The sequence below is a fragment of the Periplaneta americana genome, chromosome 9 (genome assembly GCF_040183065.1).
Source record: "Periplaneta americana isolate PAMFEO1 chromosome 9, P.americana_PAMFEO1_priV1, whole genome shotgun sequence".
NCBI lineage: Eukaryota > Metazoa > Arthropoda > Insecta > Blattodea > Blattidae > Periplaneta > Periplaneta americana.
Window position 1 is genome coordinate 129,977,269 of NC_091125.1, and position 245,692 is coordinate 130,222,960.

Consider the following 245,692-nt stretch of genomic DNA (forward strand, 5'->3'; position numbering starts at 1 on the left):
CCTTTATTATTTTGAGTCACAAATAATGCTGATATTATGGTTTAAATTTTTATGGCAAGTTTACCGCATTTTACATTACAGTTCCAGTTTTCGCACATACAGTAAGCTTAATTTTAACTTATCCTACCTATATAATACGTAATTTACATGCACTTACTGTTAATATGACGTAGGTGAGAACAAATAAATGAACACACAATTTTGTTGAAAAAATTGTAACTTCAATTAATGTAGGCCTAATTTTATTTTCAGAGCAGAAGTGGTGTAAGTCAAAAATGGGTAATGAGGGTTAAAGTAAACATTCTTTAAAATACAGCGCAAAGTAGCAGTTAATATTGAATTTATTTAAATTATTAGTAGTCAGTGAATAGCACGAAGGATATATTAATTGCTACTTTGCGCTGTATTTTACAGAATTTTTACTTTAAACCTCATTACCTAATTTTGACTTACACCACTTCTGCTCTGAGCGGCTCAAATAATCACCGGGAATGTAAAATCAACACCAATAACAGTCATGCAAATGATTACAGAAATGATTGATTTTTATATTAAATTTAAAAAGGCTCTTGAGAACTTAATACGTCTGCCACATGAATCTACACCAACACATCAGAAATTTATCGACACAGTCTGGATTTATTCAAGAAGTGAATATTTTGCAAAAGGATTACAATACTCCATGAATTCTTGAAAAATTAACACCATGATCCCTAGTTGAATGCAATATAACATTCAACTTTTGAAAAATGTAAAGAAACAAAAACACGAATACAAAAATTATGGAATTACTTGCATTTAAAACTGTAGATACATTATCCAAAATCGGAATGGTTACACATTTACACATATGATCTCTGCAAAAAAAATAATATACTGTAACAGGTATTTACTTTGTTTTTATTTAAACTCTCCTTCCTGACATACAAGTAGGTAACTGATAACTAATAAATGTTTTATAGAACACAATACGTAGGCTCCTACAAAGTGGATTATTGGTTATGACTGAGTTATGATTTTCTCTTGGTCTTTAGGGAATCTGAAGAACGACAAATTCGGAGATTTAAACTTGTTGTTACTGCAATTTTCGTCATTGCACACATTGCCTTTATTCCGACGCATGATTAAAACGTTATTATAACATCTCGCATCCCTTTAAAGCACATGCTGACTGTATCAACCCTATGACCAGTGCCTTGCCTGCCACTTGGGCGCTAGTGTCGCGAATGTTGGCAGAAAAAGCGTTGAAGTTGCGTGACTGTATGTATTAGACTGTGGTTTCAAACTTGCTCGATTTTTCAAACGTAACTGAAACGGTACATAAAACCCTTTCAGTCACGAATTATGTTTTTCGTTTAGAAAAGTCTAAGTGTTTGTGCTTGACTTTTTTTAAGTTTGTGAACTGCCCACAGTTTCATTTTTGCAGCATGATGCCTGGATTTCCAGATATGAACTGCCCACTTGAGAGGACAAGGTGACTAAAAGGACCCATCATGTCAGCGCTGGGACGAAAAGAAATAGGAATTTTCAAATAAATTTGTGTATAACAAGAAAAAAACAACTGTTTTCAGTCATTTCACACAAAATAAAAAAATTTGCTCTTTCATTTCAAATAAAATTTATAATTTCAGTGAAATGATTCAAAATGACATCTTTCAAAATGGATTCTGTTAAAAATACATAATTCCAGTGAAAAACATTCCAAATTGTTGCTCTTTATAACATTTTTCTGTTGTAGTCTCTTCAGTAATAAATGTAGCTAAATAAATTAATGAGGCCTTTTTAGTCGCCTTGTCCTCTCAAGTGAACAGTTCATATCTGGAAATCCAGACATCATGCTATAAAAACGAGACTATGGGCAATTCACAGAAACTTAAAGGAAGTCAAGAACAAGCAGTTAACTTTTCTAAACAAAAAACATAATTTATGGCTGAAAGGGTTAATTTGCCTACGCAGAAGTTCGCCGCTGCCCCTAGCGAGAAGTAAGAATGTTAATGTTAAAAAAGCCAAACTTCGGAATGAAATCTGCCTTACGTGCAGTCGCATTCCATCTGCGCGACTTCTTAACTTCGCAGCTTCCAGACTGCCACGTGACGTTCTTCGCAGCCCACGTGACGTAATTCTGACCAGGCTTGAACTTAGCTGCACTTTCTAACCATTTAGACAACTCTAACGGGTGGCCGTCCTCCTCTTTCTTCTGCCGCTTGCATTTCCGCGCCATGCCCCCACAACCGTTCTTCACAGGCTCATTGTCTACATTGCTATCAGTCTTTTCTTCAAATTCATCACTGTCGCCATCAACGTCTCTGTGGCGCTTCATCGACTTTGTCTCCCTCTGCCTCAGAACTGGTTCCGCAGATAGTTCGTTGCAAGTTCTCAGGTCCGTCAGATATTTCTCCATGATGAGATTCTTGTATTTATTGTTGCATCCTACAGGTGTCTGCTCCTGAAGAACTGGTTGTCTTTCTTTGACAAGGATTTGGCGCTGAACGTCATCAGGCATTGCATTGGCAGAGAACTGCTCACTGTGGTGATTTTGTACTATTTCTTCTGTGTTCTGGTGATGAAACAAAGCAGAGTAGCTGTGGTCCATTGCTGCCGCGTTGATTACGTATGACAACGGAGCAGTGCTGGATGTAACGCCGTCAGTTTCATCGGGTTCTACAGAAAAAAAGAGAAACAGTGCAAGCTTGTTGTTCATACACAGAGACAAGTGTTTTTATAGCGAATGATAAAGTTGTGCAGATTAATAAAACATACTTAAATATATTTTACATAGTTTTGGATTGATTTTCCTGCGAATTTTATTTTCGAGAAAACTGTAATTTATGCGATAAATGAGAAATATATCTATGCGTGTTTATTTAACTAGGAAAATATCTCATTTTTGGCTTTCAGTATGTATGAAAACTTTGTAATGATGTCACTAGTCCTCTTAACTTGAGTGTGATAACAACCGAACGATTTTTCTATAAATATAATTCAGAACTGGCAGTTAAACTCGAGACTGATTTCTACATTCAGAGCTAATTGGAACAGCCACGTAGGAAGAATGCCAGAGAGTAAATGGCGTAAGAGCCTTAGGTTATCCCCTTTCGGAAGATGATCTATTGGAAGACCCTTAAAAAGATGGCATGAAACCATAGAGACCGCAAAGCTTGAATGGTTGATCATGATGATGATGATGATGATGATGATGATGATAAGATTATGATGATAATGATAATTCAGTCATAACATATTTATTATTTAGGCTATCAAGAATTTTATCACTTCCCTGTTCAACATCTACGTGGAGGATTTACTCAAGAACTGTTTTCAGGAGGGGTGATAGTAGGAGGAAGCAGAATAAAGTGCAGAAGAGGAAATGACACAAAGAGATATGCTACTGAAGCACAATGACAGCTGTGTTCAGTATGTGATGAAGATAAATGCAAATTAAATGCAAACAAGACGAAGACCATGATTATCGAAAGGAAAATAAAGAAGGTAAACGTACGAATTCAAAATGAGGCAATAGCACAGGTGGACGGCTTTAAGTTCTTGGTGTGTAAGTATTAACCTGAGCTGTTAACAATAGCAAAGGAAGCTTTTAATAGAAAAGGAGCATTTTCTGAGGACCTTTGAAAAAAGAACTAAGGAAGAGACTTGTGAAGTGCTTTGTCTGAAGTGTGACAATGTGTGAGAGAGAAAAATGAACATTACGACGAAGTGAAGAGAAACGACTAAAAGCATTTGAAATGTGGATATGGAGAAGAACGGAGCGTGTGAAATGGACAGATAGAATGAGAAATGAAGCTGTTCTGGAAAGAGTGAGTGAAGGAAGAATAATGCTGAAACTGATTAGGAAGAGAAAAAGAAATTGGCCCGCACCTGTGTCCGAAAGTTCTCGCTCCTCCCAGATGCTACGAATCTATGCCCGAAAGTTCTCGCTCCTTACAGATCTATGTACCTGTGCCCGAAAGTTCTCGCTCCTCCCAGATGCTACGAACCTATGCCCGAAAGTTCTCGCTCCTACAGATCTACGTATCTGTGCCCGAAAGTTCTCGCTCCTCCCAGATGCTACGAACCTATGCCCAAAAGTTCTCGCTCCTTACATATCTATTTGCCTGTGCTCGAAAGTTATCGCTCCTCCCAGATACTACATACCTATGCCCGAAAGTTATCGCTCCTCCCAGATACTACATACCTGTGCCCGAAAGTTCTCGCTCCTCCCAGATGCTACGAACCTATGCCCGAAAGTTATCGCTCCTTCCAGATCTATGTGCCTGTGCTCGAAAGTTGTCGCTCCTCCTAGATACTACATACCTGTGCTCGAAAGTTATCGCTCCTTCCAGATCTATGTGCCTGTGCTCGAAAGTTGTCGCTCCTCCTAGATACTACATACCTGTGCTCGAAAGTTCTCGCTCCTCCCAGATGCTGTCGTCGGAACACAGGCTGAACTGTTCCACATTGCCTTGCGCCTGGGTGTTGTAGCTCTTGATGAGGGTACCCCACGTGCGGTGCTGTGCCTCGCTGCCTGCGTTCTTCAGTTTGCGGCGCCAGTTCGCGAACCAGTTGCAGATCTGAGGACAACGAAACCTCCACTTGTTATTGTCCAACACTAGTCCATAACTCTCAACAGTTGCAGTGCCAACATTTTTGTTTCCCGAGGACATTTAAGTGTGCAGAACTTAATAAAGATGAGTAAGCTTTTTTCATTTTGCCCCACACTATTGAAATTGTTTGGGAGTAGATTATTATTACTAATCGAGATAAACGTTTCTTATAGGCTATCAAATATTAGCACAGATGAGGCCACTGTTTTGGTCAAGAGGTAACGAGTTTCGCCAGTGCGTGAGTTTGAATCCCGAACAACCGAAAGCTATTTGCTCATTACCTAGATGATTAACAGAAATACAAATTTTCAGCTAAATTTGAAGATGAATTGAAAGATGAATTTTATAGTTTATGAAGAATTGTAAGGCAAAGTAATGGTGTGCGCCTGAAAACAGGTTTCTCTTAGTACAGGGCCTTTCGAAAAGTATCATGGGAAATAACAGCCCGTCTAGCGGTGATTCAGCTCGTCAGATTTCCGTATTAAAATCTCCCGACTTACATAATATTACATGTAATATTTATTGGCTTACCTTATTACTGCTGAAACTGTCAATCATCCTCTCTGATGTACATACATTTGACATCTTTTGAAAAGATTTCTAGTCACAAGTTGAATTTCGTGTTTATTGATAAAACTGAACCCTAGGCACATGGTTTGTGTCATTTAATAAAATTTAATGGATGACTGTTGTCTTATAAGACTTTAGTTTTGTCACTTTCCAAGCTGATGTCTTGAATACATCTGCTTGTTGAGTTAGCTCCCTTTAACGATATCGTGGGAGCTGTTCCGGCCCTGATCACACATAACAGATTGATCAGCCTACATAATGGACTTTCAAGGCAACTACTTTTATCAATTTTACTATGCTGCCATCTAGCGACTGCAAAAGAAGTCACGTTACAACCCTTATGGAATTGCATGGAGCAACTGTACTTCCATCTAGCGGTCGTTAACAAAAAAATCTCGTTTCGACGGTGGAGGCTAAGGTGGTTGTTCTCATTTTATGTTGCCATTTCTTAACAGGGAACGGCCAGTCTGCTATATATGTGATCAGGAGTTTTAGCCTAAGGCCTATGTTACCTAGTTTTTCTTCAGTTAGAACGCAATTTATGCGTCTTCCTTTTTACTTAAAAATAAACCGGTTTCTCTTACTTTTTCACTGAATTCTGGATTGTTGAATCAGATGGCTATTGAATACCAGAATATATTTTCAAGATTTTGCAAGATTTCTTTGTAATATATGTATATGTATCATTAATGAAGATTCGCTGTTATAATGTGTACTGAATTGCCACGAACTAAATTGAAATACACTGAATCTAAGTCAGCTGTATACAAATGCTCTAACTTTCACTCCCCTTTAGCCTGTGCTTTCTGTCTACATTGTGCAACACAATGTCAAGCTTTATCCAGGGGAAATGTACACGCTCGGTACGAGGTTGCTTCAGAAAGTAAGGTAACAAGAGCTCTAATGTACAAACTTCATTTTACAGGTAGATATACTGATACACAGTAGTAGGACACTGGTATCGGTGTTGAATCGCTTACAACCCAGGTGCTTCTTCAATGGTCCAAAGAGATGAAAATCAACTGGGTTCCAGGTCGGGACTGTAGGGAGGATAGTCCAGTACCTCCCACAGGCAGCAACGTTTCGCACCGTACACCTCAACAAGTTGACGATGAATTTCTGCTGGTGAGGTGCCCTTCAGACGCAAAACCCGTATCACACTATGCACTTCCACGTTTGACTATGTTTCCGTGCGGACAGCCATCTTGCAACTGATATTGCGAGGGTCTGACCTAACATAAGCGTTACCTAATGGCTGAGTGATAAATCTGTGGTATATTGCTGCGGTCCTGTCGGAAAATTAGAACAAGAGAGCTATTGCTACCTTACTTTTTGAAACACCCTCGTATTTCCTCGGCCGTCGCTTTCGATATAATTATAGCGATAAAAGAGTAAAACGATAATTACCTGAGTGAAACTTATTCCTGGCTGACGCTGTGTAAGGTAATTCGAAGAATAGCTTGTAAGATAATATACCATAACATTAAATAAAATAATCAGTCATTTAAGTTGCAAATCTTCTGAAACAACATTTGTGCTACTCTCTCAAGTACTGAAAGTGAGTGGAAGAAGGCGTTGAAGGGTGGACACTGATCAACCGAAGCTCTTTCTAGCATCGTCGCTGACAATGATATATTCCCGAAAGAATATGATGATAATATTATTGCTGTTATTTCTTAGCTTTTGTAATGCATCGAGACTTTCTATTCTGGAACACGCTTCTTCTCTACTTACATTTTTGTTTGGAGCAATGAGGAAATGAAAAGCCCGTTGGTACCTGGATGTAGGTGAGCCCCGTCTGCACAGCAAGGCCCTTCTTCTCGTCTCGACTGGGGTACGGGTTGTCACGGCGGCGCACCAACCAGCTCTTCAGGAAGCGCTTGATCTCGGGGGTGAACAGGCGCTTCGTGTGGCGGTGGTCTTCAAACGGCCGTCTGCACACAGTCACATCGGACTCAGATGAAGAGAGAACTTGTATCTTACCAATGCAACCTGATCCAGTGATGTGTAATGTAATCTAAACTAATGCAATGAAATCTCTTATAATTATTAAACATTGTCAAATATAATCTATACCAACCTAAACTACTAATTTAACCCTATTTATCTAACCTGTGTTATAATCTCAACGAATCCAATCTGAGTAAACTAACCAACCCTGTTTCATGTAATCTGAAGTAATCCAGTCTACTCTGCTAAAATTTTAAGATTTACTTTATTCCTGTGTAACCTAAATCTATCAGTAATCAGGTCTTGTACAATTTAATCTAGAGTAATAAAATCTGATACATCTAAACCACTTTCATGTATATAATATAAACCAATCTGATCTAATGTAATACAGTCTTATATTAGGCCTAATCTAACCTAAATAAATCCAACATGACAATGTAATGTGATCTTGTATAATAAAACCTAAACTTAACTAATTTTTTCTAATTCTTGTGTAATGTAATATACACCATCCAATCCTGTGTAATATAAACCTATCTGATATAATCTAATCCAGTCTTGTGTAATATAATATAAACAATCTTATCTAATCTCATCCAGTCTTGTGTAATACAACATAAACAAATCTCATCTAATCTAATTCAATCCAGTCTTATATAATATAATATAAACCAATCCGATCTAATCTAATCCAGTCTTGTGCAATATAATATAAACCAATCCGATCTATTCCTATCTACTATTGTGTAATATAATGTAAACCAATCTTATCTAATCTAATCCATTCTTGTGTAATATAATATAAAATAAATTAATCTCATCTAATCTAATCCAGTCTTGTGTAATATAATATAAATTAATCCGATTTAATCTAATTCAGTCTTGTGGAATATATTATAAACCAATCTTATCTAAATCCAGTCTAATCTTGTGTAATATAATATAAATCATTATTATCTAATCTTATCTAGTCTTGTGTAATATAATGTAAATAATCCTATCTGATCTAATTCAGTCTTGTGCAATATAATATAAACCAATCTTATCTAATCTTATCCAATCTTGTGTAATACAATATAAACCAATTTCATTAATCGAATCCAGTATTGTGTAATGTAACATAATATAAAGCAATCCGATCTAATCTAATCCGTACTGTGTAATGTAACATAATATAAACCAATCCGATCTAACCTAATCCGTATTGTGTAATGCAATATAATATAAACCAGTTGGATCTAATATAATCTAAATTGACATGATATAAAAATCTGATTCAATCTAATATAAATCTTGGGTGATATAATGTAAACTAATCTGATATAATGTAATCCAGTATTGTGTAGTATAGTATGATATAAACCAATTTGATCTAATCTATTCCAATCTTATGTAATATAATATAAACCAAACTGATCTAATCTAATCTAAACTTGTGTAATGTAACATAAATGAATCTGATCTAATCTAATAAAATCTTTTGTAATATAATATAAACTAACCTGATGTAATTTAATCTTATCTTGCCTAAGTAATATACGGTATACACCAATCTGATTGAATCTAATTGAGTCTTGTGTAAATGATATAAACCAGTCTGATCTAGTCTAATCTATCTTTTCGAATATAAAATAAACCAACCTGATTTATCCCAATATTCATTAAAATATAATGGGCCTATCATTTTATCCAATGCCTTGTAATCTAACACAATCCAATATAATCTGAATTTTAAAACGTAATTAAACAATTTGTATAACTTTCCCCAGGGGCCGGCAATCCTAACTGAGGTTTTGCATGGTTTCCTCAGTTATTTCCAGGTAAATGCCGGGATTGTACCTCTTGAAAGTATGGCCATGGACCGCGATCCTTCCCTTAATCCTTTCATATGTGAGTGAATGCTGTGTAATGTCTTAAATGTTTGTGTTGTATCGGAGGTGGCCCTGGCATTGAGCTGATCCCTCATCCGGGGAGGCCCTCCATGTCCTTGTGTGGTCAAAAAAGTATGTATGTGATCCAATAGCTTAATTTCTCTCCCGACAGGTCGCAGCCCTGCAAGGCCCGTGTAGTGTGGATCGTGTAAATGCACCTAAAAGGGAGAGATTAAACTAAGGGAAAGAAAGAGAAAGAAAGAAAGAAAGAAAGAAAGAAAGAAAGAAAGAAAGAAAGAAAGAGAGAAAGAAAGAAAGTATAACTTCCCGTTGGAATTTGTTAAAGTGATGTGATATTTTGGGGAGATTATCCCAGGATTCGCCTTGTTTTTACCTAACATTCATCTTATAGTTGGAGGAGTAGATGGGCAGGAACCCAACTTTGGAACAAGTTTCGCTCACTAATTTCTACACCACGCTGATTTAACGCAATGCAATCAATCAGAAACCAATCTAATGCAGCGTGGTGTGTCTTTTGTACCTGTACCGCCGGTTGCGTAGCACTCTGCCCGGGTGGTGCGGCCTCCGCTCCAGCTTGCCCTCGTCGCCCGGCTCGGCCTTGCTCGCCGCGTCCTGCTCGCCCGGGCTCGTCTTCAGCCTCCTGGACGCGCTCTTCTCCATGTTGCTCTTGCGGCGGGCGTGGCGGCGGTGATGCTTGTGATGGTGGCGGTGGTGACGGTGGTGATGCCGGTGATTTTGACACGGATTTGAACTTTCAGTGAGCATATTAGCGATCACAGTCACAATTGTCTTATCAGCTAGCATCCACTTCGAACCGACATGTCGCTCAAGAAGTCTTTTTTAGAGTTTGGTTTACAAGTCTTGAGTAGCTGTCTAATCGTATTTTTTTCATGCGATAGCGTTATCGCAGTTTCGGCCGTCTTCTCTTCGCCATGTTCAGGTTTCAGCGCTGGAAAAAATAACCAACGGTGTTAGGAAGAACGATACATACAAAGCCCTCCATACAGGATGGAAGTGAAATAACCTGGCAGATTGAAAGGGACCACAGGGTACACTTAAATGAACAGAAAACCTATATTACGTTTTGTGATTAAATGCACGGTTAATTAGAAAATTAAGTTAGCAATATCGTTGCTAAAATATTGCTCTTTCTTCTCGCAATACATAGGTAAAAGGTCAACGAACATAGATCCGACTTCCTAGGTGAACCTCTCACTCTCCGACTACAACGTTGCAATCTGTTCGCATCGTTCAGTGGCTTGACATTAGTGGTTTTCAAATTAAATTTACACGAAAACCGTCCACGTTATTGAAATACTCCAGATAGATAAATTAATCTTTATTATATTTTCCATCATCATCATCATCATCATCATCATGTCTTTCACGTGTTAGACCCTAGTGAATCCGTTACGGTCTCATGCCAGCGTTTTCGTGGTCTTCCCAAATTTCTCCTTCCTCTTGATACATAGGCAGGGGCAGGTATTTATGGAGATTAATTTTATCATTTGTGTTTTTTAATATTGGTGTCGGCGGAGATTGTTGGAGATTGATTTGTACTCTTGGCGGAGATAAATGGAAATTTTGGAATTGAAGTATTAACTCAGTATGAATATTACTGTCCAAATAATTAACATTAAAGCTTCGTTGGATTCTGGTAAAGATGCGGTATGCCAATAGATAATAGTTGTTGAATTGAGACTGTATTCAACACATATTCATTAAAAACGAAAAAAACTTGCAGCTTTCAAATTAACACTTTCAAATTATAATTCAATTCAATAATTATTAGTGAAGTATTGAATTCTCCGCCTTTTGAGTTCACTAATGTAATCAGAACACCTGGAATACCATGTAATGTAGCTTACTTTGAATATAACGAATTCAAGTGAAAAAAAAAAATCGAAAAAAAAAAAACTCAGAATATGAAATTCGCTATAAAACGACTCAATAGTAATAATTCGCGAATGTGTTCATATTTCGCTATTAGAAATCTATTTCGCTATTTGTCGCGATTGTTTAATCCGCATTTTATTAATCAGAATCACTTAATTAGTAAAAATTAGTAAAAATCTATTGTAACTTATATCTATTATGTCGTGATTTTCGCGATCTCCATTAAATATCCGGCCCTGTACATATACAAGAATAATTTGTCTAGGACATCTAGTGCGATCCATCCTTTCGACATGTTTCTATCGATATGGAAAAATTCACGATACTACTCGCAATAGCTACCGAATAAGAGGGTGTTACACTTGGAAATAAACTTTTTTTTCTGAGAAAACTATTAACTTTCCAGCAATATGGTATTACACATTTTTGTTACATACAACATGAGCTATTCCCTGAAGATCCCCTCACACCGCAAACTTGTACGAGTAAATTTCCAGCTTTAGCATAACACACACTTCTTTGGCTTTTATTTTATCTTTGTGAGAATCAGGAAGTTAATAATAATAATAATAATAATAATAATAATAATAATAATAATAATAATAATAATAATAATAATTTCAGTAACATGAACTATAAACGACACACCCTCAAAGAATTTTTAATATTGGCTTGTGCAACAAATATAAGGCCCTAATGATTCAAATGTAAACATAAGTCACAAAATTGTCTGATGTCGTAAGTTCTCACAATCTCACTCACTTTGAAAGCACAACCAATTATGTAACATAATTTATTTAAAATAATGGTGACTAACAAGGTAATAGCAAATGCAAAACCATACCACAAATATAACTTATTATATCAGCAGTTCTAGAAAATTGGTACTGCAGATTATATTGGGGTGAAGACATAATTACAAATCAAATAAGAAGGAACAGAAAATCATTTTCAGAGATATCGCCATGAAAATGGAATTACAACTCGAGAGAACGGAGACAGGTACAAACTTCTGGCCAAAAAATAAAATGAACTGTTGTTCCGAGGGTAAATAGATATTGTACTTTTCATTATGACAGCAACAAGTTCACCATAGTCTAAGAAAAAGGCTGGAAAATGCTCTTCCTCGAAAGCTGCTCTCCTCTCCTGTACATCGTCGGCTTTGTTCTCGAGTTCGTAGTCATTGAAGTTGCACTTGGTGACCACAAGCCTGGATTTATTGCATAGATATCCGCAAAAAGTGGGGAACTAATAGCTAAGTAATAATAACAATAATAAACTATTCTATGATTGCTACCTTCTCAAATAACAGCATCACTTACTACACGTCACATGCTCGTCACGGTTGAAGCAACTGCTGCACTACTGTGCAGTTTTGAAGAACATGTTCCTGCGAGGAGAGTATTTAAAACACCGACTGACCTACTTGTGAATCATCTCCAAATAGAGAAGTAAAGCTTTGCCTGACTCTTCCTGTGTCTCTAAAATCGCAGCGGGAGCCTCGCGACAGTCATATGTCTTCAGTTTACGTTTGTGCTTTAATCCTCTAGGAATGAACTGCGAAATTGAAACATTCCAACTATTGCATAAGCAGGGACTTCCCATAAATGTACCGATATTCCAAAAGGCAACGAACCCCATACAGTCCGATGATAATGTCCATGTTTTTCCAGATAGATTACGCTTTTAAAAGATCACTTATGTAATATTACACCCAATAATACATCAAGGTGAGATATCATAAAGGAATGCATTTCCAAAATGGCGGAATGCGTCATAGGTTCTTCTAGAAATCGTGTTATTGCGTTGTAAATGTCGATGAAACGCACTAAATCATATTCCTTTCAGTAAAACTAGTATAAATTGAATCTAGATTAAAACTAAAACACTTTTTAAGTAATCACACACAATTAAACACTACATTCAACGCTATTTCTCTTACAATTGCCTTGGTGTCATATGATTCAAAGATGGCGTCCTCTGATTTTTTATTTTGCAAGAAATCGTGTAAAACTAAGCATCATTTTGTACGAGGGATATGAAAAGCGTTAAATTACAGTTTCTGAATTATTATTTTACGATATATTTTTGTATATTTCACTTTTTTCATTAATATATTTCCTTATTGAAGATAATTACAAAAACATTATTTTTAGTGATACATAGTCGGGCTGTTCCATTTAGAAGGTGGAATATGGAAAGTAGCCAAAACGTTTTTGTCTTCATGTTTTGATGTTTTGTGAATTTATTACTTATGTTAATGGGATACTATAATATTTCTGAATAGTTACTGTTATTCTTGATATATTTATAAGCTATAAAAAACAAAATAATAACTTGTCTATAGATTTTCAAGGACATAACTTGTAACTAGGGATAAAATCAATTACGTAGTTCTAACATGATTTTATCTTGTATTCAAATAAATAGATATATGAAATGGTAGTCTTTAAGTATAAAACTTTTAACATTTTAAGTGTCATAATTTATTCGTATTCCATTTTCATGCACTATCAAATATCATGTAATACTAACCTTGAAAAAAATTGTAGTACTTACGTCATAACGTGATTGATTGTTGTTGGGGTCGCGAGGAATATGAACGCTGGATAGGGCGAAGCACTGGTCCTTCACATGCAGTCCTGCGGGGGTGTGGTCGGCTCCTGCTCCGAACTCTGTCCCCGAAGAGCGCAGGCAGGACTGGACGTGGCCCGCTCTGAGCGGCAATGTTATTTTGGGACTCGGGGCCTCCATTGGCGAAGTCTCCCGCATTGCATCCAAAATGGCTGCTACGCCTTCCCTCCATGACCAGTGTTAATGTCTCTCATTGATGGCAAGGCACGTAGTCTCGTGTTTGATACTCGCTCGCATAACTTCTTCTTGCGGTAATGAGCAATTTTACGCCAAAACTCTTGGCTCACTCTTAAACGGACCTTTGCAAGCTGCAGATTCGGATTCAAATTTGGAGCGAGTCTATGGTAATAAACATTGAGTTTTACGAAGATTACGCGTTTTATGCGTTCTTTTATCATGTTGTGAATTATGGTAGTGCTTATTATTAATTTTCTTTAACTATAAAATTAGAAGTCCCACGCCGTACAGTGTAGTATCGTGATCTCGAAGACTCTAAGGCGGTGTTTCTGAAACTTTACCATCGTGGAACCCCTTTTAAACTAAGTGTAACCGTGGAACCCTTGCAATTCATTTCCATTGCTTTGCTATTATTATTATTATTATTATTACTATTATTATTATTATTATTATTATTATTATTATTATTATTATTAAACACTTTTACATAGGCCCTTATATCATAGAAATATAAATAGCCCATCTGAAACAAAATTTATGGCTGAAATTAAATAATGGCAAGTAAACCATGGACTTATTTCATTTATCCGCTGAAAATGTTGCAGTATTTCACATAGCAATAATGTCAGTGTACATTAAAATAATCATTTGCTTATGACTTTCACTTGTTACGCAATTTTAACAATTGTCTTTCGTATTAATTATTATAGATAATTACAATAATGTCATGAAAAAGACATAATAAGATTATATTAGATTCTGTTAACTTGCAAGTTACTTTTGTATGATGTTTTATTAATAACCATATTATAATCTGCACATATAAGAACAACAGTTTACCACTTCAGGAGTTACTTAAAATGAAACAGTTGTAACATAGCCATGTCGACCTGGTTGGCGAGTTGGTATAGCGCTGGCTTTCTATGCCCAAGGTTGCGGGTTCGATCCCGGGCCAGGTCGATGGCATTTAAGTGTGCTTAAATGCTACAGGCTCATGTCAGTAGATTTACTGGCAAGTAAAAGAACTCCTTACTTACTTACTTACTTACTTACTGGCTTTTAAGGAACCCGAAGGTTCATTGCCGCCCTCACATAAGCCCGCCATTGGTCCCTATCCTGAGCAAAATTAATCCATTCTCTATCATCATATCCCACCTCCCTCAAATCCATTTTAATATTATCTTCCCATCTACGTCTCGGCCTCCCTAAAGGTCTTTTTCCCTCCGGCCTCCCAACTAACACTCTATATGCATTTCTGGATTCGCCCATACGTGCTACATGCCCTGCCCATCTCAAACGTCTGGATTTAATGTTCCTAATTATGTCAGGTGAAGAATACAATGCTTGCAGTTCTGTGTTGTGTAACTTTCTCCATTCTCATGTAACTTCATTCCTCTTAGCCCCAAATATTTTCCTAAGAATCTTATTCTCAAACACCCGTAGTCTCTGTTCCTCTCTCAAAGTGATAGTCCAAGTTTCAAAACCATACAGAACAACCGGTAATATAACTGTTTTATAAATTCTAACTTTCAGATTTTTCGATAGCAGACTGGATGATAAAAGTTTCTCAACCGAATAATAACAGGCATTTCCCATATTTATTCTGTGTTTAATTTCCTCCCGAGTATCATTTATATTTGTTACTGTTTCTCCCAGGTATTTGAACTTCTCCACCTCTTCAAAAGATAAATTTCCAATTTTTATATTTCCATTTCGTACAATATTGTCTTTTCGGGATTTACTTCCAAACCTATCTCTTTACTTGCTTCCAGTAAAATTCCCGTGTTTTCCCTAATCGAAAGAACTCCTGCGGGACAAAATTCCGGCACATCTGGCGACGCTGATATAACCTCTGCAGTTGCGAGCGTCGTTAAATAAAACATAACATTTAAACATAGCCATAACACATATCTATGTATTGGACATTTTGACTTGTTGACATTTCCATATATTGAACATTTTGTTTTGAGGATATTTCTGCATATTAGGCATTTCACTAGTGACCTTATTTGATTGGAAGTTTTAGTTGTGGACATTTTTGTAGTGGACTTCCTGTATATCGGACTTCGAGCTGTGGACGAATTAACCTGGAATGCTTTTTGTCTCTCAGACCACCATATAAACAAAAAAATGTAACTTCAAAATAATTACATTCTCCAACCTATTCAACTAGTGCGTGAAACTCTAGTGTTATATCTGTTATTGCCAGTCGCAATTGATCAGAAAGATGGCTGTCTATTGCTCGAGACCTGCATTTAGATTTTATTGTTTCATAACCCTAAACAGTTGCACTCACTCACTCATACTCACCTCACCTCACCTCACCTCACCTCACCTCACCTCACCTCACCTCACCTCACCTCACCTCACCCCACCCTACTCCACCCCACTCACTCACTCACTCACTCACTCACTCACTCACTCACTCACTCACTCACTCACTCACTCCAGTGCTGCTCATCGGAGTGACTACTATCGCGGAGGAATCGGAGATTACCGGTGATCTCCGGTACTACCGTAGGTGGAACAGGGGACTACGGAGGGACGCGGTGGTTCGGAGCGAAGCGACAGTTAGCTCAAGGACGACCGGCGCGTACGGACTGACGGTAGTTGTGAGTGGAATAAAATGGCACCAAATCGGATATCCGTCGCATGGAAATTCTTTAATTTAGTTGAAGGTAATAATAAAGTCGTACTCCGTAAACTTTGTTGGCGAATTTACTCTAAGGGTGGTGGAACTTCGAATTTGTTAGACCATTTGAAGCGATCGCACAATCGCGAACTTGATGAAAACAATTACGCAAAACATTTGATACGATTTCTTTTTAAATTTTTTTAGTGCTATTGTTCCCAAAGGCCCACAGTATAAGAAAAAGTCTTGAAATTTCTCTAAAACGTAAGTTTCGAGGCAATAAAAACATATGAAATATTTAAAAGACGACTTGAGTTATATTTTGCTGTTTAGATAACTTGAGTCATATTTTACTGTTTGGATTAAAATATTGAGTTTCTGAATGAAACTAAAGAAACAAGTGGTAATAATATAATTACAATTTATTCTTAAGTTGATATCCGCTTATATTTTTATTACAGAGAAAGAGTGGCGCGTTTTAGAAGAGGCAGTTCAAATACTGACGCCCTTTAACACAATAATCACAATCCTGTCCGGTGAAGAATCTGAATATATTATGTTGGACAGTAAACTTTAACCCATTGATAGCCCACGTTTCTTTTGTTCCATTCTGAAGCTCCCTTAATATATTTTACATTAAACTAAACCGATTAGAATAATAATTGACAAACACTGTTTGCGATTAAACGAGAGATTCTAGGAGAACTACAGTATAAATGTTTACATTAGCTACTGAATAGCTTCACTTCTGCGTTAATTTTGCAGTTAGATTGAATGTTATTAATTTGATCAATTACATAAAACTAATACGCCTTTCCACATATACTATGAATTTCAAAACTAGAAAAAAATCTGTCAGCTAACGTAGAACTTCAAGCAAAACAAGAGAAAAAAAAGCCGAAGAGAGAGAGAGATTAACATAAAAGAAAGAATAAACAAGAAATTACAACTTATTTTAAAAGATACGCGGACGTCAGCGGGCTCGAATCACTACCTGATCCGATTAAAGGAATGCTCAGCGGAAAGTGTATGTCTGCGCCACAGCACATATACAACCTGCGCGGAGGTAACCGGAGGTCTCCGATTGAAAGCACGCAAACAACCGCTCCGGAGAAAACCTAATCACTCACTCACTCACTCACTCACTCACTCACTCACTCACTCACTCACTCACTCACTCACTCACTCACAAGTCGTAGCGAACATAGCTTCAGTGACATATCCAAAGGAACGAAAATACGGGTATTTATTTTTACAAAATTGTTTGAAAACATAGTACGTTGTCATCATATTCAAGACTTCCATTGTGCATGAAATTTCCTCTTTCTTGAGGTACAGTAGTGGCAAAAAAACCGGACCGACCCTTGTAGCTGATTTCAGAGCCTTGTTCACTCCAGAGCACGGTAGACTGGTAACTAAGACTTTCGTGGTTCGAATCCTGCCTGGGAAGGAAACTTTTTTTGTTCCTTATTCAAATTTATTCCCAATACTTTTCGATTGCTGGTAAAATTCATGTTCTGGGAATAAGTTAATTAAGTAGTAAAATATCGCTGCAATCGAAAAGTATTGGGAATAAGTTTGAATAAAGAACAAAAAAAAAAAGCTTCCTTCCCAGGCAGGATTCGAACTACGAAAGTCTTAGTTACCAGTCTATCGTGCTCTGGAGTGAACAAGGCTATGAAATCAGCTACAAGGTTCGGTCCGGTTTTTTTTTGCCACTACTGTACATGGTTTGGTAATCCGCCACGTACAGTACACCAACAGAGAACAAGCAACCTACTGACTGTTCAGACTTCAACACAGAGCGAAGGCGTGGTGGTGCGGGGTGGAAGCATATAAGCATATTAGGTGCAGTTTGCATGTAAACAGATTCACAAATGATCGCGATTCATGATTTGAAGATCTGTGTCTTAACCCTTTGATGCACGCATTTGGGAAGGAAATAAAAAATTGTGTTTGCAACGAAATTAAACTTTTATTTGTCTAAGAGAAGCGCCTCAAATTTTAAAAATCGTAAAAACTTCCATTTTTTACACAGAAAATGGGTGCTTTCATGGTAAAACCACTATGCAATACTACAGAACACAATGTCTTCAGACTTATTGCGAATGATACAAAATGAAACAGTTTCTGGTTTCATTAAGGCAAAGTGCCACTTCACATGTGTTGCGTGGTAATTAGAAAGGAAAAGAATGGATCTTCTATTCTTCCACTTGAGCCAGGACACTCCAGCATATGACGTACGGCTGTCAGTTTCACCACGTTTCATGTCGCGGTCTCTTCTTTCGTCGTGTGGTAAACCAATACGCCCATGTCTAACTGTACCACATGCATAGATATTTTGCTCCCTTAGAGATCATCAGATTCAAACTTGTGAAAAAGTTGTCAAAAATACTTTGTGATTGTCACCAACCATCTCTTCCTTGTAGCCATGATGAATAAACTGACACAAAAATGGAACATTTTGTTGGATATGGTAAGCATAACTACCCTGTTTGCGTAGTGGTTACGTTTTGAAACCACCACATTATTTCTATATTGACGCCACATGTGTCGAAGAAATTACAATCTTGTTACTGAAATATGTTCTAAAAGACCGAAAGACAAATAATACTAAATAGAAACTTAACGTAACTGTGATATTTTAGCATACAACTGAAATAAAAACAATTAGCGAGTCTTCCACACCCCAACTATACACAACAACATCGGCCATCTTAGTGGAGCAACACAAATATAGGGAAAATAAAATTCTTCTACAGTTACTAGGGATCAGTGAAAGCAGCGCAGTAGTTTTGAAATAAAAATCGCACTGTAAATAGGAAGGAAATTCAAATTTAAAAGGTGGTTATGTACTGTAACCACTGCGCTTCAAAGGGTTAAGTAATACACGCACCCCCATATATCAATCAATTCTACTTTCTCCCCACGTAACATTCTTTATAACAGACGCTGGCTGTAAGGAGATGTAGATTGTTTACAGAACTTCTTAAATTGTTAATCTGACGGTCATAGATGGCGAACTCAAGTTCAGTGACAATGATAATGCTCTTACTAGTTGAGTGAAGTGTCCTCTGCTCCCGTGGTCTCGAGGATATGCTGCGTTCTCGACCCCAATAAACGATCATTCTTAAGTTTGTCTGGATTACGTAACAAATACGCAAGATTACACATGCCGGCAGATGTATGAAATAGCCTACATACTTCAAACGATGTTGTTTACCTTTTCATTAAGTGCTAAGTTACTCACAATTGCCAATGAAATATACAGAGGTCATGGTCCCTTCTATTATATCCCCTAAAATTTCTGGAGCTTTCATTTACCGAAAATATTTTAGTCTCGAAACAAATGTTTTATTTTTCATTTCTGATTTTTTTATTTCGAACATTTTATGTTATTCTTTCTTATATATCCTAGCTTGTATTCTTGTAGGCTGTATCAGGCGCTGATTCAGAAGAAGCACTTGAACACGTATCCACCCGAAGCTTTTTTTTTAGATGAATAGGCACTTAAATATAATTTTATACAGTACAAGGCTACAATAGTAATATACGTTACAAGAGCGGTATGTTGACGTTTTCATGTTCGAGGAAAAGATTGAAAAAGCGAAACGTAGTTGAGCTTTATTAATTTTCGAGAACATGAAAACAAACATACCGCTCGTGTATCGTACATTATTTTGTGCGAAGATCGTTTATTACATACCTGAAAGACGAATTTCTAATTATTTGCAATGAAATCTCCATGTTGGTTTCTGTTCAATGACGGCAACTTCGGAAAACCAAAATATCTTTCTTCAACATTGTTGCTATAAAATGTTTCCTGTGTTTACTATATTCCAGCAGGCCGTGATATACGTCTGTCTTTTTTTTTCCCCCAGTCTATAAATGCGAACTTAAAACAAACGGTAAGGTTATGTAATGATTTATTTTTCATTTTAATATTTTAACAATATTATTTATATAACATATTGCAGTAATAACATCGGCATCTGGAATCTTGTTGATTTTTTTCACGGCTTCCTTAATGTTACTTGCACCAGGAATGCAATAAGTTTCGTGGAGTAGTAGACTTTACTTAATTTTTGCAAATATTTAAAAACAATAATTAACATTGCAATTTAGGTGAAATTGCAGTGGTAAGTTTCCAATTTATAATTATTACTATGTTAAACGTCTCTAAAAATAATATGTTAAAAGCCTAAAGCAGTAAAATGAATGTGGCGCTTAAGCGGTAAGAAGAGGGAAATTGTTATGTGTGTTACGTTGGGAATACTGAATGTGGTATTTCACACTTACCGCGTATTGGTTCTGTGCAGAAAACAAGCAAATATGCACGATCTCCCACAAACTAATGTTTAATACTTGTAACGAAGAAAGAAATGAACAAGAAAACATAGGACACATTATCACAACCTAAAATTAATTGTCTTCAGAATGTCTCTGCGACAGAGTTTCAAAATCAGGAATTATGTCCTTACTGTCAATAGTAGTTGTTCACGAAGGTATTTGCCTGTCAATCGTGATTTAAATTTGGTTTTTACTATTTTACGTGACTGCATGGGTCCATCTTGTCTGATGTAGTCTCGCCACATGTCCCTCTCAGGTCCAGAATATATTACTGATTAATTCCTGTTTTGTTTGGTTTTTAGTCGGAAAGAGAGGATAGGGAAGACCACGGCTCAGATGGTCTGACATGTTTACCAGAGAGTCGGGGAAACAATGGTCGAGGACAGCAAAGAACAGAATTTTGTGGAAAGAACTAGGGAAGGTCATTGTAAATAGATAGATATTGTAAATAGTAAAGTCAGTATTAGTGAAAGTGTAAGATAAGTTTTGTAAATAGTAAAGACAGTGTTGAGAAAGTGTCAGGTAAATAGTGTAAATAGCAATCAGTGTTTGTCAAAATGCCGGTGTCAGTATAATGTGTGTAGTGCAAGAAAAAAAAATGAACAAAGAACAGAGTGCTGAGACTAGTTAAAGTCTAACAGGGTTATTAACCGTGTCACAAAAGTAGTGTACACGACAAGCTCGCCTGGATTGGCTCACCAAGCGAGTACACATGAGCCATCCCTATCGAGGGGGTTCTAACCCCATCACAGGAGGCCTGTGCCCAACATGGGACATCATGAATAACATTCATTCATTCATATTCTTCTACATTATTTTTGACTCTCTGCCAACGCTGGGGTAGTTTTTCGATTCCGCGTCTGAATAAATCTGCTGGTTTGGAGTTAAAGAAATTCTCAAATCAAGTTTGTAAAGCATCTTCGTTATCAAAGGAGTTCCCTTGAAGTTTGTTGCATAGAGAACGAAAAAGGTAGAAATCTGAGGGCGCAAAATCGGGAGAATATGGAGAATGTAGCTACATCTTCCACCCAAGGTTCTGGATAGCTGCTTTCGTCATGTTAGCGGAGTGCGGAAGTGCATTATTGTGTTGCAGCAGCATTTGATGCAGTCTTCTGGGTCGTTTCTTCTTCAGTTGTGGCAGCAAGGCGTCTGAGTTGTTGACAATAAATGTCAGCAGTCATGATTACCTACATTCCTGGAAGGTAATTCGTAGTACACAACACTTTCTTTATCCCACCAAACGCAAAACATCATCTTCTGTGGATGGACAGTAACTTAAGTACGGGATATTGTGTGTTGAAACGAGAGAACCATTTTGTTGCAGTGCTTTCTCCGATGGTATTCTCGCTGTATGCGGTGGCATGTTTCGAGCTGCTTCCTCTACCTCTGTTAAACTCAAAACAGAAAAAATATGTCGGAAGTGTTCTTTTTTTCACTACACACTCTGCCTTCTTTAGCCCACAAACAACACAAACTTTCTTCAAAACCGCAATATTCAAGGCGTATTTACAAGCACAACATTCCAAAATAACAAATGACAAACGATAAACAATCTCCTAACAACGCAGTGTTGTGATGACAAACAAAAACGCTACGAACTTAGGCATCAACCTAATATATGAGGCTATCAAAAGCAAAACTCGCCTTATCCAAGTAATGTGATTTGCCAGAAAACAGGAAAAACCGTTATGGATCTGCACAGTTTTGCATCTGATAGTAGTTTTCTGAGCTCTATGCAAGAGGAATTAGACAAGATTTGCACAAACCGACTATATCAGTAGATAGAGAGCTGCAAGAAGTACAACATCCCATATGTAACTCATTTTTTTTAGATAAGGCAAGTTCTGCACTTGATAGCCTCATATAGTGCACATTATAAAAGCTTACTTTTGTACTATGAAGTTGACACAAAAACATTTTTTTCATAGTGTTGCGTTATACTTGAAAATAACGTTCATTATTATTATTATTATTATTATTATTATTATTATTATTATTATTATTATTATTATTGTTATTATTGTTAAAGACTCAGCGCCATAGACGTGCGCACACTATTTTATTTGAAAAAGCCACAAAACAGTTAATACAATGTAGGCCTACTATTAATATTGAGTTCCAAACTAACATGTTATGTATGAACTTATATAATTATGTCATAATACTTGTCCAACTGATAAAAATATTTCTCAAGAAAGCTATTTTTTCTTTAATTACTACATGTAGCCTACTTACCTAAAACAGCAATAGAAAAAAAAAGTAAAAATAACTAAGTACTAAATACAGGGTGATTCACGAAGTTCTCCCCGGTTTATGGAGGTGATTCCTGAGGTAATTTGGAACACAAAATGTAAATAAATTAATGGGATCATATTCATAATTACTGAGTTACAGTAATTTGGAAACGGCGGGAAAAAATTTTTATTTCAGGATTTCACTAACGAAAATGCAAAAAATAATTAAAATACAAACAATTGATTGTTTATATATCAGTATCTTTCATTTAGCATCGATTAAAATCACATTTTCAAAAATACCTCCCTGAATCTCGAGACAACGGTCCGCACTGGTGTGAACTGCACGTGTAGCATTTCGCAGCTTCACACTTTCGTTTCTTATTGTTGCCGCGGCACCCAGGATGCGTTGAAGCAACCCTTCGAGTGTTTGTACATTTACCTGGTACACAATGTCTTTCATCCACCCCAGTGGCGGCTCGTGCCTTTCTTGGATGGGTGTTCACAAAAAAAAAAAGAGTAATGAACACACTGATATATTCTCGTATAGCTGAGTCACACGTCAGAGATAACCTAGTTCTAATATGCATGTCCCAAATCTACGCATATAAACCAAAATTAAAACCATTAAACAAGAGTAGAGTAAAATTAATTCATAGGACTCACCTTCACTGCTGTTGTAGATTGTGTTGAATATCTAAATTTATTTGTAGAGAAACTCCATGCGCCTAGTTTTGAGAGATGCAAATTTATCAATAACTTTATTATTGAAGTCTCTAATGTCGTTAACAAGTTTTTTCCACTGCCAACATATCCAATGTACTTAATCGGTCTTCTGTCATGGTGCGGAGGAATGTTTTAATCTTCTTTTAATTTAACACATAATTTCACACACGTCCATCTCCAAACTTCAAGTGTTACTGTTTCAACTTTCAATACGCACCTTTGCAGCTTGTATTTTCCTTACTTTGCTGAAGAAAAGACAACAGAATCAGCTCCCGCGCGTAACGTGTATTTTGAAAAGAAAGAGTAAAGAGAGAAAACGAGAAAAGAGGGAGAAAGGAACAGGATGCCAGACCCAAGGGAGATGGAACATCTCTGTTTCTCTGTCACTAGCACGTTAAGACCTGTGCGAGCAGAGCTATTGTAACCACTGTAACAAACCAGAAAATATTCTCGCCTCAGGTTATTTCACCCTGCTAGAGAAAAATTGTGCGAGCTGCTGTCAACCTGTCCAGTGGAGATTTAAAGACACTCGACACTCGAACGGGACATTCTCTCGAGACGAAAAATGTAGGAACGTCATTGCACATTGGAAAGTAATAGATGTAATAATATTAATACTGTAATATGTATAATTATTGTTGGTTTTTAAGGTGTTCACGTGCTCCTGTGCTCATATAGAGGAACCGCCGCTGATCCATCTCCAGATGCAATAGTCTAAGGGTACACGTAGTTACAGCAACAAACATGCTTAGCGTTCCATTCACTATGACGTGTTTCGAAAATGTGTTGTAACTCCGTAATTATGAATGTGATCCCATTTATTTATTTATTTGTTTATTTATTTAAATTTTTGTTCCAAATAATCTCAGGAATCACCTCCATAAACCGGGGAAGAACTTTGTGAATCACCCTGTATATCAATATTTTTTGGCGTAGAGCAGGAATAAGTCTTTCCCCGCACCTGAGTATTGGTACCCGTTCCGGACTCGTTTCACTGTGAGGCGTGTTAACCGTTACTCCACAACAATGGACATGAAAAACGTTAGTGGAATTAGTTTGTAATGTTCTTGGAAAGGCGAAACTCCGAGATAAACGTCCCTCGTCCACCGGAGTATTAGCACAGTCTACTATATACAGTCGCGAAGCTCAATATGTAGTAAAAATGCAAACATGGGTAGTTGCCCACCACTAGGATCGCTACTATCGCCTCATCATCGCAGATCTCTCTCCTAGCAGACGACAAAGTATGTTACACTTTCGTTGTCGTGTTCTTTTGGAAAAATTAACACCTTCCTTCCATTATTGAAATATTAAATGCATAAAGTTAATGTATTATATTAATGAAGTATATTAAATTCCACCATAAACTCGAAGATACCTGCAAGAAATAGGTTAATATTATTTTTGTTTGTGCAAAACGAACTGAAATTTACTATAATCGCTTCACTCATTCAAGATTATAGCGATAATTAACTATGAAACCAATAAATATTAATTTGCATTTCCCTTTACAGCAATAATAATGGAAATATGAATTAATGGAGTAACTTACATGTACCGGTACTTGTAGTATAGGCTTACGTAGTTAACAAAGTGGGATGAGGTTAAGCAATAATAATCACACCAGAATTGGAAATAAAACGTGATCAATAAATTTTATTATAACAGACTTTTTCTACGTCTCTAGTAAAGTAACAAATAAAAATAACAAAATTAACAGTTATAATTAAAAACATATCCTTTGAAAAAAAAAAAAAGTAGGCCTAAGCAATAATAATCCCACCAGAATTGAAAATAAAACGTGATCAATGAATTTCATTAAAACAAACTTAATTTTTCTACGTCTCTAGTAAAATATTATTATTCCAATTATTGTAGTTTAGCCATTAACATTTTCATTACAACCAATAACGAGCATTTCACAAGCATCAATGTGAAATACGCAACGAGCTAGCACTCGATGGAAATACGACACAGTCCAAAGTCGACCGTGGACAGTCTATTGTTTCTAGTTGCCAACCGCTTGGAGCGCTTTATCACGAGATTTGCAAAAAATCACCTCAAGCTTCGCGACTGTATATAGTAGACTGTTGTATTAGTGCATTTCATGTCGGGGATCGAAGACGCGCTACCAGAGGGGCGACGGCGATGCGTATCTAGTCTTCCGTACCTATCCAGGTATCGAAGTCAGTTCCCCTGGTTTTTTTTCAACCATGTGAGCTACCAAAGTTCCACATCAGAGGCCACAGACGGATCGTAAGATGACGTCAGTTTATTTGCACAAAATAAGTGTGATTCTTCGAATGCCTATTAAAATGTTTTCATACCAGACAATTGCATCAGAACAAATGGCCAGTTCCTTCCATGGAAATATTTAATCGTGTTACGCATGCGCAGAACTGAACCGATTCAATTGGAAACTTATAATTAAGTGTGGACTCGTGTTGCCTCATGTTGTTTACGAGTTTTTAGTCGTGCTTTAAGCTTGTTATCGCGCACTGCTTTTCGTAATTCGTGTGTAGTGTAGCAGACTGGAGGTATTACATCAAGTTTGACAGTGCATTGTTCTTTGGCATACATCACATATTTAAGAGACTGTCGTGACTTTATTGCGCGCATTTTAATAAACATATCAGTGCTTAAAGTGAAAGTGAATGTAATTCCATTAGAAAAAAGAAAAAAAAAGGTATTGTGATACTGCAAATATACATATTTACCACCTTACGAAAGTAGTGTTATTCTGAACAGTTTTGCGTACGAAAAGTAGGCCTTTTCTGCACACCGTGAAATGAAGTTACTTTATCGCACACTTCAAGTATTAGTAGTAATAGCATATACATTATATAGTGACTGTCTCCATGACAACCAACACATTAGCAACAATAAAATCGGATACATTTAAACTCATTTATAATTTCTTCTCAAACAACACATTAAAAGAAAAAATCTACAATTTAAAACTAAATTTAGATACCATTATAGTACATTATGCAACGAGCCTATAATGATAGTAATTAAGACGCAAGTATGGATGTTTATGAAACGAGCGCAAGCGAGTTTCATAATATTCATACGAGCGTATTAATTATCATTATAGACTAGGCAAGTTTAATACGACTTTTTATGCTCGACCATATTTCTAACTTGAAATTATTCACATGTATACATTTTTTTGTATCTGACAAGATCGGAAGTGACCTTGTTCTAGGTCGTGAATTGTGAGATGTGCGCAGACTTGAAAGTATTGATTTTTTCCGAGGAACAATAACGTTAAACTTGTTATAACCTTGATTATTGAATTCGACATTGAAAAACAAGATGACAAATTGAATTTATTTGAATATTATTTACAATTAACGCTAATTATTATAGTAACAGAACATAACCTTCTGCGCCAGCATTGGATTTCCAGCCTCTGTGACTTTTCGCTAATTCTCTTTCGATTGCATATCTGAGAATAATCGATACTTGCGTTTTTATAACGGTACAAAGCTGACTTGTCATTGGCTGAATACCTGTAAGCTGAGTTGTCATTGGCTGAAGACCTGTACTTTAATGAGTAGGCGTACTTTAATGACATGCATTGAAGGACTGCTACCAGGTGTATAATTACTACATTTCGGCATGGTCGAGCGTAAATGAAATTTAGATACCAGTAATGGATAAAGTATTGTATAGCGCACGAGAGTAATAGTATATGCGTTACAAGAGCGGTACGTTGAAGTTTTCATGTTCGAGGAAAAGTTTGAAAAAGCGAAACGTAGTTGAGCTTTTTTAATTTCCGAGAATTGAAAGAAAACATACCGCTCGTGTATCGTACATTATTTTGTGCGAAGATCTTTTATTACGTACCTGAAAGAGGAATTTCTAATTAGTTGCAATGAAATCTCCATCTTGGTTTCTGTTCAATGACGGCAATTTGCAAAACAAAAATATCTATCTTCAACATTGTTGCTTTAAAATGTTTCCTGTGTTTACTATACTCCAGCAGGCCGTGATTTACGTCTGTCTTTTTTTTCCCCAGTCTATAAATGCGAACTTAAAACAAATGGTAAGGTTATGTAGTGATTTATTTTTCATTTTAATATTTTAACAATATTATTTATATAACATATTGCAGTAATAACATCGGCATCTGGAATCTTGTTGATTTTTTCACGGCTTCCTTAATCGAATGTAGTAACTTTAGTGGAGTTGTAGAGTTTACTTAATTTTTGCAAATATTTAAAAACAATAATTAACAGTGCAATTTAGGTGAAATTGCAGTGGTAAGTTTCCAATTTATAATTATTACTATATTGAACGTCTCTAAAAAGAATATGTTAAAAGCCTAAAACAGTAAAATCAATATGTCACTTAAGCGGTAAGAAGAGGGAAATTGTTATGTGTGTTAGGTTGGGAATACTGAATGTGGAATTTTAGACTTATCGCGGATTGGTTTTGTGCGGAAACCAAGCAAATACGCACGATCTCGCACAAAAGTATGGTATAGCACACGAGAGTAAACATATTTTATGTGATCGTGGAAATTATCACCCTCGGCTTCGCCTCGGGCGCTGAACTTTCTATTCGCAAATAACATCCAATTTAACTCTCTTACATTATAAATTACTATTTTCTACGACAGTTCGTAAAGTTACATTTCACCTACTGTTATTACTAGATAGTTGTCTAAAAAGCCGGATGCGACGTCACAAGTCATGATCCAAAGCTACATAGTGCATAACAATCATGTCCGTAGTAGCTAGTAAACGAAAATGCTTGCTTGATTGATTTTTTTTTCATTTCCTTTATTGTATTTCATAGATCTTACATTAGTAATAAAGCTTTAATATGTGGAACAAGTCAAAATTTTTAAAAGATGTCAACTACAATTTTTACAATTTTTTTACAATTTCAATTTCAATTTTTTACAATTTTTTGGCGAGATGTAGTGAGATGAGGTGAGGCCGAGGATTCGCCAACAGATTACCTGGCATTTGCCTTATGGTTGGGGAAAACCTTGGAAAAAACCCAACCAGGTAATCAGACCAAACGGGGGTGAAATGAGGCCGAGGACTCTCCATAGACCACCGGGCATCAGTCCCACGGCTGGGGAAAACCTCGGAAGAAACCAATCAATCTGACCAAACGGGGGATCCAATCCAAGCCCGAGCGCTGCACCGGATCAGCAGCCCAGCGAGTCTGCCGACTGAGCTACATCGATGGCTCTACTAAAAATATACAGTACATAGCCAATCAGATTATTAAATTTACAAACCCAACGATTATTCATCAGTTGAGCTATAAAATATAATACATAACAAGTAAGTTAATTCAATTTAAAGACATAAACAATTCAATCAGTTGAGATATACAGAAATTGATAATACATATCATGCAAATTACTTCAAGTAATTGCTTGGGAAAAGTGGCATAAGTCAACTTCCACAAAAAATTTTTATCAATTTATTGACAACTTACGGAACATTTGCTCGCTTGGGAAAAGAGACAAGTATTTCTCCCATTACAATAATTCATAAAGAAAAAAAATCAAATCGACATAAACCAGTGTGAAGACAGTTTTTTCCTTCTCCTATAGAATTAAAATTTTTTACTTGTGTCACTTTTCCCGAGCACTACAGAATTACAAGCATAAACAATTCATCAGTAGAGCTATAGAGATTACTATTCAATTTAAAGCATATACAGTACATTTCATCAGCCAAACTATACAAACATATACAATACAAAGTAAACAGATTAATTCAATTTACAAACATACTTTCATTAAGCTTGTTCACTGGCTAATCAAACATGGATATCTCATCAGCAATTGGGATTATGAAATCCGAAGATGCTTTGGAAGTGAAATAATGTAAATATAATGTAGAATAACACGTTCACTTTGAACATTGACATTGTTAGTAGTACCTGTTTACAATGTTTTAAACATTATTATAATATACTAGCCGTACCCGTGCGCTCCGCTGCACCCGTTAGAAATAAATATAAAGTAATTACATAATTAAAATAGGACATTTTATCCAGGGAACATTCGTGTTTGATAGAAGGATAAATCGATTATTATGTTACTTAATTTAAATTGTATTTAAAAAATTGCAATGCGATCATTTTGGTCCAGAGACCACTCATATGGTCATAAAAATTATTTTAGGAAATACAGGAAACGAATGTACAGAATAGCCTATCAAGTTTTCTGTGCATAAGAAGCTATTTTAATCTTACCTGTCCTCAATTCACTCAGATGTTACTGTAATAACATAGCATTATGTCCATCTAGAGAAACTACACTTTCCAATGGTGAATTAATAATTAATTATACAAATCAGTTAATTTAGCTTCCGATATTACTTCATACAAACACAGAAACATTCTCTGTAGGCTATCTTTCATAGCTTTCGATTGTTGATGTCCAAGGCCCCTTATAGACGAAGTCATTTGTTTTTTATTTCATTACACCGCCTTAGATGGCGTTGTTATTGTAATTTTCAAACTCATTTATCTCATTAAATATCAGTCCTATCAAAATTTTGCATAGAATAAAACTTATCGGAAATCATTTTTAAAGAAACTTTTGTTATGTAACATATTTCATAAAAATCAATAATAAGCGAGATATTTCGATTTATTTAATTCAGGCCCCCTTATAACCCCCATTTTATATAAAGTATTTTGAATGTCATATAGCCTATAATCTAAGTTACAACGAATTTAATTTATATTCAAATTTTCATCGAAATCCGTTCAGCCATTATTGCGTGAAAAGGTAACAAACATCCAGACAGACAGACAAACAAACAAAAATTTCAAAAAAAGCGATTTTCGGTTTCAGGGTGGTTAATTGTATATGTTAGAACCAATTATTTTTGGAAAATCGAAAATTACCAGAAAAATTTTGGCTACAGATTTATTATTAGTATAGATTAGGCCCTTATCTTTTCCACGTAACTCGTGATGAAATTGCATTACGCCACTGCCTTCTTAATTCAGTGCTGCACCGTGATGTCATGGTTTTTTGGAAAACGGTCTGTGAAGAAGGCTGTGTTTCAAGTATATAAGTTAAAATGTCCAAAGCTCCCTAGTATGGAGTTTACAAGTCGCTTAATTGCTAGTCACTAGTGTGTAGTATGGACTTGAGTTTTGAGACACAGCCATATTGTTGTTTACATAGTGATGTGATCAATAAAAAAACTCCTCGGCAAAAATTATAGGCCAAAATAGATATCTAGACGAATTACTTCACTGTGCTCCCAAGAGACGAACCGTATGGGGAGCAGATCGCTGCTGTAGATTCGTTGCCATCCGTTTTTGGTTAAATTACAGATATACAAACTTCCATCATAATGCGCGAATCACCCGCAACTAGCTCATGAATTCTGCTCTTCCTCTTTGACAAATTAATTTCCGGGATTTAGAGGTGACCCAAAACTTTCGTCTTTATGTTGTGTTTTCGTCTCATTGCTATTATTATTATTATTATTATTATTATTATTATTATTATTATTATTATTATTATTATTATTATTATTAGAAATGTCCATTTCTAAATTCCCATTCCCGCATTTCATCTCTCGTGAGTTGGCAGGCCGTACGTTGCATGCCCTCTGTGATTGTCATGTATGACATAAGAAGTTTAGTTCGGTATTTCGCGGATACGACTGAACGCTTGTTTTAAAAATTAACTGAAACTCAGCCGTTATGAAAACACATCTAACATGATAATCTTATTTCTCTGTAAACATTAATTAATATCGACATAAAAGTAAATTAAATAAATCCGCGCCGCAACAGTCCATTAAGGGCAAGGGCCGATTAGTCTGCTACTGGCCTTCAGTTCATATGCTTCAATAGAAGTGAACGATCATCCAACCACAACAAAGGTATCGTGATGATCCCCCCCAGCCGTTATAGCTGGTTGTCGTTACCATTTCTCTGCCTATCGTTGCTCCGCAAATTCATTCAGATGCTGGAAGGGCACCGGTCCCATACGCTGACCAAAATTTCATGAAAAAATTCCTACACTTTGAGGACCCGAACCAGCGCGCATTTCGTAACTCGAGTCCTAGAATCGCCATAATCGTATATAAAATTGGAAACTTGTTTAGACACACATTTTAGGATTTTAATTATTTTATTAGTTATTTTACGACATTTTTTCAACTGCTATGGTTATATAGCGTCCGAATGAAATGAAGGTGATAATGCCAGCAAAATGAGTCCAGTGTTCAAAGTCGAAAGTTACCCAGCATTTGTTCTTAATGGGTTGAGGGAAAACCTGGGAAAATACCTCAACCAGGTAACATGGCCCAACTAGGATTCGAACACGGGCCTCCTCGTTTCACGGTTAGAAATCCTAATCGTTACTCCACAGCGATGGACTTCAAATTTTTATATGAATCACTTTAATTAACGAAAACAATAATATGAAAAGAAAAGCAGGTATTGTTTTTCTTTAAAATTTTTATTTTTGTGTACAAGTCGCAAAATGTATATTTATAAGTCCTTGTTCACTGCAATGAATTTAAAACCAGTCATGACAATATGGGATTTTAAGGTCGGTCTGTAATAATGGTTAACCTTCTTTTCACAGTCAACTGCAAGGATCAATTTTGAACTCGCTAACGAATGTATATAACATATCATGTTTTAAATTTTGAAAGTATTGTTTTCTTTTCTTGCTTGACAAGTTATAATTATTATTATTAGAAAATATTAGTAACTTAAATTTTTTTTCTATTAATTTAAAATGTTAGTTTTGCTAAATGGCAAATTAATATAAATGAATATATTTCATATATTATATAGTATAGTATATACATCGTATAAGAGGTTTTGCAAGCTACGAATAAATAAATTTTGCATACATGTACATAGAGCGTAATTTATGTTTGAATTAAATACATTACTTTTTTTGTAATATAAGGAAATTTATTCTGTGTGCAGTGCAGAAAATGAAAGCTTATGAAACTGACTTGGATAAACAGGAGTCCATACCTGTGGAGTAACGGTCAGCGCGTCTGGCCGCGAAACCAGGTGGCCCGGGTTCGAATCCCGGTCGGGGTAAGTTACCTGGTTGAGGTTTTTTCCGGGGTTTTCCCTCAACCCAATACGAGCAAATGCTGGGTAACTTTCGGTGCTGGACCCCGGACTCATTTCACCGGCATTATCACCTTCATTTCATTCAGACGCTAAATAACCTAGATGTTGATACAGCGCCGTAAAATAACCCAATAAAATAAAAAAAAGAATAAACAGGAATTATTTTATTCCAGTGTCAGTTATGCTCATAAGAAATGTTTGGTAATACAGCAGAAAAATGGGCTGTTGTGAAACTTGTAACACTTAAAACATGAGGTGTCACTTTCGTGACACTTTCTGCTTGCTCATTACACGAACTGAGGTGAAAGTACTGCGAATTTACAACATTGAGATTTCCATGGAAATTTGTTTCCGCCATCTCTGATACAAAAAAAAAATTGTAGGTAACAAATTGAACCACATGGGTGGCAGAAGTGGGGAGGCGTTTGCTCCGAACTTTATTTGCAGACTATAGCATCCGTCGGTCCGTCAGTCTATTCAACCAACCGATATCAACTAACCAATCAACATCAATCATTCAAACCAAATCAATCAAACCGATGACCTAAAACCAATCATAATCAACCAAAATCAACTAACCGATCAAAGTCAAGACTAAAACCAAACACAGCTAAAACTAAAACCAATAACAATTGCTAACTAAACTAAACTAAATTGAACAAAACAAAATCAACAAAGATTAAAAGCAACCAGAAAGAATCAACCGACAAGCCGAAGGCCAAAATTAAAATCAACCGAAACTGCAACCAAACAAATTCAACTAACCAATCAAAGCGACTAAACAAACCAACCAACTATTTAAACTAAACGAAACCAAATCAACCAGAGAAAACCAACAAACGTAAAAGCAACCAAAACCAACCAACCGATCAGTCAAGCAAAAATTAAACAACCGAAGCCAAACTAAAACCAACCCGAAGCCAAACTAAAGCCAACCCGAAGCCGAAACTAAAATCAACCCGAAACCGAAATGAAAACCAACCGAAATCGAAACGAAAACCAACCGAAGCCAAACTAAAACCAACCGAAGCCAAACTAAAACCAACACAAAGCCAAACTAAAACCAACTGAAGGCATAACTAAAATAAACCGAACAAACAAATCCAACTAACCAACCAACCAACCAACCAACCAACCAACCAACCAACCAACCAACCAACCAACCAAAGCCAAAACTAAAACCAATTAAACTAAACTAAACTAAACTAAGCTAAACTAAAGAAACCAGATCAAAATAAACGAAGCAAAACCAACAAAAGTAAAAAAGAAACAAAACTAACCAACCGACCAACTAAAGCCAAAAGTAAAACCAAACCAAGCCAAAACTAAAACCAACCAAAATGACCAAAATACTAAGTAAAGTAAACCAAGTAAAACCACATACCGCCTAACAAAAGTCAAAACTGAAACCAACCGAAATCAAAACTAAACCAAACAACCAACCGAACAACCAGCTAGCTGTCCGACTGACCGATCAAACAAAACCATTCAAACCAACCTACCAACTAAACAAAAACCAAATCAACGGACCAAAAGCAACAAAAATTAAAAGTAACCGAAACCAAACTACCAACTAAATAAACATGAAATCAACGAACCAAAATCAACAAAAATCAAAAGTAACATAAAGCAACTAACCAACGAAACCAACCAAAACTAAACCATCGATCCAAATCGACCAAAACAAAAACTAGCCAAATCCAAAATCGATCGACGGACTGACCGGCCACCACCAACCAACCAACCAACCAACCAACCAACCAACCAACCTCTCACCCACCAAAATAAGTCTTCTCAAGTCGTTTCATTTTCAAGTATTTTCTCACTGACTATTATTGGTGTAAAGTGATATTATATTTTAGTGATTAACCATAGGCCCTACAAAATTAGAATCTATGAATCCCAAATTTGCTTATAAAATATGAATAATGTAGTGGGAAAACTGTGAATAATTATGCTAATTTGGGGTAAATATTGGTAATTATAAGGAGAGTATTTTGACTTCAGGGTTGGCAGCGCACCATACCTTCAGAAGATGTCGGACACGGAAGGGAAAGTCACACTGCAGCGCAAGATCACCCTTCAGAACGGGGTGGCCATCATCGTGGGCTCTATAATAGGCTCCGGCATCTTCGTGTCGCCGACAGGGGTGTACATCCAGACCAAGTCGGTGGGCGTGTCGCTGGCGGTGTGGCTGGCGTCGGGGTTGTTCTCGACGGTGGGGGCGCTGTGCTACTCGGAGCTGGGCACCTGCATCCTCCGCTCCGGCAGCGACTACGCCTACATCAGGGAAGCGTTCGGCTCGCTGCCCGCCTTCCTGCAGATCTGGGTGAGCCTGCTGGTCATCACGCCCACCACACAGGCCATCGTGAGCCTCACCTTCGCCCAGTACGCCGTCAAGCCCTTCTTCCAGGACTGCGCGCCCCCTGACAGCGCCGTGCGTCTCCTTGCTGCGACATGTCTCTGTAAGTGCGACTTTTCTGTTTTCTATTTCACTCAGAGGCGTCAGTTAGGAAAGGGAGGCGACAATTGCCTCACCCTGAGTTTAAAACTAAAAAAATAAAAATAATTAGTAGAACTACTAAAAATGTGAGAACTATAATTTTTATATGAAAATATTCCAATCTCATAAAGGCTTAAAAATAAAGAACGAGCTAGTTAAGGGGCGAGGACGGTATTTTTTGATGAAAAATGAGTAAATTTTCAATTTTTTTTAAATACTCTGTGATATGTGTTGAATGCATTGCATAACATTTTGTGAGTATTTGTGCCCTTATCGGATGTTGAGACGCCATTTTTAAACTTCATGCGCTATGGATTTTTAAATCACACGCCAAAATGAGTAAATTTTCAAAAATATTTTTTTTTCTTTAAAATACTCTGTGATATGTGTGGAATGCATAACATTTTATGGGTATTTGTGCCCTTATCGGATGTTGAGACGTCATTTTTAAACTTCCTGCGCTATGGATTTTTAAATCACACGCCAAAATGAGTAAATTTTCAAAAATATTTTTTTTTTCTTTAAAATGCTCTGTGATATGTGTGGAATGCATTACATAACATTTTATGGGTATTTGTGCCCTTATCGGATGTTGAGACGTCATTTTTAAACTTCCTGCGCTCTGGATTTTTAAATCACACGTCCCCTTTTATTGTTGTTTCCGGTAACTTCATTTCTTTGCTACATAGCCAGACAAAAATGAATATAATTTCTGAACTATTACAGATACAATCATGAAATTTAGAACACACATTCTCTAGACTATTAGGAAACTTTCCTATGTAACAGAATTGTGTTAATTGATTTTAAAAATATGTCTGTCTGTTTTCAAAAAAGGAAATCAAAAAGTATTATTAAATTTTAATTGTTTATTTAAAAAATGTAAGGACTAATATCAAAATTTTATTACAGGCAGTTTGTAGAGAATGCGTTTGCAAGTATATTGCAAAAAGCCGTTTGAATCTATCTTTAAAAATGGCTTAGATATATCGGTTTTAGTAAAATCCTACATTGGGTACATTTTTTCAAATCTGGGCCCCCAAATATATATATATTTTTCAAAATATTTATATTTGGTTGAGGTGCTACAGTCACGAACTCTCTACATACAAGAAATAAATATTTTACACGAAATAGGAAAAAAGTTAAAAAAAATACCGTCCTCTCCCCTTAATGACTTTAGACTATAAATAATGTCTTTGCTACCTTAGTGATTTCAAAATAAAAGTACCGTACATTTTTTGTTAATTTAAATTAACACTTCATATCAGTAAAATTTTGTGTGCTCATTTGTTCGTACCTACGTCATATGAAGAAGCAAGTGAATGCAAATTACGTATCGTATAATAATTTAAAATATTAGAGAGTTTTTGCCGTAACATGTTTCTTGTTACCGTAAACTGTAATGTCACGTGACCGAATACGGTATGTACAATAGTGGACTTTGCCATAAAAATAGTTTTTGCCCGATTATCTGTCACCGAATGTGATAAAGGCAAGAAAAATGAAAGAAACATACATTTCGCATTTTGTATTCAGTTTCGCATTTTATCTCGGATTAAAAACTATACTATCCTTAAGATGCTTTTAAACATCAAATTACTTACTTTTACAGCATTTGGCACAGATCGTGATTACGAAAACCTACCATCTCTAATAATTAATGCATGTTTAATCATATGTCACATATTAAACCAAATATACTTAATGTGATAAGCTAAGACCATTGTTAAATTGTTGTGAAACTATTCTGTTTCTTGCTTTGTAGGCCTACACTAATTTTCTCTTTAATGAAGTAAATAATTTAATTTTATATTTTACATCTGCGGTATAAGTTACTTACTTTCGTAAATTTGCACTGTCAGATTTTCGCCATACTTTGATAAAATGATATATATGCTCTTCTATGGCTCGCAGGGAGAGAGTTTTTTCATTTGCAGACATTGTTTCCTCATGAATATCCTTCCACAGATTTAATTTTTCATAGGAATCGTTGCAATTACTTCACGCATTAACACTAAGTCATAATTAACGTTGAAACGTAGCCTTTATTACATCATTCTGCTCACGATTAACGAATGGGATTGTCGTGTCACCGTACCACGATATCTGCTAACGATAATGTGACGCATGCGTAGAACATCTATCATGTGACTTTACAATTTACCGTAAACGAAAACCAGTAGCTTCACTGTGTGAAAATACTGTAGATAAAAAGAAAAAATACCTTGATATCCACATGCTATAGATCGATTGGGTCGATTGCAATATCTGTTATCTGTATTGTAGAGGTCGTTTGGAGCGATTATCGATTGGTCGTTTGGGTCTTCCATATTGTGACCAGTCAGCTTGTTAGTGCTTCCTTATTATGTTAGTGTAGCTGCTGCTTACATATAGAAAACAGTCTTCTTGGTGAAGGATCACAAAATAGATCACGTTATTTACACCGACTACTGACTTGACAATTGTTGATTATATTTATAACAATTACATTAACGAACATGCACCATTTCCTCCAAATATGTGGACTGCCGAACCGAGGAAGATCCTCGGACAACAAATGGGCCAGAAGCATTCCTCAGTTACTTCAATGCGCAGTTGTACTCTCCACATTCCAACATACAAAAAGTTATTGATCCAGACAGAAACAAAATTAAAATTAAATTGCATTTTTCAAAACATATTCAATGTTAAAAGCCACGCGGAAAGAAGAAAGCAGAATTCGCTAATCGACAGCAGGAATGACTAACAAAAATGACAAAATAATGTTACGAGAACACGTCACGCAAGAAACCCACAACTTATCAGTTACAATAAATACTATTTTTGGAAAAAATATTCAAAGTTATATCCAATAATCTATATATTTCATTCATATTAAAATTCAATTTTGAATTAAATGTTTACAAATTTAGTACTGATAATATAAGCGTTACATAAAGAACAACATTTTTAATCATACCAAGCTCACAACTTGCATCTCGGCAACCCAAAGTCTGCATAAAACGAGAGGGAAAATTTTGTTTACAATGCCCCGAACATCCACTACTACATTTGCATACTTAGTCCCAGCCGTTCTGTCTAGATCGGCCCAAAAGGTACGTGTTTTAGAGAATTCGCCCCAAACGCCCTAAGAACTATGCACGTTCGGCCGTTTCGGAGTGCTTTATTCCATCGTCAGCGTCTGGCTGTTGCAGTGCGTCTTCTGGAATACTGTCTTTTGTGGGTTGGGGGTATAAGGGTATTGTGGTGAGAAGGTGATGATACCTATGTATTGTTTATTAAGATATCGAGAAGAGTGTGCGAATTGTAATCCAGCTGTGTATGAGATATATTTATCTCTGTTAATCTTATATGTTTGTACATTCCATATTGCTTTGGCGCAGTGGTCGTCAGCATTCGCTGAATTGGGTAACGGATAAGCAGTATAACTGAATATGCACCATCATGCAGATGGCATAGGGAGAAAGCATACCGGCTAGCAGCCACGAATGCGCGATATTGCAGTCTCTTATCCGCGGGTAAGAAACGCTAGCGAGTCTAACTCCGAACCCAGTAGTCCCGGGTTCGATTCCCGGTCAGGACGATTTGCCTGGGTGAGGTTTTTCCGGGTTTTCCCTCACTCCTATGAATGAGGATGAATATCAGGTAACTTAATCAGGCGATTGGAACCCCACTTATCTTCGCCACTTTCTTTCCTCCCCCATCATCTTTTCCTCATCACCCCGTTTCTGGTTTATCAGTCACTCTACAGGCGGCCTCCCGAAGCTGCTGACTCTTTCGACCGGCCTCCGTGGCATGTAGTTAAGCGACGTTGAATAGCACCCGGGGGAGGAGTTTCGCCTCGGACCGACAGGGGCCTTGGGGGAAGTTGCCGAAGCAGGAATGGTATATGGATTTCTGTCGGCTATAGGGACCGGTTGTTAGGGAGTCATGTGGTTAGGGCGGTGTGCGTAGGGGATCTGTGGCACGCAACTCATTTTATATCGAGGGTTAGCGCAATAGATCTCAACAGGTCGCAGTGCTGGGCCATCAGTGCCGTCCTCGGTTAAATTCCATTCCATTCGAAGAGACGTTAGCCCGAGGGTGCACTGTGCTGATGACCGCTGGATTGGTGTATTTAATTCTTAGTTTATAGGGGAATAATGTAGTATTTCCATTTCATTATAACTGTCGTTGGTATTGACTCTATGCTCTCCATAATTCGATGTATTGTATGGTTGCTGTATTGCTTTCATGCGTTCGTTATATCTTCTACATCGGACAAACGGGTAGATCATTCGAAACAAGGCACAATAACTGTGGACACTTTTTATCTTAAATTGTTTATTTTGGTCTATTCTGCCATCTCTCAAAGTTTCTAAAGTCGTTATTTCCGCACCCTGTATTGCTGCATATGTTATAACGAAAGATAGGAATTTACCCACAGAGACTACAAGGTTAGGTGTGCATAGAGTGTTCGTAGTACGCACGAGAAACATATCCCATTCAATTGCTGCGATAAAAAAACACATTTCAGCTGTAACCTGGCCATAACTCAGGCTTCACGTCACTCATGACGAAACGACAGTCTAAGTATAGCTATCTAATATCCTCATGTTGTGGTATAAATTTCTACCTTTAGTTATATTACATATAGTTATTTAGTGGTTTATTTTATTATATAACATTATATGCACCTAAGCTTAAAACGAAATTTCGAAATTTGTTTTGCATACCAAGGACAAATACTGAATCCCACAAAAATTCCCCAGTTTTCCAAATGTTACAGTTGTACAATAAATTACATCCTCATCCTAATGTTGATATTTTCAATATGAATTTCTCTAGATAAAGAATTATTTGTTATCATATTTTACAGAATATTATTGTTAGTTAATTTGAAGCTACTTTCACACCTTATTTCAATTTCTCTTTTTTTTTCTTTCTCTTATTTCTATTTTGTTTCCGTTTTTAATAAGTGTATGTTTCCTTTTCCTTGTTTATGTTTTATAAATTAATTTGTTAGTCGTGAAAATTGTAATTGGGCTTTGCCTGTTATGTTCAACAACAAATGAATAAATAAATAAATAAAAATAAATAAATAAATAGCTGAGACATTTCATTCGTTACCTCTAAATTTGATCGTACGTAGTGTCACTACCAAGATGCTGTATTTAAAATACAAAACCTGATCTGATTGTGAAAGTCACGCAGTTTTCTTACTCCTAATGGTTAGATTGAGCTCGGAGTCTTGTATACCGCCTCATTGCGTAGGCAACACATTTAACTTCACTGCTGAGCAGGCGAGCGTACTTGTGCCATGTATTCAACGTGTTGTACGTACAGTACGTTTATTTATATACAGAGTGGACCTAAGTAATATCATTGATTTCAGGGGGGGGGGTTATTCTTTGAGATATTTCAAAGCAAAAAGTTTAATTCAATTTTGTTCGGTTTTGCTTTCTTTTCGAGATAAAAACTGTTTTATATGAAACATTTCACAGCGTGTTTTGGAAAAGCCATTTGTTGAATTTCCCAATATGCTTAGTCAATTTAAGAGAGTAGTGCATTATGATGATAAATGATTGAAATAATTTTAGTTTTGTCCTTTAAATATGCAGAAATTTGATCCGAACAAACGTAACTTTTCGTTCTGCGAAGAAATTTTAAAATGTTATATGAAATATTTAATATAAAACAATTTTTGTCTCGAAAAGGAAGTAAAAAACGAAGAATTTTTTTTTTAACTTTTTTTTTTAATATCTCAAAGAATAACCTCCTGAAATTAATGTCATTACATACAGTTCACTCTGTATGTGTAATGATTGCCGAAGTCCGACAAGTGACAACGCATGAGTGCCATTGGCCAATCCGAAACTGTCAGGTAGGCCTTCTTTTCTCAGCCCCTGATATGCCCAGGCTCCCTCCACAGACAAATATGACCCAGGAGGCGTGGGGCCCTAATTCCTTCCTATATCAGCATCGGAAATCCGTGCGACTCCTCCCCCCGAAGACTTCAATTCAGCCTTTTTGTATTATATTTCAGATAGATGCCATGTATTGTGGGTCCCTATCACCACGGCATGGCGCGTCCTCAGGTTGCGGATCGAGGAGACGGCCTCCAGATATGGAGGGTAGCTGCGAATATATTGAATAAGCTGTCGCGGACAGCCGATGAGGGGTGGTCCTCCAGCTTGGGGGTTGGGCGAAGGGCTAACAACCCATCACCGTAAAAAAACAGCTTGTTACGAATCCTTCAAATAAGCCTCGGAATGGGTGGATTTGAGGGAGGTGGGATATGATGATAGAGAATGGATTAATCTTGCTCAGGATATGGACCAATGGCGGGCTTATGTGAGGGCGGCAATGAACCTCTCGGTTCCTTAAAAGCCAGTAAGTAAGTAAGTAAGTAAGTAAGTAAGTAAGTAAGTAAGTAAGTAAGTAAGTAAGTATTTCAGATAGATGAGATGAGGGGAAACGGGAGTACTCCGAGAAAAAAAACCTCTGCAACATCTGATTTGTCCACCACAAAATATATCATCGGAATGTGGCCGGGGATCGAACTTGGTCCGCCTGGATGAAAGACCAGCGCAATAACACTTGAGCCACAGACACAGCCGTCCGGTAGGAATTATACTGTAATACTGCGCACACTGGCGATGCCCGTCGGTTGTTACAGCGGTGCTTGTACGGGATAGAATGCAACCGTCAACAGTTTGAATGTGTGTCAACGATTTCCGGCATTCCTGCCTTCAGATACGCGTCGGCATCTTGGAACAAACATACAGTATTATGCAACTCGACGCACGGTGTGCAGGCTGTGGCTCGCGAGGACAGTAACATGTGTGCTCTGTTTAAAATTCTGCGTGGACATGTTTTGCTTTCTTATTACTAGACTGCGGAAGTTCATGCAATTGCATGCTTTTATTTAATGGACATACATCAGAAAACTTCATACATATTTACCGATCATACTTCTATAGATTGAAATAAAGTCGTGTAGTATTGTACATTTTGCGTATATTGACGTTGTTTGCCATAAATGCATATTTTGATTAATTTTGCTTATTTAAGAGCGTACATTGGACATTTTCGTCATTCGATTTACTGTATTTTTTTCCCTGTTCTTAACCTATGTGGGGAAGATTTACCATTACTTCTATCCAATCAGAATGAAGTATTTCTTGATTCAAGATCTTGGGGATTTGAAGGGAAAGGATTAATTGGAGGCAGCTCCAGAAAGGCAAGGCGAGGCAGTTGCTTCGGAATTTCGTAGGGAACGTAACGTCCGAGTCATCGTGGGAAAATAAATTTTCTCATGAAATTTCGGCCATTGTATGGGACTGGTGCCCACCCAGCATCGTGATGCACTTGGGAAGCTACAATAGGTAGCGAAATCCAGGTACTAAAACAAGCTATAATGGATAGGGGAAATTATGGTTGAATGATCGTTCACCTCTGCTTCGGCATGTGGACGTGTCGGTCTGGGCGCTTAAAAGCCTATAGAGTCACGGATTATCATTATCACTCTAATTACTGGCGGTATTATTATTATTATTATTATTATTATTATTATTATTATTATTATTATTATTATTATTATTATTATATTGGTATGAGACCATTGAGATCGCAACAGACTACTAAATCTAATAATTGAATTGGATGATGATAATAATAATTATTATCATTATTATTTATAACCATGCAATTAGAATGTTAGGAATAATTCGGTCAATTACTTATTCTTTTTCAACACCTGACTCTCTTTTAATACTATACTGTACATTAGTGAGATCGAAACTCGAGTATACATCTGCAGTTTGTAACTCTATTAATAGTACTGAAAAATATTCAAAGGAAATTTATTTCATTATGTTCATACAGATTTCTGCCTAATAACTCCGGACATAACTATGATAAAAAATGCGAACAATTTAAATTTAATGTCAAAGCTTGTATGCTAGACGTTATGATCTCGATTACTTATTCTTATGTAAGGTCCTTAAAGGTGACATTAATTGTCAATCTTTCTTAAACAGTGTCAGCCTTCGTATTCCTATGAAGGACATGAGACATCACACACTCTTCTATATTAGAAATTCTAAATCTTGCTCGTCGGTCTCCAGATGTATTAAAAATGCTAACTTACATCTAGGCGATTTCGATCTATTCAATGTATAGAAGTATTAGAACATGACATTGTCTTTGCTATTATTATTATTTGCATAATCTTTCTACACAAATTAGTAATACTTTTGTAAGAATCAACTCCTTTCCATAAAATATTATAGTATTAATAATTGTTGTAAATTAATCATTGTAATCTATGTTCTTCATTTTGTTTTAATCTCAAATATTTAATTTATACCATAGTTCTTAATTTTATCGTATTAATTGTACCACCGTGCTGGACTTTTATTGGCCAATGGCTGTTGTCCAGCACATAAATTTCAATAAATAAATAAATATTTAAATAGGTAATAAACAGACATCGGATTCTAGGGCACATGCCTATTTTGTTTCTTTAGGAGAAAAGTAAAAATAATTATTAATATTTGTGTTTCATGGAAATTGAAAGGTATTCAAAGAGTTTTATAGTGCCCTAAAATGCCCTAAAACGGTTAATAGAGCCTAATTTGTTAATATTCGCCTAAAAATGCCTAACTCACTGTAAAGTTTCGCATTTTACTCTTACTTTTTATAAGGCATTTAAAAAGTGGAAAGTTTGCTTCACACCGGCCATGAAACCATTGATAAAGGAAACAAAAGGTTTTGAATCTCAAGACACTCGCAATAGATTTCACCGAATTTAACATGTTTGGAGGCATAAATGCCGACAAAGAACCAACCTTAGTTTTGAAGCAGGCAACAATCACAACATGTGCTGCTCCGATTCAGAGATATACTATACTATAAAAATGACTGTTTTCGGTCTGAAACCGATTAGCTGTACTGCCCTTCAGAGTGTCATAAAATCACAATTTTTGGAGAAAGAGTGTTTTTGAAATATTTATGAAAAGTCGTAAAACTGCGAATTAGTAGGGTAAACCGTTACAAAATATTTAAAAGAATGGCCCTCCTAGTGTTAACACTACCAGGAAATGCAACAATAAGTGGAACTTTGTATTTTTGTCCAATTGAATCTCAATAACAACGGTTCATTTGAATGCTCGTTAACAGTTGCTCTTTCCCTCACCTTATTTGTGTTGAGAAGTTTTGAGCGGTAGAACGTTTTCCTGTGAAGTTTAACGCGATAATGCCGAAAAATATAAGTGCAAAATCTACATTGATCCGGCAATGGCTAACAGAATATTCAGAATTCACTTATGATGGAAAAATAATATTCTGCAAGATTTGTAGCAAACAGGTATGTAACAATAGTTGAAATATATAAATTCTATTAATTTTAATGAGTAGGCCTATAATATTTATACATTGACTGAGCTATCCTGAGGTATAATTCTTTTTAAGACCACTACACTTTAACCTTTTAAATTCCGATAGTTAAAGTATTTGCAGGACATTAAAATTTTGATTGTTCGAACCCACTAACTTTGTGATAGAAATAGGGCAATACAACAATTAGGATTTTATTTTAATTCAGTTTACTTTTACATTTTTAGATTTCGCAAGAAAAGAAGTGCCACCTAAAGCAGCATGTGCAAGGAGCGGCTCATAAGGCTAAAGCTCAGCAGAAAAATCAACTGCAACAAACTTTACTAACACAGCCTACTTCATCCAATCTCAGCAGCAATTTCTATGCTGATTTAACCAGAGCGTTTGTTGCTGCTAACATTCCCTGGAATGCAATTGAAAATCCGGTTTTAAGACAGTTTTTACAAAAATACTGCAAACAAAATATCCCATCTGAGTCGACCCTAAGAAAAAATTACTTAGACAGAATATACAATGAAACTTTAGCTTCCATTCGGAAGGATATAGGTGATTCTTACATATGGGTCTCTGTGGATGAAATCTCAGATCCTATGAATAGGTATATAGCAAATATGGTCGTAGGAAAACTTAGTCCTGATGTACCTTCGATTCCACACCTCGTATGTGTTAAGGAACTTTCGAAAGTGAATAGCCAAGCCATTGCTTATTTTGTAAATAAAGGCCTACAGTCTTTATACTCAGGTAATATAGACGATTCTAAAGTTCTGTTGTTTTGTACTGATGCTGCCTCATACATGGTTGCTGCAGCTCCACTTCTTAAAACATTTTATCCAACCTCACGCATGTAACCTGTGTAGCACATGGCCTTCACAGGGTTTCTGAAACAATCCGGAATGAATTTCCTCTTGTCAATTCGTTTATTTCAAACACAAAAAAATGTTTTTGTAAAGCCCCATCCAGGATTTCAATATTCAGAGAGAACTTTCCAGATATCCCACTCCCACCTCAGCCGGTTGTTACACGATGGGGAACCTGGATTCAGTCAGTGGTGTATTATTCTAAGTATTTTAAAGAAGTGGTCACAGTTATTGATAAATTACCTGAAACTGATAGTGCAGCGTGTGTGAAAGCAGTGAAAGATTGTCTGAATGACTCACGAGTGAAAAACGATATTGCCTACATAACATCAAACTTTTCTTTCATACCTGCAAGCATTGAACAATTAGAACGTGAAAAACAATCTCTTTGTAGCCAAATAGCAATAGTAAAGGAAGCTCAAGTGAACATACATTCTGCTCTGGGCGAAACTGGGAAAAAAGTTAAAAATAAGTGGGACAACGTATTAAATAAGAATGTAGGATTTTCATTGTTGGAAAAAGTATCAAGAGTGATATCGGGGGAAAGTGTAAATGTTCCAGTAAGTATTGATGTTTCTATTGTACCTAATTTAAAATTTGCGCCTCTCACATCAGTTTCGGTTGAAAGAGGTTTTTCTGCTTTCAAAATGATTCTCAGTGACAAAAGGCAAAGATTAACTGTGGAGAATTTAGAAAAAATTCTGGTGGTGTACTGTGCAGATAATTATAATAAAGTCTGAGCATGGAACTGAATTTCAATAACTTAAAATGAGTAATCTTGATATCAATAATCATTATTTCATTAGTTTCAATATATTAAATTTTTGCAGCTCTGTTCATAAATATAATATAGTATTCTTTTTTAATATTTAAACATACTTTTTTGTGCGTATTTTAGTGTATAACTAAAAATTTCAGTGAAAGAACTAAGTATGATACCTTGATGTGCCTAAAATGCCTATTTTCATTAAAATAGAGCCTAATTTTACAAATTTTGAGCTTATTTTAGGCGCCTAAAACTGCAATTTTCAGTGCCTAAAAATCCGATGTCTAGTAATAAATAAGTAAGTAAGTAAATAAATATTTACAAAACAGTTATGTTACCGGTTTTTCTGTATGGTTGTGAAACTTGGACTCTCATCTTGAGAGAATAGGAAGATGCTTATGAAAATATTTGTGACTGAAAGGGATGAAGTTACAGGAGAATGGAGAAAGTTACACAACTCAGAACTGCACGCATTTTATTCTCCATCTAACATAATTAGGAACATTAAATCCAGACGTTTGAGATGGGCAGGGCATGTAGCACGTATGGATGAATCCAGAAATGCATATAGAGTGTTAATTGGAAGACCTGAGGGGAAAACGACCTTTGTGGAGGTCGAGATGTAGATCATTTGTGTGACGATATGTCCCAGGTGTGACTTTTCGGGGACGAAAAGTTCCGATTCGCACGCAATCGACCCTCACTAATACAGCAGCGCAGCTTCCCTTTCCTCGTTCCTCACGCATTTGATCCTGCCGGTCTACTTATTGTTGAGAAGCAATTGTTTATCCCCTATTCAACTGTAAATAACTTTTATAGTTTCCATGCAGTAAGCGTTTCAAATTTTGCACTTTTAGGGACAGCCGAAATTCCATACGTATCCCTTCACCTACACTCGGAGAAGGACGTATGTCTATGTCAAAATAAACTAGTAATCAAGCATATTGTAACTGATGTTGTTACAGGTAGCAGTGCTGGGCCATAGTGCCCCCTCCCGTAAATTAAATTCCATTCCATTGTTACTACAGTTTTCAGCAATCGATTACACCTGATTGGTTCACGAGATCATGTGACGTTGTGTGTCCAAAAGAGGTGCAAACTGAGCTGCCTCTATAACTCAGGATTGCTATACCAATGTTGACGCTATAGGCGCAATAGAAAAATGAATGTAATTTTAATATTTTTAAGAAATTAGGAATTGAATGGTCCCCGATTGAAGATAATAAGCTATGTGATCATTGCATTCACATTTTTTTTGTATTTGTACTTTTATTTCTTTATGTTATTTATATCTTTCTGCATTTGTTTTTTGTATTTGTATTTCTGGTAGTGTGATAGAAAAGTCTTCATAGCCATAACTCCACCAGAGTGAATGAGTCAAAGTGAATGAATGAGTGAATAAATGAATAAAAAAAAAACAAAATAACGAAGAACAAATCAACAATGGAGCAATCGAACAAAACGAATAAACAAACGAAAGAAAGAAAGAAAGGAATAAATAAAGAAATAAAGAAATGAATAAAGGAATAAATAAATGAATAAAGGAATAAATAAATGAATAAAGGAGTAAAGAAATAAAGGAGTAAAGAAATAAAGAAATAAAGAAAGAAAGGAATAAATAAATAAATAAATAAAGGAATAAAGAAATGAATAAAGAAATAAAGGAATGAAGAAATAAATAAAGAAAGAAAGAAAATAACAAACAAACAAACGGACGGACGAACGAAAGAAATCAACCAAATAAAGAAGTGAGTAAGCAAATAAATGTAAAAATCTGTAAATAAGTTTTTGTATGCAATGAACAAACGCACATTATGAAAAAAATTGGCGATAATTTCTTACTCTGAATTGTTAGATTTTTGTATTCGCACAACAAGAGAATGGCATGAATACATTATACAAGACGACTGATATAAACAGTTAATGGGCCGGAAAAATTTGTCGTGTTTTTGCGACGACACTGAATTCGCAGTTGCAAATGTAATGCATGTAAATTGCATTTGCGTCTTTAGCTGAAGAGAGGTAAGGAAAAGGAGTTGTTTACAGCTGTGACGTTCTATTCAAGAAGATCACGAGAAAATTCGCTTGAAATCTGAACGTGCCAGGAGCTTCATTTACTAGCCGCTACACAAAACGTCTCTGATGGCTTTTGCTGCTAGAATGAGGGCTTATTAACTTATTCCGCAAAATCGGGCTCCAACCTCTGCATTGCTTGGAGTGGTACTTTCTGTGGGCTAGGTCAGAAAATGAGATATCTATCATTCCTTTGAACACAGCAATTCTCATTCCACCAGTACGTCCCGATTTACCCCACATTTACATCATTTTGTATGATTTTATGCAATTAAAATGAATGTTACTAAAGTGAATCACACGTTTTTAATGTATTTTTTTTTACACATTTCGCAATATTTCAGTTCCTTTGTCACGTTGTGAAAGATGTTATTATACATCGCACTTCCAGTAAAATAGTGTCGTAACTCTAAAATTGTGGTTTGTAAAGATACGCTGTTTCCTAGTAAAATACTGCTGCAAAAATATTTTAATAAACAGATATTAAAACCTTTGCTAATTTACTATTTAAATCTGTGGTGTTCGGGTAAAGGGGTAAAAGTCATTTTTTTTTTTTTTGTCCAGGTGGAATTTTGTTCCCCAGATGAACACACAAGTTAAATTATACAAGTGGGTGTGCAAAAATCAAAGAATACTAGCAGTTGATGTGTTTTATTTGTGTAGAAAATTATTTGTAATAAGGGTTCCAAGTTTAATTTTCATTTATCTCCGAACTCATTTTTATGACTTATCTCCCTTTACCCAAACACCACGAATTATCAGAATTTCGTACCTCCAACTAATAAAACAGCGTTGGAAATAATTTACGAAAGTGATATGTGATTTTCGACTTACGACAGTATTGGGTGGTGATTTGTAACACGCACTATAGGGATTTCAATGCTAAAATTTATATGTTGTTATATTAGCTCCCCTATTATTATAGAAGAAAATGTTATTAAAGTTATTTTTATAATAATATGGGCGCTAATATAATAAAATATAAAATTTAGCATTGAAATCCCTATGGTGCGTGTTCTAAGTCACCAATCTGTATAATAATAATAATAATAATAATAATAATAATAATAATAATAATAATAATAATAATAGTAATAATAATAATAATAATAATAATAATGGTAATATATTTTAACTGTTATTTAAAAGAGAAAGAAATAATTCGAAAGTACGATATTTGGTAGAAATACATAGACCTATAGAATATGTAATTAATTTTCCATAAATCTAAATGAAAGAGATATACGTTAATTACAGTTAACTCCAATATCGTTTCCTATTTACAGAAATCAGCATTTAAAATTGATATGAATGCTAACATAGACTATATTCAAAGTTTATAATGAGTTTCATCACAGAGAATACTATTTTCTTAATACTTTCGTTTATTTAAAATTTCTTTAGATGTACCTGCAACTGGAGGACAAAATATAATAATTATTTAAATTATTCCTTCTAGAGTCTGGAGAACAAATATTTTACCAAAATTCACCGGTTTTAAGATTTTCAAAGATGTTCGATCTAATTTTAAGGAAGGCTCCTTTGTAAGTTCGCAGATAATGTACAGTATAAGAATGAATAAATATTAATATTTTTGTGGCACATCAAATATTATTCCTATTGTTTACTTTGTTATTTAACAACGCTGTATCAACTAGGTAGGTTATATTTTAGCGTTGACGGATTTAGTGACAGAGAGATGATATTTGGCGAGATTAGGACGAGGATTCGCCATAGATTACCTGACATTCGCCGTACGGTTGGGGAAAACCTAGGGAAAACCTCAATCAGGTAATCAGCCCAAGCGGGAATCGAAACCACACTCGAACGCAAGTCCGGATCATCAGACAAATGCACTTGAGTCGTACAGGTAATTCGTAATTGAATCACAACAAAACATAAAGAAAATTTAAACAATAATTTCATAGAAGAGAGAATAAAGTACCAGATGATTGAAACTAGTTAATGTTCTCTAAATTCAATTTATGTAGGTTTACAACTACTTCTATTAAAAATAAATAGCAAAAAAAGCTTGTTTATCACGATAGAATTATTTTTTGGCCGATCGTGTTTTTAACAACCTTACCGATGTTTTTGGTAGGCCTTGTAAGTTAAATTTACAACACGTGCGGTAAGTAAAATATCAAACCAACTTTTATTTATTTAGTTAAAAGCACAATTCTCATATATTTTAGAAAAAGAATTCAAATACGGAGTAAAATAAGGGTCACAGAAGTGAGTATAAATACATAATAATTATATACACTTAAAAAAGGCAATGCAATATAGAAGATAAAATAAAAAGCAAGCAATTGTTTGCTTTGTAAGCAAACAATGTGTCGCTTCTCGAATTTCCATTGCGTAAGCATTGAGTCAGGTAACGTCTTGTGCTTGAAGCAATCTCGGCATAACAACACCGAACGCCGCTGCTAACCTTGAACGTAACACCTGCACCGGGAGACTGGGAAAATATTGTTAACCTGCGCACACATGTCCTTAATGGGATACGAATACGCAATACGAATGGTCCTTGCCCCTAACATAACCTACCTATTATATTCCAGAGCGGTGCTGCCATCCATGTACCTCTCGTAAGTATTAAGGGTATATGTCTGTGAACGACCACAAATATTATCAGAAAATGAAGGCTCTAAATGTCTAAAATTTTATAAGAAAATGAACTCACAATTGGACAAAAATTACAAAGTACCACAGCAAGACTTATTATAACTTAAATATCTGATAAAAGTATAAAAAAAGTTTACTAATAATATTTTTCAAACCAGTTTTATCAAAGTATGAAAAAAACAAAAAAATTCTTCAGTTACATAATTTGGTAACGAGAACATTGGTATGGTCTCTCTGACATCTTTAATATTTTCCCTGCATGTAAAAACACTTATTTCTGAAAAGTAGACTACTCTCAGACATGTAGAATTGTTTATTTTAATACAATTAATTTTTTTAATTGTCTTATATAAAATATATTACAATTCACATAATGTTTTGTGACCTAATTTTTCTATTTTCAAAGAAATGGGCGTTATTGTAGTTACATTTTGCATAAATGTATGTTAAATCAGTGTACAGAATTTCAGAATTCTATGTCTAATGGTTGTGAAGTTATAAAATAATATGTGTGAAAATTTTGAAATTTTCGAAAATTTAATTTAAAGTAAAAAGTGAATTCTAAAAAATATTATTAGTAACCTTTTTTAAAATACTTTTATCAAATATTTAGGTTTTGAAAAGTCTTGTTGTGGTACCTTGCAATTTCTGTCCAGTTGTCAGTTCATTTCCTTACAAAATTTTAGAAATTTACAGCCTGCATTTTCTTATAGTACTTGTGGTCGTTCACGTACATATACCCTTAAGCCTAAAAAAAAGCTTACTTATTTACTTATGGCTCTTAAGGAACCCGGAGGTTCATTGCCGCCCTCACATAAGCCCGCCATTGGTCCCTATCCTGAGCCAGATTAATCCAATCTTTATCATATCCCACCTCCCTCAAGTCCATTTTAATATTATCCTCCCATTTACGTCTCGGCCTCCCCAAAGGTCTCCGACCTCCCAACTAATACTCTATATGCATTTCTGGATTCTCCCATACGTGCTACATGCCCTGCCCATCTCAAACGTCTGAATTTAATGTTCCTAATCTTGTCAGGTGAAGAATACAATGATACAAGTTCTGCATTGTGTAACTTTCTCCATTCTCCTGTAACTACATCCTACTTAGCCCCAAATATTTTCCTAAGCATCTTATTCTCAAATACCCTTAACATCTGTTCGTCTATCAAAGTGAGAGTCCAAGTTTCACAACCGTACAGAACAACCGGTAATATAGGCCTAACTGTTTTATAAACTCTAACTTCCAGATTTTTTTTAGAGCAGACTGGATGATAAAAGCTTCTCAATCGAATAATAACAGCCATTTCCCATTTTTATTCTGAGTTTAATTTCCTCTCGAGCGTCATTTATATTTGTTACTGTTGCTCCAAGATACTTGAATTTTTCCACCCCTTCAAAGGATAAATTTCCAAATTTTACATTTCCATTTCGTACAATATTCTGGTCACGAGACATAATCATGTACTTTATCTTTCCGGGATTTACTTGCTTCAAGTAAAATTCCCGTGTTTTTCCTAATCGTTTCTTCGTTTGTTGATTTTCTCCTACCATATTCACGTCATCCGCATAGACAAGCAGCTGATGTAACCCATTGAATTCCAAACCCTCTCTTATTATCCTGGACTTTCCTAATGGCATACTCTGGAGCGAAGTTAAAATGTGTATCAGCTATAAGACAGAAAAGAAAAACACAAATAAATAGGTTATTTTTAAAACCCCATAAGTCACTCTTTTTGTCATTTGCGTTTTATGTGAACAAATTAAAGTCACATCCTAGACTCGTGATTTTATGTTGAAACACCGCAAGTCTGGTGTGTAGAATGACTGTGAGGACAACTATAGTTGCTTTGGTTTTGAAACTCCTTAAGTCACGAACTTACCGAGTTTCTTAATGTAACCGTGATTCCCTGATGTAGAATGCTTTCTCTGCAGTTACCTGTTGGCAAACTGGACTCCTCAACCTGTACGAGTATGTTTCACTGCTAAAGAGTGCATTTGTTATGTCAGCTCTTGATTAACATGACAACCACTCATACAGTAAAGCAAGGTGTGTTTATTTTGTTGTAATATTCGTTCTGATTTTTTTACTATGCCAACAATGTCTTCAGTGGATGACAGTGCTGTTAAAAGGAAAGAGTATAAAAATAATCATTTGTATAAGGCTAACATTACAAGGTTAAGACAGTCATTGGATGTCAGAAAAAGAGAGCATACTTGCACAGTCTTCCGATAAATGTAAAGAAAATCGAGTATTTGAGAAAATTTCAGGGATATTTACCTAATGAAGAGGAAATTCAAAGTTTCTCGAAGAGTGTGTATGATTGGGACATAACTGAAGGAAGATGAACTGAGGATCTCCATTTCTGAAAAATTTTCTGTGTAGTTGTTTTCTGAATTTTTTTTCTTGTGTGCCTCAGCCCAACTTGTTAATAATTTAAATATTTATAACATTTTCTATACTTCAATAGTATAAGTAAACAAGTTATTGCAACTCGCATATGTTACTTTATAAATGGATTCTGAATTTACCGGTTTTCTTAATATAGTAACAAAATATTATTCATTACTTTTTGAAATCCCGTAAGTCATGAACATTTTAACTTGTATAGCAACAAATTTAATATTACATTATAGAAGTCAGTGACTTGCTTCCGTGACTTCTTCACTGAAGATTTAACTTTCAGAAGAATTTTTTTTTTTTTTTACAAATACAGGGTTGTTTCCGATCTCTGATAACGAATTTAAATGACGTCATGTGCGTCAGAAATCACACCGACAGCTGAATTGCGGCGAGAGGTGACAGACCAGTAGTGAGCGATTTCATAATCAGAGTGCACGGTGTATCACAGTAGCAATGCTCAAGAAAATCGAGTCTTTTTGGGAGGGGTACATAACAACTCTTTCCGATGCCAAAAAAAACGTGGTTTGGTTATTTTCAAGAAAGGCAACTTGTGTGTACCTAATAAGACTGGCAAAGCTCGGATGGGATTAATTCCAAAGTGGAAAAAGCAAGCAAATCCACCCCCCCCCCCGTCACAAGTCGCCGCACCCCACGAGATGATACAAATTAATTCCATTCGAGCTTTACCAATCTTATTAAGTAAACAGAAGATACCTTTCTTGGAAATAACGAAACCTCGTTTATTGCAGGCTTCTTTTATTTTTACTTAACTGTACTTGGCATCGGAAAGGGTCGATTTTCTTGGGAATTTCTGCCGTGCACTCTGACTATATCACTCAATACTGGTCTGTCACCTCGCGTCACAGTTCAGCTATCGTGTGACTCCTGACGCACATGATGTTATTCAAATTCGTCATCAGAGATCGGAAACAACCCTATACATTCTAATTTATTAATTATTCTGTTTTCGTTTTCCCACAACTTTACAACTATTGACTTATGAATAGAGCCCTGATGTTTAGGCATTTATAACAGGTAAAATAGGTAGGCAATAAAAAGGCAAAAAAAACATAAAAAATGCACATAATCTTTGAAAAAGACATAATATATTTTAGCAATAAATTTAAATTATATCAACATAACTCACATATTTACTACACGTTGGTGACACACGTTGACTTACAAAATACTTTTTTTGTTCTCTTTTCACAAACCTTACATAACAAAACTGTTCTTTCGGTTGGAAACACATGGGCACCAAATTCACTAACGTAGGCATGAAGTTTACTTTTCAGTGGTTTACTGAATTTAGGCATTCTAGCTAATCGATCTTATACCTTCTGTCACCCGACCATAACTGACTATTCCTCACTCAAATTTCCTTCTCCTACAATAATAAACACGTGTAGCACAAAATTGTAGCAGTAAAATTTGAAAATATGAAAGCAAATAATTAGAAACGCTACGTCACAACTTCTATGAGAACGAGCTTAATATTTAAAATTATAAAGCTGATTTTTGCTATCGTGAAGACTTGACAATGTTATATTTGTAACTGTGGATTATCGATCATTAATTTAGAACTCGGATTTTTAGGCTCGTTTAGTGTAGGCCGAAACATACATTCTTTAATGCATCTAGTTCTAGGCAATATCATCGCTGGAGTGTTTCTCGTGTTGCAGACATTTAGGGATTTTTACATAAAATTTTGCAGCCTATCCTATTCGAGCCTAAAAATCCGAAGTCTATAATCATTATTCATACTATATCAACAGTGTTAAAGCTCGATTATTAGCATAAAAAGTACCGAAATAAATTACTTTTATTTATTATTGTTAGTAAAGTTAGTCTACGGCGAATCCTCGGCCTCATCTCGCCAAATGCCATCTGTCACCAATTCTATCGACGCTAAAAACTCAGTAGTTGGTACAGTGTCATTAAATAACCAAGGAAAAGAAAAGCAAATCCTTCAATTAAAGTTGCTTCTACTACGAACAAAGTACGATGAAGATGTCATTTCAATTAAACTGTAGCTTTTATTGTTATCAATTAATGGTTTCCGAAGTGATAACACAAAAATAACAGGTAGGCTACTATATTTATCGAGAAAATTATTGTAAAGCATTTACAAGCCACGCACGTTTCTTGCTGCTGACTCTACTATATTATACCACTTGCGTTTGTTTAAACAATAACATCCCTAACAAGATTAAACATAAATATTATGATATCGCACTATATTGAAATAAGACTTTTGAAAAGACAACTTCTGAAACAATGGAAAGATAGCTAGGCTTCACATCCAAACAGTAAACTTCATTACGCAAAATTAAATTCGACGAATCGCTTCACAACTACAGTTCTAAGTCGACATGTTCTTATCTCAGGATCAGAATTGACTACTCAAAACTAACTCATCAATATCTTCTGCTCAAATTTCTTCTCCCAAAATGTACTACATGCAATACCTAGGGTTGCCAACCCTCCCATATTTCCAGGGATCTCCCGTATTTGGCAGTAATTTTCTATAGTCTTCCGGCTCCCGTATTTTTCTCCTCTTCGAGCATTTTCCTATCTTATTTTTTTCATAATGTAGAAGTTTTATTTCAAACATTTAATTTTGGCATGAATGAAGATGACTCACATGATGAATTATGTTGTTCCAGAGATGCATTAAAATGTGCAGTCTTTATACAAGGTAAATGGTAGGCAGAAGAATGGGTTTCAATGCTGACCAGGTTAAAATAAAAAAATGTTAATATTGGAAATTTGTAAAAACTGGAGGGAGGGAGGGAGAGAGAGAGGGGGGAGGTGTTCTTTATTGGGAGGGACGCTCCCCAGTCTAACAGTAAATTTATAATATGTATTATGTATCCCTTCACGATTTTAATGAAATGTATTACTGTAGTTTAATTCTAAATACAGCATACTACTGTACAGTAAATTCTTGCAACTTTGAACTACAATAGATACGACCGAAAGAGGGAAATACAGTACTGTGCCATGCAATTTTATTCTACGTCTACAGTTATGCAGTACTGTAATTTACAGTTTTCAACTTAACCTTTACGTTCAGGTGTCATGTCTCTCCAAAGAGAACAACTGATTGGAGTGAAGAGAATAATCCAACGAGTTAGACTTTCTAACTCGTTGGAATAATCCTACTAACCCAATCATGTGTCGAATACAATTTCATGATCTCGGAAACCTTGGACCCATCAGACAGGTCAAATTTTATGACTCTGTTTATCCAGCTAACAAGGGGTAGCCGGCTGGGCTAGTGGTAGCCTACGAGACCCTTATTGTCTTCTTTCACGTTAAGGAATTTCTGTACAGTTCTCAAAACTAAATTTTCCATTTTTGTAACACATTAGATCTTGAAAACCAAGTTCTGTCCGCAGTCGGGAGGTAAAGCAAACTTTAGGACTGTGAAACAGCTGTCCGTGTCCATGTCTGAAAGTGTCCGTAAAGGAGAGTTCAATTTATCATTATTTCTATATTATTTCAGTTGGGACATACAAATCTGTCCGTATTTGAGGAGTGTCCGTATCTTGGGGGTATCCGTAAGGAGAGATTTCACTGTAATTTATTTATGTATTTTGCATAAAACATCAATCATAGTCTTTTGTTATTTCATACAAAATGGCAGTGCATTGTTGGGGATACGAAGATAAAAATTAATTATTTGGGGGTACACTAGCAAAAAAGATTGACTACCACTGCTCTAGAGTACATAGTGTAAAGGGGCTGTCAGACATTGACTGTTTTTAAAAGCCGATTGTCAAAAAAACTGATTTTCGTCTCTGGAATATGACCTTTCTTCAAATATTACTTTTGTAGGGTGATTTTTATTTTTAATATATCAATTTTCCTTCATTATGTTAATCATTCCTTCGGTCCAAATTATCTTATTTAACACTAAATTGTAATTAACCTTTAGACTTACATATATCTAAACGTAAATAAATCAAATAAATGAGTAAAGAATTTAAATTGTAAATGTCATCATAGTGTCATTCTTTTCCACTGGAATGCATTGTGAATAGTGTGCGAAGTCTAGGTTTGGACAAGAGTAGAACGCCAACTGCGCTCAAACAAGATGCAAATAATACGATCCCTAGTGATGATTATATTGGCAAAAAAAAAGTGTTGCGATCCTTAATGTGTGAACTACCTGCAACGCCAAGAAAGAATTCACAAGCGTAGACAATTATTTCTAGCCTGGATCTGTACATGACTCCTGTAGATCTATATGGATAATTCATGTGTGTGTAGAGCAGGCGTGTCAAAACCCTGCACATTGTGCAATCGCGTACATTGTGCAGTAGTCTCTGTGCGATGTGCACTTTCTATTCCCCTATCTGGAGGGAGTGAATCGCCTTGGAGGGGAACGTGACAGGGCTATACAGACCTGCAACAGCATATCAGCTTTTGTTTCAGTAACTCAGTTTCAGTACGGGTACTGATTTGCCTGTCTGTGAATGAGTTATGATCAGGGAAAGGATTTATATGTAAATACATATTTACTTATAAAGCTAATATAATTTATATTTTGCATTATCTTTATGTTTCACAATGTGTAGGGTTGAAAAATCCTACTTTTATTTTCCATATTTTTCCATATTTTAGAGTTTAGTACATATTTTCGTTAATTTCCATATATTTTCCATATTTCATATAAAACAGTCCATATTATATTAGGTTTAACAATAAAACAAAACAAAATTCCATTAACTTTTAAAAATACATTTCAACAATAGAGATTTAAACACATGTTCAGTAATCCCTTTAACATCAGAGTTATTTGAAAATTAGCAGTCCTATCAACAATGGGAAAGTAAGTTACAAAACTGTATTAATTTAATTTAAAATTTTTAACAGACTTCAGTTGTGCAGCTCAACAGTTAAATGCCAGTCAGAGTACACATAGGTTCAGTTTTGTAAATCATACTATAAAGACGGTAAATATGCCAAAAGTACGTCATTCAGTCAATTTAAAATCAAAACTAACAAGTTACATTTCAGAATTTAAAGAAGATGGTTTATCAACTGACAATAAAATATTATTTTGTAATTTGTGTCAGTGTGCAGTATCATCTACACAAAAGTTCCTGGTGCAACAACACATTACAACTAGTAAACATCAGGCCAACAAACAACTAAATTCCAAGCAGAGACAATTGTTTTTAACACAACCAACAACATCGAATGTAAGATCTGAGTTTAACATCGACCTGTGCCGTTCTCTCATCTCTGCTGATATTCCTCTCTACAAACTAAAGAATAAGGTCTTCAGGGAATTCCTTGAAAAATATACTCAACATACAATCCCGGATGAGTCAACACTTAGGAAGACGTATGCTCCATCCATCTACGATGAGACAATACAGAAGATAAGAGATGAAATTAAAGATAGTTCAATTTGGGTTTCCATTGATGAGACTCCCGACAAAGAAGGTAGACTTGTTGGTAATGTAGTTATCGGTTTGTTAAGTGAACAATATTCTGAACGAATTCTTTTACATTGTGATGTTCTAGAAAAGTGCAATAACAAAACTATAGTTAAACTGTTCAACGAAGCTATGGGTATCCTGTGGCCAAAGGGTATTATGTACGATAATGTGTTATTCTTTATTAGCGATGCTGCCCCTTATATGGTCAAAGCTGGACAAGCATTATCTGTTGTATATCCTAAATTGACTCATTTTACTTGTGTGGCGCATGCATTTCATCGTGTGGCAGAAGTGGTCAGAGACAATTTCCCTAAAGTAGATTTGTTGATTTCATCAGTGAAAAAAGTATTTCTCAAAGCTCCCAGTAGAGTTAACGTGTTGAAAGAAATGTACCCTGAAATTCCATTGCCACCAAAGCCAATTTTAACTAGATGGGGTACATGGCTAGAAGCAGTTGAATATTATGCCGAACATATAGACTCTATTAACAATGTTCTCCTTGCATTGGACTCTGAAGATGCAGTCTCAATTGATACTGCGAAAACAGTTACCTGTGACATAAGTGTGAAGAATGACTTAGCTCACATTCAGCATACATTTTCATGCATCATAAAAACGCTCAAAAGTCTCCAAAATAGGCACCTTTCACTATCTGAAAGTTTTGAAATTATAAATAGTACTGTGGAACAACTGAATCGTGGTAGAGGTAAAGTTGCAGATGCAGTAAGAGCTAAGGTGGACACTGTACTTTCAAAAAACCCTGGATATGAAGAACTACAAAAGGTTGTTGCTGTGATGAGTGGTGAATCAACAGTGAAGATTAACTTGGACTTATCCCCAGCAGACATTGTGAAATTGAATTATGTACCAGTTACTTCTTGTGACGTCGAACGCTCTTTTAGTCAGTATAAATCTATCCTCAGAGACAATAGAAGAAGATTCACTTTTCAGCACTTGAAAGAAATGTTTGTAACCTATTGTTATGGTAACAGACAATAAAAATTGTGTTTTGTTGAAACTACATTGGAAGATAAGGTACGTCCATTATATTTTTTGTTTAGTTTGATTAAAATGTACCAATATTTAACGTACATAGTCATTTTTTTATAATTTTAAGTCCATATTTAATTCCATATTTTGGTAAAAATCCATATTTAATTCCATATTTTGGTAAAAATAACTACATATATATTTACATATTTCATATATTTTTAGTCCATATAAATCCGTTCCCTGGTTATGATAAATAAAGTGAGGAGTTCACAGATAACGAAGAAGGGAAATTATGAATCATATAACATAATTGTTATAATGTTTTCCTCAGCCAACAATAATTATTTTAAAATGAAAGATTTTGATCGGCCCATGTCGAGGTAATAGTCTTGTGACAGTTTAGATCAGATTAGTAAAGTTAATCAGTACTCTCACGGCAAAACGAACTGGCGTTGTTTTAGAGTCTGTACTAACACAGCCATCAAAGATTAGACGACTTACGACTTTCATTTCATAAGCTGGAAATTGATGAGAATATTGTGAGGAATACATTAAGGCTCTTGAGGTTGTAAGGAGCGAAAAAATTTTCTGGAAAAATATATAATGGCAAATGTTCCGTCTCACTTCACTATATTATGCTAATATACTTACATTAATAAATATTTAAACCTGACATAAATAGAATATCGTCGCTTCACAGCTTGTGAACTACACTTTTAATTTCTTTCAGTAACGCTTCCAACTTGTCGATACTTGGTCTCAACGTTTTCTAGATAAACTGTATGTCAATTTAAATTCTAAGCTTAATTTATATCATTTATTAATATTAATGTTAATTTATATTGACATACAGCAAGGAAATTATTTCAGTGTAAAAACTTCACAATGTCCTACTGCATGTAATTAATTGGGAGTATATTTTCTTTAACATTTGTGTACCAATGGTCCCAATAAATAACAATGCTTGACGAACAATGAAAGAATAGGGACTATTATTTAAAATAATTAGTACCTACTACGTAAAATGAAATACTGTGTTCGTTTTTTGTTGTTTCGATATTACTGCAATAATCTTTTTCTTCAAATACTATATAAAAATCATTTTAATAAATTATACTTTACAAACCACTACTTTGTGAAGTATAACTGAGTAAGCCTAAAGTTTTTTGTTTTGCAATTGTCAAATATAGACACTGATAATAACCGTGTTTTTTTCCTTCTGCTAAGTGTGTTTATAATGTCCAAATGCCTATTTAATCCAACCCTAGAAGCGCAGAATAGATTATTGTACACCCCTCCAGCTAAGAACTGGTAAGAGCAACCCTTGAATGATGCAATCCGCAAAGACCGGCGATCCGCGCACATAACTGCACATTCAGAGTCTGATTTCTGACATGCCTGGTGTAGAGTTATGACTGGCAATAATGCCAGTGCACTTCTTCTAGGTGATATGGGCTATGGAATTCTGTGATTCGAAGGAAAAATGTGATATGTAAACTTTTGGTGAAAATTCTGCTGGTATCTTTATTGCGGTAAAAGATGACGTGCATGTATCTATTATTTTTTCTCTAATCCATTGTTATGAAACATGATACCTACGATTTTATATGGTTGTTCAGACCTACACATGCTCGCTCCTGAAAAGTGCAAGAAACGACATCACATTTTGCCTTGGAGCCACAGAATTGCTCCCTGGCTTATGACTTCTTGATGAAGAATGGGTGAGCGGAGAAAAATTCTCTCCGGCACCGGGACTCGAACCCGGGTTTTCAGCTCTACATGCTGACGCTTTATTCACTAAGTCACACCGGATTTCAGATCCAATGCAGGATTGAATCCTCTCAGTTTAAGTTCCACCTCTTAGTTTCCCTTTAGTGGCTAACCCTCATGCACTGTGTCACAGATGTGTGACAGTGGCACAATGTCCAACACACTATGTGCAGAGGTGCACTCATTACGAGTGACTAAGTGGCCGGGATCCGACGGAATGAGAGCCGTCTTAAATCACAGATGTACTTCGATACATCATAATATTATGACTTCTTATCAGTATCCCATCACTCCAGAAGCGTCTAGCCGCGAAACCAGGTGGCCCGGGTTCGATTCCCAGTCGGGGCAAGTTACCTGGTTGAGGTTTTTTCTGGGGTTTTCCCTCAACCCAATGTGAGTAAATGCTGGGTAACTTTCGGTGTTGGACCCCAGACTCATTTCACCGGTATTATCACCTTCATCTCATTCAGACGCTAAATAACCTGAGATGTTGATAAAGCGTCGTAAAATAACCTACTAAAATAAATAAAAAATCACTCCAGAACATACATACATACATACATACATACATACATACATACATACATACATACATACATACATACATACATACATACATACATACATACATACATACATACATACATACATACTGTCCGTTACTCAGGAGACGACGAGGGGCAAGAATGTGACCTTCTTGACTATCGCTGTTGATTATTATAAACATCGCTCAGATAAGCATCCCAGTAGCCAGGTTATTACTCGTGCAGGAAACATGAGTAACAATGCGTATGGAAATTAAAGTTAAGTTGAACAGAAGGAGACCTAATGTTTCCGCTTACTACATTACAAATATTGACGTGTTGTCGTACGGTATCTGTTCACATCCCTTCCTCCTCAGTCCGCTCTCGTCTTCTCCTGAGTCACCGACAGTACATACAATATTATTCTGTTTTGTAAGTATGTATTATGTAGATAAATTAGCTACCGGTATTAAGCAACGTATTTATTATCGATACTAGATTACTTTATCGTGGTTGTTGATAAACAAACGATTATTGATACTAGCAAAAAGAAAGCGATAACAATAAATAGAGAAAACGGTATCTGTGTAAGAAAGTGTTAGAGTTATAGGTCGCGCCAGGGATTTTGGCAGATGGATTTTCTTAGTGTGAACTGGAGAGCGAGTCCTCACCGCTGCAAGATCGGCTGTTATCTCTGTCGCAGTGGAATGGGTAGGACATAAGAGTAAACATGCACGCCCGAGTATTTGTGCACTCTGGACAGACACCTCCAAAAACTAAACAAATATTACAGTAGTCTATATGTGTCTTTGGTATTGCCAAGAAACTTGTTCGATTAATTAAAATGTGTCTCAATGAAACTTACAGCAGAGTCCATATGGGCCAGTTTCTATCTGATGCTTTTCCAATTCATTGTGGGCTAAAGCAAGGAGATGCACTATCGCCTTTAGTTTTTAACTTCGCTCTAGAATATGCCATTAGGAAAGTTCAGGATAACAGAGAGAGTTTGGAATTGAACGGGCTACATCAGCTTTTTGTCTATGCGGATGACGTGAATATGTTAGGAGAAACTCCACAAACGATTAGGGAAAACACGGGAATTTTACTTGAAGCAAATAAGGCGATAGGTTTGGTAGTAAATCCCGAAAATACAAAGTATATGATTATGTCTCGTGACCAGAATATTGTACGAAATGGAAATATAATCTGTTATATATATATATATATATATATATATATATATATATATATATATATATATATATATATTACTTACTTACAACTTACAAATGGCTTTTAAGGAACCCGAAGGTTCATTGCCGCCCTCGCATAAGCCCGCCAGCGGTCCCTATCCTGTGCAAGATTAATCCAGTCTCCATCATCATACCCCACCTCCCTCAAATCCATTTTAATATTATCCTCCCATCTACGTCTCGGCCTCCCTAAAGGTCTTTTTCCCTCCGGTCTCCCAACTAACACTCTATATGCATTTCTGGATTCGCCCATACGTGCTACATGCCCTGCCCATCTCAAACGTCTGGATTTAATGTTCCTAATTATGTCAGGTGAAGAATACAATGCGTGCAGTTCTGTGTTGTGTAACTTTCTCCATTCTCCTGTAACTTCATCCCGCTTAGCCCCAAATATTTTCCTTAGAACCTTATTCTCAAACACCCTGAACCTATGTTCCTCTCTCAGAGTGAGAGTCCAAGTTTCACAACCATACAGAAGAACCGGTAATATAACTATTTTATAAATTCTAACTTTCAGATTTTTCGACAGCAGACTGGATGATAAGAGCTTCTCAACCGAATAATAACACGCATTTCCCATATTTATTCTGCGTTTAATTTCCTCCCGAGTGTCATTTATATTTGTTACTGTTGCTCCAAGATATTTGAATTTTTCCACCTCTTCGAAGGATAAATCTCCAATTTTTATATTTCCATTTCGTACAATATTCTGGTCACGAGACATAATCATATATTTTGTCTTTTCGGGATTTACTTCCAGACCGATCGCTTTACTTGCTTCAAGTAAAATTTCCGTGTTTTCCCTAATCGTTTGTGTATTTTCTCCTAACATATTCACGTCATCCGCATAGACAAGAAGCTGATGTAACCCGTTCAATTCCAAACCCTGCCTGTTATCCTGAACTTTCCTAATGGCATATTCTAGAGCGAAGTTAAAAAGTGAAGGTGATAGTGCATCTCCCTGCTTTAGCTCGCAGTGAATTGGAAAAGCATCAGATAGAAACTGGCCTATACGGACTCTGCTGTATGTTTCACTGAGACACATTTTAATTAATCGAACTAGTTTCTTGGGAATACCAAATTCAATAAGAATATCATATAATACTTCCCTCTTAACCGAGTCATAAGCCTTTTTGAAATCTATGAATAACTGATGTACTGTACCCTTATACTCCCATTTTTTCTCCATTATCTGTCGAATACAAAAAATCTGATCAATAGTCGATCTATTACGCCGAAAACCGCACTGATGATCCCCAATAATTTCATCTACGTACGGAGTTAATCTTCTCAAAAGAATATTGGACAAAATTTTGTACGACGTCAACAAAAGTGATATTCCTCGAAAGTTACCACAGTTGGTTTTGTCCCCCTTTTTAAAATTAGGTACAATTATGGACTCCTTCCATTGTTCTGGTACAATTTCTTTTTCCCAAATAGCAAGTACAAGTTTATAAATTTCGCTGTATAATGCACTCCCACCCTCTTGTATTAATTCTGCTGGAATTTGATCGATACCTGGAGACTTGTACTTTTTCAGATTTTCTATCGCAATTTCGACTTCTGAAAGCGTGGGTTCGGGTATAAATGGCTCAGCAGTTTGTATTTCAATTTCGTCCCGATCATTTCTATTTGGCCTATGTACATTTAGTAGTTGCGCAAAATAGTTTTTCCATCTGTTTAGGATTGATGGAGAGTCTGCAAGCAAGTCACCATTCTCATCCTTGATCACGTTTACCCTTGGCTGATATCCGTTCTTAAATTCCTTTATACCCTTATATAAATCTCGAATGTTTTTATTCTTACTATTTGTTTCTACCTCATTCAGTTTTTCCTTCAAGTAACCTCTCTTTTATTCCTAAGTGTACGACTTGCTTCCCGTCTTTCATTGAAATAATTATCTCTCTTCTCCTCAACTGGATCCTGTAAGAATTTCAATTTTGCCTGTTTCCTTCTTTCTACTACCATGCAACAATCTTCATCAAACCACGGTTTCTTTTTCTTAGTTTCATAATAACCTATGCTCTGCTCAGCTGCAATTTTGATACTATCTCTGATATTTTCCCACACGCTATTAACATCTAATTCTTTCTCAACTTCGTCGGAACTTTCTAAAGTGGCAAACCTATTCGAAATTTCGACCTGATAATTCTGCTTAGCTTCCTCGTCCTTTAATTTCAAAATATATATGGAAATATGTTAATCCTTAGTCAATAGATAAGACTGAGTTTTACGAAATACGAACATTAAGGGATGGAAAATGGGAGGCAGTAATGATCAAAATAATTATACCGATTTATTTTTTTTAACCAGCAGACGTGCAGCCTTTAAATTTAAAACAAAGTTTCACTCATAAAATTGGGTTAGACTATTCATCTCATCTCTCAGAATTGTTTCTAAAATGTATAAGGAAAGTAAAAAAATTGAAATAACTTCAGTTTTTTTTTCTTTCTTTTTTTTCGAGTAGAGAGGAGAGAGAAAGAAGTCGACGATTTTAAAAATTCACTAAACTATATTTAACTAGAGACATAAAATTTAAAATGAAGGTTACTCTCTACAATATTGGTTAAACATTCTTAGATTTTTTAAATACCATATCCTAAGGTACTGATGAAAAGGCAGAAGGGAGTGAGAAATCTCATGTCATCCGATCTCGATGAAAGTCGATATCTGGGGATCTTTGCGATCACAGAATACGAATAAGGTATTATTTAGTCCGACTTTGTCCCGAAAGTGGTGGAGTGGGACAAAAATGGGTGAATAATTAAATTAGATATCTTAGGGGTTTTCGAGACGAAAATTACGAATAATACAATTTGCGCGAATTCAATATGGCTATTTCAGTACTATGAATTACATATATTTTAAAAAATTAAACATCGGATATCGCACAGGTAACACATGTACAGTATTTAAGGGGGTATGTAACACCTTTTGATAGTAGGCCTATACATTTAGTAAAATCCAAAGTGTAATTTCTACATATTCTGAATGAATGTTGTGCTGGAATTTAATATAGTCATCAGCCAATACCTCTAGATTAATAAACAACTTTTTAGAATCCATAAAATACAGTATTTATTGTGAATGGTAATTATATTTTTCAATTGGTGCTATTTGTGCAGGGAATATTTTAAAATGCTTTCTTCTCTGTTCTATTCACAATGTGCGTGTGAAGAAATTATTGCCCTTGTAATATCCATTCCAATCCTATTTATTATACTCTTATATAAATCTAACTTCCGCAGCATGCAATTTTATCCAATTAACCAAATTATATTTTGATTCTTAAGAAGAATCGTAATTTTATTAACTTGAATTGTCGCACCACCAGTAGACGATCCCTAGATTATTACTGGACAGATCTTGTATATTGATCTGGTAAGGGTAGGATTATATATATATATATATATATATATATATATATATATATATATATATGTGCGCAATGCAATGGTTTTTCCTTTTAATTAGGAATTAATTTAATTTAGAAAATGTAGGAGACGTATTTGTAAAATCATTGCAAACAGAAGTCATTTACATTTATAAAAGGTATTCTTTGAGTAGGACTGTACCGTGGTGTGTTTCATAATAAGGATAATTGATATGAGTTGCTGTTATGAAAATATGAACGACTCTGAATGTTATCGCATCTCATTCTCGCAGCTTACACAAACAATATTGGCTCTCCTAATGGAAATGTCATCGAGGTCATCTGCCAAAATCGGTGCCTCCGACTATACCAGAAGTGATGACGAGTGAAACTGAATCAGCAAAGAATTTCAAATTAGCAATTTGGGGCTAGTGTCAGAACAAGAGGGCTTAGAAATTTAATTTAAATATTCTAAGCCCTCTTGTGTCAGAATATGAAACATTTATGTCACTATCATTTGTTTTATCATTGTTACTGATAGGCCCACATTCAGTTATTGACATTAGTCTATGTATGTTCTCCTTACTGACACGAGAGATTTATCGAAGTTCACAAACGACGTTGCAGTAAACAAATGACTACTGATATATACCAACAACTTCAAGACGATAGCGATATTTAAACGAGAGAATGTTAACGCAGTTTCTAGAAATAGGGTCAATTGATATATTATTAAGGAGGGCAGTAAAATTATAAACTATAGGATTGCTGCTTAATATGAAATTACTCAAGCACCTTCGATAGCATTTACAAATCAATCATTATCAGTTTTTTTTTAGTATACCAAAGCAAATCAGTCACACTGTTACTTAATCTCTGTACTTATCGATTACTTAACGATACTAGCTGAGATTTATCGAAATTTCAAATAAACAAATGACGACGCAAGAAACAAATGACTATTGATACGAGAACTTCAAGACGATAAAAAGACTTACAAAATTTGATAATAAATTAATAGTGGATATAAATTTATTTCTTCTTTCTTACTCTGCATAACTCTCCATTTTAGTCCGACTTACTTCAGCGGGTAGATGAGGGCGAGTCATCTGTTCGCACACCACACAACTGTCAAATGCGGGCCTCCATGGTCATGGGAACTGCATGACAAAGGGCCATTGCAAAGACATCACAGGACAATCACAAGGCAATGGACAAACACTCAATTCAGTGGATGGAAGATAATCTTTTATTGCTCACGGGAATCAACCTCGGACAACTTGGTTGGAAAGTGCATATGCTGTCCACATAGCCACTGCTGTGGACTCTGCATATGAATTATCGAGATATATTTCTGTCCCTACACAGCAATAAATTAGGATGTGTCCTGTCATGATACTAAGCAAATCAGTTACTGAGAACAACCTATGAACTTATTATCGATTATTCGTTGAAGTTGTTGACAAATGACGGCGCAAAAAACACACTATTGATACCTGTAACTTGAAATATAAATAAAAGGGTGTAAACGTATTCCTGCAAATAAAGTATATACTAGTAATGAATGAACAGAGCATAATGTAGTACAAATTATCAAATTAGTGCTTAAGAGGGGTGAAATTTCTATTTTCTACATTTTTCAAGCTACGTCCTTGATTTTTTGTAAACATAATCACGGTGTGGTAGATAATGATGTGGTGAAGTTTTATTCCTGTGAATGGATTGGTTTCTGAGTTAGGCCTATTAAAAAAAAATATTTTGAAAATGAAATGTGTCGCTCATTATTCACTAAATTTTTTTCAAGACCAGTGGCATATTTAGAAAAACATTACACATTAGTTTTTCTATATTCTTACCACAAAAGAGGGAAAAAATTTTATAACCACTGCATACCTAAAAATAGAAATTTTTCATTACCACTATAAATATTTCATTTTTTATATTAAAAAAAAGTAATTATTTAATCATAAAACCCGTGTGCTATTTTTTTTACCACAATATATAGAACATGCAGTAAACATTTCATATTCCTAGCATCAAAATTGTAAGAGCCTTTACACTTCGAACCTGAAGAAATGTGTTGAAAAAAAAATGTGAGAAAACAGCTTGTAAAATTTGCATGAAATTGGAGTTCAAGGGTGCAGCCACTTATATATTGCGTAATTTTTATGCTTTCGAACGCCGCAGAGCATTGAAACTTGCTGAACATAGCCTATAAGTAAGACATTGCTAATATTTTTTTACAAGAAAACGAAAATGCGATTTTTGACTGAAAATGACCAAAATTTCACCCGTCATCCTCGTTAAAATAAAATTGAGATCCTAATATAATATATAGGCTATTGTTTATAGTACATCAGTTATTATCAGTGTTTTGTCAGTGTTACTAAGAACCTAAGTTACTAGTATTAGCTATCACAGTCTAGTATATGCAGTCACGAAGCTCGAGTTGTTGAGGGTACTAGGAACAATAGACTGTGCCGGTACTATTTCACATTGTCTGTAATGAGGTGATAGTAGCGATCCTAGTGGTTAGCAACTATCTATGGATACATATTCCCTACGTATTGAGCTTCGTGACTGTATATACTAGAGTGTGGTATTATGCAAGTATTTATCGAAACTAACGAGATTTATCAAAGATGTTAAAAAAACTAATGATGAGGCAATAAACAAAAGACTGTTGATACCAGCATTGAAGATAATAACAGTACAGTACAGGAGTTTAATAATAAATAAGCAGGACATGTGTAATTAGTAATTATTTTAGCAAATGCTAAAAGTAGACCTTGAAAGAAACTAATTATATGATCTTAGTAAACATAGACCAGTCTGGGAGAGCTTATTAAGAGAAACTACTTTTAATACTAGGGTTTTGTTTTGTTCGTAGGTTTGCTATACTCGACTTAGCGATTTATTTCGGAAACATCTTTACTAACAAAATAAAAAGACACTCGTAACACTTGTATAATAAATAACTATTATATTACTACAGTTCAGTTATCGTAGAATAGATTAAACTTGACCACTGAATTAAACTTGAACCGAAAGTCGCAGAAAAATTTAGATCTCTGTATTTTCAACGTATTTTGCTATTTAGCTCTGAAGTGTTCTTGGTTAGTTTCAACTTAAAAAAGAGTAAGTACAAGTAGGCCTAGATACTTGAAATATATAATGCAATTGTTTTTAGTTGAACATATAGGAAAGGTGGTATAAAATTCTCCGGTCATGAAGGATATACAGAATGAACCGTAAGAATCCCGTTAATTTCAGGGTGTTATTCTTTAAGATATTTCAAACGAACAAGCTTAAAACAATTTTGCCCGATTTTGCTTTCTTTTCTAGATAAGAATTTGAAACATTTCATAGCGTGTTTTGGGAAAAATGTTGATTGAATTCCCAGTATTCTCAGTCAGTTTAAGAGAACAGTGAATTATGATAATAAATAATTGAAAGAGTTTTAGTCTTGTTGTTTAAATGTGCAGAAATTTAATCCAAACATACAGTATATAATATTGTAAAATTCCTTTTCAGAACGAAGAGTTACGTTTGTTCGAATCAAATTTCTGCACATTTAAAGGACAAAACTAAAAGTCTTTCAATCATATTTTATTACCATAATACACTGCTCTCTTAAACTTACTGAGCATGTTGTGAATTAAATCAAAGACTTCCCCAAAACACGCTATGAAATGTTCCTTAAGAAACAATTTTTATCTAGAAAAGGAAGCAAAAATGAGTAAAACTGTATTAAGTTTTTTGTATGAAATATCTCAAAGAATAACCCCCTAAAATTATTGACATTACTTATGGTTCACTTTGTATAATATTTTTGCTTCTATCCAAATCATGAAATTTATGTTACAGTATGTTATTTTAATTAATATATTACATTACATTCCCGAGGTTCACTCAGCCTCCTATAAAATTGAGTGCCGGGTCTTTCCCGGGGGTAAAAGGCGGTCAGAGCGTGGTGCCGACCACACCACCTCATTCTAGTGCAGAGGTCATGGAAAGCATGGGGCTCTACCTCCATGCCCCCCAAGTGCCTTCATGGCATGTTACGGGATACCTTTACCTTTTTTTACATTACATTATTTATCCATTTACAGTAATAAATTCGAAAGTTGCACAAGTTTCCGTGTAAACTTGACAATTATCTCCAACTCCAAAATTTCCCCCTCTATTTTTACGTTGTTATTGTGTGAATTCCGTTTGTGTGAAACTAACTCATAAAGAAAGAAAGTCATCTTCGTAACATTCGTTTTCATATCACTAAACGTGCAATTTGTATTTATAAATGTGATTTTTAAAAGCGATCTTACTTACTCCGTTTTACGTCAGTGTAAGTTTAGTTTTGCTAAGCAAATTAAATGAATAGGCCCTTAATTTATTAACATATTATCAGTTTGTGAAAATTACTAATAATGACGAAACAGGAAACAGACGACTATAGATACCAGTAAATTGTATAATATGATAACAAGAGACAATGACGTTATCTGTGCAAAAGGATGTTAAACAAGCTCTCTGAATAAAATGTAGGCTGATATGAATGAGAGCGGTGAAGGTAACCGTTGCTGATGCAAGTTTAGGGGTAACTTACAACTCAGGTAGTAAAGAGGAGGTGGCTGACGTTTGTAGCGGGCTGTACTATCCAGTACGCATGCGTAGTGGGTCGATCGTGAGCCTGCATTGCCTTGTGAGGCGCTGGTCACAGTGGCTAGACGTAGCCACATGAAAACAGTTGAAGGGGAAAGAATCGTTCGAAATTAGCTTTCTGTTCGATAGCTGAGTGAAGTGTTGCGTCAGTGTAGTGTTTTAAGAGATTTTAATAAACCATAAGTGCTTCACAAAGAGGGGTTTAGTGTAATAGAGAGTATAATACAAGATGGGAGTGAAAAGCGAGGATGAAATGCTGGAAGGCGGAACCACGTGTAGTGGCGATGGGGAGAGAGTGGCGTTGAAAAGGAAGATAACGCTTCAGAACGGTGTAGCTATTATAGTAGGAACTATCATAGGATCAGGGATATTCGTGTCTCCTACTGGAGTGTTCAAAGAAACGAAATCCGTGGGAGTTTCTCTCATAGTGTGGCTGCTGTCTGGAGTGTTTTCGATGCTCGGGGCTCTGTGTTATGCTGAACTGGGAACTTGTATAACGCGGTCGGGTGGTGATTATGCGTACATTATGGAAGCTTTCGGCCCCCTTTCGGCCTTCTTGCAACTGTGGGTGAGCTTGGTTGTACTCAGGCCGACCACACAGGCTATTGTGGCCCTTACTTTCGCCCAGTATGCTGCCAAACCTTTCTTCCTGGACTGCCACACACCTGAAAATGCTGTCAGACTTCTAGCTGCAGTCTGTCTCTGTGAGTATTGCATTCATTTCTAGGTTAGTTGAGACAGCCCCTTCAGTTTATATACGATACAAATTTAGTTGAAATAAAACATTCTCTTTTATTTATTTTATCATATAATATGGACGGATTTTACGAAAATAACTGTGTGAAAAGTTAAATATTCGTGTGTCTCTGACAGAAAAACGTAATGGTGTTTCGTTACCGAGTTTTCATATATTATGTGATTACTCTGATTTCTTGAAATGTTACTTGTTTCTCAACTGGATTTTTAATGACCGCATCGTTTAAATGTTTTGCCCTATATTCCTACTGCTGAGATTTTTTTTTTTTTTTTTTTTTTTTTTTTTTTTTTTTTTTGCGCGAGGAGTGAAAGTTCTAATTTATTTCCTTTCTTAGTGATTTTCAATTGCCTTATTACTGACATTAAAGATAGCTGTTTCTTAAATTCATGGGCTGGTGTGTAGAGGTTAATTAAGGATTTTTTTCGACAGATAATGGAAATTATTTCTGCTTCATGTCGATATTTATATGGAAACATGATACTGAAATATGTTGGCACTACTATATCAATAGCGGAACGTAGTTCGTTTACACGGCTTTAAACTTCCCGCTGTCGCCTTTCCAAGTCTGTTCTTGAACTGTAGTATGGTGGGGAACATGTACCCCCTTCCTCTCCTCTAGTTACGCCCATTGATAACATAGTAGTGTCACTTAACGACTAAATTGGATTTTGTTTGTCGAAGTGGCGTTTCTTTTTACGGCGCCCAGTAGAATGCTACATTCTTTCACCTCTTAAAAATAAAGTTCTGTATGTTATTTAACAAAGAGAAAATTTTCCTAATATATCATCGTCATCTATAGGTCACTGTCGACCAGTGTCGGTCTTAGAATTAAATTTCAATTAACTGAATCTTAAAAAATTAAATACTTAACCTTTGATATAACTATGCGCTCCATGAATATTTTTATAATGCTACTGCAGATTTATTGTATCAAGTTTGTAACACTTTTTGGCACAGCAAACGGCTAAAGTTCACCCCTTTCTCACAAAAAAAAAAAAAATTCTATAGCAGCGACACTGAAGGTTTGACGAAGAAAATGGAAAAATTGTCTAATTTTCAGAGGGAAGGTAGTTTGGAATGTGAAAAATTAATATAGACCGTCAATTCACTTGAAAACGTTTTAGAAAATGGGTAAAAATTGGAAAGAATTAATCAGTGTAGGTAACCAACCAAAAGTGATTATTAAATAAAGAGGTAGAACACTTCAAAATGAACGCGAAACGCACATTTCACTTCAATTTATTATATGCAAGGCATATAAAAAGCCTAAACTAACCTAACCTAACCTGTCAGATTCGTATTTGCAATGTATACAAAAAGCCTAAACTAACCTAACCTAACACAGATTCGTATAGGTCTATGCAAGGCATACGAAAAGCTTAAACTAACATTATCTAACCTAACCTGTCATGATTTCCGCATCGAGGAACTTAGAAAAATGAAACTTGGAAGTTTGTGTCGCGTACTATAGAAAAGCCAAATAAAGCATAGTATTCACTAATTAACTGTATTTTATTGTTATTGTAGTTTTAATAAGTAGAACCACATTCCAGTGTATAAATCGTATTTTTATCTGCCTGAAATTGTATTTTTAGGTATCTAAAACGGTGTTCCTAAAAGCTGGGTTTTAAGGACTTGGTCCACTGCTGTGGAGTAACGGTTAGCATGTTTGACCGTGAAACGAGCGAGTCCGAGTTCAAATCCTGCTTGGGACAAGTTACCTGGTTGAGGTTTTTTCTGGGGTTTTCCCTCAACCCATTAAGAGTAAATGCTGGGTAACTTTCGGCGCTGGACCCTGGACTCATTTCGCCGGCATTATCACTTTCATCTCACTCGGACGCAAGATAACCATAACAGTTGATAAAGCGTCGTAAAATAACCAATTTAAAAAAATTAAGGACCTAAGATTCAGAGATCTAATTACATCACTTCTTGCTGAACGTTTTCTAACATACAGGGTGTAAGGGGTATAAATACCGTCCTTTTCACAGTCGTCGGGGACGGTCTACAGGATCAAAAAATGTACATACAACATAGGGTCAAAACTTGATAGTTTTCCCAGAAAAAATATTTCTTTTCTTATTTTATTTGCGTTATACTGCTTATATCGTTAGTAAAATTACGAAAACAATTACATCAGTAGGTATATCTAGAAAAGACTTAATATTAGTTTAAATAAATATTTGTGTTTTCTATTACGTTTTCTTGAAATTAAATAAAAGTGTATGCTTAAATTTCCTAATACTCTGGCGTGAGAGACGTGGCAACGTGTTCAGCAGGCAGTACTCTGCACAGACGTAAGTACGAGTCAGCTGAGTTCAAGCTCCCTGTCCATAGGTATACTGCCGAGCTGATGACAGTTCAGTACAGGGTATTCAATAAACAACTTACAACGTCATTCACAGTTTAGGAATGTCATATGTCATTAATTATTGAGAAAGTCGTCGTAATTCAAGTGAGGCAAGAAGGATGTACCGTTAACGTTTTCCTCAAAGAAGGTTACATAATCGGCGAACTTTTGTAGCAGTTTCTCAACGATTATTAGAAATTAGGAGTCTGTTACCCCGTTTCGAAAATCACACAACCAGAAATTTGTTTAAAAATGATACTGCTTTACGGAAGCGGGAGAGATTATAATTTTGCATTAGAAAAAGGTCCGTGTGATTTTGTGCAGAAAACCATTATTGTTTACTTTTTAGACATACTATAAAATGGTGGAATATTGTTACATAAAATGTAAATTTACCTTAATATTCTATTAATGAGATTGAAAGTTTGTATTTGCTGCTCGTTTTTTGTAAACAATAGTATTATCATGGTCCGCTCCTGCACTAGAACAGAGCAACTGTACCGGTATGTCTGTACCCGCTTGAGCTGTACTGTGTACTTATAAACCCCTCCTCCCTATCCAGCAACGTTGCAAAACGTCTAATATTGTAAACTTTAATAATTAGTTAAATATTGCAATTGGAAAAAAAAATTAGGACTTTTTTCTTCCTTATGACATGAATAATCATCAGTTAAAATAACGGCACTTATACCCCTTTCATCCTGTATGTATTTGTGTTCATGTATTTCATACATACGACGGAAATTATGTACCCCACCCCATTACATAATCTTCTTTGTTGCCATGATGTAGTGGTTTGATGAACAACACAAAATACGAAGATGATGGAATCTTTCACGTTATTACCCGTCAGAATGAGCTAGAATGGGCAGTGAAACCACAGTCTAGTATACACAGTCACGAAGCTTGAGTTGTGAGGGTGCTAGGAACAAAAAACTGTGCCGGTACTATTTCGCATTGTCTGTAATGAGGCGATATTAGCGACCCTAGTGGTTAGCAACTATCTATGGATGCATATTTACTACGTTTGAGCTTCGTGACTGTATATACTAGACTGGTGAAACTGTCCGGCTGTCTCGAATGCCTTCACTTCTCCGACTCCAGGCTATGTCCCACTTAGACGCTAGTATAGCCAACTCTTTAAGCTGTGGCATTGTTTCCAGAGTAATGTTCTGAAACGTATAATTTGTGTGACGCAGCAGAAAACTGCACGTTCAGTGTGATCGACGTGCGCCTTTTTCTAGCGTAATGAAAGTCGCAGTTAACAGACGTAAATAACCAGTTACGACTGCATCAACTGTAATGTGTGGCTTGTCATAGAAGCGGCTCTGCTCCACTTTTTTTTTGTCCCTTTGAGTTTATTTTGATATTAAGTAAATATTTTATGTATTCAAATTTCTGGGAGAGAATGATCACATAGCACTGGAAAAGGAAAAAGATTTTCACAATAAAGAAAATATCGTCGGTTTACAAAGCAAAACACACATTAAGTAAAAAAAAATCAAAATAATATATATATATATATATATATATACTTAGAATTAGAAAATGAAATACACATAAAGAGAAACAGTTTACTAAAAATAAAGTTTTGAGGATTCAGTTTTGTCAAGAACTTTTAAACGCCTTTTTCTGAGAAGTAATTTTTTTTTTACTTAGTGTGTTTTGCTTGTAAACCGACGATATATGCCAACTTCCCAGAGATTTATTAGGAGCAATTCCACGTGTAACTGACTGAAATTTACAGTACACTTTGACAGCAAAATGTCTGCCTAAATTGTATAATGGGTTGAAATTAGACTGTGTCACCGCAGGCTTTTATAGAGGGAAGTGTACACTTAAGATACATATAAAAATAAACTTCTTTAATAGGAAAAATATACTATTTATTTACGTCCAAAGTGTGACATAAATGTCAACTCTCTCTTCGGGTGAACATGGTTCTCCACAGATTTCTCTGAATTGTCATTGCTGATACAATTTTGCAAAATATAGTTCGGAAAGGAAATTGTAATCTTCAGTTTAAGTTGCAAACGACCTCCAAACCACGATTAGTAATGGAGTTATGGCCGAAAAAGTGATGTGTAACAGACTGACCTCATTTCTGTAACTGACTGACATCTCTGAATTTTGAAATGAAGTTGCACTTACAGAACCGTAAATAGTACAAAATAATATGAAACTTGATAAGTAGTAAATTAACATAACGATTAATTTAAATGAATAATATGTTTTCCAGAATACAAAAATTAGTTTGCTTAACCATGCATCTTAAATGACACAAGTATTACATAGGCCTACTTAATAACATATATAGTTCTTTCTCTGTGATTAAATACTGTACATACAAGCCATATGCATTGGTGTTTAATTTTAGGACTATAAGAGTGTCATGGCATCAATTCCCCAGCGTAAAACAGTATGTTACGTTATTCAAGCGCGTTCCTAATCATCTGGCACTGACCTCCTTATCGATTACGATAAGGTGACGCAGATCACAGTTTATATTTCCCATGCCTATGGCTGTTATATATTATGTTCATAATAATAGATTAGAATGTTGAGTTCTACTTTTAGATTGAATTTGAACCACTGGAATTAAACACGTAGAAGCACTCCACGGCACTCGTTGACTCATTCAGTCTAACAAGTATGTACTGCAGGAACACTGTCAATATGTCACTTGTTATCTGAATAAACTTTAGTTTCTTTTCGCACACGGAACCTGTGGACCTTTCGCACTGATTGTTCACAAGACAGTTGTACATATTCTACAACATAGGGATCTAACACTTTCACGTAATGAACTCCATGAGATGCCGGAATAGGTGCAAGATGTTCAAATCGTTTTTCGAGATACTTTTTTCCTTCGTCTATCTCAATGTCTGCTACCTCCTTAACAATAATTTGGATGTTTTTATTGCTCACAATGTTACAAAATTCTGTAGCGCTTTGCATCTTCTTCCCCGATTTCGCAGGCATCCATGCCATCCTTTTTACTTGGCCTCCAAGCACATCCACGGCTCCTTTGCCATGATGTGACTGAAAGAATTTCCATTCTATGTTAAATCCAAATATGCGAGCAAGCAATGTCACATTGCTCAATGTTTACTTCTGTTTAAAATGACTCGCTGCTTTATCTGAAAATATTTTTACCACCTCAATGTTCGGAAGAATCGCCAAAATTTCCGAAAACACTTTTCGTAGACAAACATTCACTGCATAGCCTATTTGTCACGTGCTACATAATCTGACACTAATGCAGAGGATTTCTTCTGAACTTCCCTGTCACCTTCCTGTTTAAACCAGGTAACAGCAGTAAATATTGAGACCTGCGTATTGCTCCAATGAGCTGCCTGAATCTCATTTTGCTTTTTTCAGGTATAATTACTGCACACTTATCACCAGTTCACGTATAACTTCACCAAGGCCTTCCAAGTAACTAAGCACACTGTGAGAATGAACAGCTGAGAGCGCGACATGTCAGTCACTCACAATGCCGCTGCGGAAAACGAAATCACTTTAGAAGAAAATGTTCTAATACTTTTTTATTGGTTATATAGTAATAACGCAGAATACCAAAGGAAATTTTAATCTGTCAATTATTGTGCTGTGTGGAAGAGTTTTTGTATGTTTCTTGTGACGGACTGACCGTAACTTACAGTACAAATAATTATAATGATTTTAAGTTATTTATAATCTTAGGATACTTCAACTAATTACATATTTACTTCAAGGAAAGACCAAAATATAGTATACAATAAAGACGGCTCGAAATAAAACAAATTTACGTGTCCAACTTGTGACACGAAACATAAGTAGCCTATCTTTACGTGTCTTTTTTAAGCGTTTGGAATATGACAAGATCTGCAGCAAATTATAGACTAAAAGAAACAGTATTTTAAACATTATCTTACGAAATAAAGCGATTTAAAGTATAAAGAAACATATTTATTCAACAAAAATACTCCTACATCAATTTCAAGAAATTCACTTCAGTATGACATTTTCGTGGAATTGCTCTTAGATTACCGGTAGCATGGGCAGTAACCTTTCCATAATTTTTCTCATAGTACCATTTCGGACTTAATCTGTTCTGAATTCCCTTGCCAACTTTGTCCAAGAATTTATTATTTCTGTTGTATATGATATATTATATTTTTTCGGCTTGCCTTGTGCTGATGATGCATGTTTCGTCTGCATGTAATGAAATACTTTCGAAGAAATGTAACTTAATTTATTACATGGTATTTGAGAAGCAATAATAAAATATTAGTTCGGTCTTAGAATTAAATTTTAATTAACTGAACCTTAAAAAATTAAATACTTGACCTTTGATATAACATGCGCACGATGAATATTTTCATAATGTTACTGCAGATTTAGTTTTTTTTTTTTGGCACAGCAAACAGCTATGCTGTGGATTGAATTCGGCGTAGCTCTGTGGTCAGAGCGCTTGATATGTAGAACCAAGGACCCGAGTTCGATCACCGGCGCCGGAGCGAATTTTTCTCCTCAAATATTAATAAAATAATAGGCCTACACGCAATATTTGAATTATTTTAAAACCAAAGAATAGAATCCAAAAACTATTAAATTAATTGAAAACTATTAAATTAAACGAATCAGAACGTATTAAATATTAAAACATAAAATTAAGTTACAATTATTTACACACCTTTGAGCAATTCTCATGTTTGGGGATTCAATGTTTCATTATAGATTGACAGAAGGGAGATGAAGAAAAAAGTTTAAGTAATAAGAAGAAAATAGTATAATTAGGAATTACAAACAGTACCAATATTATAAATAAAATTAATTACAATTGAAAGGGTTTGTAACTAATATTCATGAGTAAATAAAATTTAAAAAATTCTAATCGTCTACCTCTATGTTAATTATTTTTAATAATTTATTTAATTTTAACTTTAAATTTCACTGTAGATCTATTTACATTTTCTAAATCAAGGTACTGAATTCTAACCACGTTTCATACCAGTAACCGTTAAACATTTCGACTCTGTGATATCCCTTCCCGTTATACTTATGCTAATGCATGTTGAAATTTTTGTTGTCCTTATGAAAAAAAAGTTAATGTATATTTGTACGAGTATATCTGCTTCAACTTGGGGTTCATTGTCGCCCTCACATAAGCTCGCCATCGGTACCTATCCTGAGCAAGATTAATCCAGTCTCTATCATAATATCCCATCTCCCTCAAATCTATTTTTATATTATCTTCCCATCTACGTCTCGGTTTCCCCAAAGGTCTTTTTCCCTACGGCCTTCAAACTAACACTCTATATCAGTGGTCGTCAGCACTCACTGAAATGTGCAAAGGGTACGCGGTGCTGTCCGGTGTGCACCGTCGTGCAACAGGGAGAGATACAGAGCATACCCGCTAGCAGCTACGGAGTGCACTGAGTTTTCCGCGGGTAAGAGACTCTAGCCCCAGCGTTCTCTGTGCTGACGACCCCTGCTCTATATGCTTTATGGATTCGTCCATACATGCTACATGCCATCAAACGTTTGGATTTAATATTCCTATTTATGTCAGTACCAAATCTCATAGCCATAACCTTATTCCTCTGCTGTGATGGTGGCAGAGAATCAATCACATTCCGAGGCTTATGTTGTGGATTCGTAACAAGCTGTTTTTTTTACGGTGATGGGTTGTTAGCCATTCGCCCAGCCATCAAACTGGAGGACCACCCCTTATCGGCTGTCCGCGACTGCTTATTCAATATATTCGCAGCTACTCTACATATCTGGAGGCTATCTCCTTTATCCGCAACCTGAGGACGCACCATGCTGTGGTCACCCACCATACATGGAGTTATTAATAATAATAATAATAATGATAATAATAATGATAAAAAGAAGAAGAATGATACATAAATAGATGCTATGGAGAGATTGTTGCACGTGTGCGGTGACAGGTGTAACTCTGAATTATTCTCATGTCTGGCATAGAGGTTATTTTTAATTGGAGCTGCACAGTCGTGAACCTGGGGAATGTTTCTCGGTCGCCACAGGATAGACACAGGACTCTGTAACTGCTAGGACAGGGTAGGATTAAATGATTATACTAATACTAATTTTCAGACGTGGTGCGGTGTACTGCGATCAACCGAGAGGTCTAACATTAAGTCAGCCAGTGTTGGAAACTTTGCAACCAGATAATCTCAGGGCAATTTTGTCGATTATCAAAGCATGTTCGATAAAGATACAGCATGTTTCTTTATCGTCTGTGTGTAAATAAAATATACGATAAACGCACAGGCACAAGCCTCAAAACCAATAATTACAATACTTCGCATACCTAGGATATCACCACAGTCTACTATATACAGTCACGAAGCTTGAGTTTTGAGGGTACTAGAAACAATAGACTGTGCCAGTACTATTTTGCATTGCCTGTAATGAGGCGATACTAGCGATCCTAGTGGTGAGCAACTATCTAATGTATGCATATTTACTACGTATTGAGCTTCGTGACTATATACTAGACTGTGATATCACGGTGTTCTTCATTGGCGGACGTATCATAAATATTGAACGAGAGTGTTCGTACCGTACCAATAGGTCTACCTAGAATCACAGATGTTTTTCATAGCCTAAATAGAAAGGGACGAAGACGATAAAAAAGGGAGGAAAAGAAAGAATGTAAAGTACGACTAGAATAAAAAAGTAAAAGAAAAAGAATAAATAAGGAAAAGAAGAGGGAGGGAGGAAAAAAACAAATAGAATAAAAAGAAAATGAAGGAATAAAACGTGTGAAAAGGATGATCCTAAGAAGAGGATAAACACTGGGATAGACAATAGGACTAGAGCAGCGATGTCATCCCGTCCTATTATGTGCTGTGCTCCGATTTCGTTCTAGCAACAGCACGCGTTCAAACCTTACCTCCCCTGCTGCCCCTCTCTTACGTGCAGTCTTAAGGCTCATTCACAATGAAAATTAAACATAACGTAAGCGTTAACTTAAGAATATAAACGTTACGATAAAATCAAGAAATACCATCATTCACGATGGGAACATAAACATAACAGCAAACATGCTTGGTAACCATGGAAACATAACGACGCCATTTCCTTATATTCTGTCGTATAGGCTTACTTCAGCGCTCAGTTTGGAGTTTGCAAACTTTCATGTTAACGTCTTACGGTAATGTTTGTCAATGCTTATGTGAATCATTGTGAATGATCCCATTTGGTAGCCTGGGCGCATACTTCTGTGTTTATGTTACGGTTATGTTTAATTTTCATGTGAATGGGCCTTTACGCTAGATGTGATAGGAGGTACAAATTTAATAAGCCTACAGTAGGCTACATCACTCGACCTCATGCTAAAGAGTAAATAGCATTGAAGTCATCACAATATCCTTAGTTACTCCAATTTCTACTTTTTATTAAAAAGTAAATAAAAATTTGTTTAAGAAAAAATTATCTTCGGCAGCACATATAGTTGTAAACAGTTTTTTTTTTCTTTCATGAAACTTAACAAATCTAGGCTAAAGAGTCTACTGATACACAATCATTTATGTTCAGGTTTAAGGATTGCAACTGCTAACCTAATATTAACTTACCTCATATAAAGAATATTATACAGGGTGAAAGTGAAATACCCTTGCAGATTTCCAGAGCGAATAGCTCATGATGTATGTAATAAAAAACTATAATATAGTATTGGTGGAAAGTTCATAGTTTTTTTTTTTCAGAAAAAAAAAGTTCCTCCCCCCCCCCCAAATGTTTAACAATCCCTTATTCGGTAACTATTGCGACTAGGATCGTGATTTTTATCCATATCGGTAGGAAATACAATAAAGAATAATTATTTATCTCTCTGCATATTTCAATAGCGTGCACGATTTTCGTGTAAATTTAATTTTAAAAGACCCCTAAATTCAAACCATTGCACGAAGCGAACGCGTGGCAACATCTTGGCAGCTTACGTACGGAGACTCACCGAATTCGTTGACCTCTTATATCTGTATATATGAGTAGTGGGTTTAGCGGCGATGTTGCCGGACTGCTAAAACTTCGAACTTAATTTTCTAATTAATCGTACATTTAACTACAAAACGTAATAAGGTTTTCTACTCATTTACGTGTACCCTATCGTCTCTTTCAATCTGCAAGGTTATTTCACTTCCACCTTGTAGGGCCTATGTCTTGTTACTGGCGACATTTACCTCAATTTGTGTTAGAGTATAACTTCTTTTTCGGAACGATTGAATTGGAAGTTCTGCGTTCTCCTATCGTATCAGATGTTTTTACATAGTACTCATTACGCTTATCGCCTCTCCCATGTGTAGCTAGATAAGAAATGCGATGAAACAGATTACACACGAGTTGAAATGTGATTGTGCCGTATGTTGGTGTAAGTTAACACCAGGAGGAAGGAAGAGAGCAAAATAAAACTCTGCATGCCTTATAACTAGGGAGCGGATTTTTATGTGCTATAAAATTGAAATATATTTATTTTTTATGTGCTAAAAATAAAAAAAATATTTTTTTATATGACAAAAATACCTTACTTAGCGTGGAAAAAAAATGTTACTACGTACTCAACAACTACACTTGAGTGCTAGTAGTTGGCCGAGAATTGCAGTGAACAACAAAGGTCAACTCCAAATTCTCCATCACAAATGCATGCCGATTATCTCCGAACAAGGACTTATATTGTGAAAACGATCTTTCTACATTACAGGACGTCAGACGTGCATATTTAGAGAGAGGAATGTCACAAACACAAACACAGTCAATTTCACCTACAGGCACACCCTCCAATACTTCAGCAACTTTACACATTTTTTATATCTCCTGTTTTTCCCAAACTCATTCTGGAATTTGTCCCTTAGTAATTGTACTTCTGAACCTGGTAGCGAGTCTAGTTTAATTTCCACGGCACGCACCTCCCTGTTTCAGAAAACAGGTTTTTGGATGTTTCGAGTTTTTTTATGGTGTCACACAAAAAGCTTAGATTTGCTAATAGGAAAGCCAAATCGTTTTTTAAACAACCATCTTTCAGTATATCTTGAAGGATATCGATTGACGAAGCCCGATAACAGGGAATCACAACAAGATATATTGCCTTACTTGATAGACATGAGCGAGAGGCGAGAGATTTGTTTAAATTAAATAATGTTCATACCCGAGCTCTTATCTGTTGTGTTTCACAAACAAAGCGTGGAATGAAATCATCTTCAGCAACAATAAACATTCCTAATTATGTGTTGCAAGATCTCTCCTCCTTGTCTATGTTAATTTATTCTCTAATAATAACACTGATATGCTGCCTAGCAGTTCTCTGAACTTGAGGCGATACTATTACAAAAATGGATCATGGATACACCACACAGCGCTTAGAAACACGAAGCAACCAAGAATTCTTAAAAAGATAACGTACTTCTGAGTGACATAATTGATTTAGTTTTAAAATATTTAAAATTTCTTGCAAAAAAATTATTTAAGTAAAAAAACTCAAAGATTTATGTGTTTATAATAGATTTCCTGAAAATATGTATTTACATAATTTTTTTTTGTGAAAATATGTGTTTTTATGTGAAATAAAATTCGGATTTTAAACTTGAGACTTCATGTTCGGAAATTTTAACTTTGTTAATTGTGTTTTATCACACACAAAAAGAATATTTAATTACATAGGAATCCGCTCCTTACATATAACTCATTGGTAAAAAACAAAGCGGATTTGACTTTTGATGTTGGTGAGAGGATGGATGTCTGTCATTTGACAGCACTTGAAGTACATCTGTTATTTTGAGGTTTGTTTAATATTTGGAAAGGTGTAGTCTGCACTTCAGAAGAGTGGAAATGATAAAGTAACTATTTCTGGAAGATGATAAATAATAATCAGTAGAAACAAATCTGCGAGTAAATGGTAAAAACAGTACACAATAAATGTAATTGAATAATTGGTAACAAAGTGAGCAAACTGACTAGTAAATAGTGATTGAAACATTTGAATGAATGTGTAATGGCCGATTTCTCGAACAATATTTAAATAATCATTAAAGCTAATGAGTCTGTGAGTATTATAAATGCGTTTATCCACTTCGATTAGGTAATGTGGACTTTACATCACTAATAAAAATGTTGTAAACACATTCATTACGCAACTAGTTAGGTAATACTTCTATTACGCAACTAGTTACATAATGATACTGCTACTTTCTGGCTGCGTAATGTGAACCACACATGAAATTAAATAAAATTAAATTGATTTTATTTATTATAAACATTAACAAGAGTTTGTTCACAATTTTTATAAACATTAAATTGCAGAATTTTCAGCGTTTTCAATATCTGAATCTTCGTTTGAACTCATTTTAACAATGTTTGTTTATTTCTCCTAGTAGTTTACTGCTGTTCTTCTGTTATAAACAAAAACCTAACGTGTTCAAATGTAATAAAACAAACAAACGAATCACCTCTCGCAGGAAGAAACTAATAATAATAAAATGTTCTCTGCACAAAAGACATGCTCAAAACTAATAAAAATAATAAAATCACATTTATTAAAAAATCATTTTTTATGTAAAAGTGGATAGACTTGTACGATATACTTATCGTAATTTCATATTATAATACTTGACTGGTTATCAAACTCGTATTGTAATATAAAACGTTACGATACTCTTATCGTAAATAACTGTTCTCGAACATTCGGTAAGCATAATGATTTCTTAAATCACTAACTTAACCTCTCAATGTTGGGAGTGGATATGGCATCTGTAACTCTTCTTACATGAGCAGAACTATCGAAAGAATACGTTGATCTTCAGCTTTCATCTCTTTTAATGGAAATAGCAAAGTCTACTAAATATAGTGGAAATATTTACACTACTATAGGGGAACAACTTACAAAACTCCGTTGGTCTGCGCATGCGTCAATCTCAAAGAGTGGCACAATATACTATTCACCTCCTCCTTCCTAATTGTCAACCAATAACGGGAGAAGGCGTTACTCATGTAGACTTTCAATGAAGTAGAATATTTTCGCATTTGTTATACTTAATAATAACTCAAAATGCAGTAGTCAGATTCTAATAAGGAAAAAAGAATGTTGAAGAGTAATGTTTGCAGATTTCCAAGATGTTTGAGTCGCCACAATATAACAAATGTAAGACTTCTTAATTGAGGTTTGTTTTACACTATTGCAGTGTGGGGAAAATATGTTTTTGAAGTAGAAAATCAATCAACGATAACTTTTTTTTTTAAAGATAAGTGGATAGTTGCAGTGTATGAAATCGTCTAAATACAGATATTATTACTTGTTAAAGGTTTATGTCTGACTGTTCGCGGTCCGTCACGTAGCGCGCGTACATAAACATTATTTATTTTCAAAACCCAACAGTGCTTTAAAAATAAGCATTTACTTTTTTTTGATTGGTTTCATTTACTTAAAGGCCAGACTAAAATGTTTAATCAGTTGTCTCCAGTCTTTTCAATTGGATTTTTGTATCAAAAAACCCACTTAACGTAAAGGAACTATTCTGTCGCAGCCTTTTCGCAGAATATGGAAAAGACAAGTGAAAGAAATGTGTTGATCACGTTAAAAATAACTAAGAACAATATTTTTGTAGTGCTAGTGTATTAGACAGTGAAATTGACAGAATAATTTCGTTAGAAGTTTAAGTGAAAGCAGTGATGCATCAGATGACTTGTCAATCAGTGCGACAGTGGTTCAGATTAATGGAGGAAGACTCCGCCTCCAGCGCAGCGGTAAGGTTTAGTAACCTCCTACAGCGGAGTTTTGGCAGTTGTTAACCTATAGATACGGCGACTATGGTGATTATTGAAGTCTTCAATAGTTATTTAGACAACAAGGATACAAAGTGACTAACTTTTGCAAGCGTGAGAGATTTTTTAAACGATCCGTTAAGCGAGTTTAAAAATCTCATAAGTGAAAAAAAAAAAAAAGCCACAATTTCAAAATTATAAAATAATTTGGAAATTAACTTTTAATGGTTGTGAATATTACTGAAACGGCAATAGATGTGCGTTGTTAAGGCCAGCTGCTGTGATTTGTTTGGTCGGCATTGATTTGTTTAGTCGCCATTAATATTCTTACGGCGATAGAAGTTTACAGATTTGTAATTTAATTCATATGAGCGAGGAAAGCTATAAGAATGGTGTATTAAATATTTCACGTGATGTAAAGTAATCGGCAAATAATTTTATGGAAGAGCTCATTCCTGAAAGTCTAGACTTCAATAGAGAAAGAGTATGAAGAATTTGTGAGTTGGCGGCAGCAAAGGAAATCCAGAAGATGTCGCATGAAGTTTTTCTTGCTTATCTATGTGGAAAATCTGAAGTTTATAAGTATTAAATCTTGTGTTCGAAGTTTTCTGTGTTAAAATAAACTTTAGCTGTGAAGGAAAATATAGATGGAAGTTATTACCAACAGTGAAAGCAATTCTTAAAAGACAAAGTGAAGGTTATAACTTATAAATATAAGTAACGTTTCAACAGCACAATAACTATAAATTTGTTAAAAATGAATAATGCATTTTATATTGAATAAATTGTTTGAAGTTTAATTAATTTTCTGCTTTGAAATTGAATTGTTTCACGTGTGCAAACTTCGTATTTTTTTTAAAGCGTGCAATTTTGTTTGCGCGACATGCAAAAATGACGAACTTTGGACACTTGAAACAATTACAAACTGGCATACTTTGAACTAGGTATAGTGGAGAAAATAAGATTATCGTCTCTTCAGATGAAGTATTTGATATTGCATACAACATTGACAGACCAAAAGTGTATAGAAATTGTGTTGATTTTTTAATTCTTTATAAAATATAGCGAAAAAGAGTTCATGAACGTTTTCGCCTGAATAAAGTGCAGTCACGAATTTGGTAACAGGTACAAGAGTGCTTGTTACGTATTACACAACTGACCAAATACTGATAATTTTTAGATTTTATGCAAGTTTTATTTTATGAATAAGATTGTGTTACATTTTTAAATTAATTTATACGACACTAGTTTCACCTACATGAATTTAGGACTATGTCCACATTCATTAAATCTGAATAAATAAATTACTGACTAAAGGAACGACTGACTAAAGAAATGACTGACTGAGTGAAGAAATGGCTGACTGATTGAAGAAATGGCTGACTGATTGAAAAAAAAGTGACTGAATGAAGAAATGACTGACTGGCTGGCTGAAGAAATGACTGATTGATTGAAAAAAAGTGACTGAGTGAAGAAATGACTGACTGACTGGCTGGCTGAAGAAATGACTGACTGACTGACTGGCTGAAGAATGAGTGATTGACTGACTGGCTGAAGAATGAGTGATTGACTGACTGGCTAAAGAATGAGTGATTGACTGACTGGCTGAAGAATGAGTGATTGACTGGCTGAAGAATGAGTGATTGACTGACTGGCTGAAGAATGAGTGATTGACTGACTGGCTGAAGAATGAGTGACCGAGTGGCTGAAGAATGAGTGACCGAGTGGCTGAAGAATGAGTGACCGAGTGGCTGAAGAATGAGTGACCGAGTGGCTGAAGAATGAGTGACCGACTGGCTGAAGAATGAGTGACCGACTGGCTGAAGAATGAGTGACCGACGGGCTGAAGAATGAGTGACCGACCGGCTGAAGAATGAATGAGTGACTGACTGATTGAAGAAATGAGTGATCGACTTCTCGAAAAAAAAATTAGAATGGCTGAAAAAGATTATTGAAGAAATGGGTGATTTACTGAAGAAATAAGTGATTGAAGAAGTGACAGGAAATGGGTAAGTGACTGGAAAAATGTGTAACTGAGGAAATGTGTGGTAGGAGAAATGAGTGAGGAAATGACTGAGTGACTGAAGAAATGTGTGGCTGAAGAAAAGAATAGCTCAAGAAATGTGTGATTAATTAGTTAAACAGATGAAATGTACGGTAGTAAAATCGTGTGGTGAAATTTTAGGTTATATAAAGGAACATTGACACAGAGCAAGAAGTTGAATAATTTGAGAACATTTCTATCTTCCACCGGTATAAAGTAACGGTTAGCATGCCTGACCATGAAACGTGGGGTCCAAGTTCAAATCCTGATTGGGACAAGTTACCTGTTTGAGGTTTCTTCCGAGGTTTTCCCATCGAAAGCAAAATTTTTTTTTAATTATTCTTTTATTTTATTGGATTATTTTACGACGCTGTATCAACATCTAGGTTATTTAGCGTCTGAATGATAAGAAGTTGATAATGCCGGAAAAATAAGTCCGGGGTCCAGCACCGAAAGTTACCCAGCATTTGCTCTTATTGGGTTGAGGGGAAACCCCGGAAAAAACCTCAACCAGGTAACTTGCCCCAACCGGGATTCGAACCCGGGCCACCTGGTTTCGCAGCCAGACGCGCTGACCGTTACTCCACAGGTGTGGACTTCGAAAGCAAAAACTGGGTGCGTAACTTTCGGCACTGGACCCTGGACATATTTCGCCGACATTAAAACCTTCATATCATTCAGACGCTTGATAACCACAGTAGTTGATAATACGTCGTAAAATAAACTAGTAAAAAATTCTTTCGTCACTTGCATTGGTATGTAGGAGCGTACTATCTTTCACACACCTCCATCTAATCAGCAACATTCGACAGGCTCTCGTCCAAAGCGGCAATTACACATTTGATGCCCGTAAAACTTTGGTGATGATTCATGCAATGGATTCCTTTGTTACGTAAAGAAATTGCACACGAGTGAAAGGAACGTCTGGGGTCAGACCGTGCAGTTACATGTAATGAGTTTTGTACACGATACAAATTTCATACGTGATATCTCCGAGAGTCCACTTCGCTCCATTCATTCGGGAGTTGCCATAGCAACCTAGTTATAGGTAACATAACAAGATTATGAATTTAATCTCGTTAAGTTACGCATAATACTGTTGCGTAAGTATCAGATTACGTTCACATAAAATCACGCGACACGATCACAAATATTAGTCGCATTAAACTGTATGCATAGGAGGCGTAGACCTGTTGATATCCCACTGCTAGAATGAGGGCGTATTATTCAGCGAACTAGGCTCGTCCCTGATTGGAGTGGTTCTTGTGACGGACAAGATCGGAGTATGAGGACTTTCCTCGGGATTCTTCCGCATAAATACCTCGGCATTACTTTGTAGCATTTCATTTTATGTAACTTTTCATTCTGAAAAATAATTTTAAAATGTTACATTTGTTCGGATCAAATTTCTGCATATTTAAAGGATGAAATTGGAATTTTTTTCTAGCGGGTTATTATCATAATACACTGCTCTCTTAAATTGACTGAGAATATTGGGAATTAAATCAGTGGCTTTCCCAAAACACGCAATGAAATGTTTCATATGAAACAATTTTTATTTCGAAAAGGAAACAAAATCGAGCAAATTTGTATTAAGCTTTTTTATTTTAAATATTTCAAAGAATAACCACCCTGAAATGAATCACACTACTTACGGTTCACTCAATTAAATAAAAATAAATATTGATATGATACATAAGATGCGAGACTTCTATCCATTGTTAGTCTTCAAGTTTTTTCTTTTTTTCTTTCTTCCTTTTTGTCTTTTTTCCTTTTTTTATTTTACATTTTTTATTACTATAAGTCTGTGCCTATTTGTTTTAAGTCGCAGTTTTTCACCCAGAGTCCAGATATTTAGGCACTCCTAAGGGTGCTATTCATAGACATTTCGCTAGCCCGCGCTACGAGCGTGCTAAACTAACCCCAGCTATCGACGGGTTACTTGTACAGGATTCGTATAGTATCGCTAATACTGGTTTATGAATACGAAAAACGTTAGTTCGCTGATCATCCACCGGAAGCCCGGGCTAAGAATGTCTATGAATACGGCCCTTACTTACTTACTTGCTTACAAATGGCTTTTAAAGAACCCGAAGGTTTTTGCCGCCCTCACATAAGCCCGCCATCGGTTGCTATCATGTGCAAGATTAATCCAGTCTCTAACATCATATCCTACCTCCCTAAATCGATTTTAATATTATCCTCCCACCTGCGTCTCGGCCTCCCTAAAGGTCTTTTTCCCCTCCGGTCTCCCAACTAACACTCTATATGCATTTCTGGATTCGCCTATATTTGCTACATGACCTGCCCATCTCAAACATTTAGGCATTTATAGTACTTAAAATAGGAAGGCAAAAAAGGCAAGTAAAAGCATGTAAAAAGCATTGTGTTTTAAAAAAGCATAATAGGTAGGCAAAAAAAAAAAGGCAATTAAAATTTGTGAATTGATTTGTAAATTAAAAAAAAAAAGCAAAATATTTTTATTTACCTCTGATTAAGGTTCTGGCTGATATGTAGCCTACATGTATTATCAGGCAGTACATCTCACTTGATGATATGTGTCAGAGAAAGAACAAATTTGAAGTCTGATTAGTGTAATATGTAGCTAGTCGGCGATGTGTGCAATGAAGGGGGGAAGGAACCGGCTATCCTATTCCATTATCTCCTGACCTAGTTGCCTCATAAATTGTACCTTGATGTCATTGTGAGGTTCAGATTTGTCTTCGACAGTTGACTAAACAACAGTATTTTTATGAGTCGATTTATATTATATTCATCCAACACACTTTGTTATTAGTGGACATTACACCGAGGTATGTGTTTATAATAGATTTTGTGACTCTGTCGTCTATGGATTAGAACAGTTTTATCAACAGTAATCTCACTAGAGGTTTTGATTCTATTGATAAATCTGCGAGTGGAACACGAGAAAATTTATCTAGAGAAAATCAAAACTCGAGTGGGGTTTAATTGACTATTACACGATTAGAAGAAAGTATATAAAGATTAGAAGTAACGAAGTACTCCAATACAATAAAATATTGACTTACGAAAATACAGCTGTCTTCAAATGTATTATTGTACCATCTCAACATTACAAATATTACGCTAGATGCATGCTAGATGGCAGTAGTGAGTTATGATTACTAGCAATGCCTTCTCGTCGAGAAGTTATCGATCTATATCACGATGGAAGTGTTACTAGTCAAGAAGGGTTTGTTGATTCAGTTTCGTTTTTATTAAAACAGTTGCATTCCACTTCAATTATCCGAATCCCAGTAATCAACGTCACTTGACAGATGATTTTCAATAAATCTTAATATTAAACAATCTCTGATACGTGACTATCCATAATATCATATAGCAGAAGCTATAACATAACCTAAATAATATACACTAGTGTTAGAAAAGTTTTAATTAACGACGATGACATAAAAATAAACATGAACAATTTTAAAATGAATAATTATTGAATGTACAATTTTCAAATTTGAATGTGGTTGGTGGTTCAATTGATGTTATATTGGACGTGTGCGTAATAGAAGTGGAACTCGTTGATTCAGGCCTACATGGTGTATTCAACTTATTCAGGATTTTCGAATGATGCCTTTCATTTATTTGTAAATAGGATTTCAGAAGATGCATAGGTATGATCAGTGATTTTTATTAATTCTTGTTCTTGAATGCCAATGCGAGTCATATTTGAAACTGCTGTGCATCGACTGGAGTGGTTTGTAATTTTATATATATTTTTACGTCCAGACCAGCGCAGTTTCAAATGTTGGCAAACAAAGAAACAAATGCTAGGGACGCGATAAAATTAAACAAATGCTAAGGACGCGATAGAATTAAACAAATGCTAGGGACGCGATAAAATTGTGCGATAAGCAGCCATGATTGGTTGAAAGACGTCCTTTCGTACAGTTTTATTGGTCGAAAGTAGTGTGACGTAGTAAAAGTGTAATAGTCACAGAAAAATTCGTTCTAAACCAACGCGGTCTAAGGCGCGTTCCCCTTAGGTGGCGCGATCGTAAGGTTTGTGGGTTCGAATCCCGTCTCGGGCATGGATGTGACTTGTTAATGTTCTGCCCTGTGTGTGTCTCAGTGGAGGCCCCTATGCTCTGCTGATCCCAGGTTAGGGAAGGCCCACAAATGTGTCGATGTCTAGTGTGTCCACTATAGGCATTTGTATGTAAAGGTTCGGCCACACAGAAAGCGGACATAGCGGCGGTCTGCGATTTGTTGACGCCAGACAGAGCGCGTCTACAAGTCACTCCAATAGTTTTTATTTATTTTCGATTCTGTTATTTTCCTTCAAATCATGATGTCCAGTTCAGATGAACTTCTTCTTCTTCTTCCTCGTCGTCTTCTTCTTCTTTTGTTAGCATTGAGTTGTAAAAGAAAAGTGACAGTGTGAAAGGTGCATGACATCAATGGAAAGAGGAAAGATTCTTGTAGTCCGGGTGACCTGTAGCCTATCGTACAAGAATACGTACCCCCGTACTTTCGCAATGAACTTCTCAGTGAAGTCCTTGCCATTCCATACTGCTCGCGTAGCAAATCTGTCTCCAAACACAAACTGTCCGTTGCCCGCCACGAGACTAGTTTGTCTCGTCAACCCGTCTTTTGTTTGAAAGGGTGATACAATCCTGCATAATACAATTCAAACGCCTCCCCGCCGCGGCAGCCCGCTGTCTGTGTGGCCGACCCTTAAGACCTACAACAGGGGAGGTTAAATGACCAATGAAAAAAATAAACAATGTCATTGTTATTGTATGCGTTACCCCTCGTGTCGTGCATTCCTATTCTAGTTTGAGTTTCGGTGATGTATTTTAATTTCCTATAAAGGCTAGTTCACAATAAACCGGGAACGGAAACAACGAGAACGGAAATAATATCGAAATAAATGCATTTAAATGTGAGCGTTCACTATAATTAATTGTGAATGTTCACATTTAAATACATTTATTTTATTGTCGGACCATCGGATCTGTGCTCCTTGAGCGCTGTCGTTCTTGGAAAAGTTAACGCCTGTACTCACTCCATTCCACCCGCTTTCCTCCCACCACGTTAAACAGCAGGCCACGAACCTTGTCGAAAAGGGATGTTGCCAAACTTCCGTCAAACGGTGTCATAAGTAACTGGTCCTCCATGCTACAATATTATTTCTTTCAATCAAAATACATCTTGTATTTCTACATTTTTTTGAACCTAAATCCCATGCGTCGAATCACTTTCCGTAGTTTTTCTCTCCAACCTTGGAAATTATTACTTCTCTCGCAAGCTTCAGTAATGTCTTCAATGTTGAAACTTCTTTCTGAACGGTATAAAATTCTTATATCTTTCTTCTTCAAATACATCGGTTCATATCATCTACAAGAATCAAAATTTCCCTTGGTCTGTTCTTCTCTCGTGATTCTAGCTTTTCGTCTCCTGCACAGACTCCCTCTCTCCTGATTTTCTTTATTAGGAGTTCTGACCTGTCTATATAAATTACATAAAATGTTGTATTATTAGTATTAGTTAAGTAAGTAATTTTAATACATAATCAATTGAAATAAAATTAGCCTCACCTGTGATATCAGTTGCTCTTTTAGTTTCCAGATTTATAGGAAACAGATATGACCTGTTTGTTTCTCTTCATCGCAAAATGCTATTACGTACTTGCTTAATAATATTTCTTTCACCACTCCGTGCTACAGTATTCATGTTGAGTTGACAACACTGGACTGCAAGTGCAAATATTGTAAACTGTCCCGCAAGAAGGCCAAAATTGTGAGTAGTGGGGGACAGAAAGGGAGAGAGATAGAAAAGAGAGAGATAGAAATGCAGGGAGAGAAATGAATTACCGAGGCTGAGAAGGAATTAGAGTTCAGTCCGCATATCTTACTGGGACACAGATCCGATGGTCCAACTATAACAATATTTCCGTTCTCGTTCTCTTTGTCGTTTCCGTTCCCGGTTTATCGTGAACCAGTCTTTAGGTTTGTTGGTATTATTTGTACATCTTACATTAGATTGGGCTGATTTCTGTAAATTTATACGAATTGAACAGTCTTTATAGTTGGCTGTATGCTGACCGTTGCAATTAACGCGTACTGGGGAGGGGGGGAATTCATATCTTTATTACATTTACCTGTTGAATGTGACATTAAACTTGACGCAGCGGGAAGCTTTGTGGCAGTAATTTTTGCTGTAGCAATTTGGCATTTGATACATGGTATGACAGTACGTTTTAGTGATTAAATATTTATAACAGCGCCGTAAAGACGATTTACTTGATAAATCTGTTCATTGCTATAGTCGTGACGCTGTTATTCCCGGCGTGACTCCTCCTCATCTTTGCTTACGTCTTAGGAAGTGAAGACTATAAAGTCTAGGTGGGTAGTGTCGTTCGCCATTTTTGTTCTTTCGTTGCTGAGCTACCAGACGAGGAATCTATTTGCCACATAGTTAAACATTATCATGTCATGTCATGTCCTACGATAATAAGTCAAACGCACTGTAATTCAGCAAATAATTGAGCGGCAAATAACGTTCTCGAGTGCTTTCTGCGAATGCCAACGAAAGAGCCAAAATGGCGGGCGATTATATTAAGTATTTATCGAGCCTTAGGAAATGCATAACGTCTTCATCAGCGAATCACAAGACGCACGCGTTTAAATGTAGCCGACCTGCAACGTGATTGGCTGCTGGAAATTAGAGTGACGGGACTATAGGATATGGTTTCAAGTCTAGGAGAAATAGCGGTAGTGAAGTTTTTTTTTGTTACAGAATGAAAAACGGGTATCCTTTGCATTGATTGATATCGCAAGTTCGTCCATTATTATTTTAATATCACACGAATAGTGTAAATCATACAGTACGACTCTGAAAGAACAGGGTTTTAATCTGGAATGTATCAAACTCAGTCTTGTTTTCCTCAAGATATTTAAATCTACTCTACAGCCATCAGTTGTTTCGAAATTGAATTTTACTTTGTTGTTGCTGATTGTGTTGTGTTTGTACAGGCAGGATTACAATTTTAATCGCTACTATAAGTTCAACCATATTTGAAACGTTGCTAATGAATATCGGTGTATTAGTAAGGATTTAACCTTTCTCATATTTTTCAGCTTCAATTGTACTATCTATGTATATGCTTTCATTGTTTTGAAATGCTGAGAAAGGAATGGATGATGCAAATTGGGATGAATTTATCAATCGTCTCTGTGATGTATGATTTTCAGAATTATTTTCATCCGATAAACCCGGAATCTTATTACAAAATTAAATTAAAATATTTGCACTAAATTACTATTGGTGATTTTTAGTCCGCAACGAAGTAAATGAAGTAAAACGTTAAATAAAATAAACTTTGTAACAAAAATAAATAATTCCTTAAGGTACATGTTTTTTTTATTATTTACATGTTCTACTTACTGCTTAAATACTAATCGCTCACCGGTATGTAATTTCTATTTCATATACATTTTGTTATTTTCTATCCCATGTTTCTGTGTCATATTAATTGTTATTCGTCTGTATTTACGTAAACAATGATACATAAGGGGGCCAAAACAAATAATTTATCTTCGTACACAATTCATGCTATGTTCATTGATTTGGAATGATTTATTAAGGAATGTATTCAAGACATAATTTAGATATATGTTAAATTAATTAACCTTGCACCAAAAACGAATGTCAGAAAAGGCAAATGTCAGAAAATCTGTGGCGAATCCTCGGCCTCATCTCATCAAATACCATCTCGCTATTACCAATTTCATCGACGCTAAATAACCCAGTACTTGATACGGCGTCGTTAAATATCCAAGTTAAAAAACTATTATAAGCTAAGCTCTTATTGGCTGCAATAAACATTTTAAGCTTTAGAATATATTACAATAATTATTGTTTGAAAATATATAATATACGTAAAATATTATACATATTGATTAACCAGTTAACGGGAACTCATCTGAGACAGGTTACATAGATTTGTTTTCAAACAAGAAATAAATGAAGTCCAAACATGACGAAGAAATCTATGGTATTATCGGGACAAAAAAAAATTCAAGTCAGCCATTCAAAAAAATTCTATGGACGAAAGAGAACTAACAAAATCTTTGTGACCACATAAGAAACTCACTAATTTGCTAAATTATCGTGAAAAAATGAATTTGAAATTAATGCTCATTCCATTTTTGTGGAAAGTTTCTTTTTATCTCCTGTAAAATTTTCATTTTTGGATTTGACCGGTTTTTGCACCGAGGTCTTCAATTGTCTATATATAGTCAGGGTCGAATTCGGCTCTCAAATTTTGAGGGAAGATTCTTGAAACTATCTACTATTAAATAAGACGATAATTTTTTTTCTGATTTTTTACCATTTTGATTTACATATCCCCCTTAACAAGTCACAAGTCATGCTAAGGATGTTGCTTTGCTAATTATCCAATATGGAATATTGTGTAGTATACAGCACTGTTACCTAAAATAACAGTAAAATTAAGTAAATCTTAAAGCATTCGAGTGAGAAAATCTTATCTTCAACAATGAGATCACGGCCTTCTCGATTAAGATCGTATTTGCAACACAAAATAATATACTATCAGAAATATTCTTACACCACATAGAACAGACTTACATACTAAACAAAGACAATAAACACGCAGACATCATATATTGGCACAGATACGTAGATGACATACTAATAACGGACTATCGGATCTATGCCCCTTCAGCACTGTCGTCATTCCATCCGTTTCTTTCCCACTACGTCAAACAGCAGGCCACGAACCTTGCCGAATAGGGATGTTGCCAAACTTCCGTTAAACAGTGTCATGTCTCTTGAATATTGCTTATAATACTGTAAGGTTAATTATTACTTATTCATAATTTAATTTAAGTAGGTCTAATGACGCTGATTGACTTATGCAAAATGCTATTACTTGCTTAGTAATATTTCTTTCACCACTCCGTGCTACAGCATTCATGTTGAGTTGACAACACTGGACTGCAAGTGCAAATAAACTGTCCCGCAAAAAGGCTCAAAATTGTGAGTAGTGGGGGAGAGAAAGAGAGAGGGATAGAAAAGAGAGAAATAGGAATAGAGGGAGAGAAATGAATTGCCGAGGCTGAAAAGGAATTAAGGTTCAGTTCGCATATCTTACGGGGGCACAGATCCGATGGTCGGACTATACTATAAAAAGGAAACAAAAGACAGATCCAAAACCTGCATCAACACATAAACAAAATACACCCAAAGCTACACTACACATTAGACATTGAAAACAACAAATCCATACATTTTCTAGACATCATAATAACAAAAGTAGACCACAAACACACATTCAAAATATACAGAAAACCAACAACAACAACAATAACAATACACATACACAACACATCCAACCACCCAACACAACACAAACAAGCTGCATTCCGAACAATGGTACACAGACTACTCAACATACCAATGAACCAGTAAGATTACAACGAAGAGCTAAACACAACAAATACATAGCACAAGAAGACGGATACAACCCTAACATAATAGACAACATAATACGTAAGACAAAACATAATCACAAAAACATAAGAATACAACACTAGCACAAGAACACAAAAAAATACATCACACTAACATACGAAAACAAAAACACACAAGACTGTAACCTTATTCAAGAAATTAAATTACAACATCGCATACAGAACAAATAACACTCTACAAAAACATCTCAACACACAAACAAATACAACCACACAGGCGTATACAAACATAAATGTAACACCTGCAACAACTTCTACATAGGACAGACAGGCAGATCATTTCAAACACGTTACAAAGAACACATCACAGCCATAACAAAATTACAAAACACCTGCACATATGCAGAACACATCCAAATACTAACCACACCTACAGAGATATCAACACAGACATGGAAATACTACACATCCAACCAAAAAGCCAGAAACTAAACACACTAGAACAATATGAAATATAGACACACAAAAACACACCCCAATGAAATTCTCAACACACAACTCAATTTCAGAACACACTCTTTGACTCCACATTACACCACATGAACACACATTCACAGGAAACAGAACAAGAGACGCCAAGACCAACAACGAGCAGTTCTGAAGATGACCCATAATAGGTCGAAACATGTAAACCAGGTACGATAGAATTTAACACAAAGTCATATAATACATATTCCGAAGTGATATAAAAGGTTAATTATTTATTCCTTAATGTTTTAAGACTGCTTTGTGTTGTTACTACGGTTTTGTGCATGTTGCTACTTCATTGCATAAATAAATAACATTGCGTCATCATTCCATTTTGGGAAAAATATACGAGTATAGTATTTTGGATATTTATTTGTACAACTCTTTTTTAAGAAATACTATTATTACATCAATTGAATCATGGCAGCTGAGTTAATCAATGATCGATCTACAGTCCTCTTTGCGACAGAAATGAGTGACTGAGCTATGGCTGACCCCGTGTCTTGTTACACTCTGATTGGTATCTGAGGGCAGAGTGAGAGTGGAAGATCGTGAAGTTGCAGAATGACCTGACCTAGATTCTTCGAGAAGGGCCGGTGAAAGGACGATCATTCTGCACGTCTACCCCCACACACATCGACTCTATATACTCCAAGATTCGTGACGTCAGTAGCACCATTACCCTCGATCTAGTATTCTCCTCATCTACAGCCCCATTGTAACATACTGATGAGTTGCTGTTTACATAAAATTACTGCATGTGGAAATACTCTTAAATCAGATTTGTTCTTAATGTGTGTCATGAAGTTCTTCCATTGCCTGCTGTCCTCAGAATTATTTTGGGGTGTATTGTGAATTTTATTTTAATAATTTATGCTACTAAAACTAGGTTAGTTGGGTTAGGTTTGTGTAGGCCTATATTATTGCAGTGTATTTTACGATACTAAAACAAGATTAATAATGTTACGTTTTATGCAAAACAATAGGCAGCTATTAAAAGTCAAAAGGTTAAAGGTTAAAAAAACTTAGATAATGACTCTCCAAATTGTCTCCCTACTTCTGAAAAATGAAAGGTGGAAACCGTGTGTCCGAGCTCCCAGACGCCCCGATCGAATAATCATTCGAATAGATTAGCTAAACGTTTGTGTGAAACAAATATTGCCTATCCTAAATTAGATAGGCCTACTATAAGACAGCCGTGGCGAAAATGCGATCGTGCGCCGAGCCACTGTGTAACCTGCAACGTGCATAGGATCTATGGAAGGAGGCGAACACTCGAAGGGGAAGTGAAGAAACTGTCTGACTTATTAACGGATTTTCATTTTCCTTACGTCAAGCACTTGAATAAAATTTTATACAGTACAAGGCTACAAACTAATGTTTAGTACATGTAACGAAGAAAGAAATGAACAAGAAAACATAGGACACATTATCACAACCTAAAATTAATTGTCTTCAGAATGCTCTGCGACAGAGTTTCAAAATCAGGAATTATGTCACTTACTGCCAGTCGTAGTTGATCACGAAAGTGTTTGTCTGTCAGTCGTGATCTAAATTTGGTTTTTACTATTTTCATTGTTGAAAATAATTTTTCACAAACGTAAGTTGTAGCGAACATGGCTTCAAAAGAGCAAGCGAAAGAACGAAACTTCGGATATTTATTTTTTTGGCAAAGATTTTAAAGGTTGAACATTTGTCAAGTCCTTGCATCTAGCTTTCATTTAACATCACATTGTAAATCTGTGAGTTTAAATTGAAGATCTAACCGCATTATTCGTACATCTGCTGAAAAAGGATCGACGTACAGATAATAATAATAATAATAATAATAATAATAATAATAATACTTAACCTGGTAATGTTTCATCAGTAACATGTGATAACTTATTTAATACCATTTTATGTTATACAACCGTTTTCCTCGTAATACTTGTGAACAAATCACACATTTAATATTCTCATCATATTGTCAGCAAAAAAAAAAAAAAAAAAAAAAAAAAAAAAAAAAAAAAAAAAAAAAAAAATGCGTCCTCCCGTCCTACTTGAAACTTTGGTTTTTGTAGAGGTAAATGGGTTTGAGAGAGACATTGCGACGATACGCCACTCGCAGGTCAGAGACAAATACAAATGGAACGGAGTTTGACTCCAGTGAGTGAGAGGGTGGGGGTAGTGGGAGGTAGGAAGCAAGGGAAATGCACAGCTATCATTGCGGGCCACAATGTGCTCGTGAGTCACATTTTCGCCACGGCTGCTGTAAGAAAATAAACCACTTGTAAGTTAATTCTCAGTTTTCATTCAATCTACAGAGGGTGAATCACGAGGATTATGAGCAAAATATGTCATATGAACATTTGTCCTAATCTCAATATTTTCAGAGTTACACTAATTTGAAGTTGTTTCTAAAATACCATTATTCTTTTATTTTAAGGGTAAAAGAATATTACAGATAAAGAATACGACGTGCCACCACTTTTCAAGTCAATAGCTCATTGCACAAACTCCGTACTCAACTCGATTCTAAGATTCCGGCCTCTAGTAATAATTCATCCATCCATAACTCAAGAGACACGATAAACTGGAGACAAGCGACATAGTCAGTTCTAGGGCGAGAGGAAGAGAGAAATATTCGCTTCCTTGCCAAGACTCCTCTGGATTTGTAACGTGAAACGCTACCGTTGAAGTCACAGCGGAGAAGCAACCAGTATTCATGCTACTTAAGAGCTCTTCAGAGAGATAAGTGACGAATATTGTGAAAACACTTGAAGTAAGTGTGTGTGCTGTTTGTGTCTTTTTCCTCATGGTCGCTTCGAAAGGTGATATGCGGGATCATTCGTCTTGTTCATCAGACAGGAATGTATTTTTATGTCAGAAAGTATTTTTAGATCCCAAGCCATTGCAGAAACCCAAGCATTTGAACTTGAACAGTGGTTAGTGAAGTTATTTTTGTTATGTTTTTAACAAAACATATAAAAGAGCTTCCGAAGTCTGACAGCACGCGTTTCAATCTGTGCGGCGCCTAGTGGAATTCAGCACGTTTCTTCTTCTTCTTCTTCTTCTTCTTCTTCTTCTTCTTCTTCTTCTTCTATAGTATAGTCGCGATGCTGTTATACCCGGCGTGACTCCTCCTCTTTGCTTACCGGTACGTCTTACGAAGTGAAGGCTCTATAAAGTCTAGGCAGGTAGTATCGTTCGCCATTTTAGTTCTTTCGTTGCCGAGCTACCATACGAGGAATCTATTTGTCACACCGTTAAACATTATCATGTCGTAGCTCCTATGATAATAAATCACTGTAATTCAGCAAATAATTGAGCGGCAAATAACGTCTTCGTGTGCTTACTGTGAACGCCAACGAAAGAGCCAAAATGGCGGGCGATTATATTAAGTATTTATCGAGCCTTAAGAAATGAATAACGTCTTCCTCAGCGAATCACAAGACGCACACGTTTAAATGTAGCCGACCTGCAACGCGATTGGCTGCCGGAAATTAGAGCGACGGGACTACAATACTGTAGTAGACTATTCAGCAATATTGCCAACTCGAAATTTGAAAAGTCGCTGTGATCTTGTTCAAAAGAAGCTAGACTGACCCGGAGATTTTAAATTCACATTTAGTTTGCAATCAATAAACACATATTCTTAATATTCATTCTTTCAGTGATAGTTCACTCACTCACTCACTCACTCGTTCACTCACTCACTCGTTCACTCACTCGTTCACTCACTCACTCGTTCACTCACTCACTCACTCACTCGTTCACTCACTCAGCCAATAATTCAGGTTCATGACTTACAATATGTCGACATCTGATCACCTAATTGGAATAATAAGTTATTATTAAAGTAAGACCTAAATAATTACAATTAAATTGTGAAAAGGAGCAGATAAAATAAGGTTTAATGTCTTAATGGTTATCACGATTGGTTTAAACATGCACTAAAACCAGACGTAAGTGCAAGTTTGAACCAATAAATTATTGAGATCTGCAATAAAATAATGAGTCTAGGAAGTTGTATATTTAGTATGTAGAACTACATTTGTATATAGATCTTTTGTTATATTATTAAGTTTTGTACTTGTGAACTATATCAATAAATCAATATGTCACTCAGCCAATATTTCTTTTTCTCTTCCTAATCAGTTTCAGCATCATCCTTTCTTTAACCACTCTTTCTAACACAACTTCATTTCTTATTCTGTCTGTCCATATCACAGGGCGCAGATTCGATTCCCGCTTGGGGTGATTGCCTGGTTGGGTTTTTCCCCGAGATTTTTCCCAACCGTAAGGCAAATGTCAGGTAATCTATGGCGAATCCTCGGCCTCATCTTTCCAAATATCATCTCGCTATCACCAATTCCATCGACGCTAAAAGGTCCACACCTGTGGAGTAATGGTCAGCGCGTCTGGCCGCGAAACCAGGTGGCCCGGGTTCGAATCCCGGTCGGGGCAAGTTACCTGGTTGAGATTTTTTCCGGGGTTTTCCCTCAACCCAATACGAGCAAATCCTGGGTAACTTTCGGTGCTGGACCTCGGACTCATTTCACCGGCATTATCACCTTCATTTCATTCAGACGCTAAGTAACCTAGATGTTGATACAGCGTCGTAAAATAACCCAATAAAAATCGACGCTAAATAACCTCGTAGTTGATACAGCGTCTTTAAATAACCAAGTAAAACAAAAAAAAAAATTCCACATTTAAAATCCTTTTAGCCATTTCTCTTCACTTCGTTTCCGCTTCATACAATGTCATACACAACATAGAACACTTCATTTAACACTTCCTTAGTTATTTTTTCTGGGGTCCGCGGAAGATGCTCCTTTTTCTATTAAGGGGCTAGGTACAGCTTACAGCAGGAAAATGTTTGGAAACATTCAACATTTTTTTCTTCCATTACTGTATCTTGTACAATAATGAAAATTGGTATGTGTAAAACACTGTACTTCTGCTATATGAAAAAAAATATATTTTTACTATTTAAAAAAATTATTTATACATTTTTTCAAATTTAAAAATGGTGGCAGTTCACTGCGCAGTGACGAAGCGTTTCCCTCCTAACTCATAAACTTGTTAACTTTTTCATGTTCTCTCTCCTTTATTTTATTGCTGACTCATGTTTACAGTATCATGCTCTTTCAACTACATTCCTTAATAAATAATATATATTTTTTATTTTGTGTTCGAAGAAAATACTGATATTTGGCTATTTTTTAAATGAATTTATTTTTATCAGACAATCTATCAAAGGTAGAGAAGTGATCTTGCATAATATTGTAGATATGACACGTATAAATACACACAAAAAAAATTCATCACAGAATGTTGGATAATTTTTGAGTTATGTGGGAAATGCTTCATCACTGCACAGTGAACTGAATTTTGAAAAAAAAAAAAATGTAAATATTTTTTTTAAATCGTAAAAATATTTTTTTTTTTCATATAGCAGGACAGTGTTTTAAACATACCAATTTTCATTATTGTACAAGATACAGTAATGGAGGAAAAAAAAGTTGAATATTTCCAAAATTTTATTGCTGTAAGCTGTACCTAAACCCTTAAAAACTTCCTTTGCCATTGCTGTCCTCCTTCCTGGCAGCAGCTCTGGTTACTGCTTGTAGTACACTCCAAGTACTTGAAGTTATCAATCATTGGTCCACTGCCTCATTTTCGAATTCGCTTGTTCACCTTCTTTTGTTTTCTTCCGATAAACGTGGTCTTCATCTTGTTTGCATTATCTTCATCCCATATAATAATCACAGCTGTCATTTAGCTCCAGTAGCATATCCCTTACAATCGCGCTCAAACCTCCTGACGTTTCGCGAACGCCAGTAATATGCGAGCGCGATGTTGTCACAAATACTCTCTCTGTCTCTCTCAGCTGCAGTAGTTCAAAATTGTGGACCGCGACCCTTAACCTGAGATTGGTTTCATAGGGAGATGCAGAAGGCTTAATAATAATAATAATAATAATAATAATAATAATAATAATAATAATAATAATAATAATAAATATCATCATGAGATTGCATCGGATGAAATTGTCACAAAATATAGAAACATTAGTTGAGTCAGACGTAAATAATCATACTCGCTGAGTTTATATCAGTTTTTGTAATAGTTTTACTTTTATTAGGGTTAATAAACTTGTTTAATAACACAAATGCTCAGTGTTATAAAATAAACTGAATTATAGGCTTAATTTGAAATAGTAATTTTCTGTACAAATAAATTAACATGGCCTTAAATAGCATTATGTCCATACTGTCAAAGCAGATTCTTGCAAAAATATCAGGGATGCCTGCACTTTTCATATATAACACCTTTATGAAATACCCCGTTTGTTTTTTTTTTATTGGGTTATTTTACGACGCTGTATCAACATCTAGGTTATTTAGCGCCTGAATGATATGAAGGTGATAATGCCGGTGAAATGAGTCCGGGGTCCAACACCGAAAGTTACCCAGCATTTGCTCGTATTGGGTTGAGGGAAAACCCCGGAAAAAACTTCAACCAGATAACTTGCCCCGACCGGGATTCGAACCCGGGCCACCTGGTTTCGCAGCCAGACGCGCTGACCGTTACTCCACAGGTGTGGATCCCCCGTTTGTTGCGCTCAAGTCCCGCATAATAGGTTATTTTCGTGAAATATTTTCGATGTATTTTTCGGCAATGTACTGTAACAGCAGTGAAACATTTTGGCCATTGAATGGAAATTTTTGCTGCTCAGTTTGTTGTCTTTTAGCGTATTGAAGTGTTTGTGAGTGTGATTACAATGAGTGTTATATGAAAAGCGCTGTGTCGGAAAAATTGGAAATCTTACGAAAGTACGGTGAAAACAGAGGCCTACTCTTAATCAGAAACAACTCTCTGATTCATTAGGAATCTCACCATCGACATTAAGGACGATAATAAAAAATCGCGATTCAATCACTGCAGCTGCTTACGCAGGAAAGTGAAGTGTGGTAAACCTGAGGACTTGGAGAACACGCACATGGAAAACAGCTAGGCTATAAATGACTTTTTTCGAGAGAATTAAGTACAGTAGGCCTACATATTGTAAATGTCTTTGACGTACAGTAGAGTAATTACATAATGGAGTAATACTGTAGATTGTATTCATATGATGATGGATAGCTTCTGCAACGGAACCCGGGGCAGACCTTCTCGGGGGAGGACTTCCGCCTCGGACCGTTAAGGGAGCCTTGGGGGGGTTGCCGAAGCAGGAGTGGCACATGGACTCTGTTGGCTGTAGGAACCGGTCGTTAAGGGCGTCAAGTGGTTAGGTCAGTGCCTGTGGGCACGCAACTCATCCCATATAGGGGTTGTACAATAGACCTCAGGTCGTAGTGCGTGGGATGTTCCCTCCCTCCTAACAAGAAAAAAATACTGTATTACCTTTCCTGGATCATGTATTTCAATAAAGAAAAATATCATTGGGGGTAGAAATGTGGTTTTTGTTTCTGTGTTCAGAAAAATTCATCATATATGCAAGCAAGGTCCCTACAACATACCAGTTTTCCGAGCGCTCTTGTTATTTTATCTTGAGACAGGTAATCTATGGCGAATCCTCGGCCTCATCTCGCAAAGTACCATCTCTCGATCACCAATCTCATCGACTCTAAGTAACCCCGTAATTGATACAGACTCGTTAAATAACCGAGTAAAAAGAACACGGTAAAAATTTCAGCTTCTTAGCATAAAATGTATGGAATCCTTAGCTATGTGAATGCAGAGAAGTGGGCAAAAAAAGTACGACAAAATAGAATTTAAAAGTTTGCATGCATTTTAAATCTAATGGGCGCAGCCCTTTTAAAGATGGCGTAATTAATGACACAACCGTCGTAGAGTTCTAAAACTTCCTCAAAGTGTAAAGTAGGCATCATAGCCTCATTTTCTACAAAAATATATTTTTTCAACCAAAAATTATTTCATTTTCACCCATATTCGCCTTTAACTTTTGTGAAATCTCTTTTAATTTCACAATTTCTCTCCTTTTGGTATTTTGACATTAATACTTCACTTTTCCATTTGGGTATGCCATCCGCACATTTGGGACGTTGAAGAAGTTGCCTAAGCAGTCGGGGATGTAGCATTCTTAGGATGCAGGTTAATACACTGCTCATTGCTAATACAGCAAGTCACACATAAATTATTCTAATTCTGAGGCATGTGCAAAAGTGTTCCTGTATTTGTGCGAAGCTTGCATCTTAATGTTGCAAGCCTGGAACATGGAGAAAAAGCCGGTTTTCCTTTCTAGAATAACTTTCTATGCATACTCTCTCAACCTGTTGTTAGTGAGCATCTTGCTGCCCATGATACTGTTATAGCCTAAATAATGGTCGCGGAGAAAGAGAAAATCTGAAAAGTCCTTACACGGAACGATTAAGAAAAATCAATACATTTCCATGAATAGCTTCAGAAGGCTGATGCTGAGTTGTAAGAACATATTTGTAGGTCTTTAACCCCTATTATTAGTCCTGTAAGTATGAATGTAGAGTTGTAAGGACGTCCGTTTACATTAGTGATTCGTTGAAGACTTATCTGACGTATATGTCTAATTTTAGTTCTCTAAGAAATTGCCGCTTCGTTTGTTCGTAAGGTGTAAACAAGCTAAGAGATATTCATCTGAAACGTAAACATGTATATTCCGCTGTAAAAATGATAATAAGTTATATTCATATAAAAGTTCATTGTTATATTTTTTATGAGCGTAGGCTTTCCACTATATACCATTAGGAAAGTTCAGGATAACACAGAGGGTTTGGAATTGAACGGGTTACATCAGCTTCTTGTCTATGCAGATGACGTGAATATGTTAGGAGAAAATACACAAACGATTAGGGAAAACACGGAAATTCTACTTGAAGCAAGTAAAGCGATAGGGTTGGAAGTAAATCCCGAAAAGACTAAGTATATGATTATGTCTCGTGACCAGTATATTGTACGAAATGGAACTATAAAAATTGGAGATTTATCCTTCGAAGAGGTGGAAAAATTCAAATATCTTGGAGCAACAGTAACAAATATAAATACACTCGGGAGGAAATTAAACACAGAATAAAAATGGGAAATGCCTGTTATTATTCGGTTGAGAAGCTTTTGTCATCTAATCTGGTGTCAAAAAATCTGAAAGTTAGAATTTATAAAACAGTTATATTACCGGTTGTTCTGTATGGTTGTGAAACTTGGACTCTCACTTTGAGAGAGGAACAGAGATTAAGGGTGTTTGAGAATAAGGTTCTTAGGAAAATTTTGGGGCCAAGAGGGATGAAGTTACAGGAGAATGGGGATAGTTACACAACGCAGAGCTGCACGCATTGTATACTTCACCTGACATAATTAGGAACATAAAATCCAGACGTTTGAGATGGGCAGGGCATGTAGCACGTATGGGCGAATCCAGAAATGCATATAGAGTGTTAGTTGGGAGGCCGGAGGGAAAACGTCCTTTGGGGAGGCCGAGACGTAGATGGGAAGATAATATTAAAATTGATTTGAGGGAGGTGGGATATGATGGTAGAGACTGGATTCATCTTGCACAGGATAGGGACCAATGGCGGGCTTATGTGAGGGCGGCAATGAACCTCCGGGTTCCTAAAAAGCCAGTAAGTAGTAGTATCAGTAGTAGGCTTTCCACTTTGGTAACTCAGGTGTGTGGTAAACAAAAATTTTAATTGTATGTATGTATGTGTATGTATTTATTCACACTGCAAATAAGCATATAAACGGTGGCAGGGGTAACTAATTACACTCAATAATGACAATAATAAACACAATTAATAAAAAATGCAATTAATAATAGCATCCTAAATTAAATGAAGCACGATCACTTAAAATAACATTTAAAGTAAATTTAATTTGTATCTTAACCATAAGTTCGAACTAAAACCCACGAGTAGCCTATGATATGTTCATACATGCACAAGTACCTTTCAGCACTACACTTATTTCGCTCACAACTCACTCACTGCACTGGAAATACGACACATTTCACTGATTCTACCCTGATTTCACTAACACTTCAAACTTTGCATTGTCATTATGAACTATAAAACTTCACTGACAGAAACACACTTCACTTACACAACACTTCACTGACAACACACTTCACTGATACAACATTTCAAATAACAAAATATAGTGCGTATAAATAGAAAATTAATATGTAATGTATTTATTATTATTATTATTATTATTATTATTATTATTATTATTATTATTATTATTATTATTATTATTGTCAATTATCAATATCATCATTGCTATCTCTGTTTTCTTTCTTTTTGTTGTATTAGCTCGATGAGAGCTCTATAATGTACTTTTGACTCTGTTGACCCTCTATAGGGCTTTAACTTAATTTGTATAATTTTCATCAGTGTTTGTATTTCTTTTTTGTATTTATATGTGCTATCTGGTAGGATGGAAGAGAAGGCCTTATGGCCTTAATCCTGTCAGATTAAATACATTATTACATATAATATACAAGGACATCATTTTATTTTTACTAACATTTTTAATATTAACTTGCCTATACCTCTGGATCAACGCCGTTTGTTACCCCCTTCCACGACTGGAGTTCGATGATACTGGCGTAATATACAAACTGATCACTCTACTAGGTATAGGAGGGAACAAAAGTAGATCATCCATTTACGTTAACTAGGAAATATTGCGCTTTTGAGTTTGATCATTTTCATTAGGTTTTTGTTTAATCAAAATACAGTACTGTTTTAACAATGAGTATTTTTACTCACGAAGTGAGCTGTCCATGTGGACGTATTCATTATGAAGTGTATATTATACTGTCTTACAGCACATTAGCGTACAATATAGAGAATGAAATTAAATTTTAAAATGATCATAATATGGATATTTAAACACATTTTTTAAAATAGTGGACGTTTATTTCGATACAGTCTTCAGTTCTTTTGTGCATATTATCGCACTATAGACTATTGTACCTAATTTCAAGTACCAGTTTCGTCCTTCGTTCTAGTAACTCATGTTGAAATAATTCTGTACCTACTTTATAAAAGAGTAGGCCTATCTTACGTACTGTAAATTCAATCTTCACTTCTGCCCGATCCGAAAAGATAAAATTACTCAGACGTACTATCTACTGTCCGTCCAAGGGGTTTTGTCGTAGGGTCGTAGAAAGGGGGGAAATCACGTGATAGTTAATTACATAACGAGGCCCTTTCATTTAAATTATTTAAAATAGACGTCCAATTCCTAACAGAAATTAATGTTTTCAGAAAAGAGCTAAGACAGCCCAACCACTAGCTGACGAATAAAAGCTGGTGGGGGAAACCGGGATGCGACGTAGGCAAATGGACCTGTACATGTCCGAAAATGATTCAATATTGAAAGCTCTTTCGTCACTGGAAAACGCGAACATATTTTTGGAACGTACTGTTTACTGTGACCGTAAGGCTACTATGACTGTATATGCGGTCTTGGATCTGTGTGGAGGGCGGTTGAACTTCATTAGTAGAGGGGATGGGAGCGAAGTACATTAAAAAACTCAGGTACAATAAAAATTGGAGTAAAAATAAAATGATATCCCTGTACTACCGTCTATTAGTAAAGTCCTTAAGCCTATTTTTAAATACATTTTTGTTATTGGTAAAGCCTTTAGTGAGTCTGCAGTTAAAGCATTCCAGTCCCTGATAGTGCAATTGAGAAAAGAAAACTTTCCAGTGTCCGTTCTCTGTCTTCTTTACCTCACTTTATGTGAGTGGTCGTTCCTTGAAGAGTAATTTGGCGGCTGCAACCTATTGGTAGTAGGTTTGCGAAGAATACTCCAGTATTCCTTGCTGGTATTTCCACCATCGCTTCCATCATCATCATCATCATCATCATCATGAATGCTATGTAATTTGCCCCCCGTGTTGTGTTGCAGTAGACTAACAAGTTATAACTTAAACGACCTCTCTCTCATTATCGCATCTCTGCGAGACGCTTCCTAGTTTATCCCTGTATGGTGATGTCCCATCCATTGACGACGTCGTAAACAGCATCGCATCGTTATGACATTGCGGTGATAAATCTCTACTGACAGTGAGATCCAATAGTCCGTTACATTTTAAACGAAAAGAAAAACAAAACCCCGGGCAATTACCCGTGACATTGCTGAACAGTAATTGAAACTTCACGACCGTATCGTGCAAGACAGTCTCAAGTAACACTCTTCTAGATTCCACACGTCAATAACAGTCATAAAGTGTAGTATCTAGGTTTGTGAAAAGTTCTGTAGCTTACGTCTTTTTTCTTTGGATGTCCTCAACCTGATGCTAGACACTATTGTAGACTGATCGACTATATGACGCCATAACGTGGTGTTACCATGGCATCAGATCTCCGACAGAGAAAATGCGTAGGCCTACATGACAGACAAGCATTCATGCAATTGAATATGCGATTCTGTATGATTGAGCCGTGAATAATTATCGACTTTCCTTTTCTTCTTCTCCTACTTGTTTTTTTTTTTTCGATCTCTTCTTAGTCGTAGTCTACTTTTTCGTTCTTTCCTTTCACTTCCCCTCTTGTCCTTTTTAAAATCTTTTCTCTTCTCTCCCCTAGACCAGTCACCTAGTTCTCATTTTCTATTATTTTTTATTTTCGTCCTCTTTTTTTCTTTTCTTCTCCCTTTCCTTTACGTTTTTTATTTTATTTTCGTCCTCTTTTCTTTTCGTTCTCCCTTTTCTTTTCGTCCTCTGTTTATTTTTCGCCTTTTTCTTTTCGTCCTCTTTTTTTCTTTCCGTCCTTTTTTCTTTTCATTCTCTTTTCTCTTTTCATCCTCTGTTTACTTTTCGTATTTTTTTCTTTTCGTTCTCCCTTTTCTTTCAGTCTTCTTTTTTTCTTTGCGTCTTCTTTTTTTCTTTGCGTCTTCTTTTTTTCTTTCCGTCTTCTTTTTTTCTTTCCGTCTTCTTTTTTCTTTCCGTCTTATTTTTTTCTTTCCGTCTTCTTTTTTTCTTTCCGTCTTCTTTTTTTCTTTCCGTCTTCTTTTTTTCTTTCCGTCTTCTTTTTTTCTTTCCGTCTTCTTTTTTTCTTTCCGTCTTCTTTTTTTCTTTCCGTCTTCTTTTTTTCTTTCCGTCTTCTTTTTTTCTTTCCGTCTTCTTTTTTTCTTTCCGTCTTCTTTTTTTCTTTCCGTCTTCTTTTTTTCTTTCCGTCTTCTTTTTTTCTTTCCGTCTTCTTTTTTTCTTTCCGTCTTCTTTTTTTCTTTCCGTCTTCTTTTTTTCTTTCCGTCTTCTTTTTTTCTTTCCGTCTTCTTTTTTTCTTTCCGTCTTCTTTTTTTCTTTCCGTCTTCTTTTTTTTCTTTCCGTCTTATTTTTTTTCTTTCCGTCTTATTTTATTTCTTTCCGTCTCCTTTTTTCCTTTCCGTCTTCTTTTTTTCTTTCCGTCTTCTTTTTTTCTTTCCGTCTTCTTTTTTTCTTTCCGTCTTCTTTTTTTCTTTCAGTCTTCTTTTTTTCTTTCCGTCTTCTTTTTTTCTTTCCGTCTTCTTTTTTTCTTTCCGTCTTCTTTTTTTCTTTCCGTCTTCTTTTTTTCTTTCCGTCTTCTTTTTTTTTCTTTCCGTCTTCTTTTTTTTTCTTTCCGTCTTCTTTTTTTTTCTTTCCGTCTTCTTTTTTTCTTTCCGTCTTCTTTTTTTCTTTCCGTCTTCTTTTTTTCTTTCCGTCTTCTTTTTTTCTTTCCGTCTTCTTTTTTTCTATCCGTCTTCTTTTTTTCTATCCGTCTTCTTTTTTTCTTTCCGTCTTCTTTTCTTTCCGTCTTCTTTTTTTCTTTCTGTCTTCTTTTTTTCTTTTCGTTCTCCCGCTTCTTTTCGTTCTCTTTTTTCTTTTCGTCCTCTGTTTACTTTCCGTCTTTTTTTCTTTTCGTTCTCCCTTTTCTTTTCGTCCTCTTTTTTTCTTTTCGTCCTCTTTTTTTCTTTTCGTCCTCTTTTTTTCTTTCCGTCCTCTTTTTTCTTTCCGTCCTCTTTTTCTTTTCGTCATCTGTTTACTTTCCGATTTTTTTCATTCTCCCTTTTCTTTTCCTCCTCTTTTTCTTTTGCTCCTCTTTTTTCTTTTGCTCCTCTTTTTTTCTTTTGCTCCTCTTTTTTATTTTTCTCCTGTTTCTTCTTTTCGTTCTTTCTTCTTTTCGTCCTCTGGTTACTTCCGTCTTTTTTCTTTTCATCCTCCTTTTTCTTTTCGTCCTCTTCTTGTCTTCTTTTTCTGCTCTTCCTCTTGATTCATCTATTTTTCTTCCCTTTTTGTTCAATCTTGAATTCTGCGCAGCCATCCTTCACTTTGTTCTTTTCTCTAGTCTTTTTCGTTTTCATCCTCTTTCACCCCATGGTCTTTTTCTCTTTTCCTTTCCTCTCCTATTCTCGTCTTTTTTCGTTCTTTTTCATTCCGTTCTCTTTCTGATCTTTCCTCTTTTATTTATTTTTTTTCCGCAGTGTGCATTGTCTGCCGTTAAATAAAGCAGTTACTGGACGTTTCTGTGCCATTGGTACAAAGATTTGACGAGTTCCATCAAAGCAATCGCAGAACTGGACCTCAGTTTTATCTCAAAGAAGTTAGCGCTTCAGTGGGCAAAGGGAGTCTGCACTTGGCAAGGTAATCAGATCCTGACAATTCAGAAATGCAGCTCCCTGGCCGTACGGATTCGGTATCACACCAGTATGCAGGAGTTCTTTTCCGCAAGCCGCACCTCTTGGATTTTCAGAACGTAGCCTCGCAATGTTTAAAAACTCAGTTTTAAGTTTACTTTGTCATAAGAATTATTACGAAGCTGCAAACAAAAAAAAAAAACGATTTTTCGCCTAAATACATATTTTTAGCATCTCCGATAACGAAAAAAAGAGTTTTACACTTGACTTCCGCCTGTCTCCATATTGTTACCTCTATGTGCAACGATTTCTCCCAAACTGTTGGACAGTATCTATGAGTAAATTGAGCCGTGAATGATGTATGTGGCACATAACAATTATACCACAAAATTAATGGGATCTGTGTTTAAAATAATCCAACTGCTGAACGATTTTTACTTCTTTTTAGAATTCGTATAACGATAAGTGTATTGTGATGTGCAAAAAATCGATGTCTCCTAAACTATAGGCCAAATTGTGTTCACATTCAGCATCTACGAGTCAATTTTTTTTTTCGAGAATTATGTACATAAAATGTAATAACTCATGGTAAGAAATTAATGGACTTTCATATGAAATAAAAAGCGCACAAGTGGCTCCTAATTTCAATATATATGCCTACCGCAGGAGTTAATACAAACATAGTGATTCCTTAATGCTTTTATGAAGCATGTACTATGGATGTTAGGCCTATCAGTTCGAAAGCTGGCGGAGGGGCGTGGTTTCAAGTAGCTTTGGAGTGTACAGTTGATGAATTCTTTACAGGGCCGGTGAGGTGAGTCCCGTATATTTCTTTTTCAGTGCTCCAAAAGCACAAACTTATAGAATGACTGTAAGTTGGCCATACGTCTTGGACTTGTCAAAATAACATAAAAGTTACGTTCAATCAAGTTGTCCACACCTGTGGAGTAATGGCTAGCGCGTCTGGCCGCGAAACCAGGTGGCCCGGGTTCGAATCTCGGTCGGAGCAAGTTAGGCCTACCTGGTTGAGGTTTTTTCCTGGGTTTTCCCTCAACCCAATATGGGCAAATGCTGGGTAACTATCTGTGCTGGACCCCGGACTCATTTCACCGACATTATCACCTTCACTTCATTCAGACGCTAAATAACCTGAAATGTTGATACAGCGTCGTAAAATAACCCACTAAAATAAAAAAGTACAATCAAACGTGTCAAGTAAATTTCTTCAAGAAACAGAACTGTAGCACAGTCTAGTATATACAGTTACGAAGCTCAATACATAGTAAATATGCATCCATAGATAGTTTCTAACCACTAGGATCGCTAATATCGCCTCATTACAGACAATGTGAAATAGCACCGGCACAGTCTATTGTTCCTAGCACCCTCACAACTCAAGCTTCGTGACTGTAGGCCTATGTACTAGACTTTGACTGTAGTCAGACTACTAATATTGATTCCTAATTTGTTTGTAATTTGTTCCTTGTCACAGTCATTTGTCTTTGTTTAGGAAAAATAAACATCTGATAAATTGATACTTGCCACTAGTCAAAATACGGGCCGTTCGTTCTCTCGTGGAACGTATTGCATAAGTGCTCCGTAGCTCATAGTAAGGACCTTATAAAGACTGTTACCTTGCTAGCCAGCTGTAAGTGGAAGCGTAGCGAGGGAGAGAATCTTTCCAGTCCACTTTCTTCTTCCCCTCATGCGCAAGTAGGTTCACGAGATAACGAATGGCATGTAGTGGTTTTAAGAAACACGCCTCTGCTGTTACCAATTCCATCGAAGCAGATAACTACATCGTTGTTAAATAGACTAATCGACACAAATTATGTTCACATTGATAATGAAGTGGAATAGTAAAAAGGTGTTCAATTTTTATAGTAGTTGTTATTCTGTGTTGTTGCAGGTTTGTTGACAGCCGTGAACTGCATCAGCGTGCGCTGGGCCATGCGCATCCAAGGCGTCTTCACGGCTGCCAAGCTGCTGGCCCTTGTTGCAATAGTGATCGCAGGGATTGTCCACATTTCAGGGGGTAAGAATCATAGACTTACTAAATAACCGCTAGACCGCTCACTGGCGCTAGTGTTATGTTCCCAAATTGAACAGTCGACGAGCGGCCATTTGTTTTGTAGAGCTGAATAAGTATGGTTCTTTCGTGCGCTGCTTTTTATTGCAGCAATGCACACGGATGTAACGATAAAGAAGGAATGAATGTTATATTTCACTGGTTAGTTAATCTTTAATTTCTACCACGATATGTTGTCCATATTATGTTACAGAAGACTAACTATTGTATTTGCCATGTGACTCTTTATGCTTAAAGTTTCCTCTGAGTAAAGATTCCCTTAACCGAAAATGATAGGCGCAAACCGCAGAGAGAATTTCTACCCTACAATGAATCATTCAGTGTGTTCAACTCATTTCAAAGATAGTAATTACCTTTCAAACTACGTTATTATACACTGTTATTGTCCTCCACTCACTCTATATCATTTATTTTCTTCAAACAGCTGTTGTTTCAGTGCATACATGAATAATAAAATTATTCACAGAAACTGCATAGATTATAAAAAATATATTTTTTTTAATATAACTGATTGAAAGTAATTCCTGTCTTAGTTACTTAGTTACGGATTAATGAAACATTTTCTTATGCTATTGCTGCTGCTACTGGTATTATTACTACTACTATTCCTGCTACTGCTGCTACTACTACTTTTATGACTTCATACAGCAGTTTAACCTACAGATTGAATTAAAAAGTTGACATATTAATTCTTTTATTAACCGTGGTTATGAATGTTCACATTCAGAGTTCCTATGAAAATGATGCAAGTCTGAACACAATACCCATGTCTGACACCCAGGGTTGTCGGGTATCCCAATTTAGGCGGGATTCTCCCAATTTCCTGTTTGAGTCCCGATTAAAGGGAGTTGGGATTGACAAAAATCCAGATTTTACAGATATTAGCCTTGAACATATTTAAAAAAATTAGTCTGTATTTCCCATTATCCGATATTTGTATTTATATATTGACTCAAATGGTAACATTGTAAACACAGAGATAACCTGCGGATATTTAGTAAGTCTGTGAGGTAGCCCAGCTGATTGCCAAGGCAACTAAACTCGCAAAATAATACTTCTAGTTCTACAGCATTGTTGATTATTCTTGTCGCTGTGCTCGCAATTAGTAAACATTGTGTATTTCAAGTGCCTTGACTGGCAAGAAAGATAGCGTTTTGATATCGTACTTTACACTAATAACAGAGACATACAATTTCTGCGTTTTATAGTTTAGTGAACTATGTTTAAACATGGATTCATCGTTCGATAGTGAAACTGTTGCAGTACCGGTTCCAAAATTAATTTATTATCAAATTGTTAAAACATAGGCTATTTGCGGTTAGTAAGAGGAAAAAATAATTGTAGTGTTCACTGTACTGTGTCCGTCGTATTTTAGTGTTTCTCACGAAGGCGAGTACTTTAAAAAGCACGTGAACACTGTGCAGAAAACTGCTATAAATTTTATGATAGGCTAAATTGTTGACAACTCTTAGGTTAGTTTCTGATATCCCGAAGGAAACCTAGCAACTCTACTGACAGTAAAGACCAACGAGTTAGATACTATAGAGAGGCTGAAGACCCCAGATAAGCGCTCCCTGCGGAGGCCAACAGTACTATGGATCGTTCCCTAAAAAACATGGCGGTCTATAGTACCGCCAGCCTCCGCAAGGAGTGCTTATCAAAGGTACACTGCAAGGAGTTGGTACATGTATTATATTTTTCAGATGCATCAATATTTAATTTAAACATTTCGCTATAGGTTTTGTAAAAAGCTGATTTATAAATGAAAAAGTAATAATTAAGACTTTAAAATTTCCAAAAATGTCTCATTTCCTCGGACTTAAATGAAATGTACCGTAAATCATAATATTCGTTGCTGGATAATTAAATCCTCTCAATACAGGTACCATTGCCGCAGAGAATTATAAGATAAGACGGACTGAGCATAAGCGAAATATCTGTATTAATAAGTTTGTACCATCAAGAGTTTAGTATTTATTGTGTTTATAGGGCCTACTCCAATTTTCTTTTTATTAATGCGTATTGTTAACAAAGAGGAAAGTTAGCACTTGCATCACACACAATTTGTCATTATTGTTCAAAATAATGTAAGAACAATCTATTCTGCAAAAGCCTCTGCCTAGTTGCGAGACACGTGTGAGATCTATGTTTGTTTCAAATTATATTAGACTACACGATGTCTCCATCACGCGACAATATTTGTTTCAAATTATATTAGACTACATGATGTCTCCATCACGCGAAAGAAGTGTACCTAGCTGTGGCTCCTGTTGTTTCTGATAACAATGTTAATCGTAAGTATCTTATCGTTTCAATAAATGTGGTGAGCTATGATCATGAGTAACTTTCTATTAGTGTCATTCTTTAATTATTATGTTGCATGCTAAGAGGTTATTTGTAGCTTTAATAATTGCAGTTTTCAGAAGTTCTCTGTGTTAATTCCAATTTCAAATTAATTTTTCTCAATAACTTAATTACTGGATATCTTTTTTATATTTTACTCCTATTAGTTACATACGTCGTCTCTCTTGAAATCACCTGGTGAGCACTGAATTACATAATTTCATATTAGGTTAGATTAGGTGTAAGGTAATTAAATTTGTGACGAAGTCAAAAAATTATTTATTTTTCTTCTGCCGATTAAATTCATCCGTCTTTAGGTGCTTTGCTTTGGTTGCATCGAGTATAGCTTGTCATTTAATATCTGGGCTATATTTAGTGAAACTAATAAAACATAGGCCTACAGCTGTTATAAAACGTAAAGCTTTGTGTGTAGTTTACTTTTTACTTATTAACATAGTCTTAATATGTAACTCAATTCACAATAATACTAACTTCATCACAGTCATTTCCTACAACATCCGAGCCACTCCCCTTTGTTTTGACTAACCGAAACATGGCGGACCAATGTTCAATTGTCTTCAACTTTCTGAGGTCTTTGTCCTCTCTATAGTATCTAACTCGTTGGTAAAGACACGGTATTAAAGGTATCGCAAAGGAAGTATTGTTCCTTTAAACAAAAACATTTAGCTTTCGGATACGCAATACAACACGTATTCAAATGGCGGTTTCGAAATCCCGCGCGTTTTCTACCTAACAAATAGCGGCTTTCTGCTGCTTCAATTTGGGAACATATTTCTCACTTCTCCGCTACGGCGTGGTAGGGGCTCGGTAAGAATACGATATACTGTACTCTGTTCACAAAATATAAACCCAACTGAGCAATAGGCCTATCCGGCGAGCACAGTTCACTCTGACATTACTTACGGTCGAGTTAAACATGGGTATGCTGATATCTGACGTTTTAGAAATTACACCAGAATTGGAGGTAATAATTTTGTGCTGATAAACAAATTTATTCATATCCTTTTGTGCTTTAAATCCAATTGACGTAAGTTGAAGTGTGATATATAAGTATCGCATCGTGTGTGTGTATATGCATATATATATATATGTATATATATATATATATATATAATATATTGCGTTTTGCGAATATCACAAGGAAATGTCGTTAGTAGATTTGAGAGTTTTTTTTTTCATTTAATTTTTTGTATTCCGTGGATCTTACATCAGCAATGAAGCTTTAAGATGTGGAACAAGTTAAGAGTTACGTAATTTCTTGGCTAGATGAAGTGAGACTCAAATTTCGTCATAACTACTCTTATGATAGTGTGAGATAACTAGTACGAAAGCATATAGCCGAAGTTCTATAACCATTCGAAATCGGATTAATGTTCATTGTAAATGTTTTTACAGGAAACTGTTTTAAAAAATTATATACTTAAGTTAAGATATTTCTTCATGCGTCATCCTGTATTTTTATACCTTAGGGGAGAGTTTCTTAATATAATATAAGCATAACCGTTTCCTATTTTAAACAGAACCTGTAACAATATGATGCCATTAGTCTCAATTTCGAATCTTATATATAAATTATTTCCTTGATTCTTGTAGAGTGGTACGTTATAGAATGTCCCAAACTTTTTCTTTAAACGCCATATCACTGTCTAAGTTGCAGCTCCAGTTTATTTGACAATCTGTTATTTGGAACTGTTACTTAGAACCTGGTATCTCAGGTAACCGGAACAAATGAAATCGTTCCAGAAAAGGACAATTTTTTCCCCATCTACATTTGCAAGTATGGAGAAAAATTGCCTATCAAAACAGAGTGCTAGTATAGGGCTATATTGTAGTAACTTACTCTTTCTGGGGGTGCTAGAGAGTTTTTATATAAAAAAATCAATATGTATCTTTGTTCTGGCAATAAAGTATTATTATTATTATTATTATTATTATTATTATTATTATTATTGTTATTGTTATTATTATTGTTATTATTATTATTATTATTATTATTATTATTATTATTATTATTATTATTATATTTATGTATCACCGGGGAAATCCTCTGGCTATTTACAAGTGGAAGTCGTCGGCTAAAATGCAACCGAGAATAAAAATGCGATCCTCTTGAATATGAACAGTAGTCACGAACGCTACCACCGACCCACGAAGTAGACTTCTTATTGGTGTGGCATCCACAAACAGAAGGGGACAGAAATAGGACCCAGCCAAATGAAACGTGGGACGACAATGTTGGTTTGTTCACTCCGCACTCTTCTGACCGACGACGCTGCCAAGTGTGTGACTTGGTCACTCGTGCAGTCACAGCTGATACAACTGTCTACTGATAGTCTGAATCTGAAATACTCGTTTTATAAGACGATCCTCCACGTCGAGGGCAAGGCCAGCGATCGTGCCAACTCCTGTTTAAATGTTGTAGAGGCGTGCAAGTCCAAGTATCAGTACACTCGGGTCCCACTAAGTAAAGGCTTAGTCGGCAATTTGCATTCTTCCAAATTTAAATCTCTTTGCGTCAGGATTCTGTAGTCGGAAACAAATTTGCCTTCGTTGTTGAGTCGGAAACAGAATTTTTTTCCCTGGAGTCGGAAACAGATTTTTCCCCTGGAGTCGGAAACAGATTTTTCCCCTGGAGTCGGAAACAGATTTTTCCCTTCGAGTCGGAAACAGATTTTTTCCCTTCGAGTCGGAAACAGATTTTTTTTCCCCTGGAGTCAGAAACAGATTTTTTCCCTGGAGTCGGAAACAGATTTTCCCCTGGAGTCGTAAACCGATTTTTCCCTTCGAGTCTGAAACAGATTTTCCCCTGGAGTCATAAACCGATTTTTCTCTTCGAGTCGGAAACAGATTTTTCCCATGGAGTTTGAAACCGATTTTTCTCCTCGAGTCGGAAACAGATTTTGCCCCTCGAGTCGGAAACAGATTTTTTTCCTCGAGTCGGAAACAGATTTTTCCCCTCGAGTCAGAAACAGATTTTTTCCTCGAGTCGGAAACAGATTCTTCCCCTCGAGTCGGAAACAGATTTTCCCCTGGAGTCGGAAACAGATTTTTCCCCTCGAGTCGGAAACAGATTTTTCCCCTGGAGTCGGAAACAGATTCTTCCCCTCGAGTCGGAAACAGATTTTTCCCCTGGAGTCGGAAACAGATTCTTCCCCTCGAGTCGGAAACAGATTTTTCCCCTGGAGTCGGAAAGAGATTTTTCCCCTGGAGTCGGAAAGAGATTTTCCCCTGGAGTCGGAAAGAGATTTTTCCCCTGGAGTCGGAAAGAGATTTTTCCCCTGGAGTCGGAAAGAGATTTTTCCCCTGGAGTCGGGAAGAGATTTTTCCCCTGGAGTCGGAAAGAGATTTTTCCCCTGGAGTCGGAAAGAGATTTTTCCCCTGGAGTCGGAAAGAGATTTTTCCCCTGGAGTCGGAAAGAGATTTTTCCCCTGGAGTCGGAAAGAGATTTTTCCCCTGGAGTCGGAAAGAGATTTTTCCCCTGGAGTCGGAAAGAGATTTTTCCCCTGGAGTCGGAAAGAGATTTTTCCCCTGGAGTCGTAAACCGATTTTTCCCTTCGAGTCTGAAACAGATTTTCCCCTGGAGTCATAAACCGATTTTTCTCTTCGAGTCGGAAACAGATTTTTTCCATGGAGTCTGAAACAGATTTTTCCCCTCGAGTCGGAAACAGATTTTTCCCCTCGAGTCGGAAACAGATTTTTTCCTCGAGTCGGAAACAGATTTTTTCCCCTCGAGTCAGAAACAGATTTTTTTCCTCGAGTCGGAAACAGATTCTTCCCCTCGAGTCGGAAACAGATTTTTCCCCTAGAGTCGGAAACAGATTCTTCCCCTCGAGTCGGAAACAGATTTTTCCCCTGGAGTCGGAAAGAGATTTTTCCCCTGGAGTCGGAAAGAGATTTTCCCCTGGAGTCGGAAAGAGATTTTTCCCCTGGAGTCGGAAAGAGATTTTTCCCCTGGAGTCGGAAAGAGATTTTTCCCCTGGAGTCGGAAAGAGATTTTTCCCCTGGAGTCGGGAAGAGATTTTTCCCCTGGAGTCGGAAAGAGATTTTTCCCCTGGAGTCGGAAAGAGATTTTTCCCCTGGAGTCGGAAAGAGATTTTTCCCCTGGAGTCGGAAAGAGATTTTTCCCCTGGAGTCGGAAAGAGATTTTTCCCCTGGAGTCGGAAAGAGATTTTTCCCCTGGAGTCGGAAAGAGATTTTTCCCCTGGAGTCGGAAAGAGATTTTTCCCCTGGAGTCGGAAAGAGATTTTTCCCCTGGAGTCGGAAAGAGATTTTTCCCCTGGAGTCGTAAACCGATTTTTCCCTTCGAGTCTGAAACAGATTTTCCCCTGGAGTCATAAACCGATTTTTCTCTTCGAGTCGGAAACAGATTTTTTCCATGGAGTCTGAAACAGATTTTTCCCCTCGAGTCGGAAACAGATTTTTCCCCTCGAGTCGGAAACAGATTTTTTCCTCGAGTCGGAAACAGATTTTTTCCCCTCGAGTCAGAAACAGATTTTTTTCCTCGAGTCGGAAACAGATTCTTCCCCTCGAGTCGGAAACAGATTTTTCCCCTAGAGTCGGAAACAGATTTTTCCCCTGGAGTCGGAAACAGATTCTTCCCCTGGAGTCGGAAACAGATTTTTCCCCTGGAGTCGGAAAGAGATTTTTCCCCTGGAGTCGGAAAGAGATTTTTCCCCTGGAGTCGGAAAGAGATTTTTCCCCTGGAGTCGGAAAGAGATTTTTCCCCTGGAGTCGGAAAGAGATTTTTCCCCTGGAGTCGTAAACCGATTTTTCCCTTCGAGTCTGAAACAGATTTTCCCCTGGAGTCATAAACCGATTTTTCTCTTCGAGTCGGAAACAGATTTTTTCCATGGAGTCTGAAACAGATTTTTCCCCTCGAGTCGGAAACAGATTTTTCCCCTCGAGTCGGAAACAGATTTTTTCCTCGAGTCGGAAACAGATTTTTTCCCCTCGAGTCAGAAACAGATTTTTTTCCTCGAGTCGGAAACAGATTCTTCCCCTCGAGTCGGAAACAGATTTTTCCCCTAGAGTCGGAAACAGATTCTTCCCCTCGAGTCGGAAACAGATTTTTCCCCTGGAGTCGGAAAGAGATTTTTCCCCTGGAGTCGGAAAGAGATTTTCCCCTGGAGTCGGAAAGAGATTTTTCCCCTGGAGTCGGAAAGAGATTTTTCCCCTGGAGTCGGAAAGAGATTTTTCCCCTGGAGTCGGAAAGAGATTTTTCCCCTGGAGTCGGAAAGAGATTTTTCCCCTGGAGTCGGAAAGAGATTTTTCCCCTGGAGTCGGGAAGAGATTTTTCCCCTGGAGTCGGAAAGAGATTTTTCCCCTGGAGTCGGAAAGAGATTTTTCCCCTGGAGTCGGAAAGAGATTTTTCCCCTGGAGTCGGAAAGAGATTTTTCCCCTGGAGTCGGAAAGAGATTTTTCCCCTGGAGTCGGAAAGAGATTTTTCCCCTGGAGTCGGAAAGAGATTTTTCCCCTGGAGTCGGAAAGAGATTTTTCCCCTGGAGTCGGAAAGAGATTTTTCCCCTGGAGTCGGAAAGAGATTTTTCCCCTGGAGTCGGAAAGAGATTTTTCCCCTGGAGTCGGAAAGAGATTTTTCCCCTGGAGTCGGAAAGAGATTTTTCCCCTGGAGTCGGAAAGAGATTTTTCCCCTGGAGTCGGAAAGAGATTTTTCCCCTGGAGTCGTAAACCGATTTTTCCCTTCGAGTCTGAAACAGATTTTCCCCTGGAGTCATAAACCGATTTTTCTCTTCGAGTCGGAAACAGATTTTTTCCATGGAGTCTGAAACAGATTTTTCCCCTCGAGTCGGAAACAGATTTTTCCCCTCGAGTCGGAAACAGATTTTTTCCTCGAGTCGGAAACAGATTTTTTCCCCTCGAGTCAGAAACAGATTTTTTTCCTCGAGTCGGAAACAGATTCTTCCCCTCGAGTCGGAAACAGATTTTTCCCCTAGAGTCGGAAACAGATTTTTCCCCTGGAGTCGGAAACAGATTCTTCCCCTGGAGTCGGAAACAGATTTTTCCCCTGGAGTCGGAAAGAGATTTTTCCCCTGGAGTCGGAAAGAGATTTTTCCCCTGGAGTCGGAAAGAGATTTTTCCCTTCCTCCTCGAGTCGGAAACAGATTCTTACCCTCGACTCGGAAACAGATTCCCCCCCCCCTCGAGTCGGAAACAGATTTTGAATGGGCCAGCCCTAACTTTTAACTTACTCTGTTGCTACACCGGAACCCAAGCCTGTCGGCAGTCAGTTACCGGCATAAGTCTTGTCTGCTTTGCCGGTGTCTGCTGTCCGTCGGTGGTTCCGCGCTCGACCGGCCGAATTCATAATAGCGGCATCTCCAAACTATACTCTGACCCATAATGTCTGACTGGAGAAGTAAACATTGCCGGTAGAGGAGGAGAGAAGTGTAATTGCTATTCAATATTCAACCAATGGCAGAGGTCTCATTCCACTCTTGTCTTGAAGTTGGATGGTCAGAAGCGCTCTACCCCCGCCCAACTTCAAGACAAGCGTGGAATGAGACCTCTGTCATTGGTTGAATAGCAACTATATTTCTCTCCTCCTCTGCCGGCAATGTTTACTCCTCCTGTCAGACATTATGGGACGAAGTGGCCTTTAGAGGTGTGATGGGACATAAGCCTGAACCGCTGTGGTGACTATGTGAAAAAATAGTCTAAGGTACTTAGAACACTGCCTGTACTTTGATTTCCTTGTATGCTTATTATTGTTGCTGAAAGAAATAGGGGCAGGGATTTTTCGATTCGCAGCACTTTTTTTTCCATTTTGTCTAAGTTTAAGAAGGTTCAAAACTGCTGGCATGGACGATACTTTCGACTTAAATTTATAGAGGAACGAGCTCATATTGGTAGGAAGAAAAGAAGACTCCCTCGAAAATATTAGAAGGAATGAGGGACTAAATTTGACAGCAGGGTATGGTTTCTGTGCTAATACAAATAGAAGAAGTAATAGATGTTAGCTGTTCATGATCTTCACATGTTTTACTATCACATGTTCAATAAACGTCAAAGATCAATTGTGGTTCACCCAACTTCAATACTTTTAATTGTACTGTCTTTATTAAGTTTATTTATATTTCTATATTTATGTATTGTGTGGTGCATGCGAAGTACTGAACACGTGGTCTGACGTCAGACCAAGCATGGATAATTATCGGGTTAAAGGCTCTAACGCTTGAACAATAGAACGGCTCAAGTGAAATATCACATTGCAAGGTGAAGTTCGGATGCTTTGTGAGCCCGGATAGCTCAGTCGGTAGAGCATTAGGCTTTTAACCTAAGGGTCCAGGGTTCAAGTCCCTGTCCGGGCGTTGTCTTTTTATGTTTTATTAAATTAGGAACAGTTAACTATGGAAATAAGTTAATATTGCAAACAGACGTAAACTGATGTCGATCTTCGAATGTTAATTTATGATATAAATTTGCATTACTTAAAAAAAGTTGAATGATTTCACTCTCAATGACATGATAATCTAAAGTGTTACGAGTTAAGAAACTTACAACCAGATAAGGATAGGTAGCAATTTTAAATATATTTAGTGTAAATACTAAGGACCGATTTCACCAAACTTTGTCACGTAAAGTGTCCTTAATTGACAGTTAAAGGAACAATGCATTTCACCAACACGAATTGAGCTTTAAGCTCTCATTAAACTGCATTTAAGTTAATTGATCGATATTTGATCTTCGAAATAATTCATCATGCATTAATGATAATTTTCATCATGGCGACGATAATGATTGATTTTATATTTAATGTTTTATGTTAATAAAACGCGGTTTCTTGAATCACCGATACTGCTTTGTTTCCGTAACCAGCGAGTGAGAACGCATTCGACGGTAGCGAAAGTTGTCTCCGGATAGGAGATAATTTGTTCAACTGGTATTTCATGTGAATCATTCCTGAATAGATTTACATGTAGGTACTGAATATGAATAAAATCCTTTCAGTAGCTTTGAAAAGTCGCTGTACACAGACAGACAAGCAGACTGAGGAAAATTCCAATACGGATTATTTGGACACAGTTACGCAGTTTTATTGTAGGTAATTGTATTCTTCATATTGTAGTTGTAATCCCCTAGTAGAGGGATAGAGAAGGCCTGATGGCCTTATCTCTACCAGGTTAAATAAATATATATTATACTACTACAATAACAGACCAACCGACAATCTGAAAAAAAAATGAGATATTTGCACAGATCTGTTGTAGACTGAATTATTTAACTCGGAAAATAATCAAGAACGCAATATTTGGATTTTGCTGCTGTTTATAAGCAAAATTTGTTTATTGTATAAAATTTATTTATTTATTTATCTATTTATTTATTTATTTATTTATTTATTTATTTATTTGTTTATTTATTTGTCTATTTATTTATTTGTTTTTTATTTTGCTTTGTAGTATTAATTCAACTGCTGATTTGTTACTAATATCGGTTAGCCTTTCTTTTTAGTATTATTTTTACCATTTTTTTTGTAATAGTATGAATGTTACAGTACTTCTTGCATAAAGTGTTTAATAAAAACCAGATTTATTTCGATGGTCAGTATCTCGAAAACAGGTTTTTGGCGGTTGGTCTATTATTGCGTAACTTCGTCCATTTTATATAAGAAATATGGAACACATACTTCCGCGAAGACCTCAAAATCGGTTTCTCGCAGCATTACAGTACATTCTCTTTGTACTTCATATAATTGGAAATTTAAAATATCTCCAGTTTTGCTTGTTTTCTTAATTAATGTAACCGAAATTTACAATAAAATTATGAATTATTGCATCAGTTTGCGAGAGAATTCGGAATTTCAGCAGATGCACAAGAAAAGCCTACAATAACCTTAGTTTGTTTTCTTGATTATTATATCATAAAATCTTCATATTATTTTGTATTCATATTTGCAAGGCTATTACATTTATATGGGTACTTCTTTCCGTAACCAATTATTTTTAATATGACATAATATCGTAATATAAAAAAGTAACGCCCGAACAGGGACTCGAACCCTGGACCCTTAGGTTAAAAGCCTAATGCTCTACCGACTGAGCTATCCGGGCTCACGAATTTTAGTTAGTGCACCTTGTATTGGGGTAATGAGCTGTTCTATTGTTCAAGCGTCAGACCCTTTGAACCTCAACACACAACCCGATAATCATTCATAATTTGTTTGTCTAACGTCCGATCAAACGTTGAGTATTATTCGTGCACCGCATATTAAGTCTTGAAAGTATAATTAAAAAGTAAAGTAGCAAAACAGTATAATATCCGCTACTACAGTGGGGCCAACCTGAACTGATCTCTGACGCTTGTTGCGCATGTCTTTGTAAAGGAAGTTCAGGTCTAAACAGACGACCTTCATTCTTTCCTCGGTTTGCATTTCCATAGCAACTAAACGAATCCAAAGGAACATCGCTGATATATGACATGCGGCATGTGGACGTAAAGGAAACAAAATGATTACGATATAATCTGCAAATGAATTGATTAATGTGAGGGAAAGTCTATGGATTGTAAGTCAGTGTTCAAAGATGATTACTTTCGTCTCCAAGAAAACAACTATGAAATCTGCATCGACATGGGGAACTATTAATAATGGAATTCCTCAAGGATCAATATTAGGTCCCCTACTTTTTCTAGTGTTTATAAATGATCTTGCCCCCCTAATAACTGTCCAAATTCAACGTCGCAAATTTCTAGCACAATAATTAATAATAGATCCCTATTAGAAACAACAACAACCAAATTTCTTGGCTTAAAAATCGATAATGTGTTAAATTGGAAAAATCATATTAAAGAAATTACCCCCAAACTAAATTCAGCTTGTTTTGCTATTAGATCTATGCAAAAGATAGTAAATATCAATACCTTAAAAACAATATACTTTGCATACTTCCTCTCGGTAATGAGTTTTGGAATAATATTCTGGGGAAATTCCACAGATAGTAACAATATATTTCTATTACAAAAAAGAGTAATTAGAATAATAGTAGGTGCCAAATCTAGGGAATCGTGTAGGGCTATTTTCAAAAAGCTACAAATAATGCCCATGGCTTGTCAGTATATCTTTTCATTAATAATCTGAAAATGTAAGTTTTACCGTATTTGCTGGCGTAATTTGCGCCTCCGCGTATTTTGCGCACCCTAATTTTTAAGGGATTATTTTGAACTTTATTTTTGCTTCGTGTATTTTGCGCACACATTTTACGTACATACTTTTTTAAGTGTAGTAGGGATTTTCCTTCCCTACAGTCCATCGTAGGTCATTCACCAGCAACTGAAGTACCTGCTTCAGAAAGAAACCCCAAAGTCCCGCTACTTTAACAATGCTTGTCCTTGGTAGAGACAAGTTACCGGTATAGAAAATTAGCCCTACCGTAAATACTTACCTATACATATACTAATTGAGATAAACTCAGAAAAGGACCTCTTATTTGAAAAATCCGCATATTTTACGCACCCCTATTTTTCAGTGGCCAAAGTTAAATAAAAAGTGCGCAAATTACGCGAGCAAATACAATAATAATAATAATAATAATAATAATAATAATAATAATAATAATAATAATAATAGTAATAATAATAGAAATAGTAATAATAATAATAATAATAATAATAATAATAAAAACAAAAACAATAACAATGAGCATCCTAAATTAAATGAAGCACGATCACTTAAAATAACATTTAAAGTAAATCTAATTTGTATCTTAACCCTAAGTTCGAACTAAAACCCACGCGTATATGTTCATACCTGCACAAGTACCTTTCAGCACTACACTTATTTCGCTGTCAACTCACTGCACTGGAACTACGATACATTTCACTGATTCTATCCTGATTTCACTAACACTTCAAAAACATTTCACTGTTCAAATACTTTGCACTGCCACTATAAACTATAAAACTTCACTGACACAAACACACTTCACTTACACAACACACTTCACTGACACAACACACTTTACACTTCACTGACACAACACTTCAAATACAAAATATCAATTACACCCTTTAAATAGTATGTACGATATATGTACTACCATCTATTAGTAAAGCCCTTAAGCCTATTTTTAAATACTTTTTGGTTATTGGTAAAGCCTTTAGTAAGTCTGCAGGTAAAGCATTGTAGTCCCTGATAATACGATTGAGAAAAGAAAACTTTCCAGTGTCATTCCTCTGTCTTCTTTCCCTCAATTTATATGAGTGGTTATTCCTTGAAGAGTAGGCCTAATTTAGCGGCTGCAACCTAATTTTTATTTCTCTTCAAGCAGGCTCACCTCTGTATGTTTTGAACATTGCGCATAATCGAATTCGCGTCTCCTGTCCGTGAGTGTGTCCCATTTTAATGGTGGATTATTACGACAATGCTGAAGAGCCCGTTTTTTAATCTTTTCCAGTGTCTTAATATGTTCTAATCTCTAAGGATCCCAACATGCAGCACCATATTCCATTACTGGACGAATTAGTGACTTATATGTAATCTCCTTGGACGATATTAGACATTATTAGTATTTGTTTGTCCAGATAATATTATTAAATATGTCAGTGCTGTAAATAACACAAAATTAAAGTAAGACGTACAAAGTCATCGTCATGAACGAATAAAATGGTATCTAAATTAGATTCCGAATTTATTTGAGAATCGTTGTGTCTATCCATTCCAGCATCGTTAATAATTCCAACTTCCAAATAGGCCTAGTATGTTCAATGTTGAAAAATGCCGTTTTCGGAATAATGTCTCATTGTCAAAAGGTGTGGAGTATTGTAAATGAACTTTTGGTCCGACTTGACGAGCCATTCCTTTAGGAATTACTTTACTATGCTACTGCAAGAGAGCTAGATTCTAGGCCCTCGCGTGTTAGCGCTGGACTTTGCCACAGAGCTCATAGAGGCCGACTCTATATACTTCATGATTATGAAGTGACTGGTAGAACAGCACGTGAGCCCGGATAGCTCAGTCGGTAGAGCATTAGGCTTTTAACCTAAGGGTCCAGGGTTCAAGTCCCTGTTCGGGCGAAAATTTTATATTTAATTAATTTATGATGTTAAGTTATGCAGAATTACAGAACAAGCATACGATAATTGTTAACTGCTTCGATTAATTAAAGTTAAAGCACATGATTCAGCATATGAGAATGGGAACTATTATGAAGCAGAAACTTCGGACTGTTTGGTTGGAGAAGTGCGCGTGCTTATTCACATAGCCACAACAGCGGATTTTAAACCTTATATTGACAAAGTATCCTATAGGATACAACAGGTTAATAGGCTATTTGCTATAATTTTAATAGAATAGAAAAAATGGTAGGAAAATTAAAATTTCACAATACTATAATATTGTACAACATATAAAATATGGACATTGCGATAGTTGTTTTCTTTACGGTCCGACAAGGTTTAATAAACTAGTGTGAGAAATGAAGCTTTGCCAAGTTAAGGATTAAGAAAATAACATAAATACCAAATCTATACTAATAATAAATCTGTAGCCGAAATTGTTCTGGTAATTTTCGATTTTCCAAAAATAATTGATCCTAACATATATAATTAACCACTCTGAAACCGAAAATCGCTTTTTTGACATTTTTGTATGTATGTATGTATGTATGTATGTATGTCTGTCTGTCTGTCTGTCTGTCTGTTTGTTTGTTTGTTTGTCTGTCTGTATGTTACCTTTTCACGCGATAATGGCTGAACGGATTTCGATGAAAATTGGAATATAAATTAAGTTCGTTGTAACTTAGATTTTAGGCTATATGGCATTCAAAATACATTATTTAAAAAGGGGTTATAAGGGGACCTGAATTAAATAAATCGAAATATCTCGCGTATTGTTTATTTTTGTGAAAAATGTTACATAACCAAAGTTTCTTTAAAACCATTTGCGATAAGTTTTATTCTTTGAAACATTTTGATAGGACTGATATTTAATGAGATAAATGAGTTTTAAAATTAAAATAACTGCCATCTAAGGCCGTATAATGAAATAAAAAACAAATGACTTCGTCTATAAGGGGCCTTGGATGGCAACAATCGAAAGCTATGAAAGATAGCCTACAGAGAATGTTTCTGTGTTTGTATGAAGTAATATCGGAAGCTAAATTAACCGATTTGTATAATTAATTATTAATTCACCATTGGAAAGTGTAGTTTCTCTAGATGGACATAATACTATAATATTATTACAGTAACTTCTGATATAATAATATATAATATAATATAATATAATATAATATAATATATAATATAATATAATATAATTTAAGTTATTTAAAGGGTTCAGAACCATAGTGGGCCAAGCGCCATTTACTGAATACGTAGAAAACAACAAGAGTTAAAATTAAGTTATTACCATAATTCAATGGAAACATATAGCAAGTAAAATAAAGTATACACATTAAATCTAAATGATGTCAATGTTCATTAAACTATGGTTGCATGTAATAACAATTAAGAAACATGTTAAAGGAATTGCCATTGCACCAAATGAATGCTTTCTGGACCAAAATGATCGCATTTTAATTATTTAAATACAATTTAAATTAAGTAACATATTAAACGATTTATCCTTCTATCAAACATGAATGTTCCCTGGATCAAACGTCCTATTTTAATTATGTAATTACTTTATATTTATTTCTAACGGGTGCAGCGGAGCGCACGGGTACGGCTAGTACCTACTATGATAATACCGGACAGCTGTATACTAGCAGAATTGACGTGAGTGCGAAATCAGAGCGTTTACCCGCTCTGGCGAAATATCACGGACTTGACATCTAGCGGAGCGGCGTGGAATTATGTCCACAAATACAAATATTAATTGAATAGTACCGTATTTAATGTAACATTATTTTATATCAAAGCTACATATTATGAAAAAAATTGCGTATTTCTTTGCTTTAGTGAGACAAAAAGAGTATGTTCAATGTTGAAAAATGCCGTTTTCAGAATAACGTCTCATTGTCAAGAGGTGGGGAGTATTATAAATGAACCTTTGGTCCAACTCGACGAGCCATGCTTTTAGGAATTACTTTACTATGCTACTGTGAGAGAGCTAGATTCTAGGTCCTTCGTGTTCGCACTGGACTTTGCCACGGAGTTTATAGAGGCCGACTCTATTATACTTCATGATTATGAAGTGACTGGTGGAACAGCACGTGAGCCCGGATAGCTCAGTCGGTAGAGCATTAGGCTTTTAACCTAAGGGTCCAGGGTTCAAGTCCCTGTTCGGGCGAAAATTTTATATTTAATTAATTTATGATAAGTTATGCATAATTACAGAACGTAATACAATTGTTAACTGCTTCGGTTAATTAAAGTTAAAAGCACATGATTCACCAAATGTAAATGAGAACTATTATGAAGCAGAAACTTCGGACCGTTTGGTTGGAGAAGTGCTATAGATTGTAACTATGTTATATATTTGTCAAGGAACGGACAGTTTTGTGAGAGCAAATTGTTAATAGGAAATTTTTTACGAACATTTTCCTGCAAATTAACAACTGACTGAGAAACAAATAATCCTTTATTATAAAGAGTTAAATTATTATTTGTGGTGAGGAAGAAGTTCTTTGTGCACATACTGTGTATTCTACAGAAAAAAATGATAAAGAAGTTCTTTTCGCTTTTACGTAAGACCTATCTAGTAATTTCACAAAGGAATTCGTGTTGATATATTAAAGCATTAAAACTTCTATATGCAGTTTCCAATTCAAACAATAATTCTGTAAGCTATTTAATATATTTTATAAAGTAAGAAGTATAATTTTGCTTATTCTCCATAAAGGCTAGGGTTACTTCTATTTTGGGAAGAGTTTCACTTACGTGTCTTTAAGCCCTGAACATTTTCTAACGGTGATTTCGATTGGAGATATAATAATAATAATAATAATAATAATAATAATAATAATAATAATAATAATAATAATAATAATAATCATCCTTGCATGTATTGGGCCTAGTGGCCCGTTACGGTCTCTTGCCAACGCTTGAACAGTCTGCCCAAGGATCTCTTGCCCACAGGATGGTAATTTAAAATTTGGCGTGGAATTCTAGAACGAGGCATTCTGATGACATGTGATCTCCAATTTTGTCTGTATTTCTGTAGGTATTCCGTAATCGGTTCAATCTGCAGTTCTTTCATAATGTCAACATTTTTAATGTGATCCATTCTCGTGTATCCCGCTGTTCGACGCATAAATCTCATTTCTGCCGCCGTTAATCTTTGTGAATCAATATTACGAATCGTCCAAAACAGAGTATAGGTCTGGCCAATGTTTTATAAATGATGATAATAATAATGATAATAATAATAATAATAATAATAATAATAATATCTTCGTGTACAACACTGACTGTAGTCTACTGTCACATACTGCACAATTACGCGCTCTACCTCCAAGAATTAACACTGACATGGTCCATAAAAGATCAACTTTATCCGGACCATTTTAACCGAACGGCATTTACTAATCTTCATTATTATAAACTTGCTTCTGAATATGAATCTCTGCACACGAAGAATGTTCCTGTAGGAAAGAGAAATTACGTGAAAGAGACAGGGAGAGAGAATATTGTGCGTCTGCACACAAGAACTTCGTAGTACATTCAACATCTGTGAAGAAAACAACAGGTTTGTCTGTAAACAGACGGTGACCACGCGCGCCTTACAACCTTCTTATCCAGCTTTAAAGTACCGTATTTTGTGATAAACAGCGATGAATGATTCCAGTCTTTGAAATACGTGATTCATAATACCATGATTAAACTGAAGCTCTTACACGCTTGATGTTTGCACTTTGAGTAATAGTGCTGATTGTGCGGTGGCTACCTCCCCTCTGACGTCACGGAATTTACAGACAGTGCGACAGATGTATACGTACTCCGCCAGGTGCTCGCCTGTACTATGCCACAAGATTCATAGAAGCCGACTTTGTAATGTAGGGACCGATCGCCAAAGGTTAACTCGTGAGCCCGGATAGCTCAGTCGGTAGAGCATTAGGCTTTTAACCTAAGGGTCCAGGGTTCGAGTCCCTGTTCGGGCGTAATTTTTATGTTATGTAATATAGTGTTAAATGTGCGTGAAATTAAGAATATTTGCAATAAAGTATTTAAATTTCTACAGTGAGTTAGATAATTAATGAAAATTGATTGAAGGAAAAAATCAGAAGCAAACGAGAAACGTGGAAGAGATTGTATTTATAAGTTCATGGATTTGTATATTGCAGTATAGGCTTACTTCATAGTTGCTTAGCAATCTCTGTATTGATATTGACATTAACATAGTTTTATTTTTCTTCCAAATAACGTATCGTAATCGAAAGTCTCGTTCCAGTTTTAGAATTGTTCTCGCCATCTAGTAGATTTCGGTCTGCTCACATTAACTCTGCCAGAATAAATAAAGCATTATTATTATTATTATTATTATTATTATTATTATTGTTATTATTATTATTATTATTGTTATTATTATTATTATTATCATTATTATTATTATTGTTGTATCTAATTTCTCACGCCTTCTATTCTGTAGGTGAAATTATGACGTTCAACAACGCTGCATGAATATGTCTTGTCTTATATTAAGTATCGATACTAATCCTTTGTGTTGTATTAGTAGACTATATTGTAAAACTCTTCTGTATACAGCCTATCTCAACTAGACCGTGATTATAATTGAGACTTCATAGTATTGTGAATGTGTTAATTTTGTATGTATATATTTTCAGGTTCTATATATATATATATATATATATATATATATATATATATATATATATATATATACATATATATATATAATTAATCTAACATGCAACAGAGCAAAACAGGCTGCAATAAAAGGAAATACTACTACTATTAATAATAATAGTAATAATCACAATAATAATAATAGCTATAATATCACTGTTTCATATCATATATGTTTTTATGTAATTTTCCCTTTTATTTGTCTTTTCTGTGTATTGTATATAATATGTCTATGTCTCACTTGGACTCTCACTTTGAGAGAGGAACATAGGTTAAGGGTATGTATGTATTTATTTACACTGCAAGTGGGCAAGCACCCGGTGGCAATGGTATATACAATATAAACAATACACAAAAAAAAGATAAGCAATACACATGTTTGAGAATATGGTGCTTAGGAAAATATTTGGGGCTAAGAGGGATGAAGTTACAGGAGAATGGAGAAAGTTACACAACACAGAACCGCACGCATTGTATTCTTCACCTGACATAATTAGGAACATTAAATCCAGACGTTTGAGATGGGCAGGGCATGTAGCACGTATGGGCGAATCCAGAAATGCATATAGAGTGTTAGTTGGGAGGCCGGAGGGAAAAAGACCTTTAGGGAAGCCGAGACGTAGATGGGAAGATATTAAAATGGATTTGAGGGAGGTGGGATATGATGATAGAGAATGGATTCATTTTGCTCAGGATAGGGACCAATGGCGGGCTTATGTGAGGGCGGCAATGAACCTCCGGGTTCCTTAAAAGCCATTAAGTATGTGTTGAACATGCACTTGTATGTCATGTCTATTTCATGTCATTTTTATGTCATATACGTCCTTAAAAGTAATATGTATATTTCTACGAAATGCTTATTATTATTATTATTATTATTATTATTATTATTATTATTATTATTATTATTATTATTATTATTAGTAACAAGTCTGTGTGTGATATGTCCTGGAAAGTACTGTAAGTAATATGTTTGCATTTCATATATTGTGTATCTATTTCTATATATTATATCTATTTTATCTTATATCTTTGTATTCTTTGTATTTGTATAATATAAATATGATTTTCATTGTCATACACATTTAATGTAATATGTGTATTTTATGTCATAATTATGTATATATTTTATGTAACTATTTGTACAGAGCTATAATATGTATGATTTAATTACAGCCTTAATATACCTTCGGGTAAAATTGGGTTCTATAAACTTGGAAATTCAATAATAATAAATAAGATTTTTTCGGCATGTTGTTTTACCAATAACCAAAAATGTATTTAAAAATAGGCTAAGGACTTTATTAATAGACGGTAGTATATTAAACACTATTTAAAGGTGTAATTGATGTTTTGTTATTTGAAGTGTTGTATGAGTGAAGAAGTGTGTTATGTCAGTGAAGTGTGAAGTGTCAGTGAAGTGTGTTGTGTAAGTGAAGTGTGTTCGTGTCAGTGAAGTTTTATAGTTTATAGTGGAAATGCGAAGTATTTGATCAGTGAAATGTTTTTGAAGTGTTAGTGAAATCAGGATAGTATCCGTGAAATGTGTCGTAGTTCCAGTACAGTGAGTGAGTTGACAGCGAAATGAGTGTAGTGCTGAAAGGTACTTATGCAGATATGAACATATCATACTCGTGGGTTTTAGTTCGTACTTAGGGTTAAGATACAAATTAGATTTACTTTAAATGTTATTTTAAGTGATCGTGCTTCATTTAATTTAGGATGATTATTATTATTATTATTATTATTATTATTATTATTATTATTATTAATTTATTATTGTCTTTTTTATTAATTGTGTTTATTATTGTCATTATTGAGCGTAATTAGTTACTACTGCCACCGGCTATTTACCCATTTACAGTGTGAATACATACATACATACATACATACATACATACATACATACATACATACATGTTCCATATTCTAGCTGTGAAGTGATGTACGAATACCATGGGATATAAATAGATGCAATACAGGACAACATTGTACCCGATACAGATAAAATTTACTGAACATTTTCCTCCCGCGTTCAATTTCGACGCTGAAAGGTTTAGACTTTAGACTAGAGAGTGCAGTGGAGAGATATTTCCGTCATCCTCCTTCCCCAAATATTGTACCACCGCAGCAGCAGCAGATGATGATGATAATGGTATCCTAAGGTCAAATAAGCAATAAATAAATAGAAGTTAATGTAAAGAAACTTCGTAGTTTTGTTTACATACTTAAAGTCTAGCAATGTCATGCAGATATCGTCCTATGTTTGCATTTCAGCTCCAGGCCCTCGGGAAATGCACGGCTCGCAAATCAGAATATTCAAGTTTTTCTTTTATCCAGGCTACAGCCCTTACGATTGTATGGTTTTAATTAAGGATCATCATCTGGCCTATTCCTACTAACTTCACACAAGACTCTGGCGAGGTTCCGCACTTCACTTCTTCCTTCGGAAACACATACAATGGTCAAAATCGAAGTTACTTGTGACTTAGGATCGTCTCCATATCTTCGCATACGGTTTCTCATCTTTGTTTCCATTTTTTTTTACTCATTCCTTTTCTTCTACTCAGTTCATTCTTATGTGTTTATTCTTTTCCTTTTCATCTCTTCCATTCTAATTTGTCATTTTTTTTTGTCATTCTAGTTTTCTTCTATGTCCTTTTCCGCCACATCACCCTTCATCGTGGCTCCCCTTTCGTCGCGTCACCCATTCTGTTGGGTCATCCCTTCAGTCGCGTTACCCCTTCCGTGATGTCTTTTCTTCCATCGCTTCACAATTTCCGCCGCGTCTCTACTTCCGTAGCCTCTTCTCCACTTCCATCGCGTCTCTTCTTCCGATGTTCCTCCATTTCCGTCGCATCTACGCTTCCGTTGCGTCTCTCCTTCAGTTGTGCCTACACTTCCGTCCCGTCTCCACTACCGTTCCATCTCTACATTCGTCCCGTCTCCACTTCCGTCGCCTCTTTACTTCTGTCGCGTCTCCTCTTCCATCGCATCTACGCTTCCGTTGCGTCTCTCCTTCAGTTGCGTCTCCACTACCGTTCCATCTCTACTTTCGTCCCGTCTCCACTTCCGTTGCTGGATAACTTTCGGTGCTCGACCCCGGACTCATTTCACCGGCATTATCACCTTCATATCATTCAGACGATAAATAACCTAGATGTTGGTACAGCGTCGTAAAATAACTCAATAAAAAAATCCATTTCCGTCACCTCTCTACTTCCGTAGCGTCTTCTCCACTTCCATCGCGTCTACGTTTCCGTTCGTCTCTCCTTCAGTTGCGTCTCTCCTTCAGATGCGTCTCTCCTTCAGTTGCGTCTCCACTTCCGTCCTGTCTCCACTACCGTTCCATCTCCACTTCCGTCCTGTCTCCACTTCCGTCCTGTCTCCACTTCCGTCCTGTCTCCACTTCCGTCCTGTCTCCACTACCGTTCCATCTCCACTTTCGTCCCGTCTCCACTACCGTTCCATCTCCACTTTCGTCCCGTCTCCACTTCCGTCCTGTCTCCACTACCGTTCCATCTCCACTTTCGTCCCGTCTCCACTTCCGTCCTGTCTCCACTACCGTTCCATCTCCACTTTCGTCCCGTCTCCACTTCCGTCCTGTCTCCACTACCGTTCCATCTCCACTTTCGTCCCGTCTCCACTTCCGTCGCCTCTCTACTTCCTTCGCGTCTTCTCTTCAGTCGCGTTTACCCTACTGTCACGTCCCCACTTCCGTCGCGTTTACCCTAACGTCCCGTCCCCACTTCCGTCGCGTCTCCACTTGCGCAGTGCCTTCATTTCTGTCGTGTCTTCCCTTCTGTCATGTCTCCACTTCCATAGCGTGAACTCTTCCGTCTGGTTTCCCTTTCTCTCCCTTCACCCTCTCTCTGATTATATTTGTCTCTTTCTCGATTTGATTTTATTCCTGTTTTGTTTTCACAATCTTTTTCTTCTCTTTTCTATACCCGCGTCTTCTCTCTTCCCCTCTTTGTCTCCACTCTTCTCTTTCTCTCCTTTTCTACTATTTATTTCCCTGTATTTACTTCATTCTGCTCTTTTATCTGACACGTCATTAGTTACAGCCTACATCATATATATAACAGATAACTCATCGCTATGTTAAAATCGGCAGCACTTTGAAGAGAACAACCGCCAGGATCGCCACCCGTCCGCCGTAAACGAAAACGAGATGGCAGTACAGTCGCTAATGCAATTCAAATGGGAATTATGACTTGACTCCTTATGTAACAACTAGATGGCAGCGTAGTAAACCTGACAAAAATTGTTAACGTCAAAGCCCATAAGGCCGACCTATCTGTTACATATATGATCTAGGGTTACAGGAAACGTACTTCCCTCATCTTCTAGTTGGAGAGTCTGTTTTTCTAGTGTAAACACAACCTTGAACTGTGTTTAAATTCGCATCATGGACATGTGCTTTTTTATAATGCTTGCAGGGAACACCTCCTACTTCAACGAGCCGTTCGAGGGGGACTACTCCGCCGGAAGCATCGCCGTGGCGTTTTACTCAGGGCTCTTCGCGTTCGGGGGCTGGAACTTCCTCAACTTCGTCACTGAGGAACTTCAAGATCCCTACCGGTAAGAGACAGCTACAGTAATTACGAAACTGCTCGCGAATATAAACTGACGTAAATTTATGTAAAATATGAAAGTCCTTAGTGGCAGTAACTGTTCATCGCTATGCCTCAGCGGATAGCGCTTGCGCTTCCTTACCAAACGGTCCGTGGTTCGACTCATTGAGAGGAAAAGGTTTATCTCACTTCCACGGGACTGGATGTTTGCCTTTTATTGTGTAACGGATCTTTGCGGTATTCCTGCATCATGCTTACCACACAGTCACGGAGGCCCGCATGTGAGGAAGTCTAGTAATGGTTTGAAGGAAGTCCGAAACTACTAGAAAACAGAACTTCTCTAACTGTTCTCTTGTTAAGTCCACGTGGAGCGTACAAGATATCACTTAAGGATTTTTTTTTTTTTTTTTTTTTTTTTTTTTTTTTTTTTTTTTTTTTTTTTTTTTTTTTTGCTGGATCGCATACTCCGTATAGCGTCCGTGACTAAATGTAAAGATTAGTTTACTACAATTTTGTTTTCTCGGAGAAGTCGAACCAGTGTACTTATGCATTGCAGTCTTAAGGTCTGTTGTGTAGTATAATACTTCGTTTTTCTTATGAACATAATTAAATGATATATAATGTATTATACAGGGACATCATGTTATTTTTACTTCAATTTTTATTGTACCTGAGTTTTTTAATGTACTTCACTCCTACCCCTTCTACTAACCAAGTTCCAGAAATATGTTTGCGTTTCCAGTGACGAAAACTTCCAATATTGAATCATATTTTCGCACAGGTACTGACGTCCGTTTGCCTACGTCGCATCCCGATTTCCCCCACCTGCTTCTGCTCGCTCCACTGTAAAGACTAGTGGCTGGGCTGTCTTAGCTCTTTTCTGAAAACATTAATTTCTGTTAGGAATTAATTGGACGTCTACGTGACAGTGACACGTGATCGTTTCTACGATCCTGCGACATAACCACTTGGACGGACAGTAGATAGCATGTCTGAGTAATTTTATCTGTGCGGGTCGGGCAGAAGTGAAGACTGAATTTACAGTACGTAAGGTACTCTTTTATAGAGTAGGTACAGAATTATTTCAGCATGAGTTACTAAGTATGAAGGACGAAACTAGTAATTGGAATTAGATGCAATAGTCTATAGTGCTATAATATGCACAAAAGAACTGAAGCCTGTATCGAAATGAACGGCCACCATTTTCAAAAATGTGTTTAAATATCCATATTATGATTATTTTTCATTTTAACTTCATTCTCTATATTGTACGCTAATATGCTGTAGACAGTATAATATACACTGCATAATGAATACGTTCGCATGAATAACTCAGTTCGTGAGTAAAAACACTTACTGTTAATACTGTACTGTATTTTGATTAAACAAAACTTAATGAAAATTATCAAACTCAAAATTGCGATATTTCCTAGTTTACGTAAATGGATGAACTACTTTTCTTCCCTCCTATACCTAGTACAGTGATTTGTTTGTATTTTACTCTAGTATCATCGAACTCCAGTCGTGGAAGGGGGTAACAAACGGTGTTTCCGGTTCTCAACCTTTAATCCAAAGGTATAGCCAGTAAAAATGTTAGTAAAAATAAAATGATGTCCCTGTATAATTATGTATGAAATTTGTTTAATAGTGATATTTATGGTTTTACTTCTCATATGTGACTTTTTTTCCGTTTTCCAGTCATTCACTGCTATCAAATCAATACATATTTTAATTCGTGATGCGTTGAGATAAAAATTTCATGTTCTTTTACTCAAAATGAATATCATTTGGTTAGAGAAAAAAGGAGGATTTATTACAAGTACTTCATGCACTCGGTTATAAGTAGGCCCTATTATTTCACATTTTGTGATTGGATTTACTTAATAATAATAAATTAATGGAGCTCATGATAACTGGTTCCAGTCAATCAGAAAGAGAACATTCAGTGTCAGTGTCACATTCAGTGACTCCAGTTGCGATTGCTGTCATGTGGTGTCTGTGTGGGGAAACAATTAACAAGCTGCGTGAACAGTTGAAAATCAGTGTTAAAAATGCTTTTTGCACTAGGGTTAAAGTACCATATTTCACTAGTGTTAAAGTACCGTACTTTTCGCACAGTAACTTACCATAATAATACGGTAGTAATCTATTATTAACATGTTTGCGTAGCGTTAAAAGATCTATTTTTAGAAATATTTTCTAAAAAATTATGTTTCGTTTACGCCATTTCAGGCAGAATTCACTCAAAGCATGAATTTAAAAAATCCAAGAGGACATGCTATGCACAAACAGGCGACATGCTGAAAGCGAGATTTTCGATACCATCAGGAAAGCCAAAAATACATATTTCATGAAAATCTAAATCGATTTTCAGGAGCATTAAAATACAGTACTTCAGGAAGCTTTTAATAGAAAAAGGAGCTTATTCTGCGGGCCTCTGGAAAAAGAACTAACGAAGGAACTAGTAAAGTGCTTTGTGTGGCATTGTATAGGGCAAAAATATGGAAATTACGACGAGGTGGAGAGAAACGACTAGAAGCATTTGAAATGTGGATATGGAGAAGGATGGAGCGTGTGAAATGGACAGACAAAACAAGAAATGAAGCTGTGTTGGAAAGAGTGAATGAAGAAAGAATGAGGAAGAGAGAACGGGGTTGCTTGGGTCAATGGCTGAGGAGAAACTTCCTACTGAAAGATGCATTGGAAGGAATAGTGAACGGGAGAAGAGTTCAGGGCAGAAGAAATCAGATGATAGACGACATTAAGATATATGGATAATATACGAAGACTAAGAGGAAGGCAAAAATAGGAAAGATTGGAGAGTGCTGGGTTTGCAGTGAAAGACCTGTCATTTGGCAGAACACTATATATGCATGATTGTATGTATGTATGTAAAATACTTCCTCTTTTTACTTCATGTAAACATGTTGTTAAATTGATTCGAATCACATATTAAATCGAACGAGTTAAGTTAATAAAGTTACGTATACAGCTTTTTAGCCTTTTTTAAATTTATTCTGGAAGCCTTACTCGGAGCCTCACAGAGTGAGGGTGATCATGGAGTATTAGTGGAATGATGATATTGGTGAGGGGAAACGGGAGAACTCCGAGAAAAAACCCTCGCGTCCGCTTTATCCAACACAAAACCCTCGTGACCCAGACGGGATTTGAACCCTGATCGCCATGGTGCAAGACAAAGAGGCTAACCATTCAGCCACGGGCGAGGCCTTTTTATGTGTTGCATCCACCTTGGTAGCTCAGTTGGCAGAGCGCTGGCTTACGACGACCGCAGACCCTAGTTGAAATTTCGAATGTTGTATTTGTGGTGGATAAAGTCAGTATTGTAAGGGTTTTTCTGATGATTCTCCTGTTTTCCCCTTGTAATTTCATCCCCACACTCTTCGCAATTCTCATTTCAATATTATCCCTGTCTCTAAAAATAGGACATCTCCTGTGTTTGTATGACGCCGAATCGATCGTCGATTCATGTAAATGTCTTAAGTACAGCACCACCAGAGGTATAGTATAAGGATCTGATGGCTGGAGAGAAATGTATGTTGTGGCGAATGTTGAAGGAAGCTCTATATCCCAGCCTTTGCCTTTAAACATCTAGATACCCCCTATGTGTTCATTGCATTGATGTTGTTGTGTTAGCCCATTATTAGCCTCCCTCAGATCGTTCACGCTGCATGATCCGCAGTTCCGGTCTTGGTTGAGGTGTTTGCATCCCCGTAGATCGCATCACGGATGCGCGGTCACTCGGCCACTTTAAAAATGTTAAATATCACATCCTGAGTGATCTGTAACAATTTCAGAATCTCGTACTCACGAGCGTAGATTTTGTGCAAACGTAACCTCATTGTAAATGTTTCAATTGCAACTGTTTTCAACGAAACTGTTAGCATGATTCAGTGATGTGATATAAAATTACTGAATATGATAAAAATCCTTAGCATAGCTTCGTCATTGCAACATCAGGCAAGGCATTATTCCAGCTGAACTCTTTGTCATAGCATCAGGGAAGACACCTAACTGCACACGTCTTTGTAACTGTAATATTAGGCAAGATATTAGCCCAGCTGAGCTCTTTCCATGACATCAGCTTGGTTAACGTCTTGACTGATGATTGCCGTGACGAAAGACGAGTTGTTGAACATATTGCAATTTTGTATTATGGCATCAGACAATACTTTAGCCCAGCTGAATTCTTTCATGGCATCAGGCAAGGCATTATCCCAGCTGAACTCTTTGTCATGACATCAGGAAAGACTTAAACAGCTCAATACGTCTTTGTAACATCAGTATCAGACACATTAGCCCAGATGAATTCTTTCATGACATCGGCATCAGGCAAGACATTAGCCCAGCTGAACTCTTTTCCATGACATCAGGCAAGACTTTAGATTAGCTGAACTCTTTTTCGTGGCTTCAGGCAAGACTCAAAACTTTAACCCAGCAGAAAATGTCTTTGTCACTGCAATATCAGTCAAAACTTTAGTCCAGCTGAACAAGTCTTTGCTCAGCTTAACTCTTTGTCATGGTATCAGGCAAGACTTCAGTCCAGCTGAACACGTCTTTGTCACGGCAACATCAAGCAAAACATTACACGTCTTTGTAACGGCAACATCAGGCAAGACATTAGCCCAGCTGAACACGTCTTTGTAACGGCAATATCAGACAAGACATTAGCCCAGCTGAACAAGTCTTTGTAACGGCAACATCAGGCAAGACATTAGCCCAGCTGAACACGTCTTTTTAACGGCAACATCAGGCAAGACATTGGCCCACTGAACACGTCTTTGTAACGGCAACATCAAGGAAGACATTAGCCCAGCTGAACAAGTCTTTTGTAACGGCAACATCAAGCAAGACATTAGCCCAGCTGAACAAGTCTTTGTAACGGCAACATCAGGCAAGACATTATCCCAGCTGAACAAGTCTTTGTAACGGCAACATCAAGCAAGACATTAGCCCAACTGAACACGTCTTTGTAACGGCAACATCAGGCAAGACATTATCCCAGCTGAACAAGTCTTTGTAACGGCAACATCAAGCAAGACATTAGCCCAGCTGAACACGTCTTTGTAACGGCAACATCAAGCAAGACATTAGCCCAGCTGAACACGTCTTTGTAACGGCAACATCAAGCAAGACATTAGCCCAGCTGAACACGTCTTTGTAACGGCAACATCAAGGAAGACATTAGCCCAGCTGAACACGTCTTTGTAACGGCAACATCAAGCAAGACATTATCCCAGCTGAACAAGTCTTTGTAACGGCAACATCAAGGAAGACATTAGCCCAGCTGAACACGTCTTTGTAACGGCAACATCAGGCAAGACATTAGCCCAGCTGAACACGTCTTTGTAACAGCAATGTCAGGTAAGACGTTAGTTCAGCTGAACATATGTAATTGCAACATAAGATATGACATTAGCTGAGCTGTGGAGAAGATGGAAATCTTAGACCCATAGTGATAAAAATAGCTTTGTTATTTTTAATGTTCCATTATCGAGCTGCCTAGATTATAGATCTGCAACTAAAAAAAAAAAAAAGGGGAAGAAGGGTTCTCAAAAGACACACATACGTAACACAAATACGCACCTTCCCCACCATTGAATCATGCTATTGCTTGTGATCAACCTCTGTAGTTGAAAAGGACACAAAATTGCCAATTATAAGCTACAGCAGTAGTCCAGTTGTACTGGCGGGTGTTCACTCGCAGTCTTTCGTGACGTTTGCCACTACTGGCTTAAGGAAGCGTGTCAGTTGTCGATAGGAAGCCGGGGACTTACCTGGGATTGGAGCTATTGATGACGCTAATCGTATTAGCTGCTGTTGAAAGTCGTGTCGTCTTCGTCGTCGTGAGCAAATTCAATCTCAGCTGCGTTTTCACCTCCACCCAATTGCGATCTTCTTTTCCCCCTACTTGATTACGTGTCGTAATTTAATTTACAACACATATAGCATTATTGAAAGGGGTGTATAACTCTAAATATAGTTTATAATGGTGTAATTAATTAGCTCTTACAGTTTGGGCTCATTTGCTTAAATATCACTAACTGGAGTTCATTTTTCGTTAAAGATTACAAAATGAAGTGAGTTCTATTTCTATTTAGGTATGTTGTGTAACATTGTTGTTATGTAAATTTGGTTTAGTGCTGACTATTAGGCTTACACTTTTACTGCGTCATACTACTTTTGACCAATAAAAAGGTACGAAAGGATGTCTTTCAACCAATCATGGCCGTTTATCGTATAATTTTATCGTTTCTCTAGCATTTGTTTAATTTTATCGCTTCCCTAGCATTTGTTTGTTTTTATCACTACCATAGCATTTGTTTCTTTGTTTGCCAACATTTCAAACTGCAAATTCTTTACGGTATTATAAAACATGCTTTGCGATCGTAATTTGTTTCCGGCATGGATAGTCGACTGAAAATGGCGGCTCCGTTCAAACATTTTGGTGAAGGTAATATTAGAAAAAAATAATTTTAGTAAGTCAATTAATATCTATTTTATTGTATTAGAGTAGCCTACTTTATTTCTTCTAATCTCTGTATACTTTCTTCTGTTTTTATCACCTCCCTACCATTTGTTTCTTTGTTTGCCAACATTTCAAACTGCAAATTCTTTACGGTTCTATAAAACATGCATTGTGATCGTCATTTGTTTGCAGCATAGAAAGTCAACTGAAAATGGCGGCTCCATTCAAATGTTTCGGTGAAGCGAACATTAGTGAAATATAATTTCAGTAAGTCAATTAATATTTTATTGTATTAGAGTACTTTATTTCTTCTAATCTTTATATACTTTCTTCTAATCCTGTAATAGTCAATTAAATTCCTCTCGCGTTTTGATTTTCTATAGATAAATCAAAACCTCCAGTAAGATTACTGTTGATAATATAACTGAAATTATACGTGAAGACGTGAGATACGAGGGGAAAATCATCTTTTTAGAGAGTTGTTTTGCAATACATTATTCGATCTTACATTATTTTGTCTTCTTGGTAATACACATAGCCAAGTGATGATCATGATGATGATGATGATGATGATGATGATAAGGGAATTACATAACAAGAAGAAAAGAATGCGTGCAGCATATTTTAAAAATGGAGGGAGAGAAGGAGAGAGAGAAAATATTGATTCAAATTGTTTTCGAACATAAATTATAGAGAATAATAAAAAATAGCTACCGGCGTAACTCAGTCGGCTAAGGAGCTTGCCTCTCGGTACGGAGTTGCTCTCGGGCTTTGGCTTATCACCTGGTTGGATTTTTTCCCCGAGGTTTTACCCAAACGTAAGGCAAATGTCAAGTAATCTATGGCGAATTCTCGGCCTCATCTCGCTGTCACTAATTCCATCAACGCTAAATAACATCGTAGTTGATACAGCGTCGTTAAATAACCAATTTAAAAAATAATAAAAAAAATAGATTACGTTACAACCAAACAAGAGGAGGTGGCTTGGAAACAAATAATTGCAGATTATAATTACAAGAATGTCATTCCAAGAGATTTGAAACGTAAACTCTTACGTTCCCGTTTTGTTTTTCGCCAGTGCTGTACTTCAGACCAAGGCTGTCTTGTTTGATTTTGTTGCTGTCTTTGTAAAATGCCTGCATATTCAGTTTCTTACATTGGTACGTGTATTCTTATGCTTGCAAGGAAATTCTGGCAAGCTTGCTGAAGAATGTCAACAAATACAATGCTGAACTGAATACTATATGTATTCATGTGCTGCCATGATTGCACAGATCATTTACCGCATATAGTACGAAGTGAAAAAAGACGGACGCCTTGTGAAGCATGTAGTAGTGTAAGGATGGGCAGACAAAACTTTAGCTTTGTTTTGGTTAGACCTAGACTACTTTTAGTTTTTGTTTCTGCAACAATTCCCGTAGAAGAAAGAAAAAAAAAAAAAGGAGTATTTCGCGGGTTAGAACTCGATCATTTTCAGCGCGGACAATCTTTTTGTCCAGCATGGTATAGTAGTGGCAAAAAAACCGGAGTGATTCTTGTAGCTGATTTCAGACCCTTGTTCACTCCAGAGCACGATAGACTGGTAACTAAGGGTGCTATGCATAGACATTTCGCTAGCCCGCGCAATGAACGTGCTAAACTAGCCCCGACTATCGAGTGATTACTTGTACAGGATTCATATCATATCATATCGCTAACACTGGATTATGAATACGAAAAACGTTAGTTCGCTGACTTTCGTGGTTCGAATCCTGCCTGGGAAGGAAACTTTTTTTTGTTCCTTATTCAAATTTATTCCCAATACTTTTTGATTGCAGCAATATTTTACTACAATTAACTTATTATTCCCAGAACATGAATTTTACCAGGAATCGAAAAGTATTGGGAATAAATTTGAATAAGTAACAAAAAAAAGCTTCCTTCCCAGGAAGGATTCGAACCACGAAAGTCTTAGTTACCGGTCTGTCAAGCTCTGGAGTGAACAAGGCTCTGAAATCAGCTACAAGGGTCGGTCCGGTTTTTTTTTTTTTCCACTACTGTACATGAAAGATTACATAACCAGATAAGCATAAGCGATTGAAATTCATTAGATTCTAAAGTAATACAAACATAGTACTTGGTGCTAATACATTTTTAATCGAAGCGAGGGCAATTTGGTAGTTATTTTCAAAAATTCAAGATCGAAATAAAACATTGTTCTGTTTTTGTATATGAGAAGTAAAGAATTGCAGACATTGGTTATTTGAATGTCTGATATTTGTAAAAAAATCTTCTAAATGAATTAGGCTAGATATGTGTAACATTACATTTTATTTTTGCACGTATTTTGGAAAAAAAATATTGTTACCAAGATTCTATGAATAATAATAATAATAATAATAATAATAATAATAATAATAATAATAATAATAATAATAAATTTATTTATTCTGGTGGTGCTACAACGATGAGGCCGCCTCTTCTCTTTGTATACATACAAAGTTTTACGACAGCAGCGAAGAAACTAATTAATAACATTCAATTACACAAAACAAGAACGTTTACAATTACAGTAAACAAAATATAATGCAAAAACATTTAAAATTTTTAAATTTTTATACTATTAAACAAAGCTTAATATTATATTAATACCTTATTATTAATACAAATAATTAAACGAGAAAGAACAACTAATAATGAAAACAAGATATACAGTTAACATGATCAGACAAAGGCTGTAATCGACACATCTGGTAACTTCTTAATAATAAATTTCATTAGACAAAAAATACATTTCTAGCTTAATTTTGAATTTCGATAGCGTCCTGTAATCCCTGATGTCACTAGGTAGAGAATTTCAAAGACGAGGTAATGCTACTGTATATGAGGATGAATATAATGCCGTTCTGTGGTGATAGAGGGATAGAAATTAATTCTTGATTCTGATTCCATCCTACTGTTTTGAGAAACCGAAAACGTGCTACTAGGTAAGCAGAAGTAAATAGGGTGACCAGACGTCCTCTTTTGTTCGGACATGTCCTCCTTTTTAGGCTTTGTCCGGTGTCCGGGCGGATTTAAAAAAAATCAAGAAATGTCCTCCTTTTCGTAACTTGTATGCATACAAATTTTAATTACCTGATTTGACGCCTTTTTCAAGTAATTTGCCTGTAGGTGACAGCAGCATCGACGAAATATACTCTTTGCCAACGATCATGACTCTCTTTGCTTAGAAAGTAATATTAAATTCACATTTTGTGCGGTCTGTTTATGTATTTCGAAAGTAATTTATAGTTCTCTTGGCTTTCATATGTAGTTTACTTTGAAATAATTTTATATTATTAAGTTTTATCATAAGTATGCTGTAATAAAATATATATTGACATAAATTTAAGTATAATGTAGGCCTAAGCCTAAATCTAAATATATATTCTGTCTTTAATAATTATAGTTCCCTTGACTTTCATATGCAGCTAACTGTGAAATCATTATTAAGTTTTATCATAATTATTTTGTAATATTAACATGCTTTTAAGTATGATATAAGCCTAAATCTGTACTGTAAAAAATTAAAATTATGGTTTATTTAACGACGCTCGCAACTGCAGAGGTTATATCACCGTCGCCGATGTGCCGAAATTTTGTCCCTCAGGAGTTATTTTACATGCCAGTAAATTTCCTGACATGAACCTGTCGCATTTAAACACATCTAGCCCGACTGTACTGTAAATATTTTGTAAGAAAAATGGATATTGACATAATTTATAGTATAATACAGGCCTAAGTCTAAATCTAAGTGCATATTTTCTATCCTCTTTTTTCGAACAATGTCCTTTTTGAAGCTTTGTGTCCTCTTTTCTATCGATCTGTATCTGGTCACCCTAGGAGTACAGGTATGCAAGAGTTTCAATTATGTAAATTATCACACACATTCGTAATTTTCTAACATAAGATTTCATTCGTATTAAATTTGTTCCATCGGAGTTGTACATAATTATAATTTATAACCAGATCATGCCACATCCGAGCTAAAATATGATTACAAGTTTGCTCACGGTATCAATAAACAAATGATTAAAAGGAATTGGACTGCATGCTACTTCTACAGTGGCGCAAATGCCTGATTTCGTTCATGAGACGCCGCTATGTAAGTGTCCAGTATTCTAGAGAGCGACGAAGAAAGAATTCTTTTAAGAACTTCCGTGGTGGAAGAAAATGAACATCTTTCTTCTCGATTTCGTTAGGATGTAAGATATCCGATGCGTACGTGACTCGAGTACCCTCGTTTATCGTATCTTTTAAAAGAGAGAGATTGAACTGCTCTGAAGACCTGCAAAATCTTTTCTCTAACGTCTCTGATACTTATGACTTAACAAGCAGGAGATTTCTTCAGAAAGTCAACTTCAAGTAAAGATGACTTCCATCATAGTGTAATTGTACGGGGAAATTAAATAAAATAGATGTCTGATAAAATTTAATTAAGTTGGCGGGACCAATGGGTAAGAGGAGTAAGGAATGGATAAGAAAGAGAGGATAGGTAATTCGGTGAAAGGGTGAAAATAGATGAAAAGGTAAATATAATCCGAGAGTGGCTGAGAAAGTCTTAAGGGGTTAGATACAGCTTATACAGCAGTAAAATTTTGGAAATATTCAACATTTTTTTCCTCCATTACTGTATCTTGTACAATAATGAAAATTAGTATATGTAAAACACTGTTCTTCTGTTATACGAACAAAATAGTTTTACGATTCAGTTAACTGTGCAGCGATGAAGCGTTTCCCTCATAACTAAAAAACTATCCAACATTCTGTGATGAAATTTTTTTTGCATATTTATGCATGTCATATCTACAATATGATGCAAGATCACTTCTCTACTTTTGATAGATTGTCTGATAAAAATAAATTCATTTTAAAAAATGGTCGAATATCAGTATTTTCTTCTAACACAAAATAAAAAAGAATATTATTTATTAAGGAATGTAGTTGAAAAAGCATGATATTGTAAACATAAGTTTTAGCAATAAAATAAAAGAGAGAGAACATGAAAAAGTTAACAAGTTTATGAGTTATGAGGGAAACGCTTCATCACTGCATAGTAAACTGCCACCATTTTGAATTTTGAAAAAATATATAAATAATTTTTTTTTAAGTCGTAAAAATATTTTTTTCATATAGCAGAAGGACGGTGTTTTACACATATCAATTTTCATTATTGTACAAGGGACAGTAATGGAGGAAAAAAAAATGTTGAATATTTCCAAAAATTTTACTGCCATAAGCTGTACCTAACCCCTTAATAGAGTTGGAATCATCCGGAAAAACACTGCGTCCGTTTTTCGAAAGGAACGTTATTCAAACCTATAATCACGAAGAAAATTGTCTGGCGATTTTTAACGTTGATCGCTATTGCATTTGTGACTTCGAATAAAGACTCATTATTTTTTTACTACCTATTATTCTACAGTATTTTATGTGAGTAATTCCCAGATATTTTACAAGTATACTGAATATTAACAAAACATGTCGAATAACTGTAAATCACTATACACCGACAGAGGGAAAGCATGCCCAAAATCACCTTGTCGAAGTCACGGATGCTGAAAACTGTAATTTCACAAAATTCTCGAAATCGATTTTCATATGTAGGTACTGTATCGATTCTTTCTCTTTATATCTTTCACGAAAAATAAATAGGAGCGAAAAATAGAAGAGTGAAGAATAGGAAGAAGAAGAAAATCGGCGCAGTTACTTAAGTTTTGGTCTTTGAAGACTGCAGGCTGTGAAAGCTTATTCAAAGAAAAGTTCTCGGTATTTGGTTCTTAATTGAAATTTCCCATACAATCTGTCCAAATTTGTCTTTCCATTGTTGTCCGTGACTGCGAAGGTTGTTGACGGCTTGTTCTCTTGGTTGCCATGGCAACTGGTTAAGTTTCTTTTCCGTCAGCAGAGATCGTTACAGGGAAATCCTTTCAACTGACAAGACGCTTCGGCACGAAGTACAAACAGTGCCATTGCTTTTTTCTCCATTTCTCTCGGTTTGCGTTACTCCGCTGAATTATCATTGGCGGCGACCTCAGGGGAAGAGCTATCACTTAGAAGCCTTCCCGACCGACGGGCTTTATTAATAAAACATTGTTTCTCATTCCGCGGCAGATAAAAGAAGGCCAATCGGACGAAGTGCAAAGATTCGACGGTCTACCACTCTACCTCGTATTTTTCACATCAAGAATCTCAGTTAACTAACACAGATCAGCAATTCAAAAGGAAGTGGCTTCACTTGCAAAGCTTTCGTCTGTGTAAGTAATACAGAGCTACTCAAACAGGAAAATGTGGGCCTACTGTTGTCATATATCTTCTACTATTTTTCTTTTTTTTTATTTCCTATCTTAATTTCTTCCTTCCTGTTCTCCTTCCTCCATCCGTTCCTTACTTTCTTATACATTTTATTTCTTTCTTCTCTGTTTTTTCTTTCTTCCTTTATTTCAAACATTCATTTATCTTTTATTTTTTTCCTTTCCTCTCTTGTTTTTTCCTTCCCTCTTCCCTAATTATTTTTATTCCTTCTTATTTATTTATTCTTTCTTTCCTGCTTTCTTCTTCTCATTTTTTCCTTCCCCTTGTTTCAGTCTTTCTCTTATTTTTCTTTCCTTTTCATTTCCTTCTTTCCTTACTTTCGTATTTTGTTCTTCTCGAATAAAACGTTCTGTTCAATAAATGTATTAAACCGTGAAAAACTCTTTAACCGTGAAAATAAATCATATCTACTTTAAAAATAAAAAAAGCTCATCACAGTTCCTTCTGGTGATATTTTCTGCCACATTTATTATGATGTCACATAGTTGATACTTGCTGAGGGTTCACGAATGACATTCGTAAATAACCCATATACATACCCGGTGGTTTTTTTAGTTCGCAAATCATACACTTTTGCGTTTCATTAGAGTTCCAGGCTATCTCTATGCATGTTTTTTTGGAGTATAGTGTTCTATTATTACGTCCGTTGCAGTCCATAAGCATAGTCTACTATATACCGTCACGAAGCTTGAGTTTTGAGGGATCTAGAAACAATAGACTGTGATTGTTCTATTTTGCATTGCCTGTAATGAGGCGATATTAGCGATCCTAGTGGTGAGCAACTATCTAATGTTTGCATATTTACTACGTATTGAGCTTCGCGACCGTATACACTAGACTGTGCCACAAGTCTGTTCCTTAATTCTGTCATGTTGTGCTTTATGCTGCAGGAACCTGCCGCGGGCCATCTGGATCGCCATGCCCATCGTGACGCTCATCTACTTCACCGCCAACCTGGCCTACTTCGCTGTGGTGTCCGGGGACGAGATGCTGGCCTCGCCTGCTGTGGCTGTGGTACGTATCTTCTTGTGCTAAAACTCGGAATTATTTCTTGAATCCGAAAAAAAAAAAAAAAAACTGACCATTTTTGTATGCCTTCATTTTCGACTGTCCTAACAGATTGATCCAACTCACCAGATTGACTATAATATTTTCGCTGTAAGAAAAATCCTAATGTAAACAACAGCACGTGACTGAAGTGAGGCGTCATCGGCCACTGTTTGGCGCCAGAGATTCTCAGTACGTGTTCCCGCCTACTGTTGTACATTCTGTTTCATGTTAAACATTTCCCGTTACTCGTCAAGTAGGCCTAATCTCACTACTATGCATTCATTTGCTTAGGAAACATTTACTTTATAATTACAGTAATTAAATTATTTTTTAAGTCTTATGTCTTCACAATGACGCTGATATAACCTCTGTAGTTGCGAGCGTCGTTAAATAAAACATAATACAATGTCTTCACAATGGACAGTTGAGGGTACAGAAGCCATACTTCAGTACCACGTGCTTACGTGAACTACGGTACGAGCTCAAGTGACGCCAGCTTGTTACAAGAACAGACTACCTCGGTATTACTGTTGGTATTCATCCGCGTTCATAGTACATAACAACATATAAAAGTAGCTTTTCTTTTACATAGCGTTTTACATATGAGTGAAGTTAAATATTTCATCGTATTTAACAACTAGAATTCAATTTTTTATTTTCAAATAATACAGGATTGTGGTTTCCAAATACGAACTATATTTTCCTGCGTCATGCGAGTGTTTCGACTGGGAGCCAATCACGGGTATGACAGCCACGTGCTCATGTTTACATTCGGATTTTTCTTACAGCGAAAACAGTACTTTATGTTCAGATTGACTGACGGACCTGACTAACTACCGTATCTGACTATTGACCAGTCTGACTGACGGATCTGACTTAGTGACGTACCAGACTTATTGACCAGTCTGACTGACATACCCGACTTACTGACACTTACTGACGGACATGACTTACTGACTAGATCAGACCTGCAGAACTGTAGCTCCTCAGAGCGACTGCCTTCGTACTCCTTCTACCCCACTCACCTTTTCTACCAGTGTGGTCATGGCGTTCTAGTTGCGCTCGCCTATATCAACATTCATTCTAGCGGCGGCAGTTACACAATACGTGTACTGCACAGTGGCGTATACTGGTTTAAGGGCCTGGGCTACCACTGACCCTATTATTACACAAAATATATTTTAAAGTCCCTATAATAAAATTCCTTACCTATTTATATATGAATTTCAGACGTCTTGATTGGGACGAAAATACTTTGATGACTTCGTCATTGAAATTACAGTTGGGCTGCTTGCGAAGTTTCTGTAGAAATGACTTTTCAATGGACATCAGTGCCAAGCCGGATAAACGTTCTTGTGTATGAGTTGATCTACAGTAGGAGTTTATTCTCTTCAACGCAGAAAATGTTCTTTCTACTGATGCTGACGTAGCTGATATTGTCACAATTAATGTTGCCAATTTAAGGACTTCAGGAATAACTTGGTTCAGCTGGTTTTCATATATGGCAGATAATATTTCATGGATAGGTTTGTTCGAAAAATCAAAGACCTCTGCTGAATATATTACACTTAATTCATTTTTCAAACGTACTTGATCAAAGTGACTGTTATAGGACTGAAATAATTTGTTTAGTGCCTCATTCGGGAAGTTTTCTCTATAAGCAGAAAATTTTTGAGAATCTGGAAGATATGTGAACTGAAGCTTTCCATAATCAGAAAATCTGTCAGTAATTTCCATGTGCATACGATCTAGTATGCTGTAGTACAGCTGCCTGTATTTCAATTCATCATCTCCTTTTCTTCGCTTTAATGGTGGTTCTTATTGTATTGGCTGAAGAATCTTCATTTTCCATATTACTCCATATGGACGGAAACCCACTACGTCTGAACTCGAATATAGTATTTTTTAACTTTGATACCTCTTGCAAGCAGTATGCTATGTCTAGACGTTTTGTCTGAAGAATATTGTAGAGCACATCTGTATGTGCGAACACTCTAGCATAGACTTCAAGAAGAAATATATTCTGAAACTGTGTGAAAAAATACAAATATCCTTGAGCCTGCACAATTACATCGTCAACCCAGTTTTCTTCAGAGTCATTACAAAAATAATATTTTCAAAGAAAGCAGTCAGTTGTTCTCTGTATTACTTTACTGTATTTACAAGCCGAGATGTAAAATTGCATCTAGTTGGTGCTACTTTTGGGAGTTTTTTTTTCATAAATTCTTGAGTTTTTCTGATCTTTTAGGAGATGATGAGAAAATGCAGCTAAACCGACAGTGTTGTGAAAAAAAATGCGGCATTCTGGAATGGATGAAGTAGTTTGTTGCAAAACTAAATTGAGAACATGGCTGTAACAATGGACAAATAGTGCTTGAGGATACTTTCCTTGAACTTTTGTTTTTAAGCCATTAATATTTCCCGCCATAACTGAAGCACCATCGTATGTCTGTGCAATTAACTTATTGCCGACATTATATTCTGCTATAACACCTTCCACATGCTGAAACAAAGCAGCAGCAGTTTTGCCCGAACTGACATTTGTGAATCCTATAAACCGTTCTTGAACATTGGCAGTACTATCGACGTATCTTAAAACAGTGGACAATTGATTCTGATTAGAGCAGTCACTTGTTTCATCAACAACAATGGCCGCAAAAGGTGCTTCTTCTATAGATTTTATGTTCTTTATCATAACCCCACTTATAGCAAATATTAAGTCATTATGAATTGCGGGAGAAGTACCACGAAATACTGTTGAACTCTCAAGATGATTGGCCAGCAAATGGTCAAATTCACTTAAGGAACTTAAATATTCAATATAATTTCCTCTATTGTCTGATTCCACACTCTCATTATGATCCCGAAAAGCCAATTCTTGTTTTCCTAGAAAGCAGACTGCGTTAATAAGACGCAGTAAAATCTCCCGATTTTTTTTTTCCACAGGAGCATTGTGTTGGTTGATATGTAGAGCTTTTTGCTTATCTAGCTGTAAATCAATTCTTGTCTTCCCAAAGTTTGCAAAGTTCATGCTACTACAAATATGAGCTTTTGATTTGTCGTGTTTTAGGACTGCCGTTCGGAGGGAGTTGATATTAGAAAACCCTCTTTTGACCACACATTAGTTTCGCGGCTAAATAACAAACATGGCCAGCAAAATAGTTTAGACAGTTTAGAACTACCACACAACCAATTCCACTTACCATATGATGTTGAAGTGAAATGACGTGTGTACTGACGCTGTTTTTCTTTTACGTCCGTGGACAAATTTAACTCAGGAGTTGGTCTTTCCATTTTCACAATTTCAACTTCCTCGTTGTATGTACGACGGTTAAAAGGCACTTTTAATAAACCTTCTATTGCACAGTCATTTTCAACACAAACCTCTCCAGAAACTTGTTCTGCCATATTTTTCACAATATCACTTAATTGGGAAATTAAAAACTTATTAATTCACAATTAATATAACTCTTAGACACTCGAACAAATCACAAATTTAAAGTAATGCACTGCAAGAACACAATTACATTCATGAGCTAGCGTGCTAAGCGTACTGTTGCTTCGCGCCTGCGAAGAAACCGATCACGAGAGCGGCAACTCACCCGGCCTTACACTGCACGTTGGAAACAGAAGAGAGCGGGGGGATGGGCAGTTGTGCGACCGGACAGCGTGCGCGGTACGGTCACAGGCTACCTCACGTAGCAAGCGGTTTCTCCAGTGATGTCGCCTTGACAACTTGTTTCTTTTCGAGAGCAGAGAGCGCATATAAATGTAACAATTACTTTAATTTTAATTACTGTGGTAAAACTAATAATACAAAATTATTACATTATGTTATATTATAAACTTTTTCTTTTGTAATTTCCTTGAGCTACCGCCGGTAGCCCCGGTAGTCCGCAGAATACGCCCCTGGTACTGCAGTTTGAAGAGAACTGAAAAATGGCAAAATCTAAACCCATGAAAAAATACTACTTACAAAGGAAATGGGAATATGATTATTTTGTTGTTGAAGACGAAAGAATTGTTTGTTTACTGTGTCCCATCCAATTTATTTCTACTCGTCATTTCAATATTAAACGACATTTCAACAAAGCCCATATTAAGAATTATGGAATAGACAAACTTTAGGGTAAGTTTATTATTACGAACTGTATATTGATTACTTACTTAGGTCTATTTACTTATGGCTTTTAAGGAACTCTGAGATTCATTGCCGCTCTCACATAAGCCCGCCATTGGTCCCTATCCTGAGCAAGACTAGTCCAGTCTCTACCATCATATCCCACCTCCCTCAAATACATTATTATAATATCCTCCCATCTACGTCTCGGCCTCCCCAAAGGTCTTTTTCTCTCCGGCTCCCAACTAACAATCTATATGCATTTCTGGATTCGCCCATACGTGCTACATGCCCTGGCCATCTCAAACATCTGGATTTAATGTTCCTAATTATGTCAGGTGAAGAATACAATGCGTGCAGTTCTGCTTTGTGTAACTTTCTCCATTCTCCTGTAACTTCATCCCTCTTAGCCCCAAATATTTTCCTAAGTACTTTATTCTCGAACACACAACCTCTGTTCCTCTTTCAAAGATAGTTCAAGTTTCACAATCATACAGATCCGGTAATATAACTGTTTTATAAATTCTAACTTTCAGCTTTTTTTGAGAGCAGACTGGATGGCGGAAGCTTCTCAACCGAATAATAACACGCATTTTCTATATTTATTCTGCGTTTAATTTCCTCCCGAGTATCATTTATATTTGTTACTGTTGCTGTGAGATATTTGAATTTTTCCACCTCTTCAAAGGATAATTTCCAATTTTTATATTTCCGTTTCGTACAATATTCTGGTCACGAGACATCATATACTTTGTCTTTTCGGGATTTACTTCCAAACCTATCTCTTGTATATTGATTATTTATTCATTTATATACTGTTAAATTAAGGACATCACTCGTTGTGCTCATTTTGTATTGAAATGAATAGTGACATTTATATTAACTTTCAAGGTTAATTACTTAAATGCTACAAATTTATGTTTGCATAGGTGATGATAGGAGGAAAGTTTTTTAAAATCTAAAGCAGGTTAGGTGCAAAGAAATCTCAAAGAAATTGCCAACAGAAAATCTGGCATAATCGTAAACCTTGAAACGACATGATGCATTATAAATACAATGACTTTATACATACATACATACATACATACAGGATTGTAATATCTACAGCGCCGCCACTGATTGACCTTCCACATGCAAAGAATATCAACAACTCTACGTAAAAGTCGACCATCCCCAATAGAGGTGTAGTGCGGCTGACGTCATATTTTCCCTACTTACGGGTTCTGCAGGTCTGGACTAGACTAACTGGCGGAACTGACTTACTGACTTAGGTACCTGACTTCTTGACCAGTCTGACTGACGAATCTAGCTTACTGACGTACCCGACTTTCTGACCATACTGAGTGATGGACCTGACTTAAGTGGAGATTCATTAATGTTACGTATGTACCATTTTCCTCACTCCTGTACCAGCAGGCCAACTCCACATTTCTCGCTACAAGGTCTTGTTATTATGCATTACGAATTAAGAATGACTATCACAAATTCCATCGTCGCCAAATCTTGTAGTTGAATACAGCATCGTTTAATAGGGGACTAAAGGAAAGACTATATTTGGAAATTTGTGCAAAGTTAATTACATTGTGGCATCTACTTAAATCGTAGGTCTATAAATTTGTAATTTACATCTAATATCTAAAGTTTTGAGATTACGATAAATGTAATATAGATAATCAAAGTTTTATTCTGTATTGTCTTGTAAATTATCGTTAAAGAAAATAAACCGAACACTGAAATTTCCTTGATGAAACTCGTTGGACAACAGAATTGTTACAAAAGTAGAAAGTGAAGAAAGAATATCAACAACTCAGTATAATAATCACTATGACATCATTCATTCGAACTCGAAAGTCCTTTAGCGGCTGGAGATCCATGCTGACAGGGAGAGGTTTCAAGGGCACAGGAAACCCATCGCGCCTCAGGTCCGTTCAGTAAATTTACTCTCCCGTGACACTTTTATGTGACTTGGACATTCCCAATTAAGTGTATCAGCTTCTTAACGAAGCATAACAACCTAGCGGGCCCTCGCGCTCCATGTGGGATACACTCATGTCCAGCTCTCCAGGGACTGCTTAGAGGCAGCGACTTGTCGACATGTCGTTTACAGGAACTACAGTGCCAGAGAAAAGCAAGTTATTCAATGAAAACCTGTACTACAATTATTTTGTCCTCGGGTCCCGTGACATGGGGCTGAACCGTGTATTTTTTAGATAAAAATTCATTGATTAAGCTACTGCTGGAATTTGTCTTCCTCCAAATACAGTGGAACCTTTATTAAACGACCTCCCAAAATACTCAATAAAAACCTAGTGAGGCAGATGATCTCTTAATATTTATTTACGATACAAATGTTAAAAATGACATTTTATTTTGCGAAAGGAAACCACAGATCGAGTGTAGCAAACATACGAACAAAATACACATACATACATACATACATACATACATACATATTCTGCCAAATGGCAGGTCTTTCACTGCAAACCCAGTATTCTCCAATCTTCCTATTTTCTGCTTTCCTCTTAGTCTCCATATATGATACATGTTTATCATCTGATATCTTCTTCTGCCCCGAACTATTCTCCCGGTCACCATTTCTTCCAGAGTGCGTTTGACTTGTTAGCATAGGAGCAACAACATGATAATGTTTAACGGTGAAGCAAATAGATTCCTCATCTGGTAGCTCGGCAACGAAAGAACAAAAATGGCGAAAGATACTACCTACCTAGACTTTATAGAGCCTTCACTTCCTAAGACGTAAGCAAAGGGGAGAAGTCACACCGGAAATAACAGCGACACGACTATAATTCTTGGTCGTTTCATAAAGTCGGTTGTTGAAATGTATTTAATTTGTGTATATTTCTTAACGAAAAACAGTAATTTTTAATGGTAGGCCTGGCATTGTTTCCTCCTGTCCTTGCATTTTTAACTTAATTTCAAAATATCAGACGACAATAAAGGTCGGGCAATGCTTCACTTGACAATGGTTCTGTATGACGAAGATTTTTGCTTCTGCTTTCTAGACGTTCGGCAACAAGATGTTTGGAACACTGCGCTGGGCTGTTCCTGTATTCGTAGCTCTGTCAACTTTCGGTGGAGTGAATGGAATCCTGTTCACGTCAGCTCGTCTCTTTCTTGCTGGTGCACAGGAGGGCCACCTGCCCCCGTTCTTCTCGTTCATTCACATTCGCAAGTTCACTCCTGTTCCTTCTCTCTTGTTCACGGTAAGTGTTGTTCACTGTCATTTCAATAATCAGAGGTGTTAATAAAAGAGATATGTGGTCCATAAATGTTACATAGCTGAACCTAACCTCAGTTTTTGTTTGTTCAAGTATCTAAAATTACTGATAACTAATAATAAACATATTACCTATTCTTGTCCATGTGTTTAGAATCCTTGACTACTGATAATCATGTGATTTCTGTTTGATGGCTTAGGTATTTGAAGTCCCTGATTGTTCTTAATTTTGTTTGATGCCCGAGTATCTGTTCGAGTTTAGTTCTGTTTGATATGCCGGCGAGTGATTTGAGCCGAGCATTGTAATGTAACACGAGCATTCTCTAGTCCGGGGACGGGACCTCAGAGAGCTTAAGGTACGGTCACACGTCTCTGCTTTTGCAGCGCTGCAGTACAAAAAACTGCGCAACTCTCGTACTGCGACGTGTGGACAACGGTGCAACTCGAAAAGTAGCGACGTGTGACAGAGTTGCAGTAGCGACAGGGTTGCAGCCGCAATATTTTTTATATCGGTTTTGTTGAAACTTATGCTGCGGTTGCAACCAGTGTTGCCACCCAAATGTGCCCATGATACTTTTATTGTTTGGATATATTTTAATGTTAGATGTGATGAAAATAAATGATTTGTAACAGTTATTAAATACACAACACAGTCTAAGCATATTTGCTGACGATATAATTAATTTCTTTTAATTTTCCGTATCGTGGTTTCAAACAGGAGGGTTGCCAACATTGATTACGTGAATATACTGTTGGTTATGATTTAAGTATATAGGCGTTTTTAAAGAAACTATCCCTTTATAGGGGTGCATTTAGTAATATTAACAACTTTTCTCCTATGTAACAGATGTGTACTAAACTTTGTACAGGGGTTACAGGTAGCATATATTTTTTGTGTACACACTCTGATTACGTTTGTATAAGAGAAACTACCCCTTTATAGGGTGCATTTAGTCAAAATAACTTCTCTACTAACAGATTTTTATAAAACTTTCCATAGGAATTATAGATAGAATATATTTTTCTGTGCAAACTCTCATTACGTTTATGTAATAGGACAAACTGGGGAATGCTGGGTTTGCAGTGAATGACCTACCCTTGGGCAGAACACTATGAATGAATGAAAAGAAATACATATGTTTTATCAAAGTGAAAATGAGTTTAGAAGTAAATAATATGGCAAGTTATTGAAATGATTGAAATTTGAGTATTCACAATTGAAAATGAGTTGATATGGAAATAAATTAAATCTATTTCGGGCGTGATATTTAAATTTTTGTTCAATTAGAAATATTTGTAGTTTTTTTTGTCTCCATATATTTACCGTCTCTAATACCAGATTGTAAAAATTAATTATGAATACTTGTTTTACAAGTGAACATAACTGGACATAGTATGTTATGTAACCTACATATCTATAAATAAATACATGGTGAAAATTAAAGAATGCAATAAATCACAGTAAAAACAAAATTATTCATACTAACTACTTGCTTTACGAGTCTCCATACATTACAATAAATGACTGTCCACATTTTAAGCATTTCAAATGAAAAATTTCTCTTTCTTTCTGATAAAATGCGGTTTATTCTTTTCTAACAAGGTGTTCGCTACCACATCTTCTATTAGAGCACTGATATGCATGCGCCTAGCTTTGTTTTGGCATATTCACTGAACAGCAGACCTGAAGTGCGTAAGGGTTGGAATGCCTCTGAGCTATTCTCCATACATACCTACGCTGTTGCGGATTGCTTAGAGACTTTAGATAACAAAACGCAGGACTCTACTCATTACTAACGATCATGTGACCTGAATCGTTTAGTTTCATTCTATATATATCTGAAGTCTCTGATTGATTTTAATTTGTGTTTGATGTCCAAACTGAAATTCCTAATTGGTGTTGAATTTAACTTCTGTATTTCTTAATTCCATGATGGTTACCTATCACGTAATAATAATTTTCATAATTTACATTTGAAATGGTACATTTGAATAGATATCCGAAATGAGCCTATGCTCGTGCTTGGGTATAGTCCAGTAGAGTCTAAATTTTACAGACATCAATAATAATGATGATAGAAATAATAATAATAATAATAATAATAATAATAATAATAATAATAATAATAATAATAGTAATAATAATAGAATAACAGTGACAGAGATAATACAAAGATAGTAATACAAATTAATTAATTAATAATAATAATAATAATAAAACAAAAAAATTAACAATAATCAAATAATAACTAAGACTGATAAAATAAAATATAAAACTTAGCGAGAGTTAACACAACTTATATAAGCATATAACAACCAGAAAAAAAATAACAAACTCGAAAATCAACTAAAAAGTTCGTTGTATCGCAGACGACAGCAGCCGCCGTATTGAAATTGTGTTATGCATTATTGGTAAGAGGGGGGAGCCGAAGGTCTACATCCTGACGTTCTCTTCGAATCTTCTCATATAATCATAGGAAGTTACTGCTGAAAAACAAAGTGTATACGAGTCAAACTGTTCATTATTACCAGGATAAATACAAATAATACTGAAATATATTAATCAAGTTTCAGTTATAGCCTAGATCATATATGTAACAGATAACTCATTGCTATGTTAAAATCGGCAGAACTTTGAAGAGAACAACCGCCAGGATCGCCACCCGTCCGCCATAAACGAACACGAGATAGCAGTACAGTCGCTAATGAAATTCAAATGGGAATTATGACGTGACTCCTTATGTAACAACTAGATGGCAGCATAGTAAACCTGTTGAAAGTTGTTAACGTCAAATCCTATAAGGCCGACCTATCTGTTACATATATGATCCAGTGGCATATACTGGTTAAAGGGTTTGGGCTACCGCTGACCCTATTATTACACAAAATATATCTAACAATTACTTTAATTTTAATTACTATGGTAAAACTAATAATACAAAATTATTACATTATGTTATATTAAAAACTTTTTCTTTTGTAATTTCCTTGGGCTACCACCGGTAGCCCCGGTAGCCCGCAAAATACGCCCCTGATATGATCTAGGATTATAGTTACGTGATCTTAAATTCTGTAAGATGTGCGTGTATTTTGAATTGCAGTGTCTGATGTCCCTGGTGATGCTGTGTAGCAGTGATGTGTTCCAACTGATCAACTACTTCAGTCTCGTCTTGTGGCTCTCAGTGGCTGCCAGCATTGTTGGCCTGCTCTATTTACGTTACAGCAGGCCTGACATGCCTCGACCAATCAGGGTGCATCTGGCGTTGCCCATCTCTTTCCTGCTATGCTGCCTCTTCCTAGTGTCTATTCCAGCGATAGCTGAACCAATTAATACAGGTGAGTATGTGAGAGTAATGTGGTTAAGGAAACTGGAGTTAAAAATCGATTTTTGGACATTTATTTTATTTTAGAATTTCGTCATTAATATTTCTTGTTGATCTACGAAAGGTTTCAACCGATTTCAAGCCGTAAATATTGTGACAGCCACCTCGAGACTCGAACACGCTTCCCGCAAGAGAGCAGGTCGCGCGTGAGTCGACACGGGCTCCACAGAGCACTGGGGGACAGCGCGCGGCTTGGAGAGGCGAGGGGAGGTTGCGCGCGCAACTGCTATGTGCGGAGTGAAGGGGGGGGGGACGGACCCTCCCGTATCGTCCAGAAGTCCGTCGAAGTGGAAATCCAGGTTATTCGAGAGTGGAATCTTTCGCGAACTCTCGAGAAACTATAGTTTGGCTATAAAAGAGAAGACGCAAGTGAACGTCAGTGAGTCAGTCAGTAAGCCACTCTTGTGTAGCAGTGAAGCCAGCTTCGAGACCAGAGCGCGACTTGAGTTGTCCGTAACTGTGGAGCCTGAAGCCTGGAGTTCGAGTGCAGTGGACCGCAGTTGGGGGACCTGAGTTCGAAGTTCAGCGGATCGTCGCTGAAGGTCTGTGGTTCGAGATTCTGTGAACTCGAGTGACTGAGCTAGAAGAACTAGCCAAGACAAACGAGCTGTGAACTGAGAACTGACCGTTCTGTGTTGTAAATAGTGCTTTGTAAATATTAGTTAAGATTAACAGTTCATTGTTGTTCGTAATAGTCCAAGTAAATTGTCATTGTCGTCAGTGGAGTGCACTAACGAATGCTGTGTGGAGAGCAAATCCTATTGTTGAGATAATAAAGTTACATTGTTGTTGATTTGAAATAAACTTACAATATTTAACAATAATGTTTTTTTTAAATACCTGCTGCTTACAAGCGCAGATGTAGCAGAGACTTCAAATTCAATTTTCGACAACTTTTTTTTATAAACAAGTTTGACCCCTGATTCTTACAGTAAATACCACCTGAAGTTCCTCAGAACTTTACAGTATACTTGTCTTATATATGCCAATGACTCCTATTGTCAGTTATTTTTTCTAAATAAATAATACCGGATTTCGTCGGTTTCTTGGTAAAAGTGACCAAGTCACATTCCAAGGCTTCCAAGCATTATGAAAATTAAAGACATAATTTTATATTAAAAACTAATAATACCTATAGCACATACCTATAGCACATTTACCTTCAAAATAACTTATTACTAACATCTAAAGAAGTACAGTTAGCTTTGGATTGATCATTAAACCTTTAAATGCCTTTTCCCAACAAATTTGCATTTTGGACTTGGTCACTTTTACCAAGAAACCGACGATTTATGAATTATCAAATTGTATTAATTTTAATAAATGAGGAAATATCTGGGAAGAGAAAATTTATTTTTGAAAAGTATCAAGAATTAATTTTTAAGAAATTATTGCAATTTATGATATAAAAATACATTCTCTTCTCCAGATAATTACACGTGTATTTATTCGTAGGGACCTATACTCATGTAGCATGTATGGATGAATCCAGGAATGCATGTAGAGTGTTAGTTGGAAGACCTGAGGGGAAAAAGATCTTTTAGGGAAGCCAAGACGTAGATGGGAGGATAATATTAAAATGGATTTGAGGAAGGTGGGATATGATGCTAAGGACTGGATTAATCTTCCCAGAATAAGGACCAATGGCGGACTTATGAGAGGGTGGCAATGAACTTCCGGTTTCTTTAAAAGTCATTTGTAAGTAAGTAAGATAAAAATGTGGATGACATTCACTGTGTGTAAATATTGCTATTCATCTGATTCAGAAAACTTATTGAACATTTTTCATGCAATGAAAAATATTGCTTTTCCCTATAATGAAAACATTGTTAACCTCTTAGTTTGTCATGAAACTAGCTATACTCATGCACTTTGCTGCACCTGCTACAAACAAATATTTTTTTTTTTCTAAGCATGGCTCAGTAACTTATGGTACAAAAGGGATTAGGCATTTTTGAATAACAACTTGTAATGAACTTCCATTAGAATACAAAACTTCACCAAATTCCAGATGTTTTAAGAAATGTTTAAGAAAAACGTTTTTGACAAAATTATTTATTTTCATTCTCAGTTGGTTTATTTATTTGGTGGTTTCAAACTTTTTCATCTTTCTCCCTAAAATTTCTGCGATACCTTACTGTTCTTATTCATTTTCTTTCTATAATTCTCGTCATGTTTTATGTTTTTCACAGACTTAGCGTTATGATTTGTTATATTATATTGTACAACATGTGTGTCTGTTCTTGTATAGCCCCTGAATAATAGTTTTATACGTTGGGGCATAATCAATAAATTAAGAAAAAAGTGTGTTAAATGAATATTTTCCGCTTGTTGTATAAGGCCACCTTAAATAATCGCAGAGTAATTTATTTTCATTTTATTATACAGTATCAGCCTGATTGAGGCAACATGGATATAAAGCGCATTGTTATTTAAAAACTCGTATATCTCGTTAAATATCAGTCCTATAAAAATTCTGCATAGAATGAAACTTGTCAAAACATTTTTAATTTTTGTTATGTAATATTATCCTAAAAAGTCGATAATAAACGAGATATTTCGATTTATTTACTTATAACCTCACTTTTCAGGACAGTATTTTGAATGCCATATAGCCTAAACCTAAAATCTAAGTGGAACCTAATTTATTTTACATACCAATTTTCCTAGAAATTGGTTCAGCCATTATCGCATGAAAATGCAACAGACATACAAACATAAATTTAAAAAATGCAATTTTCGATCTGAGGACAGTTCATTATACATATTAACACGAATTATTATTATTGTAAAAGCGAAAATTGCCAGAAAAATTTAGGTACCTGTTTTATTATTAATATAGATAAGATAAGAAGTGTTATACATTTGTATGATTTTACTAGGAGTTCTTCTATCGCCAAGTTAATTAATAATGTTTGTTTGTTTGTTTGTTTCAGTTATTGGTTTAGGAATAACTTTGACTGGAGTGCCAGTGTACTACATATTCATAAAAAGCAAGAATAAATCAGAAACATACGGTAGAGTGCTAAGTAAGTATTTGTATTACTTGTTTGTATTTTACACTTTTAACTATTTGGGTTGGAAGGTCAGTCAGGGTAATTATGAGACAAACATAAGAATGATTAAATTTGAGACATTTAAATTTTTCTGTTCTGGTAAATGTTTCTAGTACTTTAAATTAATGATGTTGTTCATCAGTCTGATTTCTAGTGGGAAAATATTTTAAGTCACGTAAACTATATCCTAAACCAGTGGTCAGCAAACTTTTTTTTTTCCAATGGCCAAATAGTAACTACAATATATTAGTTTCTGTGGGCCAAGAGGCAAACTCGAAGATATTAAGTCTGTGTACAGCTGGAGAGGTAAGACCTGGAGTATGACATCAGGACAGGTAATTTTCAATTGTATTGTTTTTTCTTCTCCTCTAGCTGATCTTGGACATGTGCGACAGGTTTAATCTCTCCAACTGCACTTAAATTACCGCAAAAGTAATTTTCACAAATTTATTGAACGAAAATAATAATAATAATAATAATAATAATAATAATAATAATAATAATAATAATAATAATAATAATAATAGTAATAGTAATAGTAATAATAATAATAATAGTAATAATAATAATAGTAATAATAATAAGTAAACAATTGTTGAAATATGAGAAGAATGAAATTGCTTTTTTTAGGGAATATTTCACAATAATAATAATAATAATAATAATAATAATAATAATAATAATAATAATAATAATAATAATAAGTAAGCAATTGTTAAATATGAGAAGAATGAAATTGCTTTTTTTTAGGTAATATTTCATAATAATAATAATAATAATAATAATAATAATAATAATAATAATAATAATAATAAGTAAACAATTGTTGAAGTACAGGCCTACTAATGAGGAGAATGAAATTGCTTTTTTTTAAATAATAATTCACCAAACTGAGGTTCAAAATTAATATACACCATATCATCAAAAATTATTGCACAGCAAAGTGCGAATACGAAGCTGTTGGAGTGCCGCATACTGTTTTTCTCGCAACTCAACTCGACACTTGGATGGTATAGTGGAGATTTTGAAATTTTTAAGAATATGAAAATATAAAATTAATTCTTAGATTGTGGGCCATAGAAAAAGAGATGGCAGGCCAGCTTTGGCCCACGGGCCGTAGTTTGTCGACCCCTGTTCTAAACAATGGATACATTTTCCTTCAATGGTCTAAGTTCCTTTTATGATCCTAAAGTGAACGAATATCTAGCTGTTTTTGTCGCATATCTGTTGTGATGATGATGATGATGATGATGATGATGATGATGATGATGATGATGATGATGATGATGATATGATTATGATGATGACCCTCAAATGAAAGTATAAAGTATTGCCATAGAAAAATATAATATGGCTTTTAATTCTATCCATTCTCCTTGATTTTTCATTTCCCCTGCAAGGAAAATATGAGTGTTGAAATCATTACTGAGCTTAGTTCATATAAATATATTTTATGCACATAGTTAAGTAATATAAACACTGGCATTAGGAAAACCCATAGTCCTCGCAAAACATCAGAAGGTCGCCAGTAGTTCTAATTTAATTTTATTTTCATATGTGGGAAATTCAATAAAATCGACCTAAAACCGTCACAAAATTTTGTGTTTCATTTACTTTGTTTTAAATTGTTATTGTTATAGGTATAGCTCTTAGAATTACATTAAACTATTAAAGCAAAATATATTGAATTATACAGACAATCTAAATAAAAAAGAAATCTCAACCACAATATGTCTTTGTCAGTATGGCTGTGTTTAAATGTAATGGAGTACTGGTATTGCTCATTCTGAATATGTGTTAAAAACAACTTGATTTTATGTACCGTGATATTTGTGTCAAGTACCAGTACCCAATATGTAAAAACACGAACTTTTTCCTGGCAATTGAGTAAACACAAGTATACTATACTATTAATCAAGACACTCTGTCATTGTGAGGAACACATCACCGAAATGTACGATTAGTACACTGAATAAATTTTACATGCAAGGATCAATAATACTGCACGTAATAATGATAAAGCACTGGATCTTAATTCCTAACAAAAAATAAAAACACTGTGCATCAGTAATCTTATGCTGTACTTTAATACACTCCCTATAATTTGCGGTATTTAATGCATGAACTTTCGCGAAATATCGAAAATAGCCAATTATTCGCAAATTTTTTATTATTATTTAAAGTTCAGTGAAAGTCGCTCTAACAATTTAATTACCAGTACTAAAATATAGTTCAAAATCAAGTGCAAAATATGAAAGTGCAAAACATTTTTAAATAAAATATTATACAGTATTGCAGTGGGATATAATCTTAAAACAAGAAACACAAGTTTTACAAAATATCAGAAGGCACTTTAGTTTAACAAAAAATAATGTCGTCTTTCTTTGTTTCTTAGGGGACTGTTAATTTTTTTCTTATTTTAAACAGAAAATTTCTTGAGAGAGGAAGAGAGCGTAAATTGAGTAAAAACGGAATGACATTACTCCACTCCCTGTGGTCTCCCTAAAAGAGATAGAAAATGATCAGAATTAGACTGTATGCATGTACAGTATACATACAGTGGGCCAAAAAAAGGTACAAAATTAGAAATACTCAATTTCCGAAAATACATAACATTAATTTATAATGAATACACTGTTGGAAAGAGTAGACTTTAAAGATGAGCAGGACTTTTTATTATGTTTTTTTGAGACTCGATTAAAGTCTTATGGAGATCAATACACAATGATGCGAAAAATGTGGTTTTTGAAGACGATTTATTACTTCAAAATGCAGAAACTGAATGTTAGTAAAATTAATAATAATAATTAATGATTTTTCAAATAATCAAAATTAAAAATGATGCTCTATGTGATGGCTATTTGCCCACACAACCATTTGTAGGAGTCTTCTCCATTGTCCAATAGCACTGGATATCTGTCTTTGATCAAGCCGGTTCCAACATTCAAGAAGGCGTTGTCTTAAATGTTCATATTACGAATTCTTGTTTTGTAGTAAACCGCCTTTTGTAGTTCACTCCATACAAAATAGTCCATAGGATTAAGATCTCGTTTGAAACTCCAGTGGAAACTATCAGAGAATCTGAGAAATGCGATCTTTCACGCAATAATCTCTCAGGAGGGATATCATGTCCGTATCTTGCTAATCAATCATTGTATACTTGAACCAGACCATTCTCGCTGAGCACAGTTCCTTAGAATTTGACGGGCAGGTAAATTATCATATTGGTGCAAATGTGTAATGAAAATCTTGTCTTCGTTCGTTATGCAACCCATTATTCATAAAATGAAAACTCAAACAGAAGAAAACAAATGATGATAGCACAACAAACGTCTTGGCATGCTGAACTCATAAGACCATAATGTTTAGTTCGGCATAAACGATCGATTTTGCACTGCTTTACAAAAAATAAAAAATAATGTTTAATAAATGTTAACAAATTAAATATCACAGTACTTTTGCGGTCTACAAGGATTGTGAAATAAACTTTCAAGTGAAATCATTAGCTACTGGAATATAACTATTTAAATTTTGTGCCGTTTTTTTGGCCCACTGTTTATATGTAAGAAAACAGTTACGCTCTTAAGTCTATAGACGAGAAATAGTGGTGACACAAACATTTTGAATTTTGGAAATGGAGGATGTATTCCTGTGGACACAATTTACCATTGAAACTGTTTTGCAAGCAGATTATTAGTGGTTAAGGCAAATATTTCGTTTTGAATTTGCGTACTACTTAAAGAAGATATAAATTCAAACATTAAACATAGCGATGGGCTAAACTGTAAAGACAAAGTACAATAGAGGAGGTAAGACCTGTTCTGTGACTCTAACATGAGCCGTGCCTATATCACCAATGGGTATGAAGGAGGAAGATAAGGTTTTAGTCTGAACTGAACTTCAGGGTCGGTAGATTCGTGTAATATCAAGAACTACCTTCTCCCACACGTCAAACTATTCTTCTGATCGCCTAACCTTTCCCCTCTCGCACAGTTCACATGCCAGATTTTGTTTTCTGAGTTATAAATGTAGTAAGGTGCAGGGGCGGTTTTTCGGGTGAAGCTCGTGAAGCGGCGCTTCACCTGTTTACTAAGCGCAACTTCACTTATTTACAAGTATTTTAATATTTTATTTTATTTCACTTAATTTTTGTCATTTACGTTCTGCGTTGTGATATGTTCTGCACTTAGGTATTCTGCATTATGGAACACTACTCCCATTGTCACTACTGGTTGGTGCAGAGTGGGGAAGGGTGACAATTGCAGCTATATCCCTCTTTCAGAGGTAGAGCTTCTCAATTTGCGGATTTGTTTACGGGTAACCATGGTAACGAACCCTTGTAAGATTTCTATAGAGCCTGTTTGCGAGGGTACCTGAATCGCTGACAAAACATTTCTCTTGTAGCTGCAAACGTTCTTATAGCCTCCTGGCTTGACTCTTTTGAAAGGAAAATAACTGCACGCGAATACAATGAGATAAAATTCCTTGTCTTTCACAGTGTTCACACTTCTTTGTACCTGTTAATTTCAGTTTGTGAGACGTGTGAATAGAGTGACTGTGTTGTCTTGTTGCTAAAACGATATATTAGAAGATTAAGTTAACTAAGCAGTTATTTATTTTAGTGATAGTTTTATAATTATTTTTAAAAGTGAAGACTCAAATATTTTTATTAACAACTAGGGATGTATTCTATAAACGATATAGTGTGTAGCGTGTTACAGACACCATTTTCGCGATGGACTGAAGGTGATGAAAGGGATTTATTGTTACCGGGAAACTACCGGCGTGGCTCAGTTGGTTGAGGCGCTTGCCTACCGGTCTGAAGTTGCGCTTGGGTGTGGGTTCTATCCCCGCTTGGGCTGATTACCTGGTTTGGTGTTTTTCGAGATTTTCCCCAACTGTAAGGTGAATGTCAGGTAATCTGTGACGAATCCTCGGCCTCATCTCGCTATCACCAATCTCATCGACGCTAAATAACCTCGTAGTTGATACAGCGTCGTTAAATAACCGACTAAAATAAAAAGAATTGTTAGCGGGGAAACCAACACTTGTTATTAATATATCGGCAAAAAAGCTGAAAAGGATAGGTGCGAGATCTTACGCCAAACATTTTGAAAGTGCGTAGTACAGTGAATATCAGTGGCTGTACGGTAATTATTTGGAAAAATTGTTTTGTTGGCTCTGTTTGTTAGTTGGAATAAAAAAATCTGCATGGAACTCGGATGAATTTTGTGAAAACAGATGAAGTTTCTGTGAGTTTTTTTTTTTTTTTTTTTTTTAAGCTTAAAGAAAGCGGTGAATTTTCAGGGCGGAATTATGTTAAGCTGTCAGAAGGTGAACTTTTCCAGAAGTACACAATTATTTTTGAAATACGTGACATCATTTTTATGCACGTTAACACTAGATATCAAGGCACTGAAGAGCTTCAGTTTTGCTCTTTTGCCAATGCTTCAAAATTTCTTCAGTATTCGAATATTTTTCCTTCTAATGCTCTTGCCACTCTACAAAAGACTTTCCCAAATTTGTTGAAAGTAAGTCATTTGAAAACACTACTAGAACTTCTTTATGTATATCATGAGTACCAGATCATTTCCCCTGATACAAGCACTAAAACGTGTAAGAGAAAACCAAGACTTATTGAAGAAACCTATGGGTTCTTTTCCCTTATTGTGACATTACTGTCAACAAAGCGTTTCAGTGAAGCGAAGTTTTACTGCACTCAATCGCATAAAGACAAATCTTCGCAATTCAATGGCACAAGCGAGATTAACATCATTGGCGTGCATCTCCATTCACAAGGACTTACTACATGATCTGACTGAGAAGCAGCCATTTCATGACGACATCATTGACAAATTCTCCATTCGTAGAGACAGACGAATCAATTTAATCTACAAAGTAGGTAAGTCGTATATCATGTCCCTCAATAAAAGAGCTTCAACTTTTCAGGTTGCGAGATGCCACTAGTAAGGTGTATAACATTAAGTAAAATAATGAGCAAATTGGGCTGGAAGTGTTGTGGAAAAAAGTTATATCTCCATTTTCAATATTTATGTGCAAAAGGGGGCAAATAAGTGGAATGCTTTAATTCTGAGTGAAGGTTCTCTCTTGGTGCCGCCCCTGATGAGAAGGAATATGTTTTTGTACAAAACCGTAGATCATATATACCCAGATTGTTTGGTCTTATAGGCTTCGATGGTAACAACTTTTGTCAGGTTTACTATGCTGCCATCTGGTTGTTATATAAGGAGTCACGCCATAACTCCCATTTGAATTCCATTAGCGACTGTTCTGCCATCTCGTGTTCGTTTATGGCAGATGGGTGGCGATCCTGGTGGTTATTCTCTTCAGAGTGCTACCGATTTTAACATAGGGCTGAGCTATCTGTTTTATATATATATGATTTAGGATAAAACCTAATGGTTCATCTGAAGTACAAAGTATAAAAATGACAAAACTTAATAGGTGTGATTACATTTGTTTCAGATAATATCACGTCTGCTTTGCAAACTTTACTGGAAGTGGTTTCACCAGAGGAAGAGGAGAGGTTACTTGGGCCTACGAAGACTTAGGATGCAAATTCTTCACTTGAACAAAATATGACCACGAATATTCTCATCGTAACATTCCATGTCACCTGCTGCAGCATTGCTAAGAGATGCCAAAGATTACAACTAACGCCCTAACTTTGTTCACTGCCCGTTGCAGTGGTGTGTACTGAATCTCAAGTCCGTGTGTTGAATATGGTCAGAGTAAATATGAGGTAGGTTCAATAGAAATCCCTTTGTGGCTTATTGGCCACGTAGTATTGCAAGTTGTAAACTTTAACTCTATTTTCCTACGGGAAGAGAGTACATTTGTGTGGGTTTACATGCAATGTGCTTTAGTGACCATGTTACACAATTTAAAAAAAATTAGGGATGATAAGAAGCAATCTAAGGAACTATAATTTCTGGAAATGCCACTGTTACGAGTTATAACCATAAAAATTGTCACTATATATAGGGAAGCCAGATGGATTCTCTTGCATGTATATTGGAATGCCTATCTCGGAAGGAAAATTTATGAACAGATCAGTAATAATTCTTCCCAGCTTTATTTCGCTCACAGAGGAACAGGTACTTCCGATATACATTTTTTTTTTTTTCGAAAAAAATCCTTCTCCTTCAGCTGGATTTTAATTCCTAATATTTGTGTTCAAAATTACGGACACTAACCTATAGACCACCAAAGGTGGCAGCCATTTCAAGGTATATATCAATGAAAAACGTTGAGGAATCGTCACAAAGTTAAAGAAGACGTCTGAAGGAAATTCCATGTAAAAGCAATTTTAATTGTAACATTTTTTTTTGTGTTGATAAAGGATTATGAACAAGATAGCTCTATTATCAATACCAAAACCTTCTACTGTTACTTACAGTAAGTGACCAAAGACATTAGTCTCATATGGAAGACATGTTTAGTCAAGTTTTTCAAATAGGCATAACAAAGGAACTAAACTGTAAACAGCACATTTCTAGATCGGTGCATTTAAGAACCACTGAAGAGTCAACTGAAGTCAAATGGTTTGCTCTCTGTATAACATGACTGGCTAATCTACGGATTTGGCGATCTAACTGGGATTTTATTGAACTGTCCTTACACTAAAGTTTGTCCAACGAAAGAATAAAGTGATGTCAACACATGCACGTGGTCCTGAGATCTCTGAATTTATAGTGACTTGTTTATTGTCATGTGAACAGATCTATCGGTGTTCTATGGTTTAAATCACTTTATTCTTTTGTTGGACAGAGTATAGCTTGTATCATACAAATATGCTAGTGAATTTGATGTTATTTAATTTTATCATATAATTTGATGTGCATAGAACTGTACAATGAATTGTATGACAATCTTTTCAAAGGGCACAACTGTTATATGCAACCCAAAGACATAAAAAGAAACCAGTAGTTAAAAAGTAAACCAATATATATTTTTGATGAGGGATGCTATGTACAATTTGTGTGACAAGTTCTTATACTCAGCAGTGATAATAAATTTTGATCGTGTAAATGGTCTGCAAAAATTATATACTCCAGTTATTATCAACAAAAATAGGTGTACTTTTTTTTTATCCATAATGTGTTGATTATGTGGTAACTTTCGAGGAATATCACTTTTGTTGACGTCGTACAAAATTTTGTCCAATATTCTTTTGAGAAGATTAGCTCCGTATGTAGATGAAATTATTGGGGATCATCAGTGCGATTTTAGGCGTAATAGATCGACTATTGATCAGATTTTTTGTATTCGACAGATATTGGAGAAAAAATGGGAGTATAAGGGTACAGTACATCAGTTATTCATAGATTTCAAAAAGGCATATGACTCGGTTAAGAGGGAAGTATTATATGATATTCTTATTGAATCTGGTATTTCCAAGAAACTAGTTCGATTAATTAAAATGTGTCTCAGTGAAACATACAGCAGAGTCCGTATAGGTCAGTTTCTATCTGATGCTTTTCTAATTCACTGCGGGCTAAAGCAGGGAGATGCACTATCACCTTTACTTTTTAACTTCGCTTTAGAATATGTCATTAGGAAAGTTCAGGATAACAGGCAGGGTTTGGAATTGAACGGGTTACATCAGCTTCTTGTCTATGCGGATGACGTGAATATGTTAGGAGAAAATCCACAAACGATTAGGGAAAAAACGGGAATCTTACTGGAAGCAAGTAAAGCGATCGGTTTGGAAGTAAATCTCGAAAAGACTAAGTATATGATTATGTCTCGTGACCAGAATATTGTACGAAATGGAAATATAAAAATTGAAGATTTATCCTTCGAAGGGGTGGAGAAATTCAAATATCTTGGAGCAACAGTAACAAATCTAAATGACACTCGGGAGGAAATTAAACGCAGAATAAATATGGGAAATGCGTGTTATTATTCGGTTGAGAAGCTTTTATCATCTAGTCTGCTGTCAAAAAATCTGAAAGTTAGAATTTATAAAACGGTTATATTACCGGTTGTTCTGTATGGTTGTGAAACTTGGACCCTCACTCTGAGAGAGGAACATAGGTTAAGGGTGTTTGAGAATAAGGTGCTTAGGAAAATATTTGGGGCTAAGCGGGATGAAGTTACAGGAGTATGAAGAAAGTTACACAACGCAGAACTGCACGCATTGTATTCTTCACCTGACATAATTAGGAACATTAAATCCAGAAGTTTGAGATGGGCAGGGCATGTAGCACGTATGGGCGAATCCAGAAATGCATATAGAGTGTTAGTTGGGAGGCCGGAGGGAAAAAGACCTTTGGGGAGGCCGAGACGTAGATGGGAGGATAATATTAAAATGGATTTGAGGGAGGTGGGATATGATGATAGAGACTGGATTAATCTTGCACAGGATAGGGACCGATGGCGGGCTTATGTGAGGGCGGCAATGAACCTTCGGGTTCCTTAAAAGCCATTTGTAAGTAAGTAAGTAAGTAATGTGTTGATTGCAGACATTTGAAGGGTACACGGGAAAAATGAACAATGTCACAATTCCTTTAAGGGTGATGTCGTTATCTAATTCACTGTATTATTACAAACTTTAGTGATATTTTTACCAAAAGTGGTAAAGGTGAATTAAAACCACGTATACACTCATTATTTCCTTCATTTTAAGTAGAAACACCAAAAAATTTTGCAGTAATATGCTGAAATAGATCATTATCTCACCCTTAATGGAAATGTGACATTGTTCATTCTTCCCGTGTACCCTTTATTTCTTAATACAACATTCAAGTAAGCTTTCATATTCTTACACTTGGTATGGACAGCTAATTTTTTTATTTCGTCTACCTAGTATATGCGTAATTTGAAAAGAGGTTTCGACATTAGCTCATTAACAGTTTCCTTGTAAGTTACCCTAATGTAACGATATTGTGCAAAAATTTTGTATAATTAAGGCAGGACCTGGATATAAATAAGGTCCAATATGTAATCCATTTAATTATGGTATCTCAAGTTCCCAATGTTAATAATACAAGGTGATTTAAAAAGGATGGTAGAAAAATAAACCTGATTTATTCATGACTGAACGAATTTGACACAACAGAACTGTATTGACGTGAAAAGATGCATTAACTCCCAAATTTTACATATCCACTACAGAAGCTCGATTTGACACAACAAATGTCGAGACAGTACTCCATTTCTGTCCAGACTCATGCCAACATGCCCTCGGGTATTGACTCGACTGTTTTGTGATGCTCGTCTCAGATCGTTCAGGTTCTGTACCATGGGGGTGACAGACACGAAGTCGCGGGTTAAGTCTGGCGATCGCGGGGGTCAGAGTGACATTGATAGTCGTTGTATCCTGCATGGCCGATCCAACTTTGTTGAAACTGAGAAAGGAGTTTCTGGTAGCAAGACTGTGCAGGCCATTGTTTTGTTGCCCGATCACCAGAAGCGCTAAACGTTTCAATGGAATTTTCTGATAGGATATTAGTGAGAAACACCGTTGTATACGAAATGTATCTCGTAGGCAACAGAAAGCCACACAGAACAACAAAATAGCCGCCATATTTCTTTTAAGACGAGAGCCTGATGACTATTTTATGAGTCGTTCGTATGTTTATGTTATTTAATTAAGAGAATAAGTGAAAATTTCATCAGAACAACTATTATTTTATTTATACTTGTTCTGTTGAAATTTTTAGTTATTGTCTTAATTAAATAACATAAACACACGAAAATAGTAACATTCATCTTTAACAATCTTTATAATTTGATCAACAAAACCATCAATATCGCGCTCAAATTTTCAAATTTTAGGATGCTATTCATAGACATTTTGCAGCACGCGCTACAAGCGTACTAAGCTAGCCCCGGCTATCCACTGGTTACTAGTACAGAATTCAAATCATATCCTATTGCTAACACTGGTTTATGAATACGAAAAATGCTGATAATCCACCGAAAGCCCACGCTAAAAATGTTTATGAATATGGCCCTTAAGCTTCAGAGCCAGACCACCAAGAGCGCACTATTTATTCTCTGCTTCCCTATCGTAACATGCACTGTGCACTTCTATTATTTTGTTTTTCTGTAAGGTTGGCCCCTATAATGCATCTGTTCCACTTTTGTTTAACCTACAAGAAGTAGTAGTCATTACAATTAATATTAATATTAATTAATATTAAAATGGATTTGAGGGAGGTGGGATATGATGGTAGAGACTGGATTAATCTTGCTCAGGATAGAGATCAATGGCGGGCTTATGTGAGGGTGGCAATGAACCTTCGGGTTCCTTAAAAGCCAGTAAGTAAGTAGTCATTACAAATGTGCGTAATGTAATGATTATTAGGACTTGACTGCTTTCATTTAAAAATTCTGAAAGTATCACAAATTATCTATTTCAGGATTCAAGAAATTTTCATTTACTTTGAAGATAAATAGAACATTATATTTGAGGAATCGTGGAGTGCTTTTAATTGACCTGAAGGATAATGATGTCCAACTTCAAAATCTCTCTGTTTCAATGAACTGCTACAGATGTGGTTCCACTACAGCTCCAGAGAACTGATGCATGTTGATGTACCACAGAAAGGTTAGTTACCAACTGGTGGAACTAACTGGTGGTGATGGTGGTGTATCTGTAGGTGTAGCTATTTGCTGAACACAGTTCTTGAAGAGTTACCGAACTTCCTACATTTCAGGGATTTAAGACACCCACAACATACGTTATTTATTTCTTATTGACAGTACTTAAAATTAATTAAGGTTATATGAAGCGTCGTGACTCGATGTTTATAGGGGATTTCATTTATACAGAGTACTCTGTATACGACCATTGGGATGTGCAAAAACTACAGTGCATCTGTCATATCAAATGAAGTTCAAGGGCATTTGTCAGGATCATTACCTGGTTGCAGTTCAACTCAGTCTGTTTTGAGATACTGAAGGGATTCCATATATCTATTAGGGGAGGGCATGGACTAGGATTCTCCTCGCATGCAGGCCGCTTGGGTGGGCTTATTGCAGTGGCGGCTCGTACCTGAAAATAATAGCGTGCTAAAAATATTTTTAGACTCTCCTAATTTTTTAAGGTGAAATCCATCTGTCGACATTTTGAATCGACTTAGAATTGCTTTTAAACACTTTGTTATTTTCAATGTATTCTCTCACTACACTGTCCATGCTGCTTATCAGATTAGTAAGACCTATGAACACACCGAGATTATCTGACGTTTCTGTCTCATTGTGGCCACGTAGCGCTAGTTCAAATTTTCCACAAAATTTAATACAATCATTTTCAATAAAATATATAGATTTTTTCGACTTTCTCATTATGTTTCTGTGCTGATTGTTCATAAGCTCAATATTTGCGGTGCCAATCGTACAAAGATCAAACGAGTTTATGTTTCTTGCTGTGTGAATGTTTCTTTATATATTCATTCAGAGACCAAGATCTTTGATACCTGTCGTAGACATGAATCACCGCTACTAAATAGGAGGCAAGGGAAGCAGAACAGAGCATTTCGTATTTCGCATCCACATATCCAGTCACTGTTGTCATAAACTGTTCTGTTACATTTCCTAGTGTACACACATAGTTTTTACAATATTGGTGTTCGCCGCCTAGATTTTCTATTCTAATTTAATCTTCTATGGCTGCTTGGAGAAAGCAGTATTGAGTAATGAACCGATTGAGTTCGTGATATAACTACAGTATATTTTTGAAGCTGTTTATAATCCCAATACTAAAACCTGTCTCTGAATTAACATACACATTAAACTTACATTATATATTTGAATTGCACTAGGCACAAAATATAGACAGACACACAGCAGAATATATGTACATTTAAAATGACCACAGTGCAAAAGATAATGAATCCCATAAACCTGCACACATTGTTTTGAAAGTGGAAAATAATCCCTATTTTAACGGGCTCCCGCGAAAAGGCATGCCAACATAGAACCGTAATACGTAGATAATAAACTCAAAACTATCTGCTGAGATTATATAAAAGTAATCCTGTTTACACAAACGTTCAAAAATGTATTTTAATATGATTATATTTATGAAAAACACAAAAAGCAAAAATAAGCTACATATATAAAACGTATTTTCTTTATTTCAAAGTTATATCTTTAGCGCTGTCTAGGCAGCACTGTTCCGTCGACTGCTACGAACCAAAGAATATAGAAGGGAAGAGAGAAAGTTTCACCACAACAAAGTGAAGAAGAGCGTACCGTGCTGCACAATAGTGAGCACGGTGTTGTGTGAAAAAGCAGAACAAAATATCAAGGAGGGGCGAGGTGAAGTGCTGTTCTGCGCATGAGCAGACACTGCTAGCCGGGCTAAATTGCGAATTAGGACGAGAGTAAGGATGGGTTCCATTGAGTCTATAGCACCAAATTATCGAAAATACTAAACTATTGTAAGTAGAATTTGTATCATGTGCGTTTGTTTAACAATATTATTTTGACGATAATTTTATGGCGTGCTACAGCACGTTAGCACGTAGGGAGCAGCTGCCACTGGCTTATTGTACTAGCCAGAATGGAACCATGCCCTAAGGCCCCCGGTGCTACAGATCTCTCTGCATGCCGCCTCTGAACTCCCTTACAGCCTACATAATTCCTTTACCTTTTCACATAGACTTCACAGGGTCTCTCAACTCTGGTTCCACGAGCTACCATGAGCCCACAGTGCATAGTGCTACCACCAACAACGAATGACCACATATTCATGGGGTCTCAGTTCGGTGGCAGCCCACAGCCAACTACATTGGAGCAAGTTCGAAACCTAGGAAAGAAACGGAGATGATGATGAAAGAGGGGAAGTGTAATTACGATGGCAAAATGAGTCTGAGGTCCAACGCCGAAAGTTATCCACCATTTTTGTTTCAATTGATTGGGGAAAAACCTTGGAATAAACCTTAACCAGGTAACTTGTCTCAATTTGAATCTGGGCCCTGTTTCACGGTCAGATATGCTAACCGCTACTTCACATTGGTGTACACTAAAGTGATTACTACTCATTTGTGTATAATGTAGCACAAATTGATTTTTTTTTTTTGTACAACAATGAAGGAATTACTCATTTGTATGTAGTGTAGTGTCAGCTATTGTTTTTTTCTAATTGTTTGAGAACACTGAAGGGAGTACTCATTCGTGTATAGTGTTGTGCAAGCTATTATGTTTTTTTCTAACTGTTTGAGAATGGTGTATAGCACATTGCAGCGAGGTTTTGTAGTTTTAAGTTATGCAAAAATGGGAAGAAAATATCCGGCAAGTCATTTCGAACATATTGCAAGAAGAAATTATTCAATTTCGAATAATCTTCGCAGATGTCAGAAATGTATTGAAGAGGACGACATTTTGAACATCTCTTGTTACACAGGTAAGATGCACTTGTATTCACTTTTAAGTTACTTATAAACAGGTTCTAGAAACTAAAGTTACTACTACTGTAGAAATTGTGGCCAATCTCATAACTGTACAAGGCGTATAATAGAAAATGTCACTCAGCTTGCCATATGAGGGAAGCATCATAAAAAGAGGTCCTTGTATTTAAGGAACATTATTCTTTTGTGTCTCTGCAACTGTGTACTTTTGTTTTAATTGGTTAGTTAATGCTGCTATTACTATAAAATTTTCTCCCATACTGGCAAATACTTTTTCTTACTTGAAGTTTTTATTTTCTCATTACAAAAAGTATAAAAAATATTACGACGGTGTGAAAAATTTGTTTTCATAGAAATATGGTTTCCAACTTTACTAATGACATTACATCTGTCTATAAACAACAGATATTTCTATTGTACGAATTCTGGTCATATTCGGTATCTACGAGTTAATTCAAGCAGAAATGATGTACATGAAATAAAAAGTCACTATTACTAAAAGACATGAGTTTTTAGTTTGAAAAATCACAATAATAGTAAGTTATTCAAAACTGGTTCTGATTTTTTCACGATTTCAATTTTTACATAAAATAATGAGCTAATGAAAAGAATAGATAATACAGACAATACAATGACAGTTAACGTTACGGAGTAAATCCTTAAGATCAAAGGAATGGAATCTTTCTTTATCAATTTGCTTTTTCTTTTCATTTTGTAGGAAATTCACTTTGTTTCTAGAAATAACTGCAACATCGCAGTAAATTCAATGGCACTTGTCAACACATGGAACTGCCCCTTCTCTGCAGCAGTGAGGGGAAAAGATGTAAACAAACACTGCCTGCTGCACACTCCACTCTGCAAAATGCTCTATGTCCCATACTACTCAGATTTTAGGGTGAAGTATGTATCTATACATTCCAATAACAGATTTGCCAAACATCTATTATGTATTTATTAATAATCAAAATATTAAAATACTCTTAAACCATAAACATATTCATATTCATATTCCAGGAAACAATTAGCATTCATACAGTCCTCTCTGTAGATTGAAAACTCAAAAAAGTTTCATATCTATTGTTCAAGAATTAAAACAGAAAATCAATATCCCGAATTTAAAAGAAAACCTACAAATTAAACCAAACCCTTTAACTCTATTAAATATAGAATATAATCTAAATTTAACAGAAGAAATACTAAAATCAGAAGTAAACACTGAAATACTAAAACAATTGTCTTTAGAGACAATTAATATTAGGTACCTTCCACGAAACTGGCTTCACTTATACACTGACGGATCGTTGATCTCCAGAGAACAAGGTGCCGGTGCAGGTGTTACGTGCTGTCTCTTCTCCCTTTATAGATCTCTTGGATATGGAACAACAAGTTTTGATGGAGAAATCATTGCAATAAGTGAAAGTCTCAGGAATCTTCTATGCCACATCAATAAATTTAAAAATGCAGTTATATTGTCAGACTCCAAAGCAGCTATTCTATCAATAGTCTCTAAACACACACCTTCATCTCAAACATCAGAAATAGCTAAAATGCTCTCTCAATTAATATCACTCAATACCATCCTATTGTGGAATCCTGGGAAACGAGGATGCGGATGCTTTAGCAAAGAAGGGCAGCACTGTCACTTACAGACCTGTTACTAAATCTACGTATTACTCTGTGAAAAGATTTATTAAATCTACATACTTAGACTTCAACAAACAAAATTTGATAACACAATCTCAAGGGAGAAAATGGAACTCTCTGCATCAAAATCCACAGTTAATTCCCGATTTACCACGAAAATCGTCTGTAGCTGCATTTAGATTGGCAACAGGCCATGATTGTTTGGCCAAACACCTGCATAGAATTGGAATATATCAGTCCCCTAACTGTCCATTGTCCAACTCAAACCAAGAAATGGATTCGGAACACCTCAAAATCTGTCCTTCAGTGGCTGGCTATGATAATATCTTTGAAAAATATTGGAGTGCAAGATGTCAAATGACTTTATTGTCAAACGCCTGGCATTAGAAAACAACAACAACATATTCATATTTATTGTCATCAAACGTCATTTAGGTAATGGCTTCCCTCACATTTCTGCATACCTTGCTTACATTCCATCTTATATCTTTTATATTTCTCTTATCATCTATGACTCCCCCAGTCTGCCAAATATCTAAAGTTTAACCCTGCTTCTGCCTATCTACAAACTCTTGATCTTCTATCTCTTCCCTCAATCTAATTTCCAAATACTATGCACTACTGTCCACCTTACTCTTATATAGTAACATTCGCGTCTACATCTATTCCTCCACTCTACTACTATAATTTTCATCTTTCATTACTGTTATCCCTACTTTTATGTTGAACGTTCAAACCTTTTTATCTGACTAGTATTTACTAATATTTCTACTATCTCATCTACTTTATCTTATTATATTACTGTATTTGTCTCAATTATTCTTGCAATGATCTAATGTTTGTGCTACCTCCTTGCAATTTCTTGTTCGATTCACTTGTCACTTTATCACTTTATTGGATAACTTTTACGGTACACTCTCACTACTTGCACATACTCTCTCCTACTCTTATTAGTCTCGCTACCATATTGCTTTTCATCTCTCTAATTTACTCTATTCATCTTCTATTAACACTTCATTTCTTGATCTTCTATATTATTTGCAGTTCCACTTCAGTTAACTTATTGATCTAATACTCACATTTTTGACCGCATCTAATGCCTCAGACTAAGTCAGATCTTTCCTCTAGTTCACTTTTACACTTCACAGTCTTAGTTTGCACTTCCTTGTCTCTTTAACTATCACATAACTCGCTGAGTTTTTATACACGTATCATATATTTTTTCGCACATCTTTTTTAGTTCCCTCTCAAAAACCTCCACGATTGCTGGACTTTGACCCTCTGCGCTCTCGTTGTCAGTTGTATTCTCGACTTCTTTCTTCTCTTCCCCGCAGTCCCTTTCGTAACTTGCACTCGGACCTGCACTCACAAAGACTCCTTTCCTTATACTCTCCATATTCCCCTTCGATGATTCTCCTATTATTCCGAACCCTGGACTCCTCTCCTTCTCTTTCCTTCTTCTTACCTCTATTATCCGCTCACATGATTCATAGCCATCAGTAGCTCTCCCTTCCTCACTAGATAAACCTTTCTTTATCTTATCATTCACATATTTCTTTACCGCTGTATCCTTTATGCCACTCTTCTTAGAAGTGTACTTCTCCCTGTCTGCTAGCTTGGTAGAATTATGCTTGGTGATCCGTTTTTTGCTCCCTGGTTCAATGTCTTCTTTCTGCGTGTGTCACCTTCTTGCTCCGACTCCTGATTCATCATTTTCCGCCGCATGCTTCTCGTATTCTACATTAGCTCCAATGTTCTCTTTCGAAGTCGGTTGCTCTGTTTGCATGATTTCCTTCTCTACTCCTGCTTTCGATTCCCGCTGCGCGTGTTTGTCAGTCTGCCTCTGATGTTTCTCCGCCACATTATTTAATCCAAATTCCGGATGATTTATGTTCTTCTCACAAAACCCAGGTCATAGTATTTCCCGTTGACTTTCAGTTTGTCTTCATATATCTTAGCAAAATGTCCCTTATTTCTAGCAGCTTTCATGAACAGTATCAGTGATTTGCATCTTCATCTTGTTTCATAGTTTACGTCTTTTTCAACCCTTATTTTCGTCATTCTTAATTTTCTTAAGTTCCTTAAGATAATTTCTCTTGTTCTCATGCTTACGAATGATATTAAAATAGGTCTAAATCTTCCTTTCCCAATTCTATAAGTCTGTTCAATATGGCCCACTCTCACATCGATACCAAAAAATCTTATCGCACACGTTACATACAGTCTCATATGTATCCATTTCATATTCATGACCCTCTTCTTCCATCCTGAAGAATATTAAATTCTTCTTTCTTTGCTTATCTTCATAATATTTTATTTTCTCTTTTATTTCCTCATTATCCCTTACCAGATAATTAATCTTCACACTGCTGTTATCTATTCGGAACTTCAAGCTTTCTGCTGCTATGTCCACTTGTTTCTTCGAGTTTCCTGTACTGTTCTGCATTTGTAGTCCTCCATTCCTAGCTCCATTTCTCCCCTTCTTTATCACTTCTCATTGTGCGCTTTATCCATTTTCTATTGTACCTTCTGCTCTATCACTCGCTCATAGGTCAATGCCTCTCTACGCCGTTCAGTCTCTGCTCCTTCAGCACACATCCTTACTCTGCTACAACTCACTTATGACTGAAACCATAAACATAACAGAAATATTATGCAAAATATTTGTTAGAATTGAACTCTAATGTAAAGATGTTTATAAAATGTGTATTTCCAGATGTGTTTTAAAATGGAAGAAGATTTTTCCAATCCTTTTTTTTTTTAGTAGGTTATTTTACGACGCTTTATCAACAGCTCAGGTTATTTTGCGTCTGAATAAGGTGAAGGTGATAATGTCAGTGAAATGAGTCTGGGGTCCAGCACCGAAAGTTACCCAGCATTTGCTCATATTGGGTTGAGGGAAAACCCCGGAAAAAACCTCAACCAGGTAACTTGCCCTAACTGGGAATCGAACCCAGGCCACCTGGTTTCGCGGCCAGACGTGCTACCTTCACTCCACAGGTGTGGACTTTTTTTTTTCCATTCAGACTATGGTAAGAATGCGTCCCTTAAAAGAATTATCATTGAACACCTTTCACCCTGTATGTTCGTGAGAAATTAATTATTAATTAGGCCTTAACTAATAACTTCAGATAAAAACGTCAGGCCTTATAGATATCTATACCACATTTCAATTATGAAAACAGAGCAAATAAAAAAAGCTGCAATTTTCTGTGAACACTACTTTTCTGTAGACGAAGATGAACAATTTACTCTTACATATATGTTCTTGCTATAAGTAATTTATAAGTCGGGGACTCTTTCTTACCTAAAGACTTAGTCGTTACTGTTCTAAAGGTTATTTTTTGTTATGTATGGGTGAATGTCCACAAAACTATATAAATCTTTAATATAATAAAAATCATCTCATTTTGACGCATATTAAATTATTTCATTTCCGCATCTTAAATAATGATTACAATATTCTAATATTTATGGTTTCACAACTTTCCTTTAAACAGTCTGGTTTCATAGTGCTACTTGTTACTCAACAAATTTATTAAGTAATTTTAATTATTTTTCACCTTTTAATTATTTTTCTACCACCTTTAATGCCGACTTTAAAAAATAAGCCATAGAGATTATGAAAAGAAGTCAAATTATCTTCATTTTTCGGATTATTATTTCTCTTAGAAAAATGTTACTCACATGAAACCAACTTGTCCGTCTCATTTGTCAGTTTATATATAGTCTCTTCAATTATTCTTAAATTTGTACACCATTGAGCTTTTCATTTTAAATTAAAACCCATTAATTTTTGTTTTACTAGAAGTTACATTTCATATGCATCATTCCTTGATAAATTTATTCTTGAATGAAAGGGGAGGGATTAGGAGGAGAAAGGTTAAAAGATACGCGAAAACGCGTCCTTACAAAGGAGTTCGGGGCTGAGAAAACTGAATATGTGAGCTCCAAGCCTGCTGGCCACTTGTCTCACTCTTGAGTTCCGCTGCTCCACTAAAGGAGCTCTAGAAAATGGACACAACCTAATAGCTACCACATAAAGGGAAAGGGTGCGGTGGGGGAGCTTACTTAGGGTTGGAAGAAGAAATGCTGGAAATTGTAACTCTACACATTGAAAGGTACTGTGTGCAAGGGGAGTCGAGTAAATTCGCTCATGTAACAAGGGTGACGTTTGAAAGTTAAGCCAGCAGTGGCGTAGCGTCAATGTAAGCTAAAAAGCTCAGCTTCCCCAGTTAATAATAATGTCATAATAAACCTGCAGTTCATGAACAAAATTATTTATTAATTTTAATACAATTTATATTTGCACGTTAAATACTGTGATGCGGCAGCTCAGGATGATTTGTGATGCAGCAGTAAACATGAAGCCAGTACACACCAGCTTCCAGTCCCCTCCACTGAATTACAAGCAGGCTGCTTTCTTTCACGCATTCTTCTGTGTAACCTACCCCGCAGATTTTCCATCCCTTTCTACTAACTACCCTAGTCGCAAGGCCCGCAAGAAGCTAGCTTTGACATTGAAAAAAAAAATAGTTTCTGAATTATCCCTTTCGTGAGTTGTGTTCAGTTGAAGTGTTAGTGTGCATTGTGTCTAATATAATAAATAATGAGTGAAGTAACAGTTCCTGACACTAATTTACTTGAATTTTTTAGGACAATTCCATTATCAAGACTGACTTACGAAAAAAAAAGTGTGATTTAAGAAACAAATGACCGACTTCCTTGCTGTCAATGAAGGACATAACCAAAAGACAGATGCACACTTGCATAATTATATAAATACTGTATCTATTGATCGTTAGTATTGTAATTTCTCAAAATATGACAGGGAGTGAGCTAATGTTATACGTATACGTGTCTATTTGTTAGAGATATTATGTGTAAACCGTGAAATCATATTTTACTATGTACCATTTGAGGTCATGCCTTATTGGTGTTACGAGTTTTCAACAAATCTTCGGACTGCTGACTTGACACTGACTACTATTTATTTTAAGACTATATTTTTGTAACACGTTTTCTCATATGTACATGCAGGGTGCGAATTAAGATTTCTGATGAGGGGAAGATAGAGAATATCATACATAAAATTATTATTATCCTCATTCGATATGGCTCAACGCTTGGTAGCACTGAGTTGCTTGTCTTGCATCTTGATCATAATAATACTTATATCCATGAACAGGCTTAAGATAAGGTGTGTAAATCCTAAGCTTTTGATTGTTGTCAGATTGCCGGTGATGATAATACATCAATATTATTTTCTTTGCTTTGTTTATACTTTATAAAGTACATAATACTCGTATTAAAACAATTATATTTTGTGAGGGGGGGGGGATAGAAGTTATCCCAGGCAGGGATGTTAATATGAATTTATGAGAGGGGATAACTTTCCAACGGGGGGGGGGGAATCCCCCCATCTCCCCGTTAATTCGCACCCTGTATACATGAAAGACAACTTGAGTTAGCTTCCCCTGCTCAAAATTTCATGCTACGCCACTGTAAGCCAGTAAATTGATTCTTAGATAGGTACTGAATATGAACAAAATCCCCGACCAATAGTTCATGAAAAATTACTGCAGACAGACAGCAGCATGCCCAAAGCATATTTTCGGTATCAGAGATGTTGGAAATAATGTTTTGCATAACAGTACTTTCTCTTGTCTACTTTGTACTCTATAATAAGAAAGTAAAAAAAAAAAAAACAAAACCAATTGCACATGTTCAAGATGTAGAAGAGGTTCCAATTCTTCTTTCACTGCCCTCACTGAAACTGAAGATCTGGCTTGTCCAATCAGCTTAAGTACCGGTATTTAAATTTGTTGGATGATGATTAGATATCGGATTTATAGGCACTAAAAGCTAAGAATGTCACAGAGTATATTAGGGTGGCTATGATGTCAGTTGGGAAAAGCTCTAGGTCTGATTCACAAGTCTTTACTTACAACATATCCATTAAGTAATTGGGCACATACACAGATGGCTCTCTCATGGATCCTGAGGAAGGAGCAGGTGGTACTTGTGAATTATTTTCCTTCTATAAGAATGTGGGGGAAAAAATACCACAAATTTTGACGGAGAAGTTGAAGCTAATTTACACATCCCTTCAAAATTTATTTCTTTGCATTCATCACTGCAAGAATATAGCTAAATTAACTGACTCTAGAGCTAATAACTGGTAATACCAAAACGGCACTTTTGGCTCAGTCAAAAAAAAAAAAAAAAAAAAAAAAAAAAAAAACGCTACAGTGCCACAGTCTGGGCCGTCAGTTTTGCCACATTAGGAACTTCACACGAATTTTCATTTTCAGTGAATATTCGTACCTGAAATTAGTGTATTATTTGTATTGTGTGATGTTTTAATAAAGAAAATCCGCACATCCAAATCTAGCTTTCAGGTAAAGCTCCCTGTGAAGGAGACTTGAATTTATTCAAAATCCACATGTTCAGACCGTCCGTATTGCCACATTGGAAGTTCACACGAACTTTCGGTTTTCAGGGAATATTCGAACCTAAAATTGGTGTATTATTTGTGTTGTGTGATGTGTTTTAATAGAGAAAATGCACACAGTTTTTATGTTTATTTAATTATGTTCGGCCATCAGTGTTGCCATATTAGGAAGTTCGCACGAACTTTAATTTTCAGTGAATATTCGAACCTAGAATTAGTGTACGGTTCAACCAGAGGTCCCAGGATCGATACCTGGCCCCGGAACAATTTTTCCCTTCAAATTATTCAAATATGCTTTACAGGGAGCCTTACCTGAAAGACTAGATTTGCATAATATATTCGTCACTGTGTATGTTAACAGAAAACCACAATCCAAGTCACACAGAGATTGTGTGCACTCGATGTGGGTCTCTGGCATTTCGTCAGCCCACGCGAGTTGTGTGGATACAAAGGGAAAAGTTGAGACTGTGTTGGGTGGAGTTCCCGGGTAGCTCAGTTGGAAAGAGCGCTGGTACGTTCAACCAGAGGTCCCGGGATCGATACCTGGCCCCGGAACAATTTTTCCCTTGAAATTATTCAAATCTGCTTTACAGGGAGCTTTACCTGAAAGACTAGATTTGCATGGTATTATTTATGTTGTGTAATGTGTTTTAATAAGGAAAATGCAAACAGTTTTTATGTTTATTCAGTTATGAGCAAGTGATAGAGAAATAAGCTTCACATGGCTGCAATTTCAATTTAGAATCATGAAATACAAACTTTTTTTTATGTATATACCGGTATTCATTCAATTATCTGGCAAAATCTCATATCCGGAACTAGCCTGGTCCCTTTGGTGCCGGTTAAGAGAGATTTTACTGTATCAACAAATAAACCAAAAATGGAAAAAATAAAAGAAATCTATTCAATGATTAAACAAATCCGAAGTTTAAATAAATCATAATTCTTGAGTGGATTCCTGCACATTGTAGTATAAGCGATAATGAGAGAGTCGACATTCTAGCAAGGAGATACACTGCAATTGAACTAAAACAAAATTATATTTTTTCATATTATTCAATAAAACAAGTTATTAAAAATAATTATAATGACCAAATATTAAATACTGCATAAAATTCCCATTACACTAGAAATTTAATTCCTGACCTACTATGTAAATCTACTGTGGCCATGTTTTAGATTCCTCACAAGTCATGATTGTCTGGGTAAACATTTACATAGGATTGACATTCTGTCTACTTCAAATGAAGGGTTCAGAAGCATAGTGGGCCAAGCGCCATTTATTAAAAATGGAGAAAGCAAGGGTTAAAGTTAAGTAAATACAGAGCGTTCGCCTACGGGTGAGGCCAGGAAAGCGGCATGTACTGATACGCCACTTTGTGCGCGCAGTTGTTGAGACACACTCGACAATCAAGGACATCAAGGTCGACAAGTTATCAGTTGTGAGCCAGATGTTGCAGTATTTAACACGTACAGTGCAGTTCCTTGACAAAGTTGCTTAAATATTCAGCGTGTGTGTAAAATTTGTTAACAATGCAAAACGCAAAATTCACACTTGAACAGAGTTTTTATGTATGATACATATGTGAAAACAGTCATGTAGAGAAGTGTGTAGGCAATTTGAAGTGGAATATCCGGGTGCTTCAATTCAGGGTAGAGAAACTATTAGATGTCTTGTTAACAAATGAAGGACAACAGGGTCGATAAATGCTACAATTCCTAAGCGAAAACAAAGAGTATTGACGGGAGAAAAAATTGATGAAATCAGTGCATAATTTACATGCTCCCCTAATAAATCTCTAAGACGTGTTTCACAGGAAGTTAGTGTTTCAAAAACATCAGTCTTTACTACTGCTAAACTTTTAAAATTAAAACCCTACAGAGTATAGTATAGAAAGCGGAAGCTTACGGATAGACGATTCCCGCAAGAAACACCGCAGGCAGGCCGCTTTCCTGGCCCCACCCGTAGGCGAACACTCTGTACCATAGTTTGATGAAGATTGACATATCATTTAGTTTGAATGTGTATACTTTATATTACTTGCTATATGTTTCCATTGAATTACAGTGATAACTTCATTTTAACCCTTGTTTTCTACGGTTTTAGTAAATGGTGCTTGGCCCACTATGGTTCTGAACCCTTCAAATTGTGTATTGTATTCTCAAGAAGAAAAAACGGATATGAATCATTTAACACACTGTGAAGCACTTCAAAAAAAATTGTCTTACATCTAAATACTGGGAAGCAAGAGAGAGAATAGCCTAAGTCGAGTGTTAAATCAAGAGCATCAGACACCTACTGGTACCTACAACAGGTTCATGAGTCACATGAACTGCAGCAAGCATCTTATAAACCACATGCTGACATGTATGCGACAGCTAAGACTATTAACAAAATATTGCATTTTCTTTTGATATTGTCAACTGTCTTAATCATAATTCACATGTCAACATGAGTCGACCTGGTTGGCGAGTTGGTATAGCGCTGGCCTTCTATGCCCAAGGTTGCGGGTTCGATCCTGGGCCAGGTCGATGGCATTTAAGTGTGCTTAAATGCGACAGACTCATGTCAGTAGATTTACTGGCATGTAAAAGAACTCCTGCGGGACAAAATTCCGGCACATCCGGCGACGCTGATATAACCTCTGCAGTTGCGAGCGTCGTTAAATAATACATAACATAACATTAACATAATTCACATGTCAACATGCAGTTTACAAAATTCATGTTGCAGTTCATGTGACTCTTAACCTGTTGTTAGAATTCAGAGACTCGTGAATCAAATCTAGAACCTCCTCCAAATGACACCACATCCACTATATTATACTTGGTGGCTTTCTTAGCTTTTAGTTCCTACAAATCCAATGTATAACAATGATGAGTTACTGTATGTTTATCAATCATGCTATAAGCGAGAAATGGTGGAAGAGGACTTCAGGACATTTGCTAAGGTAAAAGTCTCCTCAAGATATGTTCTATTAGGTTTAGCTATAACAAAATGGATTATATTTCTCATACAAAAGATTATATCTTTTCTGGCAATGACAATGACTCTAATATTGATTCAAAGGATTGGAAAGTATGAAGTTCGGGGGTATCACATCCCTGACGATTTTGCGTCCTGTTTGAAGACCGTTCTGAAGGATCATCATGAATGTTATCAGCATCATCTGAAATTGTCTCGTGACACAAAAGCACTTCGTCTTTGTTACTGTTGTCCAACACTACACCCAATGTTTCTTCATTTCCTACAAGCTGTGGAACGTCTTTGCTGAGAATGTCCAGTGTGTTAGTGGAGTCATCATTCAGAGATAATTGGTGCGCGACCTCGTCTAAGTCCGTCCCTGGCCCATCTGCAAACAGTTCTTGTATCACATTGTTATTCAACACGTCTAACGATGAATCTTCCTTATGACTAGTCAAAGCTTGTAGCTGTTCATTTATCAAGTTTCCTACAGTTGTGCTTAAGACACTGGAGTCATCTGATCCCGAAAGTGTAGGCTGGGGAACTTCGCCACTGTTGAAATCCTCCACAATAGCCGATAGCTGTTGCATTTGTGACTCATTAACACTGTTCAAAGTAACAGTGAAACTGTCACCTGATAATAACTTTTGTATTTGGTTACTGTCATTGGTTTTATTGTTATTTAAAGAACTTTCTGTATTTGAAGTTCCTAATCCAGGGTTTTGCAAGTTATCAATGGGATTTAGGCTGTTGTTTACTGTAACAGTCACATTTTTTATCACAGTTTGTTCATTATCGTTATTCTCGTTCAAGTTCACTGTTTTCAGGGGACCATTTGCAACATGAATAGGCCTGACACCACTTATTTCACTTGGTTTAACAGCAACAATGTCACTCACTGTATTTACACCAGCTGGAACAAAAAGAGTGTTCAAGTCGTCTAATAGAATTATAGTTCCTTCTTCACTTGAAAGCATGGGTTCTAATTGAAAATGGTTCAGTGACGTCTTCTCCACTTCTCTAGTTGTTATAATCGGCTGAAGTTGTGTAGTTAATCCTGTTATTATAAATGTTGTAGCATTCCCATTAGCGATATCTTGTGGCAATTGAACACTGTTTACGATAATAGAATTGTCTTGATTGGGTTTACAGTCTTTCCTATTACTTAACTGTACCTGTTCCGTCTCTGTGGGAAATGGTTTCGAGGTTTCAACCTCACTGGAAGGCATACTTAGAGGTACTGTTTGATTGACTTTTTCTGGTATATTTATATCGGAATGATTTACTGTTTTCAGCGTGTTTCGGGAGTCTCTTTGTAGCATTGGTTTTTTTCTCCTACGAAGATTTAAAAGCTGCTCGTCTTCTTCAGGATGATGTTTCTTATAATGTATTTTGAGTTTGTCAAGGCGCATTGTTTGATACAGACACAAAGGACAGCGTTCTAGAAACTCTTCTGCCACTGCGTCGTGTTTAATGGCATGCCGACGCAGATTCTTAGATTGAGAGTACGACTGTCCGCATACCTCGCACTGGTAAGGCTTGTCCTTGTTATGCGTCATGAGATGAGATACATAGTTCTGCTTCCTTACGGACTTGAAATTACAACCCGCGTGTGGACACAGAAACATGTTGCTGGTATGAACCAGGGTGTGTGCTCTGAATGTGCTTTGATATGCTGTACTAAATCCGCACTCGGAGCACAAATGTTTCTTCTCTGGCGTATGTACAGTCATGTGGTTCTGCAAGCCCTGTTTCCATTTGAAAGCCCTGTTACATACAGAACATGAAAATGGCATCTCGGTGGAGTGCTTCGTAGTATGAGTATTCAAAGCTGCACGAGTCTGAAACCTCACATTGCAGATAGTGCAAAAGAACGGTTTAGGATGATTATGCTGTTGAAGGTGATCTTTTAGTTTCTCCGGAGTTTCCGCTTCAAACAAACACAATGAACACACGAGTTCCTGATGATCGGCTTCTAAAAGATGTTTTATTAACTCGAAAGCTTTGTATGTTGAAAATCTGCACGCGTAGCACGTATTTAGTCTGCCGCGGTGAGTTTCACGATGTTGTCGTAATAACACTAAGCTTGAAAACTTGAGTTCACATATAGAACAACTATAAGGATCTGTACTTTTTGAACTATCCACATTGTCATTAGGAGGTGAGCACTCGACCTTCTTCTCACTAGGCCTATTAGATATTATTCCAATCGTACCACTGTCACCCGAATCCAAACCAACGGTCTGATCTTGTACAGGTACCGGTAATGTAGTAGTATCTCCATTCGTTTCCTCGTTATTTTTCACAGCCTCATTTGTTTCAGTGTTGTCTTTCTTATCTGTTATTTCTTCAACAGTCATTTTGTCGTCGCTAATTACATTACTCTCAACAGGTTCAACTTCTGCTAGGTTTATATTTACTCTCGGTTTTTTAACTGATGATCTGTTTGGTAACTTTGACTTCCTCTTTCTTCGAGATTCACACTTCTCATTGTATTTGTCACAAATTAGCAGAAGTTCTGCGACTTCAAGAATAGAACTCAATGATTTAACATGATCAATATGTTCATTTTGAATTTGAATTTTACCTAAATACATGAAATCCAGAACTTTAGCGGTGCAATCAGAGCAGTCTATATTTCGCCTTTCATAACCTCCATCTGCGATGGGAAAAGTCAAATTCAAAGGATTCCGTAATGACCAATGTTCCAAACTGTCTTTCTGTGAGGGATCATTAACATGACGGCCTCTATTTCGTTTATTATCTGCATTAGCATGCACTGCATTAGATGTTGACAGGAATATGTCGTTGAAATAAGGGCTGAATGATGCAAGTACACAAGAGTGTACAGAGAATTTAACATCACCAACATTTAAAATTACGTCACAGTATCTTCCAGTCCGCCTTTGAGAATATAAACACGATAAGAGTTTATTAGGCAAGTTTTGATTCACCGAAACACTACTTTCGGCTTTCTTGTTCGCCATATTTATTACCTTCCAAACTTTTGCGCCATGGTTATTGAAAGTGGTTAATTAAACATTCGCCAATCGCCATGTTTCCATGTCCACGCTATTCTCAAGAAGCTTCAGAATTGGCCCACGAATGGCGCACTCGATGCATATTAGAACAGAAGTTTCCGCATTATGATCTATTATTTATTAGTAGTAACATGTAATTCATACTGTAATTGAAGGTACTTCGGTGCCATTAGTACTTAAATACTTTGTGATAATATACTTTTATATTACTGGTACAGTACTTGGTGCTTTTTTTTCTGGGGGAATGCTGCACCTTTTTGTTATATTTTTCATCATGGAACCGAGAAATGTCTTAATTATGTTTTAACATAAATTTTCTTTGAACTCCGCCAAGCCTTGAATTTTCTTAAGTTTGATGAAAAGAAGGTTAAAAAACGACAAAATTCCCGTGCACAGTAATCATCTTCCCTTGTAGGCCTACTATAATGTATTCTACACAGAGTTCCACCAACTTTTTCTCCAGAAGAAAAGCATTGCCGGTACTTACTTCTTTACACATTAAAATGTATTGAAATAAAAACACAATCGTAATAACAGCATCTGCTTAGGGATTTAATAATATGATTACACTTCAGAATCTTCACAATAACAAAAAGCGAATTAACATAATTATGACCATTGGAAGTGTACATGCTGCTATAATTATATTGAGAGAAAAATTTGCTTTATTATTTTGGTCCATTGTAAATACTAATTTTGGTTACACTTCGGTGATCTTCATCACAGCTAAGGAAGGGAATTAACACAGTAGGTACCATTTTTTTTCATGCTGTTAATTACATCGAGCAAAAAGAAACCACTTTTATTATTTTGGTCAACGGTAAAATATTAATTGTTACTCCATTTAATATTGTATTTTTGGTGTGGGAAAAATATTCGCTTTCTATTCACAATTTTATAATAGCCTACCATTTTCTGGTCCAGGGTAAATACTCGTCTTTAACGCAAAAAAATTCTGTGCTGTATCAGTGATATACCGTACCGACACTTAGGCCTACTGTAGAATACGGTACGTCAGACAGTTTCGGGAATGAAACTACAGTTATTTTGTTTTGAACGTTTTAGTTTTATTTCTGTTTATATATGGAGAATATGCAATATACTTTCTCTTCACATGAAGTGAAATTAGATCGATCTCAAAACAAATTTTTCACTATGGTTCATTCAAAGTGCATGTGCCTATTATCACTTTAATATTGCATAACTCGTGTTTACAAATCAAACTAGTGATCACACAGGTCTGTATCTGCTCTCAATGCCGAGATATTACTGAGAGAGGCTGTGCAGTACGGCTAATTTTATACGCAACACAGGTGCTTTCATGCCCATAACAAGGGGAGGTGGCGTCACTGGTGATCACAATAACATTATCATTCAGCTGTAGCCCATAATGTTGTTACAGTAAGCATTTGAAATTCTGCCATTTTTTTGTTTCACCATTGAGTCCGAAATTGGTCCCCATGCTGTCAGAGAGAAATCAAAGTGTTTAGACCGATCTATATAACTGAAAAGCTGAGGTTTTGACGTTGAACTGCCAATATATGCAGTACATTGCAGTCAAATAGGTTAGTTTCACCTGAAATCCTTGTAATAGGGTACCGGTACCAGTAGTTCAAACTTTTCCCTAAATGCACTACTGGTTCCACAGATTTCCTTTTCAATGTTACAAAGGATGCAATTGGGTGAAGGGAAGATGTTCAGGTGTTAAGGTGTTAACACAATATTAATAGAGGAACCATTTATTTTCTTGGTGTGCTTACTTAGTGTTTCTAGATTTCCGTGATGCTACTTGTACCTCTTTTTCTTGGACACCTTTTGCTGTTATCTTGCTTCATGCTTTAATATGCTGTTTCTGACATCCTTTCTAATTTGTAAGGTAGTTACCAGCTTTATTCCCGACTTTGTTAAAAAGAGATGGATCCATTGCTTCTTTTTTCACCAACATTCTGGAGCATAAAGATATCGGTAATCTTGTTATAATTTCATAACCGGTATTTCGATAGTGTAGCTGCCACGACAGTCTAATAGTTAGAGTGGTGGACTTAGAATCCTGAGGACCTGATTTCGATCTAAGGCGTACCCCCAATTTATAATTTGTGTTAGGCAAGCCTGTGTTCTAGGTACCACAGGGGTTTTCTCCAGGAGCTCCAGTTCCCCTGTGGCATTCCAACAAATCTCATCATCTTATCTCATCGAGGGAGTAGTGTAATACTAGAGGCACCTTGGGGAATGACTATGTCGATAAATTGGTCTGCACAACTGGCTTTATATGGGTCAATGATGAACAGTCAAGTACCCACCATTAATAAAAAAAAAATCGGTAGTGTTAAGAAGGTATAGCATTGAGAGCAACCTGAGAAGTGGCAAGCAACTATTGTCTGTTCAAATCTCTGAGTCAGGACCCAACCCCAACTCATCCTATGTCAGATGCTGTGGAATTATGAGTTTTTTTTTAACTATTTAGAATGTCAGTTGGGAGACCTGAGGGGAAAAATACCTCTGGGGAGGCCGAGACATAGATGGAAGGATAATATTAAAATGGATTTGAGGAAGGTGGGATATGATGCTAGGGACTGGATTAATCTTGCTCAGGATAGGGACCGATCCGACAGTGGGTTTATGTGAGGGTGGCAATGAACTTCCAGGTTCTCTAAAAGCCATTTGTAAGTAAGTATGCTGTGTTTATTAACTGAGATTTCTTACTGTCTCATTTAGAATTGTTACTCATTGTTGTGTTTAAAGTTCGGGAACTTAATAAGTTTTTCTTTCATATTGTGAAAGAATTAATCTTGCAATTTCAATGATGGTGTGTAATTTTTAGTCATAATACGCAGAGCTTTGGGTGAAGATGAACAGTACTCGATATTTAGTTTTATATTATATCAATTTTTCATTTTAGTCTATTATTTAAGAATGGTGTATCAGCTACGAAGTTACCCAGTGTTGGTGACAGTGCTTTTTTTCTGGTGGAATGCTGTTCCAGCACCTTCTTGTTGTATTTTTCATCACAGAACCAAGAAATGTGTTAATAATTACGTTTTTAACATTATCATTGTTACCATAACAGATATATTCTGTAGGACCAAAAATTAATCTTTACGTATATTCTTCGCCCAACAGTGCATATCACTGTGGAATCCCAGCCACAAAGTCATTCAGTTGAGTGCACTCCTTGTATAATGGCAGTTGACTTAATATGTCAACATATATGTCGAACTTGGAGTCAGGCCACAAAGGGAAAAACACTAGATAGGGATTCGATCCAATTCTGTGGATTGAACTTCGGCGTAACTCAGTGGTTAGAGCACTTGGTATGTAGAACCAAGGACCTGGGCTCGATCCCCAGCAGCAGAACAAATTTTTCTCCTCTAATAATCATTGTTACCATAACAGATATATTCTGTAGGACCAAAGATTAATCTTTATGTAGATTATGAACTCCGCTTAGGCCTTGAAAGTCTTGCAGTTGGACGAAAAAGAAGTTAAAAATGATAGAAGTCCCGTGTACTGGACAGTAAGCCTAATTATCTCCCTGTTCGCTATAATATTCGTGTATTCTACACAGAGTTCCACCACCTTTTTGTCCAGACGAAAAGCATTGGTAGATGGAATTAGTGACAGATGATATTTCGGCAAGATGAGACCAAGGATTCACCAAGGACTACCTGATATTTGTCTTACAATTGGGGAAAACGAGAAAAACTCAACCAGGTTATAAACCCAAGTCCTTGTGCAGCCTCGGATTAGGAAACCAGCTTCATAATCCTAAGCTATGCCATTGGCTACTTTTGCTGAACTCACAGATGATAAGATCATACTTCAATGAAATATGTTTTATATGCATATTGTATAACATTAAGAATTCATGTTGAACAATTGCATTTTGTTTTTGACAACTTTACATAAATTCTAAACCTATTTTTGTTGCTGTCCGCTAATCAGTTAACTCTTTCTTGACAGCTTATTGTTGAAAGTGGTCAACTCTCAGGTTTTCTTAGTGAAGAATTGAAATCTATACTACCCTATTTCTTTAATCCTTAGGAGCCATGCGTCCATTACAGTGACTAGCTAATATTATGGTCATTACATGATATAACTTGTTATAAATTGTAGCTTACGTTACATATAAAATACGTTGATATTCTTTAACTTTATATAACATGAAGGACATTGCACTTGTATTATTACGATGTACCGAAGTACATATGATATTTTCGTGCAGAAATTCTGCGTCATCTTATGATATGCGGAAAATAAGTCACTTAGTGATTTAAGACGGCGCTTACTCTGTTGGATCCCGGCCAGTTAGTCACTCATAATGAGTGCATCTCTGCACATGTGTGGACATTGTGCCATTGTCATACATATATATGACGCAGTGCATGAGGGTAGGCCACTAGAGGGAACCCAAGAGGTGGAACTTAAACTGAGAGGATTCAATCCGACATCGGGATGGGAATCCGGTGTGGCTTAGTGGATAGAGCGTCAGCATGTAGAGCTGAAAACCCGGGTTCAAATCCTGGTGCTGGAGAGGATTTTTCTCCGTTCCAGTCATCTTTCATCATTGCACTTGATTCAATAAATTTTTTTTTGTATTTTTTTTCTTAAAAAAGGAGCAAAATCATTTCAACTGCAGTCAACTGAAACCCTGTCAGCTTCCATGCGTACCATTACACTGATTGTTTTACATGGACCTCCTCCCCATTCTTTACCACAGGCTCAATCAACTGCAGTGGCCGGGACGCGAACCTGCGATCTTAGGCAAGATATGCTGGCAGGACATATCTTGTGCGCCTTAAACCACTCAGCTAATGAACCCAATACGAATTTATCCGATTATGCAGGAATACGAACCCCTGGTTAAGAGTTAGACATTTGCATGCAATAGTGGTATAAGTCTTCCAGTTTCTAAGGGTTAAACAAAACATATCAAATTTGGTTCATCCACATAGCACTATATTACGGATAGTCAGAGGAATTTTAAGAAGTAGAAGTAATGAAATCTGGAGATATGAACAATAAAACAAGTACAATGAAATCTCGTTAATCTGGACCCTGATAAGCTGGAATTCACTTATTCCAAACAGGCAAAAAAAAAGAATTTGTTTTAAAACTTACTTTTATACATTAGAACTATGGAATTACTGTCCCAAAAGAATACATACATGTACAGTACTTCAAACCAAATTCCACCAACAAGAGTTTCAAGTTATGCAGAGCCAGGTCTGTCAGGCACATCATAATTATGGGTACCATGTATGTACTGTGCTGTATGTATTGCTTTACATTTTACTGTACTGTATAATGTATTTAGGCCATTTCCTTTAAATACACAATAATAAACTTGTTTTGTTGCTATAAACGGAGTTTAAATGTGCTTTCTACACCACCTCATTCTAGTGCCGAGGTCATGGAAAGCATGGGGCTCTACCTCCATGCCCCCCCCAAGTGCCTTCATGGCATGTTGCGGGGATACCTTTACCTTTTTTTTTACTGTTTTTTAGGTTATTTCAGTTAATCTGGACTTTAGTTAAATCGGTCAGCTTATCTCCCCAATTAGTCCGGATAAACGAGGCTTTACTGTATAATTGCATTTTAAATAAAAATGGTAAATAAACAAACTTGCATTTTGTTACGTATTTATTTGCTAATGTATGTAAAACTCCACATTGAACAGTCTTTACGTTATTCTTCAAAACAGATTCTATAAATTAAAATACATACAAGACATATAAGTAAAACATACTAAAATCATAGATCGACACAACCTGTGAATCAACATTTCCATCTTCTTAATCAAAATAAAATACAAAATGGGTTTTGGTCTTCATTTAACGTGTGATGTTAAGGGTGAGCAAGTAATCAGTCGTTTTTAAAAGATTTTCTATTAAAAAAAATAGGGCTATTCATTATTAGTTTCTCAGCGTAATCTATATATTATGATTTTAAATGTGATGCCTAACATGGGAAGTCTATTATTGCAACTGGTTCTGGTAACACGAGCAGATTAATAGAACCATAGTTTAAAGCTCGAGGAACACATGCATATTAAAGTTTTTTTGTGCGAATTAACTAGTTTTAAAACTGTAATATGGCACTGATTGAAATATATTATGTTTTTCAATCATAGGATATGCTGGAGCTTATTGCACGAGGGGTTGAGATAACCTAAAATGCACAAGATGCTGAGAAGTAATAAATGAAATAAATAAGATACACATGAATACACTACAAAACCACCATTAGGGCTGTGTCTCACGTATTACAACATTTCGTTCCTTCAAAATATTTATTCAGTTTATTAAAAAAATCTCTGGCCTCTGCATCCCACTTCATTATTTTTGAAGTTGTACTACGAATTATCACATATATCCTGAACATGCGTTATTTCATTTACATGGCACATTCTCTGCTTTGGTACTGGATTTATATACAGAATTGGTTACGAAAATGACTTACATAGAGCTCAATAATTTCTCGGACTGGTGGCATTACTGTGCATTGGATTCCAGAATTGATTACATTGCAAGTACAGGTACCTTAATGCTCAGAAATGGCCGGAATATGTAAATATATCACTTGCACTCCAAGCCTACTGTTTGAGACAGAACACGCCTGTTTATATGCTGATAGAGTGATGGGTAAACATGACAGATCCAGTGGCGGATAGTGAGAAAGGAGCTAGTCTTTGCATATTACTACTTATGTAAGACAATACTGATTATCTTTATAACTCTTCACTGTGTTAATACGAGGAAATTACCTGGCTGACTAGTTTCGAAGTGATGTTCTTCATTTTCCACAGCCTAGTGAAGATCCCACGCTATCTTCTGGTTTCCTGTTGTGGCGGGGTGTGTTCATGATTGTGTCGAAAAGGAAATTGAGATGAATGTTCAGGTTGTGCTGGGGGTGTGTTTTTGTACGTTTCTAGTTTTTTGGCTGGATGTGTAATATTTTGATGTCAGTGTCTATGTTGCTGTAGTTGTGATTGGACTTCGTGATGTGACCTGCGTAGGTTGAATTCTTGTGTAGCTTTGTTATGGCTGTGATATGTTCCTTGTAACGTGTTTGAAATGATCTCCCAGTCTGTCCAATGTAGAAGTCGTTGCAACTATTGCATGATACAGTGAAACCTGTTCAAATCGGAACCTGAATAATCCGGAATCCTGTCTATTTCGGAACGATTTATTGGTCCCGGCGAAATTTGTATGTATTATGTGTAATTTTTCCTGAATAAAACGGAAACTGTCTGCTACTGTTCAAAACGGAAACAATATTTTGGACACACTATATTTTGTGACTATATTTTGAAACAGCGTGTAATTTCAAGGAATATTCGAAATATGTAGGTCACTAAGATAAAAACAAGTTTTCTTTGCAAAATTCTAGAGGGTACGAGGGTGTGTTGGCCTGTCGGTCATAAATTTTATTACCCTGTTGACTAGGCAGACGAGTCCCTTCAAAGATTTTCAATGCTTCATACCTGTGTACTGTCGTAGCTAAACAGAGCGCAAGTATAGTGATTTCCAGGTAAAAAAAAAAGTTGCATAAAATGTGGCATTAACATTAAGTGATGAAGTAAAAGTTATCGAGATAAAGGAAAATTAGAAATAAAGTCTGTGTGAAATAATATTGAAGTAGAGTTGTGGAAAACTCAGGTGTGACACTTAAAAAAATAAAGATCATAATGAGTGAGTGGCATGCGGCCAATATTGGTAACACAAAAGGAACCAGAAAGCAACTGTTTAGTGTGAAAATAAATGAACTGTTGTGGGAGTGGGTTCTTCATGACCTTTCAAAGAACATGCCGATTTCTGGATCTATCCTGCAAAGCAAGCTATTGAACTGGGAAAGAAATTAAATAAACCAGAATTCAAGGCTTCTAATAGATGGCTCCTAGTCCAATTAATTAATAATGTGCAGTGATATGCAATACAGTATTAGAGTATAGTGTTAGATATTAAATAGAATGAGATTAGTAAACTTTAATAATGTTTAATGACAAATGAGTGAGTTACGATAATATTTATACAGAAAATGAGATTTTAATCAAGATGATTCACCAACATAATGAGCGTCAGAAAGCTGATTTAATGTGATGAGTGTTAAATGGAATATTTTGTACTTCTTGCAGTTTGGGGTATGCCATTTTGTTTTTCATGTATATGAATGACAAAATATTCCATTTTAATATCACACCTGAATAATAGGGAAAAAAAAATTAGGACCATGTCACTTCCGTCTTGAACAGGTTTCACTGTAGTTTGTATACACCTGTTAAGATGTTTTTGTAGTGTGTTCTGTATGCATCTTAACACACAGACAAGACACACAAATAAATACAACTTAACAGATGTATACAAACTATTATGCAATAGTTGCAACGACTTGTACATTGGACAGACTGGAAGATCATTTCAAACACGTTACAAGGAACATATAACAGCCATAAAAAACTACACAAGAATTTAACCTATGCAAAACATATCACAAAGTCCAATCACAACTACAACAACACAGACACTGACATGAAAATACTACACATCCAGCCAAAAAACCATTAACTTGACACTCTAGAAGAATATGAAATACACAAACATACAAAAACACACCTCCAGCACATCCTGAACACTCAACTGAATTTCAAAACACACACCCTTTTCGATACAATCATGAACACATTCCACCACAACAAGAAATCAGAAGATAGCAAGGGATCTCCACTAGACTTTGTAAAATGAAGAACATTATTTCAAAACTAATCAGCCAGATAATTTTCTCATATTAACACAGTGAAGATTTATAAAGTTAATCAGTGATTATTATAAGTGTTAAAAGTGTATATAGAACAATGAAGACAATACATTTAATTAAAGTCATACAAAAAAGAAAATCAAATCGAGTGATGTGCAGTAATCAGTCCAATGGCGGATACACATTCAGAGTCAACTCTTCAACAAGATGAAGTATATTAATTGTAAAAATGGCTGCAAATCTCTCACTGATTAACAGAGGACGCATTATAAGTATCTATATGAGAGGTTTATATGCCTCCTGAAGAGATAGATTTGCGGATACCGGTACCTTACAAGGTTGAAGCCATATTTTGATTGATTAATATGTTGCAAGAACATGGCGAGGATGGGCTGAAAGACCACAGGAAACAGAACTGCAGACCAAAAATTATGACTCCTTAACAAGATGCCACGTTTGCAAAGAGCTTCAGCATCATCCTGACTTCTTCGAACATTTAATTAATTCAGTGCCATGTTGCTTGAGGACTGTGATAGACTGCAAGGTCACAGGATTAATTATTAAATAATTACTGATTAACAATAACCTCTTTACTGTGTTAATATTATAAAAATACTTGGCTGACTAGTCTCGGCATGGTGTCCATCATTGTCCGAAGCCTATTAAATAATATATGTGTGGGGGGGGGGGATTGAGAAGTTAAATTGTTTAGTATCAAATTAAATTGAAGTGTCAGGAGTAAAATCTTTCTAATCTGTGACTTTAAAGATGTTTGTTCACTTTTCTTTGTTTACTTAATACACATATAACAAGAACACGGTCCACACCTGTGGAGTAATAGTTAGTGTGTCTAGCCACGAAACTAGGTGGCCCGGGTTCGATTCCCTGTCGGGGCAAGTTACCTGGTTGAGGTTTTTTCCGGGGTTTTCCCTCAACCCAATATGAGCAAATGCTGGGTAACTTTCGGTGTTGGACTTCGGACTCATTTCTCCGGCATTATCACCTTCATCTCATTCAGATACTTAAAAAAAAAAAAAAAACAACATGTTTACAACTATAAAACTTTCTAGAGTTAAAACGTTGAAAGTGTTACAATTTTTAAAAAAGGTAATGTATCTTTATGACAGATGGGCCCCGTTTCAACACCAGTGTGGCGTCGTCTTCAGTAGTCTTCGAACTACTGCTGCACCGCTGTTGAAACAGGACCCATCTTTTTTTAAAAATTGCAACACTTTTAACGTTTTACTCTAAAAAGTTTGATAGTTTTAATCAAGTGTTAAAGTGGGGGGAAAAAAATGAACATGTTTATCATTAAGTCATATAAATACAGTATATCTATATATGAAACTGAAATGTGATATTTGTATGGTTTAAATTTTATGGTCATACAGAAGAGGTAATACGCAAAGATTACGACTAACTCTTTCCCTACTGTCCACCATGGGTCTGCTGTATACTTATGATTATAACCGTGTGTGTGTTGTCTCAAACAATATGCCAGGAGAGCGCAAGTGATCTGTTTACATTTTCCAGCCGATATGTAGCTGAAAACGTTGTATATCTTTACATCTAGGACAAGTTGCAAATACCCGAAAACAGAAAACAAGTTTTGCAAAGTTAATATATGGTGCATTACAAACATATTACTGTCTGACTACGAAGACAAAAACTACACAATTTTGGTGTGTAACTCTCAAACAAGTATCAGTCGTGAGAAATTTTCACTCTTGTATTTCTTCCTGTTTTCTGAATGAAAACTGAAGTCAAAATCAGACAGCCTGTCTTGGTAACTTCATCATCATTGCTGATAAAGATGCCATGTTTTTACACACATCACAATGAGTTATAAAATACGGCGTTTTATGCTTGAACCGCAATTTAAACCATAAATCAGTCATATGAAAATCTCCCTCTCCTTGCGACAAAGAAAGAAAAAAAAAAGTGTGTCACCAGAAAAAACTAAAGCCCGGTTCCTACAGTGCTTGTTTCTGTGATAGATTGCATGTTGGGAGCGCTGATGGCAGTTCTGCTGCTTTGTTAGCTTGCATGCTGGAACCAACATAGGCGGAGTTATGGGGGGTCATGGGGGGGGGGCAGTTAGAAAAGATTGAATTTAAAAGATCTTTTTTGTTTTTAGATAAATACAATATAATATTTGTTACTCAATCAAATGACAAATCAATGTAAAATAATGACTTATATTATATCGTCATTAAGTTTTAAACACATAAATTACATATTGCAAACGTTTTCGCCCATTCAGGCATCTTCAGGCACAATTATACAATATCTCAATATCAAACTGTATAGTCATTACATCGGTGGTAGATAAACTGTTTAAAATTAATGATGTACAACATCTCCATAATTAAAATGTAATATTACACGTCATAAAATTAAAATAATATTAAAATTAGAACAACGTAGTGTTATGATTTAAACTTCATAATATTCTGTGAAACTCTTGTTCAGAAGAGTCCAATGATTGATGGGTTATATCTGAAATATATAAATGTGATATAGAAGCGGCAATTTATCAAATTTAAAAGTATGATTGGAATGGATAAAGAAAGTACTCACGTCGTTTGAATGTGGCAACTGTATAGGTCACTATGAAACATCCTATGTTTGAAGTAGTTATCTGTAATGAAATAATAAATCAAAATTTTGAAGAATTTGAAAGTGATTGAAAAAGTTAACAGGTCCGATAGCAGCAGGTCGTCCCACATCTTCGTAAATACGTCTATAAATTAACTTTTTCAATCACTTTCAAATTCTTCAAAATTTTGATTTATTATTTCATTACAGATAACTACTTCAAACATAGGATGTTTCATAGTGATCTATACAGTTGCCACATTCAAACGACATGAGTACTTTCTTTATCCATTCCAATCATACTTTTAAATTTGATAATTTGTCACTTCTATTTCACATTTATATATTTCAGATATAACCCATCAATCATTGGACTCTACTGAACAAGAGTTCAGAATATTATGAAGTTTAAATCATAACACTACGTTGTTCTAATTTTAATATTATTTTAATTTTATGACCTGTAATATTACATTTTAATTATGGAGATGTTGTACATCATTAATTTTAAACAGTTTATCTACCACCGATGTAATGACTATACAGTTTGATATTGAGATATTGTATAATTGTGCCTGAAGATGCCTGAATGGGCGAAAACGTTTGCAATATGTAATTTATGTGTTTAAAATTTAATGACCATATAATATAAGTCATTATTTTACATTGATTTGTCATCTGACTGAGTAACAAATATTATATTGTATTTATCTATATTGATTGACAATCTGAACAATTATCATGCTCTCTAAGTTTTTTGTTTTTGTTTATGATTAAGTTTCTGTGCTTAAATTGACGAATTAATGTTTTCAGATCATGTGTCTGGACTAAAATATTTATTTTAAATTTCTGAATGTATAAGAATTTGTATACCTCATTTGAAGAATGGAAGCAATGTAATGTTTCTTTTGTAATAGCCCATACTCATGTATTAGAAGTCTGCAGTGTTCAGGTCGCCACTTGGAGAAATATGAATAACATACTGCACAACAATGCAGAAAAAAAGAAAAGTGATCCTGATATAATGTGTAAACTTATAGACGAGATTAAATAAAATAATAATTAGAGTTTACATTTCATATAAAAAAGTTTTTGTTAACACTGTTACGTAGTTGTATTGATGTATATGTATGAGAGAGAAAAAGAGGGAGATTGTTTTAAGTTACGGCCTATTATAATTTGTAGTAGACCTACAGTTCAAGCCTTGTACAATTCGATCCGAAACATTGCGGATATGGATGTAACATTGCAGTGGATGGTGGGTTTGAAAGTTGGGGAGGCCAAGACGTGAATGATGAGAATATAAAAATATAAAGCCTATGACGTACCTCAGTACCAAGCACAGAAGTTATAGGTTTTAAGAAATTAAAATTAGGTTTTCCAATTTATGTTTTAGGATTTTAAATCTTATGTTTAGGAATTTTACGGGGAAAAAAAAATAAACAACATACTATTAATATATTACAACAGCTTGGTAAAGATTGTCTCTCTTTAGGACACTCCAAATCCTAACCTACGAATTAGGTCTTTTTAGGTCATATTGAATTTAAGAATGTTAAGCTTTGCTACACAAAACGAATAAGAAAAGCAATATTTCGAAAGTAAGGAGATAGCAACAAAATTGATTCGAACCTAAGAATCCGGGGCTTGCTCATTACTATTACACAGTCTAATTTTACAGCAAATTAACTCAATGTTCCTCTTTCTTCGCAAACCGATCAAATAGGTCACAGCATACTGAATAACTGCTACTAGAAGAAGCTAGAGACAAATCTGAATTTGTTTCTAAACTCTCGATATATTTAAAATACTGTATAAGTAAATATATCATATACATCTTGTAACACAAAAGAATAAAATAACAAGAACACCCGCAAACAAGAGAAAATCTAACAACATAAATGAAAACTTTTACGCAGGGAGAGAAAACTAACAACACGTGACTCAATTTTCTAAAACGAAGAAGAGAGAAAGAGAGAGAGAGCTTCCCAATACAGCCGAAACCAGATGTGACTGTAAGCAGTACAGTTGTCAGCGGTGGGTAGGACGTCTCCAAATCGGCTCCCCTCGCGCGTTCTATCAAGTTTAAACACTCTTCTAACCAGCCATCTTATTGGTTGAACTGCTGTTGTCATGGTTACCGGGGAGTAGCGTCATGTAGCCGACTCCTCTCTCCCGCTCTCGCATAGACACTACAGGCTGCTAGATGTCTTCTATACAGGTTACAGCGCTATCTGTTATTTTTCAGTACGAATTATTTGTACTATCTACAGTATAGCGAGCGGGCATCACCAACTGGATGTGGTCGACTTTACGTAACTTACTGTACATCTTAGTCGTAGTGAATAGTAAAATTAATATAAAAGGAAAAATGTTCGTCATTTGCTGTAACTTGTCTGTGATCTTAATTCAGCTGAAATTATTACTGCCATATTGTGTTCTGGTAAAATGTTAGGGGAGGCACGGCCTCCCTTGCCTGCCCTGAAAATCCGCCGCTGTAACATTGTAAGAAACATGCCTCCCGAAAATACCTTTATTAAATGATCATATTCCAATATAAGTATTGTACTGTACCATGGTCAAGTATAAGGGGGGGAGGAAGTAAATGATGTCCTCCATAACCCTGTGATATGGAGATTTTATGGGTTTGCTTTGCCCCCCCCCCCCCCCAAAGGAAACTGTTTTCTCTCCGCCTATGGGAACCAAAGATGATAATATCACTGCTGGAACCGTGTTGCCATGTTCGTTGATCCAACTAAATCTGTTTCTTTCTGTATTCCTTAGTTTCTAAGAAACAGCAATTAAATATCAGACTTCACGCCATTTTACACTTCTGGTTTAATTACTTTATTACAACATTTACTATCGTTAATGTAAGATTTTAGTTGTTTTCCACTCACGCTTTACATTTTTTTTTCATCATGAAGCAGCAGATGATTTTCCAATTTGAACTGTGAATGGTCACCACCACAGAAACAAACACTGGAGCCAAAAGCGTACCCACCATAGCACCAAGCTTGCTGGCCAGCATGGAAAAGATCACTGTGGGAACCGAGCTTAAGAGGCAAATTCACATTGGAAATGTTTTTTGAGTATCTGGGGATTATGAACATGGAGTTCATCCTCGACAGTGCTACCTGTGATAAGGGATGATATATGAATATCTTGCACTGACAATACAGGTACTAACATTTTTAGAAATCTCATGACTTGTGCAGAATAAGAACAATTGATGCGTTTTTAAGCTTTCACTGTGGATGTGATCGAATTAGGCTGTTGGGTGTCCTGTAACTTAACATTTCCAATGTTTCGAAACAACATACTGGTTCCATCATCAGGGCAGATGCTCAGTCGTCCAGAGTGGCTAGGCATAACAAGCCTAACACAGTAGGTCTTACCACCAGGTGGCCCGGGTTCGAATCCCTGCCGGGACAAGTTACCTGGTTGAGGTTTTTTCTCAACCCAATATTAGCAAATGCTAGGTAACTTTCGGTGCTGGACCCCAGACTCATTTCACCGGCATTATCACCTTCATCTCATTCAGATGCTAAATAACCTAAGATATTGAAAAAGCGACGTAAAATAACCTACTAAAAAAAAAAAGTAGTTCTCACCTACCTGTCCTAATGATGGAACCTGTATGTAGTTCAGAGATATTGGAAATGTTAAGTTTCAGACACGGTGGATATCTTAAAGCCTAATTGACTTCATTTACGTGATAACACCCGAAGTCTTGTGATTTTCTTCCTGTTTCATTTTGTTAAAGTTCAGTTTTCTCTTCAGCACAGAAGTTACCACAGCTACAATAAAATCTCTCGAGTTGATTCTGAAAAACGTTTTGTAGCACTGTTTTCAGTCACTGTACTAATGACTGGTGGAAGGGGATCATAGCTGGGAGATTTCTTTGAAGGTGATGTGTGGAAGTTGCTGCCACAGCTTTGTCTTCAATGTTCACAGCAGCCGTAGTCCATGAAGTTACTGACTCTGCCACGTGTTTCGTAAGGTAATTGAACATCAGGACAATGAAATAATATGATCATATGAGATCTCAGATCTTACTAGCTGCAAAAAATACTAATGATGACTAGACAATGCTACAAATATGAATAAATATTTTCGAAATACAGTTATCGATGCCACATGGAATATTAACACAATAATAATGCAAGGGATTAGATGCTTTCTGATAGCTTGCAGACATAATGAAAAGCAGGAAAGGCACGGTACTATATGAGAACGGAAATGGAGGAAGAACACTACTCATGTTTGGTCCATGGCCATTAAAGCATCCAATAAAGTCGGGCAACCGTCCACCCTGATCCCACGTCTTTTGAGGTCCTCAAGTCTTGCCTCTAAGGGTCTTTTATCCCTTCCTACCGTCCACCACAACCGGACACAGAGCTGAAGAAGAGGCACGTAAAACTGAAGGAGGTCAGCATCACTTACAGCTTCATAGCGCCTCAGAGCAAGGTCTGCAAACCTCTCTGCTGAGGTGGTAGTGGGATCAGCATTGCAGCAAGCAACAAGACGACAAAGTGCCAACATAACAGCAGGGTGTCTATCCGTGTGAAGTTTGTTTAAAAGTCTAAAAGAGTTTTCCAACAGTGGGATTGCCTGGTCGTAACGTTTTGCTTTCATCCACTCATGGGCCTCTCTCTGCTCGCGGCCCTGAAGGAAAGAAGCTAAACATGCAGACTCTCGTAACTTCTCTTCAGTCGTCAAGTGTTCCAACAAAGCCTCGAACCCAGCACTACGCTCTGATATCACCCCTGGAGCAAAGTTTCCTATAATCACCTTCTTCGGGAATGTGACACCTGTCATTAAGGAAGGAAATTCTCTTCGAAGTGACTCGTACAGTTCAAGAAAATCTGAATATCGGCGCTCAATAACAGCAGGGTTGGGATCTGGTTGAATTCCGTCCTTCCGCACCATCACTGTGTATGCCTGGAAGAAAACAAGATAGGATGTGAAGGTGACAGGATATGACCAACAGTCACATATTGGTTCTGTTCATAGAAATTTTAATTTTTCGTCTAGGCCTACTTATTCACTTTGTGGAGGTGACAGGGAACTGATAAGGAGCACATGTCGAAACCTCTCCTCAAACAGGCACATTGATCTCCACAGCCGATAGACGAAAACAAGAAATTAAAAATTAGCTGTAAGACTGTGACATCATAGCTTAAATAAATTATTGTCGAAAAATTACCTTCACAGAATTGACTAGCTGTGATCATCAAACACACTATTATGTCCAGAGGAAGGAAAGATAGATACGGAACACTCCAGCACAGGTTAGGCTTTGAACAAGTGTTCAGATAATTTTTTTAAATACATATGAATACATACCTACGAGTACAAAATGCATACTCCGTACAATGAATAATGCCACTGAATGATTCAGTGAATGTCACTTAAATAACAGTCGAAATTTTATCAGGAATGAATTAAATATTGTGCACCAATGATTGTATTTAAAAGCCTAGTGAAAACGGCATCTAAGAACGCACAGAACAATAGATTTTTTTCTTTCTGTACCATAGCTGTGTGTCTATGGCATCGTGTTTTGAATTAGCAATACAGAATATACATTAGTTCGAGTCTTCATGAAATTTGGCTAGTGTATGGGGCTGGTGTTCATCCAGTATCATGATCGTAAAATGGGAAGCTATAATGAGGAGCATAATCTGGTTTAACAAACCAGTTTCAATAGCTGGAGGGATCAATGTGCTGATCACTTGTTACCTCCATACTGTGTGGGTGATCGTCCACTCTGTTGCGGGTAAGTGAGCATGATGCTAGCAGTCGATTGGTAGGCTTTGGCTCTATTAGGGTTGTTGCGTCATAATTAAAAAAATACTTCAAATGTTTACTACTTACTGTAGCTATGGCACATTATTGCCTTTGTGAACATGTGAGTTATTCTTTCTGGTAGTTTGTGTCAGTTTTCCTATTTCAGAATGGACAGATTTATAAGTAAAGTTTTCTTAAACTGCTACAATGACTAGCCAAGTTGCCATCAAGCACATCCTTTAATGATAATTACAGTCCTACTATATTTCAAATAAGTCCCATAGGGGCACACGGCTCACCACGTGCTTCTTCTCCTTGCTCTGGTCCACGGTACGAGCTGACACCACTTCAAACTTGAGGATTGGCCTCACTGGTATTTCACCATTTGCTGCTCCAGTGGCACCAGACGATGGGTTCTGACCAATGGCACCTCGAGGTACTTTTGCCCAGGATTCTGAATTAATGTTAAAACATAAAGATAAATAAGTCTATCCCTAGTTACCTTAAATACACAATATAAATACAATTTACAGTTTTGAACAAAAACATTTGAAAATAATTTACTTTTACTAGAATCAACACACTAGGTCATGGATGTTGAACTGTACTCTGGAGCCATGAAAAGATTTGCTGCTTGCCATTGCTACCGGTCTTGTGATGCAAGCTGCAACGAGTCTACCAAAGCAGGAGGTGGAGTGGATCTTTGATACTGCTTGGCTCTCAACTAACTGTGGCGGCTGGTAAATTTAACTTGATTTAACTTCATCTTATTATTAGTGATATTATTATTTTATTATTATTGATGATTACTATTACTACTATTTGCTACTGATTGTATTTTTAACTTATTTAATCATGTTTGTAAAATTATAAGCATATGAAATAGTGTATTTCTTCTGATTGAGGTTTTGGCTGATATGTACATCTGTTATCAGGCAGTACATCTCACTTGATATGTATCAGAGGAAGAACAATTGTATTACAATCAGGGGCGGCTTTCGAAGAGGGACTGCGGAGCTGCAGCACCCCCAGACATTTGTGGTTCTTGTCTCGTTTTATGTTGTGAAAAACATTTATTATACAGTCTCTATTTAGCGGCTCGAATTTTTTTTTAAATTTCGCTCTCAATGACATGCACGCAATCGTTACTGAAGTCACTTCCTCCCCTGGTGCTGCCAGAGCGAAACCAGAGACAAGGACTATAGGGTGAAGCCACTTCCTCCCCTGGAGCTGCCAGTCTCGTCTCGGATGCTTTGCGCGTTGGTTTTACCCCTCCTCCCTGCTGCCCCTTGCCGTGAATCCAGAGTTTCCAGGCGCTGCAAAATTTGCAGCAGTTTGTCAGTAGCGCACAGTTTTAAATAGGCCTACATTTTCTTTAATGTTGTGAGTATAACAAGTGCAACAATGTTTAATTCTGTATTATATTTACAGTCTATTCAGTTCAGTACCTTAACAATTCAGGAGAAATGTGAAATTAAGTGCTCATCAGTTGAATCTCATAATGGAAAGAGCCGCTAAACAAAATACAAAGGCTCGCATATTTTTTGATAATTTATCCAGTATCCCTGCTTTCTTCTCTCGATCTCCACTCAGTCTGTATTAGATTAATGTGTTTCAAAGACAATTCCATCAGCTGGGGCAACAAGATGGATTTAAAATAAGAACAGTAAATGTTGTTCATGAGAAGAAGGAGCCATTGCTAGAATGTTTTCAAACCATAATGGAATCTGAAACATCTAACATCATAATAAATGAGGCAAGCGTTGGTGTGTACTCTTGAATATCCTGAATTCAATTTCTGGCTCAGTTATTTTTTTCATTTATCGATGTATCATGTATATATATTATACAACCAACTACAACATCGCCAGCTAGATATTTCTAAGGTTCAAATCTGCATATAAAAAAATTAATTGTGGTTTATTTAACGGCACTCGCAACTGCAGGGGTTATATCAGCGTCGCCGGTGTGCCGGAATTTTGTCCACAGGATTCTTTTAAATGCCAGTAAATCTACTGACATGAGCCTGTCTCATTTAAACACAACTTACAAGATAAGGCGCATGGAACTAATCTTTAAATAAAGTAAGTTGCTTGGTTTATTTTTGTATGCAGCTCCCCTTAATTCAATACCCACAAGCCGCCACTGATTACAATATTGTATGTGCTTATAATTTTACAAATGTGATTAAGTAAGTTGAAAATACAAGCAGTAGCAAATAATAGTAATAGTAATCATCAATAATAATAATAATAATAATAATAATAATAATAATAATAATATCACTAATAATAAAATAAAGTTAAATCAATCAAGTTAAATTTACCAGCTACTGCTGTTAGTTGAGAGCCAAGCAATATTGAGTATCAAACATGCACTCCACTTCCTGCCTTGGTTGACTCGTTGCAACTTGTAGCACAAGACTGGTAGTAATGACAAGGAACAAATCTTTTCACGGCTCCAGAATACAGTTCAACATCCATGCACTAGATCATAAAAAATTCTGACAAAATGTTTATCAAATGCGCTCAGACATAGAACATAATACTCATGCCTATTAAATATAATAAAATGAAAAAGTTACATCTCTAAGCCATTAATCACACAGAAGGATTGACACTTCAAGTTCCTGTGTAAAACACAATCCAACTATAGTAAAATTTCCTCAAAAATTAAAAGAGAAATTTCATTCAAATTAATTTTTTATATGTGCACTTCGGCTTGCAGGCTTTTTATGTGTTCTTCCACCCTTTTACGGAGGAGGGGCCCAAAGGCTTGCACTGCAGCCTGAAGCTTATTGTGCTTACCACTCCTGTTCTGTGAATGATATTTGTTGCCAAACAGTCCTGCTCTTGTGTAAATACATTATGCTTCACCATGAACTTAACCTGGGCTATCATGGTAATGTTGATAATGATACGTGAATTAATGATGGCAAAATGAGCCCGAGGTCTAATGCCAAAAGTTGCCCAGTAATTCTGTTTCATTTGGTTGAGGGAAAACCTCTGGGGAAAAAACCCCAACCAGGATTCGAATCAGTGTTGCCAACAATTGTCACCTCAAAGTCGCCAAATTAGATGTCAAACGTCGCTAAAAAGGTTCTAAATTAAATTTACAAATAAAAAAAGCATATTTAATGAAACGGGTAAGATTAAAAATAGCAAAATATATCGTAACCTTAGAGATATAAATCATCCATATCTTTCTCTTTTACTGTAGCTGCTGATGTGTAAGACAAGGATTCATATACGCCAGAAGTGGAAAGTAAATATGCATCACTATTTCCAGTCTTCCACGAACACTTTCAGGAAATTTGGTATTTGTAACTCGTTTTTCCCGAAATTCTCAAAGTGTTCCTGGCGTGAGGTATAGCACTAACTGCTTTGATATGAATTCTGTTGCGTCAACTTTGTTATACTGGCTGAACAGGCGTTCTACTTCAGCATTCGAATAGGAAAGGGGAGGTATGGCCATAGCAAACATAGCTATTAGAGTTAGCCCCGGCAGAATATTTGTACTGGCACACCTCAACCCAAAAATTTACTCATAATGAAATAGTATACTATTTAAGGGGTTAGGTACAGCTTACAGCAGTAAAATTTTTGGAAATATTCAACATTTTTTTCCTCCATTATTGTATCTTGTACAATAAAGAAAATTGGTATGTGTAAAACACTGTCCTTCTGCTATATGAAAAAAATATTTTTACGATTTAAAAAAAATTATTTCCATCTTGAGCGAAGTTCGAGATGACGCCGAGATCTAGTAGGCTCTGAGGATGGTGTGAAGAAGCACCGAAACAGCTGTAAGCCACAGTTGCTTATGTAATTTAACACGAGTAAGTTTGCCAGTCAACCAATCATTTAAAAATTCAAAATGTGCAGTTCACGGTGCAGTGATGAAGCATTTCACTCATAACTCATAAACTTGTTAACTTTTTATGTTCTCTCTCTCTCTTATTTTATTGCTGAAACTCATGTTTACAATATCATGCTCTTTCAGCTACATTCCTTAATAAATAATACTGTATATATATATATATATATTTTTTATTTTATGTTAGAAGAAAATACTGCTATTTGACCATTTTGAAAAATGAATTTATTTTTTATCAGACAATCTATCAAAGGTAGAGAAGTGATCTTGCATCATATTGTAGATATAACATGCATTAACACACACAAGAAATTTCATCACAGAATGTTGGATAGTTTTTGAGTTATGTGGAAAAAGCTTCATCACTACACAGCGAACTGAATTTTGAAAAAAAAAAAAAAAAAAAAAAAAAAAATGTAAACAATTTTTTTTTAAATCGTAAAAATATTTTTTTCATATAACAGAAGGACAGTGTTTTATACATACTAATTTTCAATATTGTACAAGATGCAGTAATGGAGGGAAAAAATGTTAAATATTTCCAAAATTTTACTACTGTAAGCTGTACCTAACCCCTTAACAACACCCAGAATTCGCTGGAGGGAAGATATGCAGGGGATTACCAAAGATGTCATGTTACGTCATGCAGGGTTGTTCTTATAAAGTTTTGAAATTGCACCAAAGAAAATATTTTTTCTATCATAATATTAAAAATGTCAAAATACAAAATTAATGTTTCCAAATACGGTACATCTTATTAAAACAGTTAAAATGATAAAACGTAAAAATCGCTATCTTTGTAGCCAAACGATTAATAAAAATTCCAGAAAAGACGTTGGTCGGTGTTTCGTATTTTTTGTCATTAGATACCCCTTCAAAACTGCTATGTAGATCTAGCGACTCGTCGCTGAAGTTGGCAACACTCACTCGAATCCAGACCTGCTAGTTTCATGGTCAGACCTGCTAACCTTTACTCCACAGTGGTGGACTTATGTGTTTTAGTTTTTACTCTGAATGGATAAATATGGTTATGGAGGATTATGGAATGATGGAAGAGAAAACTAAAGAATTCCATGAAATTTTTTTTCTTAACATCTTCATTCATAAAATATTTTATGCTCGACCATGCCGAAATGTAGTAATTATACACCTGGTAGCAGTCCTTTAATGCATGTCATTAAAGTACACCTACTCATTAAAGTACAGGTGTTCAGCCAATGACAACTAAGCTTACAGGTGTTCAGCCAATGACAAGTCAGCTTTGTACCGTTATAAAACTGCAAGTATCGATTATTCTCGGATATGCAATCGAAAGAGAATTAGCGAAAAGTCACGGAGGCTGGAAATCCAATACTGTTGCAGATGGTTATGTTCTGTTACTATAATAATTAGCGTTAATTGTAAATAATATTCAAATAAATTCAATTTGTCATCTCGTTTTTCATTGTCGAATTCAATAATCAAGGTTATATCAAGTTTAACGGGATTACATCAAGGTCAATGACATTATTGTTCCTTGGAAAAAATCAATACTTTCGCGTCTGCGCACATCTCACAATTCACGACCTAGAACAAGGTCACTTCCGATCTTGTCTGATACAAATAAAATGTATACATCTGAATAATTTCAAGTTAGAAATATGGTCGAGCATAAAAAGTCGTATGAAACTTGCCTATAATGGTAATTAAGACGCTCGTATGAATATTATGATACTCGCTTGCGCTCGTTTCATAAATATCCATACTTGCGTCTTAATTACTATCATTATAGGCTCGTTGCATAATGTACTATACTCCAATTTACTGGATTATTTGGCGAACACCGACCATAATAACTGTAATTGAAACTAATTCAATATGGTATTCATAAGTTCTCAACAATGAATTAGTTTAAATGAAAGGTGCACTGCCAGTCAAACACTTAGATCATAACTTTATACGAAAATATTGTAATGTAACTTGCATTTATGACTATTTATATTTTCAAAGGAGAGAGAGAGAGTTAAAATAGACAATTAATATTACTGATTTGCCAATGAAGCAACCTTTCATCAAATGACTTCCCAACAGTGAAACTGAATGAAACTAGTAAGGAATCTTGACAGAAAAATGACAAAGATCTGTACCGGTACTGTAAATAGAATTTGTAGCCTGTCCAAATTGCACAGGATTATACCGAAAATAACTGGCTTATCTCATGTTCCATCTTGGTTACCCAAGGGATGCTATTTTGTGCCATTACAAAATGTTTTGAGGTTCTGGCTGATACGTACATCTATTATAAGACAGTACATCTCATTTGATGATATGTGTTAGAGGAAGAACAATTAGTTGTATGCATCTGAAGTCTAACTAGTGTAATGTGTAGCTAGTCCACGTTGTATGCAATGAAGGGGGAAAGGAACTGGTCACCCTACCCCATTATCTCCTGACCTAGTTGCCTCACAAGTGGTGCCTTCTTGGTATCACTTTTGAGGTTCGGACAGTTGACTGAACAACAACCATATGTTTTATAGTCTACAGAGAAAAGTCTGGAACTGGAACCCCTTTGTTTCGTCTTATAATTAGAGGCCACAGATTTTCACATTAATGATACACGATAAGTCATTAATTAGAGCAGAATGTGGTTTTCTTTGTTAATTTGTATATAATAATAGCGAATATAGGCCCTACCAATATTTTTACAACAAATGTTCGAGATAAAGATGTTTAACCGCGAAATAATTCATTTTTGCAAGAAAAAAAAAAGCAAAATTATCCCGATAATGAAGTACAGTATCTATTTTGGTATTGACAAACATGTCCCTGTTTCTTAGCAGGTGGAAAACGGATTTGGAAATGCATTGCATTGTCTAGAAAAAGGGTGCATCCTTTCTACCTAATGTTCTTAAAGGATAGTAACACTAATGGCTGGTTCACAATAAACCAATTAACTATTGTGAATGCTCACATTTAAATAAATTTATTTTAACATTATTTCCGTTCTCGTTCTCGTTTCCGTCACTGGTTTATTATGAATCAGCCTTTACAGGTGAGAGGGGGTGAGACATACTAGTACTTCCTAGTTTTGCGAAAAATCTTTTTCAAGTTTCTGTTGTGAAATGAGTCGTATCACTACAGTTACAATGCATACCATAGCAAAAAAAAATTTGCGAGTCAAGGTGTTTATATATCCGAGACAAAGATATTGATTGCAAATTGTGTCATGTGAGGGTGGGCTGGGAGAAACGTGATATAATGTCCAAGCATTGTTTCAAGAATAAATAATATCTCATGCTAAAAGAGAAAAATATGGCTCCAAAAAAATACTTCCAGGGTTCGGGTGAGACATATTTTGAGATGATGTGAAATTAAACCTTCTTTATTATTTGACTTAAAACTGAGGTACAAATTAATAGGAAGAACCGTAAAAAAAACTCCCTACATATATACAGAGAAGCCCAAAAAAATTTATGCACTGTTCGTTCCTCAAGAACTTTGGAACAAATTGATATAAAATTCTCGTTTTCAGAGGAATTGTAGCTTAAAGTTGTTAGTTGGCAGTGACCAGATGAGCACATACATATTGTAGTGTGAAAACAAAATGGCGGATGAAGATTCTCGTTCGAACAATGGAAAGCAATTTTGAAGTGTTATTTTAAGTTTGAAAACATTAGCGAGGTGCGGCAACAATGATGGAATGAGTAAAAGAAGCAACTTGTTAATTAATGAATCGGAAATTGAGTGTGGAGTCTTTTGTACATGCAAACTGAAATTAATATACAGTACACCATAAAGAAAACATAACGATATAATTAATATTGACCATTTGGTTCTGTACTCTTTCTTTTTGTGTTCCGAAGGTTGCGCTCTGGCGTGGGTTCGAATCCCGCTTGGAATTTTTTCCCCAGGTTTTCAACTGCAAGATTGTCAGGTCATCCAATGGCGAATCCTAAGAAACATGTCGCTAAATACAGTTACGCTATCACCAATTCATTCCATCCAAGCTAGATAATCACGCAGCTGATACAGATTGGTTAAGTAACCGTAAAGAAAACTTATGCTGCATTACTACTATCATTATATTCGATTTTCATAATAGAATAATAATGTAAGTTCTCCATATGCAATTAATGCTGCTAAATGAATTAAAAGTTCTGTTTACTCGTTAGTTTTTTCTAAGATCATTAAAAACAGTAATGTATACCGACTATATTTCGACTTTCACACAAGATTAACGCATGCACGAATATAATCGCGTGTGCAATTCTTACTTGTTACATATGCCCTTCTTGTTTACAGTGCCCAACTCTCATTGTAAAGTAATGTGACATGAAACTTATGTGTGATAAGAAGGTCGAAATTATATATAAAATACTTTACTGATATGTGCTCCGGCTTGACTGTGAACACCTGGCGCCTCATTGAAGCTCAGAGTCCCTTGTTCGAGTCTGGTGTCAGGCTCATCGTCTAAAGCGAGGTTCTCCAAGTCCTCGTTCACAGTTTCTCCGTAATTACCTGAACACAGTGACTGTATTACAGTATCACAGAGACAGGAGTGCAGGTTTCTGATCTGAATTTTTTTTTTTTCGTAATTTTGAAAATTTTATATTTACTATTTCTATGACATTAAACATCATAAATAGTTCAATAAGTTGGTTTATAATGAGAACTCCAGAAGTACGAAGTAAATAAATGTAGATAGGCCTATACATTCGCTCATCGCTCATTGTTTTGGTATATTTTATAAACATATTTTAAAGCTGTTTCTAAATGTTACGATGACCAGCTGGCAGATTTATGTAGATAATTCATTACGCATATCGGATATTATTTCAGAATACGAGTACATTCAAAAGAGATATTCTTAGACTTAACAGTATTATTTTTGGACGATTATTTGACATGCGTTGGATTGTATATTTCGATTTCAAAACATTTTTTACATCTATTTTTTCTGTTCATAGAAGAAAATAATTGCTTTTAAGGAAATTTGTCTTTGTAAACCTTAATTTTATTAAGGAAGAGGTAGCCTATTTTGTTTTATGGTAATAGCTACTGTAAAAGAAAGTCATTATTTTAGTACCGATAGCAACGTTTACGTAAATTTGGCAACCCTACTCTATTTTGTTTTTTGTAATGTGTGTACCGGCACTGCCATTACGATGGCTGTGGGACCAGTATGTTAATAACGTCTTGTGCCGTAAGATGAACGTGATAGACATTACTTATGAGGGGAATGTCATACTGTACTGGTAATGAATTGCATTACACGCTGCAACATCAGATAACACGTACATTCATTCTAATGTTCATATTTTGATTACTATGTGACTGGCGATTGCCTATTTCAGTAAACAAACTTCTATGAACAGTTGAAAAACAATTTATGTCGTTTTTGTATACATATCCGGATTCGGAATTTCAATGATGTAGCCTACGTGTATTATTTCACTCTTATCTTTGATGTTTTAAAGTAAAAAAATATATATGAGCAGAAAATAAAGTACTTAATATAATTGAATGCATTTCGAACACGGCTGAAATTGTGCAATTCGTTTGTCTTTAATAAATAACCCTGGCATTAACAAGTAGATTTCTGAAGCTTTTTTTCACCACATACTTGATCACGATCTGATTTGTTTTTGGTACCTAACTCTTCTTCTTTTTGTTACTATAATATAATTTCAACAATTTTCATATTCTTACAATTAATTTTTTGTAATATTCTATGTAAAACTTTTTATCCTATCCTGACACTTTTATATTACAAATTTAATGATTTAATAACGCATTTACCACAGTGCGTGTTTTTAAGAACATTAAATATATACGATAAAATTTTACTTAGGCCTAATTACAGCAAATAACTTACTGATTACAGTCGAGATATTTCGTATGCTCGTACTTCCGTGCAATTCACCAGTCACCATTTTTTTTTTCTAGGTACTATTATAAGTTCTGCAGATTCGGAAGTGTTTTCTGTCCATGATGGAATTATCATAATCAGACTTATTTGTAATAATATTTCACTAAAGGAGATGAAAGAGTAGAGATTTATGTCTGTTTCATATCTGATTCTTTTCATTCTTATTTGTTCTCCAATTCCTATTAACTCAATATAATGTAGGATTTGTTTTCTAATTATAATACTATAAACATTTCTGTAACAAAAAGGATGAATGTTCCCAAATGTTGAGGTGACTAGGTACTGTGTATCTAGTTTACTCTTATGAAGATTACGAATTAAATTTTCTAGATCAGAAATGTTAATTTAAGCTTTCTTATCGGTAAATTCTTCTGTAGAAACACAACATGAAAATATATTTAGGTCTAACCCTAATCGATTAACTACACTTCTACTTGTGACAGCGATTAAAATTGTACATTTATGAACACTATTATATTTTACATACTGGTAACAGGCCTACAAACTGTACTTACGTGCTGCCATTTTGCGGTAAGTGTTGTTTGGGGCTGTATTCATTCTACTGTCATCTGGAAAAGAAATCTAACGGAAGCAAATTGTCTTTCAGTAAATACGCATACTACCAATGACTAGACAGATTGTGATAAAGAACACATATAATGATATTACTTGTTTCACACTAATTTCAGTGATGCGTTCTTTAAAGGGTAGGCCTACTGCACCACTACTGTTGTAGGAAGTGAACTGATGGACAATTGGGCCTACCCTTTACTAACCCTCTAATCTTAAGTAAACAGAGGTTTTGCAAACAGTAATATATCATTAGTAATATATCATTTCCTTTGGATATCTAAGCTATAAACCAACTGACTTGTGTTTAACAACATTGTTGCCAAATGTGTATTTCCTTTGGTAATGCTCACACTTCTTTACAATTCATTCTTTTTATTTTCTCTCTTGTTTGTATCTACAGCAATTTTTAAAATCAGTGGCCTACACGACAAAAAAATAATAAAAAAAAAGATTATTCATATGTGTTAAATAGTATTATGCCCAAAATGAACAGGTTAAAATATCGGTACCCGTATTGAAATATTCGGGATATTTATTTTAAAATGTATTTTATTATCCATTTAAACAAATTATTTATAATGTACAATGAGGGACATGAGCGGCTCGAGTATTTTCTTAAGTCAAAGAATGCCACATTGCACATACGCCGAGCCGAAAGTTTATGACGAGATATTCGCTTTCCTTTTCTGTTTAAGTATTTCAGTCTGTGCTAAGAAGGAATTTAAATTGTGGCCTCTTATGAGCCGCGCTACAGATCTTCAAACATTTTCGCCTGCTCAACAATTCTGTCCCTCACTGTAATTGATTATAAAAAGTATTTTCCTCCTTAGCTCAATTACTAAATAGTCATGGACTAAATGGTCGAGGGTTCAATCCGAACTACGAAAAGATACATACTTTTCTCCGCCACATCAACAAAATAGTCTTACTCTTTCATAGGTATCGATGCATTTTTTCTGTAGAGTATTATATTCTTCTTCAGACCGTTCTTTTTAACTTATTTTAGATTTAGAACATTAGTTTTTCGTACAGTACCAGTATTTGAGATTTAGAACTCACTGTACGCTACTGTCATTTCCAATATGATGAGGAATCAATAGTAAAAGTTTCCATTTTATCTTCGACACCAGGAAATTTGTAACTACAGTATTTCTAAAATGGTTTTTCCAACATTCAGAAATGTTTAACAAGTGATGAATCATCGAAGATAAATGCAGAGTTTTTCATGTGAGAGTTCAGACAGTGCACCTTTAGGAAAGCATTGGAATGTACTAAATAACTTGCACAGAAGCCCACAATGTTATTTTGTACAGTATTATTCTTACACACAATGCTATTTTGTACAGTATTATTCTTACAACAGTTTGTACATTGCACATATATTTTGAGTAACACTTACCAGCCATTTACGTGACAATGCAAAAGAATTTTATACAAATGATATTAAAAATGATGAAATTAAACTTTTATGTGCATAAGTTAAATACACTAGAACGCATTGCTGTAACAATACACATGTTATTATTGTTACATAGGTAACATAGATTTATTCTCCTTCTGCACCTCCACCACTTTTCTTTTGGGTAGAGAGGTTTGCCAATATTAATAATGTCAACCTTTCATTGACAGCAAAATTTCCCTTCCTCAACCTACTCTGCTCGAAAAACAGAAACTTGGAGGAAATAACTGCAATATCTCCTTGAATAGTTTATTTGATAATTGTAAGGAATATAGATAGTACTATACTACCAAAGCTTTTATAATAATTATATAAAAGATGCAAAACGAAAACTTACTGTTACATGAGATAAGTAGAACCGTCACGCTTATTTGAGAGCATTGAGCAAGCTTCTGACTTGCTTGATACGCACTGTTTTATCCTCGGTTACAAGTAATTTAAGTAACTTACGATCTGTATTATGACACTGATCTAGGATTAAGCATGTACTAATTTATTTAATAAAATATTGTTAAAACTTACTAGTTTTTACATTTTTTATAATATGGTTACGGTACGCTTACAGGCTTACTGCCCACTAATTAATATTAACAAAATCGACTAGTGGTTTTCATACTGTTTGAATTATATGGAATATGACTATTAAGATTTTGTTTTGCATATATATTTCATATTGTTTCATACAGCGGTAAATTCCATCACACACAGGGAAAGTACTATTGGCGAGTTGCATCTCTGGCTGGGTACAGCTGGTAAAGCATTTGCTTTTTTTCCTATTTTTTTAACGTGTGAATATGGCGTGTATGAGTCGTCTGCTTTCAAATTAGATTTTAGTTTTGACGGCATAGGGGACTGTTGATAATTTGATAACCAAAATTCTGTAGTAACGTGTTTAATGAGAATTACCAACTGCTGTATAATGTGCATCGGGCTTATGACGTCCGTTGATAATATTGAATTTATTTTATAATGTTTGAGGTTATTCATTCAAGTGACCTCTGAAGATTTTTAATAAGTATCAAAATGTCTAAATTTATTGTATCGTTAACTCGACAAAAAGCAATTTCATATCCTACAGTTAGGCTATTTTATGCATTACCAATTCATGTAATGAACACGGTTGATAATGTGAAACAAAACGAATGTGCTGCACTGTCATGCCCCAGGTTTTACTGCTCAGATAAGAAAGATTCCAAGAAATTAACAAAAGTAAAATCCACGGAAGTTGGAACTCCAAAAACTTTCGAACAAGGTAAACGAATTTAGTGTAAGCAGTTACGTAATACACTGCTTTGTATTACTTTTTAATATCATTCAGAAAGCATTTTAAAACTATGGGTGTTGTTCAATATACCGGTATGGAATAAAAAAGAAGAGTTCTTTCATTTTATAAATTATTTTAATGAGCTTATTTTTCGTGTGCTACGAATGGTAGTATAGTGGTGTAGCAGTAATCAATTTATTAATTTTAGGTAGGCCTAAAACGCTGTCCGGATTGTTTTTAGTCATGATTCTTATTTCTTCTTCTATACGTTACAAAACTTTACAAAGTCACGGTCTTCACTTGATTCATACAATATATACAATATACATACAATATTATATTTTATTTTATTGATTATTTTGATTTCAACAAGTCTTTGCATTCAAGCTTTCGAATAGTCATAAAATTATATTTTTCTTCACTGTCTTACTACATTACGACTATTTAGCAACGCCTGTCATAAACGTAAACATGCTATAGATAATATTTAATTTGACTTAGTCAGATCGTGTACTTTGATCGCCCTTTTGTCTGTGCCGCTTAGATGACACTAATTCAATAGGAGAATCGCAAGGAACTAATGCATGTATAATACATACGTTGTACTCTATGCAAACCAAATAAATGATCAACTCAGCAAATGATGTGACTTTTAACTCACATCCAGTACATCCGAATAAGTCAGGTGTGTAATTCTTTCTTTCTTACTACATAAGTACAACTTTAAAAAACGCTGAAGAACGACGAAATTTTGAGTGCGATTTATATAGAATCGTAGGGGACAAAATGAATCTCTTCCGCACCGCAAAACATCCATTGCTCCTTGTTTTTATACATTTATAATTTTAATAAAGAGTAAAAAGAAGAATTTTAATTCCCCCATCCCTTTACTTCCACAATCCCGTAAGAGACAAAAGTTAATGCATAACTGGCATATGTGAAAATCTGGCGCACTTGTGCGCAATTTCGGAGTCGCCAGATTTTCACATATGCCAGTTATGCATTAACTCTTGTCTTACGGTATGATGATGATGATGATGATGATGATGATGATGATGATAACAGTTAACTACCTATTGTCTTTATTGCTTCAGATTGTCCCCAAATGGAAGATGAATCTGTGTTAGTCGGTATTATTTAATCGAATCATATCTTCAGTACCTAATCGAGGAGACAGATGTAAAATAAAGTAGAATGTGACTAGAAACGAACTAGGACTAGATTAGCTTTGAGTACTTCAACCTTTAATGAGTCCATTATTTTGCCTGCGTAGATCTTAAAATCTTAATCACAAACTTCGATGAAATGATTATTGTGGTTCATTGTTATTTTAATTTGCTTGTAGTGAAAGAAACAACCAAGACTGTGTCTTACATGGGCGTCATTATCGCTGGAGTGGGGTTGACTGCAATACTTCTGTACCAAGTTTTTCGGGAGCTGTTTTCTAGTAAGAGTCCAAACAGCATATACACAACGTCTTTAAAGAAATGCTGCAATGACACAAGAGTAATCGACTCGCTTGGTGAACCTATAAAAGGTTTTGGTGAGGAAACTCGAAGAGGCAGAAGGCGACATGTTAGGTACGTCTCTAGTAATGGAGGATTACTTGAATTATGGAAAGCTTTGCGTCGTACAATTATGGATTCCTTCCATTGTTATGGTACAATTTCCTTTTCCCAGATAATAGTAGGTGCAAGCTTATAAATTTTGCCAGATAATAATGCGCTTCCACCCTCTTGTATTAATTCTGCTGGAATTTTATCGCTACTTGGAGACTTGTGATTTTTCAGCTTTTCTATCGCAATTTCGATTTCAGAAAGTGTGGGTTCGGGTATAAATGGCTCAGCCCTACGGGAAAGAGAAATTTTGGTCGAACCTTGAAAAGATGGTGTGAACAATTTTGAGGTGAAACAGGGAAAAAGATTTAATCATTGATGTCAGATATTTCAGATCTGACTGTTTTGTTTAAAGAATCCATCCAATATATTTATAGTTTTTTAAGTTTTTAATTAAATTCATATTTTAAAATATGACCCAATTACCTAAAAACATGTACCTAAAATATGTTCCAAAATATGTACTAAATGTAAAATTACATTATGCTACAAAATGGTAAATTTAATTTAAATCGTTAAATTTTTATTTACAAATGTTTGAAGTAAACACATTTAAATATGATGAAAGTAAGCGTATGACGAGAATTGTAATAATATGCATAGTTGTGTAATGCTTATTAATTTTTTTTCCTCAGTCATCTGTTTTATGAACGTGACGGAGTTAATTTCTTGAGAATGAAGTATTATATTCAAGGAAGCAGAAAGAGGGGCACTGTACACTTGGAAATGCGTGAGGTGAGGTAAATTCTTCATTACCGTTTTCAGTTCCACAGAAGCATGTGGAAAGTCAACTTGAATTTATCTATATGCATAATGCATGTTGCATGTAGCATTGTGGGACATACACAAAAGTGATATTCTTTGATAATTATGGCTTGTCGATGTTTTTACGTGTATTTGTTTGTGCATAGAAAGGCACACATTTCCAGGAAAAATATTTTGCATGCATATTTTCCTACTTCTACAATAATAGCGGACTTTTATTGGTTGGTTTTATTGAGGTCTCAACCCAGGGATGTCTTTACACTTAAACATGCTTTGGCCCATTCTGCTCCCTATTATATGCGATTTTTCAAGTCTGACAGCTGGCCTGGGTGATATTAGTGAATCCGATGCTGACAGGTGGGTCATCCTGCCTCAGCTCCCAGGCCCCATCTGCAGACAAGTAGCCTGATAAGTCCTAGGGGCCTGTGTATCAGAATTGGAAACCCATGCTACTCACAATACTTCACCCCAGCCTATTTTTAATATTGCAGATGATAGATCAAATGAGAGAAAGGGGGAGTGTATTGGTGGAATGATAGAGGGAAACCTAGCACTTGAACCACAGATACATTTTGATCTTAAAGTTAGATATATTAAGAAAGCGTCATTTTCTTTCATTTTAATGGCTGCTGGAAAATAAGTCATCAGTTTAATATACAGGGTGGAAGTGAAATAACCTTGCAGATTGAAAGGACCGATAAGGTACACTTAAATGAATAGAAAACCTATATTACGTTTTGTGATTAAATGCACTGTTAATTAGAAAATTAAGTTTGAAGTTTCAGCAGTCCGACAACATAGTTGTTGTTGTTTTCTAATGCCAGGCATTTGACAATAAAGTCATTTGACCTCTTGCACTCCAATATTTTTCAAAGATATTATCATTGTCAGCCACTGAAGCACAGATTTTGAGGTGTTCCGAATCCATTTCTTGGTTTGAGTTGCACAATGGGCAGTTAGGGGACTGATATATTCCAATTCTATGCAGGGTGAAAATGGCAAGTTGTAGCCGATTTAAGTGAACACCATATTTTATTGTTTTGGTGGCTACTTCATTCACACACAACCCCCAGAATGTCTGGAGGACCACACCTGCTGTTGGTCGATGGGTCCATTGGACCTAGCTGGGAGATCTTGTTGATCACCAGCTTTCCCTCCTTAAGCCACTGGAGGACGATTTTAGTGCCATAGCAGGTCAGCACTAGGAACAGAAAAGTAAAAGAGGAGGAAGGAAAGGGAAATGAACCCTAGGCCTCGAATGCTCTAATGCCGATACCCTTTTGCAGCCCCGACAACATAGTTGATAACATAATCTACTTGTAGATGTATTAAGAGGTCAACGAACTTGGTGAGTGTCGGTAGATGAGCTTCTCTCTGCCAAGACTTTGCCACTTGTTCGCTTTGTGCAGTGGCTTGAATTTAGAAGTTTTAAAATTTACACGAAAACCATGCATGCTATTGAAATACGCCAGAGGGATAAATTATTCTTTATTAGATTTCCTATCGATATGGACAAAAATCACGATCCTACTCGCAATAGTTACCGAATAAGAGGTTGTTAAACATTTCACTATGAAAATCTTCAAGGCTATTTCGCTTCCACTCTGTATGTACCGCATTATTTTGCTACAAGGAGAAGGAGAAATGTTTGTGTGATGCATGGGATATATCCAGTATGAATATTAACACATGAGAATTATAGCTTTATGAATGTTATAGTTTTTTAATTGAACTTCATGAAATCAGCGGTTATCCCTGAATTTAATAGTTATTATTGGTAGTTACTTGTGCAAATAATTATAATTTAGACATAACATTTCAGAATGATAGAATAAAAAAATGCAACTTTGGAGACAATATAACAAATAATTGATATCAAAATTCTAGAATTCACTTTTAGAAAATTGCCATTTTGTCATTTAGCAGTCATATTCCATGTACATGTCTGTTGATACATTTTAATATATATTACTAGTTCTTTATCCCTTGGCAATTGATTCAGTCACTATTAATTTTATTAATTTTTTTTATATAAAGAGAGTATGTTAAATAATCTTCCATGGGTTGTAAAAGATGATGTCTGAATAGAGGTAGAAAAGTAGTTTTATCTAAGAGAGATGAATTGGTAGGCTAATGAAAATATTACAGTCTGGGTTCCACACTTTAATATTGAAGTTATATATTTTAAATTGTCGGGAAAACTTAAATTTCTGTTGGATGACCTTTCACTGACTTTGCGAAATGTCTGAATTTGTTATGTAACGAGGAAATGAATGCGTATTTAAGATGAAATTCTGTAGGGAAGAAACAAACAATTGTCACTAAGAGCAGGTGTTAAGTTTTGTAATTAAAAATGATTATTGGCTGATGAAAGTAAGGGACGTAGATTAATACAGTTGGCAAACCTAAGCGTAATGAGTAGCATTCTCAAATCACCTAAGAGGACATACTCTCTTCTTCATTTATGGGCATAATGGAATAAATTGGACTTATTCGATAGTCGGATATGATTATTGAGTGATTCACTCTGTTGTGTAGAGTCTAGTGTTGCCGAAGTATGTGGAATTTTGGTGTATGGAGCAGCAATAATTGATGAGTGGTTAATTGGGTCTGTTGTCCGGGCTGGGAAATTGGAACACTACAATTTATAAAGAGAAAAAAGTTGAATGAGTTGCAGAATGAAAATCACTTGGTGTAATTCATCACATGCGCACGATGGCACACTATCTTATTTTAAAGTTGCTGGCAACTTCATGCATAATCAATTCCCAAATAAATGGATTAGTCGTGGAGGATCTGTTGTTTGGCCTACACATTCCCCATACTTGATTTTTCTTCTCAGACCTTCTTATATCCATTATTTACTCGACAATAATCGAGAATGTTGAACTGATTCCACTACATATTGAACAAGGTTGCCAACAAATTCGACAAACATCTGGTGTTTATGAAAGTATAAAGAGGTGTTTGATGATGTACAAGTATTATGGGAATCTAGTCTTTCAGGTAAAGCTCCCTGTAAAGCAGATTTGAATAATTTCAAGGGAAAAATTATTCCGGGGCCGGGTATCGATCCTGGGACCTCTGGTTGAATGTACCAGCGCTCTGCCAACTGAGCTACCCGGGAACTCCACCCGACACCATCTCAACTTTTCCCTTTATATCACACAACTCGTGTGGGCTGACGAAACGCCAGAGACCCACATCGAGTGCACACAAACTCTGTGTGACTTGGAATTGTGGTTTTCTGTTAACATACACAGTGACGTATATATTATGCAAATCTACCCACATCGAGTGCACACAATCTCTGTGTGTCTTTGAATTATGGTTTTCTGTTAACGTTCACAGTGACGTATATATTATGCAAATCTAGTAGATTATCTATTATTGTATGGAATTAGAGCTGTGCTGTGTGCTTGTGAGAATATGTATTATCTGCTTTGTTCTCTTGTGCAAGATTTACAAAATATACTTACAGACACAAATAGAAACGAAAGTGCTGGATATGAATCTTACATCAAGCACTGGTATTCATTATTCATCAGAATATTATACGGAGAAAGATGTTTATTTAATTATCTCTCTTTCTTTTCAGAATGATGTAGGAGATTTCGATTACAGATACTTGTTTGTCCAACTGGATGACTATCCTAGAAACACGATCATAATTGAAGATAACAGATACGACAAACAAATGAATTTTGATAAGCCATTTGAAAACATTGCGGTCTGATAATTGCATCCTTGCAGAATGTTTTTTGTAGAACTATTTTGTTAATGCTTTTGTTATGAACTATGTGTTAAGAAGTACAGAAGTTTTTCTTCCTGGTATAAATGGTGGGATAAGTTTTATCTGCCTCATATTCCCAAGGGAATCTAGTTAAAAAGCTCAATTGCGCTTATGGTTAAACTGAAATGATAAAGTAGATTCATTGAGTTTATGAAAAAGTAACTGAATTTCTCACATATCTGCGAAAGAACTAGATACCTTTTTATGTAGTTAATCGATTTAGTAAATCGGTGTACAAGAAGATTATTGTAAGTAACATTGAGTTATTAAAGGAAGGAATGGAAAAATATGTGTAACACTCCAAACAAGTCCCTGTCATACCAAGAAAATGAGCTTTGACAGTTTTCAGATTGACCATATGCCATCATTGCATGGTAAACATGTACTTAAAGTTGACATTTCCAGTCTGCAATATACCTATTGTGTGAAGTGATTAAAAAATTGACTAAGACTACGGTACTGAATGCCCAAATGTTGTTAGTCAAGAAACCTTCTATGGGAAATATTGGAATGCAGAGTGAGAACGAAATTTTCCAATTGTCTTGATGAGACAAATGCATATTTAATGTGCACAGCAGCATAAATAGGCCCAGCCACCGGCGTAGCCAAATTGTTTCTCTCGTGAGCCCCTCTTAAAAATGTGGTTGTCATGATACCTCTTATAACAGTGGTTGAATACGCCACTGTGTTAAGATGTATATTATCTTACTTTTGTTTTTCATCTTTTTTGATGGATAAAATTGAGGCATTGCAATATTTTCTGGGGTTGAATTAAACTTGTCCCACTTTATACTCCTAAATAAGACCTGGATTTATATGCACTATAAGATGAACATGATGGGTAGACATAGTGTACATTACAATTGAGGAAGAGTGATTTACAATGTTACGAAGTTTAAATCTTCCAGTCTAGTGGACACCTATTAAACTGCGCACTGAAAGCATTACACATGCAAGTTACCATCACAGTGGTTATCAAGGGACCCTCTGCTTAAATTTGTTTTGTCTTATTTAAGGACACCTGGTAGAGTTCGCAGGGAAATTTTATGTTGAAAAGAAGGTTAGTTTTCTCTAGAACTACATTACGGTACTTAGGATAACAATTTTTTCATTGACCATTATGGAATGTTTTCCGAGTCCCTTGCTGTCAAAGATTTCTAGCTAGTATTTAAAAAAAATGTCCATTTTTTTTTTTTTTGCCATTTCCCGAAAGTTTGATTTCTTTAAATTTCAGATACACTTTTCTAAAAAACTATTCAATTTAGAAGTCTGAAATTTTTTGTGGGTATACAGACCGTTTAACTACAAACAATAGCTGAAAGATTTTGATACAAAAGTACATCATTCCCAAGGAAAACAAAATTCTAAATATAAAAAATTACAACAAACACTTTTTCTGAAATATGAATTAAACACAAATTATACCCTGAAGTGTCCTAATCGTTAACTGGCTATATCAAGACACTTATCAAAAGGATTAATATAAAAATTTGTTAAGTTCTGATATATATAGTTTCAGAGAAAAGTGTGCCTACATTGGAGATATATATATATATATATTTTAAGTTGTTGCACAGATTAACAGAATTGTACAACTAAAGAAATTAATACTAGCTAGAAATTTTTTATAGCAGTGAACTCAGAAAACATTTCATAATGGACAGTGAAAAAATTGTTATTCTATGTAATATAGTTCTAGAGAAAACTAACTTTCTTTTCAACAGTGATTAAACATAAAATTACTCTGCGAACACTACCAGGTGTCCATAAGGGCTTCTGTGATTGGATATACTAGACATTGCTTTTCACGCCTAAGTACCCAAAAATATCTGATATCAGACGCGTTTGGGGGCATGGTTAAATATATACTATGAAGTAGCAATACTACTTTACAGTGCACATAAATCCTGACCGTACTCGTAAAACACGTTGGTTATAACATGGCCCTTCAGAAGTAATTTTGTTCTGCAATTTACTAATTAACAAAGACTGAATCACAGATGTGCCACAATGCATTAATCATTTTGTAAGAAACAGGATTTCAATAGACTGGGGTTTCATGGGTAGCAACTAACAGGATTGTTGTAATATATTATGAGTATAGGATCGATGTAGACTGCTTAGTTGCAGAAATTGTCAGAGTGTGGGAATTTTATTCAAAGTTATATTCAGTAGTGGCAGTCTATTCTGAACTTCATAGCTGTTCTCTGGGGTACAATTCGGACTGCCTGGTTAGCTCAGGTGACATAGTTTTTGACTAGAGTCTTAAATTGCATAAATATTTTTTTCTCAATATTATAATTTATTTATGGTCCAACAGCCAACTTCGAAACCACTTGATATTAAAGCTATTTTCTCACAAGCAAAGGGTTTTGACAAGAGAACGCTTACAACTGGCGTTTAAGGAACCCAGAGGTTCATTGCTGCCCTCACATAAGCCTGCTATCAGTCCCTTTTCTGAGCAACATTAATCCAGTCCCTAGCATTATATCCCACCTCCCTCAAATCCATTTTAATGTCCTTCCATCTATGTCTCGGCCTCTTCCTCTCTCAGGTCTTCCAACTAACACTCTATATGCATTTCTGGATTCACCCATATGTGCTATATGCCTGGGCATCTCAAACGTCTTTTCCTCTCCATTATACAAAAAAATTTGTAATGGTACCGCATGCATCAAAGAATAGACTAATGACTTTTAATTTGTTTAAGGTTATATTTTCTAAGAGTAATTTATTTCTTTTCTTAATCTACCTCAGGTGGTTGTCTAGTAGAGACTTCGATTCTAATTGTAGAATCAATTATTTCAGGAAATTATTTATTTCTGTTGATATTCACCTCAGAGACGGAACATTTCATACACCTCCAGGTCTTTACCACTCGTCAGAGTACTTCGGATTATTGTGGTGTTTCATTCTTAGGGATTCTTCCTGAGTACAGTTCCCTAATACATGAGAAAAAGTTTCACCACACCACAATGTCTGCAGTGGTTTTGTATTAGAGTTCTTCTACGTCCTTGACTCAGGTAGCAGTATCACGTATCTGACTTACCAACCTTTGAGAAGAATATTTTGAAAATTCCTGTCGAGGCTTGCAGCAAGTTGAAAAAAGTAGCCACAACTTTTTATGTTGCCCTCGTGTAATGTGTAATTCGGGACTTACAGGTTTGAATATATTTGAATGACATTTTACTGTTTCTTGCATTTGGTTTCATTGTTCGTTGGACCATAATATGTTATGATGTTTGTATATCATAAAATGTTCTTAACTGTTTAAATTAGAAAATTTTTGTAGCAATATAAAAAAGTGTGTACTTTCATAAATTAAATTTCTTATGAACTTGAAAAACAACAGTATTTGTTAACAAATGATCGTCTACTTATATTATCTAGAATTTGAATAATAAATTACATTTTCTCAAGATTTTGTTATATGTTTGAAGTGTTCTTTTCCTTTTACACCACAAACTAGTATATTACGCGGTATATTATATCTCATACGTGTCTGGCTTATACATTTAACATTACAAACTTTTATAACTTTAGTTGTATCAAATTCCGATAAATTCTTTCATACTGTATATGATTAGTAGGTCTCTTGCAATTTATGCTTGCAACAATGATCACATGATTAGAATGTGCAAAGATGGTGATGTGGACACCACAACAAAAAGTTTTCTGTGTTCTTGGACTTACTGAAACGAAATCTGTAAAGCATGTACAACTAAATTTTTGCCGTGAATTTAATCTTGAGCATCACGACTATGTTCCCTCCTATGTGAGCATTGTGAAATGAGACACACAGTTACGAGAAACTGGTAGTCTTTTGTCTACTTGTGGGAAGCATAGCAAATGGAATGTGTCTGTGGAAAATGTGGAAAGGATTCGTATGGCCTTCGTAAAAAGTCCGAAGAAGTCAATTCAACATGCCAGTGTAGAGCTCTGCATTCCACGGTTCACGATGTAGTTCACAAAAGATTACATCTACGGGCCTACATGATTCAGTTACATCAGCGAATCTACCCTGATGACAAACATTTGCTGCAGATGTTTTGAATAGAATTGAAGAGGACGGTGCTTTCTTGGATAAAGTGTGCTTCTCTGATGAAGCAACTTTCCACGTGTTTGTGAAAGTTAATAGACATAATTGTCGTATGTGGGGTAGTGAAAATTCTCGTAAGGTCGAAAGAGATTCACCAAAATTAAATGTGCGGTGTGCACTAATGAAAAAAAGGATAATAGACCGTATTTCTTCACGGAGGAAACAGAGACAGGAACAAATTATTTGAATATGTTGGAAAATTACGCTGTGCCTCAATGGGGTTTTGTGAAGGACGAAGTGTACAGCATACAGCACTCCTGTTGAGAACTTAGATCATTTGTGACAAAAGATGTATCAAACCATCGCCAACATCATACTGCAAATGTTGCTGAATACCTAGATGGAGGTGGAGTATAGGTAGCTTGGATATCTGCCGGGCCACTGCGGGTGCACATGTTGAAATTATTTGAATGTATCGTAAATGAAGGGTTCAGAACCATAGTGGGCCAAGCACCATTTACTAAAACCATAGAAAACGAGGGTTAAAATGAAGTTATTACCATAATTCAATGGAAACATATAGCAAGTAATATAAAGTATACACATTAAAACTAGATAATATGTCAATCTTCATTAAACTATGGTATTCACTTAACTTTAACCCTTGCTTTCTCCATTTTTCTGAACCCTTCAAATGGTATGACTTTCTCTATCAAGACAATATCAGTTTTTTCATTAAGTATGGCTTACTTACTCTCTTAAAATGTTAAACCTATAGGCCGGACATGGTGTATATTATTTAAATCTATTTATTGTAAACTAACCGTACCCGTGCGCTCCGCTGTACCTGTTAGAAATAAATATAAAGTAATTACATAATTAAAATAGGACGTTTGATCCAGGGAACATTCGTGGTTGATACAAGGATAAATCGTTTAATATGTTACTTAATTTAAATTGTATTTAAATATTTAAAATGCTGTCATTTTGGTCCAGAGAGCAATCATGTTTCTTAATTGTTATTACATGCAATCATAGTTTAATGAAGATTGACATATCATTTAGTTTTAATGTGTATACCTTATGTTACTTGCTATATGTTTCAGAAGTTACTGTAATAACATTGTAGAATTATGTCCATCTAGAGAAACTACACTTTCCAATGGTGAAATAATAATTAAACACTTAATTAGCTTCCGATATTACTTCATACAAACACAAAAACATTCTCTGTAGGCTATGTTTAATAGCTTTCGATTGTTGTTGTCCAAGGCCTTTATAGACAAAGTCATTTGTTTTTATTTCAGTACAGTGCCTTAGATGGCGTTGTTATTGTAATTTTAAAACTCATTTATCTCATTAAATATCAGTCCTATCAACATTTTTCAAAGAATAAAACTTATCGGAAATAATTTTAAAGAAACTTTTGTTATGTAACATTTTTCACAAAAATCAAAATTAAGCGAGATATTTCGATTTATTTAATTAAGGCCCCCTTATAACCCCCCTTTTAAATAACGTATTTTGAATGCCATATAGCCTAAAATCTAAGTTACAACGAACTTAATTTATATTCCAATTTTCATATAAATCGGTTCAGCCATTATCGCATGAAAAGGTAACAAACATCCAGACAGACAGACAGGCATACAAACAATTTCAAAAAAGCGATTTTCGGTTTCAGGGTGGTTAATTATATATGTTAGGACCAATTATTTTTGGAAAAGCTAATATTACCAGAAAAATTTCGGTTACAGATTTATTATTAGTATAGATTTAGACATCATACCACGTGAGTGAAATGTTAGCCATTATTTGAGATAAATTGGCATAGGCAATCTCATTGTCTGAGTGTAATTTTGCAATTAAATGAAAAATAACTCAATCAGTGCTATATGTATGACCGCACTAAAAGCTTCTCAGTAGATGGAGGCAGAAACATTTCTGCCAGGACATCATCTGTGGATCTGATATAATAACTGGGTTGAAAGGATTCCAAAGATATCAAGCATATCTTACTCATGTAGAGAACCAATTTGAGGATTGTGATGCATGAACTTATTGGTGGTGTACTGAATCCTTAGGAACAGCATGCACAAGAAGGGACTGTGATAAAACTAGAAGAGACACTAATAAGGCATCGCTCATGACGCAACTAAGCCAGAAGATAATAGGGTAGGTTGGTGAGTTCCTTTTCTCCTCTACTGCATACATCACTGACTAGTAACATATTAACACTAATCAGACTTCAGATGCATACAAACAATTGTTCTACCTCTGACATATATCGTCAAGTGAGATGTACTGCCTGATAATAGATAGCCAGAACCTCAGAGGTAGAGCCATGTGCAAACGCCAATTGTGAACACTTATTCTCGTCATATAATAGTGTTTTGTCTGATAAACGCCATCGTTTGTCAACAGAAAATATCAGTCTTTCTTTCTGATAAGTATTTTGAAAACTAGGGTATTTTTTTGTGCTTTGAAGCCATGTATTTTGAAAATTCCGAAAAGTTAAATTTAAAAATACCAATTTTTCCGTTTGAAAATGTCACTTTCTGCAATTCGAAACTCGACGAAAAATTTCAGTGAGCCTGGTTTTCTCGGTATATTGAAAGTATAAAAATACTCGTAAAACGCAGTACACGATTTAAAATAATTGTCTCAAACGACTTGTTTGGTACTGAGCTGAAATTTATACAGAATGGACATTTTTGTTTGTTATTTTCTGCATAAAGAAAGATAGATAATTAACTCTAGTCTCTTTTTAAGAAAATCACATAAAACAAAAATCCAGAATTTCTGTTCCTTGTAAGAAAATTTATATGTAAAGGGATGTAGGGAGTGTTTAAAGCCAGTAAAATGTTATTTAAGTACTTTTTTAATACACAAGATTGAGGAGGGTAAAAAAAGTTTCACATACATGCTTGTTCAGAAAAAATAAAAAGGATTTATTAGACAAAAATTATATTTATATATTTCCATTTTCATGAACAGTCTCTTTAAATCAATATAAAATACTTGAAATGCCTGGTTTAAATTTTGAACAACATAATGAGCCATTTTTTTCTGTGCACTCTCTATGTTTAATATAAATAATACATATATATTAACTCAACTTACAATAAAGTGCACTTTGGTTAATACGTTGTGTGGCACAGTCAGTGGTGAAAATGAACTTCAGACTTCAAATGCCCATTTTCTAATACTGGAAAGCTCGTTGTTTTTCTTCCTTCACAAATGAACTTAATCCAGTGATGCAAGGTTCACTGTTGTAGCCTACATCTTATGGACTGAAAGAAGAATATATTCAAGGCATGTTGAAAGCATATCCTTTCCTATTGCCTTTGTTTGAACCAATATTAACTTCACGGCTCTTTCTTCAAGAGATTCTTAGACCATTTTTTCCCATGAAATTTGGCAGTCAGTATATTTTATTTTTCCATGGTATTCGTTTTATGTTTGTTACAAGCTGATTTCTAAACACGTAAGACTTAAGCTTCCTGAATACCCATACGAAGATGATCAATATCGAAATGTATTGCATCCACGCCCACTTTATGATGTGCCAGAAACCTGGCTTGTACAGAATTGTTTCTTCAGGATAGTGGATTGTAGCAGATATGTAGAATGGCTCGCCAACTGGTCGGCCTGGTGTCCATAGTGGATATATGTTCTTCAAAATTGTAGAAACTGAAAAAAGAAAGATACATATAGTCGAACGTCGCTACAACAATTTTCTGGGGATTGGGAAAATAGTATCTTTAAGAAAAATGTTGGTTACTATAGGCCTAGACCTGCAACGGTATTACTGTGATTATGGTAATAAGAAGTCATAGTCATTTTAGATTAGTCCAGTGCATTTGAAGTAAAAAAGAAAATATGCCTCTGAAAAATCTCGTAAAAGATTCTCCCTTCTAAAAAGACTAGCAGGAAAGAAATGTGGTTGCTCTAGGAATACTTTGAACACTACATACAAAATGTTTATAGAGACAGTGCTGACATACTACGGAGAAATTTTAATTACTTCACCTTTAATAAACGAAACAGAATATGTTCAAAACCAAGCTCTCAGGCTCATTACTGGTGGAATCAAAACAACTCCAATAGATTCTATGAGATTCCTCACTAATATTAACAGAAGAAAAAGCACTGATTCAATATGAAAAACTTATCAGATTACCAGGAAACAATTGGCATTCATACAGTCCTCTCTGTAGATTGAAAACTCAAAAAAGTTTCATATCCATGGTTCAAGAATTAAAATGGAAAATCAATATCCCGAATTTAAAAGAAAACTTACAAATTAAACCAAACCCTTTAATTCTATTAAATATAGAAAATAATATAAATTTAACAGAAGAAATACTGAAATCAGAAGTAAACACTGAAATAATGAAACAATTGTCTTTAGAGACAAAACTGGCTTCATTTATACACCGACGGATCCTTGATCTCCAGAGAACAAGGTGCCAGTGCAGGTGTTACGTGCTGTCTCTTCTCACTTTATAGATCTCTTGGGTATGGAACAACAAGTTTTGATGGAGAAATCATTGCAATAAGTGAAAGTCTCAGGAATCTTCTATGCCACATCAATAAATTTAAGAATGCAGTTATATTGTCAGACTCCAAAGCAGCTATTCTATCAATCATCTCTAAACACACACCTTCATCTCAAACAGCAGAAATAACTAAAATGCTCTCTCAATTATTATCACTCAATAAAAGAATAGTATTCCAATGGATACCATCCCATTGTGGAATCCTGGGAAACGAGAATGCAGATGCATTAGCAAAGAAGGGCAGCACTGCTACTTACAGACCTGTTACTAAATCTACATATTACTCTGTGAAAAGATTTATTACATCTACATACTTAGACTTCAACAAAAAAAATTTGATAACACAATCTCAAGGGAGAAAATGAAACTCTCTGCATCATAATCCACAGTTAATTCCCGATTTACCACGAAAATCGTCTGTAGCTGCATTTAGATTGGCAACAGGCCATGATTGTTTGGCCAAACACCTGCATAGAATTGGAATATATCAGTTCCCCTAACTGCCCATTGTGCAAGTCAAACCAAGAAATGGATTCGGAACACCTCAAAATCTGTGCTTCAGTGGCTGACCATGATAATATCTTTGAAAAATATTGGAGTGCAAGAGGTCAAATGACTTTATTGTCAAACGCCTGACATTAGAAAACAACAACAACATTAAGTTTATTAATATGAAAATGATCGAAAATAAGTACAGTCAAATCTTTCTGTAGCGATATTTAGGGGAACAAAGAGGATTTTAAAAGTAAGAGTTAAATTGGTAGGAGGCTTTCTATTCAGCTTACTTGGTGTTTATATTATGGTATAAAGTGTTAACATTATCAATGAAACCCTCTTAATGTGCTGTCCATTGCACTGTCCTACATTTTTTGAAAGAAATCACTTATATCAGTTTGTTTCAGTGCTCTCTTCATGGAAATTGACACATACTATTATTAAATTCAAAGACACTAAATATGCAGTAGTCAGTTAAGCTGAGATTTCCATCAAGTAAGATCACGTACCTTACTGTATCGCTTAGCGACGAACATTTCATTTGACCAGGCTTTATTGTAATAGAGAGAAAATATACTACACTGGGGACCATTATTGTTCAATAGAGATATATTGCAATAGAGGATATCGTTATATTGGGAGAATTTCTACATTGAAGGAATACATTTTATGCCGGGAACTATATTTTCAATCGCAATAGAGAGGTTTATTGTTACAACGTTAATGCATTATGCATTTCCCAAAGCACTTCGAGATATCTAAGTTCGACTGTACTATTACTACTACAAAGAGAACAAAGAATATTTTGATTAAAGATAAAGTGAATGATTTGGAACAAGTAACAGTCTAAACCAAGAAGAAGGAAATGGAGGGAAAGAAGAGGATGAAGAGAAGAAAGAAATTATCTGCGTGTTTCACGTTACCATTTCTCTTGGCATATTCCTTGAGCAATGAGTGCAGACTAAATGATTCAGGAAAGGTGATATCCATGTTGAATACTGTCTTGTTGAAGCGCACATCTCTCCCTCGACTGCGAAGGGGTTGTTTCTGTGTCAGTTTCAAGTCAGCTACCACATCAAAACGTCCACCTGGCAGACTCGAACTGTGCTGGATTACACCTAGTGACTCCATTTGAAACATATTCATTTTCTACAACAAAAACAAAAGCACAAATTCCAATTTGCTGATTCTATACATATACATAATTACTATAATCTCCAGGCCTTATACCTTCAACAATGAAAATCTGCTATAGGTATTACAGAACTCAATTAAACAGGAACCTGCAACTGGTAGACCAACAATCAAAGAAAACGCTGAAAATTATGTTCGGATTAATTTGCACACTATAGTCCCATCACTCTAATTTCCGGCAGCCAATCGCGTTGCAGGTCGGCTACATTTAAACGTGTGCGTCTTGTGATTCGCTGATTCATTTCTTAAGGCTCGATAAATACTTAATATAATCGCCAGCCATTTTAGTTCTTTTTTTGGCGTTCGCAGAAAGCACACGAAGATGTTATTTGCCGCTCAATTATTTGCTGAATTACATTGCGTTTGATTTATTATCATAGGAGCTACGACATGATAATGTTTAACGGTGTGGCAAATAGATTCCTCGTATGGTAGCTCCGCAACGTAAGAACAAAAATGGCGAACGATACTACCTACCTAGACTTTACAGAGCCTTCACTTTCTAAGACATAAGCAAAGAGGCGGAGTCAAGCTGGAAATAACAGCGTCGGGACTATAGTATACATACAAACCAGAATTACATATAAATGGGCTATGTATCACCCAGGTTATTCTTTCTTTTCTTCTTCTTTTTTTTTTTAGTAGGTTATTTTACGACACTTTATCAACAGCTCAGGTTATTTAGTGTCTGAAAGAAATGAAGGTGATAATGCCAGTGAAATGAGTCCGGGGTCCAGCACCGAAAGTTACCCAGCATTTGCTCATAATGGGTTGAGGGAAAACCCCGGAAAAAAACCTCAACCAGGTAACTTGCCCCGACCGGGAATCGAATCCGGGCCACCTGGTTTCGCAGCCAGACGCGCTCATATTCTTTCCCTTCTTTAACTATTCTGTATAAAATTTCTATCTTGGGATGATGAGAGATGATGGTGCACAAGTTTTAATCACTAGATTGCGCATCAATATACCTGGGTTAAATCCCAAATCTCTCCGCAGTGCATATGGAGACAAGGCATATGTCACTGTTGATACTGATTCGTTCGTTAGATAAGGATGTTAAGCCTGGAGGCCCCCTTGGTGCTATTCGACAGCAGTAGGCTACATGCCAGCACTGCATTTCCCCTTCTCCCTTCCTCATTTTCATCAAATCAATCTTCTTAATGTATCCAGCTGTTTGCTGACAACATAAAGTCCACTATAGTCCACTGTAGTCTATTCAGTTGTTGTTTTTCACGAGAAATGAGGGGTATTTTGATCGGTGTTCATTATAGATGCCTGTTGCTAGTAGCCAGAGTTGGAGTGTAGTCAATATATACTGCAGGGCTGTGTCTTCTGCAACTGGTACTGATGATTTTAATTTACTTCTTTTGTGGTTTATGGATGGACAGTATAGAAGAATGTGTTCCAGATCTTCATCATGATTATTACACCACAGACAAGTAGGATTATCAGAAAGGTGAAATCGGTGTAGGTACAACTGAGTGACAATGTGACCTGTTCTGGCTCTTGTTAAAAATGTTTGAACATGTCTGGGCAAGTTTTTGTACATTTTCAGGTCATTTGGTTTCTTTTATACAGACTGTAAAATTTTTGCTTTGTTGTGGGTACTCACCTTGTCGTGGTGAGGGGGCTTAAACTTGTTGTTTAAGCTAACAAGTAACAAAGAGGTACCCACATAAGCTGCATTAACACCAACGCAGTCCCACTATATTTTTCACTGCTTATGATTCATGAAGTCCCTCAGTGTAAAATTCTCCGGAGATAAAATAGTCCCTCAATCGGATCTCCAGGTAGGGACTGCACTGAGATATGCCAAGAATTGTACTAAAGTGCTTATTTGGAACACCAAAAGTCATACCGTTCCTCATTTTCATGAATATGGTAAATAACATGTAGGTCTATATTGGTTTATTTTACAACACTTTATCAAATGCGATGGTTATCTACCATCTCAGTGAAATGAAGGTGATAATGTCAGCAAAATGAGTCCAGGACCCAGTGCCGGAAGTTACCCAGCATATGCTTTTAATGGGTTCAGGGAAAATCCTGGAAATCCTCAACCAGGTAACTTCTCCCAACCAGAATTTGAACCTGGGCCCCTGCTCGTTTCATGATCAGATATGCTGTTACGCCATAGCAGTGAACAATAACATGTTGTCGTTGTTCCGGCAATAACTCCTACGTGACATATTTATTGATTTTCAGATTTTTGCTCTATTAAATAACTTAAATAGTGATACAGCAAATAATAAAATCTCCTATATGTAATTATATTTCTTTCTTTCGAAAATGTAAGAATTCACGGCTGCCATAGGATGAATAAATGTGTTTTTCTTCCTACTGAAAAATTGTATATTTTGCACATAGGAGTTATTGCAGGAACAACGACGATGTATACATTGGAGGATTAAATTATATTTTTTACTAATTTTTGAAGGATGAATATGACATCTGTGGTGCTTCAGCTTTCATAAAGCCACATTGCTCTTTTTCCGAGAATGTCTCACTGGTTGTTTTGTTTAATTTATTCGTTATGTTTGCATACAGTTTGGAAGCCAACACAAGTATTAATGCCATTACCTCTACTGGGTGTTCAGTTCAAAATGTGTCTTGGCTCGCTGTATGCCGTCATGTGGCTAGCTGATGAGTCTAGAGAATTCAATCTTCCTACACTTCCGCAGCTCACATGTATAACCTAAGAGGCAGAGAAGTTGGCTAGCAAGTACGGCGTTCATTCTGAAGAGTGCGTACCAATACGTACGGTAACGCCGGTAGTAGCAGGAATGTGAACTGTTTGGAAATACGTACTGTCGGGATATGGGGAGAGGGTTAAGACGATTACTTACATATTTGTTGACATTAACTTCGACGGTCAACATGGACACGGAGCATTTGATTTGTGTTGTGGAATGTTACCGTACGCAACCGATGATAACAAATACGACTTGCCAGCGCAAAACACAGTTCGAAAGAGGTTATGGTAGCACACAGACCGTACAGACCGCCATCTGTTGCTACGACGTTCAAGTTATACCGTACACGTTCTCAAGTTCAGATTGAAGAACGCCTTAAATAATAGGCAACTTCTCTAACATATAAGCTGAAACTCGCTTCAAATCGGTGACCCAACAACAGTGACGTCATGACACACTTTGAAATGAACACCCAGTATAATTATGTTTATTTTTATGTACTATATTAATAATGGTACTAATTAGAACTCTTTCTCATTCTTTAGGGATGACATGCAATTTATAATTAAGATAATAAAATAAGACTAGCTGTAGTAAATAAATTCTGTAAAATAAATTGTTTCAGACAAAGTAGATGATTATGTCTCGTGACCAGAATGTTGTACGAAATGGAAATATAAAAATTGGAAATTTATCCTTCGAAGAGGTGGAAAAATTCAAATATCTTGGAGCAACAGTAACAAATATAAATGATACTCGGGAGGAAATTAAACGCAGAATAAATATGGGAAATGCGTGTTATTATTCGGTTGAGAAGCTTTTGTCATCTAGTCTGCTGTCAAAAAAATCTGAAAGTTAGAATTTATAAAACAATTATATTACCGGCTGTTCTGTATGGTTGTGAAACTTGGACTCTCACTTTGAGAGAGGAACAGAGATTAAGGGTGTTTGAGAATAAGGTTCTTAGGAAAATATCTGGGGCTAAGAGGAATAAAGTTACGGGAGAATGGAGGAAGTTACACAACGCAGAACTGTACGCATTGTATTCATCTGACATAATTAGGAACATTAAATCCAGACATTTGAGATGGGAAGGGCATGTAGCACATATGGGCGAATCTAGAAATGCATATAGATTGTTAGTTAGGAGGGAAAAAGACCTTTGGGGAGGCCGAGACGTAGATAGGAGGATAATATTAAACTGGATTTGAGGGAAGTGGGATATGATGATAGAGATTGGATTAATCTTGCACAGGATAGGGACCAATTTCGGACTTATATGAAGGCAGCAATGAACCTCTGGGTTCCTTAAAAGCCATAAGTAAGTAAATTTAGTTTCAGGGTGTAAGTAGATATATTTAAACTAATCTCTCTAAAATAACTTGCGTTCTATTTGTTTCTAAAGGTGACAACATTCACTGACTGTACTACAGTAAGCTAACCAATAATTAAAAT

General features: G+C 35.9%; 4 protein-coding genes and 5 non-coding genes across 14 annotated transcripts in view; 6 read left to right on the plus strand and 3 right to left on the minus strand.

Moving 5' to 3' along the window:
• The window catches only part of LOC138706510 (uncharacterized), a 32,578-nt gene extending 18,896 nt beyond the window's left edge, over positions 1-13,682 (minus strand). The window contains exons 1-5 of the mRNA XM_069835870.1: positions 13,469-13,682; positions 9,534-9,962; positions 6,946-7,102; positions 4,388-4,565; positions 2,035-2,661 (exon numbers count right to left, since the gene is read on the minus strand). Of these exons, the coding sequence (XP_069691971.1) occupies positions 2,035-2,661; positions 4,388-4,565; positions 6,946-7,102; positions 9,534-9,817 (1,246 nt within the window). The 5' untranslated portion in view covers positions 9,818-9,962; positions 13,469-13,682. The remainder of the gene's footprint in view (positions 1-2,034; positions 2,662-4,387; positions 4,566-6,945; positions 7,103-9,533; positions 9,963-13,468) is intronic.
• Positions 13,683-26,126: 12,444 nt separating this feature from the next.
• On the plus strand, positions 26,127-174,435 carry JhI-21 (Juvenile hormone Inducible-21). Of its 2 annotated transcripts, XM_069835872.1 has the most exons (9): positions 26,127-26,348; positions 34,772-35,229; positions 114,819-114,944; positions 138,566-138,707; positions 152,411-152,534; positions 159,714-159,914; positions 163,030-163,264; positions 166,248-166,340; positions 172,854-174,435. In XM_069835872.1, the coding sequence occupies exons 2-9, from the start codon at positions 34,800-34,802 to the stop codon at positions 172,937-172,939; spliced, it is 1,437 nt and encodes a 478-aa protein (XP_069691973.1). In that variant the 5' UTR covers positions 26,127-26,348; positions 34,772-34,799; the 3' UTR covers positions 172,940-174,435. The 2 variants fall into 2 exon arrangements, with proteins under 2 accessions (XP_069691973.1, XP_069691972.1); XM_069835871.1 differs by lacking the exons at positions 26,127-26,348; positions 34,772-35,229 and adding an exon at positions 71,410-72,108.
• On the plus strand, positions 124,615-124,687 carry TRNAK-UUU (transfer RNA lysine (anticodon UUU)). The gene has a single exon. It is a non-coding gene; the product is annotated as a tRNA-Lys (tRNA).
• On the minus strand, positions 126,358-126,430 carry TRNAK-UUU (transfer RNA lysine (anticodon UUU)). The gene has a single exon. It is a non-coding gene; the product is annotated as a tRNA-Lys (tRNA).
• Positions 129,317-129,389, plus strand: TRNAK-UUU (transfer RNA lysine (anticodon UUU)). Its single transcript has one exon. It is a non-coding gene; the product is annotated as a tRNA-Lys (tRNA).
• On the plus strand, positions 131,535-131,607 carry TRNAK-UUU (transfer RNA lysine (anticodon UUU)). The gene has a single exon. It is a non-coding gene; the product is annotated as a tRNA-Lys (tRNA).
• Positions 133,345-133,417, plus strand: TRNAK-UUU (transfer RNA lysine (anticodon UUU)). Its single transcript has one exon. It is a non-coding gene; the product is annotated as a tRNA-Lys (tRNA).
• A 26,042-nt stretch (positions 174,436-200,477) lies between the features above and the next one.
• Snx21 (Sorting nexin 21) lies at positions 200,478-223,946 on the minus strand. 4 transcript variants are annotated; one of them, XM_069835873.1, is made up of 5 exons: positions 223,757-223,946; positions 222,300-222,353; positions 220,239-220,373; positions 212,300-212,454; positions 200,478-211,151 (listed from the first exon to the last, which is right to left on the minus strand). In XM_069835873.1, exons 1-5 carry the CDS (start codon positions 223,761-223,763, stop codon positions 210,468-210,470), a joined length of 1,035 nt encoding a protein of 344 aa, XP_069691974.1. In that variant the 5' UTR covers positions 223,764-223,946; the 3' UTR covers positions 200,478-210,467. The 4 variants fall into 4 exon arrangements, with proteins under 4 accessions (XP_069691974.1, XP_069691975.1, XP_069691976.1 ...); XM_069835874.1 differs by lacking the exon at positions 223,757-223,946 and adding an exon at positions 223,003-223,718; XM_069835875.1 differs by lacking the exon at positions 220,239-220,373.
• Positions 223,947-224,555: 609 nt separating this feature from the next.
• Positions 224,556-234,675, plus strand: LOC138706513 (mitochondrial import inner membrane translocase subunit Tim21). 2 transcript variants are annotated; one of them, XM_069835879.1, is made up of 4 exons: positions 224,556-225,068; positions 226,426-226,660; positions 227,332-227,431; positions 231,060-234,675. In XM_069835879.1, the coding sequence occupies exons 1-4, from the start codon at positions 224,840-224,842 to the stop codon at positions 231,195-231,197; spliced, it is 702 nt and encodes a 233-aa protein (XP_069691980.1). In that variant the 5' UTR covers positions 224,556-224,839; the 3' UTR covers positions 231,198-234,675. The 2 variants fall into 2 exon arrangements, with proteins under 2 accessions (XP_069691980.1, XP_069691981.1); XM_069835880.1 differs by lacking the exon at positions 224,556-225,068 and adding an exon at positions 225,646-225,765.
• The last annotated feature ends 11,017 nt before the right edge of the window (positions 234,676-245,692 follow it).

Bases quoted from the DNA above. Each gene is read 5' to 3' on its own strand.
- JhI-21 (XM_069835871.1), top strand. From the start codon at position 71,634: ATGGGAGTGAAAAGCGAGGATGAAATGCTGGAAGGCGGAACCACGTGT. The intron at 138,708-152,410 runs GTAAGAGACAGC...TTTATGCTGCAG, and splicing joins GAACTTCAAGATCCCTACCG to GAACCTGCCGCGGGCCATCT. The intron at 163,265-166,247 runs GTGAGTATGTGA...TGTTTGTTTCAG, and splicing joins AGCTGAACCAATTAATACAG to TTATTGGTTTAGGAATAACT.
- LOC138706513 (XM_069835879.1), top strand. From the start codon at position 224,840: ATGTCTAAATTTATTGTATCGTTAACTCGACAAAAAGCAATTTCATAT. The intron at 225,069-226,425 runs GTAAACGAATTT...ATTTGCTTGTAG, and splicing joins TCCAAAAACTTTCGAACAAG to TGAAAGAAACAACCAAGACT. The intron at 227,432-231,059 runs GTGAGGTAAATT...CTTTCTTTTCAG, and splicing joins TACACTTGGAAATGCGTGAG to AATGATGTAGGAGATTTCGA.
- Snx21 (XM_069835873.1), bottom strand. The intron at 220,374-222,299 runs GTAAGTACAGTT...CACTGTGTTCAG, and splicing joins TTACCGCAAAATGGCAGCAC to GTAATTACGGAGAAACTGTG. The intron at 212,455-220,238 runs GTAAAGTATTTT...ACATTAATTCAG, and splicing joins TCAAGCCGGAGCACATATCA to AATCCTGGGCAAAAGTACCT.